Here is a 288358-nt window from a genome sequence, read left to right on the forward strand (position 1 = left end):
ACGTCTATTTGATGTCTGCGTTTACATCTGCAAGATGTCTTATTTAGATTGTTTTCTCATCTGCAATACGTCTGTGAGACGTCTCCTAAAAGATGTCATATAGACATATTGAAGATGTCTGCAAGACGTTTTTGATTTAGAATGTATGTAAAGCAGCTCTTTTCCTTTATAAGATGTTTTACACACCAGATGTATTCCAGATCTCCAGATCTTTACCAGACATCTTACAGACCTACCTGTGCTATCTGGGTAAAACCCAGTCAATGTTGCTGTTAGTTAGTTGTTAACTAACCACATAGTGTCTTTTTTTTAACATATTTTAATAAAAATCTTGCTATTATTTTGTAAAAAAAAGTGTAAAATGTTTCGCCACATCTGCTTTTACACTATTTTGACCAGCAGGGGTCGCCAGCGTGTGTGGGTTTCGAACGGCTTCGAAAAACTGAATCAATTTTCGAAGCAATTGGTTCAATTGATTCGAAGCTTCGAAAAGCTTCGTTTCTCCCATCACTACAGGATGTGACTTATATAGTGCTGCGTCCGAAAACTCAAGGCAGTGACTCGTTGCCTTGCTGCCTCATGAGGAAATGACTTCGGAGGCATGAAGGTAGCTCAGAGAAAGACTTTCGGACACACTTCTAAGGCAGCGTGTTTGAAATTTAAACAGAGAGCGCCTTTGTGATAACTAATCACATATTTGAAAACTACAATACTAATGTCTCGCTAGAAATGCAATTAAAAGGTGTAAAAAGTGAAAATATACCTTTATTTACACTAAATTTGTGGTCCAGTCGCGTCCTTGGCCGCCATTTTATTTTTTCGAACTCGACTGGACTCGACCAATCACATTCTTAATGTACGTCCACGCATAGGTATCTCAGGAGACAGGAAGTAAACCAAACATTGAATTCGGACATGCCTTGATGCCTTGCTGCCTTGGAAAGCTGCCTCAGAAGGCAGCAATTTAGAGTTTTCGGACGCAGCCTACAAGAACAAACAGGAAGTGAGAAGTGAAACATGGCAGGATGTATATCAAAATAAAAGCCAGAACAGAACAGGATGTCAAAATAAAAGTCCAAAATACAAAAATACACAGAATACAAGAAAACACAGAACAAAACCTTACAGAAATATATCTGTAACACTGTTACAGATCAAGTTACTGATGCAATCAGGTGTTAGTGCACCTGTCCCTCATACACACGCATACGTTTTCATGTCTGTTATTAGGTTTGTTCGAGCGTTTTGTCATTACAACAGACTTGCACATGTTAATTGACCATAGTTGTTTTTTTTTTTTTGTAAATGTAACCACTTCTTTTTTTAAAATATACGTAGATTCACATGATCAGACTTTAAGGCGTCCATTGCATGTTCATAATTAGAGGAAAGACAGCGCGCTGGGTCGTCTCAAGGCTACAATAGGCAATCGACTACCCCCAGCATTTGGGAAAACAATTATTTATAGAGTATGTGACGTCGATCTTCTTCTTAGAATCTCCACCCACAAAGGCCGTTCCCCTCGTCAATCTGACTCCATCACCACACCCAATTTCAGCCTGCCGGCGAAGATAGACACACACAGACAAAGAAAAAACTGTTCTCCGCTCATCCCTGAGAGCCATGCAGTCCGTCACTTTCTCCCCAGTACTCCTCCACTTCACATATGATTGACTACACATAGCATATTATAATGCTTTCTTAAAAAGAAATCATTAATAAAACATTCATTTATTCATAAAAAACATAAGCTGTAAGATGAAAGTGATTATTATGTAAAACACATTTCAATATCATGACATCATTTCATTATTCGTAAAATTGGTTATATGAATAAGGCACACATTAACTTCTTTAGATAGATAAACACATATTAAATCTTTTACTGCAATATTACTTCTAAGCAAAACACTTTAATCATTAATAAAAAAACCATCTGTTAGGGAAGAAAACACACACACACACAAAGAACAAGCCCAGGAGATTCTGTTCTTCAAGGTTAAGCTGCCATCCCCCATTAGGTTATTCTGTATGCAACCTTCATTTCATTGGTTAATACACATTTATCAAAGACAACATCATATCTTTATTACATCAATTATTCAATGATTAATACTGATTAAGTAAGAAATATATTGCATATTTTATCCTGTGAATATTAAAGCATTAGTTAATACATGGTTGTCTGTTTGCTTTTTCCTCTGCTTCACTCTCATTGGTAGTTGCTCCCAAAAGTCCTTCATCAAGTTGAACTTTCCTCAACGTTGTGGCATAGCTGGACATGCCCACTTCCTGTTGTCGATGGTCACAGTTGCTCATGTTGCTGAATGGGGCAAAGCTTCCATTGGAATGAACGAGATTGTGTTGCTAGTCGCTGGCGGTGTACAAGCAGCATACGTGTGTGTCTTTAAAAATATATCAAATGCAAATTACCTGATCTAACATTCCCAGCTACAGAGGGCATCCTTTATTCAGTCCCTAATGCAGAGGGTTGGAGTGTTGATCCACCTAACATGAGGGATAAAAGAGCGTTTGTTAGCATAATGAGAAAGAAAACAGAAACACATTATTAGTGGCATTTAAAGACATAATATAACACTTGTTAATACTACATTTTCTGTTCAATCCATAGAGCACTCGTTTTGAGTCCTGAGACCCTGGGGTGACCACCGTGAACAAATACAGAGTAAGTTACCTAAAAAAAACAATAATAATATTTATTTATAAAAAGTTCTTATAAAAAAGCATCATCATTTACTCAGATGAAGTGTTACCTTACCAACATGTTCAAGGAAGGTGCAGGTCTGATGATCCATCCAACATAAAAAAAACAGTAAATTTATACTTAGTTACATCTGTTGTAAAACAGACAAATGCAGTTATAAGAATTTTACCTAAACTACACACCTATTTTATTCTTAAGTTTAAATAAATCAAAATAATGCATTTAATAGTAAAAGCATTTTAAAAGCTACACTCCTAATTCATTTATCTTTGCTATTGCAGCTGCAAAAAGGCAGTCTTGACGGTTATAGGATGAATGCAAATAAAGACTGACCACCTGACTTCAGCGGTCCAGTCTCTTGTGGGAAGCAGGTGTTTGTTACCCCAAATACGGATGAAGAGTGACGAAGAGGATGATGACTTTTTTCTCAAACATCATCTGAAGATCTTGACAGGCTGGAGACAAAATTAACAGACTGAGGGTTTATACAAAGAATCTTACTCAGGCAATATTAAAGATAAGATATTTTTACAAAATGTTCTTTTCATTGTTTAGGATGATTTTATGTAGAAAACAATACATCACAAAAAAGACTTTAGCTGGGTTTTCACAGGCAGTGCCTTACACACACACTAACCACAATTATAAACGCAACACTAACACAGATTTAGACAGATTTGTGAATAATATTTGAGAGAAATAGGCCTTTTGGGGACATAGAAAATATTTAAGTTCAGCTCATGAAATGAAAAATGGGGGCAAAAAATGTTTTAACAAGTGCAATACAAATATCAACCATAATACTGATCGTTTAAAAAAAAGTAAGCCACTATATCTTTCTAGAATCTTACACAAGACTCAGTTACATGAACGATCAAAGGTGGGCGAAATATCAATATTAAAGCATGAATAACTGTTATCAACCCAATTTCAAGGTATTATTTAAATGATCCCACACCAAACAGTTTATTATTTAAATGCATTATTACTACATACCTTAAGCATGTGTTCCACGCCTTTCTTCTTCTTGGCTTTGCGAGGTCAAGCGGATGTTGTTATGTAGAATCACGACCTTGACGTAAAGACGCACATCCGTAATTTATTTAACAATGATAACACTTTCGGGTAATTTTATCTTCTAGATCCTAATTAAAGAAAGAGCAGCCTATCACGATTATTTCCTGGTAATTTTTTGAAATGTTTTATTTTAGAATGGAGATTAATAAAGCAGACGCGGAAAGGTTTTGATTATTTTAAATATGTTATGTTTATGTTGTTGTTTTCGCATACTGTCATGTAAAAAATATATTTAAAGAGAAATGAATGAAAGTTTTCATTGTTTAATTTGAATAAATGTATTTTATAAAATCAACAACTGCCTGTTTTAAGATCAATTGAAAATGCTGTTTTAATTACTTAATATCGATGACACAGCTTGCATGTGTAGATGTGTGTAGAAATAATTTGCTGTAGTTTAGGGCAATTCCATTTGTTAATGAGGGATCTTGTAATCTTACAAACATCTGGGAAAGAGCGGCTTACCGTCTTTCTAAGCTCTTCTAAAGATCTGGGAAAGAGCGGCTCCGCATCTTTTAAAGCTCTTCTTAAGATCTGGGAAAGAGCGGCTCCGCATCTTTTAAAGCTCTTCTAAAGATCTGGGAAAGAGCGGCTTGCCGTTCTAACATCTTGTAAAGATCTGGGAAACGGCGGCTCGCCATCGTTCTAAATAACATACATCTTATAAAGATCTGCTGGGTGTCTTGCAAACAGCTGGGTCGGACGTCTCGGCGACGCCTTCCAGATGAGCAAACGCCCTAAATAATACGTCTTCCAGACGAAAAACAAGACATCGCGCGCAGACATCTCCGCGACGTACGTGTGCTATCTGGGATGTGTGTATATATAGAAATATTTTCTATTAATTTCACAAGTATACCTTTAAAAACCATAGTAATCATAGTAAAGGTACTGTTTTGGCCATTGTAAAAATGAACACGGGGTAGTGTTTGGTTGGCCAGCGAGAGTTTTACTTTTGTGCAGCAACAAAATAAAAACTGCCTATCGTTGTCTGGACTCTTATTTGTGTTTTTGTAATCATTATAGTAGAAACACAACAAGGGACAAGCGTGTAAAAACTTATCAATGTTTGTTTACAGCCGCCGCCATTACCTCGCGTGTTGATCATGAAAGCAGTATGTGAGCACACGCGAGTGATCCTGCGTTTAATAAACTTGCAGTGCGGAGATATGCGCTTAGACGTAACTAAATAAGTATTGTACTGTTTGCAATCGCGTATTTTATAAGAATACCAAAAACCGCGTCGAGTTTCCTGACTCGTGTGTTTGTTTATGTGTGTTCCCCTCGCGTGAAATTGTGAGTATTTGGAGTCGCATAGGCCTACTGCTTGCTCCATCTCCAGCAAAGATGAAAACATCCCAAGAAAAAGGACTCATTCACACAGCATTCCTCATTTTACCACCTCAACACATTTTACACAGACAACACAGCATCTGGAGGACGTATATGATCCTCACCAGTGTTATTTATTGTGTGTTTTTTGTCCTGTGTGTGTCTAATGATAATAAAAATATATAATTGAACTTTGAAGGATAAAGCAAAACAATTTACTATAAAGTTATCTTAAGCAATGGCAGCTTCATAAGACTTAACAGTGTTATCAAAGGGGCTCACAAACAAATAATAATGCGTATGGGTTGACCTGTGAAAACTTAATATTAAACTCGGTTGTAATATGTAATATACCTGTACATGTTTTTTTTTCTTTTTAAAACCACATTTACACAACTTAAAAAGTCCTAATGTTTAACCCTGCAATGATTTTGAATGCTAGACTTTGTAAATAGGTTTGTTTTCCTGGCCATGAACTTACAAAACCTGCAAACCTGCCTTGAAGAACATAACCTTTTTTACTGGACTAAATAAATCAACAATCACGTAAGTAAAATGCATTAAATGATTTTTCTGTGATTAGTTATGTGTGTAGATCATGTAGATTTTAAGATAAAGCTGAATGTTTTGATTATATTAGATTTTGAGCTTGTTATGTCAACCCAGACAGCAATTTAGCTCTTACCGACGTTGGGGCGCATGTACTTGCCCGACATAAAGTGCCTCGGTGAGATGTCTTATGGAGATTGGTAGCTAATAGGCAAGATATCGGGAAGATGGTGGCATTAGAATGATCGCCGACCGTGAGCCAACGTAAACCCGCCCTAATTGTTATGACCTATATGCGGCGCGATCCGCTTCGCTCTCCCATTGAACACAGCTTATTTTCGGCTGCATCGCTGTAAACGTCACAGCATGTTTATAAAGCAGCTGTTCCAGTGTTAAAGGGAGCGAGGCGTCAGGATCCCACCGTTATATAATTGATTTGTTTAGGCCAGGGGTCTCCATGGTGCCAGCACATTCTGTTAGTCTCAATTGTAATATTTATTTATTACATACATATGTTTTATATTAACTTGGCTTGGTTTACGTATGTTAACATATTAAACAATACTAAAACATATCAAAAAGTAAAATAAAATAAAATCAGTAAGTAAAACAAAAAAGTTTTGAGTAGAATAAATAAAAAAGTAGCCCTCCAGATTGTTTTATCCATATTGTTGTAGCCCTTGCTCACAATGTTGGAGACCCCTGCAGGCTAATCAGGGCTTTCATATTGTGTATCAACAACAATCAACACTCAATAACAGTTTATGTTGTGTTAATCATAAAATTTCTTCCCTAACAATTTGACAAGAGCTAGTTGAGAAGTAGGCAACTAGCCCACTTGCATGCAAGACTCCGTCCGTGGCTGCGCAGTCTGCAGCCGCTTCCTTTTGAGTTGCCAGGTTTTATGACAAAAAAAGTTTAAATTGAAAGTAAGTGATTGTTATGTGTAGGGTGTATTTCATACACAATATGACAACCTGGTAAATGTCAGTCTAACAGAAAAAAATGGATCAGTGAGTTTTCCAGGAGAAATAACAAAACAGAAGGGCATCTGGAAATTTTTTTTTACTTTGTTTTTGCAAAGGCAGTTTCATTTATTTTAACACTCCACAAATTACACTTTGGGGTGGTTTCCCGGACAGGGATTATCTTAAACCGGGACTAGGCCTTAGTTTAATTCTGAAATATAACTAGTTTTAATAACATGTCTTAATAAAAACATTACTTGTGTGTATTTTGAAGCATCACAAAAGACACTGATGTATTTTATGATATGTCAGTGCAAGTTGTTTTCAGTTTGGACAGCTCTTACATTTATTTTATTTTAGTCTAGAACTAGTCTAATCCCTGTCCTTGAAACCGTCCCATAGCAAACTGCAACAAAAATAAGAAATTCCCTCCAGAATAAGTCATACTCCAGAATCAGTCCAATCAATTATTTCACTTAAGATGCTTGCTTGTCCCGCCTTTGCCGCCCCCATTCCTGTCTCTGCTCAGACAGCCGCAGCCAGTTTCTCACAGTCATCTTTATATCAGCCTCAGTGGAACTTTGTAGGCAGGATTTCTTAACACAGCACCTAAAAAAATGTAATAATAAAGCAACAGAAAAAAATAAGACAGCACAAAAGTCTATATCTCTTCATGGTTTCTAAAAAGACAATTCAGAAAAGTCAGAGCATTTTGCAAAAAATAAAATCATGTTGTTTCAACACATTGTAGGAATTACTCAGGAGTACCTGATGAATAGGCTGTGATTTAAGGAGGGCACATCCCTTCATCACTGGGTGTGTCTTGCTGCCAATCATCTTGTGGCACTAGGAAATACAGAAAAAGGCCCGTTACACAAAGAACAGCATCACCCAGGTCCAACTAACAGAGCTAAACAAGTGACCCCACAGCAGCGGTTCTAAAACTTTTTCTGTCATTTTTGTCATTCCCCATTTTATGTACAACTGTGCTGTGTGTGCGCTGTGTATTTTGTGTGTGTGTGCCTGTCTCAGTGTGTTCTTGATCTGCATAAACAGCTTATGTTCAGGAGAGCCCAGCCCTTCATATTCATCTTCCTGCTGCCAATTAACGGTTGTCACTATGAAATGATAAAATTAGATTGTGAAACTGCTAAACAGTATGTAGGCTTTTTGCTCTCAAACTTTTCAAGTGCGCTTACAGCCACAAGTTTAAAGACCCAATAGACCCTTTTACTGTTTGTACACAATGGTGACGTGGCAACGTATGTACGAGCAGTTTGGCAACGGAAGTATGGCAAGAATCAGCAGTGAAGTAACACAGACAGAGAAAGTTATTTTAAAAAGTTGACTTATCAACTTTTTCAACACATCTACCAGATCCGTGTACTATAGTGGAGTGGATAGAAGACGTTAGCAGATGGCCAAATATAAAGTGGCCAGATACATATGAAGAGTTTTGTTCCAAAACCCAATAAATCCATTTTGACAAATTTTGTTAAAAACGTGTTTTCTATACCAAGAAAGTGACAAGATGAAAAGCACTATTTTCTGTTACAAACTTTCACATAGCATCTTTAGGTTATAAAAACATAAAAAAATTCAAATCCATAACTTGATTTTCAAAGATTTATTATAAAAACAGATTATTTTTTCCACAAAATGCAATAAATTCATGACAAGTTTTTATTCAAAATGCTATAAATCTATTGAATCAATAGCCTTTATAAATGTGCATTCATCTTTGCCATGTTATTCATTTAGTTGACTAGTGGTATACACTAATTAAAAATATAAACATTAATGGCATTAATCAAAACACTTACTTTGTGATATTAAGAACACTGTCATTGATGCGGTTATACTTGACGTCGTCTCTTAACGTGTTTCACAGCGATCAGCTGTGTAAAATGTTTTGGTCCTGCTCGATTTTCGTTGACTTTGAGTAAAATTATGGAAAGTTTTTCATAAGATCCGCTGGAGTCAATGTGTTAGCATGACAGAGACTTGATGCTGTCGGCCCGGGCAAACAAGCACCCGTCTTCCGAGTGTCTCTTGCGTAAATTATTAGATGTTGATGGCTTACGTTTCTTTCCCGTCACAGAAAACCATCACAGGTTTATCAATGCTATTAAAATATTATTTTGTTTTTGTTTGTTTGTTGATCACGAAGTACAAAGTAGATGAGGAAAACTAGTATTCCGTGTACTCAGCGCGCCGCCATTGTTTGTTTACATTGCAATGGTGCGCTGCAAACTGTGGAGCGGATTTATGGCATTCTGTAGAAAAGGAGGAGTGGCGTTTATTGCATTTTGGGAAAAAAGGGAGAAAAGTTTACAGAATAACACGGCGTATATTGGATTTTGCGTAAAATTAAGAATTTACTTTTTAATATTGACCTGATATAATACTGATTCTGGCAGCAACTCATTTTTTTCAAAAATGGCGTTTATTTGGAACCAAACTCTTCATATATACGTATATTAGTATATTATATTAGTACAACCAAACGCAACAACCAGACATTTTGATGCTGGGAAACCGTTTTAATAAACTTTCTGAGTTGCTAACACGTTAGAACAACTGGCGAACAACAACACCGTTGCCGAAATGCGCGCACAAACTATTTGATCACGTGGGCTGTAAAAGGGTCTATGCATCACATATTTAACGGAAACTTACATTCAGTACGAAGAAGGTCCTCATTCACTGATGTAATCACTTAATTGGAAAAAACACAAATGGCCCAGATCCAGCTTGATTTTAAAATCTGGCCCTAATTCATTTGCTATTGAATTATTCTGAAATGTATTCTTTTACTACCTCAGTATGATGTTCTGAGTAAAAAGTGCAGATTCATACATTACATGTAAAATATCTTACTATCGTTAGTCCTCTGACGGAGCCCTGGAAGAGGGTGACGTGGAGGCTGCTGCAAAGCACACAGGCCTTCGTTATTATTCGGTGTCACTAGAAAATACAGAAAAACTAAATTATTGGAGTGAACAGTAAGTCAAGTTTATCACAATTAGATAAACTAATGTCAGTGGGCTGAGTAATTGGCACACATTTCTACACACACGTGTCAGTGTTTTCATTGTCTGCGTTTTAAATGGCTTGCAGTCAGGAAAGCCTTCAGTTCTCGGCGCCTCTTTCTGAATATTAACCGCAGTCTCTTGGAAAGACAGAAAACCTTGGTTTACTGATCACACTACTAATATAAACTCAAAAATCATATCTCTGGAACATCAAACTATGGTATGTGCTGTTTACCTGTGGAGTACATTGTGTCTGCTTGAATTTAGGGACCTGATGCATTTTACTTTATAGGGTACACTTACCTTCACTCTACAATGATGTGGGATGGGCTGGAGGAGTTAAACAATGGGTGGGAGGGTTAGCCAGCTTTCTTCTTACTGACACTTCAAGAAGATTAAAAAAGGTTACAACAGAAAGATGATCAAAAAGGCACATCAACCATAAGATTTGCACCTTAGATATCTACATCTGATATTCGCTGTATGAGAAGTGCAGCATTATACACATAAAATGTCTTACTAGGCTTGCTCCTTTGATGGAAACTTGGGTGGGCTAGAGAAGGCTGCTTCCTTTTTGTCACTGTCATGGCCGATTAAAATTCGAAAAATGTTTAAACACAAATATTACAAATTCTTATCAGGCATAATTACAAGTATGAGCATGTAATTAAAGGGAGAGTTCACCCAAAAATGAAAATAATGTAATTAATGACTCACGAGTTTGGAACGACATGACGGTAAGACCTCCGTTCATCTTCGAAACACAGTTTAAGATATTTTAGATTTAGTCTGAGAGCTTTCTGACCCTCCATTGAAAATCTATGCACAGTATACTGTCCAGGAACAGAGAGGCAACAAAAAAACACCATCAAAGCAGCCATTTGACATCAGCGGGCCAGCCAAAATGTGCCGAAGCATCGAAAATACACCTTGGTCCAAAAATAACAAAATTACGACATCATTCAGCATTGTCTTCTCTTCCGGTTCTGTTCTGAACGCGCACGAGACTAAAGTCACATGACTGCAGTGACGCAGCTGACGTACAACGTGGCTGATGTGTTATTAGGTGCGTCCCCGCTTTTTTTTGTGCGCCCGAGCTTCGTTTACAGTCTGAGGGAGACGAATGCTGTAAATGTGAAAAAAATTCACAAACATATCTGAGGATAACACGCCATCTGCGTCACAAGACTTTAGTCAGACACATGCGCTACACAACAGACATGGAAGAGAATGCTGAATAAATTTGTCATTTTTGGACCAAGATGTATTTTGGATGCTTCAACACATTCTAACTGACCCATTGATGTCAAATGGCAACTTTGATGATGTTTTTATATCTTTCTGGACATGGACAGTATACCGTGCATAGATTTTCAATGTAGGGTCAGAAAGCTCTCGGACTAAACATAAAACATCTTAAACTGTGTTCCGAAGATAAACGGAGGTCTTACAAGTTTGGAGCGACATGAGGGTGAGTCATTGATGGCATTGTTTTTCATTTTTGGGTGAACTATCCCTTTAATTTTCTAATGGACATATGGAAACTTAAAGGAACACGCCGACTTTTGGGGATTTTAGCTCATTCACAGTGACCCCCAGACTTAGATAAGTGCATACATACCCCTTTCGTCTCTGTGCGTGCCGTGGCTCGGTCTGGCGCACCCACCGCTGGCCTATCTGAGCATAAAGACTTGAAGTAAATGGCTCCAGCTAGCATGCTGCTCCCAATAAGTGACAAAATAACAGCAACATTTTCCTATTTATGTGTTGTGATTTGTTTAGTCACACCGTGTACAAACAACAAGGTCATTACACAGCCATCTTTTAACAGTATACATACTGGGAACTATACTCTCAGAAGGCGAAGCACTTGCCACTCGGGGGGAGTAACTGCACAACTCTGACCGAACTCTCTGCTCCTCACCGGGGGTTTCTCAGGTGCTGCTAGCAAATCACTGCACCCAAGTAGCCGGGCTTCGCCCTCTGAGAATATAGTTTCCTGTATGTATATGATTAATAGATGGCTGTGTCTCACATGACCTTGTTATTTGTACATGTTGTGACTATACAAATCACAACATATAAATAGGAAAAAGTTGGCATTATTTTGTCACTTATTGGGAGCAGCATGCTAGCTGGAGCCATTTACTTCAAGTCATTGTGCAAAGCTAAGCTAGCGGTGGGTGCGTCAGACAGAGTTACGGCACGCACAGAGATGAAAGGGGTATGTATGCACTTATCTAACTATGGGGATACAGTGAATAAGATAAAAAATAAGCCTTTAAGGTCAAAATAGTTATTCAACTTGCCAACTGTTATGTTGTTTCCAGCCATAGGTAGGAGGGAAGGGGGAGGAGGGTTTTTTGGAAGGTTTGTTGTGCGTTTTCTTCTTTTTCGCCTGTGATGTTTGTGGTGCATTTTGGGTGTCTGATGAAGGGCACGATGCAGGGGATGATGGTGGTGATGGTGGTGATGGTGATCTAAGTCAGGATGGTCTGTAAATGAAAAGTTTTTACAAAGATTAGTTTTCATATTAATCACATCGAACATAGAAAGTACAATGAGTAACATCAGAACACCATAGCCCCCCACTCTCACTTGTCTCATGTAGTATTCAACAAGACTATTGTTTCCATCCTTTAGATGGGTTGGGTGATGTCCTCTTGAAAAAACTTTGGAGTATTTTGTATGAGTCTTTATAGACCCTTTTACTATTTGTACACAATGATGATGTGGCAACGTAGGTGCACGCAGTTTGGAAACGGAAGTATGGTAAGAATCAACAGACAGAGAAAGTTATTACATACATATATATTAGATACATATATACGTATATTAGTATATTATATTAGTGCAACCAAACGCAACAACCAGACATTTTGATGCTGGGAAACCGTTTTAATAAACTTTCTGAGTTGCTAACAGGTTAGAGAACCACTGGGGAACAACAACACTTCTGTGGCCGAAATGCGCGCGCAAGCTATTTGATCACGTGGGCTGTAAAGGTTCTGGAGGCCACCAAGCCATGCCTTCATCGTATTTACCTGAGTGAAAAAAACAGAAAAGACATTTTATTTTGCTTAAATTACAAAGGTTAATTAAAGGCTCTATTTTATGAATAGGTTTGTGTCCAAAAACACTTACTTCCTATCACTTTATTACTTAATAACCACTTTGTCTGACTGTCTACAGTGGCTGTGCACTTGTACTAAACTAGCTCTTTGATTGACAGGTCTACTTTTAACGTTACCATAAAAAACGCACAACAAGAGCTGCCTTTAATTTTAAGCATGTCACTTAGACAAAATCATTAAAAATGCATGTAAGGGGTCCATATTGTAAAATGACAGATGTCATTTTTGTGTAGACAAAAGACAGTCCGTCAATTTATTACCGTTTACCTAACTGTTTACCGAACGATCCCCTCACGTCAAAAATACTGTCTAAAATAACTCACTGAAAAATATTTAATACGCGAACATATTAATAAATTATAATAACTAACCAGGGATGCGTTTCCCAAAACCATGTTGCTTATTTTCCATTGCCAACCAACTAGTTGCTAACACAACAGGTTAGCAACTATGGTTTTGGGAAACGCACCCCAAGTCAACAGTTATAACAACAAACCAAGTCTAAAAACATGTAACGTTGCCTCCGACGCCAATTTCTGTCATCCGTTTATCGAAAACATTTCCACAATCATATTTAATCAACATACCTTCGCGTTTACACTGCCGGCTTGATGTGGACCAAGAACTGCGTAGATCTAGTGAAGAAAAAAAGAGGCGCGGTCGGCATAAAGGTTGCTCGCGGTTCCTCTGCCGATCTCCGGAGAGTAGTGGGCTGCAGACTCATCGCGCCGATAGTTTACCCACCTACTTTTATTCTGTGTGCAGGGGAAAAACCCCAACCGACACTTTGCCGCTGGTGCCCTCCAATTGCCAACGTCGGTAAGACTGAACGTGCTGTCTGGGGAATTTGCTGTTCTTCTAAACTGTTAAAGGGGGGGTTTAATGGTATTTCAAGCATTCTGACTTATTAACACAGTTATTGAGTTGTTTCCTCATGCTAAACGTAGGCAAAGTGTCAAAAATGCAGTTGGGCGTGTTTCAGAGTATTTCTGTGCCGAATGCACTTCGCCAGGGTTCGTACAAGTTTCGGCTAATTTTTTTCGATTACGGTTCTAACTGACGTTTCAGGGGTTTTCGATACGTATCACTTCTTTATATGGGCTTCCGCCGGAAAACTTCCCCCGGAAAACCCCGCCCAGCCGTCAGTCAGTGGGAGACGCTAGAGCTTGCTAACAGCTTATCACGCCACTCAGCTTTGTTTAATTTCAAAAGTCAACAATGGCACAACAAGAAGTGTGTTTTTGGATGTAAGGAGAAGACATCCAGCCTTATGGAAACAATGGATATAGTTTATTATCCGGATTAGCAGCGGAGTATTGCGTGTATGTTTGATGCAGTGGATTTTCAGAACCGGGTCATGACGAGTTACATGTGGTAAGTAAGACTTCTGTCTTATGTTGGAAATAGGCGCGTGTATATTATATAAATGACACGAACATGTAGTGAATCATAAGTTAAAACAGTGTTGTATAGTGTTGCATGACTCGTACTCGCTCCTCCCGTGTTATAACTCCTCCTTCTTCATTTTTTCGTACGTTATCGGAAAGATTCGGTAAAGCTAATCTTTCTTTTATAAATCTGATTAAACTAAAGACTCTTCAGAGATATAAAGGATGTCATACTACTCCATAGGTACTCCAGATTAATATCAGAAATGCAGAAACAGCGTGTGTTACGTGAGCTTTAAAAATTTACTTTTTTAATCATTTTTTGTAGCGACAAAATATAATATTGATGTTAAATGTCTTTGATACTATTTTGAGTTTTAATCTAAGTTTTAAAATTATTAAGTACATTATTAAGTAGATTTATGCGTTAACACGTAGTGCGTGTTAACACGTGAATTTAGCACGTTTTTGCTTTAACGGCGTTCCATATCACTGTGAGTTGTTTCGTTTTTTTATACAAGCTTTGAACGTCACATCACTAGTAAAACCTGTTGACTCACACGCGCCCTAAAGGGCGTGTAGGGTGTGGCAGGCTCGTGTTTTGAATCCTGATTTTAAGTACAGGCTGAACTGCTGAGGAGCGATTGGATCACTCAAACGGGTGGGCAATTTTAGTTTTGCGCAATATTCCTTTCTAGAAACGAGTTTTGTTTCTGAGTTTTTCGAGGATTTATTAAAGTTTGTTTTCTTTTCATGGAGACCGGTTTTATGTTTTTTCATAGCAAGATGACTTCATACTTGTGGATTGTACTTCTGGCAAGTCTTGTGGCAACAAAAGCGCAAGGTAGGGTGAATTAATCGCTCCGTTTTGTAACTGTCATGAGACGCTAAGATCACAAATATAACACCATTGAGCGGTTAAAACAGATGTCGAGTTAGACTGCTCACGGTTAAAAGCTGTCGCTATTTTTAATCATTCTCTTGCAGTAATGTCAGAAGATTTAATATCGTTATCTAGGGCAAAGTTATCTTCCCAAAATATTACTGTAGGCTAACACTGTCGATATTATTGAGTTTGCTTGACTCATTTTCCACATACAGTTTGCATGAATCATCAGCTCATTGGGTGGATACGTTAAGAATGGTAGGCACCAGCTATATTTCAAACATGATGCAAATTAATCAGGCGAGTACGCACAAAACGAGTAATTTTACTTTGTTTCCTGTTCAGTTAACCTAAAATGTTTTTTGACCTATAAAAATAGTTTAAGATGTCATTTACTGGAAAATAGACTAAGAAAACCTTATTTCACAATCATTTACATATGTTAGCTGCAATGTCTCCCCTTTAAATGTGTTACAGCACAGTTCACAATAACTTTTAACTATTTAAGTTTTTGAACAAACCATATAAACAGCACTGTGCCTTAGCAGTTGTGCCAGTTGTTGTGTAATGTGTTTTAATTTAACACGCATTTAAAATTTGAATGTAGGCTTTTGAGTAAAAATGCAATGTCTATGCCAAACACAGCAATAAGTAAGTACCTCAATGTTTTAAAGGGGACATATCATGAAAATCTGACTTTTCCATGTTTAAGTGCTATAATTGGGTCCTCATTGCTTTTATCAACCTAGGACAGGGGTCTTCAACTACTTTTCTTCGGGGGCCAGATTTTAAAATTGTAAATATGACGCGGGCCAAACGTTTACCCCTATTTTTACTTTTGATATATTTTTTACTTTTACCATATATGTGTGTGTGTTGTTGTCGTTTTTGTTACTTTTGTTGTAGTATATTAAAAAAAAAAAACATATTAAAAACATGCATTTTCAAAAAAAAAAAAAAAAATAGAAATTTAAAAGCCTTTTAATTACTGAAAACTCATATTTTCTTTAATAATATTTAAAAACAATTGCAGTTTAACATGTAAGAGCCAAATGTTAATAGTAAAAGTGTAAGAGATCAACACTCCTAAACATATTTTGTTTATAACTGTTTACTTTCATTAATTGTTACATGTCAACTACTCACAACATATAGCCAGTCTTCTCCTAATGGCTAAAATTGCACTACATGTTTTCTTTTTTAATATTTTATAGATATATAGGTTAAACAGCCTTTCCATTGTCCATAACATACATACAGTTGTGTTCAAAATTATTCAACCCCAACTGAAATTGATTGTTTTGGCCGGTTTGACATTGATTTTGATCATTTTGGTCATCCTGCTTACAATTACATCAAAGAGGCATGTGTAGGTCAGACAAATATAACATAACATTTATAATGAAATAACCACAAATGTCTTTTCTGTGCTCACATCATTATCAGTTTTATTCAACCCCCAAGTGACATTCAATCTTAGTACTTAGTACAACATCCTTTTACAGTTAAAACAGCTTTTAAACGTGAAGCATAGCTTGACACAAGTGTCTTGCAGCGATCTACGGGTATCTTCGCCCATTCATCATGGGCAAAAGCCTCCAGTTCAGTCACATTCTTAGGCTTGCGCACTGCAACTGCTTTCTTTAAGTCCCACCAGGGGTTCTCAATCGGATTTAAGTCTGGTGACTGCGATGGCCACTTCAAAATGTTCCAGCCTTTTTTCTGCAACCATGCTCTAGTGGATTTGGAGGTATGCTTGGGATCCTTGTCCTGTTGAAAGGTCCAACGTCTCCCAAGCCTCAGGTTTGTGACGGACTGCAACACATTGTCATCCAATATCTCCTGGTACTGAAGAGAATTCATGGTACCTTGCACACGCTGAAGTTTCCCTGTACCTGCAGAACCAAAACAGCCCCAAAGCATGATTGACCCCCCACCATGCTTCACAGTAGGCAAGGTGTTCTTTTCTTCATAGGCCTTGTTTTTCCTCCTCCAAACATAGCGTTGATCCATGGGCCCAAACAGTTCTAATTTTCCACAGAACACTATCCCAAAACTTCTGTGGTTTGTCCACATGACTTTTGGCATACTGCAGTCGACTCTTCTTATTCTTTGGAGACAGCAAGGGGGTGCGCCTGGGAGTTCTGGCATGGAGGCCTTCAGTACGCAGGGTGCGCCGTATTGTGACATCTGACAAATCTTTTCTCAGTTCCTCAGCAGTCACACAGGGACTTTTTTCCACTCTACGCTTCAGATAGCGCACAGCAGTCGCAGTTAGCATCTTTTTTCTGCCACGACCAGGAAGCCTTGAATTTGCGAATGATGCTTCCTATGGTGTCTCTTGGTATGTTTAACATCTTTGCAATCTTCTTATAGCCATTGCCCTTCCTGTGAAGATTAATCACCTCTTCTCTTGTCTTCCTGGACCATTCTTTTGACTTCACCATGTTTGTAACCACACCAGTAAATGTTTAGAAGGAGTTGAGTATCACAGTCATTTTAAAGCTGCCTAATTGGTGCTTATTAGGCTTTATTGCTGTTCCCTGACATCCATAGGTGTTTTCAATACCTGATTGAAAACACTTCAATGAACCTCTGTTCTTCAGAGTGGTAGTTCTTTAAAGGGTTGAATAATTGTGTCAATGAAGAATTCACAGAAGAAACATTTACTACTATATTACAAAACCAATTGATGTCATTTTAGTTGCATATGGTTCTTTAAGAAGTCATTGTAGGATTTCATTCTGAATACAATTACAAATGTACACTAAATTCCCTAAAACCCTTAACAGCATTGGGGGGTTGAGAAACGGCCAAAGGTGACCGGCGGGCCGGATAAAGATGATTGGCGGGCCACACTTGGCCCGCGGGCCGCCAGTTGACTAGCCCTGACCTAGAAAATGTGAAAAAGAACAACCTAGTAACTTAGTTTTGGTAAGCCATTCTCTGCAAGCCTGTAAAAATAGGTCATTTTTGGCTCCCCTTGTGATGTCAAAAGGGGATAATACCGCCCCTTATTCTGCACTATCCAGCCATGGCACTGCCATTTAGTGCAGAGATCAACTCATTTGCATTTAAAAGGACACACTCAGGGTGTTTTCACACCTAGTTCGTTTGAGCCCTCCAAACGCTCTCAGAGCAGTTCAGGGTGTATATGTGAACAATCCAAGTGATCTCAGACCCCCCTAAAAGGACCCAAAAGCGAACCGAACTCAGACCACGTCTGGAGGTGGTCTGAGTACGGTTGACTTTTGGGTTCTTTTGTGGTTCAATTTCTTTTTGATATGTGAAATCAATGAGGTCCTGGTCCGTTTCGTGTGTGGTTTTGACATTGTATCAAAATAAACTGCTGCACAGAAAGCTGGGGTCTGAGTTCTTATGAAGTTGTGATGTGAACAAGAAAGGGTCTGAGATCACTTCAGTTCTGAAGAGGACTAAAAAAAGAACTTGGTCCTCTTTTGAGTCCACTATATTGATGAACACCAAAAGGACTGAGGTCACATTCGGCTAGTTCCTTTTCTGGTTCACTTTAAGTGAACTAGGTTTGGTTCTTTTAAATGAACTATATGTGAAAACACCCTTAAAAACGCCACATTTTACTCACACCTACAAAGTGGCAATTTTAACATGCAATAACAAATTATATATATTGTATTTTGAACTAGAACTCCACATTCACGTTCTGGGGACACCAAGGATTTATTTGACATCTTAAAAACTCTTGAAATGTCCCCTTTATGCAGAGCCGGCCCAGCCACTAAATGACACTTGCAATTGCAAAGAGCCCCGTGGCCAGCAGAGGGCCCCCTTAGAGTCACTGCCAGCTAGTGGTTGGAAAAAAATGATACATTAAAAGTAACATAAAATAAATAAAAAGAAATGGATCTACAGCGCTCTTTATCAGGCATCATGATAAGCACAGTTGTTATTTATTTAGTTCTTTATTATGGCAAGTTCCCCGCTAATCTTGACCCACTCATCACCTGATCATTGTCTGTCAGACTAGGCTTGTTTGAGATGCAGCTTGCCTTGCCTGGAATTTAGACGAGAGCAGATGGTTGCAGTAAGGGGAAGAGTGAATAAACTGTAGGCAAGCCGGACGCTTCATGAATCTTGCTGTGTTGTGGACTGCAAATGTTAGCAATGGAAGATATCGCGTTCCCGTATTTTATCGCGGATTAAATGGATGCAACTGAAATACCAACAAATGCATTTACATTAAGATTTTTATAAGGAGAATCAAGAAAGTTGAACTTTTCATTACTGGAAAAGGCTACTTGTAATGTTGGGATGTAATCTAAGTCTAGTGGTAATATAAATTCGTTTTTGTGTAATATATAAACAGGAATTAATAAAAAATATGAATGTCATAAGTCAAGAACAAGTTGAAAAACGCATCTTGCGCTGATCACCGGTGATCGGTTATGCACAGATTTAACTAATCTCAAACAAGCCTATTAACTTTTGTTATGCTATTTACGTAAGGGATAATATATAGTGAGGTGGTTGTTATAGCGAATGTTAGCTACTTTTAATCTTGTTTGTGGTGTTTTAGATATTATTGTTAATGTTGTTTATTTGAAAAATGTAAACATTAAGTGTTCTATTTATTATTTTATATAATATGTTATTTAAATGTTATTCTATTTACTCTATTTTATTTAAATTATATATAGGCTGTTGTTTGCGCCTCTTAAACTCTAGTGTCAATTAAAATGTTTCTTTGATGGTCAGTGAAAATAACTTTATCAGTCTTTTTATTCAGCAAGTCCATCAGTGTGTTCATTGCACTGCACTGCCATTCAGTTCAGTGGTATCATATTTTTCCTGTTAGACATTAAACATGGAACTCAAATCAAGAACTCAAGGGGGCAGTTTCCCTGATAGGAATTAAACTAGTCCTAGACTAAAATAAAAGTAGGCTGTCCAAATTGAAAAAAGCTTGCACTGACATATCTTAAAATACATCAGTGCCCTTTGTTTTGCCTCAAAATGCACACAAATAATGTTTTTAGTAAGGCATGTTTGTTAAAATTAGTTATGTTTTCTAATTAAACTAAGGCCTAGTCCTGGATTAAGCTAATCCCTGTCCGGGAAACCGCCCCATAGAGTTTCGGAGGAGTAATAGTGTGGGCAAAACAGAATTTGTTCGAGTTAAAAGTTGTTTTTGTGATCTTCAGGGTTTAAACGGAGATGTTATAAGTTGTGGTGAGCTGTGCTTTTCACTGATGTATTTAAAAATATGTCAGTGAAAGTTGTTGTCAGTTTGGACTAGAGCCCGACCGATTTATCGTTTTGCCGATTTTATCGGCCGATATGAGCATGTCGCAGATATATCTGTATCGGCGTATAAGCCGCAGATATGAAGCCGATATGAACGTTCCTTACAGAACACATTAAATGCTTTTGAAAGATGTAAGTACTTGTTTGTCCAGCAGAGTGCGCCCTATTGGTTGCTAATGGCGACTCAGGTCACTCACTGTAGTGACATCAGCCAATCCCCTACCCCCTTCACTTCAGTCAGTCTCTCAGTTCAGGTGGCGGGCGCGGCAGTCACGCGGTTTCTTCAATACATTTTACACCTGGTATTAAGACGCGCTTTGGTCGATTGGATTATAAGCGGACGAGAGAGACACATTCCTGTTTACATTTGGTGGTTTTAATCAGTCTTTTTTGTTCACTTGCGAGTTGTTTCAAACGCAAGCGGAAGAAATGACGCGAGGCGGAGAAAGGACGCGCTTAAACTGATGCGCAGTCTGTGGGAGTACAGCTGCTTATGCTGTTACATGCTCATTTCAAAGCAATTGATTAAATAAGCTCGCGCAACTTTACACCCTTTCTTAAATAAAAGAGGCGGAGAGCAGACGCTTTAGTTTTATAAAAGTTTAAAGTCCCGGCAGAACACTGTGGGTTCGTGTTATAAAAAAGTTGTGCAGTACATTAAACATTAGCCTACATCAGTATGTTGTCAGTAATTCAAGCATTGTCGTCTTAACGGTAAGTTTTTAATTAATTTGTGAAGTCTATAACTTACTCTAAAGCTAAGCCCAATATAACAATGACTTTATAAGTTTCCATTTTTTAAAATAAGCCCAATATAACATTATTCTCGTTAAAACTGACAATGGTTAAAGTTATATGTATTTTGTTTTGTTTGTGTTTTAAAGTTATTTATAATAAGTCAAATTTACTGTTTTGTGCACTTATATCAGAATCAATTTGGATAATAAAGTTTATTGTTAACTTGTAAAACACACCTGCCTATATTACATATCTTTGTCACGTCATTTTAAGTGTTTGATCACCACATTTGTGGTGTGATCATAGAGTGATCATTGCAAAAAGTATTTATATATAGTATATTCTTTTAATGTATATAGTGTATTCTATGTACAGTACTGTAGTAGTATAATATACTGTAGTATATGTGTACTGTACTATAATATGCACATAATGAATATCGGCCGATATATCGTTATCTGTCTTTTTTTACTCTCTAATATCTGTATCGGCATCGGCCCCAAAAAATGCATATCGGTCGGGCTCTAGTTTGGACAGCTCTTAAAAATGTTTTAGTCTAGGACTAGTCTAATCCCTGTCCGGGAAACCGCCCCTATATGTTTCTTGTAGAATTGTGGGCTAAAGAGTTGAATGATTAGAAAAGCTACACAAGATAAAAGAATCACTCTTTGGTTTCAGTTCTTAATTAACTACTGTAGTCACCATGGCGTATTGGTAGACCATAATAAAAACAAAATACTGCATCACCCTAGCAACCTAGCAACCAAAAGGAAATAGCCCACACTAGGGTGTTTCATGTGGCAGACACAGCTGCATACTCACAATCACATGTTTTGTAATGAAGAATATATGTATATTTAAGAACAGTTTTTTTTATTTCAATGGTTAACATTTTGAAAACTCTCTGACCTGCACTGTGTATATTAAACTCAATACCTGTGATATACTTCACATCAGATATGTTCTTAGATGTCGAGCATCTTAGTTTAGTGTATTTTTTTTAACTGAATGTGATGGGTTACTTCAACCCATTCTCATGTAGTGCATATAAATAGCATGCAGTGTGAAAAATTGTGCAATACATGCATATGATACACCAGTCCTTCCAGTTTACTTAATACTGCCATCTTTTATGGTTTTATGTATTGTTTTCTGAATTTTTAGGGGTTTTCAGGGTTCATTTGAAAATGTACTGGAGGAAAGGCTCTCAATAAGGCTTTCTGTACAGCAATTTACTGATCACACTTTGATTCATCATGATGCTTATATTATTAATACTTTGAAGTGATTCTGAGAAAACAGTTTCTGGTATTTAATAGTGATGTTGAGCTTGTAAATTGCAGTTCACTCACACACGCCCATAAAGGGCAGGTAGGGTGTGGCAGGCTCTTGTTTTAAATCATGATTTTAAGTACAAGCTAAACTGCCGAGTTGCAGTTGGATCACACTTGGATTATTCAAAGGGGTGGGCAACTTTAGTTTTTGCGCAATATTCCTTACTAGAAATACATTTTGTTTCGAGTTTTCAGAGGCTGTAAACACACGAATGATCACGTGTTACTACAGATTCTTATGTTTTGTTACTTTGTTTTCTTTTTATAGAGACTGGTTTTATGTTTTTTTCATAGCAAGATGACTTCATACTTGTGGATTGTACTTCTGGCAAGTCTTGTGGCAACAAAAGCGCAAGGTTTACCCGCTCCGTTTTTTAACTGTCCATATAATGAGACACTAAGATCTAGGGGTGGAACAATACATGTATTCGTTTCGAACCGAATCGGTACGGGGGTCACGGTTCGGTGCATGAATTTAAACGGAGAATACACGGTATGAAAATAAAAAAACTTGCGTGCAAAATAATTAATGTAATGCGGAACTACTGTTAGATACGCGGGTTCTTTATGGACAGCTAATCTGTTGCCCCGCTTTAGCTCTGAAGCTCTGATTGGCGCCGATGCATCCGAGCCCCGCCTATGTATGCGCTCTATCAGAGCCCGTCTACATTCTCTGGCATTCTGCATTTTTTTGTCACGTCGACGCCGGTCCAGTCAGTTAGTGAGCAGCGATAGCGAGGATGGCAAGTGGTGTTCCACAAGAATAAGACGCTCCACCAGCCTCTTTAAGATCGCAAGTTTGGCAAAACTTAAGTTTTCCAGTCAGTTAAAATAGTACAGGCGAGAGAGTGGTGGAAAAGACGAGGACTTTGCGTCGGCGTTGCTCAGCAGTTGTTGGGTATGTGAGTGGAAATACATCTAATCAGGGCTCTCAAGTCTCACGCATTCACCATGAGACACATGCATTTCAGTAAGCTCACACGCCACACTTTGTATTTTGCATGCTAAGAAGTAGGAGATACATTGTCCTGCTATATACAACAGGCATACGCAGGGCAGTTCTGTAGAGTTCAGCTGCTTTCCGTTTTTTAAGTGTGCTCAACTTTACGCAGCGCCATCAGCGACAGAGTACCGCGAGAAATTTTGCGGAGGAGGCTAATTTGATTCAAATCGCTCTCGCGTTACTCTGATGTCATCCACTTGTCATTTTTTTGCAGCGCCTCGTGAAGTTGGTCACACCTATTAATTCATCCAACAAGCCTATGTTTGTGTTCTTTAGTACATTAATATGAAATAAAAATGTAATTTTAAAATGTATTTAGGTAACACTTGTAATACATTTGAACCCATATTTGTATGAAAGATGAGTACAAGATTACTTAAAGTGGTATACATTTTTGAAATACGAGATAGTATGTTAAATGCATTTCAGTTCATATTCATGACATCTCAAAATAACACTGATAAGGACACCTATGTTTTTAAGATTAGCTTAAGTACTAAAAAAAATGCCTTCTTCATTTTTGTTTTGCTTTTCCCTCCATTGTACCGAAAGTGAATCGAACCGTGGCGCCTGAACCGAGGTACGAACCGAACCGGGACTTATGTGTACTGTTCCACCCCTACTAAGATCACAAATATAACAGCATAGAGCAGGGCAAACAGATGTCGAGTTAGACTGGTCACGGTTAAAAGCTGTTGCTATTTTTAATCATTCTCTTGCAGTAATGTCAGAAGATTTAATATGGTTGTCTAGGGCAAAGTTATCTTCCCACAATATATAACTGCCGGGGTGGTTTAAATATTACAGTGGGCTACCAAACACTGTTGATATAATTGAGTTTGCTTGACTCATTTTCCACATACAGTTTGCATGACTCATCAGCTCATTGGGTGGATACTTTAAGAATGGTAGGCCCCAGCTATATTCCAAACATTTTAAATCCCCTAATACTCTTTGTTGTGTTATGTATCAACCTGAAAAAAAGAGTTGAGTTTACAGTTCGACTAAGCAAAAAACTGATTACACTTTATTTACAGTTCAGTGTTTCCCACAGATTGGAAATTTGCTTGTGGTGGTAGCCGGTGAAAATAGCAATCATTACCCACCAACCAAAAATGTTCTACTACATGTGACAAAGAACAACTAGTAATTTATGACACAACCGAATACTTTGATTTATTGAACATTTATATTAATTTCACGTTATAGTTCATTAATCATCCAACCACCCCACCGTTCTTTGCCATGAACAAAGCTTTTGTCAAAGCACCACAAAAACACTACTGTTTTTGCACTGATATATGAAGTAATTAGATGACCCCTTTTATCAAACTCTATTGAATACAATAATTTTTAGAGTATATTAATGACAGATGGTGCAGTGCAGGTCTATAGATTATAAATGTGACACATGTTATAATGGTCATATTTCTGTTAGCTTCTGCTCTATTTCTCTATTGCTGATTAAAAAAGCTTAGTCCACTCATTATTTCATTCAGATTCAAAAGTCTATTGCTGTCCCGGTGACAGGTGACTTTACATTACAGCTTTGAGTTTTTTATATCGTGAGTCACCTGAACTTTGCTTGTTTACTGCAATAGGCTTGACATTAGCATTGCTTTTTTGCTACCATCTCTGTGCAAACTTTTTAGATTTAAGAAAATATATGGTTTATTAAAGGGGACAGAGAATGAAAAACCATTTTTACATTGTCTTTGTTGAATAATGGTAGTCTACCCGCATTCACAAACATACAAAAAGTGCTAAACATCTCAGTCTCATAGAAACTCCTCTTTTAGAAATGTCAGCCATAAAACAGCCCAATCTGAAAAACTGATGCTTATGACATCACAGGCATTTAACTGCCTATCCACTTTAAAATTATTGGCTACATTTTTTGAGTGGCAGCAAAGTCAGCCAATCAGTAATGAGATTGCAATCAAGTCAGGAATCTTGGTGTGATTCTGGAGTCGGACCTTAGTTTCAGTAGTCATGTCAAAGCAATAACTAAATCAGCATATTATCATCTCAAAAATATCGCAAGAATTAGATGCTTTGTTTCCAGACAAGACTTAGAGAAACTTGTGCATGCTTTTATCACCAGCAGGGTGGATTATTGTAATGGCCTCCTCACTGGCCTTCCCAAAAAGACTATTAGACAGCTCCAGCTCATTCAAAACGCTGCTGCCAGGATTCTGAGCAGAACCAGAAAATATGAACATATCACACCAGTCCTCAGGTCTCTACACTGGCTACCAGTTACATTTAGGATTGATTTTAAAGTATTATTAATGGTATATAAATCACTCAATGGACTAGGACCTCAATACATTGTTGATATGCTCATTGAATATAAACCCAACAGGTCACTCAGATCATTAGGATCACGTCAGCTAGAAATACCAAGGGTTCACTCAAAGCAAGGAGAGTCAGCTTTTAGCTTTTATGCCAGTCGCAGCTGGAACCAGCTTCCAGAAGAGATCAGATGTGCTCCAACAGTAGTCACATTCAAATCCAGACTCAAAACACATCTGTTTAGCTATGCATTTACTGAATGAGCACTATGCTGCGTCCAAACTGATTGCACTATATTTTATCTGCACTATTTTAATTCTTTTCATTTCTCTTGTTTTTATTCTTATTTTTATTTGTAAAAGTTTTATACTTGTATTCCTGTTTTATTCTTTTTCATACATTTAAACAGTTTTTATTAAAATCACATTTATTTTCTTTTAATTGATATTTAAAATTCATGTATATTTGATTTTTTGTTTTCTCATTTCTATGTAAAGCACTTTGAATGACCTTTGTGTATGAAATGTGCTATACAAATAAACTTGCCTTGCCTTGCCTTGCCTTGCCTAGAACCGATCCAGACCAGACTGACCATTTAAAATATAATCTCGGAACCGTACGGGTCCCATATCCTCCGTGAAGACCTCAAGCTTTTACGCCTGTGGCTGGCGCATGTTTTCAATTGTTTCCAATGGAAGCTCTGCGTTTTTAAAAAAAGCCAGCAGCTAGCGGTTTTCTTCAGTGCTGAAAACCAGCAGTGGGCGATTGGAGGATAACCCCCGCATGGTAAAACTCAGTATCCTTCCATGTTTCTAAACTAGAGCAATGTGACACAGTATGGAAGGTATTTTTAGCAGTGTTTCCGCTATAAACATTCTACCGTGGCGGCCGCCACGCCTGCGGTTGTGGATAGAAGGGATACAGCAAACGAAATCTTGCGGGATGAGCACTATTTTTTTCTAGTAATCCTTCACCTAAACCCAACTCTAAACACAACATTTCACAGGATTTATGATGTATTTGTATCTCATTTAGTTAGAGCCGCTGTTTTCATCGTAATCGTACCTCCAAATCTAATCCAAAACCTTTCGGCATTTGCTGTATCCCTTCTAGACAAAACCCACGGCGGCAGCTAGCTCACAAAATAAACTATCGAAATCTCCGCCCTGTCAGACTGGCTGTCTTAAATAAATAAATTGGTAACACTTTATTTTACGACCCGCAAAGTACCGCATAATTAAACCGAATTTACAGCGTACCTATTTGTAACAACAGGGTACCTCTACAGTACGTACTTGTAGGTATAAGGGAATAATATTTTAAGTTTGGGGTAATAAGGGGGTAAGAATATGAAGAATTATAAATTATTTATACTCTAAAGTACTATTCGGACGGGATTAGTTTTACATAGGGATGTGGTGTAAAGCAATTTTTATCAAAGCTTCTCAGTGATTTTAGTCCTGTCAGAATGCTCCATGTCAGTAATCATTACGGACAATGCCAGTAAAGATTAAGGCGACTTTTACCTTCTGTAAAAAGGTCCGGAGAAATTACCTCAGGTAATACTAATCCAGTGCGAATAGACCAGCTGTATTTATACACGTAAATCGCGTCATTTCCTTTTAATTTGCGGGTTTCTTTTAAATATAAAAGCGCTTAAAGAAGCATTTACTTGTGTTCTAGGCGGAAAAACAAGTCAATGGCAAGTCAGTTCATGAATAACACGACACAAACATTAAAAAAAAGTTGCTAAACATAAAGCTCTACTGGGGCACGGGCTACCCAGTCTCCTAAAGATGCGTATAAATAGCACGAAGTGTAAAACTCGTGCAATATATACGCCAAATTCCACTTTGGCGTGTATATGATACGCCAGTCCTTCCCATTCACTTAAACGGTGCATCTTTTTTGTCATTTTATTTATTGGTTTCTCAATTTTTTTCTGTTTTTTAAACCATTTTCGCTTGGGTTTAGGGCAGGGCTAGTCAAGTGCGGCCCGCCAATCATCATTATCCGGCCCGCTGGTCACCTTTGGCCGTTTCTCAATCGGAAGGCTGCAGCCTCCGGAGGTCGCATATGCAGACTGCATACGTCATCAAGATTAAGTTAACTGAGCATTACATTCACAAATCATAAGCATATTACAACAATTTACGATTAACTAAGAATAAGAGTCAACTTTATAATTGTTAAAATTCTGAAATAAGTATGCAGTATGCAGCCTGGAAATGCGACCTCCGGAGGCTGCAGCCTTATTGAGAAACGACCATAGTTTGATTTAAATTCAGCGTGGTTACTTTTACCTTACCACTGTATAAGACAACACAGAAAGGGGATGTGTGTGGTGCCAACCATCTGCGGGTGTGTAATTATCTGATCCAATTCGAGCTTTGGATGCATTAAAGAAAATAAACTTATGCGACTACACCGCATGTGACGCGGCGACCGGAAGTGATGTATTTCAGTGTGTTCCAATCAAAACTGTGTGCAAAGTTAAAATTATTAATTATTGTTTGTTTTACTTTATAAGTAACACTTGAATACTTTAATTACTGGTAAGTAAATTATTAACTATACATATTTTTGTAGATGTAAGGTTCTCTCCCATGACAGATTTACGATTAAACTATATTTTCATTACGCCACTAGGGGGCAAACTCCCGACAGTTATATCTGTATGTAATGGACAATGGAAAGGCTGTTTAATAACTTTTTAACATAAATCAGTCCCGAACTTTATCTCTGTTAATAACTATTTAAACATCAAGCAAGTCCTGCATTTTATTTTCAAATTCCTGCATGTTTTTAAACCGAAACCAAGATGTCTGACATGATAAATCTTAGTATTAATCATTTCACTCTCAGAAAACGTATTAGATGTTTAATTAATAGAGTATTTGAAAACATCCCACTCATTTAGACAGAATGGGTCATATATGTAATGTGCTGAAAGAAACAATAAACGCTTAAAGCGCTCTCAAATTCAGCGCACATAGGCACAAGCTGTATGAGGCTTTGAAAATGAGAAGTTTGTTTTCCATGGCTATTATTAATGAGAATCAAGTTATTTGTCTTTTTGATAAAAAAAATGTAATATTATTTTTAATAAATATTTACAGTTCTTTAAGTTATAATTATAATAAAAGCAAAAATTCATTTAAAATTGTAAAACAAATTTAATGCTAACTTTACCTACAAATTCATAAAATATTTTTACAGTGAATAAATAAAACGACATGAAGGAAGTTAATTCCAAAATGTAATTATTGCACATGGTTAAGCTGCTAGTTTTAGCAGCTACCAGTGACAATTAAAAACCACCCACCCCCAGGTCTGCCAATTCTTTGCCAACCCCCAATGCTATTTAAACAAAGGAACTGCAAGAGAATCAAAAGAAAACCGTTTTTTTAAGTATTCACCAGCGTGTGGCGTTTTATTTCCCACCCTTGCAGTTCCTTTGTTTAAATGCAAATCTAGGCCTACTACATGCGCTGTAAGTTATTTTAAATGAATGTTTATAACTTATAAAATTAAGTGGATATCGGGTAACGTAATTTGACATATGTTGATATAACCTGGGCTCTCAAGTCCCACGCATTCGCCATGAGACACGCGCATTTCTGTGAGTTCACGGTCACACGCCAAACCGTTTAAGCTATTTCTCACGCTGAGAAGTAAAATAGAACTTTTCCTAATAAAGGATGTGCTGGTATACACAGAGCATTCCTGCCGAGTTTAGCAGTACGGTTCTTAGGTGTGGTCAACTTTACGCAGTGCCGCAAGAGCCGACAAGCAGATGACATCAGAGTACCGCGAGAAATAAGCCAGAGGAGGTTGGTTTCAATCGCTCTCGCGGTACTCTGATGTCATCCACTCATGTTTGAGTCTGTATCAGATAAAAATACAGATTTTGAGGAACAAGTTATTGTTTGGAGATTGTCAATGGACGTTTCTTAGTGGTAAGTTTGTTTTTTCAGTATGGACCAAAACGCCAAATGCATAAAATAAAAATGAAGTAATATTGTAATGTCTTGGCATGATATGTTTTCTAAAATGTTTAAAAATGAACAAATCAGTTGTGCGAAACTACACAGATATATTTTTTTTTAATATACCGCTGGTTCAGTTTACCCCATCTGGTTCACTTTGCCCCACAGCCACCATTTTGGGAAAACTGCCTAGTTTAGTAATTCAGGCTAATCTTTAGCTAAATCATTCACATGGTTTTATACATTAGCCTATCACCAATATTTATGGTATAAATAATTAGACCTGAATAAATCTACTTTGACATAACGACCTGGTATGTATACATTTTACTTTGATAGGATTTTTTGTAAAAAAAAATCACTTTAATCATAACTCTTTAATTTTTCCTTCTCTTTAACATAGCCAAACAGAAATTATGGTTGCTACCTGTATTTGTGGTCACACGGCTACAAATCTGGTTGCCTAGATAAAGGGGGTGGGTTAACTTACCCACTGGCTTATTTTGACCCACTCTCCCCTACTTGGTTTGAGAAACGGCCATTGTTTACAGAAGCCGGAGCGCGAGCTACAAACTACAGAGCGAGTGCGCGGGTGCACAATGGTGAAAGAGCAACACACAATGTAAATAACTAAACCAGTGTTCGCAGTACAGACACTTTATATTTTAGCGTACTGCGTACCTTCACTTTCTTTTGCGTGCCACCACTTCTCATGTTGCTGGTACTCTGCTGTAAAGAGTCAAAGGCCGTTTCTATGTGGCGCTGCGCAGACAGTTCGGCACCGAAGACATCAAAGTACCGCGAGAGCAAGTCGAAATGTTACAAATGGTCCGACTTTACCTTTGCTCTCGCAGTACTCTGATGTCATAAGCCGACCAGTCAGCGCCGCACCATTTAAAGTCGAACACACAAAGCGTCAAGGTCTGGGCCCGGTTTCCCAAAAGCATCGTAAGGCTAAGTAGATCGTAAAAACGATTGTACGAATCATCTTAGAATTACGGACCGTTTCGCAAAAGCTTCATAACTTAGCACTTGAAAATCATCGTAGATCTACGAGTGATCCGGAGTAGTCGTTAATAGAGTTACAAGGTCACCTGCAGGACAACTAACAAATTGCACTCCAGCAATGACGATAATGTAATGTTTTAAATGTATATTTTAGGGCTGTCAATAGATTAAAAAAATTTATCTAGATTAATCGCATAATTTCATGAGTTAACTCGCGATTAATCGCAAATTAATCGCACATTTTTATCCGTTCTAAATGTACCCTAATTTAACACTTTTCAGGTTTTTAATACTCTGATCATATATACATATATAGATGCTTTATGCAAATGTAAGTTAACAACAGCCTGTTTACATTTTTAACAGAACCATCAAGCCATTGTTTTGAATATGCATTTTCCTTTAAGAAGAATTTTCTTTCTCCATTTTTATTTGACGCTGCATCATTTGTGACATGTGCTGTCAAATTTAGTCGAAATTAGCAAATTTTCAAAAAAACAGTTGTTCATATTTTGACATTCTCTATTAAAACATAGAACAATGCATGATTTGGTGGAATATAACAAAATATGACAGAACTACACCTGTTTGAAGTTGAAAGAGTCAGCAAAGTTAAATTACCAGAAAAATGACCACATCCATACATTAAATTACCACATCAATACCTCAAAATCACTGATAAAACTATAAGATTTAGCACACACAAAGCAAAAACATAATCAATATATGTTAAACTTTTTTTCTTTTGTTTGATTGACATTGTGACAGACTGCTTAAAATCTAAGTGATCTAATATAATGTTACAAATCAGATATTTTTACCCAACAGTTAACCAAACATTTACTTAAGACATAACAGATTATAGATCCTACCTGCGTGAATTCTTATCAAAGCAGATATTTGTAAAACTTCAATTTTGTGTAGATGTCTATATATCCGGGTCGCGCACTCGCGCGTCTGTGTGCACGCGCTTCAGATGTCAGCCAGCGTGAGGAGATCGCTTTTGAGTCTTGTCGCTCTTAATAACTCTTTAACAATAATCAGGTACCGAACTTTATCTCTCTTAATGACTCTTTTAACATTAAGCAAGTCCTGCAGTCTATTTTCTAAGTCATGCATAAAAGCGAAACCAAAATGAATTGAGACGCATCTTTGCATTAGATTAAGCATTAGGAGGACGGGAACTTTACACCTCAGACGTATAAATATAGATAATTTCAGATGTCCAACGAGCATTTAGAGCATTGGATTTGCTAGACGATTTGGTTAATGTTCTTATTTTTATGAAAACCTTTGAATCATTTAGACAGGGTCCCATTTGTCGCTCCACGGGTTTAAACGCCGTTTTTTTCTAAAGAATAATGTTAAAACTTTATTGGTGTAGGTTGAGAATAATTTATATTGCATTTTAGCGCAATATAATCATATTGTTATTCTTAATATAAGAGAATACTAATATTTTTTACAACACTTTTAACTTTAAAACATACATATAAAGATGCTTAGTACAATAGCTTTGCTTCTGACAACAAGTTTCTGTAATAAATCAGTAAATCAATCACAAAATGTGTTGACAGTGCCGAATAAAATGCTTGTCAATTCAAACAAAGCTGAAAGGTGTATAAAACCGCTTGAATTAACAATATCTGAACTGTGCTCTTTTGCATACAGCTACTTTTCTCATGTCTTTTTTTAAACCACCTTTATCTCTTTAAAATATTGCTACTTTTAGAAATAATTTGTTTGCATTTTTCTGTATACTGCACACTTTATTTGCATCAACTATACCCATAATAACATTTTCTACGTTTTTCTTTCAATAAAGATAAACATATTTATTATTGTCTTAACTTAAAACTTTGTTTTTTTAATTTATAAATTAGATTATATATAAATAAGTTTTGAAAAGTGTTAAATGCGAATGTCTGAGATAAGATATCTGGAAGGAGACGCGGCGTGTTTGTCTATATAGCCACATGTTATTAAATTTATTATTTTACTCACACATTTCACAAAGTACAAATTGTAGGTGTAAATATTCATAAACTCAACACTTCGGGGGTGTTTTTTTACGTAAAAGGCGCAGTTTCTCTGTTCGCTAATTTATTAGCTGTAGTATAGGCTACATATAAAGTAAATTTTAAATAAAAATGTATGTTCTATTTTAGTCATTTATATTTGACCAACTAAAAAATACATAAGTGACATTAAGAGATTTTATAAAGTTACTTTAATCCATTATTTTAGTGATATTTACAAAGCCCCTGGATATTTTTACAGATATGAATTACGGCTGAAAGGATTAAAAAAAAATCACAACACTGCCTAAATGCGCAAAAAAGGTATTATTAAAGGTATAATAAATATAAATATGTAAAACTAAATAAAGATATCATATGCCAACTGTACAGTATGCATAGGCCTATGTTTTCTTGTTTGTTCTGCGTGGGTTTAAACACTGTTTTTCTAAAGAATAATTTTTAAACTTTATTGGTGGTGGTTGAGAAGAATTCCTCTTTCCATATGTAAAGCATTTTAGCGCAATATACATGTGTCATATTATTGTTCTTAATATATAAGAATACTAATATATATTTACAACATTTTGTAACTTTAAAACATGTATTTTTTATACCACATTAATCTCTTTAAAATATTGATACTTTTAGAAAAACTGACATAATTATAAATATTATGAACAAACAATGAAACTGTGTCAAAATTCGACAACACAAATAATTAAGATAGTCATTGTAAATAGAGTTAAGTGTATTAGGCTAAATTCTCTGTTGCACTTAGTATAAATGCATTGCACACACAGTCATCTTATTAGTTGTATGCGCTGTTATGCTGGCAAGAAGGGGTTGACGTCACTTTGCTGTTTTAATAGCAATGTTAAATATTCGGCAATGCCCTTATTAACTTCTGGAAAAAACCGCAGTGACAACGCATATACAAATTGAGTTTTTTATGCGCCACCTGGTGGATTTTCTGTGAAGCGAAACACATTAAGGGAAAAGGGAAAGTAGCCCCCCCGAAAACACTTGCAGAATTCTGCGGGACTCCGCGAGACGATTTGGCGAATCCCGCGGGAGAAAACGCGCATTTTTAAAGGCCACATCTGTATGGTAAAAGTAAAAAATATATCAAAAGTAAAAATAGGGGTAAAAGTTTGGCCCGCGTCATATATACAATTTTAAAATCTGGCCCCCGAAGAAAAGTAGTTGAAGACCCCTGGTTTAGGGTTAGATTTTAGATTTGCTTAATGAGGTTATTTAATATACAGGTTTCTCCATGTTTTTGTCCATATTTAAGCCATGGTGGTTGGAGTTGGCATTTGGGTTAGGATGTCATTTTTAAATAACAAAAAGTTGTTCTAACTCTAAACAAAAGCGAAAATGGTAAAAAAAAGCAAAAAAAAAAAAAGAAAGAAACCAATAAATAAAATGACAAAAGATTGCAATTTAAGTGAATGATAAGGACTGGCGTATCATATGCACGCCAAAGTGGAATTCGGCGTATGCACTGCACAAGTTTTACACTTCGTGCTATTTATACGATCTTCAGGAGACTGGGCTGGCACGGGCCCCCCATTTTTTTTTTACTTTCTTGAAAGCCTGCGGTGTGCAAGGTACAATTTCCTTAGCTTAACCCACTATTCCAACATTGCAACAAGTCCTGGGAAAGACAAACATGTATTTAAAAAAATTTAAGTATCATCTTCATATATACTTAATTTCATTAACATGTTTAAAGGCATAAAATGTTTGGAAATAATGACAGCAGCCAGAGAAAATATTTTTATGCACATTTGCATTTTACATAACAATGATTAATAACTTATGTTTTTATTTTTAAGAATATTTTCATTTTATGACGACTACTAAAAAAATCTTAGTTACTGCTAACGTTTTAAGTAATGTCCTAGAGCTAGTGAACTAAATATTAATTTCATATCTAAAAATACAGAACAGTTTTTGTATGTGAACAATGCAATTTTATAGACTATTGACAGAGGGGTTTTCCTGAGATTTTTTTCTCAAATGTTTGAGACCTGACAGGGTAAGATGTTATGTGTCTTACCTCCCTTAAACTCATCATCTCTTATTTTTGCTTCCCTTTCCCTGCTTTGCACAAAACATTTCTGATATCCATCACATGCATCAATAGTGATCGGGTGAAAATTTGATTTTCCTTGTTATTTAGAAACTTACTTTAGTCTCGTCATGTTTTCATAAACCAACTCAACTGCATGGTGTCATTGTCTTGTACTTTGTATACGGCTGCGCACGGCAAAACAGACGCACATGGACATGAATTGGTGCGTGCACGCATCAGTGCGACTGCTGCGTCGCTTTTTCAAATGTGAATTGGGTAACGACATTGCATATAGATCCGTTTTGCCGTGATTATCTTTGTAAAGGAATACACTAACTGCTAAAATGTAAACTTGAGATTTACACAGGGGCACAAAAGATTTACACTGGGGCACGCACCCTGCCTACCACCTTAACTAACACATTTTCTACAGGAAACCCTGGGTATCTTATGCTTGCAAAATTGGAATTTGGCGTATGTAAACTATGATAATCACACTGCATGTTATTTGTATGCGTTCCATGAGAATGGACATAGACAGCGACCAGTCACTTACTTTTGCAGCGGGCACACAGGCAAGGAGCATACCTTCAGCCTATTTGACGGGGCTCAGCCCCGGCCCAATTTAAACTCTGCATATGTGTAAGTGGTCCTTATTTGTAACGCTGATTTGTTCTTAAGGCTATGACCGTAAAGGTTTTTGTCTTACCGTGGTGAAGAAGCAACAAAATCACGCGGTTATGCAGTTAACAACACAACAACCCACCCCAGGAAAGCAGTCTTATATTATTAAAACAACAAATTATATTAGCATTAACAACATGAAATTAAAACTGCAAGCAGTGATGGAAGGGCCCTCGCACGCATGTGCACCGCCACTCTATGGCCTTAGTAAAGCAATAAACTAGGGGGATTGAAATTTCAGTGGGTAAATATAGGTGGATATTCAAAGGAACTTTGAAGTGCCACACCTCCTTTGTGCAGCAGGTGGCACTATGATAATTGATTGTTGTAACATTGATGTGTTGATGCCAGGACTCTTGTCAAACGTATGATGTCTGTGACAAATCGGACATTGCATACCTGAGTTACGACAGCTTTCTCATGGCGAAACATCAAATTTTGATAGGCCACCAAGGATGCGCCCCTTTAACGAAATGTCAAGATCTTCACAATTTATCATTGTGAAGTCCCTAAGTTCAGACTGACCAAATATGATGATGATCTGAAATCATTTCAATGAGCAGTAAATCACAGTGTAAAACATGCCATTTCCTGCTTCCAGCAGGTGGCGCTATAACTTTTACTAAATATTGCCATGTTGATGTGTTCAGGACAGGACACTTATCAAACTTGTGAAGCGTGGGTCAGATTGGACATTTTAAACCTGAGTTAGAACAACTTCCTGTTTCTTTGAGAAACACAGAAATTTGGCAAGCCGCCACAGACACACCCTCCATTGAAATGTCAAGATCTCCGCAATTTAGCATTGCAAAGCCCTTTAGATGACACTAACCAAATATAATGATTATCTTTTAAATTTATAGGAGGAGTTCGTTAAAATACGAAGGCCAGAAATGGCAAAATTTGCACTCAAATTACAGAGAAAATTCAAAATGGCTGACTTCCTGTGGGGTTTAGAGCTTTGCTCCAAGAGACTTTTTTGTAGGTCTTGGGGTGATACATGATCCTACCGCATTTCGTATCTGTACGATTAACACAGCGGGGGGGGGGGGGGCTGCTCTATTGAATTTTTGTAGGTGGCGCTATAGAGCCATTTTAACACCCCAAGTTCTGAAGCCTATATCACATGAAAATATTCGCCACCTTTGACACGTGTGCAACATTTCTTAACTTTTTGAGCTCGTTTAGGCTGTCAAAAAAGTGATTCATTTAGCAATCCTTTGCGAGGCCGTAACGGACACGCCCTTTAACGAAAAGTCAGGCCAGGACCCTAATCAAACGTGTGAAGTCGGGGGCAGATCGGACAATGTATGCCTAAATTACAACAGCTTCCCTTGCACGTATGAGCACCGCCACCCGATGGCCTTAGGAAAAACTGTGAACAGTGGGGATATGAATTTTAGTGTGCAAATATATGTGGATATTTACTTAGACTGACCAAATATAATGTTGATATTGTTAAATCTCTTAGAGCAGTGAATCAGTGTTTCCTGCTGCATCTAGGTGGTGCTATGACTGTATCTGTATTTGGCTATGTTGATGGTTTGAGGCCGGGCCCCTTATTAATCATGTGAAGTATTGGGCAGGTCGGACATTGTATGCCTGAATTACAACAACTTCCAGTTTCATGGTGAAACATCAAATTTTGCCAGGTGCCACGGATACACCTTTCAACGAAAAGTCAAGATCTTTACAGTTTATCACCGCAAAGTCCTGAAGATCTGTCTGACCAAATAAGATGATGATCTTATAAAATTTCTATGAGCAGTAAATCACAGTGTAAAACCTGACATTTCCTGCTGCCAGCAGGTGGTGCTATGACTGTATGTGAATAATTCCTTGTTGATGTGTTCAGGTCAGGGCACTTATCAATCATGTGAAGTGTGGGTCAGATTAGACATTGTAAGTCTGAGTTAGAACAACTTCCTGTTTTATGGCGAAAAGCAGAAATTTGGCAGGCCGCCACAGACACACGCTCCAATGAAAAGTCAAGATCTCCTTAATTTAGCATTGCAAAGGCCTTTAGATGACACAGACCAAATATGGTTTTAATCTAATTAAATCTGTAAGAGGAGTTTGTTAAAGTATGAAGCCTGGAAATGGCAAAATTTGCACTCAAACTACAGAGCAAATTCAAAATGGCTGACTTCCTGTGGGGTTTAGAGGTTGACTTCAAGAGACTTTTTTGTAGGTCTTGGGGTGATACATTATCCTATCACATTTCATATGTGTACGTTTACTGTAGCGGGGGGCTGCTCTCTTAAGTTTTTGTAGGTGGCGCTATAGAGCCATTTTTACACCCTCAGTTCTAAAGCCTATTTCAAATAAAAAATGTCACCACATTTTACACGTATGCAACGCTTCATGACTTTTTGAGCTTGTTTAGGCTGTCAAAATTGCTATTCATTTGTCAATACTTTGCGAGGCCACCACGGACATGCCCTTTAACGAAAAGTCAAGGTCGTTGCTATTTTTCATCACACAATGTCTTGAGATTAGACTGATGAAATATGATGTTGATATGGTTAAATCTCTAAGAGCAGTAAGTCACAGTTAGGGCTGCAGCTATTGATTCTTTTTGTAATCGATTTATCTAGCACTGAATCGATCAATTAATCGAGTAATCATATAAAAATTTTGTGTGTGTTTTTAAACATCCAAAATAAAAAATGCATAACGAAAATGACATGGCTGTAAAATGTTCAAGCATTTGGCTTTCATTTCTAAAAAAAACAGAGGTATTTGGCTCCAAACATAAGCCTATTTATTTAAATTTTTACCCATTTAGTGTTTAGAAGTGCCAGTGCCAACAATTAAGCACTTTAATTTATTACTATGCACACAGGTTTTATGCTGTAATCTAGCCCTGACATCAAAGTAAATATCTGGTTTATGTACATTTCTACACCTGCAGCATTTACCATTAGGCTACTAACATATATATCATTTCTGGGGTGAGCCTATTTGCTATATGGTAACAACCTGTGTGTGTGCGCGCACGTGCACCTGTGTTTGTGTGTGCACGCGTGCTGTGCGTGAGAAAGAGTGACACCCCACTCAGGCATTCAGTTGCTTCATTGCATTTTGGTACGGCAGAAATACATACTTTTATTTTCAATAGAATGCTGCATTTGGTTTGCATCACTTGCATTGCGGTGCATTTTAGGTGAAGCATCCGTTCAAAAAACCACAACATCACGTCCCGCTGTATACAGTGAATGCATGCTGAAATTATTGTTGCGTATTGTTACTACATAAAAGTTTAAGCATATGTGATGCATTGCGCGATCGGTCTGACTCGTGTGAGAGAGAACAACTTTCTCATGCTAAACTCCAATAAAACAGAGATTATTATTATTGAACAAAATATGTCAGATTACAAGTTGCCCATAGATGATTGCACTGTGGTGCCGTTTTTTGGTACACACACCTGTAAAGTGCATGCGTGTGTGTGAAGGGGTTCTTTTTTAGGCTATACTCTCTTGCAATTGAACGTGAATACGTTTACTACTTAACTCTTTCCCAGCCATTGACGAGATATCTCGTCAATTAAGAGAAAACGCTTCCCCGCCAATGACGAGATTTTCCGTCTTTCCGCAATACCGCTATTATCCACCAGGTGGCGCCCTTCCGCAACTTTTTAAACCCGGAAGTATTGCCCTATGGCAAGCTGCTGCATGTCTGTGTCTGTTTTAAAGATCGCTCTGAATGGGATCTATATGAAAAGTCCGTCACAAACATGGAATTATCTCTGCTTTTTGCTCAAAATGTGGTGTTTTTGCAGAAACCTACCCATATTTAAAAGCTGATTACAAAAGAACTGCTAAAGGTAGGATGAAACGGTTTTTTTGTTTGAAAGCAGAGGGTCTGTTCTTTCATTTGGTATATTGTATGTTTATATATCTGAAGAAGAACATTTTCTGGAAGGCATTAAACTTTGGTGAAAATCATGAAAAACGCTGGCGCTGGCTGGCAACTTTTTAAAAAATGCTGGCGGTGAAAGAGTTAAAAACATCAAAGCTAAACATCATATCTAGTCAAACCGCATAACGACATCGATACAAATACAGTATGGGATTAAAATCAGCGGAAGCTATGTTACCTTGTTTCATTGACGCTTGGTGAAACAGCAGTGGATGTTTTCGGTTCAGATGCTGAATGTAATGATAATGTAATGATCCCAAACTTTAGACATTCTCTGTCGCTGAAATTTGTCAGGCCGCCCTGGACACACCCTCCAACGAAAAGTCAAAAGCTCCAATATTTAACATTGCAAAGGCCTTTAGATGATACTGACCAAATATGATGATGATCTGATTAAATCTCTAGGAGGAGTTTGTTAAAGTACGAAGCCTGGAAATGCCAAAATTTGCACAGAAATCCCAGCGAAAATTAAAAATGGCCGACTTCCTGTGGGTTTTAGAGCCTGGTTCCAAGGGACTTTTTTGTAGATCTTAAGGTGATAGATGACCCTAACAAATTTCATATCTGTACGTTTTTCGTAGCGGGAGGGTTGCTCTTTTGAAATTTTGCAGGTGGCACTATTGAGCCATTTCTACACACCCACTTCTGACGCCTATACCACATGTAAATGTTTGTCACTTCTGACGTGTGTGCAAAGTTTCATGAGTTTTCGAGCATGTTTAGGCCCTCAAAAATGTGATTTATTTCGTAGAAGAAAAAGCAGAAGAAACTGAGCAAAAACAATAGGGCTTTGCACCCACGGTGCAGGCTATTCTGGCCTGCTCCTCGGTGATCGGGCCCTAATAATAAACGAAGCAAAAACAATAGGGATTTGCACCCACGGTGCAGGCCGTTCTGGCCTGCTCCTCGGTGCTCGGGCCCTAATAATATGTATTTCTATATGCTAACCTTTAGGTTTTTTATATCTTTTGAATATAATAGGAATTATAGAACTTTTATGTCATCGTTTATAACCCATTTTGGCACGCACGTGACCGGCAGATTAATTGCGTTATTTTTGTACTTGCGGATTTATCTTAATTGTTTAGCGATCGCAGAGTAAAATAACGTTTTTCCTGCCGATGTTGCTTTTTAAGTAATTTCGTTCCTTTAAACTTAATGGCAAGTGTATTCACGTTTGGATCCATAATCTGCCCCTCGCTAATATTCACCTGTTCAGCTCTGTTGTGCTTCCAATGATTGTAAATGATACCTTCTATATTTCCAACGCTACATTGATCATAGAACACCACACATTTGTTGTTCTTAACTTCAAGTCCAGACCATTGCAGGAAGCGATCGGTGTATGACAGCATGTTGGTAATGATGTTCTCCTCTCTTGATACTATGAGGATGTCATGGCCAAAAGCCTGAACTGGGTTTGGAGATGTAATGTCAGGCCGGGCAAGAAGACATTTTCAGACCATTTCAGCCAGTGGTTTAAGGCCTGTATGACGTTCACGGCGTGGACACACTATCTTAATCCCAACTTCAAGTTTAACCAGTTTCGTTAGTTGATGTCCGCAAATCACTTGTAGAAATGAATTATCATATACAGTCTTGATTATATGTATACACTGTTCCGGCAGTTTTATTTCATTTAGAGAATGACGCATTATGCTATGAGGTAAACAACCAAAGGCATCTTGAAAATCGAGGAATACCGCATAAAAGCAGGAGGATTCATGTTTAAAATCATCAATGACACACACACACACACACACACACACACACACACACACACACAAACGCATATATCATTGAGGTGATGCTTTATTCAAATGCGGTTGATATTCAAATAAAGTTTTTATCCACCACATTTATTAACGTACGTCCGATCATTCGTACGATGAGATTGGCATCTTACAAATGTTTCTTGAAACTCATGTGAACCTGTTTCGTAAGATGATATTTGCGCATGGATCTCTTGTTTCTATGTTATATTAATAACTGAGGCCCATTGTGTTTGCAGTATGGATTACTATTACGGACATATACAGTACATATGTTTGTAGCTTGCAATTTGTATATTTAAAAGAACACCTGTCTCCTTACAGATTTGGACCTCTTTGATGCTCTTGATGATGATAAGCGTAAGATAACCATTTATGGTACTCTGTATGTTGATATGCTAGTTAAATGCTTACAACATGTCTATTTTGTATTGCCTTTAATATTGTTGCCATCAAATGTAAATTACATTCATTATTTGTTTTGATGTATAATAATATGATTTTATGTGCCCTAAGTACAATTATTTATCTAATCCTTTATTAGCATCTACAAAACCACCAGTGAAACCTGTCCCACCAAAAAACTCAAATACAGGTAACATTTTTAAACTCTATGCACAAAAACATTTTCACAGAATGCAGAGAGTAACATTTTATGCATGGACTATAATTTAATTTGTTTTACCTGCTTTTCTTTTTTACATTTAAGTTGATTTTAGATTTAACTTAATCTTGTAAATCTTGCTAACAGATGATAGTAATGTAAAGTTAGATTAAATGTTCATATCTTATAAATGCCAGTTCATATCTTATACATCATTTAGATTGTAAACAGGATGCAGAATTGTGATTGGATTATAGTGGACTTGGACCTTACATACATGAAGTATACAAGTAAAAACCTGTGCACTGTTTTAACAAATTCTAAGCTTTAATTAAACATGTCTACTCATATCCATTTTAGTTAAATTCAACTTTTTTAATGAATGCAATTTAATCTTGTAAATCTTGTTGACAGATGATAGTCATGTAAGTAAGATGACATGTTCATATCTTATACTAGAGGTTGACTGATATGTGTTTTTCAGGGCCGATGTCGAAACCAACTATTACAGATCAAGTAGACCGATAACCAATATTTTGAACCGATATGTCTGGTGTAAAAATGAAAATTAATGTCAAAATTAAGACACAGGCTCTGACAAAAACTTTCAGTGCTTTGAAACATTTTTAATTCTGACTCTGAGGAATGTTAATTATAACAATCATATTAATAATAACAAAAAAGTGCAAGAACCACCCATAAACTATATATAAAAACTAATCAAATTTTTTTGATTGAATAAATAAATTATTTTCTGATGGATTAATTATCCTTTGGTTAACAATTAACTAAACAATTGTAATATATAAGTGCAAATAATTGCATTGACTTCATAGCTTCATTGTGTATGTTGTAAAAAAAAGCCTGCAAATGTTTTCATGAAACTAGAACATTAATACCATATTAAGGCACTCTTAGTTGGTTCAATAGCCTATTCCTTAAATATATGTTGCCAAGACATGCATTTAAGCATACCTTTGTGTGTATCTGAACATTTATGTGTAAAAAATAAGTCAGCTTGAGAGGTGGCTGTGTGCGCGTGCATGAGAGCTCATTGACAGAAGACCAAAGTACTCAAGTTCTTTAAAATGGCTTGTGACGTATTCCTGTGGGTGGAGGTTAGTCAAAAAACTGTTCTAGTGACGTCATTAAAGCAGGAAACAGAGGGCTGTAGTTCAAACCGGCCGTTCGCTGTAGGCTTTGAAAGGCGAATTCTGTTACAGAAAATAAATTGTCTGGCAGTGAACTTTGAGCTTTATTATTTTACAGGTATTATTTATGCTACTATAGCAACATTACTCACTAACTATGGTTTAAAAGATGGGATCAGAAAAATTGTGACCATTAAATATTATATGAATGTATTATAACAGGTTATTTTAAATAAAAATAAAAATATCTCAACACATCACACATTGTATTACATTTGTATTTTATCAAATATATAAATAACTACTGACTTCCTCACAATAAAAAAGACTTAAAACAGATATTTATTGAAAATGAATAAACATTTAATTCACTTTAGGTTAACAGATTTTACCAAAGCAGTTAGCCGCCTCTACATAAGTTACAACAATCAGTAACATAATCTCTCATAATAGACGGGAATGACTAAAATGTCAGGGACAAGGCAGATGAACCCAAGCGCGGACAATTTCGGTGGTGAACAGAAAAACACTTTAATACACGAAACAAGAAAACAAATGGGAAAACAACAGGAAACATGAAATACAGACAGAAAACACTAAACTGGACTAGACTTGATATTTGTACACTTGACTAAATTTACACAGGAACAACACAAAATGTGCACAGGACTAAGAACACAAGGGCATTAAATAATAAAAACTAAACAAGATAACAAGGGGAAAACAGATGAGGGGATTGAACTAATAATTAAAGGTGCATTGTGTAATTTTGAGAAGGATCTCTTGACAGAAATGAAAAATAATATACAAAACTATAGACTTAGGGGTGTATAAATGACCTTTCATAATGAACTGTTATGTGTTTATTACCTTAGAATGAGACGTTTTATCTACATACACCCTTACATGGAAGTCGCATTTTGTGCCGCCATATTTCTACAGAAGCCCTTAACAGACAAAGTGTTTTTACTAAGTTGTCTCCGACGATGGCATGTTTGTCTGGTGGCGGCTACCGTAGCTTCTCTATGTGTTTCAAAAGCGAGGGGTGAGCAGTGGACTGAGCCATTGGTTGCAATTCGCAACCTCACCACTAGATGTCACTAAAATTTACACACTGCACCTTTAAACAATGAATGGGGATAACAAGGGGCGGAGACAGGAGGCGAGACACCGAAGGCACATGACCCGATACACAAGGTCAATGAGCCTTCACATAGAACATGGGACTGTCAGAACTCTGCCCTCATGACTAGACATAAAATTTAAACAAGACTTTTGGAAGGATCCTGACATAAAATATATTTTTGTTCTAAATGAAGAAAGAAAACAGAAATTGATAGAATAATGTTAGACTGAGGTAAAACCTATTGACAAATAAATAAACATTTAATTTGCTTTAGATTAACAGATCAGTTTAATGCCAGCTCTCAGTTTTTAAAACAATTAAAAGCTATCATATTCTCTTCATGGAAATCATTAAAATATATATATATTTTCACATATTAAAGTTACTAATGAAGAAAGAAAAAATAAATTGCTAGATTAATGTTTGACTCTGAAGTGAAAACGAAATGACAAATAAATAAGAATTTCATTCTTTAGGTTATCTTACCACAGCAGTTTAATGTATATACTATAGTATATATACTATAAATATATTATATATTTAAGCAATATCGCTCGAGTAGGAGTGTGATATAGCTCTATATCATCACGGCTGTGATTAGGCCAGAGGCACGAGGCCGCAGGCCGAGTGCCGGAGGCAATCACAGCCGTGATGATATAGAGCTATATCACACGACTCCGAGAGCGACACTGCTTTTATACAACAGTTCGACGGCACACGTTTGAAAAACGAAAACTAGAAAACAACAACGGAGTTATTTTAAAAGCCTCTTTGTTTGAGAACTACTTCTTCCGCCACGGATTTGAGGGCGGCCAGAATGACAGGTAAAACTTTCGGCTGCTTTGAAGCTCATAACAACTCAATGGACGGAAAAGCCGTTTCTTTATATTACCGTTTCTTGGTCACAAAGTGTAGTTTTAAGATTAGTTCAGTCGAGAATGTATCTGTATTATATTTAAATCTGCAGTCGATTAGTAAAGATAGCGCCTGTTTGAACGTTTGCTTAGTGAGATTCGGTACAAATGAGAACCAAAGCATGAGCGGACATCAGTGTTCACTCGCCCCGCTGACCACCGCCCTCTCTGGGCTACATTTCTGAAAGGGATTCCCCGGCTCTCATGTTGGCCTTGTTTGTTTATGATGATCGTCAAAATGAGATCAAATCAGCAGTATTTGGTGTCATGATCAAACTTGTACTTGTTTTTTTATTCATATTTAGTGTCTTGTGTGTTGTTATTGTTTTGGCGCGAGGTAAAAGTTAATAAAACTATACTTGTGAAACGTTACTATTGCTTTCTCATGTATTCTTAACGCGATACGAGCACTCGATTATTATTATTAAACTTTGTTCTTGTCAGTACTATACAAAACGGTTTTTATAAATGTCAGAGAGATGTTTTTGCATGCTGCTTATAAATATACCAGTGGCGATATCTCATAACATGTTTTAATAGTCACGTCACGATAAAGTAAATGATCAATGTCCACATTTAAAAGCTGCGGGGCTTACCTGCAGTTCCACGGTGTTTTCGCGTTCTGATAAAAGATATAGCTCCAGAAAAAAACGAGTGTTTATATTCCTCTTTCCAAGTGTTAAGCGTCCACACGATGTGACAAGACATTTCTCCCATTAACTTTAACGTAACATCCAAGAGCGCTGATCTTTGACGGAATAATACTTCTGATTGGGGATTCACAGACTGATTTATGAGCTAGTAAACTAATGAGACACACACACGGAGAGTGATTCACACAGCGCGTCTGTGTTTTTCCATTCAGAGATGAGCCTGCTTAGGACCTCCATTCACTAGGTGGCGGAATAATACGAAAGGTGAAGCGGTTACAGTGCCGTTATCAGTACAATATCGTATAGCTCTTAGCCAATCAGATTCGAGAACCAGAAAGAACTGTTGTATAAATATTTATAGTATATATAATATAAATAAAATAAGGTTAGCCTCTTAGGTAAAAACAAAATGACCGTTATTTTTGAAATTTACGTAAATTTCATGCTTTTTGCTGAGCACAAGAGAAAGCGTGTACTCGTGAAAAGCGCGGGGTAAGACATGCACACAGATGTGCACATGTTCCCAGAACATTACTTTTTGGTTCCCAAAAAAATAACCAAAACATAACCAAAAACATAAAAACCTGTGCATTGTTTTAACTAAGCTTCTGTTTTTTGTAAAGCTATGTATGTATATACAGTATATGTGTGTGTGCGTGTGTGCATGTATGTATGTATGTATGTATGTATGTATGTATGTATGTACAGTTGAAACCCAAAGTATGTGAACCCTTTGGGCTTACTTGGATTTCTTCATAAATTGGTCATAAAATGTGTTCTAATCTTCATGTCAAGTCACAACAATAGAGAAACACAGTCTGCTTAAACTAATACCGCACAAACATTATACATTTTCATGTTTTTATTGAACACAACATGTAAACATTCATAGTGTAGGGTGGAAGAAGTATGTGAAACCCTAGGCTAATGACTTCTCCAAGAGCTAATTGGAGCCAGGAGTCAGCCAACCTGAAGTCCAATCAATGTGATGAGATTGGATGTGTTGATTAAAGCTGCCCTGTCCAATAAAAAACACACACCCGTTTTGAGTTTGCTGTTCTGAAGAAGCATTGTCTGATGTGAACCATGCCTCGCACAAAAGAGCTCTCAGAAGACCTACGATCAAGAATTGTTGACTTGCATAAAACTGGAAAGGGCTACAAAAGTATATCTAAAAGCCTTGATGTCCATGTGTCCACGGTAAGACAGATTGTCTACAAATGGAGAAAGTTCAGCACTGTTGCTACACTTCCTAGGCTTGGTCGTCCTGTAAAGATGACTGCAAGAGCACAGCGCAGAATGCTCCATGAGGTGAAGAACAATCCTAGAGTGTCAGCTAAAGACTTACAGAAATCTCTGGCACCTGCTGACATTTTTGTTGACAAATCTACAATAAGGAAAACATTAAGCAAGAATGGATTTCATGGGAGGACACCACGGAGGAAGCCACTGCTGTCCAAAAAAAAAAAAAACATTTGCAGCACGTTTGAAGTTTGCAAAAGAGCACCTGGATGTTCCACAGCACTACTGGCAAAACATTCTGTGGACAGATGAAACCAAAATTGAGTTGTTTAGAAAGAACACACAACGCTATGTGTGGAGAAGCACACCAACATCAAAACCTCATCCCTACTGTGAAATATGGTGGAGGGGCCATCATGGTTTGGGGCTGCTTTGCTGCCTCAGGCCCTGGACGGATTACTGTCATCGATGGAAAAATGAATTCCAAAGTTTATCAACAACTTTGCAGGAAAACTTAAGACCATCTGCCCGCCAACTGAAGCTTAACAGAGGATGGACGATGCAACAGGAAAACGACCTAAAGCATAGAAGTAAATCAACAACAGAATGGCTTAAATACCCCTTCTGGAGTGGCCCAGTCAGAGTCCTGACCTCAACCCGATTGAGATGCTGTGGCATGACCTCAAGAGAGCGATTCACACCAGACATCCCAAGAATATTGCTGAACTGAAACACTTTTGTAAAGAGGAATGGTCCAAAATTTCTCCTGACCGTTGTGCAGGTCTGATCTGCAACTATAGGAAACGTTTGGTTGAGGTTATTGCTGCCAAAGGAGGGTCAACCAGTTATTTAACCCAAAGGTTCACATACTTTTTCCACCCTGCACTATGAACGTTTACATGTTGTGTTCAATAAAAACATGAAAACGTATAATGCTTGTGCGGTATTGGTTTAAGCAGACTGTGTTTCTCTATTGTTGTTAGGGGTGTGACGGTCATTATATAACCGTGAGACCGACGGTTATAGTTGAACACCGTCATTAGAACTCTATAACCGCCAACACCGTGTTATTAAAATATATATAAAAATATTGTCATAAAGAATTTTTAAATACTAATTAAAAACAATTGTTAACAGTCTGTGTTACATCCCCTATTTCTCACGCAGTAAAAAATACGGAGCGGAGCAGACACTGACAACGCGCTGACATACAGGACAGACCAGGTTACTTTTCAGTTACTTTTTAGATTAAAGATATTAACCAAAGTCTCACCTTTTAAATAATCTCTTCCTTCTAGTTAATTTATAGCATCAAATAAACATGAATGACCATGAGAAGGAATAACCGCGGAAATGCGTCAGTAAACACCGCTTTTCAAGTTCAAATCCTCCCATGCTAATCTACGAAGTCTCCTGAAAGCACATTCACTGCTACTTGTCTTGCTGTTCATTTTAAATAAACATAGAGCAAGTAGCTAATCAGTGTCTAGTCTATTTAAACGCTGGTTTCACATCACAATCGTGAGCACTGAGCAGCGCGTATGCAGAGAGTGTTTGCCGCGCAAGGCCATTGTGCTTTACACCGGCTGCGTTTGCAGCGCATACTGTGCAGTTTAACAACAGTATAACAATCTCAAGTTCACATTACTTTATTTTACCTGCATTTATGAGCAAAACCTCTTCAAGACGCTTTTTAATCCACATTGTTTTCGTGCTGTTCTGGTCCGTGTAATGACAGATATAGACACAATTACAGACATAAAAAGCCCAATGCACAAATCTGTTTCCCTGAAGATTATTAAGATGATAGAGAGATGATTAATTTATACTGGGCAGAGAGTGACAGCGTCTTCTGGCAACAGTGTGTTTTTTAAATATTTCATTGCTTTCTGTTAAATTGCTTAAAGTTATTACTGTTTAAAACACACTTGGCATCACATTCATGATTTTATGGTAAAATTACACTTTTGCGTCAATCCACGAGCATTTAAACCAGCAAAATGCACAACCCCCCCCCCCCCCCCACCAAGACGGTTATGTTACGAACCGTCACATTTGACTCACGTCATAACCGTCATCACCAATTCTGAAACCGGCACACCCCTAATTGTTGTGACTTAGATGAAGATCAGAACACATTGTATGACCAAACAAGTCCCAAAGGGTTCACATACTTTTTCTTTCAACTGTACATACATACATTTATGCACACGCACACATGCACACACACATATACTGTATACTGTACATGTATGTATGTATGTATGTATGTAATGGTATTACAGTTGTGTTGTGATTGATTTGGTTGGTTGGGTATGTATATACAGGGGTTAAATTGTGATTTGTTATGTGGGAGCTCTGTGGGGAGGGGTACTTCAAGGGGTAACATGTTTAATACTGATGACAGCAAAGCCACTGGTGTGTTTCAATGATATTCTAGACTACTGATCGGATTTGATAAGTTTCAGCTTTAAATCTGTGTCAGAGGTTGACCCAAAATATTTTAAAAAGAGCGTCTGAACTTTAAATGATGCAAGTCTATGAGTTTAAAACCCTATATCCATTTGTTGCACATGTCATTATGCACAATTGATCAAACTATGATGGAAGTTAAAAGAATCAACCTCCTTGAATAATTCTAGGCATAAGATAGGCTACCCAAAAAGACTTAATTAACAAGAAAAGGTACAACACACAGTACTGTATCAGCAACAGGTCTTAGAAATTAGCCATAGAGATTCTCTTGACGCTTGAGCGCGGGTCGCGGGAGAGCGATTGGGACATTATGGAATTATATTTACGCAGGCACAACGCCTTAAAACTAGCTGGCCTCTGTTACAACAGCGAATAACATCATGTAGTAGTCTTAATGCATCACTCGTTTGTATCGCGTTAATGATCGCAAGGTAGTCAAAAGATTAATGGATAAGTGTATTGTTACCTTATTAGCAGGGTATCTTAATTACTTTAAAAGCTTGTCATTTTATTTTTAAGACACAAATTTAAGATATTTTTAAGAAAAAAATTGAGAACTTCTTAAGAGATGTTTGAGAATTCCGCTTAGGAACATTCTTACGCACTTCTTATAATTTATCTTAAGAACTTTCTTATTTTTTGTCTTAAGAATGTTTTCCTGAATCCGGCCCCAGATTCTATTGGGGTAGGGGAATGTTTGTTAAGGTAATTTAAAATGTCAACATTGGCTCTCAGAGGTCATGCACCCTGCCTTTAATTGTAACGCTTAGGGGTTTCACGATTCTCCAAATCCTCGATTCGATGACATTTTCGATTCTAACGTCACGAATCGATTCGATTCTCGATTTTTTACTTTTTTTAAGACAAAAAAATGATAGGCCACTACTTATTATTATTATAGTTACACATTAACATGCACATTGCGTGCTTTACCTCGCATCAGGTTTGTGGGCTTCACTTTACGGCAGAGGGCTTGTAGAGAGAGGATGTTTCTTGTACGCACATGGACTTAATGCGCACGTCTTGGACTCCTAGCATCTGAAATTAAACCGGCGCATCATAAGCAGCTGCGTTTTCACGTCTATCCGAAGTCTAAACATAAACTAAAGTAGTAATCCTTACGTATTTGTTTAGTTTTATGCGAGCTGAGGCAAACTATCCCTTTTGTTTAAAATATAACCTGCTGCATCTTTGCGCCTCCCTCACTCACGTGCAGAGAGCTGCACTCTGTCCGAAGTCAGATCACTAGGTAGTAATCCTGTTTATGATTTGCATTTCAATGAGTTGTAGCAATACATCCCTTGTGTTTAAAATATAAATCGCGTTTCGCTGGATCAATGTTTTTAAAGGCACCTCTGAGAGGTTTATTCTCTCCCGCTTGGCAAGCCGACCGGAGGTGACATGAGGGCATGGCAGCATCGACGATCCCATTTTTTTAATTCGAAGTTCGAGGTTGTGACTTAATTTCGATCGATTCCAATTTAAAATCGAAATCGTGACACCCTTAGTAACGCAGCTACTTTACATATTTATACAGGGTCGAGCAATCTGTGCTTTTGGTCTTTTTCTCTTACTGTTAGAAGATGAACTCCTGTGAATTTGTGAAAAATGTTGTTGTGTTTTGGATAAGATTTTGAACAAAGAGTGTTTTGGAGGCATAAAAGTAAATTTCTTCATCTTATGTTTAAGTCACCAAATCTAATCTTATCTTATTTTAATCACTGTCTTGTAACCTAAAACATAACACCATTTTGTCATGGAACTCCTAGTAACTTAGCTGGGATTGAAAACATTTCTACACAGCAGAGTTAGTTTTAACACAGTGTTACAACTAAGCCTCCATACAATGATAATAAAATGAAAACAATTGTAAATACTATTTTTCATCAAAATGATAACTTTTAAAACAATATCAGGGAAAATAACTGACAATTATCTTTTTTTGTCTTAATTGTGCAGCACCTTTCAAAAAAATCTATTTATATGCATTGATGCACATTACAAGGATGGTTAGATGAAGGATCATGGATGGATGAATGTGTGGATATCTATTATAGGCAGATGTATAAACAATACCCACCTTTAGTATATAGACAATACTTTATTTAATTATTTGTGTTTAAACCAAATTTTCTAGTAGGTTTTACAACAAACTCTCTGTTGGTTACAATTAACCCCACCTATGGTGTAAGTTATAACGTTTGCACTACTGTCAGTTTTGGTGTAATTGTACGATAACGGCAGGTCCCACACACAAACTTTAAGTGTTCATTTGTAGAAGAGATGGGTGTGTTGATTGTTTAAGAAAAATATTATTCTAACTTAATTATTTGTTTAATGATAGAGCCAAAGTCAGAAAGCATTAGGTTGTATGGCAAGCCGTTTTAACTTTTATTCGTTGAGTTCTTGATATCAACAATTCAATTTTCACTAGTTAAAATTTTCATTATTGACATCAGAAATTACATTTCTACTAGTATCAATGGCCATTATTGATATTAACAATTACATTTCCACTAGTAACAATGTTAATTCTTGATATCAGCAATTTAATTCTTGAGATCAACAATTCAATTCTTGATATCAACAATTCAATTCTTGATATCTGTAATTGTATTTTCACTAGTGAAATATCACCATAGGCTGGCATTCAAATTCAATTCTTGATATTAAGAATTACATTTCCACTAGGAACAATGTATGGCAAGCCGTTTTAACTTTTATTCATTCGTAGGATATGAATTTGTGATATCAACAATTCAATTTTCACTAGTTAAAATTGTAATTCTTGATATCAGATATTACATTTCTACTAGTAACAATGGCAATTCTTGATATCAACAATTACATTCCCACTAGTAACAATGTTAATTCTTGATATCAGCAATTTAATTCTTGATATCAACAATTACATTCCCACTAGTAACAATGTTAATTCTTGATATCAGCAATTTAATTCTTGATATCAACAATTCAATTCTTGATATCAACAATTCAATTCTTGATATCAACAATTCAATTGTTACTAGTTAAAATGTTAAGTCTTGATATCAATAATTCGATTGTCACTAGTGACAATTTTAATTTCTGATATCATGAATGGGATTGTTACTAGTAAGAAAGCCATTTTAGATATCTGAAATGATATTGATATCAGAAATACAATTTCAGATAACAAAAATTAACATTGTTACTAGTGACAATCGAATTATTGATATCAAGAATTAACATTTTAACTAGTAACAATTGAATTCTTGATATCAAGAACTCGATTGTTGATATCAATAATTTAATTCTTGATATCAAGAATTGAATTGTTGATATCAACAATTAACATTGTTACTAGTGGAAATGTAATTCTTAATATCAAGAATTGAATTTGAATGGCAGCCTATGGTGATATTTCACTAGTGAAAATACAATTACATATATCAAGAATTTAATTGTTGATATGAAGAATTGAATTGTTGATATGAAGAATTAAATTGTTGATATGAAGAATTAACATTGTTACTAGTGGAAATGTAATTGTTGATAACAAGAATTGCCATTGTTACTAGTAGAAATGTAATTTCTGATGTCAAGAATCAAAATTTTAACTAGTGAAAATTGAATTGTTGATATCAAGAACAGAACGAATAAAAGTTAAAACGGCTTGCCATAATAATGTTAATTCTTGACATCAATAATTAAATTATTGATATCAAGATTTAAATTATTGATATCAAGATTTAAATTATTGATATCAACCATCGAGTTCTTGATATCAACAATTCAATTGTTACTAGTTAAAATGTTAATTCTTGATATCAATAATTCGATTGTCACTAGTAACAATGTTAATTTCTGTTATCTGAAATTGTATTTCTGATATCAATATAATTTCAGATATCTAAAATGGCTTTCTTACTAGTAACAATCCCATTCATGATATCAGAAATTAAAATTGTCACTAGTGACAATTGAATTCTTGATATCAAGAATTAACATTTTAACTAGTAACAATTGAATTCTTGATATCAAGAACTCGATTGTTGATATCAAGAATTGAATTGTTGATATCAAGAATTGAATTCTTGCTATCAACAATTAACATTGTTACTAGTGGAAATGTAATTCTTGATATCAAGAATTGAATTGTTGATATCAAGAATTAACATTGTTACTAGTGAAAATGTAATTCTTGATATCAACAATTGAATTTGAATGGCAACCTATGGTGACATTTCACTAGTGAAAATACAATTACAGATATCAATAACTTAATTGTTGAAATCAGGAATTGAATTGATGATATCAAGAATTGAATTGCTGATATCAAGAATTGAATTGCTGATATCAGGAATTAAATTGCTGATATCAGGAATTGAATTGCTGATGTCGGGAGTTGGCGTTGTTGCTGGTGGGAATGTGGTTGTTGATATCAAGAATTGCCATTGATACTAGTAGAAATGTAATATTAAAATTTTAACTAGTGATAATTAAATTGTTGATATCAAGAACACAACGAATGAAAGTTAAAATGGCTTGCCATAAGGTTGTGCCCTACTCTCCCCTACATGTAAAGTAGTCAGTGTTAGGGTTGCCGCGGTGACAGAATTTTCCCACCGGTTAATCAACGCGTCACAAACCCGGTGTTACCGGTTTCACCAGGTGGGAGGGGCTTATAAATGTGCATGCAGACGTGCACATTTTACTTTCACTTTTGAATTACGCAACTGTTTAAATGCAGTGCTTGCGTACTTTGCGTTAAATCGCGTATGCATTTGCGTGCAATGCGAGTGCAACAGCTGGTAATTAAGTTAGGGTTAGGGTGTTAGGGTTAGGGTTAGAAAGTTTGAAAGACGGTGTTGCGGTGGGCAAGTGATCTAACCGGTGAGAGGCTGAAGCAGCGGTAATCACCGTTTCACCGACTATCGCGACAAGCCTAGTCAGTGTAATTCCCTCTTTAGGATCCTTTAGATTTTGATATGTGTATGATTTTAATACTGGTAACCTATTTCATTCATTTTTGTATTGTTTGCAGATCCAAAGAACCCATCTGGAGGTGAAGTATTGATTGTAGCTTAATTCTATTTTCAAATCAGATTTTACATTAGTTTTATATCAACAGACTATGTCTATGACTAAGTTAATGTCATTACCATCCAAATTCATGTATATGTATGCCAGGTGATAACCCATGACACTGTGAGATTTTAATCACGAGTGGCACAAATGAATTTGATATGTGAATTTTATTTTGGTAACCATTTGCATTCATTTTTGTATTCTTTGCAGATCCAAAAAAAACATCTGAAGGTAAAGTACAGTATTACACTTTGTTTGATTTGAAAATATATTTTTATATCAGAACACTATAATGTCAATAGTTAATGACCCATGACACTGTGATTTGCATTAACAGATGGCTTTGATTTATCTGATGCATTGGGTCCAGGTAAAAACAGGTTTATGTGTTTTCACCTTGGGCCTGTTTGGGTTGTGTGTAATTTTCACTTCTGTCTTGATTGCAGTTTGTATTGTGTTTGTTGCAATGCCATTTGATCTAACACTGAAGTCTGAATCTTGGTGAATTCTCTCACAATCCTCTTTCCCCGCCAGCGTTTTTTAAAAAAAGTTGCCAGCCAGCGTCAGCATTTTTCATGATTTTCACAAAAGTTTGAAAAAAAAATGCCTTCTAGAAACTTTTCTTCTTTAAATATATAAACAAACAATATATCAAATGAAAGAACAAAGAAAACCCTCTGCTTTCAAAAAAAAACTTTCATCCTACTTTTATTAGTTCTCTTTTTATCACCTCTCAAATATGGGTAGGTTTCTTCAAAAACACAAAATTTTGAGCAAAAAGCTGAGATAATTCAATTTTTGTGAAGGACTTTTGATAGAGATCAGATGCAGAGCGATCTTTAAAACATACACAGAGATCTTTTTCTTTCATGTGAGGCGCTACTTCCGGGTTGTGGATAATAGCGGTATTGCGGAAAGCCGGAAATTCTCGTCATTGGCAGGAAAGCGTTTTCTCTTAATTGACAAGTTATCTCGTCAATGGCGGGGAAAGAGTTAAGGAAGATTTTTTGATGATACCAATTTTAACAAACACCTTTTGGTCAATAATGATAATGTGTCAATTGTTCATTCACTTAAATAAATCACTGTTTAATTTATCAAAGTTCAGTAAAAAAAATAATTGTAAATTTAGTGTAAGAGCATGGTTTATTAACATCGTTTCCACCATTGTACCAATAAAAAGTGGGTTGAGAATCTGTAAGGTTAGACTTTAAGGTTTACTAGCTAGTTTATTGTTAGATTATGCAACAGACTTGGGACCAGATTTATTAACAACTTTAGATACCGCAAATCATCTTTTTGTAGTAAAAACTAACTGTGCAGTGAAAAATTTAAAAGGTGGACAGTTATTTTTGCGACCGTATTGTATATGCATTTGTAGAAGTTTCACTTACATGCACAAAACTTATAGGAGGAAAGTACAGTATTTAAATAATAATGCAATGCGATTTACACACAAAAAATTTACTCAAGCTCTTCTTAGACATGACACATTAAAATTGTGTTCAATTAATTTAAAATATCTAATTGAGCAATAAGTCTAATTAGTCTAACAAAAATGTATATGTACTATAATTTATTGATTTCTTTTCAATTGCATTAACACAATTAGTTTAGGTTTGGGTTCAGACCATACATAAATGCTAAACCCGTAGACTTTTAAACAATGTATATAATGTAATATTAGCAGCATTAAAAAACTGACGTCATCCCGCCCGCGAATTGGTGTGCGTTGAGGGGGTGAATTTGTATGTGTGTGTGTGTGTGTGTGTGTGTGTGTGTGTGTGTTTTAGCAGTCATTTGCCATTGGGAACGAGGTGGCTAACCGCTATGCTAATTAGTTTGCAGCATGATTTCTCCTGCAAAGACAGTGACCACCTACCATACTTTTCAAAAGTTATAAGAAATATTTAACTGCTTTATTTTACAATTCTACATGAACTAACTTACTAAGTAATAGTTTTTTTGCCAAACTAACCAAGACCGGGCCTTACCGACCGGGCCTTTCTGACCAGCCTACCCCTGAGTCTCCACCACTTTCCCAAGATACGACGGACCTCCTGCTAGCTTCTAGCAATTAGCATGGTGTCCACAAGCACTATACATCCCCCGTCGGGTCTACATTTCTGTAATTTGCTTGATTTGACTTGGCATTATAATGCATAAACCATTAACTCTTTCCCCGTCAGCGTTTTAAAAAAAAAAGTTGCCAGCCAGCGCCAGCGTTTTTTATGATTTTCACAAAAGTTTAATGCCTTCCACAAAATGTTCTTCTTCTAATATATAAACATACAATATTCCAAATAAAAGAACAAACCCTCTGCTTTCAAACAAAAAAAAAACGTTTCATCCTACCTTCAGTAGTTCTTTTGTAATCAGCTTTTGAATATGAGTAGGTTTCTGCAAAAACACCACATTTTGAGCAAAAAGCAGAGATAATTCCATTTTTGTGACGGACTTTTCATAGAGATCCCATTCAGAGCGATCTTTAAAACAGACACGGACATGCAGCCGCTTGCCATAGGGCAATACTTCCGGTTTTAAAAAGTTGTGGAAGGGCGCCACCTAGTGGATAATAGCGGTATTGCGGAAAGACGGAAATACTCGTCATTGGCGGGGAAGCGTTTTCTCTTGATTGACGAGATATCTCGTCAATGGCGGGGAAAGAGTTAATAATAATAATAATATATAATAATATACAGCATATGGTCTGTATTGCTCACGCGATACCATTGCGCATGCGCACATGACGTTAGTAGTGGGGCATGGCCAAAGGAGCAGCAGCTCATAAATATGTAATGACCACCTCAAAACGGCACAATCTGAAAGGCACTGAAACAGAGGCTACTAGAGATAAGTACGAATGTTATCCAAGCTATTTCGAGCAAACAACTTCTGAAACATGTTTTATGGAACTCATACACCTATTTAACTTCGAAAGGCAGGCATAATATGGCCACTTTAAGTTGTGGATGTAACGTACTTCTCTCAATGAGCACTAACTGTGTTAATGCCTGTCTGGAGATCAGTCTCTTCTCACATGCCCATTCAATGTACCATATGTTGTTATTATTATTATTAGCATGCTAACATGTGCTTATGCTAATTAGTATGATATAGAAACTTTTTATATAGAATAACTGAATTTAGTTATTCAGACTACACTAAATTGAATTATTCATACTACACTAAATTAAAGTATTCAGACTACTCTAAATTGATTTATTCAAACTACACTAAATTGAGTTAATGTTGAGTTGGACAAACTCAATATATTTTTTATTGTGTAAAACAGTTTTTTTATAAGTAAGGGCCAGTGTTGGGGGTAACGAGTTACAAAGTAGTTACAACGGATTACAGTAACTATATTATTTTTTTGGGTAACGAAGTAAAGTAACGCATTACACTAATAATATTGGTAACTACTTTACTAGACTATAGGAACAAGCTTTCCTGCTTTACCCAAGCAGTGTTTGTCTGGGTGTAAAGTTATATCTGCCTAAGTGGTGCGTGCATGCGTGTGCCTGTACGTGTGCCGTTGCCATAGAGATTGATTTTGACGTAGCTGCTGGTGCAAAGGGGAGCGGGAAAGGAAGCCGGAGGGTTTCGGCCACTGGGGCGATATTCACATTAGCGGGTCGGGTTGGGGCGGGTAAAGAAATTGTAACTTTAATGCGGGGCGGGTTGGGGCGGGTCATTAAAAACAAAATAAAAAAACTGATATGTTGCGTCTAATTCCCTGTAGCATATATATTAAATATTTGGGAACATATATTTTTACATTTAATTACGTTCTTTGATAAGGTTAAATTACGTAGGCCTATGTCGCAACGTAACTTGCGCAACGTAACTTGATATCCCCAAACCTTTGACGTCACGGAAGCGCCAAGTAGCTCCCGCTGGCTGCCAGCCACAACAACAAAACAAACGGAGAATTAAAAGATGAAAGACGATCTGCAGGAGAAATTAAGGTAGGGAATTTGTGAATAGATAATACAAATGCTGCTTTTTTGTGTGGTGATCTACTTTTAAAATGATAAAGCCGACAAGTTCTACATTCTAAAAACACTTTAAATGCGTGGACTATACTGCATATATTTCTACATTGGATTTAGGGATGTCACCATTACTCTATTTGCTTGAGGAATAAAAAAAAATCCTGGAGCACATGTCGAGTACTGTTTAAAATAGCGGAGATTTAGTGAAACAAACTTGAAAGAAAATTACAATAGTATCAGAAGCATATATCAGCACAACGCTGCCTCTCTCTCTCTCTCTCTCTCTCTCTCTCTCTCTCTCTCTCTCTCTCTCTCTCTCCCTCGTTCGCTCGCTCGCTCTCGCGTGCTTCAGCTCGTGCATGAAAGCAAGAATGCGATGCAATTGCATGCTTGTAAATTTCGGAAGTTTACACGACTGATCTGCAGCGGGCAGGCATAAGATTTATAAAAACACATATGAGAAGAAAGGCACAGCAACTCAAAAAGACTTAAGTGTTTCACAATTACTCATAATGCCAATTTTCCCGTGGAGGCATGAAGCAGCATGAGAATACACAGTTAGCTTATGTGCGATCTACCGGCATTGCCTTTGCGATCGATGTATTGGACACCCATCATTAATCCTATCTCTATATTAATATGACCATGCTGGTTTCTATGGCTCATTGGTGTATGTTGTTGCCAGTTTACAGGGCGACGTAATCTAATGGCTGTTTCCAAGCACTCTTAGGCTGAAATAAAGCCTCTTTTTATTTACATTACAAATGCCTAATATGTCTATTTTAATGGTCGCGGGCGCGGGGTGGTGCGGGTTGTAAAAATAGATACAGTGTTGCGGTGCGGGTTGGGGCGGGCCAAATATTTCATAAAAGCGGGACCCCGCGGGTTGGAAAAAACGCCGACCCGCGCATCACTAATTCACATTACTTTCAGCTTATTGCTTGAAAGGACAAAAATATTTGTGTGAAATGCACACTATGCCCACACGACAAGTGTCTTTCAACTGCTGACAACGCGATGAGCAACCTGTCTGAGCATTTGTAAGCCCAGCATGGCAATACAACACTTGTGGCGAAAGGTCCTGCTTACCGGTCATTTAAAGCAGAGGTCCTCAACCACCGGGTCGCGACCTAGTACTGGGTCGTGGACAAGTTGCCACCGGGTCGCAAGAACGTCCCGAAAAAAAATTGTATAATAGCCACGTAATAGCTTAATCGGGTATTTTGTACTTTAAGAGCCGACTTTAAATACCATCGATCATTTCCACTTTTGTACAAAGCCGCGCTCTCTCTCTTTTTCTCCGCCTCTCTCTCTCTACCAGTGCATCAGCGATCACATTGCTGTCATTGCTGACTTGAAACATTACAGTTGTAAAAACTCATAAACCTGAACTGAAAACGAAAACCCTCAGATTGTGGGGGAAAGAACTATCGAATTGTGTATTACATGATTTATGATTTTTTTCTTTTTGAAAAAAAAATTATTATAAATGTGTGAATGTGTGAACTAGAAAGCTCTTTTTCCTGCTAATTTTTTTTTTGGTGTGGAACTAATATTGTTTTTTGTTTGTGAACCTCATTTATTTGTGAACCCAGAACATTATAGAAGGTGGTTGGGACAAAAACTAATGATTGTGTGGATTTTGTGTGTGTTTGTACTTCTGTGATTTAATCTGATTAATTGGGTTAATATAAGCGGTGCAAATTGTAATAACCTGCAATTGTGGTAATTGATTGCTTAATTGAACCAAGTGATGACTGTTGGGGAAAGTCAATAGACTTATTCAAACCACATTGGGTTGTTATTCTGTTTACTTTTGTTATTGAGAAATGTTCAAATTCTTTTTCATCTTTATTTTATACATTGACATTTATTTTGTGCATTTTACACACCGCACAACATTTGCAAACAAATATGGCTGCCACACCCTCATATTCTCCATCGACATTTGTGGAAATGGAACCACCCCCTGATATTGCTACTCCTCTCTGGCATTCTGCATTTCGTCCACACATTGTGTATGGCACTGCCCGGGATTGTACATTATGAGACGTTAAACCGAGGTCCTGACTCTCTGTGGTCATTAAAAATCCCAGGATGTCCTTCGAAAAAGAGTAGGGGTGTGCCCCGGCATCCTGGCCAAACTTGCCCATTGGCCTACTAATCATCCCCTCATATACTAATTGGCTATATCAGTCTGTCTCCTCTCCACTAATAAGCTGGTGTGTGGTGAGCGTTCTGGCGCAATATGGCTGCCGTCGCATCATCCAGGTGGATGCTGCACATTGGTGGTGGTTGAGGAGATTCCCCATTCATATGTAAAGCGCTTTGAGTACTGAGAAAAGCGCTATATAAATGTAAGGTATTATTACCCCCTGCTCCCATTCATACTCCTCAGCACCCAAGTTTTATACAAGCTAGCAGTGTTAACACCCTAGTTGATAGTAATCCAGTTCAAACTCTCACATGGGAACCAGCACTGCCTGTGGACAACATGCAGATATGTACATCACCAGAGCCTTCCCCTTTATCTTCAGTATGTCAACAGGACTTGCCAAGAACCTTACCTACTCCTAGGAAGGAACTGCAACAACTTACCCACCAAGTGCAAGGGAATTGGGATATATTGGTGAACCACATACAAACAAATGAGAACACGGTGGATGCACTTACACAGGAACTCAAAACAACATCTGCACACCATGGTACCCTGATTTCTCAACTCAAGGATCAAGTAGAGAATAACCAGCAAAAAGTACTTGGCTGCATATCTGAAACTAAGCAGTTTGTTAAAGGAGAGGTAGATCAACTAGCTAAAACTGTTTCATTGATGTCTACAGAACTTCAAAAAGATCAAATTACCTTTGTGTCTGAGGTACAGTTTATGATGGAACAACTTCAGAATGAACTTCAACAGGATATTAAGTCCTACCTTGTCACCTTTCAGCAAAATCATGACCAAATGTCTTCAACCCTTACTCAAACCACTCAAACTACTGAAACACTGTGTACAGTTGTCAGAGAATTACAAACCGAAATTATGAAGAATTTCGAAAATCAAGAAAAACAACTGTCTGATTTCATGCAGAAAGAACAGTTCTTGTCACCTGTATCAACTCCTGAATTACCTGCCATCCCCAACAATGATCTCTCTTCCCAACCCTCTGCTGTTACAAAGAGCGATCACCTTAAGCTTACTTTCCCTACTTTTGGTAAACCGTCAGATGATCCTGACCCACTGTTATATCTCGCCCGCTGCCAAGATTTCTTGGTAGTTCATCCACTTACAGATGCTGATATCATGGCCACATTTCGCTCTGTTCTGTATGGCACTGCCCGGGATTGTTGGGAAGTGGCACGAACATCTGTAAAAACGTGGAGTCAGTTTGAATCTGCTTTCCTTTCTGCCTTCCTTTCAGAAGATTATGAGGATGAACTCGCAGAAAGAGTACGAACCAGAACTCAAGGTGAAAAGGAAAGTATCAGAGACTTTGCATTCACTTACAGAGCACTCTGCAGGAGATGGAACTCAACTTTAACTGACAGTGAACTAGTGAAAATGATCCTAAAAAATGTAAAGCCATTCCTCGCTAGTCAACTTCGCAGTCGAGTCAACACAGTTGACGAACTGGTAAAATTAGGCCAACAACTTGAGAAAGATTTTCAACATCAGCAACACTATGAAAAACAGACAGGTTTGAAGCAAGTTTCCCCACCTCAAAGAACCATACCCAACCGCCCGACCGAACGAGTGAACCAACCTTCAGCACAATGTTGGAGATGTAAAGGCCATCACTCACCTGGGGCCTGTCCTCGTTTTATGACTGCTCAGTCATTTCAAAGTTCCCAGTCCCATTCTTCTAACAACTCTCCACGAACCACGTTTCCAAGTTCTAAAGCCAGTGGACCCCCTACAAATCATTCGGTTACTGCTTTCACTAAAAAGACCTCAGCAAACAAGAAAACTCAACTATCTGTATCTGTTCCACAACAGTTAGTTGTACCTTTAAGCATTGGCTCCTGGAACGGAAAAGCCATTGTGGATACGGGGGCAAGCTACACACTGCTACACGAAAATCTCTGTAAAGAGATTCGTGCACAAAAGCTTCTTCCTTGGACTCGAGGTCCTCTTTACTTAGCCAATGGAAAGGCAGAGATGCCTCTAGGATGGATAAATGTTTCATTCTCTCTTCATAAGAAAATTTTCTCCATATCTACTGTTGTTCTTCCTGCCAAAGCCTTAACTTATGCTGTTGTACTAGGGTTGGATTTTATTTTTTCTAGTGGCCTGCAGATCAATGTGGCAGATCATAAATATTCCTTTAAATCTCACCCTACTGAAAATTATCCTTTCCAGCCTGGAAATGCCAGTCTGCCTGGCACTAATGACTCCCAACACCAAAAAGGGAAGACAGAAGGAACACATTCCAGTTTTACCCTACTAAGTTCTGTTCCTACTCCTCAATGTGCTATACCTCAACCATCCACCTGCCTTGATGATAAGACATTGATAGACATTGCTGTAGATACGGCCTACTTACCTCCTGAAGACAAGCAACGGCTACGGAAAATTCTGGAATTAAACCCTCAAGTGTGTACACTTCGTCCAGGACGTACTGAAGTCTTCAAACATAAGATTTATACCACGCACCAAGTGCCTATAAAGCAACGACCATATCGCACCACCCCTGCAAAACAAGCGGTCATAAAAGAGCAGCTGGAGGAGATGTTGACCTCTGGAATCGTGGAACCATCACATTCTGGATGGGCCTCACCAGTTGTATTAGTACCCAAAAAGGACGGAAGCCTTCGATTTTGTGTGGATTACAGGAAGGTTAATGCTGTTACTGAAAATGATAACTACCCTCTACCAAATATTACAGAACTCCTGGAATCTCTCTCTGGAGCTTCCATCTTTTCCACCATTGACCTTAATTGTGGTTATTGGCAAGTAAGCATGGAGCCAGAAAGTAAAGCTAAAACTGTTTTTATTACCCCTACTGGACTATTCCAATTTAACACAATGCCCTTTGGATTAAAAAATGGACCCGCCACCTTTCAAAGGATGATGGAGACCATATTGGGAGAATTGCGTGGAAGTATATGTTTCGTCTATATCGATGACATCATCATTTACTCCCCCTCTGTAGACCAGCATTTCATTGACCTTCAGGTTGTCCTCCACAAACTACAAATAGCAGGACTAACAGTCAATCTCAAGAAAAGTAGATTCTGCTTGCCAGAAATAACTTTTTTGGGGGATGTCGTCAGGAGTCGTAAAGGAGTCGCTGCAGACCCAAACAAAGTGAAAGCCATACATTCCTACCCAGTGCCCACCAACATCAAAGAGGTCCAACGCTTTTTGGGTTTAGCCGGTTGGTACCATCGGTTTGTACCTGATTTCTCAAAGATTGCTGAATCTCTGAATGCACTGAAGAAGAAGGGATGCAACTTTCACTGGACTCCTCAATGTCAAACCGCCTTTGAACATCTCAAATCATGCCTTACCTCTCCTCCTGTCCTTGGTCATCCTGACTTACAGTTTCCATTTACAGTCTACACAGATGCCAGTGATACTGGATTGGGTGCGGTGCTGACCCAAAGAAAGGACCAGGGACTGGAACAAGTGATTGCATATGTCAGCCGAACCTTAAACCGTGCAGAAGCCAATTATTTGACCACAGAGAAAGAGTGTTTAGCTGTAATTTGGGCTTTGGAAAAATGGCAGCACTATCTAGAGTATAAATTGTTCACTGTGGTTACAGATCACTCAGCACTTCAATGGGTGATGTCCTCCACTAAAACCACTAGCCGTCTAATCAGATGGGCTCTAAGGCTTCAGAGATTTGATTTCATCCTTGAATACCGGAAAGGAAAATTGAACATGGCACCTGATGCCCTGTCCCGAATCCATACTGGTTATGGTCTCTACACCAGTAGTCAAGAGAAGTTGGAGAAGTTGGAACTTACTATTTCCCCAGCTGTCATCTGAAAGGAACAGCACAATGACCCTGCAATCATCACCATACTGCAATCTTTAGCAGAAATTGACAAAGATCCTGCTCTAAAGGACCGATATGAAGTAATTGAGGATACCCTTTATCACAAAACTTACCACCAAAACCATCAAGCCCATTACAGACTATACATACCTGAGAATCTTAAACTGCCTATCTTACACCACTATCATGCAAGTCCTTGGAGTGGTCATGTAGGCATATACAAGACTTACAAACGAATACACGATGTGGCATTCTGGCCTGGAATGTGGATAAACGTTAAACGTCACGTGAAGAGGTGCGTTAAATGTCAAACCCTAAAAGGCGAGAATCAAAAACCTGTGGGCAAACTGCAACAAACCGTCACTACTCGACCAAATGAAATGGTTGGTGTAGACCTTATGGGACCACTACCACGGAGCACTCAACAAAATGAGTATCTTCTAGTCTTCGTAGACTACTTTTCGTGTTGGGTGGAATTCTTTCCTCTGCGTAAAGCAAATGCTCAAACTGTTGCATCCCTTCTTCGGAAAGAAATCTTGACACGATGGGGAGTGCCGGACTTTATAGGGAAACTTCACCCATTTGCATTAAGCTTTGTACCGTTAGAACCCCAGTCATGTTTTTGAATGGTCGTGTACCATTCCCTCAGTTTCCCCTGAGAGGGGAGAAATACTGATTTCAGTGAGGCACTTCCTTCTTTCAATGATGTAAAAATCGTCATTTTGCGTCATTGAAAGAAGGAAATCCTGTATCTCTATTGAGTGTGAAAGACTACAGACACTCATTCCTCATTTTTCCAAGGTGGGGGCTATGGGTGGGACCCACTCACGCTTCAGACCAATTACAGATAAGTGGGTGGGACTTACGAAAATATACGAACACAGACGGAACAAAAACGATCAGCCGCCATCTTTATGCTAAGCTAAGCTAAACAGAAGTTGTGGAGCGAGCCAGAATTCATGTTACAATAACAGTGGAAGTTAATCAATATAACATGGAAGAGGGTGATTTTACAAGCGTGATGCTCTAATCCGCTGTACATTGCACCTTTATGAGCCACAATACAGCAAAGAGCTCAGGCAGATGTAGGAACAGAAGCCCGAGGAGAAGCCGGAGCCTGGGCGTCGGCTGGGTAGAGGAGCCCGGTGAAGACGCAGCAACCATCGGCCTCTGCTGCGTAGAGAAGCTTGGACAGACTACTGCCTGTATTCTCGGTGTGTGCTTGCTTTATTACATTTCTGCATCAGATAAGGATATGGACGTTTGTTTGATGAAGGTTTCTAGGCAAGAGAGAAACTTTGCACGCGTTTGGACATGTTTATTTCACGGACGTGTTTCGGTTTACGAGCAGACGCGCTGCGGAGTATATGAGCTTGGACGGACTCGCGCTGTTTGCTTTCGGTTTAACATTTCTGGATCAGATAAAGATATGAACGTTTGTTTTGTTAATGTTTCTGGTCGCGTGCTTATTTCAAAGACGTGTTTCGGTTTACGAGCACAAGCTCCAAGAGCTGAGGCAGCGCGTCTGTGGAGATATTGTTCAGGGGACACGTTTGTGTGGAGGATGCAGTGATAAACGGACGTCTAACTAAAGTGAGTGTTTATATTTTCTTTGTTATACTAACGTGGCATTTATGTACACAATAGCATATCTGAGCGGTGTTTTATATGTCTATATTGTGAGAGCAGTGAGGCCAATAATAACACAAATGTAATTACAGTAAACAAGAGACAAAAAGAAAATTGGTAAAACTAAATAAACATTTAAAATGCATACCCTTTTTTTAAGTACTTGAAAAGACATTTGTACTGCGTATCTGAAACCGCACGTTACTGTTTGAATAAGACTTTGCTACACACCAGACCAGAGTGTTATTGTGTGTAACACAATGTAACATCACGTTTAAAAGTAAATCATGATTGGTGTCAGTCAGACACAGTGGTGGTGGCTATTTTCTTTGTTTTACTAACGTGGCATTTATGTACATAATAGCATGTCTGAGCCGTGTTCCGATTAATGGGAGTGGCTTGCAGAGCTGTGCATTGTGGTGCATAGTGGCAGTTGTAGTTTTTCATACAAATGTGCTCTAAAGTCACATTTTGTCTTTTCTCTGTCAAATAGGCACAAAATTCTACATTTATGTTACATTTTGACTACAAATATGACTCACTTTCCATAAAGATTAATGTTCCTATCGGTGAAATGGCCCTTTATCTTGTCTGATAGGGGTGCACAGTTTATTTCTTCAGTGTTCCAAGAAGTATGTCAAAAATGGGGTGTGGAACCGAAGCTTACTACATCCTACCATCCACAAACGAATATGACTGAGCGAGTCAATCGCAAATGTATGATTTCTGCATTTGTGGATGATAATCACCGGAAATGGGATCAATACCTACCGGAACTTCGTTTCGCCATAAATTCCGCTGTTCAAGAAACTGTCGGAATGACTCCGGCCGAACTTCAGTTAGGAAGGAAACTTCAAAGCCCCATGGATAAGGTGCTACATGGCACTAACTTGACTCCAGACTGTTCCTCATATGATACTGTTCATCATCTGGCTGAGCTTCGAACCAGAGCCATGGTTCGGGCGCCACTTGATTGCAGTGCAATGAGAATTAGAATGATCATGGCGGATGGTCGGTCGGGTGTGGTTGCTGCTCTGCTACTCTACACGCTAATCTTAAAGTTATTCCATCCAGTAAATGTCTCATTTAAACAGTCTCTTAATAACATCGATTTAAAAAATAATATTAACAACAACAACGAACATGGGATTTTTCATAAACAAACAAACATGATTAATTGCTTCTCTGGATACGGAGAGTATGCGTTCACTATCACCTTCTTAACTAGACGTCGGTTTTACCGAAGAAAATCGGAAGGATCAGTGTACAAACAACAACACAACAATGCTATGATAATAGCAATCTGTTTACTTTTGTCCGGGGACATTCACCAGTGCCCAGGTCCAACCATCGTAACAGATGAGGGAAGCATTGTTGACGATTTAATACGCAACTCTACCACTACTCAGGTATGTAGTTTATTCAGAGACTACTCAGGTTTTGAAACTAGCCTGCAACCTTACACTGTGTGCCATGTGCCCTACCCGAGCTCCATAGGGGATCCAATGATGGCCCGGCTGAGTTTTGATCGCGAACTGGCTCGGCTGACGGGCGTCGCACCTGTTGAGTGTCTGGATCGGAGCACATGGAGGGGAGCGTTGTCGTTGCCATTGCCATCGAAGTGTATGAGTGTCCCGGAGGGATCCGACAAATTGTCGGTTTCGACTGATGACTGGCCATCGTTGGATCGACGGATGGTGGAGCTGGTGGAGATTTACCCTGTGGCGAAAACGGCACTTTCTCGGGTCGTGGTAGGATGCAGTGACTGCCTGCACGCAACTACAAGTTCAAGCGGTATGGAGTTGAACGATAAACTTGATCATGTGCCGATGACGACACTTTCTCGGGTCGCGGTCAGAAGCAGTGACTGTTTGCACGCAACTGCAAGTTCAAGCGGTATGGAGTTGAACGATAAACTTCAGGTACATCATAATAATATTAACAAGAAGCAGCATGCAGTGGTTAACAGAGCAGTACAAAAGAATCGGAAATTTAAAGTCTTTAAAACCGTAAATAACTCTAGAACTATTTGGGATAAGAATGCAAAACCGAAGGGTATATTAGGTGGACACCTAAATATACAAAGTTTAAAATCAAAAAGTGATCAGATTAATCATATATTATTAGAATCTAATTTAGACTTCCTCTGTTTATCAGAAACCTGGCTGCATGACAGTTCTCCATCAGCTGCTCTAAATATCCCAGGTTATGATTTTTTTAGGAAGGATCGAGTTGATAAGAAAGGAGGTGGCGTAATGATTTATGTGAGAGACACTATCCGTTGTAATGAGATTATATGGCAAAATCCTATTAATTTAGAATGTATAGGTATAAATATGATTTTATCACCTCAGATGTCTTTTACACTTATAGTTATTTATAGAGCACCTGTTTTAAATAGTAGTTTTCATGATGAACTTAAGAATGTATTATGTCAATGTGATTTTAAGAAGGAAGTTGTTGTTATGGGTGATTTTAATTTAAATTGGGAAGACACATCTATAAGGAAGAAGTTTAAGCAAGTTGTTGATGGTTTTAATTTAGTCCAACTGATCGAAGGCCCAACACGAATAACAAATAGTACTAGTACTCAGATTGACCTAATATTTAGTAACAGACCGGAGAGAATTATAAAGTCATATAATATGATAACAGGGTTGTCAGACCATAATATGGTGCTTATTTCTAGAAAACTAACGAGCAAAAGATTTACAACACGTGCCAATAATAAGGAATCCGTCGGTATTCCAAAAAATAAGCAAAATGAGTTTAAATCAGCAATTGAAAATATGAATTGGGAAGATTTTGTATCATCTAATATAGACTCAGAAATATCTAGTCAGATCTTTACAGAAAAGCTACAATCTACAATTAGTGATTTTTCTATTAAGAAGAAATACAAGTATAAGAAACAGTCCCTCCCCTGGGTTAACGACAACAGTAAAAAACTAATGAAGGAACGGGATAATGCGTTAAAATTAGCGATAAGATCAAAGATGGCTCATGACAGACAGAAATTTGTAATGTTAAGAAATAAGGTAGTTTGCACATTAAGGAAAGCAAAGGCAGATTTTTTTATTACAATAATTGAAAAATCTCATGGTAATTCAAAAACAATATGGAGTCAGATTAAAAAACTGACTGGTAAAAATAATACTAAAACTAAAAGTCCATCTGAATTAAAGATCAATGATATAGTGCTACGGAACCCAGTTGATGTGGCACAGGCTTTTAATCAATATTTTGTTGAGTCAGTGGATAAAATAGCTCAAAGTTTTACTATACAACAACCGTATTCACAAACAATTAATTCAAGTGATACAGCTTTTGTATTAAGACCAGTAACTACGTTAGAGGTTAAAAGAGTGGTAATGTCTCTGAGGTCATCAAGGGCTAAGGATATTTATGGTATGGACACACTCTTATTGAAACAAATTAGTTCTTCAATAGTTAACCCTTTAACTCATATTATTAATTGTTCATTAGATCAAGGGATATTCCCTAGTTCTTGAAAACCAGCGGTCGTGACTCCCATATTTAAGGGAGGCGACACTTGTTTACCCTGTAATTATAGGCCTATCAGTGTCCTACCTATAATATCAAAGGTTTTTGAAAAACAAATAACCAAACAAATTATTGATTACCTTAATAATAGTTCCTTCCAATTACATCCAATGCAATTTGGTTTTAGGGCAAATTACTCAACAGAAAGTGCCATATGTTACTTTACAGAAAAGGTAAAATCATTAATTGATAAAGGTGGTGTGGTAGGGGCTGTATTTCTTGATTTACAGAAAGCATTTGACACTATAAACCATAATAATTTATTGCATAAATTAAATGATTTTAATTTCTCAACACATTCTGTAAATTTGATCAAATCTTATCTTTCTTCTCATTCTCAAATAGTAAAAATTGATAATTGTAATTCTAATTTAGTAGGTCTATCAACTGGAGTACCGCAAGGGTCAATATTGGGCCCAATTCTCTTTAGCTTGTACATTAATGATTTACCCAAAGAGTGTGAACAATGTAATATCTTAATGTATGCTGACGATACAGTCATCTTTACACACGGAAAAAATTCAGAAGAGGTAATAAAAAAGTTGACAGATGTTATGGTAAAAGTTACATCCTGGCTTAATCAGAGTTTTTTGAGGTTAAATGTGTCAAAAACAGTTGGTATGTTTTTTTCTAAAGGACATAACCCTAATATAAACCAGGACATTTTTATTTCAGGAGAAAGATTACAGGTTGTATCAGAATATAAATATCTAGGGGTACATTTGGATTCCTGTCTTAGTTTTAAAATTCACATAAAAAAAGTTTGCAAACAGATTAAGTTTAACCTGGTCAATTTTAGGTTTATTAGAAATTGCTTGTCAAATGAGGCAGCAAAGATATATTTCCACTCAATGATTCTTTCTCAGGTCACATATTGTTTGACAATTTGGTCGAATACACATCTGACAGTCTTAAAACCTTTAGAATCCCTATACAAACAAGCACTTAAAATTTTAGATAAAAAACAATTTAGCTTTCATCATTGTAACATTTTAAATAAGTATAATTTGTTTAATTGGGAAAATCTAATCATTTTTTAAAAATTGTTGTTTAGTTTATAAGATTATGCATGGTATGGCTCCTCCTTCTTTGGCTGATTTTATAATATTTAAATCTGCTGAAAACAGAATTACAAGAGGTGCAATTAGAGCAGATTGTATAATTCCACGTAGGAGAACAAAATTTGGTCAAACTGTTTTTTCATTCAGAGCTTCACATCAGTGGAATGCTGTACCTCACTCAATTAGAGAGTGCTCATCATTTATCTCTTTTAAGTTTAATCTTAAGAAATGGCTTCTTCATAACCAACAATGTGAACATTAATGTTGCTACGTTTATTATTATTTTTATTAGGATTACTTATAATATTAAATTTAGTTTAGACTTGTTGTATTTAATTGTGTTTAATAGAGGTGTTCAGGAATTTTAACTGTTGATTGCTGTAATGTATTGATGTATTGTTGTAATGTTTAACCATTTTTGTTTTAGCTTGGAGCCTAATAACATCTGGCAAAGGGACTACCAATGAAAACTAGCCCTAGGGCTAATTTGGGTACATTTACATATACAAATGTTAATTAATGTACACTGTCCCTTTTCTAAATAAATAACTAAAAAAAAAAAAAACTAAAAAAAAAAAATAGAGTTTGAGCATACAGTACTTCTAAAACACAATCGATCAAAGAATTGCGGAGGTATGACTTTATGAGGCATTTGAAAATGTACGTCGCAATGATGTACATATGCGGAGACATTCAACTGTGTGACAGCGCAAATGACTGAAAAGTAATTATTTTATTCTTCTTTAAAAAAAACTTCAGAATTATCCATCGATCATAGCACCATGATCAAAATAAACTATTAGGCTAATAATATTTTAATGGCTACACTTTTAACGTAGGTTTGAAAGGAACCTAAACTTGTCAATCATCATTAATCATGGTAAACGTGAGTCTCTGTGCCTCTGCGCCCAGCCACAATTCTTCTGGCATCTCTCCTCCTTCACTGCATTTTTCTTCTCTTCTGTTACTTGGAATTGGGTCTCGAGCCCGACCAAGATTCAAGCTGCCTTCGAGAACAGCAAGCCAAGTTAGTTTAGGTTCCATTAATTATTAAGACGACTAAATGGGCAGGCAAACTAGTAAAAACAATGAAAGTAAATAACAATCCGCCAAAATATGGTTTTACAAGTCTATAGAAAATATACTATAGCATAAATAAACCAATTATTAATTTTCCTAATGCATGTTGTTATCTTTACTTCCGTTAAAAACATACATTTCGAAAAGGAGGATTTTCAGCACGTTTGAACAGCAACTCAGTCACAGACAGGTGTGCTGGGAAGAAAGCAGAGAGCCTCATCTGCTCGCGAGTCTGTTGCGGTTGTCAAAAGTGGGGACATTATACACCATTACGAAACTAAACATAGACACTTTGAAGAAACTTACCCTCAGGTCGGAGGTAAGGGTGCAAAAAAATAAACGAACTAAAAGACCACTATGAACGACCCACACGGGTCCTCTCCCACTCACTCACTGCAACAACGAGTTATGACGAGTCATCTATAAGTGTTCACTGAAAATACAGTGGATTTTAGGAAAGCATAACAGGCCTTCCTAAAGATGCCTTCCCTTAGATGGGAAATATTAAAGGACTGCGTGATGCTGCATTTTTGGCTCAACGTACAGTTGCGAGTCAGCATTCTCAACACTTAACATTATCAAAAGTAAATACATGTCAAGAATGATCAATGAACATTGTTTTTTTTAACTAGGACTTTATGCTTTCGTCTTGTTTTTTTAACTAGGACTTATGCTTTCGTCTTTAAGTTCAATTTAGTTTAGCCTATTTGATTTATTTTTCATTTGAGCTTATTTACATTTCTAGGAACAGTACAAATTAAGAGAGAAATGTTTTCCTGAAAAACTTTTTCATTTTTCCAACACTGGCAGTTTAGTTTTGCCTGTTTGTGTTTCTGACTGATATTGATGATGATCTTTTACCAGTGCAACTTGAAGCACAGAAGAGAGTGTTCAACATTACATTTAGTTAAGTACAGACAATAAATGAGAATGAAGGTAACGTGATATGATTTGATTAAGCCAGAGAGGTTTGTATTCATTGATTATGATTGTTAATCTCAGTTTAGCAGAAAAGAGCACTTTCGTTTTCCTTTTAAGTTGTTATGTGAAAATGAATGTGTGTTTTGAAGATTTAGAGATGACTGCATTTTGCACTGTCCCCTTCATATTTTTGTCAGACATTGTTACTGGATAAATTTAGATATTTTGTACCAAGCAACTAAAAGGACATACAGTAACAGAACAGCATTAACATGAAATCCATTTTGTGAAGGATTATTTATACTTATACATATGAAGAAACATTATTCAATATACTTGAAAACACTATATTTTGTTTAGTAAAACAAATATTTACACTAATTTCTTTAGTCTGGCGAAAGCTGTCAATTTATGTTTTTACGTGCAGTACATGTCCGGACCTCGGCTGGTGAGGAGGGTTCATTTACTGGACCTCCACCAATTTTAGTTGAAGACCCCTGAGTTAATCCAATGATTTTTTTTCTTTGAGTGTACTAAGGTTGCTCTTATCATTTTACTGTTATTTGTGCCATTATTTAATGCCTTAAAATGGTAGACGAAAAAGGTACAGCTGCTCTCGGTGGATTGCCTGTGTTCTTTAACGTGCACCTTGTCAGTAAATCACCTGCAGAATTTTCAGTTCCTATTGGTACTTTTTTGGAATTGTGCTGTTATGCTAATTTGCCCTGTTTATTAAATCTAGCCCTTAGTGCCTTTACGGCGTTAAGGATTCGTTCACCCAAAAATGAAAGTTACCCAATAAAAATTGATGCATCTCTAATCATACTTGCAATTTGCATTGCATTTTAGAGACACATTGAATTCACTGCATTGCAAACATTTTGTACTCTGGACAAAATATACTCTCTTAGCAAAATATACTTTGTCCAAGTTTCCAGTACTTTTATTTGAACTGTTACCTGTTGCTTTTGCTTACTACTTTTTGGTGTTGATTGACTTGATTTTCAATGCTCAAGGTTTTTCTGTTGGTGTTTTGCTTATTGTTGTGTTGCCTATCTGGGATGGTTTAAAATAAGTGACCGATTATGCCATGTTTTTTTTAACTGTAAATAATGTTAATAATGTATCTGTAATTTTGATTGATCTTTTGCAGACACTGAACCTAAAAAACCTGTGGTGAAACCACCCCAGGACAGTGGAACTGGTGCGTGTACTTTCAAACTTTGAGATTATATTTCACTTTCATATTTCATTTATATTGTACATTGCATATCTCAGAAACCTCCAAAAGCTTCTTATTTGCTTTGCTTTGCTGCTGTTAATCTCAGTCTTGCATTTATGTTTTATTAAGGTGGTAAAAATTTGGATGACAAAGACCTGTTTGATGTGAATAATGGTGACTACAAGCCAGATGGAGGCCGAAGTGGAGGTTTGAACCATATATTGTATATATGCATGATATATGATTTTACAGACAGGGTCCCGAAGACCTTGGAACTAGGGATGTAACGGTATTATAAATTTTGCGGTATTCCGGTATCACATGATTCGATAAAACTTCAGGGATTTCGGGCAACAAGTGTAGTTTTTTTTTCGGCCAAGTGTCGCGAGCGGAGGGAGACACGGGAACTACAATTCCCATAATCCCATGCGTGCCACTCTGATGCGTCTCTACAACCCTGATAGCACACATACATCTCGGAGACGTCTATTTGATGTCTGCGTTTACATCTGCAAGATGTATTATTTTGATTGTTTGCTCATTTGCAATACGTCTCTGAGACGTTTCCTAAAAGATGTCATATAGACATATTGAAGACATCTGCAAGACGTTTTTGATTTAGAATGTATGTAAAGCAGCTCTTTCTAAAATCGTTATAAGCTGTTTTTACACACCAGATGTATTCCAGATCTCCAGATCTTCATCAGACATCTTACAAACGTAAGATGTGCTATCTGGGAAGTAGAGGGACAATGGCAGATAATGGCAGATGCTGCCAGTGGCGAAGGAAAGAAACGCAAAATTTTAAATCGGATGTGTGGAAACGATTTCGGGTTCGCTGTGACAGTGAAATGAGAAATGAGAAAGGACAAAAGGTGACGGACATACAAAAAACGAGTGTGAGTGAATCAGTGAATGAGGAGAATGTGTATTCCGTTTCTCAGTTGGAAGGCTGCAGTCTTCTTAGGCTGCATACATCATTAAGCCTTGTTTATTTAAGTTAACGGAGTATTACATTCGCAAGTCATAAGCATATTACAACAATATACGATTAAATAAGAATAATAGTCAACTTGAAAAATGTTATATTCTGAAATAAGAAGCCTACACATGCGACGTACGGAGGCTGCAGCCTTCCAATTGAGAAACGTCCTGTATCATTACGTAAGCTGACATAACTTGCAGTGGAAGGTTGAGGTCCAACTGCAATAAGTAGGCTGCTATTTTTATTTTTACTGGGTTGTTTTTGTTTTCAGGAATTGACCCATCTTAAAACCCATGATCGTTTCTTGATTCTTCATTCACAACTGTTGCTTTCATAGGAGTACCAAGCATTACCATTAATAATAATAAAAACCTAGGTCATATGGGGGAGTGACTCAATTCTTTAAACCTGACTGATTGTAAGTGAGTTGTTTAAAGTTGACAAACTAAACTGAAACTTTAATTTTTATTTTATTACATGGTCTAATTATTTTTTTCCTTTTTATGAAAATTGTAAACACTACACTACACTTTGTACATCATTGTAATGTTCAGTCTTGTTTAATAAACACTTATGGCAGTTTTTACAAGTCTTCATTTGCTTTTTCCTTCCTGTAAATGGTTCAATAAACACTGCACTGTGGGCATCATACCGAAATAGCACCGTACCGTGAATTTTTGATACCGTTACATCCCTACTTGGAACTATTAAAAAAAATTATGTGAAAGTATTTGAGGTGTTTTTTATTGTCCAAATGTTGGTATGCAGACTGCTGTTTGTTTTCAACAATAAAAAACGTCTCGGGTTACGTATGTAACCCTTGTTCCCTGAGAAGGGAACGAGACGCTGCGTCGCCATAGAGACGCTTTGGGAACGCCTTCAGGTGTGAGTGCGTCTGAATGTGTATATCAAATCCAACCAATGGTGGGGCGTGACGTCACCGGCGGGGTGACACAGGAGCCGGAAAGCATAAAAGGCGACGTACAACCACGCCCCCACTATCTGAAATATTGCCGAAGACGGCTTACAGGTACGCAGGAAGTATGGCAAAGGAGACGCAGCGTCTCGTTCCCTTCTCAGGGAACAAGGGTTACATACATAACCCGAGACGTTCCCTTTCGAGGGAACTCGCGCTGCGTCGCCATAGAGACGCTTTGGGAACGCTATACCCAATCCGCCAGACTACGAGTGCCTGTCTGTGTGTAAAAAGCACAACTAAGACCTAAGCACCAAAGATCCAGGAGAAGGAGTGAGATCCAACTCATAAAACTGTACAAAAGTGAGCGGTGAGGACCAGCCTGCCGCATCACAGACATCCTGGACATAGGCACCTGCCCACAGGGCTTTAGATGCTGCCATACCCCTAGTTGAATGCGCTCTGGCGGTTAAAGGAGAGGGCCGTCCAGAGGCTTCATAAGCAAAAGAGATAGCCTCGACTATCCATTTACTCAAAGTTTGCTTTGTGGCCGGGAAACCTTTCCGGGCCGAACCAAAGCACAAAAATAACTGCTCTGCTTTCCTGAACTCCGCTATTCTGAGCACATACATGTCCAGTGCTCATACTGGACAGAGTAAATTAAGCTTTCTTTGGCTCGCGTTCCAAAATGGTGGAGGGCAGAACGCCTGCAAGGCTATGGAGCGTGGTATATTGCTCAAAACCTTCGGAACGTAGCCCGATCTAGGGTATAGAAAAACCTTTACCATGCCTGGAGCGAACTCGAGACAGGTTGGTGAAACTGAGAGAGCCTCTAAATCTCCTACCCTCTTAAGGGAGGTAAAAGCTAGGAGAAATATAGTTTCCAGAGTAAGAAACTTTCTGAAATTATACCAATGGCTCAAATGGTGCCCCTGATAAGTCCTCCAGGACCATAGACAGATCCCAAGCAGGGATCCTAAAATGACTCGCAGGCCTCAGCCTCCGAGTGCCACACAGGAAACGCATGAATAGATGGTCTCTACTTAATGAGGGACCGACCACTAAGACAGATATAACTTCCACATAAGCCTTAATGGTCAAAGGAGGCAGCCCTGCTGCAAACTGCTCTTATAAAAACTCCAGAACTGTACCAAGGGGCAGTTAACTGGGTCATATAAGTGCTCTTGGCACCACGTAATTAAAGTCTTTCTTCAAATGCGTATAATTTCCTGGTGGAGGGAGCTCTGGAAATAAAATAGTCTGCACAACCTCAGTTGAGAGTCCCATTTCTATGAGTCTGTCCTCCTCAGAGGCCAGACCCAAAAACTCTAGGCAGGGGTAAAACACAGTGCCCCTTGCCTGAGACAACCGATCCCTCCAGATCGGCCCCTGAAATGGGGAGCCGTCTAGGAGGTAGACCAGGTTTGAAAACCATACTCGGGTCAGCCAACACGTGGCTACGAGCAACAGCTGTGCCTGTGCTGCCGGATTCTCTCCAGAACTCCCGGGAGCTGAGCAATTGGGGAAAAACACACAGGAGGCCCTCAGACCCTTCCTGTGTCATGGCAACCAGTCCGAGTGGGACTGGGTGAAAGAGAGAAAACCAAAGAGTACAATGTGAATTCTCCTGAATTGCAAACAGGTCAGCTTTCGCTTGGCCGAACCTGAGCCAAATTTGCTCCCCCACATGTGGGTGGAGTCTTCATTCCCCAAGCTCAACGCCTGCCTCAGCAGAACGTCTGCTCCATGTGGACTTACATAGATTTTGACCTTTTGGTCTTCCATAGCCACTTCCCGGCCTTAGAGGGATGCATCCGTCGTAAGCCTGATGTGACGACCCTGAGCCCCCAATATTGGCCTTTATGGGAAAGGAACCATGGTTTCTTCCATAATACTAAGGCACAAAGCATCTGCGTGTGACCTTGATCATGAGAAACGGGTTGCCCCTCAGGGAACCCCATGGTTAAAGGATGGATTCTTTACGAGCAGGAGACAACCGTGCCTGCAGTCGTTGAAATCCATACCACGCCCAGAAAAGAGGTCCTCTTTGCTGGAGAAGCATACTTTTCCTGGCGTTTAGTTGATGGGACATTTTGGCCCTTTTGGCTTTCCATAACTGATCACAGCTAGAAAGGGATGCATCTGTCACTAATGTTATGCGGCGACAGACCGCACCTAACTTGGGGCCTGTAAACAAATACCCAACATTTTTTCCATATTCTTAGGGCACGAAGACATATGCGCGTAACCCTGAACATGTAAAAAAACCAACACTGGCCTTTTAAGAAAGGAACCATAGTTCCTGCCATAATACTAAGGCACAAAGCATTCGCGTGTGACCTTGATTATGCAAAACGGGTTGCCCCTCAGGGAACCCCATTGTTAAAGGATGGATTCTATACTAGCAGGAGACAACAGTGCCTGCTATCGTAGAAATCCATACTACACCCAGAAAAGAGGTCCTCTGTACTGGAGAAGCACACTTTTCCTGGCGTTTTAGCTGATTGGACATTTTTGCCCTATTGGCCTTCCATAGCTGATCCGCAGCTTAAGAGAGATGCATCTGTCATAAATGTCATGCAGCGACAGACCACACCTCACCTCTGGCTTTGAGACAGAAACCCGAAATCTTTACATATTCTAGAGTACGAAGACATGTGCGCGTAACCCTGAACATGCAAAAAGGGTTGCCCCTCGAGGAAAAACCCTGATTTTAAAACCATCACTTGGTGTGCGATTGACCTAGCTTCAACTCATTGACTTATGTGAAAAATGGAAATGACACGACCAGGCGACATCTGTGCCTGGATCATCGTAGAGTTCCAAATTATCCCCAAAATGTGATCACCTATGTTAGGACTAACATACTTTTCTTGGTGTTCAGTCTCAACGCTAGGTATCTAGATGTGCAAACACAACATCTCGATGCTGTGCTGCCATCTGTGCTGACTGTGCTAATATAAGCCAATCGTCAATATAAATAGTATGCAAATGCCCTAAAGATGCAATGGCGCCAGGGCAGCATTTACAAATTTTGTAAATATGTGAAGGGATAGATCTAGGCCGAAGGGAAGGCTGATATTGGTATGCCATGCCCCCAAAGGCAAACCTGAGATTCTGTAAGCAGGAAAAATCCATTAACAAAAACCAGTCCTCGGATCTGATTTGAGATTTATGTGACTGTCAACATCATGAACCATAATTTTGTGACAGTTTCGTGTAGCCTTTAAATAAAAGGAATTCCAATTCCTGCTCTAAAATTAGGGATAGCCTAATTTTCTGTGCATAACACCCATTGAGATATGTTTGGAATGTTTTTCCCTGCTATTATAATTTTTACCAAGGGAACCTGATTTACTGTGCTCTGTACTACAAGAGGCAGAGTGTTCACAGTTAATACAGGAGGGTACTGAGAAGTGTGGGGACCCGTAAATGGCGGATAAAACCCACACTCCCCAGGAGGGCATACCCTGATAGGGCTTTATACATATATTTGACAATGTTGGAGGCTTTAGGGATGAAGCCACTCATGGCAACATAAAAACATCCTCTAAATATAGCCTATTATGTTTAAAAGCTAGCTGAAGTGCTTGTGTAAACATGGTCAGATGGTCGTTTCCATGACTTGCATAATAATGGAGATCAGGAAAGAAAGAAAGCCTCTGGTGTTGAGATTGCACTCATTTTGTAAGAAAACTCTCATCTAATTTGCTGGATGATATAGTTTCTTTTATATATATATGCTGGTTCATACATATTAAAACTACCAGTTACGAGAAACAACCTCGATAAACTTCTCATTTAATAAGACCGGTCGAGGCGGGCCTCGAACCGCAAGACACGCGAACATCGTCTGACACAGTCAAACAGTAAAGCACGGGCTACCGATCGGGGCGGGAGAAACCGACATGCGGGCTCCCGAATCCCTCCCGATAGCAATGATAAGTGCACACCGCCTTAGCGGACGCGGATCTGAACCGGTCGGTGAAGAAAAGGGCTGTGTTTACAACATATATCTCCTCAGAGGTAAAACATTGCATAGAGCTCCCGTTCGGGTTGGAAGTGACCGCAATGCGTGCTTCCAAACCCTTCCGAGGCAGAGCTTTCACGGTCAAAGTACACTACACCACCTCAGTGGATGCAGGACTTAAGCCGCGAGAAACGCGATCATTGTCTTGACTCATCAAAACAACGACACACAGCCCGAGTGGTGTGTGGCTGAGTTTTAGCATGTTGGAAGGGCTCTGGCAGCTTAACGTGCGGACGCTCTTCCGGCCATTCGGATTAAACTTCGACACATGCAGCTCGTATACTGGGCTTGATTAAATCATTACATTGCGGAAGGAGGATAGCTTTGCGTCCTCACTACCCTGTAAACTCGAATATATCAACTCCCTCGGGGGAAGATTACACGAGATCACGTCCCTCTCAATGAGGGGAAGTAACTGCAGTGCAGGCTTCCACACCCAGCGGAGGAACAACGGAGCATTTTGAAAAGTAAGTTATCATAATGAACACACGTCACACCGCGCCCTCAAGAGCGGCGTGAGCGTGGTCAGCTCCTAAACTTTCTGATTTCTTATTTTTCTACATTATCAGGCACACAGTTAAACTATTCAGTCACACAGTTTTTAAGCTATTCAGACACTCTTTGACACACACACACAGATAGCCGTCTGAGGCAATAGAGATAGTGGGGGCGTGGTTGTACGTCGCCTTTTATGCTTTCCGGCTCCTGTGTCACCCCGCCGGTGACGTCACGCCCCACCATTGGTTGGATTTGATATACACATTCAGACGCACTCACACCTGAAGGCGTTCCCAAAGCGTCTCTATGGCGACGCAGCGCGAGTTCCCTCGAAAGGGAACCATAAGCACATGAAATACATGGTAGAGCCCGATCAATATGGTTTTTTGGTTGCCAATGTATGTAGCTAGGATTATGACAAAACGTTTTGAATTTGAAATGCATAAACTTGAATTATAGACAAGTGTAATTTAATACAATCTGTTCCATTGTACAAAAATCTAAACACGTCACATGTCAACTGGACCTGTTACTGACTAAATTGGTTAAAGATGGTTTATCATATCTTTCCTCAATGATCACTAATATTATTCATTCATCCATTCTTTTTGGTACTGTCCCTACCGTACTTAAAACTGCTGTTATAACACCTATTCTTAAAGGAACAGTATGTAGGATTGTGGCCAAAACTGGTATTGCAATCACAAAACTTGTGGCTAAAACTGGTACTGCAATCACACAACTGGTGGCCAATACACAAAATGACAACATAAACATCAGTTGAGGGCTGCAACTCCACTTTTTAAATGACAATATCCTGGCCATAACACTGTTGTCAGTTATATAAGTATTTGAAATGAAAATGATTTCTTAATGTCTAGTGACATATCAGGGCCATTTTATGATTAATTGATATACATTTCTTACATACTGTTCCTTTAAGAAACCTGGGACAGACACAAAGAATCTTGATAACTTTCAACCTATTTCCAATTTACTATTTATGTTAAAAATTCTGGAAAAAATTGTTGCTCTTCAGCTCCAGGAACATTTGTTTTGTAATAACGTGTATGAGCAGTTTCAATCAGGGTTTCGTGCCCTTCACAGTGTTGAAAATGCACTTGTCAAGATTTCGAATGATCTACTACTAGCGGCTGATGCTGGTCTTTTAAGAATACTTATACTTCTTAACCTTAGCGCAGAATTTGACACCATTTCGCATCATATACTCTTAAACAGACTGGAATCTATTGGAATCACTGGTACAGCTTTAAACTGGTTTCATTCCTATCTCACAGATCGCATTCAATTTGTACAACTTAAACAGTTTAAATCAGGGGAGGGCAATTCTGGTCCTGGAAGGCCACAGTCTTTCAGAATTTAGCTCCAACCCTACTCAAGCACACCTGAACTTCATTTGCAAGTGGTACTGAAAACTTTGATTAGATTTTTCAGGTGTGCTTGATTAGGGTTGGAGCTAAACTCTGCAGGACCTCCAGGACCAGAATTGCCCACCCTTGGTTTAAATCAAAGCCTACTAATGTAGTCATTGGTGTTCCCCAGGGCTCGGTTTTAGGACCCCTTCTGTTTATTATTTATCTTCTACCAATCGGCAGCATTTTTAGTAAATATGATATTTAATTTTATTGCTATGCAGACTACACCCAACTTTACTTATCTTCTAAACCTTCTTCAAAGTTTCCTTTTTCTGCTCATGGTGAGTGTTTATGTGAATTATGTGAAATTGGTTTACAAGTAATTTCCTAAAACTGAACAGCAGTAAAACAGAAAAATCAAGTCAAATATTTCTTCTATTATAGTGGATAACGATTTTGTCTCTTTATTGAATCAGGTCAAAAGTCTGGGTGTCACTTAGGGGTCTTCTCAGGTCCAAAGAAATTAAAAAAAATTTTTAAAAGAAAAACCCGACCCGAGACAAACCTGAGAAAATTAGACCTACCCGAACTAGAGCCATTTTTTAACCCGACTGGACCTGAATGTAAACGGCACTGACGTTTGTGCATTCTGCAGACCCACACGCAGCAGTCAGACAGAAAGAAACCCCGGTGACCTCGCAACCAATTTGGCGAGCTGCTCCATTTGTTTTATTTTGTTATCTGAAGATGACACCAAGGTAACCGCTAAAATGTACATTTAAATTTGACTGACATGTCTGTCTCAACAAAATTTACCTACCGCCAGCCACACAATGTCGCAAGCGCTCTTGGCAAACAGATGAAAGGTTTGAAAAGGACATTGATGCACACACAAGAGATTTCTTCTCAGGTCTATTCAGCAAAAACACATTGATTTTAAATTACCCGAGACCCGATGCCGCTATCATTGTACCAACCCGTGTCTGAGGCGCATGTGAAACTTTTAGACCCGAACGCGATCAGGTCTTGGGTCGGACCTCGGGTTTCGGATCTAAGTGGACCCGTGAAGACCTCTAGTGTCATTCTTGACACAGCGCTCTCTTTTGAATCTCACATAAATAAAGTTACCCGTTCTGCTTTCCTTTATATTCATAATATTAATTGTCTACGTCCTGTCCTTTCACCCAAGAGTTCTGCTATGTTAGTGTATGCTCTTGTAACATCGCAAATTGACTACTGTAATGTTTTGTTTTATGGTCTCCCCTCTGAATCTTTGCATAAATTACAGTTAGTACAAAATGCTCCAGCTCAAGTCATTAATAAAACTCCCACTTGATTGATTGATTGATTGATTGATTGATTGATTGATACTTTATTTATCCCAAAGGAAATTTAGGGCATCCTGTAGCTCAAATTCCACAAATCACACATACAATACAAATAAATAAAAATATATATAAAAAAACATCTATCTATATATGTACACAAATATATGAAAGGCTAGTCCAGATAGTATAGGAGGGCATAAAATCACCTGCACAACAGTCATAATAATACCACAAAAATGGAATATAGAGACACAGGCTCCTGCTTAAGAGTCCGTCTCTCCCATCCCACCCTGTGTAGCTTTAAAGAGCTGGATGGCTCTAGGGACAAAATCCCCCCTAGCCTATCTGCAGAGCATGTAAATGACAGCAATCTGCCACTGAACATGCTTCTCTGTTCACTAAACATGCTGTGCAGTGGGTGGCGATCATTATCGATGATCGCGAGCATCCTGCGACTAGTCCGTTTTTATGCAATGACAGTGAGTGACTCCAGCTCAATGCCAACAACAGCGCATGCCTTCTTTACCAGTCTGTTAAGTCGCTTAGCATCTCTCTTCTTAATACTGCCACCCCAGCACACCACAGCATAAAACAAAACCCTTGGAAATGACAGACTGGTAAGACATTCTGTGTAATTTGCTACAGATATTGAATGACCGTAACCTCCTCAGGAAGTAGAGCCAACTTTGCCCTTTCCGATATAAGGCATCTGAGTTGGTGATCAGTCAAATTTATTGTCCAAGTGTACCGCCAGGTACCTATATGTGCTAACCACCTCCAGATTGACTCCCTCAATGGAGACAAGATAGCATGCATGGTTTTGATGTCCTAAAATACACCACCAACTCCATAGTCTTTGTTGCATTCAGCTGTAGGTGGTTTAACCTGCACCACTGGACAAAATCATTAACCAGGTCCTGTACTTGTTCTCCTGACCATCCCTAATACATCCCATAATTACAGTATCGTCCGAAAACTTCTGCATATGACATGACTTAGAGATGTAGCTGAAGTCAGAAGTGTACAGGGTGAACAGAAATGGTGAAAGCACAGTCCCCTGAGGTGCTCCAGTACTGCTAATCACAGTCTCTGAGAAACAGTCCTTTAACATTACGAACTGTGGTCTCTCCATCAAGTAGTCTGTTATCCAGGATGCCAAGTGAGTAGGGGTGGCACGGTTCACAAAACCCTTGGTTCGGTTCGTATCACGGTTTTATGGTCATGGTCCTCGGTTCTGTACGGTTCTTGTTGTTATTTTTTCTTTTAATTTTTTAACACTCCAGAAATGTATTATCTTGTTAATGTATTAATTATCCATAATATAGGATGCAGTATTAAAAAAGTTATATCATGTAATCATGCACAAACTGAATTTGACTTTAAGCACATTATTGGGGCCATCTCTGAGGAAAGCTAGGTAAGATTTTGATACAGCATGAGGGAAGACATTGATGATTTCAACATGCTTTTCATTTATTTGGCAAAAAAGACAATGTGTATTGCCATCTACATGAACTTATGTGCCTTTTTAGCACACAAAGCTAACTTGCATTTATCAAACTGCCAACTTCAGTGTAGCTCTAAGATTTATCACTGAGAGGCTGCTTAAATACTGCAGAGTATATGTGGACGAGAGAGAAACATAACGTTTACACCTGTAATATTTAAATCTGTCTCTTTTGTCCACTTTTGACCACTTCTGTCTTGATTACTTTGAGGGGCAATTTATGAAATAAGATTGCGCAACTTTCACACGCCAGCAAAATGAAACTACACGGAAATCAGCCTTTATTATGCTATTCTTAGCCTTTCGTTTTATCAATGAAAGGCTAAAAATAGCGCTGTTCACAGTATGTTCCCGGCAGAAGTGAAACACGCTATCTGATGTCACATACAGGGCACGAGGCTACATACATTGCGCATGCCATGAACCATTGAACGGTGTGACGCACACACGCTCCGAAGCGAGACAAGCGAACCGAACGGTTCAGATTTTTTTCATGAACCGTGCCACCCCTACAAGTGAGCATCCACCCCCATCTGCACCAGCTTATCCCTCAATCTGACAGGCTGAATGGTGTTGAAGGCACTAGAGAAATCAAAGAACAAAATTCTCACCGCACTTTTCCCCTTGTCCAGATGAGAGTACGCTCTGTTCAGTAGATATAGTGATTGGCTGACTTGGGGTTGAAGGATGTGAAATAACAGTCGCTCCCTTGTCTTCATTATATGTGAAGTCAGAGCGACAGGCCTCATTTAGTCATTTAGCTCACTGGGAAACGGTTTCTTAGGAACTGGAATAAGACATGATGTCTTCCACAGTGCTGGTACCTTCCCCAGCCGGAGGAACATGTGATGGTGGGTTGTCTGCGGACAATAGGAATGTACAGCGGTCGAAGGAAGACCAGGTTATGATCTGATATCCCAGGGGTGGCAGTGGAGAGGCAGTGTATACATCTTTAACATTAGCATACATAAGATCATTTGTTTTGTTCTTCCGGGTAGGGCAATTAACAAACTGATAAAGAGCAGACAGTGTTGAATCAAGTGTAACATGATTAAAATCCCCTGTAATCGCAATAAAAGCTTCAGGGTGCCGAGCTAATAGCCTTGCAACAACAGAGTGGATAGCATCACATGCATTTTCAGCCAGGGCTTGTGGGGGGATGTAAACACAAACAACAGTACCGTATGATAACTCCCTCATCATATAATACGGGCGGAGACTCACCGCTAACAGTTCAATGTCTGGACAGCAGATTATTTCCTTCACTGTCACATGACCTGTGTTGCACCATTTAGTGTTGACAAAAAGTGCAAGTCCCCCACCTTTGTTCTTGCCACTCCGTATAGGGTCTCTGTCCGCTCTCACAATCGAAAAGCCAGTTAGCTCAACGTTGGTGTCCGGAATATTGCTTGTTAGCCACGTCTCCGTGAGGCAGATTAGGCTACACTCTCTGTGTAACTTCCCAGGTAGCAAACAGACGTTGGCCCAACGTTGGCCCAACGTTTGTTGTTGTGTTGGGCCAACGTTGGGTGCTGACGTTGGCCCAACGTAATTTTGTCCGTTGGGCCAACGTTGGGCCAACCATGTTATTGGACGGCCAGCAGACCTTCTGCCAACCTAAAAAAAACCTTACCAACCTTCTGCCAACTTAAAAACCACTAAAACAACGTTGGGCCAACGTTAGGCCAACCATGTCATTGGACAGCCAGCTCCCAGCTAACAAAAAAGGTCCCCAGGACGTCCCCTAAACGTTCTCTGCGAACGTCCCACAGACGTCATTGTGTAGGGTACCCGTTACGTCGAGCGGACGTCCGCGACGACGCCTCCGGACTTTCACAGGGATGTTCGCAGGACGTTCAGCAGACTTTTGGGACTTTTAGGGGACGTTCGCCTAAAGTCCTCAGCACGTCATTTTATTTCCCTGCTAACCAATGAAAACAGACACGAGAAACATTGTATACCACAAAGTACTTTTATTTTAATCCAACAGTTGTAATTATGCTGTGCTCCATGTTTGTGTGTGCGTGCACGGTGCCCGATCTCCCATGCGCGTCAGTCAAACTCGCTTCAGCTGCGTGTGTGTGCGTGTCTCTTGGTGTGTGTCTCTGCGATGTCAATTCTTTCCGCTGTCTTCTAACCTAAAACAACGAAATGAACACATTCAGAAGTTAACTAATTATTTTTGAATATGTTTAAAATGTCTTGCAAAAAATCCCCAGCAAAATGTTTAAAGATAAGGGAGACAGAATTCTATGCTTAAAATAGAAAGCATGCACAACTCTCTTTTACCTAATATTTTATGTTTATGGTATTATTGTTGGTGTGACAGTTCACTCAAAGTAAAGGTGGGTCAATTTGGACATATGCTACCCATTTTAGGTCTAAATGCAAATCAATCTCGATATGAACTTGAAAACCAGCTAAAACCAGCCCAAGCTGGTTGACTGGTTTTAAGCTGGTCTCTCAGCCTGGTATTAGCTGTTCAGGATTGTGTAGCAGGATGTGGGTTTTTTGGCCACTTTATAGCTGCAGGCTAGAAAACCAGCTGACCCACCAGCTTAAACCAGCTTGGCTAAACTGGTTGGCTGGTCTTAGCTGCTTCAAGATGGTCCTCCCACCCTGACCAGCTAAGACCAGCTACAAAGTGAACATACACACCTTAGAGAGAGCATAGGTCACACAGAGTACAAAAATATTTTACAATTACGTAAAATAATGTAAGTTGTCTTATATATTGATCTTTGATATTATTGTAGGTTTTGTTGTGGGTTCAGGGCATCTTGAAGTACACTATGAATAAGTGTCAGATAGATCTATGGTTCTATTCCAAAGAATCAAACATGTATCTTGTTTTTAAAAATAGACCATTAACTATTAACTTATTTACAACATATTTACTTTCAAATATATATACAAAAACATTTGGGATTCACACAGACTCACTATTATTCATTATTAGTTGCAAGTATGAAACTGAGCTGCTGAAATTCTCCCTGTGTAGCTGTAGCATCCTCCAAGCTGCCTTCCCTCTGAAGACAGATAACAAATCTACAAACAAAAACAATCCATAATTAAACAAGAATAAAAAGTCAGCAGTGACTAGTAATGTTGTTATGACACAAATCATCTTTGGAAAGTTAGCTTGGCTTGCTCATTGACTGATGTTTTTCCGACCACTGCTGTGATGTTGTCCTGAATTTAGTCTACTTTCAGAATGATTTTCCAATCCAAGATTTCTTTCTAGGATTTGTTTGGAAACAGTAAAACATTACTAACTACACAAGTACAATAAATGAACAGTAAGTCTGCCTATTAATATTTTAAGATAAAAATAACAAAAAAGTGTACCTGATTCTTCTGAATGGCAGAAATTGACTGGTGTGCTGCAGTTGTGATTGTGAAGGACATGGAACTGTAAACACAACCCAGATTAGAAAAAAATAAAAAAATTGATGATGTAAGTATTGTAGTAACTGTTGTAAAATGTTGAATGCTCTATCATTTTTAAGTCACTTTAGGTGTATGCTAAATTAATAAATAGAAATAATGTAATCATCATTATACTACAAATACTGACTGAGACTAACTTATATGTTTTTAATTCCACAGAAGTATGACTATTTAAATGACTGTTAACATATACCGTATTTTCCGGACTATAAGTCGCACTTTTTTTATAGTTTGGCTGGTCCTGCGACTTATAGTCAGGTGCGACTTATATGTAAAAATTAATTCATACTGATTAACATGAACCAAAAGAAAACATTACACATAGAAACATAGAAAATGTCTACAGCCACGAGAGGGTGCTATATGTTGCTCCATAGCCTACCCCTGAAAAAACTGTTAACTGAAACATTAACCTAAAGACAATGGAGAAAGACTTAACAAACAAAATGTCCCCAAAAAGAATAAAAATTTTCTAAATAAATGCGACTTATAGTCCAGTGCGACTTATATATGTTTTTTTCATCTTCATGACACATTTTTTGACTCATGCGACTTATACTCCGGAGCCACTTATAGTCCGGAAAACACGGTAAATGTACTCACAATAAGGTGCCTCAGACAATATCATAGCATCTTTTTGCTTTGATGTACTGGTTGCTCCTCATCTAACTCAGAAAAAAAAACGGGAGAAAAATCAGAATGAAATAATAATATGATAGTAAATCATATTGTGACCTTTTAGTTTTACCTGGCTCCTCAGCTGAAGAAAAAATACTAAAAACATTAACATGGACCATGTACACTTTAGTTTAACGTTTAGCATTTAACAATCAAATATTCAACAGTTGGATTTTTTTAAAGTTTTTACTTACACTTGTGCAATTACTGTCAATAATGATTAATTCACATAAAATATGTATAGAAACATGCATTTTTCTTAATCATTCCAACTTTTTGTTTTGTGTACTGACAATGTTGTCTCTGTTGAGTCCTTTTGGCCTGGAATTCTCTCTCTGCAAACAAAAAACAAAAGTATTTTTAAGTTGTCTTTTAACACTTACAATGACTTTCAGTGTGAAGAACCTCACTTTTTTTACAGCGTCAATATTTACAGTCTCAAAATAGAACAACTTTGGTCAATATATATCATATAAACATTGTATGTTTTGCTTGCTATTATTTTTTGAACTTGATTGTTAAAAAAAAGTTTGGTATTACTTTGCATACTTTACCTGTTTGAGAAAATACTCTGAATGCATATTTTGTCCACAGCTGTCTAGAGTGGCACATTGTTCATTTTGGTCTCAATACCCTTCAGACAGAAACAAGTGTCTTATTATTATTATTTTTTTATATATGTAGCTGACCTTGTTTTCGTTTAGCATTTGTATTTTATAAAACATGAACAAAATCTTACCCCATTGTTCAACTCAAACCACAAGGATGGTGCTACCTCAGACTTATTTTGCTCCGTGAAATGGAGCAACATAGCACAGAAAACCTGTAAGTAAAGTCCATATAAATCGGTAAGTTCAGCTTGCAGTACACAAAGGAAATGTACCATTGTACCAAAATTAATAGAGGACCATTGGCTACATTATCTAACCTTAGGCTGAAAATTGTTTTCCAATGTTTTTTCATGTTGCACTGGAAACATTTGGTTGTTCTCAAACCAGTATCAATCTTACAAGGCAAGGCAAGTTTATTTGTATAGCACATGTCATACACAGAGGTCATTACAGTATAACATAAGCGGATCTGGTGCTGAACTTACCTTTTTGTAGTACACTACACATTTATCAGTCAGATGTTTAAAGGCTGAGAAAACTAAATAAAGATAAGTTAATATATATACACATCAAATTATGTAAAATAATATAAAAAGGAAGCTGCTTAAATGTTAAAATGTTACCCAGATGTACCCCCAATCCTCGCAGATAATTAAGAGCTTTTTTATTATTACAAGAGATTTGATTCAATTTAAGATTTTTATTCAATTAAACTGTATGCTACCATATAAGGGTTTAACCATATACCATATAAAAGCATATAAAGGTTTAAAAATAAAGTTAAAAAATATATTTTTATAGGCTAAATAAATTCAGGCTGATTCATTATGCTGCATAGTTATGAAAAATTAATGAACCACATCTACAAACTTATTTTGGTGATTTAGCCAATTTTTACAATGACTTACAGGGCTATTTTTACTGCCTGTGCCACCGTATTCAATCATACACGTCATTTTACTACAGTACAGTAGGTGGCGGTATATTGTTCGTGTCCGTATGGTCATACGCGGCAAGCAAGTACACACACGACTGAAGTGTCGCTGGAAGACTGCAGGAACAGAAACCCCTGGAAAGGTAGGAGTTTTAATTTAAACTTTAAAATGTGTTTAATCATCACGACAGAAAATGTTTGCTTTGCCATTATTGAAGAATCAATTCAGACAGAATTTCGTGCACGCTCGCCCTCGGTACACATGTAGGCCGTTTCTCAAACGGAAGGCTGCATCCTCCGGAGGTCGCATAGGCAGGCTGTATACGTCACCAAGCCTGGTTTATTAAGTTAACTGAGCATTACATTCGCAAGTCATAAGCATATTACAACAATTTACGATTAACTAAGAATAATAGTCAACTTTATACTTGTTAATATTCTGAAATAAGACACGCGACCGCCAGAGGCTGCAGCCTTCCGCTTGAGTAACGGCCGTATGAGCTCGCGCACTTACCCGCTGCGGATGAATATTAATATAAAACCTTATACATTTACTCTAACATTGAACTAAAGCGAAGCTTACATACGATACCAAAATGTACTAACTTAAATATGGCTAACAAATTTCCTATACAAAGGAAATACAAACCTTATCAAACTGCACACTTGAACCAATATAAATACTGTATATGGTAAAGAAATCTTACCCTGTAACGAAAACTTGACGAAATTACGACCTTATCCAACAATTAACTACAAAATAAATGGGATTTAGTATAAAAAATTCGAAATTTAAAGGAGTTTTTCCCTCTTTTACCACCGTCTCCGTTGTGTCAGTTGAAGTATGACGTGTGACTCCTCGTGCCAGATAATTCAAATGTTGTCACTCGCAATAGATCTATCTGACGTCATTCATAGTGTACTTCAAGATGCCCTGAACCCACAACAAAACCTACAATAATATCAAAGATCAATATATAAGACAACTTACATTATTTTACGTAATAGTAAAATATTTTTGTACTCTGTGTGACCTATGCTCTCTCTAAGGTGTGTATGTTCACTTTGTAGCTGGTCAGGGTGGGAGGACCATCTGGAACCAGCCCAGACCAGCCAACCAGCTTAGCCAAGCTGGTCTAAGCTGGTGGGTCAGCTGGTTTTCTAGCCTAACCAGCTATAAAGTGGCCAAAAAAAAAACCACATCCTGCTAAACAATCCTGAACAGCTAATACCAGGCTGAGAGACCAGCTTAAAACCAGTCAACCAGCTTGGGCTGGTTTTAGCTGGTTTTCAGAATTCATATCGAGATTGATTTGTATTTAGACCTAAAATGGGTAGCATATGTCCAAATTGACCCACCTTTACTTTGAGTGAACTGTCACACCAACAATAATACCATAAACATAAAATATTAGGTAAAAGAGAGTTGTGCATGCTTTCTATTTTAAGCATAGAATTCTGTCTCCCTTATCTTTAAATATTTTGCTAGGGATTTTTTGCAAGACATTTTAAACATATTCAAAAATAATTAGTTAACTTCTGAATGTGTTCATTTCGTTGTTTTAGGTTAGAAGACAACGGAAAGAATCGACATCGCAGTAAACCCAGCAGACAGCCAGAGACACACCAAGAGACACGCACACACACGCAGCTGAAGTGAGTTTGGCTGGCGCGCACGGGAGATCGGGCACGCGCAAGGGACCTCCTGCCCGTGCACGGACGGTCGTGCGCGCGCGCACAAACATGGAGCACAGCATAATTACAACAGTTGGATTAAAATAAAAGTACTTTGTGGTGTACAATGTTTCTCGTGTCTGTTTTCATGTTTTCATTGATTAGCGGGGAGGTGGGGTGACGTGCTGGGGGCTTTGGGCGAGCGTCCCCTAGACGTCCCGAGGGTCCGCTGACCGTCCTGCGAACGTCCCTGTGAAAGTCCGGAAGACGTCCTCGCGGACGTCCGCTCGACGTAACGGGTACCCTACACAATGACGTCCGGGGGACGTTCGCAGAGGACGTTTAGGGGACGTCCTGGTGACCTTTTTTTGTTAGCTGGGCTGGCTGTCCAATGACATGGTTGGCCCAACGGACAAAATTACGTTGGGCCAAAGTCAGCACCCAACGTTGGCCCAACACAACAACAAACAAACAAACAAACGTCCCTTTAAATTAAGTTATTAAAAAGAGTTTAATTTTAAATTGCACAGGCACAAAATGTTTTAATTTGTAAAGGATGACGTAAAATATCATCACTGTAAAAACATGTAGGGTTTCTCAAAAATGCACTTTTGTGTCTGTGCTGTTATTTTGATTGTTGATGCATGTAAACATCAGACCTTAAAGAGATAGTTCACCAAAAAATTTTAATTCTGTCATCATTTACTCACTCTCATGTTGTTACAAACCTGCATAAAAGTCTTTGTTCTGATGAACACAGGGGAAGATGTTTTGGGGGATGATTGTAGCAAAGCCCATCAGAGGCACCATTGACTAGTATTATTTTGTCCTACTATGTAAGTTAATGGGGCCTCTGATCGGTTGAGTTATAGATTTTCTTCGAAGCATCTTCCTTTGTGAATAAAAAAAAATGTGTGCAGGTTTGTAACGACATGGGAGTGAATGATGACAGAGTTTTAATTTTTGGGTGAACTATCCCTTTAAAAGTTGCGTTCTAGCAGTTTTAAATGCAAGAACGTGTTAGAAATGAGAAATACTGAAAGTGCTCTGTAATGCAAATTGCAAAATTGGTGATCTGTTTTTTTTTTTTTTTGGACAAAAGACAAAATACCAATGCTTCAGTTTCTCTTTATTGATGACATGGTACTATTAGCATTTAGAGGAAACTGCAACTGTATGTGTAATATGTAAAATGAAAATGTAATGCTAAAATGAATAAACGTCTTCGGTTGAAAAAAAAACAACAAACGTTGGGCCAACGTTGGGCCAACGTCTGTTTGCTACCTGATACTGGCACAGGATAAAGAGATAGGCTGTCATCTTTTCTTTTACAACAATGGAATTAATCTTTTTTTTTTTTTTTGGCTGATTCTGATGCAATGTTGTATAACTTGACAATTCATCAGGGTATAAGAAGTCTCTTTTCCACGTGTTTACTGGATAGAATGGTAAAACATGAAATGCTTCATGCATATATTTGAGGGAAGTGGTGGGCAATTGCAGCTGACCATACCAACGTTGGCCCAACGTTGTATTTCAGTCAGATAGGTTGGGCCAACGTAACCAACCAATATTGACGTTGGCCCAACGTCTGTTTGCTACCTGGGTTAACACTTCTCACCAAAGCAGCCATCTCATCCATCTTATTAGCCAGTGAATTCACATTTCCCATCACAGACGAAGGAACAGGCGGCTTAAACCTCCATCGCTTCTCCATGCGCCTAGTCCTGACTTTAACTCCTGCTCTACATCCTCTGTGTTGTCGTTTTATTTCCTCCGGGATCGCGTGAAAAATACCGGCATGTTCCCTTGCCCTCAATTCAAGCAGTTCTTTCCCTGAGTAAATTAGATTTTTTCCACTGTGTTGGAGGCAGTTAATAGCCATATCCATGGAATAAAAATGTCCGCACAATTCGTTAAAATGTTATAAAATAAAGACTAAAAGACAGAACAAACAAAACAAACAGAGCTACTGAGATCAGCTGCCACTCTCGTTGGCGCATCCGCATGTAATCTTTTGAACACATTTCTCCTGTTTTACAGACGTTACACTGGCTTCCTGTTAAATTTCGTGTACATTTTAAAATTTTACTTTTAAATTACAAAGCACTTAACAATATGGCTCCTTCATATCTCCAAGATCTTATTCATATATACACTCCTTCTCGCTCTATAAGATCTTCTGAACTTACACTTGTTCTGCCACGCACTCAGACAGCTTCTATGGGATCACAAGCTTTTAACTATGCTGCAACCACATCTATGGAATTCTCTTCCTGTAGATGTTCGCAACAGTTCTAGTCTTTCAGTTTTTAAATCTCATCTTAAAACGTATCTGTTTAGGCAGGCTTTTATGTGATTTAATGTTTGTTTCTGTACTGGTTTTACTGTTCTTCTGTCTTTCTGATGGATTTTGTAAGGTGTCCTTGAGTGCTATGAAAGGCGCCTTTAAATAAAATGTATTATTATTATTATTATTATTATTATTATTATTATTATTGGGTACTATGTTACAAGGTTCGCTGTAAATTCTGTGTACAGTACATAGCGGGTCAATAATCTAAAGCGTTATAAAAATACGCTTAGCTGTTCCATCTTCTGGATTTAGATCTAGCTATATTTTATTTAGGGCTTGATTTTAAGCTTTGCTTTATTTCCCTAGTGTTGAAATCAGGCAAACATAAATGTAAGCAAACCTGATATCTGTCATTAAGGGCCAGATTTACTAAATAGGGCAAGTTGGTGCATGAGCGCAATTCCAGAAATGCGCCGATGGAAGTGGTAATATCTGCTGGTTATTTACTAAAAAAGCATGAATTAAATTACACAGGCGCAACAGCTGATTCTCATAATGACCAACACAACCTACTAAATGCAGCGCAAATTAGTTCAGGGTCGCAAATAAGCAGAGCTAATGAGTTAACACATGATGGGCTTGAGTTCAGCATCACGGATCAGCTAACGAAGCCATTACACACAACTGGTATTGTGTGACTTCTAATAGAGACTCCTCTTTTATTTACTTTTTAAATAACATGGCTTGGCAAACAATATTTATGATTAAAATGTTTCCCTGGCATTTTAAATAAACTGCTACGTGTTAAAAAATTCTCTGCATTGTATCGCGCGTTCTTTGCTCTCTGTAAAATAATGTGCAATATACGAATGTATTTGAGCACAAATAATAAAAAAGAAACTGCAAGTAAGTCATTGAAATAAACAAAAAAGACATTTTGAAGTAGAAAGACAAAATAGTATTTGTTTGTAAAACATACTTAGATAGTGCTAACTTTATTTACAAATCCAAGAAATATTTTTTTACAGTTTAGCTTTTAACATTTAAACCGCTACAAAATTATTTTTTGGGACATACCAGTAGAGACCCACAGAGACAATTATAGTTTCCATTACAACCAATAAAATTCCCATTAAATCAATTAAACCCAATAGAATTTCTGTGATGGTTTCTATTGTTTTTAGCAGGAATAATTATTGTGGATATTTCATAATTTTAAGGTTGTTGTAAAATTGTGACTAAATGAGAAAACTGTAAACCCTAAACTATAAACATCATTTAAATAAACGAATAAACGAATATTTGTTTTTTATGAGCTCATTCGAGTATAATATTATTGAAAAATGTATGCCTAGTTGCAATACTGTTTTGGTGATTATTAAAAGGTAAGTTCTGATCTTTGATTCTGATGTTTAAAACTGTTGTAGCTAAAACACCCAAATTAACCACACTTTTTACCACATTATTACTCCCCCACTTTGTGTGTTCTCCTTCGCCTGTTTGCTTCACGTTGACTTCTTTATGACACATGTCCTTATTGTATTTGCCCAGGGATAATTCACCCAGATAAATAAGTGCATCGCTCTGCGCTGCATGCTGCTTCTATAACTTAATTACCAAGTCTAATATTACCTTAATAACAAGTAAGTTTGCCAAATAAGCTCTATGTATTGAACAATACTGGTTAACAGCAAAAGAGTTGAGCATGACCACCATGAGCTACTGAAAATGCTGTGCACAAAAATATATTTTTTAGTAAAAATGTGGTAATACAAATTATTGTGATAGACAGCCACTCTGTTAAAAAACTTTGTTATACTTTGACAAAACCATGGTAAACTTTAATGAGGAAATTTTGCCTCATTAATTTACTGGTGCATCAACTATATTTTTGACTCTGTTATGTCTCACGGGAGGGGTGTCATCTCTACAGAAACACTGAACCGCATGTAATTTTTGTCCGCTATATTGAGCTTTTCTGCTATTTCTTTTATATAATTTCTTTGTTGAATACTGGACAATTTTTGGGGCACAATAGCATCTGTATGTGCCAGGAAGTTAATAATCTGCCAGCTGTTGATCACAGTATTTTTTACACCCCCGTTAACATGACAAATCTGCACAAAACGTATAAAAATACTTTATTCTAAAGAGCGAGAGCAGAATTTACATAAAGTAGTGGCTGTCTGTTTTAACCGCTTTGAACTCGACAAATCATCTGAACGTGATAATCATGCATATTTACAGATCCTTTTGAACAAATGCCTTTTAAAACTTAATTTATTTTCCTGAAATGATAGCAGAAGGGTATCAAAGTCAAAGAATATTAGCTAGGCATGTCCCGATCCAATCAGACTCGATCGATCAGGACTCAATTCAATTCAATTTTATTTATATAGCGCTTTTCACAATTGCTAATTGTTGCAAAGCAGCTTTACATAAATAGATGTAGAGGAGAACACAGAAAATCAATAGATAATATAAGAAATAGAATATAGCGGCTAAGGTTAAACCGTACAAGCGAGCGTATTAATAATGTAACGTATACAGTAAAGTGCTAAGTTAAGCCAAGTTGGCTGACTCTCCCTGGGACGAAAAACCCCCCTAGGAGAAAACCCGGTGGGAAAAACTCCTAGAAGGACAAAAACCCTTGGGAGGAAGTAATATATATTTATTTATATAGATACGGTAGGGACAGGAAGCGGGTAAGCGGATTAAACTGGTTCAGCCGGTGGTCGTTGTTCGCGCATCGGCTGGGCATCACGTTGAACGACAGCCAGTAGATCAGTGGTGCGATGACATTCACAGCAACAGGAACTGGGTCTGTTTGTCCCATTGTCCTCGGGGTCGAAGGACGAGACAGGGAGACAAAAACAGAGTTCTATTAGCGTAGGGGCAGTTTGCATGTAATGCAAGTGTCATACATTATAGGGGCGGTTTCCCGGACAGGGATTAGACTAGTCCTAGACTAAAACATTTTTAAGAGCTGTCCAAACTGAAAACAACTTGCACTGACATATCTTAACATAAATCAGTGCCCTTTATTTTGCCTCAAAATGCACAGAGGTAATGTTTTTAGTAAGGCATATTTGTTAAAACTAGTTATATTTCCTAATTAAACTTAGGCCTAGTCCTGGATTAAGCTAATCCATGTCAGGGAAACCGCCCCATAGTGGTTTAAGTCAGCTCGATTCCAGACAGGCTAACTATTGCGGGAATAGTATATTACCCATATGAGGTATGTGAGTGCTTTGTTCTAGACAAAATAACTACTGCGGGAAAAGTACATTTACTGGACATTTTATGTGAATGCTTTGTTAAAGAAGAATGTCTTAAATTTAGATTTAAATTGATCGACTGTGTCTGATACTCTAACATTATTTGGTAAATCATTCCAGAGCTTAGGGGCCAAGTAGGAAAAGGATCTACCACCTTTAGACACTTTAGATATTCTAGGGATAATTAAGTGACCAGAATTTTGTGATCGCAGTTTACGTGGTGGATTGTATTCTGATAGTAGTTCTTTAATATACGAGGGTGCTAGGCCATTTAACCCTCTGGGGTCCGACCATTTTGGGACACTGTCAGAGGTTCTGACATGCTCTTACATTTGGTATTTTTTCAGTTGCTTTAAAACATAATAATGGCAAGTGTCTCATACCACTGTGTTCAGCAAAAACTGAGCTAAAATATTATATGAGCTACATGTATGTACATGTTTGTATTTTTCAGAGAAAATGCGTGGTTTTTAAAAAAGCAAAAATTTTAAGTCACTGATATAAGTTCACAAAACCCATACTAAACATGTTTTAACAAGACTTTCCTAAACAAAATCTAGTAGCCTAGAGTTTTTTCTTTAAAATGATGTGAAAATCATCCTGCCTACTTATTCTCATAAAACAATGTATTGATTTAGAAATTGTAAGACACTTTTTGTTTAGAGTGGCCGTATGCGAGAAGGATTGATTGACAGCTAGCAAACAAAGGCTCGCATAATGAGCTGCATAATGAGCTGCATAATAATGAGGCAAGAAGGAACTACAGTAAAGAATGTGAGGACAAATGTACACGTTTGTTTGAGGTTTATTAAGAAGTTAACAATATAATCAAAATAGAAATGAAGGTCAGTAGGACATTTTCAGTCTATTTGGGAACGAACCCTATTAAAAAACTTAACTTGTATAAGAAACTGATAAACAACAAAGCTGTAAACTTCATGTGGCTCATGTTACCATATAACTTTATGTCCAAAGAGTGTGAATATGTTTTTCCACTTCATAGTTTTGTACTGATGAGAGGGATGCAGACCTCTAAGAGAGTTATAAACAGCTGTTAGCATAAGTTGTCCACAGAAATACCCTTACATACATAACTGAAGGGTAAATGATAGCACTACATTCAGATAAACTATCATAAACTAAATTAGTATCTCAGATAAACATCTGCAATAATTAGTTATTTAAAAAGCTGTTTTCAGATGACTGTTTTCAGATGCCCATCACCTTATCGTCTAGCTTCTGTTTTAAACGCGTTTCTGTAAGCGAGTATGAACTTTAAAAACACATCGCAAATGGATGTGCGCGAGCTCGCGTCTCCGTGTAAACAACGCGGAGCTCATAATAAACAGTGTTGCGTGTACAGCGCAATGTATGGAATTACCTTGCATGTAAACAATATGGAACCATTTTACAGCAAATCCCCCAGTGCAGCATTTACTCAAAGTTGCCATGACAGATACGAAAGTGAATAACTGTGTCTTAACACTGTACAACATGTAAGTTAACAGATATCCGCCATTATGGGAGGTCACGCGTACTCGTTTGTAAATAAGCATGTAAACATGGAATCATATTACAGCACACACTTAAAAGATACAGCAGTTCAGGCTTACTGAAAGTTTCCATGAAGGATATAAGTGAATAACTGTGTCTTAACACTGTACAGCATGTAACAGATATCCGCCATTACGGGAGGTCACGCGGATTTGTTTGTAAATAAGCATGTAAACATGGAATCATATTACAGCACATACTTAAAAGATACAGCAGTTCAGGCTTACTGAAAGTTTCCATGAAGGATATAAGTGAATAACTGTGTTTAACACTGTTACAGCATGAAACAGTGAAATCCGCCATTACGTGAGATCGAGTCCGTTTGTAAACAACGAAAGTTTTTCAATCCGAAGCGTGTAGTCTGCTAAGGTTGCTTAACGTTACTGTATGTAGGCTGAACTGCACTAGCCATGAGCATATTAAGTTACATGATAGCAAATATAAATGGTATAAATTAACTGTTAACGTTACTTACTTCTAATCCAGCAGTGCGTTCTCCATTGTTATTCTTAGGTAACGTTAAAGATAAATGCTTCTCTTCCTCAATGTCCAGACATAAATGAAGATATTCCTCAAGTGTGTGAATAAAGTTCATAATCCAAACATGCTGTAAAAAGTCTTTAAATCTGATCAAACTTTACGCTTTGCTTGTTAGTCTATTCTAGAGGTCATAAAAGCATGGATAAGCTTTTCTGCATCTGATGCAGACAGCATATGGCATATTTTTGAGAGATTTCTAAGATGCAAGAATGCTGTGTGGCAGACGTTGGAGATATGACTATCGAAAGATAGATTGCTGTCGAACATTACGCCAAAATTCTTAACCCTGGAAGATGGCACCACCGTGCAGCCATCTATGGGCAACTTGTAATCTAACATATTATGTTTGGAGCGATTTGTTTCAATAATAAGTATATCAGTCTTATTGGAGTTTAGCATAAGAAAGTTATGTGCCATCCAGTCCCTTATATCACTAATGCACTCTGTTAGCTTAGCAAACTGGTGGGTTTTGCTAGGATGTGACGAGATGTAAAGCTGGATATCATCCGGGTCGCAGTTAAAACTTATGTTATGTTTCCTGATAATGTCTCCTTGAGGTAACATATATAACGAGAATACGATAGGGCCTAGAACTGATCCCTGAGGTACGCCGTATTTAACGGGGGAGTGATATGACTCTTCCTCATTTACATAAACAAAGTGATATTGATTGGTTAGATACGATCTAAACCAGGCTAACTCCTAACCACTGATGCCAACATAGTTTTCTAGTCTATTGAGTAAGATTCTGAGATCTATTGTGTCAAAGGCTGCACTAAGGTCTGTTTCTATTGTAGTAGGTTTAAATGACTCAAGATGTTCGTATGGTAATCTAGTGGTAAATGTACTATTGGGTAGAGTGGTGGCTGCCTGCGTAGTTTCTATGTTTTCCCTAATAAACATAATTTTGTTAGTAAAGAAGTTCATGAAGTCCTTACTAATGTGTTGGAGTTTACTATTGGTTTCTGTTTGTTCTTTGTTTCTAGTCAGTTTCGCAACTGTGCTAAAGAGGAAACGAGGGTTGTTATGATTTTCTTTAATAAGCGTACTGAGATGGGTAGATCTGGCAGTTTTTATAGCCTGTCTGTAGTGTTAAACACTCTCTTTCCATGCTGAACGCAATACCTCTAACTTTGTGCTTCGGTAGTTTCTTTTCATTTTTCTAGCTACTTTTTTAAGGTCTGCAGTATGATGGTCATACCATGGAGCAGGCATTTTTTCTTTGATTCTCTTTTTTCGAATGGGAGCAACGGCATCCAACGTGCTAGAGCAAGCGTTGTTCAGGTTTTCTATTATAATATCCAGATCTTTACAGTTATCTGCTACATGATTCATTTGAGACAGGTCTGGAAGAGGCAATGGTCTGAAACGGCATCGCTCTGGGGTGATATTTCGATGTCAATAATATTGAGTCCGATTGACAGAATTAAGTCTAATGTGTGCTTACGAGTATGCGTTGGCCCTGACACGTTTTGTTTAATACCGAGAAAATTTAGAACATCCATAAACGCATGTCCTAATGCATCTTTTGGGTTATCCACATGGATATTAAACTCACCAACGATAAGAGCTTTATCTACAGCAGGAGTGCCCAACCAGTCGATCGCGGTCCCCTGGTAGACCGCGGACTGATCCCAAGTCGACCGCGAGGGGTGGAGAAAAAAATTAAAATAATAATAATAAATAAAAGTTTTTTTTATGTGTGTTATATTTTGAATTAAATGTACACTACAGCCTATATCATGAGTCCTTGCCAACACGTCCACAAAAAAAGTATTTAAAAAAAGAGAAAAAGAAAAAAGTAGGTGACGTTTAACCTACGGTGGCGCGTGTCATGCATGACAGCGAACAGCGGTTTCGCGCGTGTCATGCATGACAGCGAACAGCGGTTACACGCTCATAAACGTTAACATGGCCGAGGGAAAACGAGCAAAGACCTACCATTTTCACCCTGAATGGGAGGAAGATTATTTTTTTGTTTATTCTCATTTAAAGCCTGTTTGTTTGATCTGCAATGCAACGGTGGCATTGGCAAAGAAAGGAAATCTGGAGCGGCATTTTAAATCAGTACACGGGAGCTACGAGAGGGATTTCCCTGCAAAAACACCTCTACGTGCCACAAAAGTGCGGGAGTTAAAAGCACAGCTTGCAGCGCGGCAGTCAATCTTCACCAAACCGAAGACCCAGAGTAAGGCCGCAACTATCGCTTCCTATCGCGTCAGTCACGTCCTTGCTAAATACAAGAAGCCTTTCAGTGACGGCGATATGGTGAAGGAAGCCTTTCTCGAGGCAGCCGATAGCCTTTTTGACGGCTTTAAAAATAAAACAGAGATCGTGAAGGCCATTAAAGATGTGCAACTCTCCCGCAATACTACAACAAAGCGATTTGAGAGAATGGCTGTGGATGTGGATGAGCAACTGAAGAAGGATATTAACGCGTGTGAGTGCTTTTCCCTCCAATTTGACGAGTCGACTGATATGGTGGATGTGGCACAATTGTGTGTTTTCATAAGGATGGTTTTTGTAGACATGAGCGCAAAGGAAGAGCTACTCACAATTTTGCCATTAAAAGGACACACCAGAGGTGAGGATATTTTTAATGCTTTTATGGGATTTGTTAGCGAGACTAAACTGCCGCTCTTTAAGCTGATCTCCATCACAACTGATGGGGCACCTGCAATGATGGGCCGCACCAGTGGGTTCATTGCACTGTGCAAAGAAAGTGAATCTTTCCCAGATATCCTGAATTATCATTGTATAATTCACCAGCAAGCGTTGTGTGGAAAGATTTTAAATATGAAAGAAGTGATGGATATTGCGATGAAGATTGTGTGTTCAATTCGGGCCAGGAGTCTGCAGAGAAGGCTTTTCCGTGCTCACTTGGAGGAGAATGATGCTGAGCACACAGACCTTCTGCTTCACACGGACGTTAGGTGGTTAAGCAGAGGTAAATTTTTAGCCAGATTCACAGAGTTATTGCCTGAAATCAAAGACTTTCTGAAGCTTTCAAAACATGTGGATTACCATACAAAGCTAGAGGACCACGAGTGGCTTTTAGATTTATCTTTCCTCACTGATCTCACTGGCGAGCTCAATGATTTGAATTTAGAGCTGCAGGGAAAGGATAAAGATGTAGTCAACATGATGAGTTCAGTGAATACATTTAAAAGCAAGCTACAGCTGATGTCAAGCAGGCTGCAGCCTGGTAACCTGCGCAACTTTCCCCACATGCAAGCAGAACTACAACGTCAAGGTAAAGGTGTGACACAGCTTAACAGTGCACGTTATGAGGAGCATGTTCAGAGCATCTTGGCAGAGTTTGAGAGGCGTTTTACTGACTTTGCATCCATCGAGCCTGTAGCCAGCTATATGTGTTATCCATTTGGTGCAAATATTGATGTTGGTGACATTGCTGCCAAAATTAAATCACTTTTCGACTTGAAAAGCTCCGATCTTGAGGATGAGATTCTGACATTGCAAAATGACATTGAAATCAAAGCCAGATCAACATCCGCTCAACCTGGAGAGCATGTAGTGTTCTGGAATCTACTGGCGGAGGAGAAGTATCCCAATCTTAGAAGATGTGCCTTGAACCTGACAGCTCTTTTTGGATCGACTTATTTGTGCGAGTCTGCTTTCTCACACATGAAAATCATCAAGTCTAAGTACAGATCAACAATGACTGATGACCACCTTGCAGCCTGCTTACGCCTTGCAACCAGCTCCTACACTCCTGACTACGATAAGCTATCCTCCTCCTCCCAGTGCCAGGTCTCCCACTAAGGTAGAAAGTGATTTCCTTTTTTTTTAACTCAAAGCTACCTGTTTTGTATCTAGTTATTTTTCTGTGTGGTTCATAATAAAGTCAGTTATGACTATTGCTCAACATACAGATTGGCGTGTTTGTTTGTGTGTGTGTGTGTGTGTGTGTGTGTGTGTGTGTGTGTGTGTGCATGTGTGTGAGAAGAGAGAGAGAGAGAGGTGTGTGTGTGTGTGTGTGTGTGTGTGTGTGTGTTTGAGAGAGGTTGTGTTGTGATGTCTAGGAGTTGTGTGACAACAAAAAAAAGTGTTGTGAGGTTAGTTACTGCAGGCTGGAAACATTGTGTTATGGGTTTGCAATGTTGACACTGGACTGGTAGATCTCGGGAGGTTGGCTACTTGAAAAGTAGATCTTGGTTCACAAAAGGTTGGGCACCCCTGATCTACAGTGACTGTAAGCTCAGATAGGAAGTCTGCTATTTCTTTAAAGGGGACAGAGAATGAAGAAACATTTTTACCTTGTCTTTGTTGAATAATGGTAGTCACTCACGAAAATACAAAAAGTGCTAGACATGCTTAACATCTCAGTCTCATATAAATTCCTCTTTTAGAAAGTCAGCCAGAAAACAGCCCAATCTGAAAAACTGATGCTTATGACATCACAGGCATCTCACTTCCCCTACACTTTAAAATAATTGGCTACATTTTTTAGTGGCAGCAAAGTCAGCCAATCAGTAATGAGATTGCAAGTTAAGCCAGTAGGGGGAGCCAAATAGGTGCAAAACCACTTGTTTAAAATCCCCCACCCTAATACTGTAGAGCTATCTGAGAGAGGTTTTTAGGAAGCTTCTAAGGCATTACAGACCCAAACAATTTTTTTTTGTCTACGTGTCACATCACAGAACAAGGATAAATACCCCGTTCAATCATTCTATGTCACCTTTAAGAAAATCTGTGTGGTGTCCCGGAGGCCTATAGCTAAAATGAACGAAAGCTGTTTGTTTTTACGATCAGTTATTTCCATATTTAACAGTTTTATTTCAAACTAATAAAATTTTAGTTCGGATTTATGGTTTACTTTAAATATTTTGTTGTATATTGTAGCTACACCACCCCCTCTCCCTTTTAGACGAGGAACATGTTTATAATAATAGTCTTGTGAGGTGGATTCGTTTAAACTGATGTAATCGTCTGCTTTAAGCCAGGTCTCTGTTAAACAGAGTGCATCTAAGTTTTGGTCAGTAATTAATTCATTGATAATTGGTTCTTTATTGGTAAGCGATCTAATGTTAACAATACATCTGTTAATGTATTGTGTTCTAATTTTATGTTAACAAGATTTGTACGAGACGAGGTTAACGGTGCTCTGTATTTATTTGTTCGAGGAACAGACACAGTCGAGATGTGTTGGTACTCTGGTAAAAAAGGCCCTATGTGCTGGGATATATGTAATCTTGACATGTCAAGGCAGCTAACGGACTGATGGGTAAGCCGATCTGTTTGTTTCCTGACCTGGGCCCTAGATAGTCAGACAATATCAAAAGTAAGACTATTGGTCAGATTTCTAGAGAGTATAGCACTTCCTTCCGGAGACGGATGGAGGCCATCTCTCTTTAGCAGGTCAGGTCTTCCCCGGAAATGCTTCCAATTGTCTATAAACCCTACGTTATGCTGAGGGCACCACTTTGACATCCAGCCATGAAGAGACACTAATCTACTGCAAGTTTCATCCCCCCGGTAGGCGGGGAGGGGACCAGAGCAAATTACATTGTCTGACATTGTTTTTGCAATTTCACACACTTCTTTAATAGTATCTTTGGTGATCTCCGACTGGCGGAGTCTGGTGTCATTCGTGCCGGCGTGAATAATAATCTTTGAAAACTTACGTTTAGCATTAGCCAGCACTTTAAGTTTGGATCTAATGTCAGACGCTCTGGCTCCCGGTATACAATCGACTATGGTGGCTGGTGCCTCAATGTCAACGTTCCTGAGTATAGAATATCCAATAACCAGGGCACTTTTAACAAACCGGTGTATTGCTGAGTGGAAAAAATCTGTTTGATATTAAAACAGGAGCGTGATTTGGATGCCGAATGTGACTATGCCGCCTGACAGTCACCCAGTTAGTCAGCCGCCTTGATGCCGAAGTCGGAACCGAGCCATGTGTATTACGCTTAACACTAAGCGCACCTAAAACAGTGTTTGTAACATTAACATTAGCGGTCTTACTGTCCTCAACTAGCGTTCGGATGCGCATTTCTAGTTCTGCAACCTTCTCCGTCAGCCTTACTACTTCAATGCACTTAGCACATGTAAACCCCTCTATGCTGACAGAAGAACCTAAACTGTACATGTGGCAAGTAGTGCAGGTTACAATGACAAGCGGAGTCTTACCGTTTTCATGCTGGGCGATGGCGTCTCCGTTCGTCCGAACGCGGTCCGTGAAGCTGCATCGAGACGGGTGCTCACTCGTAGCACGCCTCAGCCGCCTATGAGCGTCTTTGGTCAGGGTGATGTTAGGCACGCAGACTCTGCGAAGGCCGGGCAGCACCTCCTTCACAGCTTCCCGATCTGGTGTGGACAGGTCAGAAAAGCATACATCGGATTAATCCGCCATTAGATCGCCAACAAAGGCAGGTTTAAGTAAACAGACGGTAAGAAATGCTACCTTTAGCCGGCACCTGCTAGCGGGCTATATGCTAACACTGGGTGTTACTAGTGATAAAATCGTTTCGCTTAGTAATACAATTCAGTAATCGTCAAGGTAAAGTATTCCTAAGATAAACTAATAAGTTATATTATATAGATAGGAATAAGATAGTGAAAAAATAGGATTTAGCTGATAAGCTCAACGGACCTCCGGGCTTGCAACTCCTCGTCTCTCTCTCTCTCTCAGCGTCTCTCTTTCAGCGTCTCTCTCTCAGCGTCCCTCTCTCAGCGTGACTCGGATACATATGCAGGGTTTAAATTGGGCCAGGACCGCACACATACTGAAGGTCTCGCTCTGCTCCGCGACTGTGTACGCGCTGCGCTGGTGCGTGTGAAGTGACGGGAATCATTCATGCACGACAAAACCGGGTTTATACCGCTCATTTAGGCCTAGTACACGGACACGGGTATTTTTATAACCGTGAGTTTTTTCACGCGGTTCGGCCGTTCGTCCACACGAAACCGCAGTATCAGGGCACTGAAACCAAGCATATTTGAAAACCCCGGCCAGGGTGAGCTTTTTAAGAAACCCCGGTTACAGTGGTGTCGTGTAGAGAGTAAAACTGGGGGTTTTGCCTTGCAACGTCAGAGTGTGCTCCGTTATCCACTGTGTTTGATGTCAAGATTGTGCGCCACTGACTGCTTTGGCCCTGTCCCAAATGGCACACTTTGGACTTGTGGTCCTCCTCAGAGTCCACACTTTGATGACATCATGTAGTCCAGACTTTAGGGGCCCTTGATACGATGTCGTATTTTGGGACAGACTCGAGCGTCACACCGGAAATAGGTAGAGAAGTTGCCTGTCAGTGTGAGCTCCTCCCTTCCGTCGTCTGATTGGTCTGAGTGCTCTCTCGCAAGGACTTCTGGGTTGGTAAAGTGCGCGAAGCCTGCTGCAGTGCGGGCTTCGCTGAAGACTGCATCAAGGGTGCAAAGCAGTCGCTGATGAGCAAACTTTGAAGTGTAAAAATGACACATGGGACACCCTACGGACTTGTAGACTAAGCGAGCACGCGCAATTTAAGGCCACGACACCGAAAGTCCACATGAAGTGCGCCATTTGGGACAGGGCCATAGTTGCTGATTCTGTGCAATGGTGGATGTATCTTGCTAATAATAACTGTGCTAACAGGGCTTCTAACATATACACAGATAGATGCTCAGTTATCTCTCACTATATTGCGGAACACGATTTGGGTTATATCCCCACCTGCTGGTGTGGCATGCTCTTGACAGCGCTTGATAACGTGCTTTTGCTTTATCGTGTGGATGAATATTTAATTTAAACCGAGCATGTGTGGACGGGATTTTTTTTTTAGGGAAAACTCCGGTTATAAATATACCCGTGTCTGTGTGGACTAGGCCTTAAAAGACGCGTCAATCGTTTTTGTCACTATGTGCTCAGTTAATCTACATCAGTACGCAGCTCTGTGTCTCACTCAGAACCTCAAGAACCCGCATTCGCGCAGGAGGATCACATTACACATTGTAGAGATGAGAGATAGAGAGAGAGGTAAGAATGGTGCACACGTCGAGAAAACTTAATAGAAGTCTAGAAACAAAGTATTAAAGTATGTATAGCCATGTCAGTCATCTTATTACAATATGTTAACTAGACAACTGGATACAACTTATTGTATAGTTTAATAAAATAATGTATTTTGATTATACAAATCAATTACGACCTAACTAGAGTGATTGTTTAACTAACTGATTTATAAGACATAGCCTATTGCTGAATCAGTATGTTGTTTTTCTTGTTTATTGAGTCTTTTTGGGTAGTCTATCTTATGCCTAGAATTAGTCAAGGAGGTTGAGTCTTATAACTTCCTTCAAAGTTTGATTAATTGTGCATAATGACATGTGCAACAAATGCATATAGGTTGTCAGATTCGTAGATTTGCATAATTTAAAGTTCAGGTTTTAAAGTTTGGGTCAACCTGTGGCACAGCTTTAAAGCTGAAACTAGAGCCCGAGCGATAAAGGATTTTGAAGGCCGATACAAATGTTTGTTGGTTTTAAAAACCGATAATCCGATATATCTGCCGATAATTTGTTTTTTCAGAAACATTAACAGATTTCCCTAACAGATTGTTGCTACAGCCACAACTTTTACTTCTATTATTATTATTATTAACAAAAAATGATGATGACATTATTACTATCATCATCATTTATATTAAACAAGATAAAGGTCACTCCTAAATGTTTGTGTGCGTGTGTAATAATTTTATTTTTTATTATCTCTCTGTCTCTGCATCTCACGCATTCACCTCTCTCTCTCCCTCAAAAAAACTCGTCTTATATTCCGGTATACTACAATGTCAGCTTGCTTATCCCTTTACCTGCACTTTTTAAATTCTTTCTATCAAGCTACATCAAACCATTTTCAATCATCAGTTGCTGCCTGCCTTCTAAAACCTACTATTAAGCTATCTAAATCCATTATGTGACTCGTTAATGCTGCGGCTGAATGACAGTCTGCAACGCACACTTGGCGTCAGTGAATTTCACACATGCGTAAAAGAAAAGCGATGCACAAGCTACGTTTGATACCTTTTCTCTATGTCTAAATGTTCACTCCCCGCAAGTCTAACTTTCATTTTACAATGCAGGGACTGTAACCAGAGATATGCTAGTTATAAATAAAGTAATCATTACTTTATTTAGGCAGAATAAGTTCGTTGTGGTTTCCAAGCTCGTTAACGTTAGCGGTCTTCCACTGATAGTGACATTAGCTAGTCTATGACGAGACATAATTTAGCAAAGAATAACGTCACACTGCAAATTGTAAAACATACCTTTAAAAATAACAGGCTAAGGAGAGATGATACATCTCATTGCTTTAACTCTCACGCTATTAAAGAAATACTTCAGTCGCATTGTCAAGAGGTAAAAGGACAGTCAGTCAACTACACTGTAACAACGTATCATTACTAGGTAATTCCGCTTCACTCTCGGCTTATTTAACAGCAGCAAAACTGGATAGTCACAAATTTTGTCATGCTTATTTGAGTTAAGAGAACTGATTGGGATGTTCTTTTAATTGTTATTCAAGCAATGTATGTCTCGTGACCAACTCACCATCAACTAAACCGCTGTCATCTCTGCCCTGGTCTGGCTGAAATCAGCAGGTTGCAGGATGTGTGACACGTTATACACGAGTGTTGCCTACAGGGTAGTTGCAAAGTGCCCTCTGGTGGACAAACTATACAATGGCAACACTCATGACATGGTTGAAGGCTGTTTCGTCCGTGCGTTTTTATTTTTTTTTTTAATATTTATCGGCTATTATGAATGCCGATACCGGTAGTTTGGAAAATGCCTAATATCGGCCTGCCGATATATCGGTCGGGCTCTAGCTGAAACGTATAAATCCTATCAGAGGTCCAAAATGTCATTGAAACACACCAGTGGCTTTGCTGTCATCAGGACCCTTGAACCCTCCCTCCTAACAGAGCATCCCCAATTTAACTCCTGAACATATATACTATATTCTCATTATTTTTTAACACATCAATAGTTATCCGCTGGCACAGAGTTAGACTCTTTTGACTTTACACAGAAACAGCAATGCGTGCGGCATGACATAAGGAACGTCCTGGATCTGTTTTTCGCTCTTTTTTTATTGTTTTTTATGTATTATAGAAGTATTGGATCGGGACTCGGTATCGGCAGATACTCAAAATCAAATGACTCGGACTCGAGGGCAAATAAACCTGATCGGGACATCCCTAATGTTAGCATTTGTCTGCATGTAGCTGTCCGTTGGACTTTTCTGAGATCTACTACTCTTTCCTGTGGAACCGGAAAGCTTGACCTATGACCCACTTTGTGAACGATCTGAATTTCTGCGCTTTGAATTTAAAAAACTGGGTGTTTTGAATTTCCTCTTTATCTTGAAAACCTGAAACTTTATTTTTTAAAACTGTATATTTACAGTATAAAAATTCAGGACTAAAAATGTGTTCTTTGAAAATGCATATCTTTACAAATACAGCATCAAATTATTCAGTATTATTAAATTAAAACTTGTCTATAATTCAAGTTTATGCATTTCAAATTCAAAACGTTTTGTCATAATCCTAGCTCCATACCGATGCCTATAGAAATATTAGGGAGTTAAAAAAGGCCTATATCAATACATTGGTCAGTTCTACAGTATATTATACTACAGTACTGTATTCTATATACAGTGTCCATACAAATGGTGTCCAAACTTTTGACTGGTACAGTATATATAATACAGTACCTACATAAACAGAATATACTGTATACATAAACACATTTTTCGCAATTGTAACTAAAATGTGGTGATCAAATACTTAAGACATGACAAAGACGTAATGGAGACAGGGTGTTTTAACAATTTAACTATAAACTTTATTATCCTAAATGAATCTGACATCAGTTCACTAAACAATAAACTTCACTTAGTATAAATAACTTTAAAACACATATATAACAAAATATATGAAGAGTTTGGTTCCAAAATGCGATAAACGCCATTTCAAAAAAATGTTACCACCAAAATCAGTATTGATCTGGTCACTTTTCTCCCTTTTTTCCCAAAACGTGTTAAACGCCAGTCCTCCTTCTCTGCAGAATGCAATAAATTCGCTCAAAAAAAATCACAGCATTTACACACTTAGTAAACAACAATGGCAGTGCGAAATACACACAGAATCCTAGTTTCATCTACTTTGTACTTTGTGATCAACAAATAAACAAAAACAAAATAATACTTTTAATGGCATTGATAAACCTGTGGTGGTTTTCTGTGGTGGGGAAGAAAGGTAAGCCACTCGGGTGAAGGAAAAATGGCGGCTGTTTTTTGTTCTAACAAGAAAGCATCAAGTCATGCTAACACATTGACCCCAGGGGATCTTATGAAAAGTCAATGAAAATTGAGCAGGACCAAAACATTTTACAGCTGATTGCTGTCAAAAAAGTTCAGGGACGATGTACCCAGGATGACAGTAGCAATGACAGTGTTCTTAATATAACAAAGTAAATGTTTTGATTAAAAAAGTTATAATTAAATGGCATTAATCATGTAAACCACAAGTCAACTAAATGAATATAACATGGCAAAGATGAATGCACATTTACATATTGATTCAGTAGATTTTGAAAAAAAATAACTTATTGCATTTTGCGGAAAAATAATCAGTTTTTATAATAAATCTTTGAAAATCAAATTATGGATTTAAATTTTTAATCTTATTATAACCTAAAGACGCTATGTGAAATTATGTAACAGAAAATAGTGGTTTTCATCTTGTCACTTTCTTGGTATAGCAAACACATTTTTACAGAAATTAGTTGAAATGGATTTATTCCGTTTTGGAACCAAACTCTTCATATGGCAGTTTTAAGGAATGAGGTTAACGTTTTATTGGACTTATATTGAAAAAGGAAATTTATGGAGTCATTGTTTGTTAAAGAGGCAATGAAGCTGACGATTTGTTTTATAAGGTCTACTTATAATTGCGTGGTTTTTACATTCAAAAATGCCAAAAGCAATAAGGAATAGGCTATTTTGTAACATGGTTCTGATGCTGTCTGGAGAAATGGTTCATTTGAACGAGCGGGCCGCATTGAGGACCTGGACGCAAATGCCCACTGCTATGATTCATTCCCCGTCATTACATGTGGGGAAATGTTTTAAAAACATTAATGTGTAAAAATAGCAGCCAAAAACATATATGTTTGATCCACAAAATATTTTGGGTGCTAAAGATGATGCACATAAACAACAGTGTGTATAGTAAAGTAGAAACAAAACTTTAAACTCAACGTGACTAAATTACCATATACAACACAGTAAGCGCGCATCAGAATCTAAAAAAGAAAAAAAAGAATCTAAACTGCGGATAGTAAGTCCTTCCTTATCACTAACTTTGCATATTTTTAGCGTTATATTACAGTTGTATTGTTAAGTGTTGTACCTTTATTAATCGTTTAATGTTTTAAGTAAATTAAAACAGTCAAACACGTGTTGATGTTACATACAGGACACATTTAACTGACTTTGCCTTTATCGTAGTCAAGAGTAAAACATCCCACTAGTAGTTCCCTAGATTTTAAAGAGAATAATATTCAACTGTGGCCACCACAAGATGAAACCTACTGATTGAATAAGGAGGATTCACTGACAAACTACCAAGACTTTGACTTTGACTGTTGCCTTCATAAGCTTGATTAAATGACATTTGCCCCTCATTATTCATTTTTCTTTATTTAAAAAGGTGTAATTTTGTTAGTTGTTGTTGTTGTAAATGTTACAATTGGGACAGAGATTGTGCCATTTTCAAAGAGTTTAATAAATGTTCATTTTATATATTTTGGTTGCATTTGTTAGTAAAATTGTAACTTCTTAACTAGGCACAGGATACCAATATATTTATTAAGTAATTTAATTGAATTGCATGGAAAAGTTTTTGATGTATCGGCAAAAACCGCATCGCTGGCAGAGAAAATCGATATTGCGTCACATCATAATGAACTGTCTGATAGTTACACCCCTAGTAAGAATGTTGTCCCACTTAAGTTTTGATTCCTGCTTACAATAATGATAATATAACCGCTGTTACCAAAAAAGCCACACATAAATCCTGCAAAGCTGTCAATCCTGATGGACAACTTTAAGCGAAATCATAGAAATTAAAAGATGCACTCTGATGAATTAAAGGAAAGTTTACTCACACGTGACTTCTATTAACAAAGTCTGGCTCTTTTTAATATGCCTTGTGAATGCAAACCAAACCAACATAAAATTGCAACATTGTAGCAATTTAACCCCCGGTTTTGGAACAAAGCAATCGATCTACAGGTCTGAAAACACTCTTAGACTATGTAGTAGACTGTACAAGTAAAATGCCATAAATGTGTCTTTGAATGTGACTTCTTTTTTGTTTGTTTTTAAGGGCGTGGATCAGACCCTGGTTATGAAGGTATTTAATCTTTTTTCAATATACAGTACATCACCAGTCAAATGTTTAGCATCACTTGTTGTTTAAGGGTATACAGTTCATTTAGTAAGGAATAATTGACGACGGGCCATTGAATTATAAGCATTATAAGAAAATAATGCACACCAAGGTGGCAATGCAGCACGACGCGAAGTGAATTTCAAATAATTCAAAGGACCGGAGTCAATTATTCTACTTATACCACGGTTACCACAAACATGCTCTGGTGCCTATTTTTAAGACATCTGAAAGATAGGTGTGCGGTTTACAGAAAAATGATCAACACCCATAGAACATTTCTCAGCCAATCAGAATGCAGCATTCAACAGACCCGTGGTATAATATACTATATAAAAATGTGTATTGTGTATGTAATTAGCTATTTAACCAATTCTTTATTCAGTTAAATTTAGATATTTTTTTCTTTTACTGGATGATAATTTTTGTGTATTTCTTCGTAGGTGGTGCCTCTGACCAACCTCAAGGTATATATTTTATTTAGTTATTATTTAGTAAGTTCAGATTTGTACTGTAAAGTAGTTTCTTTCTTTTTCTTTATTGTTTAGAAAAATACCAAAGACAAAATGAGCGTTATGTAGTTTAATCGAGGACCTAAGTGTAAGGTGGCACAACATACATAATTCTGATGAGTGTTTTTGGCCTTACAAAGCAGCCCAGGTGAAGTCTGACTTTGACTTTTTCTGTCTTAAGTTGTTTGTCTTTCCTCTAAGCTTGGTTATTTGCCTATTAGGGATGTGCATCTCCATAACTGAGTCCGATACGATATGCATCCCTATGCATAGCTTACGATGGGATACATTAAAGATAAATATGAAGCAGCTACCGATGATGACACACCTCTTTTTATGCAGATGCACCGAGCTAATCGGGGAATCTTCCCATCCCTATTGCCTATGCTTGTAAAAGTGGAGTGGAGTTTGCAGTCGAGTTGGCTTATCCTGGCTCTTAAATAAAGTTGTAGCTACAGTTTTTCCCAAAGAATTAGGAATTACATTTTATGTCTGAACACACAAGCTTAAGCATTTTAACCTATAGACTGAATCAGCTTTTGACAACTGAGTTGATGTGATGACTACACTATCCCACAATTCTTAGATAACAGCAGGGCGATGCAACAGACCAAAACAATTATTGTCAGAAGTAAATGCTAAAGTTTTTCAGTAGGGGGATGGGTTCCTTTTATGTCGAAATGGAGTGTTTTTATTACATTTCTGAAGGCCAATAGATTTGACTGCTCATGCTGTCAGTGGCTGTGCCCTAAATCTCTGCTTCAATTGCCTGTTGTTGCAGATCTGAACCCGAATTGGCTCCATCTTATCAAGATTCTAGCCGATAAAATGCCACAAGGCCTCAGTGTCTGGATTTCCAACTTGAAAGAAATATTAGTGCCCCTTCTAGAACGGGTTATGGAACCACAGAGTGTAGCTGATGAAAAGACTGAGCTTTAAATTCCTTGATAAGAAATCACCTTTGCTTCTGTTTGGGCTTAAAAATGGTTTACAACAGTTGTTTACATGGTTTGCTCATTTATACTTTGTTATTGATGGTGCTCAGGTTTTTCCTAGGATGCAAATTTGGTAGTGATTAACTGATTGATCTGATTTTATTGTGAATGGTTTGATGTTTTAGTGTCGGAACAGATAACGGTAGGTCTATAAGAATAAAGGTGGAGGCCACTTATAGTTGTTTACTGAAGTGTGTTATGTTGGGCTTATTTCTAGCTGTGAAGAACCTTGTACTTCATTTATTCAATTTTAAGTGAACAGAAGGGGCATTATCTTATTCCTTCTCTCTCTTCCTCAGGACATTTATGGCTTCCTGCCTTTTAAAATTTTTCATGTTATTTTTACACATACTGTAGAGTTTCCTTAAAGGCACTTTAACCTCATTCAGACAGCACTTTGGTCCCAGACAGTACCCTTATAATTGGCAGACAGGCTTCTGTGTGAACACAAACACATCTCCTAAATGTTCTGCAAGGTCATATGAGACACAGCCATCTTTTGGCAGTGTGCATGCTGGGAACTGTGTTCTCGGAGGGCGAAGCACTGCTACCTGGGTAAAGTGATCTCCGCCCGGGTGGCGGTGCTGCGCTTTCTGAGAGTGTGGTTCCCTGTGTGTGTGCTGTTGGGGGATTGCTGTGTCTCATATGACCTTGTTATTTGTACATGCTGTGACTATACCAATTACAACAACTAAATAGGAAAATGTTGGCATTATTTTGTAACTTATTTGGAGCAGTATGCTAGCTGGAGCCATTTACTTCCAGTCTTTGTCCTAAGCTAAGCTAGCGGGGGCTGCGTCAGACAGAGTTACAGCACGCACAGAGATGAGAAAGGTATGTATGGACTTATCTAACTCTGGGGGATACGGTGTATAAGCTAAATTCCCAAACTGTGGGCGTGTTCCTTTAAAACGAGGGGTTTAATGCAGATTAACATTCATGACGAGAAATGTCGGCAAACTAGACTGAAGCTGAGATCATTCACCAGCATGACAGATCAGCCTCCTTATGATCTTGTCATATATTTTAATGCACATGCGTGGTTTCTCGAGAGAGAAATCACAGTTAATAAGCATACTTCAGACATTGCAGAGAAAAACAACTACCAAGTGCAGGACTTTAAACATGTCACGTGTCTTTACAGGATCTTTACGGTATCTTTGTGAACGCACACACAGATTCCGGAAAATCATTGGCAGTGTTAATGAATCAAAAATCAAACGATCCTGGACAAATCCCGGATGGATTTTCCGTGTAATTTTTTTCGTAATGTCTGTGTTAAAAGGGCTTCTGATTTGTGCCAGCAGACTGACATTAGGTTTGCATGGCATATTATCAAATTACAACAAGGGTTTTATATGTAGTTTTTTATAGTATGGTGCATTACCACTAGGCCTTAACATTAAAGTTTATGTTCATACTGCATTTCCTTTTTATGGGTGCAATGGTTCACTCTTTTTTTTTTACAAAAAAATCGATTCGATTCTCAATACATTTTTTAAGCACAAAAATGTATGCCATTTTTAGACTAGACTTTTTTTAAATATAATATCTGACCTTGAACCTGGAGATGCCCTGGCTGCCATATTAGTCGTGCTGCCAGTGGAAAAATATGGTACACGCACATACCTGATAAAACTTCCTGTAAGATGAACATTCCTGTCAGTACTTTTCAGTTTAAAAACGCGCTTTAATTAGGGGAGACCGGGGCTGGTTGTCTCACGGGTTGGTTGTCACACTGCTTATTCCAGACATACTACATGGCACTGTGGTACAATTTTGATATCAATTTGTTAGCCTTTAATAGCTTACTCATTTGCACTTGAAATTTTGCTGAGCAGACACAAAACATTGAGGTTAGGAGACAATTTTTTATTTTTAGGGGTCAAAGTAAATTTTCATGTTGGTGTTGTTTTTGTGTTGAGATCTTGTATGATATTAGTCATTCAAAAACAAAACACTCATTAAAAAGCTAAAAGTAGTAGCTTTATTTTGAGTCATCTTTTAGCGATCAAGTTATAGCCGTGTGGCAGCTAGCTTAGCATGTTTGTCAAGAAGTCAGTTGGGGATGGTTGTCACATAGCTTGCGGGGTTGGTTGTCACATAAGAATATTGGACATGTAGACCTTTTAAGACTGTTTGTTTGTTTGTTTGTTTGTTTTTGTTTGCTGTTAAAATAAAATAAAGCATTAAATAAAGAGGTTTTAACACTAAAAATTATTTCATTTTATTTCTCAACACAGTAGACAATGGGCTTTATGCCCAGCTGCACTACTTCCTGAACTTCGGCCGGCTTCTTGTTTCCTGTCTGCCATTGTTGGACGGGCTGATTAATTCAGGTGTGCCTGACCTCAGTAGTCACAATAACAATAATCGGGCGCACCTGGATTGGTCAGTTTGTCCGGTGGTGGCGGGCGGGGGGCGGGGAGCTGGCTGGGGTTCATAGTGCAGCTGGGCATAAAGCCTATTCAAGTAACTGATCACCCACTTTAATCCCATCGTTTAAACATAAGGGGCATTAATAACAACTAGCATAGGTGTAGATTAATATTAAAACTTATTTGCAGTTTCTATCTTAAAAAACTAAAAAGTTACACATTATCTTTTGAGATCCCAATTTATCATAGAAATCCTATTGAACCTCTATAGGGACAACCAACCCCATACCCTGTGACAACCAACCCCGTGATGGGGTTGATTGTCACATTGTGTCAGAGTGTCTTTGATGGTTAATTACTTCCTGTTACAATACATTCTAAAACTAAAAAGTATACACATTTAAAGCCAAGACTCCAAAGTTTCATTTCATGTAGGAATTACTGCTGAAATTTTTTTTGAAGATGAGCAATTCATGCATGAGTAAAAATTGTGACAACCAACCCCGGTCTCCCCTACCGTAAGACGAGATTGTGAGACTATACCCCAATAAGTTATGTTTAAATGCTGTTTTCGTAACTGTAATGTAAACATACAGCAAGTCAAACGAGGAGCAGCAGCAGAGTTGGGAGAACGAAAAGAAAAAAAAGATTTTAAAATCACGAAAAAGATGTGGAATTAACCAGGATATGTTAAATAGGGAAGCCAGGGGCAAAATCTGAACTATTAATGGTTTGGATCCATATGAAAAAAGAGTGAATAAAGAGCCTTTTTAAGATAACAACGTGGTTGTTGTGAAAGCACGATTTCACGCCAATATGTAAGCAAAGTCACATACGACCTAGCTTTACAACTCGCTTAGTTAATGCAGCAGTTTTGTAGTATGCATTTTTGCTTTCAGCAGAGGGATAGCAACAGAAAGATGAATGTTGAAATTTTCCCGTATTTTGGCGAGTAACCTGGAAAATTTCCCTTATTTTCAATGTTCAATATTAACTTAAGCTATATAAATTAATATTTAGATGTTATACTTCACTGTCTTATAATGTCACTGTCTAATGTCATTTATATGTCATGTATACACATTAATGTGGGGTTAAGGTTAATGTTTGGTTTCTTGCATAAAATAAAATATAATAAAGTGTTGTCCTTATCTGTCATTTTTAATGTAAAGTGTTACTTTATTATTAATACAGCAACGGTTTACCATGGTTGAAATAATAACGCCAAATTAATCAAATTAAGACACGTCTATAAACGTCAGAGCGCAGTAGTCCAAGTAGCAGTAAAGAAGGCAATCAACATGGCCACCACGCCAACTAATGACGTCACGACGCCCAAGCCATATTTGTATGTGGCACACAATGCGTCCAATCAAATGGAAAGAAAGACTAGGATTATACCATTATGTGAAAGAAGAAACGGGGATAGACGCTCCAAAAAGCCAGTGTAGTGATACAGGCCAGGTAAGCGTTAGAGAGAGGAGGGGTAGCCGGATTTAAATGTATGCGCGTTAGGAGAAAGCTGAGGCATTTACCAAAAAGAAGAAGAAAGTTAAGTCATGAACAGTGTTGGGCAAGTTACTGAAAATTAGTAATTAGTTACAGTTACTAGTTACTTCTTTTAAAAGTCATTGAGTTACTCTACCAGTTACTGTATATCAAAAGTAATTAGTTACTAGGGAAAGTAACTTTTAAGTTACTTTTATGTCTGCTTTTTAAATGTAAATATGAACAGTACTGAACAGTCAAACAATAAAATGATATGGATGGGTTATTTTACACGTAAGACTCTAATATATCACATACTGTAGGAGCCTATTTTGCATTGAATATTTTTGCGTTGAATATTTTTGTTAGAAATTATCTTAATACGTAAGCTTAGTTTATTTATGTATATCATTTAGATAATTTAGACAAATATTCTGTATGTTTACATTGAAAATATATAGTGTGTTAAAATTGTGTATTGTCTCTTTAAGAATTTGGAGACAATTGTGTCAACATGTCATATTTTCTAAAATAAATTATAATTTTTCTGATTCCATATTTATTTTAATAAGCCAGAAACGTCTCTGATGTCTCCTGCTGACAGTATGTGTTCTACCGAATATTAGACTGTCTCATTTCAGTTCTCTTCGCGAAGTTCTGAGGCTTCCACCTTGAAAGACCAAGTGCTCACTTTTTTAGGTTGCATGCTTAGCAGGGTGCGGCCATGGAATTGGGACACTGCTTGTGAAGCTTGCAGCGGTAGTGCGCTTTTTGGTCATATATTGTTTTTATATGTTTTCTGTTGGATTTAAAATGATACATAGGATTAAAGGAAGATATTTAATCAGAAAACGGAGTACGTGAATTGTTTTGTTCACAGAGCGAGTGGATTGTTTTGTCGGATACCGAACGAGTGAAACTGAAACTGAAAATAAATGCGCACTCACACATACTATGGAGTTTTAACACATTTTAACAGTTGTACAGCGCAGTGTGAATATTTTTCTGGAAACAACAATCGCGGATCATTCTCTTCCATGAAGGCCAGTGTAAACATCTAAGATATATATTAAAATTTCTCAGATTTATTGCTTTTGTGGACTACAAATGCAAGTTAATGTCATACTGGGATTGCTTGGCAAAGATAATTTACAAACATGAGACCGGATGGATTATGCAGGGCTTAAAAACGAAAAAAATTACCAATTGTTTCACTGCGAGCAGAATCAATATTTTAACGTTTCCGTTTTTGCGTTCCTCATTGAACATTTACGTTCCGAAAACGGTTTACTTAGAAAAAATACCGGTTAATAACGTTATTTTAATTCAGGCTATACTTTAACAAATGCATGCATACAAACAAATTTTCACACAAAAATAATAACATAACACATGATATAACTAAACTTCAACATTTCATTAATTGTTAAAACCACAAAAGAAATACCTGCATTAATTTTAAGTATAAACAGCTGAAAAAAAGACCCGTTTTATGCCGGTCTTTTACAGGTTGAAACCGCAGCATACTCTGCTGGATGTTTACGTTAAATGTGCCTCTGTAAGTTACTTCAGTGAATCCCGGCTACTGTACTTCTCCCCCACATCCTTTAATATTGCAGACAGACTTGTTAAGAAAAATAATAACGAAAAGGAATTTCTTGGTGGCGACCCATCTAAAAAGTAATTGACAGTGGTATAAGTCCCCTGGCTTTTTTGAGTTACAGTTTGCATCTGCATATTTCCAAGCAAGTTTTAACTTAAACATACCTCTGAACATTTGATGGGTAGCTTTGTGGTTATTTAAGACAAATGCTATCGGGCCGGAGACTCGATGACTGCGGCGCGGGCATTTCACTCACGCTATGTGTCAAAGTCACTCACGCTTGATGCGTCAAAGTCACATGTTGTACTGTTCAATCAGAGGTGGGTAGAGTACCCAAAATTTGTACTCAAGTAAAAGTACAAGTACTTATACAAAAATGTACTCAAGTAAAAGTAAAAGTATCAATCTAATTATTTACTTGAGTAAGAGTAAAAAAGTATTAGATGAAAAAACTACTCAAGTAGTTAGTTACTTGTTACTTCTGATCTGATAGAGAAGTAGCGCAAAAGCACTGAATTTCAGACTTCTTGGAGGGTTTTCACAAACCTCTCCTTAAGAGTCTCATTGTTCTGCTTATATACAAGTAAGCAGCATATCTCAGTCCTGCAATGGGTACATTAACATCACATAATGTGTCGTTTGAGAAAAAATCTCAAACACACACACACACACACAGATGTTTTTCTGACGGTTAACTCTGTATTTATTTTCATGTTCACAACACAAACTTGTCAGCGTCTGCCTTTAAACATGCAAACAGTAAACAAATAAGAACGTGTGTGTCTGTTTGTTATCATGTTTTTATATGAATAGGTTATTTTCATTGCCATTAAAGTGCAATTACTGAACATAAACAGGAGCTTAATAAAAATGATCATTTTAGAATTTCATATGGAACTTACAGTATCTGTTTTTGCAAATAATCTCTACATTTATTATAATTTATAATACATGTTTCTTTCAAATCAATCTTTATTCTTTTATTTTTATTCATTCATTCTTTAGGAAGGATTTAAATAAAATACAATCCCGTTTTTATTTGAATGTATTTTCTACACATTAGTGAGGTGTCCGGATTTGTGTATTAATGCAGTCATTACATTATGCTGTTAAGTTTGTTTAGTTGTGGGGAAATGATATGGAATTGGCAGATGTGAACGTGCTGTTTGTATGGTTTAACTTACATTAGGATTTGTAATCGCTTGCACAAGAGTGCATATGGCAAAAAAACTCCGACAGTGTGTGAAATGACCATTAATACTGTTCAAATAGACAATACTGTGACACTTACTTCAGGCTGGATCTTGAATTCCTGTTCGCTGATATGTCAGCTCGTTAATTGAACAAAGCACGCATCACATTATGAAACTATTCTTTTTGACCTCTTGTAGTGAAAACATAGACCGAACTTGAAGCCACGCAAGATCTGCCTCCGATAACTCGCACAACGCACACGCGCCCTCATCTGCATCTCCTATCCCCTACGCGGCCGCGCGGTCGCGCGCGCTAAAAGGGTGACCTCGCGGTCGCGCGCTAAAGGGTGACGCAGCCTTTTTCGCGCAACTTTCGAACACGCCCTATTAACTTTAAAAAAATATATATATTCATTAATTATTACCATTTGACAGTAGCGCAGTAACGCCGCCGAATGTAGGGAAGTAAAAGTACAGTTTTTTCACTAGAAATGTACTTGAGTAAGAGTAAAAGTACCCATCCTTAAATTTACTCTAAAAGTACTAGTTACCCGAAAAATGTACTCAAGTTAATGTAACGAAGTAAATGTAATTCGTTACTACCCACCTCTGTGTTCAATTCATGATTGGTCACTGATAAAGTACAATATTAAAGAAAATGATAAAATAACGTTATTAACCGGTTAATGGTAATTTTAAATAAACGTTTCTGTTCAGAACAATTAAAATTGATTTCGTTTTCGTTTTTGTTCCTGTTAAAATTTCGTTCGTTTCCGGTTTTCGTTTTCGTTTCTTGAACCGGTTCAGAGCCCTGGGATTATGACTTGCGCACAATTTTTAAACAAAGGTATGTTATCCCGTTTAGATTTTTCATGTTCATTCTATATGCACTGTCAGCCATGATGAAGTTTAATGATTCATTGCGCCGCCCACCACGGTCATGCAGCGTTAAATCAGAAATGTCTTGTCTGTACAAGACAAAACAAAGTAGTTCCTCAGAAGCAAGTGTGGCTGCAACAGAGCGCAGTTCCCAACCAACACAGACGCAGCAAAGACACAATGAAAATATGATTTAAGACTGTGGTGTTTATTTTATAAATTAACATTAATCTAATTCATACTTTAAAATTTATATCGTGCAACTGTTGAAGTGATGATCAAATATGCTTGAAAGCATGCTTAACTCTTTCCCCGTCAGCGTTTTTTTTTTAAGTTGCCACCCAGTTTTAGTTTAATGCCTTACAGAAAAATTTTCTTCTTTAAATAAACATAAAATGTCAAATGAAAGAACAGACGATTCGCTTTCAAACAACAAAAAACCCTCTTTCATCCTACCTTCATTTGTTCTCTTATCACCTCTTAAATTTTCAGCTAAAAGCAGAGATAATTCCATTTTGATGAATAACTTTTGTAAGAGATCAGATTCAAAGCTATCTAAACTTACACACTGTGTTTTTAGTGTTGAGTGAATGCGTCAGTGTTTAAGTTGGGTAAGATCACCACCCAGTGGATAGCGGAAATATGAATTTGAGGTAGAAACTCATCAGGAAGCGTTTTCTCTTTATTGATTAGTAGTCCAGGCAAAATAGCGTTTTACGACAGAGTAATTGTAAAAGAATTTTTTTCAGCATAGATCATATCTAGGAGGTGTCCAGAACAACATACTAAAAGTCCTAAGAAATCCTAGTTGAGGAAATATGTTAATTTCTCATAAATCCGAAATGTGTGCAATAAGGCCAGACTACAATACACCCCAATGGGGCTATATTTTCCTTTACTCCTATCAAAATGAAACTTTACACAATGGAAGTACCCATGAAAAGAAATTTTGCTTTGTTGCTTTGAAAATTAAATTTAATATGCAAATGAGCTATACACTAATCGAATATGCCCAAAATACACCCAAAAGTAACTTTTTAGTATTACAAGTTTCTTTTGAAATGAATTTGAATATCCACATGAGCTTTACACTTATTTAATAGGTCCTAATTTGCATAGACAGAAACGTCATTCATATGTATGATAAATATATATCGGCCCAATGTTCATCCAATCATCCTGCTGCTTTTAGACAGGCCTCTAACCTGAAAACTGCCTGGCTTGGTAGTACCTGCCAGCTGTATAACCCCCGCCGGTATAATCTTCAGGGTTACACACAAGCCTCCCCACCACGACAAGGTAGCAACAGAAGGGGAGGCCTTTTTTGGTGATTTTGTTTTTTGGTGATTTTGTTTTTACATCTTTTTTTAAATCCAGCCTGACCCCTTCTCTGTGGCTCTTGGTTCTGGCACCTCCTATGTCAGTTCCTGGTTTGTTCTTTGCTTGGTTCTTCCCCTCTGGGTCATATTCATCTGATAAATCAGGCAACTGTAAGTTTGTACAGCTATTACCACAACATTCTCCACAAATGTTAGTGCAAGGGAGTCCATGTTTTTTGCATGTGCATCTCTTTGTGCTGCAGTCTTTCTTGCAACTACAGTGGACGTAACTATCAACTACAAAAGTGCAGCAGTAAGTAAACATGATTTTAAATGGTATGGATTAATCTTTCTGCGTATGTAATGATTGAGCTGAAGTTTAGAGCTGCTGTGTGCATCATGCCATCCAGAACTGAAGCCCGGAAAATGCCGCTATAAATTATAATGTGGTTATAATTTAACGCTATAGCCTATAATGTAAGTGAGCATCTTATTTATGTATTTAATTTTTTTTCAATTCAATTTTATTTATATAGCGCTTTATGGCCAAGTGCACTGCCTTGTAATGAATGTACTGTATCTTGCCATGCAATTTTTTTACCCTTATCAATGCTGCAAGGAAACCTCAGGTACATTTATGCTTTTATACTAGTGACCTTAAGAAAAAAGGTATCAGTCTTTCTTGTGTTTTGTTAAAGCATTTACTGTGTTGATCTATTTTGTAACTTAACATGCATTTAAATTGTACAGATTTTGCTAGCGCTGCAATTCAGATTGCTTTAGTGAGGCAATTTTATCGGATGAATGTGACCCAGAGGGGAGGAACCGAGTAAAGAGCAAGCCAGGAAATGATATGGGGGTCCCCGAACCAAAAGCCACAGCGAGGGGGTTGAGGATCCAGGCTGGATAAAAAACAAAAAAAAAATTAAAAACAAAAACACACACAAAAAAACACAACCCTCCCCTTCTGTTCAGGCTTGTGTTCCTCCGTGACCCTGAGGATAATACCGGCGGGGGTAATACAGCTGGCAGGGACTACCAGGACAGGAAGTTTTCGGGTTGGAGGCCAGTCTGGAAGCAGCGGGATGATTGGATGAACATTGGGCCGATGTGTTTGTCATGCATATGGGTGATGTTTCTGTCTATGCAAATTGGGACATATTAGATAGGTGTGAAGCTCATTTGGACATTCAAATTCATTTCAAAAGAAACTTGTAACACCAAAAAGTTGCTTTTGGGTGTGTTTTGGGCATGTTCGATTGGTGTGTGGCTCATTTGCATATTGGATTTGATTTTCAAAGCAACTTGTAATACGGGGAGAAGAACTTTTCATGGGTGCTTTCATTGTGTGGAGTTTCATTTTGGTGGGAGTGGGGGAGGGGGTGGCCCCATTGGGGTGTGTTGTGGTCTGGCCTTGTTGGCACACATTTCGGATTGATGAGAAATTGGCATGTTTCCTCGGCTGGGATTTCTTGGGACTTTTGGTGTGTTGTTCTGGACACCTCCTGGATGTGATTTATGCTGAAAAAAAATTCTTTTACAATTACTTCTATTTTTTGGTCAAAAATTAGTTAGTTTGCCTGGACTTTAGATGACTCAACAATATTTATTGACATTTATCTGGATATCGACATAATTGTGCAATTGTAGACAAATTAAAAATATGATTAAAGACTATGGTGTTTATTTTCATAATTTAGTACACAGCAGCAGTGGTGCAGTGATACTTATGTAATGCGGTCTGAACCGTGGGTTTACCGGGGTATTTTATCACGGCTTAGAATGCGTTTCAACCAATCAGAATGAAGAACCAGAACTGCCCGTTTTATAATTAAAGTTTTATTATAATGTTATATAATAGTAACTGTGTATTTTTTCCAAACAAAAAACATTAAAAAAATAAGGCTTTTAGAAAAACAATTAATACAACAATTGCATACCAACACAAACCATTCACAATTGCAAATTTGGGCTAAAAAAGTCTCCCAATGATACTAAATGAAGAGCCAGAGCCATAAGAGCCGGCTCTTCTAAGGGAGCCAGAGCCGTAAGAGGCGAATCTTTGAAAAGAGCCGGACTGCCCATCACTACAGTCCTGTTAGAGGCCGTTTTGCTGTGCGCGTGCTTTTTTGTTTTTCCATGAGCAGCTCGCATGGTGTCTCCTGCATCGAGTAGGGGGAGGCTGCAGACCTGGAGCTGGTGGATATGCGCCCCAGGCGGTTTTGCACCCCTGTTGTTCCTCGTGAGTCCAGTAAGGGGAGAAGGAAAATGTCGAATGTTTTACAAGGGAGGATGGTTCTAAACACCGTTTTAAAGATAAATGGGCAGGGTATGGGGATTGTGGATAGCATCTATTGTAATAAGCCTGCCAACCAGGGGCGTCTAGACCCCTTTTACTGTTGCACATGCCCCAGGGTAAATCTGTTGTACCCAGGGTAAATCTGTTTTACTTTATTTGCCAATATATTCATTTACATTGCTAATCGTGGCAAAAAAAAACTGAGCTATATGAAAAGTAATTTATGCTTGTAAACACGTTGCAGTCCCACATTAACGTAAAAGACACACTGGTTCGAGCACAAAGAAATTGATGTCCGTGAGCGGAGCTTCTGTGTTTACTTTTTGTACACTCAGTCGCCTCTCACTCAGAAGAGCATGTGTGATGGCGCGCGAGAAAACGTGACAAAGAAAAGTAGGTTTCTAAATAATATCAATCTTATTCTTACTCGATTGTTACTGGCTCCTGTCCATGTACATCAGATTTTTTTGTGCAGAGCAGGGAAATAAAAGCAGAAAGTATAGATGATGAGGGAGGTAAAACGAACTATATGCTCAGCCAGTCAAAACCAAGTATAGAGGTTTGCATTATTGCTGAGAATATCAACACATGTTTGTGTACTGTCTTGTATTGTCAGATATGAAATTACTGTTTAGTTCACTAGATCTACTCTAGGACTCTACATAAACAGTTGGCATTACTGCTGAAATAAAACAGTATACCAGCAAGACCAGCATATGTTTTGTTTTGGTGCTGGTTTGCTGGTGACCATCAGCATAGACCAGCTTAATTATCATGCTGGTTTGGTGCTGGTTTAGCTGGTGGTCATCAGCATGCCAGCACCAGCAAGACCCGCATATGTTGTGTTTTGGTGCTGTGTGCTGGTGACCACCGGCTGAACCTGCACCGGGCCAGGATGGAAATTATGCTGGTATAGGGTGTTTTTTCAGCAGGTTTAAACACTATGCAGATAATATACACAAACAAACATGCACATATTCTTTTTATTGTAGTAGCAGCCAAGTAATGTTATTGTAAATTTTTTTAAAAGACTCATTATCATCAGTACTGTAGAATGTAAATCTGCTAACATGCCATTTTTGCCTTAAAGCATATTAATACTGTTTATGTTAGGTATGTTAAAGACAAAGTAAGTAGTGGGAGGCATTTGCCCCATTAGAGCTTCATGTCAACGGGCCTGCTGGAAAAAAAGCAAGGATATACAGTAGCATGCTAGTTGTTGATTCTTTGTTATTTATAATGTCCCATGTATTTAAGACATATGCCATAGGCCAATACAATTTTCAATTGTTTAAGTTTTGTTTAAGAGGCATATTTTTTGGGATTGCCTCTTCATTAAAAGAGTTATTAATAGCCTACTTGTATGTGTTGTGGCAAAAAGTCTTAGCTTGAATCTTCATAAGAAAAAATACTCGGGAGACAAAGGTTCCAGGTGCCAAACAAAAATTACTTAATTCGCTCAAGCCAACAAAGTGAGAAAATCAATACCCCTCAAAGAGGTGCTCAAAGATCATCTGCCCTCCCAACATCTGACTCCATTTTTATACAGTAAGATCAAACACTTCTTATCTGAGATGACGTTCATTCTTCTCATTGGTCTCGGTCTACCACAATTAATTTTATTTGTTTGATGTAGCAGAAGTGCAGCTGAATTCTTCCTCATATCTAAAATGATATATTCTGCTTATTGGTTCTCATGGCCTTGGCCTAGCTTGCACAGATACCTTATTGTTAATGTAGCGAAGTACAGCTGGACTAATCTAGAATGACGTCCTCTTGTTTATCGGTTATGTTGACCTTTTCTCATGGCGTAGTGTAGAAACAACAGGCCTTAGGCCTAATATAATATTAATATAGTATATGATCAGTAATATACCCAACAAAAAACACTATATATGTTGAAAAACTAGATATAGTGGTGAGTGGGAACTATGTGCTTAGTAATAAGTTGTGAAGTGAGCATGTGAACTCAGTCACTACTGATCAGCAAATGTGCCTGACCTTGCGCCGCTGCAGTAAGTTGCTACTCAAATTTTTTCCCCAAAGTTGGCAGGTCTGGGGCCCTGTCATCGCGTTCATAAAAAAACATTCACTGTCTCTGCTTAAAGCTATAAACAAAATGTTAACTAAAACACATATTATCTTATAGCTGTAAATTTTTGCCACATGTACATTACTGTGACACTCAGAATACTTGACATATGTTTTCTGAAAAGCCTTTAATCTGTTACATTAGTACTTCGAAAACAAGGTCTACTGCTAAATATATTATTTTTAAGAGATGTAGATTATCAGGGAAATTTAAAATTATAAATAAAATAAAACCAAAATAGCTGTCAGATAAACTATAATAACAAATAACTCAACTTATTTTCCAATTTGTTTAAAAACTAAGGCATGATCAGACTCACAAGATAAACACACACAAATGCATAAATCATTCTCAAAATATGCGAAGATTAGACCTAATGTGCCTTGTTTTAAAATGCTAACAGGATTCACTCAACATCTTGCATGAATAAATGTGTTTATTTTTTTATAACGGGTATGAAAGATTTTGATTATTAATGTGTACAAGCATTTCTAACAAAACACACTGGGCTAAAACGGAATCTAGGGATGTGGACTGCAGTGTTTGTTATAAATCCATTGCATGGTTATTCAAGACTACATAGAAATTTTGTGTTCTTAATCTTTTTACTTTACCTTAATGGCGCTTGTATTTCCTGCTCCGGGGGATAGCTTTAATATCCGAATGAAGGTGCATGTTGATAGGCGCGTCAACAGCATGCGGAGCTGAATAGATGGACTGACAACTGTAATTAAAGTATTGTGAGATCAGACTGCTTGTTATAATTTCGAATGGCTCCCGCGGCACAAAGATGTCACTCGCCAGCTGGTCTGTGCAGCGCTGCATGAAGTTAAGAACAAATGGGGGTCCCCTAGTGGTGCGGGGCCCTACACAGCTTGCGTAGCCTGCGTATGGGGCGGATCGGCTCTGTTTAAATGCAAGGAGTAAACAGGGTCTTACCAGAAGAAGCCATGCCACGCAAACTAAAGACAGACAAGAAGATAAAAATAAAAATGTTATTCATTTTAAAAGTGAGTGAGACAGAGCGGGTAAAGAGTAGACTAGGGGTAGCATAACCCTTGCAAAAATGAAGCATGGTTTTACTACAGTTAAATAAAAAAAACATGGATACTGTAGTAAAACCACGGTAACCACAAAATAACCATGGTTAGTGTTGTAAAACCATGGTTTTGGTAAGGAATGGTTGACGACGGGCCATTGAGTTGTAGGGGGATAGTGCACACCCAGGGTGCACTGCGGCGCGAAGCGGAGTTGCACCTTGGGTGTGCATTATTTTCAAATAATTCAAAGGACCAGAGTCAAATATTCCTTTTATACCACGGTTACCACAAACATTGCTCTGGTGCCTAATTTTAAGACATTTGAGAAGTTAGGTGTGCGGTTATAAGAAATTAATGCATACCCACAGAACATTTCTCAGCCAATCAGAATACAGCATTCAACAGACCCGTGGTATAACTGATAGTAATCAATACACCAAAAAAACATGGTTTTAACTACACTTTTACCACAATAAAATCAGTGGTTAATTTTTGTGAAGGGAACCTACACATGGTTAGCTAAGTTTGAGTCAGACAGAACATCTGACTCAATCAAGTACTTGCCTCTCAAAATAAATTATTGACCCATCTTTTGAATTGATATCGCATCAGTCGTTTATAAATAATAAATCGTCGCTGTCCGATGAAAACCACGTATGTCCATTTTGCGATTTTTCGACGGATTGAATGTCCAGGTTCATTTCCGTATACAGTATGCGTCACATACCTAAATGGCCAATGAAAAGTTGTGAAATCATGTCAGCTGATTTTCACGTATATCCATTTGGTGTCAAAGCTGTCAATCACGCCGCGTATCTCCCGCCTGTGAAGCGTCTCGCCGGTCTCGTAAAGTTTCATCGAAGCTCAGCACTGGATATAGCCGAATAAACATAGCATGTGAGACAATATCTTTCCTTCATCGAGGTAAACGTTCCCCCTGACGCCAGACGTACGTCTAGGAGTGACTAAATTACGGTAGGACTGTGCAAACAAAGTATCTGTCTAGCAGTGTTATTTACGCTGGGGACATCCCACCGCATTTTGAAGGCGTTTGGTTAAAATGTTCTGAAAAATCAAGCGATGCTTAAGACTGGTTTTGTGGTCCAGGGTCACATATGTTGCGTTGTATGCTTATGGTGTGTTTTCTTGTACATATGTAATGAAATTCATTGTAATCATTTATTAAACGCGCTGCTGTTTTCTACGGTATGGTGCTTTGACATTGTTCGGTTGAGCTGGTGTTGCAGGGACTGTTACATGTGTGCAGTCGACATTGTTGAGGGTTTTATGCTATGTATTTTCTCGTTGTTGACTAGCCTACGCTATGCCCATTTTTGATGCGCCGTTATTCAATATTTTTCCCGTCCTGCAATAATGTTTTTTATCTGATCTTTTTTCCCCACCACTTTTCATCATAAACTGACGCCCCTGGTGTCTAGCATTACCATGTCAGTGTATTGATTCATTGTCCCTTCATAGCTTGCAAGAGACATTTAATACACTTATAATTAATATTAAATAAAGTAAGTGTATTTAACTAAGACGTAGGCTATTTAATAAACTGAGCGTATTCATCTGTCAATATGAAACGCGACTTGGGCATTCTAATTAATGATCGGAAGAACGCGTATCGACCACAGTTACAGTAAAATATGCACGCATGTCCATTTAAACTCAATTTTGGTCAAATGTGGATTATATCATTACAGTGGCAAGAATATGGTTACATGTAAAGATGCCGTACCAAGTATGACAACGCTACATTTAACTGCTTTTGATATACAGTGTTTTTTTCACTTCCTGAAAAGCAACCGTTTTGGACATACGTGAGTTTCATCGGGCAGCGACGAAATGTTGCATCATTATAATACAATCAACAACAATAACTTTAGCAGTTTATTTAACATACCTCAATTCGTATCGCTTCAAGAAGGTCTGCGCTATCATACATATAGATATGGTCTGCTGTTCTGATATATCTCATATACTAATATACAGCCTCCCCCTGCTGGACGCAGGAGGAGCAACGGGGGCCTGGACCTGCTTGGGGCGTATATATCTACTGGCTACAGGTCTCCATCCCCCCCCATATAGCCTCCATCTGCCATGTAATCTTTTGACTGGCTGTAGCTAGCGAAGTTAGAGGAGGTTGACTCGCAGCACTCAACACCTGTTTTTTCCGTGACAGCATACACGATTCCATTTTTTAATTCGAAGTTCGAGGTTGTGACTTAATTTTGATCTATTTCGATTTAAAATAATTAATGTAAACAGGGTCTAAGGCTTATAAATCTGCATTACTCTGAGACTTTAGTTTAGGTCATATCCAAACGAAGCCAGTGCTTCCCCTAATTAATCTTTTTAAACAAACTTACACATTTTTTTGGTGTATTTTCCATAATCTGTGTTAGAAAAGGACTACATATATAGATTGAATGTACACACGAAGAAGCAAGGGTGTCCGTTTCAGATTTATCCAATCTGGGACCCTGTAAAAAATTGCAGATTCAGGCTGCCAAAACACCAGATCCGTCTGCCGATATGATACAGCTAAATGCGTCCTCTGTGTAAACGGCCCCCTAGATGCTTCTTTTTACAATCTACTTAGAAACTGCTTGCACATACAAACAAAATGAGCATATACAGACAACACCCAGCTAGCTACATGTTTTGATTAAGTTTCTCTTTTTGACCTGTCACATTCTTAATTCATTATTGACTCAGTGGGTGACTTTGATGTGGTATCTTATTCAAGGCCACATCAATAAAAAATTCTGTCATAATTTACTCATGTTTGTAGCCAGGCCATTCGTGAGCCCCATTCACTTTAGTAGGAAAACAGAATACTATGGAAGTGAATGAGGCTCACGAACAGTTTGATTAAAAACATTCCTCAAAATATTTTCCTTCGTGTTCATCAGAACAAAGAAATACAGGTTTGTAACAACATGAGAGTGAGTAAATGATGACAGAATTTTTATTTTTAGGTAAACTATCCCTTTAACATACAAGAAGAATATATCATTTTATAGCAGTACTCATTGCAGTTTCTGTTTATTGTGTGGGCGTGTCTCTTTCAATGGCAGCATATTGGATTCAGTTTCTAAAGAACATTCATACAGTACTGATAAATAATATCACAGCTGCTTTGTAAGTCAGGGTAAATGTTTGAAAGATGTGTAAATTTAATATTGCTCTTGCAAACATTAAATGGCAATATGCAGTATGTACAAGTATTTGCAAGGCTTTATGGTAAGTTTTGTTACTGTAATTTGACAGCAAGCAACTGAAAGTAGCAATTTTGAGAATACATTTTTTTATTTTGAAGTTTGTATTTTTCCATTTTACTCAGTTTGTTTACGCAGTCTTAAAACATTTGAATCTTGAGCCTGTACTATCTTTTGTGTTCTGTCTCTTTAACTTCATTTCATGCAGAGGGAGGCGGAGCCCTTGCTGCCATCATCAGCTCTGTGGGCGTTGCTCTTCTTGGTGCTGCCTCAAGTTACTTTGCATATCAGAAGAAGAAACTATGTTTTAAAGTACAAGGCGGTAAGTTTGACACCTTCTGGTAAAAGACCTGCATTCTTTGTATAAGCACTAACTTGCTTTAGATTTTACACTGCTCAGCATTTTTCTTCTAAGTAAATATGCAATGTAGTTTAAACACTATGTTTTACAAACTATACATACAGCACACTTTTGGCAGCAACAGTTCATGGTTTACTGGTTAGCTCAACCCGCACAGCAGCTCATGTAGAGGAAATGGGGGTTGGGTGCATGACGTAGCAGGCAGCTCAACAGCTAACCCTGTATTGCAAAAGCCCTCGAGGGCTCAACAGGTGGCTCTGTGGCGCAATGGATAGCGCATTGGACTTCTAAGCTATACTTGAAGAAGTAATTCAAAGGTTGTGGGTTCGAGTCCCACCAGAGTCGAGGTTTTTTAACTACATTAAATATGTAAAAAAAATTATTTAGCACTACATTGTCCAAAGGTTAAAGTGATGTAGGGGCAACATTAGTAATTTTATATATTTAAAAGTATTTTGAAGAGTGTACAAATTTATTTCATTAAATAAAATTCATTGTGGTTTTCCTTACAGGACAAGACCCAGAGAGTGGCAAAAACCCACATGGTGGTGCTTCTGATAATCCCAGTAAGCATTTAAATTCAGCATTATTAACACAAAATTAAACTTATTGGTAACACTCTACAATAGGCTTGTATGTGTTAACATTAGACACTGCGTTAGCTGACATGAACTACAGGGCTCAACGTAAAGGACTGCCCGATGGCCCGGGGCAAGCGTGACGTTCGGGCCAGTAAAAAGTATTGTCACTTGCCCGATCCAACCAGTGCTTCACCCTCAGTTTACTAAAAAATATTTTCATCAATGTATATTATTTAACATCTTGAAAGCAGACATTTACTTGGATAAAACACGACAAAAGAAACAATGCAACATTTTGCACAGTTTGCTGTCAGTTAACAGGTAAAGCATAAAATTTGGGAGCCTTTTTTTGTGGGAACATGTCTGTTTTATATGTATATAATTACATTTGACTTTTTAATTTTTTTTTTAATACTGTATGTGACATTTTTTATTGGGGCCAATAAAAAATGTCACAACTGACCCAACCGGGCCAGTATAAAAAAATTATTTGCGTTGAGCCCTGAACTAAGATTTAAAAATGCTATTAAGAGTATTGTTTATTGTCAGGCATGTTAATTTCAGCATGTACTGTGTTTTTTCAGCATTTACATTTTATATTTATTAAGTTGTAACTGTTAACAGTAGTTAATGCACAATAAACCAACATAAATAACTGAACTGGTATCAAGTAACATTAACAAAGATAATAAAAAGAAATTATTTTTGTTAATTGTGTGATTTTATGTTAACAATACAGTCTTATTTTAAAGTGTTACTGATTTATTTTTTTGTATAGATTTTGATTGAATAATAGACAAATATTCAAAGCTTATAGTTTATTTAGGGTTTAAGGTAAATTTTGTAATGCTATTTTTTCAACGTGTAGTTGTTATCCATTCTTTTAGTATGTGACCTTGTTTGTTATTTTGTTTCCCCACTCTTTCCAACCTGCTCAGTTCATCCTAATTTGGAGTCAGATATGCCAAATGAAAAAAAAATATGCATAATGAACAGCTATGAAGAGTCTTACTCTATGGGAAAACAACAGTATGTCAAAAGCTGTTTAACTTTAGTGTGTTCACAATCCTTGTGTTTATGTGTGGGTGTTTTTTTTTTTTGGTAATAACTGTATCTTACTTTGATGTATTTTTGTTTTCATGAGTTGCTGTTATTTTAAAAAAAATAAAGTTGAATTAGCTTAAAGTCGCAATGAAATTGAAATGAAAAACTATATATATTTTTTTAATATTGTGGTATTATTAACAAATGACTTATCTGTGAGCTTCATTATTTTTTAAAAATTCGATTGTGCTCATAATCTTTAATCAAAAATGCAAATCTCCTCCCCTCCTCAAAACGATCTCATTTCACTTCCGGTCAAAAGTATGGCAGGTGGGCGGGGTCCGGGAGAAGATCGCAGAGATTAGCAATTAGCAACACGACCCAACTTCAAACGATCCAATCAGATCTCGATGGACAAATTCAAATCCAGCCCTGCCTTATTTCATCTCAAAAGCCGTTTCATTCGGATATACGTCACCACGGGGGGAAATAAGGCAATCGCTACTTCCGTTTCATGGCAATTTTAAATTATTTCAACTTTGTTTTTATAATTTATAGCAACACTTTACTACTCAAGAAAGTTTAAGTTAATTGCAACAATGAAATTTTACAGTGGAACCATGGAAGCAACACCAGCTCTTTTTTTGTCTTTGTTCATTAGGCATGTTATATAAAAATGCTTTTACTAGGAATTAGATTATAGCACATGTTTGTAAAAAACATGTCCCGGGTAGACAAAAGTACATGGTAGGTTTGAAAAACACTGGCTAGAATGTGATTTTGTTTTAAAAATGTTGCCTAAAGCACAATGCCATGATTTTAAAATGAAAACCATTTTGTTATTGTAAATACTGGTAGAGTAAGAACTGATCATTTTTCAAGCGGTTAATATACTGTTAAATTGCATTCAGTGCATTTAGCATAGATTGTTACTGGTTTAAATTTCAGTGTACGATTCACTAAAGTGAACCCCTAAATACAAACTCACAACCTTTTTTTTGTTTAGTTTTGTTTTTTTGTTTAAATTGTTTAAATATTTTAATTTTCCACGAAATAAAGCAATTGTCCATCCCTGAATTTACAAAAAAGGGTTGATTTATTTTGATTGATATTAGTTGTTATTTTGTTTAATTAAGTTTAACTTGTTTTCTTTAACCTTATTATTAGATTACGCCTCTACCAATGAGGAAATTATCTCACTATTACTTATGTGTATGTTTTGGGTCCAGTTGCACAGTAATGGGGTTAAATTACCACTTTTGCCTGACTTTTACATCAAAGATCTTTTTCACTTGTCAGTTGTAGATCAAATGTGTACTGCTGTTTTTAGAAACTTGTCATAAGAGTGTTTAATCATTGACTATTTATTTTTAGAACTCACTTCTTCTAAGTATTTCTACTGTATTGCTGTTGTTTTTATTCATCTTAATAAGGGATTTCCAGTGTTATTCAGAAGGATATAAATTTGGACGCAGAATGGCAGGTAGGTTGATCCTTTCTTGTATTAGTGCTACGCAGTAGCTTAACAGATTGCATTCTTTTTAGGTCAATCCAAGGAAAAAATCAAGAAGGCATATTTTATAGCTTTCTGGTCGTGTGTACTTGATGTGAATGAACATAATCATTGTATTTTCATTGCTAGTTTAATCACTGACCTTTTAGTGAAGTGTTACAATGTCACATAACCATCTGTTTCTTTTGTCTGCCAAACAAAAACAGGTAAAAAAAGATGTCACCTTGAGATTATCTAGTGTGTACTGGGAACCATCTTACATTGATGGGTGAATGTTGTGGTCATCCAAGCCCACAAGTCTCATGCAAAAAACATTGCAACAAAGAGTCTTTTTCTTCCCTAAAATCCATTTTGACAATGTTTAAATAATATATATACAGTATACACACACACCAGTCAAAATTTTATTTCTATTACTGTTTTTAATATTTAAAAGCGATAGAAAAGTAATCAAAACTGTAAAATTACAAATATAGAGCTATTACATGCACACAAAAAAACCTTAGTAATATGTATTTTTGTACCTACATTATTATTTATATGCCTAGTGGTAGGCAAAAGTCTGTGCAGACATGGAACATCGAGAAAGCTGATTGTGATGATTAAAGGTTCTTTACACTGTAACAAATTTCTGTAGTTTTCAAAGCATTTTTACCGTAAATGAACAAATCCTTACTGTAGAACATTTATAATATAAGTTGCTGTAGATCTGCAAAGGATCATGGGCAAATTTTGATGGTGTATAAATTCTAAAGTAAATATATTTATCATGTGCATCATAATTCAGTAATTATTAGTGGTTACTAATTAAGAAAAATGTTTTTTTTTCTCAACTGTATTAACAGACATAACACATATTTACTTGCACATATTTTTCCAATTTTACTTTAGTAAGGTATAGTTATAGAAAGGCATAGGCTGAATCCGAAATCGCATACTTACTTAAGGAGCGCTAAGACAGTACATACGTTTGTGTTAGTATGGACAGTATCCGCCATGTTGACGTTATCATGTGACCTATAACGTAGTAGACTTGTTCGAGTTCATGCGGAACCGCAGGAACCGACAGAAGGACGACATCACAATACCGCGAGAGTGACTCGAAATCTTTCTCCTTATGATTTCGGGAATTGCTCTCGCGGTACATCCACCTGTTGGTTCTTGCGGTGTTGCATGAACTCGAACAAACCTAATATAAGGCATGAAAATGTATGGGTTTGTATGAGGGACAGATGGACTAACACCGGATTGCATCAGTAACTTGACAACTCTACTACGGTCTTTTGTTAGTGTCACAGATATTATATTACACATTATTTTTTAGTGGACAAAACTAAGTAAAACAAGCAGACTGTAATTTCTTTAAATTACAGTCTGCTTGTTTTACTTATTTTTATCCAAAGTCTGTGCAGACATGGAACATTGAGAAAGCTGGTTGTGATGATTAAAGGTTTTTATGCACTGTAACAAATTTCTGTACAGTAGTTTTCAAAGCATTTTTACTGTAAAACAGATCCAAAATCGAAACTGAGCTGTATTGCAGTGTGTCATGTAGCTGTCCATCAATGTAAACAATGTGCAAAGTAGTCAGTGCACGATTAATAAAGTTATTGGCTTCTAAGGTAGGGAGTCGACTCTGAATCGCTGAAACGAGTCATCATATGGATTGAATCTCCTGCCTGACTTTATCCACGTCACATGAACACTTTGAAATAATAATCTCTGCCTACAGCCTTGCCCGTGGGAGAAAAGAAAACTAAAAGAAAACAAAAGAGAGGCTGGGAGAGCTCTGAGCTGCAAAAAATTATGTGTTAATTTTTTACACATTGTGTGTGTCATGCCATTTAAGGCGTTATTTCATGTTAAAATAAATAAAAGGGACAACACAAGTTGTGTTAAAAACAGTGACGGGAGTAACGCGTTACAAAGTAATTCTGTTACTGTAATTCCACTACTTTTAGCGGTAATGAACCTGTAACAAAGTATTTTTTTTTAAATCAAGTAACGCAGGTACAATTAGTGAAATTTAATGTGATGTCCCTGTACTAACACACCTTCTGTGTTATTATTTATTGTGCCACTCACCACAGTCCTGCGATGTTAAATCAGAAATGTCTTGTCTGCAAGTGTTCATTTGTCACAAAATAGAGTAACTCGAGTAACAAACTCATTTAAAGGTATAGCGGAAGATTTCCGTTTTCCGGGTGGATCACCTCTATTATTGGTCATCCCAGATGTCAATCATTCTAATTATATGTTGACGTATAACCGTCGTACGTGCTCGCTTCTAAGTTCGCTTTCTGCACATGCGCACTTTCACGTGTATGTGTGTTGTGCTACGGTTTCAACCATTCATTGAAGGTCGCGTTCTCACTGTGTTTTTTTCAAAATGTCTGAGGGTCGCAAGAGAAAAAGTGTCTACAAATTGTATGACAAGAAGAGAAAGGACTACTGTATAAAGAAAGAAACAAGACCAGAGTTTTTATAAGAGACTATTTTACACGCTGGCATGAGCTAAAAGGACAGGTTGCGCTTCCCACGCGAAGTTTCTACTGGAAAGGTACATTTTGTCATGCTTTTTGGAGAAATCCATTTAAAATCACTGCTAGTAAAAGTTGATGTAAGCTATGATTAGCAATGCTAGCCCTGGGTCACGAACTGCACAGACACGGTAAACATGCCGACAGCAACTTGTAAATAGAGCGAAGAGAATATGGAAGGCCAACAGGGCATTAATTCGTTTAGACGTAATTGCGTGTACACATGTTAAGGTAAGCAAATCTGTTGTCAAAATAAGAGTCCCACAGATAATCGCTTTTTCATTTCACCTAGACTTTCTTGCTATTTTTCTTAAAAACATGGGAATAATCCGTTTAATATTATTACATTAATAATTATTAAATAAATTAAATTATTGTGTTCTTTTAATTAAAAATTATCTAAACTCTGACAACAGGTTAACCAATTTCCTCTACTATACGTTTTCAAAACACAATAAAGATTTTAAAAATAACAGAGGGGTATTGCACAAAAGCAAGATCAGTGTTGGGGAAAGTTACTTATAAAAGTAATGCATTACAATATTAAGTTACTCCCTAAAAAAGTAACTAATTGCGTTACTTAGTTACTTTCCATGAAAAGTAATGCTTATGTTACTTTTAAGTTACTTTTGCATTTTACTTTTTCTTACTTGGCTGAGGCTTGATCTCTTTCAGGCCTTGCAGGTGTTTTTTATGATCGCAAAAATGTCGAGCTCTGGCCTGCCATCTTCGTTTCTGGTCCCGCTGAGGTGCACAGATTGCGTAATTTTACGTTAATATGTTCAGTTTAATTCAGAACATTATTTTATTTTTAAATTGAATTAATTAAACTGAAGAGTAACTCGCATTACTTTTTTTTAAAAAGTAACTCAAATATTAATGTGTACATTTATAAAGTAATGTGTTACTTTACTCGTTACTTCAGAAAAGTTATATTATTACGTAATGCGCATTACTTGTAATGCGTTACCCCCAACACTGAGCAAGATAAGAAATAAGAAAAATAATAAACTATAAAAATATATTAAAAAGGGTAAATACTTCAATAGGGAATTGTCCCAGCACTTACAAAGAGGAGTTATACAGCCTAATGGCCACAGGTATAAAGGATCTTGTAAAACACTAAGCAGTGATCAGTCTCTGACTAAATGTACTTCTATGTAGTGCAGGGATGGGCAACTTTGATAATGCCGAGGGCCAGCATTTTTCTCCTTTATATCAAGGGGGCCAGAACCACGTGCACAATTTACATTTATTAAGAAACCAAAATATACAATTAACCTCTCTTTAAAGATTTTAACTATAAAACTTAGCTACTACTCTTCTGGTGTCATGGCGGCAGCATAGCACACCTCGGCGTCCACCCTCCTCAAAAAGTTAATGTATTGTTTGTACGTCAGTTTTCTCACTCTTTATGAATGGACTTTACTTGTACAAAGCATACTTAGGAGTAAATGCGAAAACAAGACAAACCATTGCTGCCCAGAGAAGTGCGATGGATGAACCTCAGGGAGAGCTCGGTGAGCAAAATGCGGCTCTGGCGAAAGTAATAGAGGTGACGATGGCGAAATATTTTAATGAGGCTGACGAGAAATCAGAAGCTTGTTTCAATAGACTTGAGAAACGAATTGACAACATGCACGCAACTCTATCGCGGCATACGAAAGAGATAAGGAGTATTCGTACTGAATCAGTAAACCTTCGGGAGCGCACTGCCAATGTGGAAAAATTGACTGCTTTATGTCTGAAGAATCTACACACCTGCGAAGCTAAACTAATTGAGATGGAGGATAGGGCACGCCGGGATAACTTGCTCGTTTTCAACCTCAAAGAAGGGGCTGAGGGGACGAATGCCCGCACTTACATGATGAAGAAGATTGTGGAATGGTTTCCTGCCCTCGAACCCTCTTTGCATGAGCTGATGAGGTGCCACCGCCTTGGGAAACCACCTGGTTCCGCAAAGGCACGTCCTCGTCCGCTTATAATTAAGTGCCTTCGCTTTACGGATCGTGACCGCTTGCTTGGCGAGGCGAGAAAAAACCTTCCCGAGGTGGATGGCAACCTATTGAAGTTCACTGCAGACTATAGCGAGGCTACGACAAGGCGTCGGAAGCAGTGCTATGAGGCTCGTTCCTATGGATTCCAGGCGTTCTTGCTTTACCCGGCTACAATTAAGCTCTCGCGGGGGAAAGACATTTATACTTTCCAGGTGGTGAGTGAGGCTGAAAACTTTGTTGCCTCCCTGAAGAGCTAAAAACGTTGGTTTGACGAAAGCTTTGAAGGGTAAGACTGACGTGAGAAATTTATTTTTATAAAAACATTTCTAACTGCAGGTTCCTGAGGCATATTTCTCCCGGCTTGTTTATTTCACTTTATTTTTTCTAACCGGGATCATTCATTATTGTACTTTGATATGAACTTGCTGCTAATCTATTATTATACTTATTTTATAAATCGCATTGAATTCATTTATGCTTTCAGGCTATGCTTAGTGGGCAGCAGGTTATATTTTGTTTAAGTGCTATGGCTAAAATGGCTTGATGTTAACTAATGGTTTGCTTAATTGAGAATGGTACTCTGACACGCAGCTAAGAGGTAAATTTTGTTTTAATGGAGGGTGGGGTGGCTGTGACTGTTTTTCCATGGAGACTGGTATACTTTTTTGGAGGGAGGGTAGTCTTCTTTGTTTAGAAGACCTTAGATCAGGGGTGTCAAACATACGGCCCGCGGGCCGCATACGGCCCACAAAGGTGTCCAATCCGGCCCGCATGATGATTTATTAAATATGAAATACATATTTTAAAAACCCTTTCAGGCGGGTGTCTAGTTCGTTTTTAATATGAGAGACTTGCGGAAAGCAGCAAAACACGGAACATAGACTAAACAGGGTGCACAAAAATCTTGCTGTTTTATTGTTACTGCTCCGCTAAAGATCCACTTATTCCGGTGATCCACTTCGTGTTTTCCCGACCGCTCCGCAGCATCTCTGTGTCCACTCTCTGCCTGGAGAGCGAAGACGACAGTTTCCGAAGTTCGTTGCATTAACAGGTAGATTAATTACATTAAATCAGTTGTTAAACAACAGAATTGGTAATTTGGAAGTTTGTTTATGTATTTCTTCCGGTAATGATTTGCTGTCTGTGTTTTAAAAGTGCTAACAAGTGCTAGCAAGCAAACAACAACAACAAAATAGCCACATTCTTATTAACGTTACAATACATGTCTAATCGATTTAATGTTCCCGATCAGATCTAAGTTAATATAAACACTAAATTTGCTGTTGTTGGCACACTTTGTAGACAAAAAATACAAAAAACACCAATGCCTTCACAAAATAACGACAGAGAACGGAAAGAGAGGCTGCTAAAGGCAGTTCAACATTGCAAACATGGATTCAAAGCTCCATCAAGCCAGCAGGTAAATCATATTGAATATTTAGCAGATTGTCACACTTTAATTCTTGTTATTATATTTCCCATTATAATCACATGCTAGTAATATAACACATCATAATATTTTATTAAAACCATAATAATAGTAGTACCAACCCCCTTAGTGCCCTTTTTGGTTTGGGCCACTGCCCCATCTAGCATTTTCATTTTCTAAATGACTGTTTTCATTACAAATATATTCCAAAGAAAAGTGAATGATTTATAAATAATTTTGGCATTAAGGAATAATGCAAAAGAAGTTAAATTAAGGCTTTTCAACCTAAGGCCAGTGGATTTTGAACAGATGTAAATTTGTGTGTATAATATGTACAGTATAAGTGTGACCTTATGAAATGTAGTTTTCACAGAGCTGTGTGTTTCTCTAGTTTTCTTGCTGAACAAACGAATTAATTGGTTTGTTTAGTTAATATTAACACAATTATCAGCACACTAAAGTTTAAAAAAAATATCCGGCCCTCACATCATGGCGTTATTTACCATCCGGCCCTCAGCCTAAAATGAGTTTGACACCCCTGCCTTAGATGGTCAGGGCTGAGCCTTTTTTGTTGTTTAGGTTTGATGCTGTGGTTGTTGTTTTTCTCATTTTTTGTATTATTATTATTATTTATGTTTTTTCTTGGGTTTCTGTGTGGGGGTATGTGTTTGCATGTGTGGTGGATAAGAGGGGAGGGATTGCTGACCCGGGCATCAACCTTATAAGCTTTTGTTGTTTAACCTGGTTTCTGTTTGGTTTTCTTTTATTTATATGTCAAATTATATTTTGAATAAATGAGTAGTTTCAATGTTATGTCATGGAATGCACGAGGCCTCAATTCTTCCCAGAAGCGCATAATCACTTTGAAGCTTCTTCACAGAAAGAATATCCACTTTGCTTTTATTCAAGAGTCACATTTTCTTGAAGCTGGTGTACACAGGTTTAAGAATAAGTACTATCATGTGATTGCTTCCTCTTGTTACACCAAGAAGAGCAAAGGTGTATTGATAGCTGCAAAGTGTAGTTTAAATTATACCAATCTGGGCACAGGGGGATCTGACGATGGCCGAATTACTTTTTGTAAAATAGCTTATAACGGTATCAAAATTGCATTGGTGAGCGTTTATGCTCCAAATTGTTTTGATCAATGTTTTTATAACACATTGGCTTCTATATTAACAAATCTCCCAGAGTACCATCTTTTAATAGGGGATGAGTTTAATGCTGTATGGCTTCATGACATTGACAGAACAGGTGCAATAGAAAGCAGAGATCAGCGATTGGCATCTATTGCATTGAAAAAATTGTCTTCTGATTATGGAGTGACGGATACACGGCGAATGATGAACCCCTCCTCTAGAAAATTTTCCTTTTTTTCATCTCGTCATAAGTCTTTTTCAAGAATAGACTACATTTTTGCATCTAAAACCCTTTTTAGTGACATTCGCAGTACTGAAATGACCCCAATATCTTTATCCGATCATAGGGCTGTCTTATGTAGCTTGTCATTAAGAATTGGTCAATCTAGGGCTGTTCGTTGGCGTTTTAATACATCTCTTCTCCAGAATGACATATTTAAAGTGAGATGGAGATGGAGTTAGAATGAAAATAAATGGTCCATCAGTTGATGACCCACGTGTGTTATGGGAGGCGGTCAAAGGGTGTATCAGGAACAAAACTATATCTTTTGCATCTTATCTTCATAAATCTAAAAAACATTGTGTTAATTGCTTGGAGTCTGAAATTGCTGCTCTTGAAGATGAAATGCTAAGCAATTCTTCACCAGAAAATATTTGTAAGCGACAGAAGTTAATTGATGAATTCAATAGCTTATTAAGAAGTGAAGCCGAGTTTACTATTCATCGTAATAGGCGAAATCATTATTATAGTAGTGCTCGCCCCAGCCGTTTGCTAGCTTATAAAATAAGGAAGAATGATGATCTAGCAAGGATAGCAGCAATTAGGACTAAAGAGGGGGACATAACGTCTGACCCGGCACGTATTAATAGTACCTTTCAAGCATTTTATCAGAATCTCTATACATCAGAGGTATAGACAACCCTCACGCATGATGACAAAGCGTGTGCTGAATTCCTTCAACCGTTACATCTACCAAATTGTCTTCTGTAGCTGTATGTTTTTTTAGAAGCACCCATATTCAGTTGGATGAAGTGCGATTAGCTATTGAAGCAATGAGAAGAGGTAGATCTCCGGGCCTGGATGGAATGCCACCAGAAATGTACGAGGCCTTTTGGCCCCAGCTTGGCCCTCTATTGCTGAATATGCTTAATTTCTCTATTAATAGAGGCTCCTTCTCTACTAGTACAAACATTGCAATTATATCTTCATTACTTAAGAAGGATAAGCCATCTTATGAATGTTCCTCTTATAGGCCTTTGAGCCTCCTGAACTGTGAAGTCAAGCTCTATCCTAAGATATTAGCTACACGTTTAGAGCGCCATATGCCCCTTTTGGTCCATCATGACCAAACTGGGTTTATTAAATCTAGACTAGCATCGGACAATGTCCGTCGCTTGCTTCACATTATAGATTCAGCCTCTGTCTCAGAAGATCAAAATGCTATTCTTTCATTGGATGCTGAGAAGGCTTTTGATCGACTGGAATGGGGTTATTTGTGGTCTGTACTCCAATTTATGGGTTTTGGTGATGGTTTTATCTCTATGATAAAGCTACTATATACTAATCCTTCTGCAGTGGTCATAACGGGAAGCAACTGTTCAACTAGGTTTCCAGTTACAAGATCGTCTCGTCAGGGTTGCCCCTTATCTCCACTTTTATTTTCTCTCTCTTTGGAACCTATTGCCCAGGCAATACGGCAGTCAAAGGTTTTAGAACCAATTATTATTTATGATACACCACATTGCATCTCTTTGTATGCAGATGACATTCTAATTTTTACAAATAATCCTACTAAATCCCTCCCACACTTACTTAATATTTTTGAGCATTTTAGCAGAATCTCAGGGTACAAAATGAATTGGACAAAATCGGCTTTAATGTTGTTTAATGTTTGACCGAATGATCAAATACCTCTTCTTAATATTCCAGTTGTTAGTACTTTTACATATTTGGAAGTGTCCATCTTTCCTTCACTTAATTTAATAATTGCTGGAAACTATAATAATGTTCTAAAAAATGTGGAAGGGGACCTAAATAGATAGGGTATGCTTCCTACTTCTTTTCATTCCAGACTTTCGGTAATTAAAATGAATATACAACCTCGTATTAATTTTGTAAGCAGTATGATCCCCCTTGCTCCACCGGATGATTACTGGAAGAAGCTACAAGGAATCATTAGCTCTTATTTATGGAACAAAAAAAACTCAGAATCAAAGCATCTACATTACAAAGACATAGATCATCAGGAGGTGTCAATTTGCCCAATTTTGAGTGCTATTCTTGGTGTTTTGTTTTGCGTTCGTTTGCCATATGGTCTAATCCAGAGACTTTGGTGTCATGGGGTCCTATTGAAGAACGTCTAGTACAACCATATTGTTTGTCTAATTTTGTCTATTCTAATATACCCCATAATATAATCAAACGGGATTTTGGGCCAATAATTTCTTATTTACTCATGATATGGTACAAAGTTAATCGATTTGCTAAAATTTCAAAAAATTTCTTTGCTCAATCCCCTATTTTTAACAACCATTCTCTTCTAATTGAAAATAAACCAATTGTGTTCCCTAAGTGGAGCAATAGAGGGGTTTGTGTCTTTAGGGATATTATAGGGGAACAGGGTCTTCGTGCATTCCATGACCTGGAGAGATCTTATAATTTAACGGGCACTTTTTATTTTTATTTACAGTTGCGTGCTGCGATGCGTGCTCAAGGTGTTCCGTGGGGTATTGAGTTGGAGAACCATTCCCTTCATGTAATTGTTGATACCAAGGGTAAAATGAATGGTATTGTCTCAGTCTTATATACGTTTATAACAAAAGCTTCATATAAGCCATTACCTCTTTTTAGACTCTGGAAGACAGATATTAACATCTCCCAGGACCCAGACTGGTGTACAGTCTGGTCAAATATATTATTATCCTCTCGGAATCCTGACCATCAAATGATACATTATAGATTAGTCCATAGGTCTTATCTAACTCTGAGAAGATTGCAGCAAATGAATTTTAGAGATAATCCATTCTGTGATTTTTGTACAGACAATACCGTTGCTACTTTTTACCATATGGTGTGGCAGTGTCCAGAGGTCAATAGATTTTGGTATAGCATTTCATCCATTCTATCTAATATTGTAAAGGAACCTATCCCTTTTTCGCCTTGTTTGTTTTTGCTTAATGACACATCATCTCTTAAACTAACAATAAACAATCTGCGTCTTCTTCTGGCTGGTTTGACAGCCGCCAAAAGAATGATAGTCTCTTGCTAGAAACCACCACATACATTATTAGTGAAGAAATGGTTTTCTTCTTACCGGGATATTGTCCAGCTAGAGCTTTCAACAGCACGTTTACATCATGCTAAAGCTACTAATATTGATTGTTGGTCAGAGTTATTAGAGAAGTTGAATGAAATGATGTAGGTAAGAATTTTTTGTGTTTTTTTTTTCTCTCTCTTTGAAGTGGATATGCATATTATGTGTCATGTATAAATGAAATGGTAATTATGTTGTACATAAACTCTAATTAGCTTTGTGATTACTATTTAGAATATTGAGTGGATTTGTATGAATTTCATAGTTGTGAAGGAGGAACACAGGATGTACTTGATATTTCCAAAATGGAAGATGGTTGAGTGGCAAGGGGATACGGGTGAGAGATGCGTGTGTGTGTGTGTGTGTGTGTGTGTGTGTGTGTGTGTGTGTGTGTGTGTGTGTGTGTGTGTGTGTGTTGTTGTTGTTCTTTGCTTTGTGTTTTTTTCTTTGTGTTTTTTTTTTTTTTTTAGGGCTCTATACCTTGAGCTAATCTTGTTTAGGGGTTGGAGGGTAGGCTTGGGTAGGATGGGTATGGGGGGAGAATATAAGAAGGTGAAGGAAATAGCCATTGCATTAAGCAATATTTCATTGTCTCTATTATATATATATATATATATATATTTTTTTTTCTTCTTTTTCAATGATAATGATGTATAATTATTGTAGTGTTTCCCCCTTTTTTTCTGTTTCTTTTTCCTTCTTGTAAAGGTGGTGTTGTCACCTCCTACATCTCCATAATCATAGTTATAACATAAATAAAGAATTGATCACAAAAAAAACTTAGCAATTATGCTAATTCTAAATCATAACTTTATTTTGAGTGGACAAGCAGTTGTATAAAACTTCGTAACTGCATTGCTTTAACATCTGTAACAAGCAAGAGGAGTATAGTATAGAGGAGTTTCTCATCCCGCCCTTAGAGAACAAGATTATTTGAAATAAATAAAACATAAATTCAAAAGAAAATATATATATAAAAAATGTTAATAACAATGTATTTTACCTTTCAAATCTGAGAGCAATTCTGGCCCGAGTACGACCCCGTCACCCAAACCGTGGCATTGGTTTTAACCCGACTGGACCCGAATGTAAACTGACGTGTGTGCAGTCTGCAGCCCCGATGCTCCATTTGTTTATATGACGATAACACCAAGGTAACCGCTAAAATTTACATTTTAAAAATATCTGACATGTCTGTCTGAACGAAAATTAACCTATCGCCAGCCACACAATGTCGCAAGCGCTCTTGCAAACAGAGGAGAGGTTTGAAAAGGACTTTGACACACACATGCGAGAGTTCAGGGCTTCTCGGGTCCATTCGGCAAAAACACATTCATTTTAAATAACCCGAGATCTGATTATTGTACCCGACCCGTGTCCGAGGCATGCCTGAAACTTTTAGACCTAACTTTCTAGACCTAGAGCTAATCTAGGGTTTGTTGATCTCAGTTTAATTTTAATTCAAGTTGTGTTGCACCCAGAGCCGGATTAAATAAATGGACTACACTAGGCAGGCTGCATTTTTTGCCCCCCCCCCCCCATCGAGGTTATTTATGAATTGAAATCTGAAACTTACCAAAGTTACTAATAAAAGTGAATTCACATTTTACATAGCCTAGTCTTTGCTTACAAATTGGTTGTTTGTATACCAAATTAAGTCATGTGTTGTATATTAACCAGTCTATCAGACAATTTTTTGCTAAATTTATTATTTATACGTCATTACACGGCTCTATTAAATGCTATTAAATTATCCTCACCTTATCCATTGGGAGTGTCATTGTTAAGGCAGTAGTACAAGTAAATAACCAATAGGTGTCAGTAATCCGCGGGAGAGCTTCGCTGCATATTTCTCTTCAAGATTGAGAATCGCAACGAAATCCTCATCGAGCAACACGTCCACTCCACTGAGGTAAATGTCCTCAAAACACTGGTTATTTATGTTTCAGTTATATGAATTATATAATAACAGTTTTTATATTATGTATAACAGTTTTATCTCGAAGTAATGGTAGTGCTAAACTCTAATGTATCGTTTCTGAGGCTGTTAGATTTTTCTTTACGCTATTCACGTTTGTGAAGTGAATTTAAAGCACATATTGCTTGCATTTGACTTAGCTAGCCACTATTCATTGGTTTTGTTATCATGTTTGGTATCTAACGTGATTTTTGTGGGGCTTAAAGAAAAAAAATCTTGACCCCGCTAGTTCTGCCATTGCAGTCATGAATTATTATGCAAGGAACTGTTTTTTTTTTTTTTTTCTCGTTATTATACGTAAACATGCCTTATATAACGTAGGGAAATGATGGTTTGTCCTTTATTTATTTATTTTTTGCAGCAAACATGTCTGTGTCCTTAAAGGAACTCTGTCAGGTACAGATTAGAACTATGAACTTGAAAATCAACCATTCTGATGACTGGCGTCCTCATCCGAGTCACCACCTCAGACAACAACAGTCACAAACTCACTAACACAAATACACTCAGTAACGTGCTTTATAAAGTCTGTGTTAACCTATGATATCAGTTATTGATGTATTTTAAATATTTACGTATTAGGCTTATCATACATGCATTGAAGTTTTAAAATGTATCTAATATAATACTGTAATTAAATTGAATGTTTTGGATACCACCATTAAATTATTTTGTGCATGTAAAACACAAGCAGCAATGTTTTTATTGAATTCAATTTTGAATTAAATTGAATGTTTTGCATAACACCATTAAATTATTTTGTGAATGTTAAACACAAGTAAATGTTTTATTTATTGGAGATAAAATGGCTGTTTAATTAATATAATACTTCTGTTTGTTAGGCACTGTAATGCTTCTGTGCAGAAGGAAGCCCGTGAGCCACGAAGGTAAGTTTGCGAGCAGATTCATTTCCACTTATTAGACAGCAGTCCGCTCATCGTGTTTTGTATTGCATCACTTAAAGATCGTAAACCTTTAAAATCGAGTTTAGTAAGATGTATACTACAGTCAGCTTTGGTTAACTATTGAAGCATCGTCTTTAAGGCTCAATGTGACCGCAGTATTTGTTGAACACTGCTGGCAGCGGCGACGTCTGTGTCCGTACCATTTTATCAATGAAAGCATAAGTTCGTATCTCTCTGCTCCCGAGCCATAAAGCTCGTCTTTAATTGAAATAATGTTTAATAACTTAAAAAATACGGCGTTTTTTTAATTTCCTGAAAAATAATGGTTTTGGAGATACGGGGATCCCGCCCGACAGCGGCGAAATTGTAGATGGGACATTTGTAAAAAAAACAAATTCCCCCTCTGTCTGGGCCCCATCCCGCCAATCGGGCCCTAGGCACGTGCCTAGTTTGCCTTTGGGTTAATCCGGCTCTGGTTGCACCACTTAAATTTAAACACAGATTAACAAATCTTAGATTTGAACTTTAAACTGTATTAAACCCTTCATCTGCGATTTATTTTGTCCGCCATGTTGAATTTTTCGGTGTAATTAAACAGCAACAATGTTGACATTGTCATTCAAAAAGGAAATAAACAGTTTATGCAAGCAAATGTAATGTGATTTTTGTATTATAAATCACCTACATACACCGGTAGGCTAATCTAAAGGTCTGATTCAAATAAAAACATTTGACAATCTTTTAAAACAATTGTACTGATTAACATATCAGGAAATATTGTGACAGGAAATATCGCAAAGCTCAGATATTGTGATAGGGGAGACCGGGGCTGGTTGTCTCGCGGGTTGGTTGTCACACTGCTTATTACAGACACACTACATGGCGCTGTGGTACAATTTTGATATCAATTTGTTAGCCTTTAATAGCTTACTCATTTGCACTTGTAATTTTGCAGAGCAGACACAAAACATTGAGGTTAGGAGACAATTTTTTATTTTTATGGGTCAGAGTAAATTTTCATGTTGGTGCTGTTTTTGTGTTGAGATCTTGTAGGATATTAGTCATTTAAAAACAAAACACTCATTAAAAAGCTAAAAGTAGTAGCTTTATTTTGAGTCATCTTTTAGCGATCAAGTTAAAGCCGTGTGGCAGCTAGCTTAGCATGTTTGTCAAGAAGTCAGTTGGGGATGGTTGTCGCATAGCTTGCGGGGTTGGTTGTCACATGTGAGTATTGGACATGTAGACCTTTTAAGACTGTTTGTCTGTTTGTTTGTTTTTGTTTGCTGTTAAAATAAAATAAATAAAGCATTAAATAAAGAGGTTTTAACACAAAACATTATTTCATTTTATTTCTCAACACAGTGGACAATAGGCTTTATGCCCAGCTGCACTACTTCCTGAACTTCAGCCAGCTTCTTGTTTCCTGTCTGCCATTATTGGAGAAACTGATTAATCCAGGTGTGCCTGACCTCAGTAGTCACAACAACAATAATCAGACACAACTGGATTAATCAGTTTGTCCAATAATGGCAGACAGGAAACAAGGAGCTGGCTGAAGTTCATAGTGCAGCTGGGCATGAAGCCTATTCAAGTAACTGATCACCCACTTTAATCCCATTGTTTAAACATAAGGGGCATTAATAACAACTATCATAGGGGTGGATTCATATTAAAACTTATTTGGAGTTTCTAGCTTAAAAAACTAAAAAGTTACACATTATCTTTTCAGATCCCAATTTATCACTGAAATCCTATTGAACCTCTATAGGGACAACCAACCCCATACCCTGTGACAACCAACCCCGTGATGGGGTTGGTTGTCACATTGTGTCAGAGTGTCTTTGATGGTTAATTACTTCCTGTTACAATACATTCTAAAATTAAAAAGTATACACATTTAAAGCCAAGACTCCAAAGTTTCATTTCATGTAGGAATTACTGCTGAATGATTTTTTGAAGATGAGCAATTCATGCATGAGTAAAAATTGTGACAACCAACCCCGGTCTCCCCTATAATGAACAAGATGTGTCGACGCATTTGTCATTAAGCGCCACCGTGTGTCCGTTCATTCACTGTCTTTCATCTGACTGGAGCGCGCGTGACAGAGGAGAAGCACATATGAGCATCGGTAACTTTTTGAGCCGCCAAACTCACTTTGTTGAGACGTTATAATAAACGCATCTTTGAATAGCGCCACCACGTCCGCGGTATGTGTTTCTAATCATTTAGCCAGACATTTAATTGTAAAAAAAACATATTTAAACCTCCTCATATGCAAGTTTAAAGTTAATCCCTCACTTAGATTTAAAACAGAGTTTAAAGTAATGGAGCAACAGGATTAAAGATAATCTAGATTTACTGTAAGATTTAAACCTGGATCAAAATGACAGTTTAAATTTAAACCTGTTTATTTTTAAACAGGTTTAAACTTTGGTGCAACGGAATTATTAAATAAGCTTTGATTTAAACCAGATTTTGGCCTAATCCTTGTTGGTGCAACCCACCCTTAGTGTGTTAAAATAATCCACAAAACAGATATCTGTCAAATTTGTTGCATAGACAGATAATGAAAAAAAAAACATTGTAAATCAAATAATGTATTTAACACAAGTTACATAATAATATATGAGCACATTTTAGACAATACTTTAACTCTCCTATTCATTAAACTTGTAAGTCTTTCTGTCTTTATTTCACTTGAAGATGCATCCCAGAGTTGATGTTTGAATATGAATTATAGTGCTGTCCACCTCACAGATCATTCATATAATGATGCTTCATAGACTCCTGAGACTAAGGTCAGAAGATAGTATTCAAACTGTACCTTAATTTTTTTAAATTAATAAAAAACTATTTAGATTAAAAATTAAAATAGTCAGTGCTGCTTTTTTGCAGCATGCAATAGTTTATTAATTAATAATTAATTTCAGAAGACATGATTCCTTTTTCCCATCTTTTAGGTACTCTACAGAACATATCTTCCAGATGTCATTTTGGCCCCCTCAAGGGACTTACCATCTTACTTCCCAATATTCCAGTCCAAACCAGCCTTGTTTGAACATGGTGAATTCACCAACAATCCAGAATATACTATTTAGTGTATTATGGCATGTCGATGAATAAAACTGTTTGAAAACTTCATGACGCTCACAGTAAATGTAGTATTTTTGAAAGCTTTAGTTTGGGGGTGGGGTTGAAATCCACTTTTATGCACTGAAGGATCCCATATTGAGGGCTTCTTGGTATTACAGAGATACCAGCATGTTTGCGTCTTAGCAGGTGGCATTTTTATTGTTGCCTTTTCCTAATATTTTCCTTTATTAATTATTCATGGTCAAATCCTGTACATAAATCTTATAATAATTCAATGATTTCTGTTTAGTTCCACCAAATTTAAATTGTTATAGGACATAAATACATGTTTTAAGATAATGCACACTTTTTTGCATCAAATACTGTATATGCATATGGTAGTAGTTAAGTGTTTGGAGTTTCATGGTGAATTTTATCAATTTTTGCATCAGTGATTCTGCGATCGATCCGGTGGTCTGTTTAAGAATGCCGTGAACGTGCACTTATCCTACACCTGGCTTGACATAGCTGCACGTTCTCATCCTGGCTTAGCAATGGTGCAACAGACTAAGCCAGGATGGGCTGATTAAACTAGGTCAAGCTGGGCCTTTTCTGTTAACCTGGCTTTCTTAATTCTACTTTTGTGCAACACCCCCCTGATCCTTCATCGTCCCTACCCAGATAGCACGTGTATGTCAGTAAGATGTCTGCTAAATATCTGAAATACATCTGGTATGTAAAACATCTGATAAAGGTCTTAGAAAGAGCTGTTATATATATTCTAAATCAAAAACATCTGGCAGACATCTACAGTATGTGTCACTTCTTTTACGAAACGCCTCAGAGACGTATATGAACAAACACTTAAACAAGTACATCTTACAGATGTAAACACAGCATAAAAAATAGACGTATCTGAGATGTATGTGTGCTATCTGGGTATTCCCATCCTATATTTTTTCTTCTCTCTTTATAGTATTGGAATAAACTGTTTCAGGTTAGGTTAAAGGGGAACAACAGAAAGTGACATTACTGATAGTCAGAACAATACACTGCACAGGGAGTTAAAACCATCAAAAAACTCAAAAGTCTTTTGTCACCAAGTCACTGGTCAAGCTCTGGGCAGAATGTTCACAGGACAAGTGGGCAATAAAGGATTGCAACCATAAAATAAATCCAAGCATATCAACCAGAAACTACATCCTAACCATAAGCACATTTAGCAGTCGAGGACCAAGCAAACACATGCACAGAGGACATCAGCTGATGTTTTCATCAACTAACACTGGACCCAGGCCAAATAAAATAAAATAAATGAAAGTCAATGAAAAAGAGAAACAGAAGAACAACAATAATGATCAAAAAGAAAGAATTACATGCCTAAAAATAAAAAGTATTTTTGAAATTCTTGAAATAGAATTGGCATTCTATTTTCATATTATATATGAATATTTCAGCTCATTAAATGTTATTTGTTTATGTAAAGGACATTTTATTTTTTAAATTGCAGCCTATTTATTAAATTTGTTTATTTATTTTTATTAGGCTCCTCTCTATTTTTCTGGTAAAAACAATAGCCGATTTTAAGAATTTGTGGATTTAACATCCTTGGGTAAATAAGATAAAATGTGACTTGATACCTTATTTCTGATTATGCTCAGAATTATGGGGGAGGGATACATTTAAAAATACCCGACAACCAAGATGAGCCCAATGTCATAATGATAAGATTGCCTCTCAATTTTCCAAATTGCTCCACTAATAAAATATTGAAAGGAAAAGCTACCACACCCTTGGGGTCTATTTGAGTAGTCTATAGGCTTAAGCGAGAGGCACCGTCTCCCACTGGAAGTTTATCAAGACGTGTCGCAGTTTTACAACTAACTGAACAGCAAACCAAGGTATGATTTTGATTAGTCTCCCTTGCCACCTCGGTAATATTTTAGTGGGACATGTTATGGAGACGATGTTAATAACTGTTCATTGTGACGCGTGTTTGTGTGTAGACCCCTATGGTATTAAAGTTTTTAAATAAATATGCTGTTACTGACTGCACGTTATTTTGCTGTCTGTTTTAAGAAATGTAGACATCCATGGTATTAATTAAATCGACACATTTCTTAAATATGCAGTTGCTGTGTTTCTTGTTTCCAGAAATTTAGACATCAATGGTATCAAAACAATTTATTTGTAATTTTTTCAGCAATTTTAGAATGTTTAATCTTAAAGTAGCATATACACAAAATTGTAGTATTCACAGTACAGAACAGTTCTGCATACATTGTAACACAAACTAGTTACAATATCTAAAGATATTTAAGCAATATCGCTCAAGTAGGAGTGTGATATAGCTCTACGGCCTCGTGCCTCTGGCCTAATCACAGCCGTGATGATATAGAGCTATATCACACGATTCCGAGAGCGATATTGCTTTTATACAACAGTTCGACGGCACACGTTTGAAAAACGAAAACTAGAAAACAACAACGGAGTTATTTTAAAAGCCTCTTTGTTTGAGAACTACTTCTTCCGCCACGGATTTGAGGGCGGCCAGAATGACAGGTAAAACTTTCGGCTGCTTTGAAGCTCATAACAACTCAATGGACGGAAAAGCCGTTACTTTATATTACCGTTTCTTGGTCACAAAGTGTAGTTTTAAGATTAGTTCAGTCGAGAATGTATATGTATTATATTTAAATCTGCAGTCGATTAGTAAAGATAGCGCCTGTTTGAACGTTTGCTTAGTGAGATTCGGTACGAATGAGAACCAAAGCATGAGCGGACGTCAGTGTTCACTCGCCCCGCTGACCACAGCCCTCTCTGGGCTACATGTCTGACAGGGATTCCCTGGCTCTCATGTTGGCCTTGTTTGTTTATGATCACCAAATGAGATCAAATCAGCAGTATTTGGCGTCATCATCAAACTATTACTTGTTTTTTTATTCATATTTAGTGTCTTTTGTGTTGTTATTGTTTTGGCGCGAGGTAAAAGTTAATAAAACTATACTTGTATAACGTTACTATTGCTTTCTCATTTATTCTTAACGTGATACGAGCACTCGATTATTATTATTAAACTTTGTTCTTGTCAGTACTATATAAAACGTTTTTTTTATAAGTGTCAGAGAGATGTTTTTGCATGCTGCTTATAAATAACGGTATACCAGTGGCGATATCTCATAACATGTTTTAATAGTCACGTCACGATAAAGTAAATGATCAATGTCCACATTTAAAAGCTGCAGTGCTTACCTGCAGTTCCACGGTGTTTTCGCGTTCTGATAAGAAATATAGCTCCAGAAAAAAAACGAGTGTTTATATTCCTCTTTCCAAGTGTTAATCGTCCACACGATGTGACAAGACATTTCTCCCATTAACTTTAACGTAACATCCAAGAGCGCTGATCTTTGACGGAATAATAACTTCCGATTGGGGATTCACAGACTGATTTATGAGCTAGTAAACTAATGAGACACACGGAGAGTGATTCAAAACAGCTCGTCTGTGTTTTTCCATTCAGAGATGAGCCTGCTTAGGACCTCCATTCACTAGGTGGCGGAATGATACGAAATGTGAAGCGGTTACAGTGCTGATATCAGCACAATATCGCATAGCTCTTAGCCAATCAGATTCGAGAACCAGAAAGAACTGTTGTATAATTATGGATAGTGCACTGCTAAGAAACCAAGGTCTTCTTGTAGCACATCTATTCCAAGGCTGTCTCTTGCTCCACCTAATGGGTCAATATGCCCTTGAAGCTGTTGCTGATGTTCTTCAGATACAGTAAACTGATTGTCTGGGACAACTACTTCCGGAGGCAACTGAAGCTTGGGTAAAGGGTTTGGGGTGTCAGTAGTGACTCCTTGTGGTGTGTCATGAAAAATTCCACGTATTCCTGTTCGACCTCGACGTTGCATTGCAAGGCAGCCTCTTACAAAAATCTGGTATGGGGACATGTACCTGGCAGTCCTCAGTCTGTGGTAATTCCACTGATTTACAAACAACTGTAAATCCCTATTGAGTCTGGGTAGGTACACATAATGCAAGGCCCACGTGTTTCTCATTGGTATGCTCAATCATCCCGTCGTCTTCCAGAAGTGTAAATATTGAGTGGTAAACATTAACAGTACCTCTCCAAACATCTCCCCATAATCTTTCTATTCTTTGATTGTGGGTGCTCCTGCCTCTCATTGCACTTCCTCTGCCATGCCCTTGGGATACTTCCATGAACAGACAAACGGCATTGCTTTCCCCACCATGGTCACATCATACTCTGGAAGGTATTCCATACTCCACTGTTGCATTCACAAAATGTTCCATGACTGTGACACTTCTGTTGTTATTAGAAGCTTTAAGAAATACCACAAGCCTGCTGAACCCATCAATTCCACCATGAATCACAATTCTCCACCTGTAAAGACATCAGAAAACATACATGAGTAATATTATACAAGGTCAATTATCAGAATGTAAACAGACATCATTTTACTCATTAAATCTACTAAATAAAAAATTTTAAACAACTTTTACAACATACCTGATAAGCTTATGATTCCCATCAATGTGCCAGAGAGAATTCGGCCCAGCAACTCGATAGACCCTCCTCTGAAGCCGATGAGACATAGCTCTGTAGGCAGCACCCTCAGGATCAATTCTTAGCATGCTTGCCCTCATATGTCTTTGTACAAGTATTCCCTCTGCATACAGCCTTGCTCTGACTGCTTCTGGTCCAATTTCATAATTAACACCAGTTAACTGTCTTATCTGCTCATCAAGCTGTAAGTCAGAGATCCTGGAGTAGCGTCCTCTTAAGGAAATGGAAAACTCCCTGTAAAGAAAAACATCAACTTGTAATAAGCAGATGATTTTAGCCAAAGTGATGTACAAACAACATAAATGATTCATAATAAGAAAACAATAACAATCTGCTGCAATAGACTCTTTCTAAATTACCCAGATACATTACAGACAGGCTAAAGTGTGTGTGTGTGTGTGTGTGTGTGTGTGTGTGTGTGTGTGTGTGTGTGTGTGTGTGTGTGTGTGTGTGTGTGTGTGTGTGTGTGTGTGTGTGTAACATTTATGCTGTTTACATTTCATATTGCTTGCAGTCATTAATGAAAGTTCGTAAGATCTGTAAATATGTTTAACAAAACAAGAAAAACTAGACTACTATTTACTTAGTATATAGGTTTTTAAGCAAAAGTAAAATGTTTTTGGTTGCAATATAACATTATGTTTTAATAACTTTTTCTAACCTTAGCCGATTCTTAATTGTTGAGCACGAGACACCCATAATGTCTCCGATCTGACGAGCAGTAAAGTTGAGGGACAGTAGAAAGTTGAGCTGCTCAATAGTTATGTCCCGTCTTGGTTGCCCAACATGACCAGTCCTCAGAAAAGGAGACTGGTAACTTTGTGCACCTAGAAAAGGGAAAATGCCTTTAGTTTTTGTACACGTAATATCAAACAAATACATAATAGTGCATTTCTGTATAAACCTTTATACACTTGTATTTATGTAATTGGACATTTTGATATTCATACATAAACTTTAATGTTGTTAAAGACATTTTATGTTATCTCTTAACTCTTAACTCCAATGGAATTTCTTGTTTTATTGAATCAATTAATTACACACTTTATGATCCACTGTCTAAGCTATATTTATTGTAGGTTTTCATATTTAATAAAATGAATATGAATAGCTTAGCCCTAACGAAAATGTTCCCCAAACAATATGCTATCATATGGTCTCTTAAATTTACACACTCAAGCATCTACACAGCATATACATTGAGAACATTTTTGAATCAACACAACAGAAAAGTACTGCACTGGGTTACAGCTGACAGAGTTAAAAAAAAAAACACTCAGTCTTTTGGGAAAGACTAGTAGGGAAAATGTATATGATGATATAAACTTACCGGCTGGTGGCTGGTTTTAAACATTGTCCTGAATTTCTTGCAGTAACTCTTCAGCAATAGCAATCATTGTATCTGCGGCATCCACTTCAATGAGCCTCCTCCATGCCCACTGCAAACTCCTAACCATTGTCTCCAATCTTTTAAAAATAAAGTAATCTAGATCAAACATCCACAAATAAGACTGATGTTTTACCACCATCCAATAAAAATTTGATAGACCATTGTTAGATTACTGCCTCAAAATAAAACCACTATGTGAGTCTGCTAAAGGAATAAATATCATTAGTTAACTTACCTTGTAATTAAAGAGTGAACTGTATCCTCATCAACATTATCTGACATGCACAGACGTGCAGATTCTTAAAAAACGCGTTTGCAATTGTTAAGAAAATTTCGCAAAGCCATGGCTCCTCCGACTGGTATGGGACTGGTATTTTGAAATGCTCCCGCTCTCCTTTGTCATAAAGCCACGTGTATCCGCGGTAGCGCCGACGTGTACGGAACTAGGATTACGTCCTAGTATTACTCATGATGGTAGGTCACGTGCAAATGCATTATTCATGCTGATGTCACCAATGATATGTTTAATCAATATTATGCAAATCTCCATGTTCTGCTGCTTACCATTGGCTAAAACGTAGACGTCTGTACACGAAATTACGTCTTTAGACGCAATAACGTGTACACGCGTTATATCGTCTGTACACGTAACGTCTAAACGAATTAATGCCCTGTTGGCCTTCCATAAAGAGAAGAACTACCTGCATGCTCTCTCTCTGTCTCGTGCACGTGTTTAACAGGCGTTCCCTCTCGGGAGGAGGGAGTGTTTTGCGTGTGCATTTTTAAAAAAATATGGAGGGGCGGTTCTTCTAAATAATTCGGGAAAATCTTCCGCTATACCTTTAAATTTCAGTAATTGTAACTTCGTTACTTTTTACATTTTTTATTAAAAAAAACTTTGTTACAGGTTCATTACCGCTAAAAGTAGTGGAATTACAGTAACGGAATTACTTTGTAACCCGTTACTCCCGTCACTGTTTTTAACACAACTTGTGTTGTCCCTTTTATTTATTTTAACATGAAAAAACGCCCTAAATGGAATGACACACACAATGTGTAAAAAATTAACACATCATTTTTTGCAGTGTACTACATTTTCAGTAGGTAGGCGGTTTCGGATGCTACTTAAGTACACGTACCTCTGAATCTCGTGAGAAATGGTCAAAACTCCCGGTAATTCTTGCATAACCTTTTACGTATACTGAGGTTTCGGTCATACTATTTGTTCACCTACTGCTTTTTGGCTACTTTATAGTTTGGCAGTATGCGGTTTTCGGATTTAGCCAGAGTTTCTCATTTTTTATATATTAGCAGTTTTCACTCAGGAAGTTATGCCTCAGTCTTTAACTTTTAGCGGACGACCATTAGAACGAGAGCGAGATAAGGACATCCACATTAATGGGTCAGTGTTTACATATTACAAAAACACGCACATAAAACTTATGACTTAGCTATGATTAACTATGCTATTATTGGCTAGCAGAGATTGGAAAAGTGCACACATCTTTACTCAAGTAGAAAAATAGATACTCATGTTTAAAAATACTGTACTCTAGTAAAAGTACTGACTACACTTTTACTTAAAGGTAAGAAATATGGGCTCTTTCACGTACTCAAGTAAAAAGTATCCATTAATACCTGTTTTACTGTCACGCTGGTAACTGGACTTGTTAATTTTAATACATTATTACAAAAAGATTTCAGCTTATGAAGCAGCTTACTAATCTCGGTGGCATGTTTACCCACCACACAATTGCTAGCCTAATGGGCACAAGCGGTTAACTTATTTACTGACTTCGGCCCAGATACATAGAAAAAAATCAAACAACCAGTAAAAAGAAGACTGTTTCTTAAAGGCGGAGTGCATGATCTCTAAAAGTCATATGTTGACATTTGAAATCAACTAAACAAACAATCCCCTACCCCAATATAATCTAGACCTTCTTTTGATAGACTTACACATACGCAACCCAGGCAACGATGACGGTTAGTAGACATGCACCTTACAGCTGATTGGCTACAAGTGTATTTTGGTACTTGGCCCGACTCCCTTTTCCAAAGTTTTTTTTAAAAAAATCGCTCGCTCAAATCTTCTCTATGCTCTCGCCAGGGGCGATTCTAGGATTTTCATTTTAGGGGGACTCAGCCCCCCAATGAGAGTATAATAGAATAAATAAATAAAAAATATATACATTTTAACACAGTGTAAGGGAATGTCTATATACAAAGAGTGGCAGAGCTAGAAATAAATGGGGTTGCCAGGGGTGACCAAAAGCTATTTTATGGAGTCCATAGTCCATGAAAGAAAAAGATGTGCAAAACGCATCAAAAAAGCATTAGGAAAATATTCCTATAGGCTAGTGCACTGACAACATGAATTACTGGCATGTAAACATAATGTAAGGCTGAATTTTAAACTTTTCTATTTCTCACATATGATTTACTGTCTGTTAATGAAACAAAAGATCTCGTTAACTGCAGTAACTTTTGTAAAATCTAACTCCTTGATACACCTTAAACAACACTTTTGGCAAACAGTAATTGAGCCTATTTAGTATTTATCTTTGTTACAAAGTTATATTTAAACTGATTTTCTCTTCTTCTCTTATTTGGTTATCTTTAATGACAGAGACTTCAACAAGTAGGCCAATAAGACCGAATGCAATAAAAAGTTTAAGATAATCAATTGTTAACTATGATATGACTAAGACATCTATTTTGAGACATGTTAACTAATGTGTATTTGTCCGTAAACGCAAAAGACGCAAACATGAACTAATTTAGCTGTGTGCGCATGCGCTATTGTTGGGTTAGAATCACTGTGCCACGCACATGATGCGTTTTCAAGTTCAAGGCAGCAGTCTAGTCTTATCAACACGGAAAAGATCACTTCAAGAAAAAAACATGGCGTTGAGTTCTGTTGTAAAACAGTACAAAGAGAAAAACAAAGCCCAATCTATAAGCATACAGGTGCTGGTCATACACTGAAAAAAAATGATTCATTGAATTTAATCAATTTTTTTAAGGTAAGTGGTTGCAATCAATTTATTTAAGCTACATTTAAACAAAAGTTTTATATTTTGTTTTACTTTACTAATCTTTTTTGTTTAAATGTAGTTTAAATAAATTGATTGCAACCACTTACCTTAAAAATTGATTAAATTCAATGAATCATTTTTTTCAGTGTATAATTAGAATATCATCAAAAAGTTGACTTATTTCACTAATTCCATTCAAAAAGTGAAACTTGTATATTATATTCATTCATTACACACAGACTGATATATTTCAAATGTTTATTTCTTTAAGTTTAGCTGATTATAACTGACGACTAAGGAAAAATCCCCAAATCAGTATCTCAGACAAATTTGAATATTACTTAAGACCAATACAAAGAAAAGAGTTTTAGATATCTTGGCCAACTGAAAAGTATGAACATGAAAAGTATAAACATGTACAGCACTCAATAATTAGTTGGGGCTCCTTTTGCCTGAAATTACTGCAGCAATGCGCCATGGAGTCGATCAGTCTGTGGTACTGCTCAGGTGTTATGAGAGCCCACTTTGCTCTGATAGTGGCATTCAGCTCTTCTGTATTGTTGGGTCTGGCATATCGCATCTACCTCTTCACTGTGTGCAGGTGTCAATGTCACAGGAGTGACGATCTTTTAGGCGGAACCAAAAGTTGGGAAAGTTTGGTTCCGCCCGGATGTTTCCGCCCGGACCGGTAAGAGAAAACACCGGACATCCGGTAGCGTCGCGAACGCTGTAATCAGCCAAACTACGCACAGCTGGGAGTTATTAAGAGGAGCGCCGGGTGATTGGACGAGAGCAACACCCAGGAGGGTACTTAAGAACAGTTTAAACCACAGTCTTGGCTGATGTTATCCCTGTTGGTGGTGTGTATCGTAGCGCTGAGTTGGGCTCGCCGGATACGCTATTTGGATTGCTGTACTTGCTCTCTCTCTCGGTTGGATCGTAGATCTACATTGATGAAGATATCGAAGACCTTATAGGTTGAATATTAGACGGATACTGATGCTGGATGAGAGAAACGAAGGAAGAGGAAACTTACCATTGTGAGTATACACCTGTGGAAAAGTGGTGTTGGCGGCTGGAAAACGCCCTGTCTATGCATCTGGAGTTATTACAGTGTGAAGTCAACCTAGGACGAAGAAAGTACAGTAATTGTGAGTAACAAAATCCCTTGATGGAGGTGTTTTACATGTACTTGACCTGTATATCGTTTTGAGTGTTTTCAAGAGAGAGTGAGTGGCCCTACCCCTGAACCAGCGTGGTGGGTGAGCCGAAGGGTCCTTGTGTTGAAGCAGCTACAGTGACGAAAAACAAACACTAGGCCGTGCTACCATCTCCATATTCTCGCCCAGAGCGAAGTGAAGGAAGACGGGTGTCTATTGTGTGCACTGAGCGTGGTAGCGTAGAGTCTTTGGATGTAGAAAATTTCACTTGAAGTGGTGCTGTGTAATGCTGTGTATTGCAGTGAGATTGCTGTGTCTTGTCAGACGTAACCCCGCCTCCAGTCACTCGTCCCGGGACGACGAAGAGGAAAGCGGCCCTAGATAAAACCTGTATATGATTATGCTGTAGTGTGTTTCAGTCCTAAAAGTCACTGAGTGGCATCTCGAAGTACTTCTCGCAGCCAACGCTTGGCGGACTTGTGTGTTGGAGTGGCGGTGAAGAACTGTGCGATTGGCGGTGTGTGTATCACATATAATATTGTTACCTTACTTGTGTCTTTTCCATCATCACAGAGTTGGAGGCGAAAGAGATCCGCCGCCCCGAGGTCTCAACGAAAGGGCACCCCGGTCCAGTTTTCGATTTGACTAACGGGTCTCGAGGAAAGGGCAGCGCTCGACCCGGTGTGCCGGCGTGACGTTCTCGCCCCTCTGTAAACCAACGAGCTCGCCGAGAGGGTTTGGGTCCCCGGCGTCCCATTGAAACCACTGTCCAGTCGACGTGTTGTGCAGCCAGCCAGCGTAAGCCCGCCACCCTGTACAATACCATATAACCTGTTATGTCTGCTGATTAACAGGGAAGAGGAGTGTGTCGTGAGAGCTGTGCAGAGAGCCATACCTACCCAGAAGCTGTAACCAGCGCAGAGGTGAGAGAAACCCATGAAATCGATTCACTGTGTCCCTGTGTTCCAGCAGTCATCTGTGGAGAGAAAGAGAGCCAGCGTGAACGCTGAGATACTGAGCTGTGAAGAGAGCCATACCTACCCAGAAGCTGTAACCAGCGCAGAGGTGAGAGAAACCCTTGAAACCGATTCACTGTGTCCCTGTGTCCCAGCAGTCGTCTGTGGAGAGAAAGAGAGCCAGCGTGAACGCTGAGATACTGAGCTGTGAAGAGAGCCATACCTACCCAGAAGCTGTAACCAGCGCAGAGGTGAGAGAAAACCTTGAAAACGATTTACTGTGTCCCTGTGTCCCAGCAGTCGTCTGTGGAGAGAAAGAGAGCCAGCGTGAACGCTGAGATACTGAGCTGTGAAGAGAGCCATACCTACCCAGAAGCTGTAACCAGCGCAGAGGTGAGAGAAAACCTTGAAAACGATTTACTGTGTCCCTGTGTCCCAGCAGTCGTCTGTGGAGAGAAAGAGAGCTAGCGTGAACGCCGAGATACTGAGCTGTGAAGAGAGCCATACCTACCCAGAAGCTGTAACCAGCGCAGAGTCGTCTGTGGAGAGAAAGAGAGCTAGTGTGAACGCTAAGATAGCGAGCTGTGAAGAGAGTCATACCTATCCAGAGAAGCTGTAGTCAGCGACGAGGTGAGGGAACCATTGAAAGTCGATTCACTGTGCCTTTTGTGTCCCAGCTGTCACCTGCGAAGGAATAGAGAGAACAAGTGTGAGTGCTAAAAGAACGAGCTAGGAAGGAGAACCATACGTACCAAGAGGCTGCAGTCGGTGAAGAGGTGAGCGAGCCCGTTGAGACCGATCCACCGTGTCCTCGTGCCCCAGCTGTAGTCTGTGGAGAGAGAGAGAGAAAACAGGGAAGGAGAGTGAGTCAACGAGCAAGGAGCTGTGGGAGATAGGCGGCGAACCGCCGTGCGCTGTATACAGGTACACGGACAAGAAAAGTCCATACCAACACTGATTGTGATTTATTCTGCCTCCAGGAAGGAAGAGGAGCGCGCCACGGGCAGAGAGAACCAGAGGCGGGAGCCAGTTCCCCGACGCAACCCCCCCCTACCCTCTGTCATTCATTCGGCCGTGGCCCCCTGGAGGGCAGAGCCTGATTTTAGTTTTAATTCCCTATTCCCCAAGTCCCCGTACATTTTAACTATTTAAATAAATAAAGAATATTTTTTATACTTACCTGTCCTCGTTGTTGTCTGGTCATTGGGTTGGTTTTGGGGACCTCCTCAAGGTGGAAGTTGAGAAGGGGCGTGGCTTAACCACTAGCAGCCAGCCCCTGGCTTGTGACAGATTTTGGCGTAGTCGGCAGGGTTCCACCTCGAGTTGAGTAACCAGACTAGCCCAATGACCGACAACGCGGGGCCCGCAGCCCAACCCCGTGCGGTGCCTGTCTTTATGGGCAGCCCTTGGGTCCAAAAGTATGGAGGGACAGAGTCGGGAGTACGACTAACGGAATGGAAGGCCCAGTTGGAGTATCTAGCCGACCTGCAAGGCCTTAGTGTAGCCCAGCGGCTCCAGTTCGTGTTGAACTACCTAGAGGGAGAAGCGCGGCGAGAAGTACAGGCCGCCCCTGAAGCTGTCCGAACCAACGCCCAAACTATATTCCAGTTTCTCACCGAGCAATATGGTGATCACACCCCCGTAGCCATCCTCCGTTCCCAATTTTTTAATAGTAAACAAGGCCCCCGACAACCCATTAGAGCTTTTGCCCTGAGACTGCGAGAGCAGTTCACCCGGCTACAGACCCGCCGCGATCATGGGTTAGGAGATGGAGAGACTTTGCTGCGCGACCAATTCCTTCTGGGGATGAAAGAGGGCCCCGTGAGACAGAGTCTGAGGGTCCAGTTTCGGAGAGACCCCGACCTCACATTTGAAGATCTAAGGAAGGAGGCGCTAGCGTTGGAGGGCGATGAGGTTGAGGTGAGTGAGACCCCAGTATGTGCGGCTGTAAACGAAAGCGTGCCACCACAACCTGAGCGCACGGATTGGAAGCAGGCTCTGAAAGCAGAACTTTTGAAGGACGTCCGGGAGCAGATGTCAGAACTATCTAAGACTCTTCTGGGAGAGCTGCGCCAAGGTAGGGCGCGGGAGGAACCAAGGCCGGCACCCCGAGAGCGAGTATACTCGGAGAGGAGCCGAGAGCCACCTGGTCGTGTGGCCGGGACCCCTCGAGAAGACCCGGGAAGAAGGGACAGCTCAAGGCAACAGATGATCGGGCATAGCCCGGTGGCAGAAGTAAAAGTGTGTGGCAAGTGGATTCAGTGCCTGGTGGATACGGGCTCACAGGTAACGATGTTTGCAGAAAGCCTCTCCAAGGAGATATTCCGACAGGAAGGAACAAAGGAACGGAGGCCCCCTGGCTGACGTTGAAAGGCGCTAACGGCTTGGAAATCCCCTACATTGGCTATCGCCTGACGGATCTGGAAGTGCATGGGGTAGTTGTCCCCCAAAAAGGTGTGATCATTGTTGAAGATAGGTGTTTGGGCGCCCACCGAGCCCTATTGGGCATGAATGTCCTCTCTGAATGCTGGGAGGAGATATTCCAGGCTAGGCCTGGTCCGAGGATCTCACCTACTGAGAGGCCCAAGTGGGAGCGCGTAGTGGCCGACTGCCGCCGGGTCCAAATGAACCAGGTTCGTAGAGATCGGGAGGAAGTGGGAAGAGTAATGTGTCGTTTTGCTTTGTCTATTCCCCCTAGGAGTGAGGCTATCGTATGGGCAAGAGTGCCCCTTTGGGAAGCGAGCCCAGAGGAGTGGGTGTTGGTAGAGCCACACACAGATTGTCCACAAGTGGAGGTAGCACGGGGACTAGCGGCGGTCCACCGGGGGAGGATCCCTGTGAGGGTACGAAATGAGCACCCCTATGCAGTACAATTGTACCGACATCAACGACTGGCCCGGCTGACGATGGTCACGCCCCACCAGGTGAGAGAAGAGAGGGACGTCAGTTTCTGTCAGGTGTGCCCCACTGTGATCGAGGTGGCCCTGACTCAAATGGATGCCCCGACGAGTAACCAGGGGAGAGGTGTGCCAAAACACCTAGCGGGTGAGTCACTGCAAGGGGATGACCTGGGACAGGTACAGACACAGAAACTGCAGGCACTCCTTCGGAAGTGGCAACATGTGTTTGCGAGGCACGATGAGGACTATGGGTGCACCAGGGTGGTGGAACACCACATCCCCACTGGGGATGCAGGGCCAAGTAGGGAGAGGTACCGACCGATCCCACCTACCTTGTATGCGGAAGTACGTACACTTCTGCAGGGCATGTTGGGCCGGGGCATCGTCAGAGAGAGTAGTAGCCCCTGGGCGGCCCCCATCGTGCTCGTACAAAAGAAGACGGGAGCCTGGAGGTTCTGTGTGGACTATCGCAAGCTGAACCTGGTATCAAAGAAAGATGCTTTCCCTTTACCACGAATTGAAGACTCCCTCGCTAGCCTCACGCAGTCAGCCTGGTATTCCACCCTAGATCTGGCCAGTGGATATTGGCAGGTGCAAGTAGCCGAGGTAGACCGGGAGAAGACTGCCTTCACGACCCCGTTCGGACTATTTGAATGGGACCGGATGCCTTTCGGGCTCTGCAACGCTCTGGCCACCTTCCAGCGCTTGATGCAACGCTGCCTTGGAGGTCAGTTGATGGAGTCAGTTTTGGTATATTTGGATGATGTGATTGTGTATTCCCCAGATTTCGATTCCCACCTCCGGCACCTAGAGGAAGTCTTTCGAGCCATGGAGAGATACGGGCTGAAGCTGCAGCCGGACAAATGCCACCTGCTGCGGCGAGAAGTGAAGTTCCTGGGCCATGTGGTCAGCGCAGCGGGGGTGGCCGTGGACCCCGAGAAAGTCTCTGCAGTAAAGGATTGGAACGTGCCTAAGACTGTGAGGCAAGTACGATCCTTTCTGGGGTTCGTGGGATATTATAGGCGATTTATTAAGGATTTCTGAAAGATTGCCAAGCCCCTTAACCAGTTGCTGGTTGGCACGGGACGAAGCCGGGGCCGTGGATCGCCCTCTATTAACTGGGATGCTGATTGTGAGATGGCTTTTCAGAGGCTGAAGCAGGAATTGTTACAGGCCCCCATCTTGGCGTACGCTGACTTTTCCAAACCTTTTGTCTTATATACAGACGCGAGCAACCTGGGACTGGGGCCGGTATTGGCCCAACGGCAAGAAGGAACAGAGCGGGTGATCGCTTATGCGAGCCGAAGCCTCCATCCGGCAAAGAGGAACGACGCCAATTACAGCTCCTTTAAACTGGAACTGCTGGCCCTGAAGTGGGCCCTGAGCGAAAAGTTCAAGGACTACCTTTGGGGAGCTAAGGTAACAGTCATCACAGATAACAACCCTCTAGTGCATTTACAGACGGCGAAGCTGGGGGCCGTGGAACAGTGAAGGGTGGCTCAGCTGGCCAATTTCGATTACAAATTGCAGTATCGGCCCGGGCGAGAGCATACGAACGCGGACGTCCTCTCAAGACTGCCGCAGATGAAGAGCCCCAGACGCCAGGGGTATCGAAGGGAGGATAGCCACGAGGAGGGCTACATGATAGGGGCCGTGGAGGTGCCAGGAGGCCAGCAGGAGGCCGCACCAGGGAACTGGGGGTGGGACCCCCGCCGATGGATAGAGAGGCAGGCCCAGGACCGGGACGTGTGCCAGGTGAAGATGTGGGTGGAGCAGGGCCAACGGCCAACGCCGGCGGAAAGACTAGCCCAGACGGAGACTGGGAGAAGGTTACTGGGACAGTGGGAGAAGCTGGAGCTACAGGAAGGGGTGCTTTGCAGGAAAACCCGCAACCCGAAATTGGGTGAGGAAGTGTGCCAGATCGTGGTGCCCGCCGATCAGGTGAACGCATTGGTCTCAGCCTATCATGACCAGTTGGGACACCAGGGACAGGAGAAGACCGTATCCCTGCTACGTAGATTCTTCTACTGGCCGGGGCTGGAGGCGGCTGTGCACAACTTAATTCAAGCCTGCCCCCGGTGCATGTTGTTTAAATCTAGACGAGAGGCCCGAGCGCCGATGGTACCCATCCACGCGAAAGCCCCCCTCCACATTATGGCAATGGACTTCCTGACGCTGGGCCGCCCTCAGGACCGTTATCAGAAAATTCTGGTGATCACTGACCTGTTTACCAAGTACGCCTGGGCGGTCCCGACGCTTGATCAGACAGCAAACACCACCACCACAGCTCTATGGCGAAATGTCTTGCAGACATTTGGATGTCCCGAGTTTCTGCACTCCGACCAAGGGGCAAATTTTGAATCCAAGGTAATCTGTGAGTTATGCCAGTTGTATGGATGTACTAAAACCCACACGACGTCGTATTATCCCCAGGGGAACGGAAGCTGTGAGAGGTTTAATCAGACCCTATTGGGGCTACTGGGGACCTTAGCACAACGGGGTATGCCCCTACTTACCTGATGTTCGGCAGGCACGTACGGATGCCCACTGACCTGGTCTTGGGAGTAGCAGCAGACCGGGAAGAAGTGAGTGTGACGGAGTGGGTGGGGCGCCACCACCAGCGCTTACACTTTGCGTATGAACAGGTGTCAAGGAAAATACAGACGGCAGGAGAAAGGAACAAACGGTTGTATGATCGGACTGCCCGAGATGCCCCCCTGTTACCAGGTGAGAGGGTCCTGGCGAGGGATAACCGGCGGCAAGGAAAGGGAAAGCTAAGCGACCGCTGGGAGGCTATCCCGTATGTGGTCTGCAAGCAGCAGAGGCCGGGACAACCGGTGTACACCATCCGGCCCGAGGGAAAACCTGGCCCCGAACGTGTGGTACATCGTAACATGCTTCGCCCCTGTCCGAACTACCCTGAGGCCGTGATGGAGGGGCCCACAGAGCCGGTGCCGGAGGCCCCCTGGATGGAAGGATGGGCTGTGGTACCAGGTCGACCTGTGGTGGCGCTACCCCCGGCCGCCCAGAGGCAGCCAGAAATAGCACCCGAGCCAGCTGAACCCCCGGTGGCCCAGATACAGCCTGAGCTGGCACCTGAGCCGGCTGAACCCCCGGCCGCCCAGATGCAACCAGAGGTAGTACCCGAGCCAGCTGAACCCGATTCACCCGTGAGACGCTCCCAACGGGAGAACCGAGGACGCCCCCCTGCCCGGTACGGTGAGTGGACAACGCCGAGGCATTCCAGCCAAACTACGCACAGCTGGGAGTTATTAAGAGGAGCGCCGGGTGATTGGACGAGAGCAACACCCAGGAGGGTACTTAAGAACAGTTTAAACCACAGTCTTGGCTGATGTTATCCCTGTTGGTGGTGTGTATCGTAGCGCTGAGTTGGGCTCGCCGGATACGCTATTTGGATTGCTGTACTTGCTCTCTCTCTCGGTTGGATCGTAGATCTACATTGATGAAGATATCGAAGACCTTATAGGTTGAATATTAGACGGATACTGATGCTGGATGAGAGAAACGAAGGAAGAGGAAACTTACCATTGTGAGTATACACCTGTGGAAAAGTGGTGTTGGCGGCTGGAAAACGCCCTGTCTATGCATCTGGAGTTATTACAGTGTGAAGTCAACCTAGGACGAAGAAAGTACAGTAATTGTGAGTAACAAAATCCCTTGATGGAGGTGTTTTACATGTACTTGACCTGTATATCGTTTTGAGTGTTTTCAAGAGAGAGTGAGTGGCCCTACCCCTGAACCAGCGTGGTGGGTGAGCCGAAGGGTCCTTGTGTTGAAGCAGCTACAGTGACGAAAAACAAACACTAGGCCGTGCTACCATCTCCATATTCTCGCCCAGAGCGAAGTGAAGGAAGACGGGTGTCTATTGTGTGCACTGAGCGTGGTAGCGTAGAGTCTTTGGATGTAGAAAATTTCACTTGAAGTGGTGCTGTGTAATGCTGTGTATTGCAGTGAGATTGCTGTGTCTTGTCAGACGTAACCCCGCCTCCAGTCACTCGTCCCGGGACGACGAAGAGGAAAGCGGCCCTAGATAAAACCTGTATATGATTATGCTGTAGTGTGTTTCAGTCTTAAAAGTCACTGAGTGGCATCTCGAAGTACTTCTCGCAGCCAACGCTTGGCGGACTTGTGTGTTGGAGTGGCGGGGAAGAACTGTGCGATTGGCGGTGTGTGTGAGTATCACATATAATATTGTTACCTTACCTGTGTCTTTTCCTCATCAAGTCCTCAAGTCTTGGAAAATGAAATCTGCATCTCCATAAAGTTGGTCAGCAGCAGGAAGCATGAAGTGCTCTAAAACCTCCTGGTATACGGCTCTGTTGACCTTGGACCTCAGAAAACACAGTGGACCAACTCCAGCAGATGACATGGCACCCCAAACCATCACTGACTGTGGAAACTTTACACTGGACCTTAAGCACTGTGGATTGTGTGCTTCTCCTTTCTTCCTTCAGACTCTGGGACCCTGATTTCCAAAGGAAATGCAAAATTTACTTTCATCTGAGAACATAACTTTGGACCACTCAGCAGCAGTCCAGTCCTTTTTGTCTTAGCCCAAGCAAGATGCTTCCAACACTGTCTGTTGTTCAAGAGTGACTTTACACAAGGAATGAAACCCATGTCTTGCATACGTTTGTGTGTAGTGGTTCTTGAAGCACTGACTCCAGCTGCAGTACACTCTTTGCGAACCCCCCCCCCCACCATTTTTGAATGGGTTTTGTTTCACAATCCTCTCCAGGGTGCAATTATCCCTATTGCTCTTACACTTTTTTTCTACCACATCTTTTCCTTCCCTACGCCTCTCTATTAATGTGCTTGGACACAGAACTCTGTGAACAGCCAGGCTCTTTTGCAGTCCTTTTGGGTCTTGTGCAAGGTGTCAATGGTCGTCTTTTGGACATCTGTTAAGTCAGCTGTCTTCCCCATGATTGTGTAGCTTACAGAAGTAGACTGAGACACCGGCTGTGTGCAAAAACTTAGGCAGCTGACTTGATGTCTCGCTGCCTCATGAGGCAATGGCTTCAGAGGGATGAAGGCAGCTCAGATAAATGCTTTCGGACTTTTCAAATGCTTTTCGGACACTTCAAAGGCAGCGTGTTTGAAATATAAACAGAAAGCGCCTTTGTGATAACTAATCACATGTTTGAAAACTACAATACTAATTTCTTGCTAAAGTAAAAAGTGAAAATATACATTTATTTACACTAAATTTGTGCTCCAGTCGCTTTCTTGGCCACCATTTTATTTTTCGAACTTGACCAGGCTCGACTAATCACATTCCCCATGCACACACATACATGAGATTTTATCAAACATTATTGCTACTGATGGTGCCTTATCAGCTTCTGTGCTATGTCACAAATCTTGCTACAGCTACAGCTACAGCTCATATACTTCTCATTCTAGACATGTGAACAAATGCAAGTCAGACTCATTGCAGAGTCAGCCCGGAAAGCGAGTCATTCGTTCTCAACTCTCTGCCTTTGAGTATTCAAAACAGTATTTGTTCTGTGGTCTTATTTGTGAAGAAAAATACCCTAAAAATCCTAACAGGTGGAATCCAGTTAACAAATGTCAGACTTTAGATAGGTCAGGCCTTCCATCCTTCAAAGATGTGATTTTGTCTAAATGTGATGAACGGCAGGATGATTGGGCAGAAATTGTATAGCTACGGGTGAATGCCATCATGGACCTACCTGCAGCTGATGCTCAGTATCACTCCAAGTGTTACAATGCTTTTAGGAAGGTATCTATTTACTCAAGTGCAACTGCTAGTAAACCAACCGACAGCTGCCTAGCTTTAGTCATAGACCACATGAGTGCAAACAAGTTAGTGACTTGGACTGCCTCCGAATTACTTGATGTTTTTGTAGCTAATTCTGGGAATTTGTGCTGGAAGGCCAGAAGGCTGGTATCACAACTAACCTACAGATGGAAAAATGGAATGGCACAGTTCTCAGCATAAATGCAACAGCAGAGAATCTGGGTGACCAATGTGGTTCCATTCTGGCCATGCATGCTCTTTCCGGATGTGATACCACCTCATATCCTGTCGGGAAGTGAAAGGTGTCAGCACTTGAGAGTTGTACCTGGTAAGCTTCTCCACTGTATTGGAGAGGCAGAAGCCACAGATTTACAGATCACAAAAGCAACATGGGATTTCTTTCTGGCTCTTTACAATCAGAGGAACTCTGTAACCTTGGATGGAGCCCGGTATGAAATTTACAGAAAGCGCAAAAGGCCCCCAAAACTGAAAGCACTACATCATACAATTCAATTCAATTCAATTTTATTTATATAGCGCTTTTCACAATTTGGTAATTGTATCAAAGCAGCTTTACATTAATAGAAGCAGTGAAAAGCACAGAAAATCGACAGATAGCACAACATAGTACATGATAGCACAAGCAGCTAAATTTGCTGCGGCTATAAATCAACATTATAAGCGAACATATTCTGCCGGTGGTCATTAAGCCCAAGAAGGCTGCCTCCTCGAGTTGAAAAACCGCCTAGGAGAAAAAAAACCCAGACTTTTTAGCCGGGGAAGTAAAAAAAGTCCTAGGAGGGAAAAACCCTTGGGATATATATATATATATATATATATATATATATTAAAACGGATAAGGAGATTAAGCGGTGATTAAGCGGGTTCTGCCGGTGGTCATTGGTCAGGCATCAGCTGGGCATCACGTTGAAGAACAGCCAGAAGATCAGAGGTGTGCTTTCACATATACAGAGCGTAATATGCGCCTTCATGGAAGAAATGCCCACCTACAGGTGCTGCTATGGAAATCAGTTGACCAGCCTGATCTACCGGCTGTGGATATCACCTTGTCTGGATGGGACAAGAAGATGGGTCTAAAGGAAGGAGAGGAACTGATTATGCCCACCCAGGATTCAAGTCCAGTTCCTCTTCCTGCTTTGTTAGATATTGTCAGCTGTGGTTGCAAAGCCGGGTTGAAATCTTGTACATCAGCAAAGTGCAGCTGTGCAGCTGCAGGTCTGGCCTGTACTAGTTATTGTTCCTGCAATGGCAATGATGGTATATGCTGCAACATACTTACACAACACCAAGAACACAAAGAAAGGTATGAAGGGTCTGTAGAATATGATAATGACAGAACAGAAGAGGATAATGAAGATGATGAGGCTGCCTTTTAATTAAAGTGAGGCATAGCAGTTTGTCTGAAGGTGGTAGTCCGTGTGTGCTTTGTGTGGTGCGGGCTGACCCAGGTTGCCCAGACTCAGTTTTAACTCTTGCGTTGGGCAGAGTTTAACTGGGTTCTCGTTGGATCTTGCGACTTGGGGACAAACCTGGAAAGCCCTTCTGCCATTCTGGCATGGCCCTAGTTACTTGCAGGTCCTGTTTTGTATGGCATGTATATATTGTATATTTAAATGTTTGCCATGGTGCGGAGGTGAAGCCCTCTTGGTTAGCCTTGTGTCTAGCGGGCTGACCCGGGTTGCCCAGACTCAGTTTTAACTCTTGCATCTGGCGAAGTTTTAGTTTGGTCCCCGTTGGACCTTGCGACTTGCGCACCAACCTGGGCAACCGTTCTGCCATTCGGCTGTTGCCCTAGTGACTTGCGAGACCTGTCTGGTATGGCATGTATATAGTGTATATTTGTAAATAGTTTGTTGATCAGACATGGTGATGGGCTTAGGTGATGTCATCTCATTGGGTGTCTTAAAGAGCTACCCCATTAGTATCTATCATACGGTTTCAGGATCCGAGTTATGTCAAATACCTGCATTGTTTTTTTATCCAGAAATGCATAACATTCAGCCTAACGAAGATTCATTGTTTATCCAAAAAGCAATTTTGAATCTTCAAAAGTGTCAGGAGAGGATTCAGCCTCTCTACACCCTGTAAACAATGCATCAACATTTACAAGAGCACTCATGATTCTGAAATGTTACATTTATTTACTATAAAATAACCTAACATTATGACTGAAAGTAATCAAAATTTGACTAAATAAATCAAAATTTGTAATAAAATTAGCTTTTGAAATCTGAAAATGGCAGAAATGAAATCAGCATTCTCTAAAACCACTCACATATTGTAGAAATTGACGATTAAGCTAATATTGCAAATTATGCAAATTGCTCAACATATGCAAATTAGCATCCGGTAGTTTCTGTATGCTGGGGACCCATACTTCACATTTCTGCAATCAAACTTTGGTGTACTCAACATTTCCGGGTTCACCTTGTTGGCTACTAGTAGGTTTTGAGTTTAACAAAAAGTTGTGCTTTAAAAGTGCATATTTGTTATTTTTATTGTCAAAAATGACAATCGTTTTGCTAGAAAAGACCCTTATGTCTCGTTTGGGATTGTTTATAGTCCTTTGAAACTCCGTTGAAAAAAACTGTTAAGTGTTGAGTTAAGTATTAATTGTTGGTGTCTATTAAAGTTTTCCTCAAAAAACATAATTTCTTCTCGACTGAACAAAGAAAGACATCAACATTTTGGATGACATTGTGGTGAGTAAATTATCTGGATTTTTCTTTTAAGAAAATGGAATATTCCTTTAAGGTGAAGAAAATTTAGGGACATCCAAGCCTTTACAATGTAAAAACTAGACAAGCCAGCAGAGTATCTAAACCCATGTTATTTCCTCCCAAGGGCAAATAGACTTGGGTATCGTGGGCATAACTATGAAAGGAGATTCCATGTTTCCTAAAAATCTACCCCAGGGGAAGCATATACAAGGAGAATAAAATCGGAGCAAGGACTTGCTCCGACGTAAGACGTGCTCTCTCCATTGAGAAACGTTAACTTCCTTGTAGGCAGGTTCTCTGTTAAAGTTCAACACTATTGGATCTGCCAAGAGTCACTCAGGATCTGCCATAGCCAACCGCTAACGTAATTAATCTAACGTAACCTAATTGCTAACTTGGCAAACACTGTTCTTGCTCAGGCTTTAACTTCTGTATATTCGGCAGATTTGCAACAATGGACCGAATAGCTTTTCTCACGTCTTTCTTCGCTGCCATTACTGAACAACAACTCAAACTGACGCACAACATCAACATCATCGTTCTCAGCCACTCCCTCTGTTCGCTCATTGGTCCTACAAAAAATGTATTTCTCGAAAAGCTAGAAAAGACCAAAATCCCAGACGTAGTACTGAAGGTAAAATGTAATTGAGCTGAAGTGCGTAGGAGGGCGCAGACAGGCTAGGTTGAAACACCTCAAAAATCTTGTTTTCATTCAAAAAGCTTTGTAGTTGATGAAACACTATTTTCTCTAAAATCTTAGATATAAAAGGAAGATTTGAGACTGGTCTAACATTTCTCAGGACTGTCGGATCTAAATTTGGCTTTTTGAGAAGTGGATTTACTTCCATAATACCAAATAATGTTCGAGTGTCAGACACAGTCGATCAATTTAAAGCTAAACTTAAGACATTCTTCTTTAACAAAGCATTCACATAAAATGTCCAGTAAATGTACTTATCCCGCAAAAGTAAGTTTTACTAGAACAAAGCACTCACATACCTCATATTGGGTAATATACTTACAGTTGAAAGAAAAAGTATGTGAACCCTTTGGGCTAACTTGGTTTTCTTCATAAATTGTGTTCTGATCTTCATCTAAGTCACAACAATAGAGAAACACAGTCTGCTTAAACTAATACTGCACAAACATTATACGTTTTCATGTTTTTATTGAACACAACATGTAAACATTCATAGTGCAGGGTGGAAAAAGTATGTGAACCTTTGGGTTTAATAACTGGTTGACCCTCCTTTGGTAGCAATAACCTCAAACAAACGTTTCCTATAGTTGCAGATCAGGGGCCGATTGCACAAAACTAGGATAAGGGATTAAGCCGGGATATCTTGGTGATCCTGGCTCAATTGATCCGTGATCCGGTTGCACTAAAGCTGGATAGGGAGCAGGAGGATATGTTATGGTATAAATTACCATGGAGATCTATTCTGTGGAGCTAGCCTGCTCCAGACCAGGCTAAATTCCAGGATCTATTTAATCTCATCCCTTATGTCAGTCAGCAGTCACCACAAACGGAAAGAAATAGTTCTTTCACTGCCCAATATACATTGTTATCACATATAACTAGACCCACTGTCATTTTTTTAATGTTTGTAATCATTATAATAAATGATGATTTTAAGATGATGTTGCTATCATTAGATAATTTACAGTTCCCCAAAGACTATAAGGCTATATATAAAATTATAGAATATTAGGGCCACAGAGGAAAAAACAGACAGAGAATGAAGTTGTAATATTGTAACTTGTTGTTTTAGAGGAGGACAGTTGTTACAATAACAGTTGTGGGCCATTTCGTGGAATTGTACTTCAATATGGTTTCAGAAACAAGGACATACTTAATCTTTTGGCACATCAGCATCAACTTGTTATAAGTATCAGGACTGTAAAAACAATATGCATCTTTCCAAAGAAAGAACCAGCCTCAAATGTATGACTTGCTCCTTTCCTCTGTGTGGCCCTTATACTCTGTCGTATAAAATACACATTCCATATAAATATAAACGCACAAAGTGTAACATTATGTTTCTTTATTGAGTAAGGACAAAGTAAAGCAGGTAAACCATCAGCTCCTTTTGAAACTGAAGTCACACAGTGACTCTACAAGATGGAAAGCACAGAATCAAAGCATATTATACAACCAAAGGATAAATACACATTCAAAGGTCTGTATATAACACACCCTGCATGTCTGCACATTGAAATAAATGCAGGACAAATCCATACACATTAACTGAACAGACAACTGAAAACAAGACGATTAATGGATGCAGTAGCCTCCTTGCAAACTTGTATTACAAACAGTATACACACAGTATACAGCACAAACATCAAAAGAGGCCAAATCAATAAAAAAAACTAAATTAAAGGCACACATACTAACTAAAATAATTCAACACATATTGGTCCCTCAGCAGCCGACCACTGTTGTCATCAAGGAAGATTTCCGGATTGTCCCAGTCCATGGCTGGCGGCACTCTGGGGGCCCTCTCCTTTAGAGTTCTCAACGTGTCGGGCCGGCCCGACAAACCCGACGGGACCCGCGAATTCGGGCCGGGTTCGGGTCAAAAATATAAGCAACTGAGTCGGGTCGGGTCGGACCTCGGGCTTAATCTTTTACGCTCCGTGAAAAAAAATATTAATCATCACTGCTGTTCACCGTAAAGAAAGTCTGGTCTGGCTGCTGCAACATGCATCACAGAGAGGGGCGGGGGATAGCAATAAGCTCCGGGGTGGATCAGCAACGGATCCAGACCGGAGCTGCCGGCTTCGGAGCGGATCCGTTGCGGATCCGCTTCAGAGCGGATCCGTTGGGGATCCGCCCCAGAGCTTATTGCTATCACTGCGTGCACGCCTGTTGCCTGGAGAAGAAGAGATGGAGAAAAGTAAACTTGCCGCAGGTGAATTCACCGTTGCTTGCTACTACAGGAGGAGAAGCCGCTGGCTGGGTACATGTTTGAGTTCTTTTTATTTATTATTGTGTGATTTTTAGGCATAATTATAAAGCCTATATTTAAAGTTTATTGTTTCAGTTGTTTGTATTGTTAAAAGGCGTGAACATTAAAGCTTGGTTTGAATTTCCGTCTGCTGGTCATGATAATAGCCTACGTGTATGAGAAAAAACTGGCAGGGGGGGGGTCGGCGGCGTCGGCCCGCGGGTCGGGTTCGGACAGATAATTCACGTTGATGTGTCGGGTTACATCGGGTCCGGGCTTTAAAAGCCACGGGCCGGGTCGGGTCGGGTTGTAATTTTCAGGCCCGTTGAGAACTCTACTCTCCTTCCTCAGGCAGGCCACATTGTGGAGGACAACACAAGCCACAGTAATGTCACATGCCCTCACAGGGCTGACTCTTAATTTGTGAAGGCAGTGAGACAGTGCCTTCAGGAGGCCAAAGGTCATTTCAACTTTGGCCCTGGTCCTGGCATGGGCATAGTTGTAGGCCTGCAAGAAAAAAAATCATAATGTAGTGCGAGTACATAATGAGCGTAGTAATAATGTAAGGCTTTTATAATAATTTATTGAAGCCTTATCCAGTGTGATGGAGTTACACAATTTCACTCATATTTGCAGTCCATTTCAATAAAAAAATTAACTGTTTCATAATCACAGCACAATTGCGTTTTTGGAGATGTGAATTAAATATTTTAATTGTAATTGTGATGTTTCAGCGGAGCGGTGAGTGTGTAATTGTGCACTACTTACGCATTCAGGCGGTCTGCAATACCTTGCCACGCTTTTTCTCTTTGCTTTATTACTGTGGCGGTGTTTCCTTTCTTCTTAATTATGTCTTTTACCTCCTCGTATGGATTTGTGCCTCTGACAGGGAAAAGAACGCCGCTAGTTGCCATGATGAATCGGTGAATCTGTGATCGGTGGCGGGGTCTATTTAAGTGAGCCGTAAGCGCGCACCTATCCAGGATTGGTTTCACCTGGCTTAATGAATCCATGTCTGCTCATCCTGGCTTGGTCTTTGTGCAACCAATTAAGCCTGGATGCACTTGTTTTGGCTTCATTGAGCTCAGCTCAGTCATTTATCCTGAATGTCTTAATTCTACTTTTGTGCAACAGGCCCCAGACCTGCACAATGGTCAGGAGAAATTTTGGACCATTCCTCTTTACAAAAGTGTTTTTAAGTTTAGCAATATTCTTGGGATGTCTGGTGTGAATCGCAGCATCTCAATTCGGTTGAGGTCAGGACTCTGACTTGGCCACTCCAGAAGACGTATTTTCTTCTGTTGAAGCCATTCTGTTGTTGATTTACTGCTATGCTTTGGGTTGTTGTCCTGTTGCATCGTCCATCCTCTGTTAAGATTCAGTTGGCGGACAGATGGTCTTAAGTTTTCCTGCAAAATGTCTTGATAAACTTTGGAATTCATTTTTTCATCGATGACAGTATCCGTCCAGGGCCTGAGGCAGCAAAGCAGCCCCAAACCATGATGGCAACCCCAAACCATGATGGCAGCCCCAAACCATGATGGCCCCCCACCATATTTCACAGTTGGGATGAGGTTTTGATGTTGGTGTGCTGTGCCTTTTGTTCTCCACACATTGCGTTGTGTGTTCTTTCCAAACAACTCAATTTTGGTTTCATCTGTCCACAGAATGTTTTGCCAGTAGTGCTGCGGAACATCCAGGTGCTCTTTTGCCAACTTCAAACGTCCTGCAATGTTTTTTTTTGGACAGCAGTGGCTTCCTCCGTGGTGTCCTCCCATGAAGTCCATTCTTGTTTAATGTTTTCCTTATTGTAGATTTGTCAACAAAAATGTTAGAATGTGCCAGAGATTTCTGTAAGTCTTTAGCTGACACTCTAGGATTGTTCTTCACCTCATTGAGCATTCTGCACTGTGCTCTTGCAGTCATCTTTACTGGACGATCACGCCTAGGGAGTGTAGCGACAGTGCTGAACTTTCTCCATTTGTAGACAATCTGTCTTTCCGTGGACACATGGACATCAAGGCTTTTAGAGATACTTTTGTAGCCCTTTCCAGCTTTATGTAAGTCAACAATTCTTGATCGTAGGTCTTCTGAGAGCTCTTTTGTGTGAGGCATGGTTCACATCAGACAATGCTTCTTCAGAAAAGCAAACTCAAAACTGGTGTGTGTTTTTTTTATTGGACAGGGCAGCTTTAATCAACACATCCAATCTCATCACATTTATTGGACCCTAGGTTGGCTGACTCCTGGCTCTAATTAGCTTTTGGAGAAGTCATTAGCCTAGGGTTTCACATACTTAATCCACCCTGCACTATGAATGTTTACATGTTGTGAATTAAAACATGAAAACGTATAATGTTTGTGCGGTATTAGTTTAAGCAGACTGTGTTTCTCTATTGTTGTGACTTAGATGTAGATCAGAAGACATTTTATGACCAATTTATGAAGAAATCAAAGTAATCCCAAAGGGTTCACATACTTTTTCTTTCAACTGTATGCCGCAATAATTAGCCTGTCTGGAACCGAGCTGACCTAAACTACTATACTGTATGACACTTGCATTACATGTGAACAGCCCCTACGCTAATAGGATTCTGTTTCTCTCTCCCTGTCTCGTCCTCGACCCTGAGGACAATAAGACAAACAGACCCAGTTCCTGCAACCGTGAAGGTCATCACATCCTTCTACGAGATGCCCAGCCGATGCCTGACCAGCAACCACCGGCAGAACCAGTTTAATTTGCTTACCTGTTCACATACCCCGATAGTATATATATATATATATATGTATCTCTCTCAAGGGTTTTTTCCCTCCTAGGAGTTTTCCCCCTGGACTAGCCAGGAGGGTTTTTCTACTAGGGGAGTAGTTATAGAGGGCGGCTATTGTCAAAATTTGATTGATTTATGACCCTCTTTGACAGGGGGCGGGACTATCAATCAAAAGCTGCACAAGCTGTCCAGTTTCTGGACTGTCGTATTTTATGCCTTAGACAGCGGCTGTCCGGACCGTTCGTGTTTTATGACGTGTCAAACAACTTGTTTTTTCTCTGTGCGTGTGTGTTTTTTGTCACACGAATGTTGTCATGTTTATTGCTGTCAAAAAAAGTTTATAGTTTTAGATTGACTGTCGTATTTTATGCCTTAGACAGCGGCTGTTCAGACTGTGCGTGTTTTATGACGTGTCAATCAACTTGTTGTTTTTCCTCTGTGCGTGTGTGTTTTTAGTCACGCGAATGTTGTCATGTTTATTGCTGTCAAAAAAAGTTTATAGTTTTAGACTGTCCATTTTCTGCCAGGTTTTATGACCGGGGTCTCTCTCTCCTCTCCCGGCCGCGCTTCTCGCCCCCCACTGCGTGTCTCACAGAGGGGTCCGGTGTTCAACGGTCCTGTCTGTTTCTTTAGACGAAAGTCTGTATATTTTAAACTACATAAAATTTTATCCGTTTCATGAGATCCGTGAGTCTTTTCACGACCCCCGCTCACTATGTTCAGGCGTATTAAAGCTTGATCACCGGCGGTGACAGAGAACGAGCCGAGTGCGCGTTCATATCTGTCGTTTTAAAATAAATGTAATTCTGTCCGCTGTTGCAAAATAAAGCGTTGTTTTGGATTTGGGGGTTTCTTGAGCCAAGTCTCTGATTGAAACATGCGAATGCGCGCACCGACGGTGACAGAGAACTTACGCTGACGCGCACTTGTATCTGACCTTAATAAACTTTTAAATGTTTTCGTCCCATCTTCGGGGTTTTTGATTGTTGGCTTCTTGGAGCCATGTGTGAGTGTGTGTGTATTGTACACCGAGTCTTGTGTTGTCTGCTCTGACAAAAATAAAGTATAATTTTAGATTTTAGGTTAAGTGGCAGCGTGTATTTTATGACAAATACAGCTTGATATAAACGTTTGTTTTGTCAAGAGCTTCTTTAAAGTCACGCAAGAATCAAATATTTTATGTATCTGGTTAAACCTAAATCTGCTTTTATCTTTTCAACTATACGCTATTTTTCTGATCAGTCAACTTTCAGAAGCTGATCTGTGAGGGTCTGTGTGCGTGTGAGATAATTCACAGCAGGGGCGGATTGTAAACTAATGAGTTAGAGACTTTTAAAACCGTATTGGTAAAATGTAATACGGTCCACTCTGCCGAAAAGTAAAGGTTTATTTTAGATTTAGGGAATTCTTGAACCAAGTCTCTGATTAAAACTTTTGAGTGTAACATCACAAATATTTAATATATTCCGTATACGTGTATAGTTTAAGCAATCCCCTATGCCATAACCTTCGGTACCGTCAATACTACTTTCTTTAGACTAAAGGGGTATTTATTTTAACCTAAATAAAAGTTTATACGCATCACGAAGTCCGTGAAACTGTTCATGCACCGCAATCTATTGTTCACGCGGATTAAAGATCGATCACCGGCGGTGACAGGGAACGCGTCGGGTGCACGTTCATATATTTTCCGTTAAGGAACTTTTAAACGATTAAAGACATTTTCATCTCATCTTCAGGGTTTGTTTTTAGGGGTCAAGCCCAGAATGGGCGAAGACCCCTATTGTATCCGTTAGTTTTCTTTTTCTTAGGGGTCAAGCCCAGAATGGGCGAAGACCCCTATTGTATCTGTTAGTTTTCTTTTTAGGGGTCAAGCCCCAAAGGGGCGAAGACCCCTATTGTATTTGTTAGTTTTTTTATTATTATTATTATTATAATAATTATTCTGCTGCTTCTTCTTCTTCTTCTTCTTCCGCCATTGCGGTCTATGGCAGCCCATAGAACCGTACGTAGGAAAGTTATGAAATTTGGCACACTGATAAAGGACAGTCCAAATATTATCCACAGCAAATTTGGAGTCTCTATCTCTACCCCGCGAAACTGAAGTGTTTGGCATAAAATAGGCTCTGGTGGTCCACATAAAATCTAAATTGTATTTTACCAACACAGAGTTTTACGAACAATACGGTCCGCTGAACACCCCGCTGTTCAGACACACTGGGGGCTGCTGGGTGGGTGATGACGAAGGGGAGAGAGAGAGGTTCAGAGACCGCTGGTAAAAACTGTCCGTCCAGAAACTGAACGTCCAAGACATCAAACTTTTTTCACACCAATAAATATGACGAGCACTCGCAAGACAAAAAACACGCACTGGAATATCATGTAACACGGTAGGTACGCATTGTCGAAATAAACGGTTTCTTGAACATTTATCGTAAATACACATGTACACACTTGGATGTTAGGTGACGTTAATGAATTCAAACCATAAGAGGGGCTTAAATGTCTTAAAAGGTTTAAAAGGTTGTTAACGACAGATATAAGAGCACATCAGGGTAAGTTCTCTGTCACTGTCGGTGCGCGCATATGTTTTAATCAGAGACTTGGTTTAAGAAATCCCTAAATCTATAATAAACCTTTACTTTTTGTCAGAGTGGTCCGTATTACATTTTACCAACACGTTTTAAAAGTCTCTAACTCACTAGTTTACAACCCACCTCTGCTGTGAATTGCCTCGCAGACATTCAGACACACACACGGTCAGAGCAGCTTCTGTGAGCTGACTGATCAGAAAAATAGTTAAATAGATAATAGCAGATTTAAGTTTAACCAGATACATGTAAAATATTTGATTTTTGCATGACTTTAAAGAAACTTTTGACAAAACAAACGTTTATATTAAACAGTAGGCTATAAAATACGCGCTGCCACTTCACCTAAAGTCTAAAATAATACTTTATTTTTTTCAGAGCAGACAATATAAGATTCGTTGTATAATATACACATATTCACACATGGTTTGAAGAAGCCAATAATTAAAAACCCTGAAGATGGGATGAAAACATTTAAGTCTGCTAAATGCTCTTATGATCGTAAGCTAGCTAGACCCATGTTGAAGTTATTTTACTGGTCTAATTATCAACACTGGATGAATGAACAGTGTAAAAAAATATAAAAAAATAGTAAAAAAATACACACTACAAGCAAGCGCAACCACATACAACATAGACCGCAAACAAATTTACAAATAAGAGATTTACTTACTTGTCCATCAACAAGATCGCCAGATCAGCATCCCTTTTACATCCAGTGCTGTCTATAAGCTCACGCCAACGAGTAAAAACCTGACCGAGTGGGACTCTTGTCCGGTTCCTAACTCGGTCAGATTCTCTTTTTCGTTTCTACTCTCTTCCGAACGGGTTTTCTTAGCTGTTTCCCTCATCGAGCATTACGTCTCAAATGCGCGCGTGCAGTTGTTGTTATAGGCTTGTTTGACTTCATGCAGCGCTGCAGGAACCGACAGCCGGATGACGTCAAAGTGCCGTCTCGGATCATTCTCGCGGTACTTTTACGTCATCCGACTGCCGGTTCTTGCAGCGCTGCACGAAGTCGAACAAGCCTAACGTGTGTGACGTCGTTGCCGTAAAGCAGGTCGTGATTCTCGCGAGATTTGTCAGGGGCGGTTCTCTCAAGCTTGCATTGGTGGTTTTGCTAGCGGCGTCCTCCCCGAGCTTCAACAGGCGGATGATTCGCCATACTATGACTTCGTTTACCATCGAAATGACTTTGAAGCTGTTATATTAGGGTAAAATAACTGCATAGTGTGTCTTTAAATATTTGCGATGTTACACTCAAAAGTTTTAATCAGAGACTTGGCTCAAGAATTCCCTAAATCTAAAATAAACCTTTACTTTTCGGCAGAGTGGACCGTATTACATTTTACCAATATGGTTTTAAAAGTCTCTAACTCATTAGTTTACAATCTGCCCTTGCTGTGAATTATCTCACACGCACACAGACCCTCACAGATCAGCTTCTGAAAGTTGACTGATCAGAAAAATAGCGTATAGTTGAAAAGATAATAGCAGATTTAGGTTTAACCAGATACATAAAATATTTGATTCTTGCGTGACTTTAAAGAAGCTCTAGACAAAAAAACATTTATATCAAGCTGTATTTGTCATAAAATACATGCTGCCACTTAACCTAAAATCTAAAATAATACTTTATTTTTGTCAGAGCAGACAATATAAGATTCGTTGTATAATATACACATATTCATACATGGTTTTAAGAAGCCAATAATTAAAAACCCTGAAGATGGGATGAAAACATTTAAAAGTTTATTAAGGTCAGTTATAAGTGCGCGTCAGCGTAAGTTCTCTGTCACCATCGGTGCGTGCATTCACGTTTTAATCAGAGACTTGGTTCAAGAAACCCCTAAATCTAAAACAACGCTTTATTTTGCAGCGGCGGACAGAATTACATTTATTACGTTTATTTTAAAACGACAGATATGAACGCGCACTCGGCTCGTTCTTTATCACCACCGGTGATCGAGCTTTAATACGCCTGAACATAGTCAGCGGGGGTCGTGAAAAGACTCACGGATCTCATGAAACGGATAAAATTTTATTTATTTTAAAATATACTGCAGATTTTCGTCTAAAGCAGCACACAGGTCCACTGAACACCGGACCCCGCTGTGAGACATGCAGTGGGGGGCGAGAAGCGCGGCCGGGAGAGGAGAGAGAGACCCCGGTCATAAAACCTGGCAGAACCTGGAAAGTCTAAAACTATAAACTTTTTTTGACAGCAATAAACATGACAACATTCGCGTGACAAAAAACACACACTCAGAGGAAAAACAACGCATTGATTGACACGTCATAAAACACGCACAGTCCGGACACTCGCTGTCTAAGGCATATAATACGACAGTCCAGAAACTGGACAGCTTTTGATTGATAGTCCCGCCCCCTGTCAAAGAGGGTCATAAATCAATCAAATTGATAGCCGCCCTCTATAACTACTTAGGGGTTTTTTATCCCCTGGAGAGTCCGCCACCTTTGGTTTAACTTACTACCTTACTGTATACGTTACATTCTTACTATGCTCGTTTTTCTATGCTTTTCATACATCTTTTAACGTAAAGCTGCTTTAAAACAATTAACTATTGTGAAAAGCGCTATATAAATAAAATTGAATTGAATTGAAATGTTCAATTGCATGCTTCCTGTCATCTGGTACCGTTGCTGTTACAAGGCAGCTATTCATGATCGTTTGGACAGTAGGCCCAATCAACTCAAAAATTTGTTAAAAAAAACCATGGGGGAAGAACGTTGTAGGGGGATCCTAAAGGTTTGACCTTGCCTACAATATCTTGTAAAGCAGTCAAAGTTGTAGGCTCAAACTGACTCAGGAAACCAGTGCAAACTGGCTGGACAGTAGACTCACAAGATACAGGGGAGATATTTTGCCCAAATGTTACTAACTTATCCACAAACATTTTTTTAAATGTGTCACACATAGCCAGAGACTCTGTGGGGAAAAGACCAACAGAAGGGTTAACAGCAGCATTTATGAGAGATAAAAGAGCTATTGGATTGTGATTGTTTTTTTCGATCAGATCTGAAAAATACGTTGATTGTCCCTTAGTATTTCATATGAGACTCTTGCAACTTGTCTTTTTCCACCTTCTTTCGGCCCTTCTGCAGACCTGACAAAGAGCACGGGTATCATCATTGAGCCAAGGCTCAGACTTTGGTTTGTGTTGTTTGGCTTTAATGGGAGCCAAAGAATTTAAAATATTATTGGAGATGGTTTGAAATGATTATGAAAATCTGCACCACTCCAATTATCACAAAATAAGTCAGATGATTGAGACAACTCCTTATACACAGTTGTGAATTCAGTACAAGTAGTCATTGTGATTTTACGAAACACACGAACAGCCTTAGTGGGTCTTGTGATATTAAAACAGGTGGGCAATCAGAAATAGCATGGTCTTCTGTTAAAAAGTCTCACACTGTCAGGCCATGTGAAAGCACCAGATCAAGTGTGACCCTGACTATGAGTAGGAACATTCACAAGCTGTACTTGCGGGTATCAACCCCACTTCTTCATTCCTTGCACTGGTTGCCTGTATACCACGTAATTTATTTTTAAGTGTCTTTACTGTTTTTTTGATCTTTACATATGTTAGCACCTAAATACCTCTCCGACATGTTGATTGAACATCATCCAGGGAAAGCCCTTAGGCATGCCAATCAGAGGCTCTCATTGGTCCCTAAAACTAAAGTCTAGAGGTCATCGGGCATTCTCCGTAGCGGCTCCGAGACTTTGAACTTACCTTATCCAAATGAGAACTGCTATTACATTACCCAATTTTAAACCAAAGCTAAAATCATTTTTATTTGATAGGGTGTTATAACCCATGAGTTATGTCTGTCTTGCATGATTTGTTGATGTACTCATTGCTTGTGTCTGAATTTTATTCTATGGTTATTTAATTTTGTACAGCACATTTGTCACAACCTCTGTCTGGTCGATAGCTATGTATTGTTTTGTGTTGTGTATGCAGTCACCCCTCGTGTGTTCACTTTGTTCCCTCCCCCTTGTTATTCTCATTACTCTGTACTACATGCTAATGTCTCTCTCGCGTTATTTAAACCCCTTCCTTTGTTCTTCTCGTCACATGCGCGTTTTGTTTGTTCTTCCGGGTGACCCGAGTCACGCTGTTGCTCAGCGCTTGTTTGTTGGATTACTCACCTCTGTCGTCTTCTTACTCCAGGATTAGCAATCGTGCTGTGTAGTGATGGCGAAGTGAAGCTTTCTTGAAGCAGTGAAGCTTTCAACCCAATTGTATCGGAAAAAGGTTCATTACTCGAAGCATTTCAAATCAGAGCTCGATGAGGACCTCTGCTGGTGAAAGTGCTGTATCACTGAATGTTTCACAACTGAACGTATTAATTATAGAAGCAAGAATTAATGGTTTGACAAATTAAGGATAGAATAATAAATAAATGTAACAATATATAAAATACATGACCAAAGCATGTTCCATTTCATACGAATGGTAACTCCAAACAAAAATAACAAATTAAGGATAAAGCTTGGTCTTAAAAGTATAAAGTGTGAACCATTAAAAAAAAATCATGGTATTAAGTGGTGCAGAAAATACTTTTTACTACTATCCAATATATATATATATATTTTATATTATAAACTCACTATACAGTAATCGATTTCGTGTAACGCAATACTTCAATAAAACCCATGAGGGCGCGCCACGTATCGCACAATTTAAAACCTTTGAATCAGATAACGAAGCAGTCACGTGGGTGTGAGTGAAACAAAAGGTGTGTTTGACTTCATGCGACGCTGCGCAGACCGATCGGCGGCTGACTTGAAGCAGTGCATTCCGGTTAGTAACTTTGTCCGACTTAAGCTGGCGCTGCAGGCACGTGACTGTGTCATATGGTTTTTAAGTACCGCAAGAGCGATTCGAGATCAGCCGCTGAGTTAGCCAGCGCAGTTCGCGAAGAGGAGCTACACGGGCTGTAATGACGACACAGCTGTTGCACGATGGGTCGGATTCACCACATGACAACAATCACGTGTATTTCGGGTTTATTTTCACGCCCTCAGTTCCACAAATGCTCACAAATCGGTATTTTTATAACAGTTAAAGCTATTTTCATGTAGTCGCGATGTTATATTGTGTCATCTTCATCAAAATAAAATGGATAAAAAACGTAGACCCCACTACATTGGTATTTAAATAATATATGCTTATGTTGAACTTTATTCTTGTAAAAACAGATGCTGTAAGCCTCTTCAGTTCCACTCATGCTCATACACGGACATTCAAAACAGAATAATTCACTTTTTAAGTAGTTTACATCTTACAAATTATATTTAATGCGATTAAGCAAGCAAACGCCACGTGATCAGCCATGCCTGACGTAAATGCAGAAAACTACGGGAACCACAGGGCGTCCGACTTCACGTCTCCGTTTTCAGCTCCTCCCCGCCTGCACGCGGCTAATCTCGCCGATCGGTTACATCCAGCCACAGCCGATGTCGAACACACCTAAAGCTTCGGACGTCATTGGTCACGTGATTTTGCTAGAACGAATCAAGCTCCGATACAAAGCTTAAATGAAAATCGTTTAATTTTTTTGACACACGCCTCGGAGCTTCGGTGTCACTGGTAACATCACTAGTGCGGTGTGGTTTCTGGATTCGGTTGCTGCTCTGGATTTACTGTTGTTTCTTCTGGTGCCTGATTACCCTCGTCTTTAGGGCGTATTCCTGTGAGGGGCTGCCGCGGTGTTCCTCGATTTCAGGACGTATACCGTCAAGCATCTGATTATTCTACTGCCTGCTGTGATTGCATTGTGTTCATCTGCTCATCTCTATTTTGTCTTCAATAAATCACTTGCATTAGATTTCGCCGCCTTGTATTTTCTGACACACATTGGTCAATGACTGTGGTTTTTAAATTGTGCTATATAAATAAATTGATTGATGTGTTTTTCGTGTGGATCACGAATCAACTATGATTTTGTTCCAGAACAAACACAGAGGAAATAGAACACAAAAGGAATATGTGGTCAACATTTTTCTATTTCATTTGGTGGCACAAAAATTGCTTATAGCAGCTTAACTCTTTCCCCACCATTGACAAGTTAACTTGTCTATTTAGAGAAAATGCTTCCCTGCCAATGACAAGTTTCTCCGGCAATCCGCAATACTGCTATTATCCACCAGTTCCATACCAAACTTATGAAACCCTGATGTAACGCCATGTATGTGTCCAGTAAGAACTGTGTATAGTTTGAGGATCACTCTGAATCTGATCTCAAAAGTGCATCACAAAAATGGATTTATCTCAGATTTTTGCTCAAAATTTGGTATTTTGTCAGAAACCTACCCGTGTTTAAGAAGTAATAAAAAAAGAACAAATGAAGGTAGGATGAAACTTTATTTTTTTTAAAGCAGAGGGTCTGTTCTTTCATTTGATATATTGTTTGTTTATATATTTAAAGAAGAACATTTTCAAACTTTTCTGAAAATCATAAAAAATGCTGGCGCTGGCTGGCAACTTTAACTTTTCAAATAATTGTTTTTTATTGGAAAAATAGAAGCCAACCTTTTCCATTCCTTAAAGAAAAACACATGTCAGGTTTAAAATACTTATGAACCTTAACAAAAACAAGACGCACTCAGACCACGAATGAGGTTATAATATTCTGCAGGGAGAACCCAGATTGAGTTGTCTTATCAAGAAACATTCAACTGTCTCTCGAATTGAGCCTCTCTGCGGACTGTTTTTATTTAGGTTTTAATCATTGGTTCACTCGGTTCATTCCGAAGGTCGAACCTCACAGACTTTCATAATTGCAACAACATCATACATTTTACTATGTCTAGAGAAATAGTATTGACTACATTTTCCCAAAAACAAGATAGTAACTTGATGATGCAGTTTGATGATCCAGTTGCCAAAGGTCATATGATAATAAAAGAACATTGTACGCACTATTTTACATTGGCAGTTTTTCTAAGTAGCTAGTCAGACTTAATATGATTCTAAGCAAGTGATTGTACATTCATAAATGGTAACATAAAACATTCAAAAATGCAATACGAAATACATTTTCTCCAACACACATTTATTTTAGATTTCTTTACTGACAATAAACTGCTGATCCTGGACTTTATCATGCAGAGATGACAAAACCAGAACATACTTGAATTCTATAGTGCACTGCAGGGAATGGCTTCATTAGCATGTAGTACAAGTACATTACAAAAAGTTAAGTCATGTTTAACTATAAGGGTTCCTCTGAAAATACTATGAACAGAAACAGCTTTTCTGGTTATGTATAGCCAATTAAGATTTTTCTTTGAGTAGCAAGATGAGGTGTTAGCAGTTCAGCTTGAGTTTTTTGGCCTCTGGTTCGGTCTCGGGCAAAGATACACTAATCCCAGGGATCTGAAAGTGACAAAACACATAAAACAGAACTTTACATCCATATGAAATCTTGAAAAAAAAAGGTAAATGGACTGCATTTATATAGCGTTTTTAACAGACCTATGGCCATCTAAAGCGCTTTACAATTAGCCTCACATTCACCCATTCACTCACACATTCATACACCGAAGGTGGTGTCAGCCATGCAAGGCGCCAGCCAGCTCGTCGGGAGCAGCTGGGGTTAGGTGTCTTGCTCAAGGACACCTCGACACTTGGTCCAGTGGAGCCGGGGATTGAACCACCAACCTTCCGGTTTGTTGATAACCTACATGAACCACTAGGCCACTGCCGCCCCATAAAAAATCTTGTCAAAAATCTTGCCAGAGGTTAAAGCATGTCCTCTACCAATAAAAGCTATAGAGATTTAACTCTGTATGATGTGACTCTGTACACTAAGAACTTCAAATATTTTAAAACCCTGGGGGTTCAAAAACGCGGCGCCGCGTTTTCTCCTCATTGAAGCAGAATCAACTTAAAATACTCCATTAATAACCATACACTCATGTGTTATACATCATTTGAAACTGTAAAGGGTAAAAGAGACAAAAATCAACTGAAACTCTGTGAATACTCATCACACAAACATGACACATATAGGTGTACTTTTAAAGGTCACGTTCTTTCTGATTCCATTTTATAAACCCTAGTTAGTGTGTAATGTTGCTATAATAGCATAAATAATACCTGTAAATGATAAAGCTCAAAGTTCACTGCCAGAAGATTTATTTTCTTTAACAGAATCGCCTTTCAAAGACTTAAAGACTTGACTTGGTGTTTGGATGATAAACATTATACACACACGTGAGGAAGATCTTCAGTTATGTCTGGACAATGAGGAAGAATAAAGCAGCGTTCATCTTTAACGTTACCTCTAAAGTACAATGAAAGACCGACTGGAGGATAATAATATTCGTGACATAAGTGCTTCATCTTCATTTATATATTTATTAGTGTACAACGAAAATATTACAGCGGCAGTAGTAGGTGTAATAATAATCATCATCTTTTCTCCGTCTCACCTTCCAATTCACATAGCAAAAATTATTATTACCCAGTTATTAAAGCAACACTATGTAGTTTTTTTACCTTTAAATAATGTCTCTAAAATTATTTCAGTGATAGAACGACTTTTAACTGAACAAATTGTACTGTTGCTGCAACCTGAGCAGCCTCCTAGCTGCTACAAGCACACTCTGAAAGTGGCGATGGAGGGTAGGAAACACAGCCCCGCTCCTCCCCCTGCCTGCAAAAGAGTGTCTGATACCAGGCACTGTTGCACTTTTCAACCACATGGGGGAGCTGTAAGTCATTTCTACATGGAAACTACATAGTGTTGCTTTAAACAGTTTATACGCGCTTACTATGTGTTCACACCAGCCACGGAAGAGGCGGCAAAAACGCGCTATTCGCGCGTAGTTTCATGTTTGAACATTTTTAGTTTACTTCATTCGCGTATGAAATTCTAGTCATTCAAGACATTCACAAATTCGCGTCATGGGAGGGGCTTCTTCTCGCTTCCTGTTATCACGTCACTACTAAAGCAAGCTCCTGATTGGTTAACACGGCACAAATATCCTCCAAAATTCAGTAAATTTTAATATGCAATATTAAAGAATACACAGTATGATTCTATGCTTTAGAAAGTAGTGAATTTTTCCCAATACAAACATCCTAATAAAGCACAGATGCTTTGAAAATGTAACTAATGTAACTAAGTATTGTCCCCCTCTGCTATCAAGTCCAACTCAATCCAATTTAAGCTGATAACAGTCAGTTTTACTAGCATTTGCGCCGCAGCCGCTATTAAAGCCAGCCATTTTGTTGAAGGTTTGCCACTCGATTGGGGCGAGTTCAGGTGTGGTCACGTGGAAAAGTGACATCAATGCATACCCTCTATAAAAGGAAGCAGCAGAAGCACATTGATAGCATATGCTAAAGCTAAACCACTGCTGGATTGTGGAGTTTCTTTCTATGTGGATTTACCCTTCCAGACACATTTTGTGGATTACACTTCTATTCGGAGAACACTTGGACTTTTAGATTGCTTTAGGTTTGGTTTTTACATTACTTTCTTTTAACAGTCTTGAGTTTTAGTGTGTTGTTTTAAGTACCTTGTTTGTAAATACACTTATTTAAGTTGATTACACTTGTTTGTCTCATCATTTTAACTCTTTTAGTCTCACACAGTTAAATCTGACCCCTTTTATCTATTTGTGACTCATCCGATAAGGCTGATTGTTACAGTACTTCGGTGAGCAATATATGCTAAGAGCTGTTTAACTTTCTTACAGGTCTGTATTCCTCTAGTCAAAAAACCATGAAGTGGAAAGACATATTTACACTTTTTGGACTTAAACTCCATGTGGCTCATGTTACCATATAACTTTATGTAACAGCTCATAGCAAAGCTCTGTTGTGTATCACTCAAAGTTTCAGTTTCTTAACATTGCTTGTATAAAGACTTTGGAAATGCCAGTCATGTGATGTTAACTTGTATCTTGAGGAACTGTTTTCCAAAGTGACACAAAGTTGTCTGCTAAAATGTATGTGTACAAAATGTACATTTTATATTTGTTATTTAGATTTGATTGTATACTATTTTTTGTTAAACTACAAGCAAAACATTTTCTCTTTAAGTCTCCTCAAATTCATTCTAGCACAACTCATTGAGGCATTAGGGGGTTGGGTCTTTATCTCCATGTGTGAATCACATCAATATTAATGACCATTGACACTTTATTTGCATTTAACCTTTACACAACAAAAAGTGTCTTACAAAAGTTAAATCAATATATTGTTTCATGTCAGTGAGTGGGTACAATGGTTTTTACATCTTTTTGTAGCAAATTCCCAACTCTAGAAGATCCAGTACTTTTTTGTTGGTGAAATTTTTTTTAGTATGTGTTCCTTGGCCTTATTTATTTTATTTTTTTATCTTCACTAACCACGCATAAACATCATTTACTTATTTTAGCACAGGTTGTGCTGAATGCAATGTTATGTGATGTTAGCCATTAATATGTTTAAAGCAACTGAAATAAGACCAAATGTAAGAGCATGTCAAAACCTCTGCCAGTGTTCCAAAATGGTTGGACGCCAGAGGGTTAAATATCAAATGTTTCAAAATAAGTTTTAACACCAGTAAAAAATAGCTGCTCAAATACAAACAAATGTACCAAACTTATTGTTTATTTGATTATACAGTTTGGCACACATTTTATTTTACATGCCATTTACAATCAAATGCCAAGATTATTTAAAAAACCTACCACTGGTTCAATGAGTGCCATTCTGATCCTCTGGTGCTGGATGTTGGAAGCGTCAAGGCTGATAGTCACTTTGACTTTATCAAACATGTGAAACGTATGTCCCTCCACTGTTAGAGTGGAACTCTGAGAGAAGAAGAGCAGGAATTAACCAATAAATGTTGATACAGAAACATCAGATAAATATGATATGTAAGGCTACATTAGGCTGGCTATCAATTTCACAAATTGATCAGACGTAAATCACATGTACCTCTGAGTTGAAGCTTAGATGAGGATTAGGTTTGACCTTGTTCTCAAAGAACACAGTGCCCTCGAATCCAAATTTAGTAATGAGGATGATGATAGCATTTCTTCTTACAAATAGAATGAATCCGTCTTCATTAATGATTCCCTTATTCTTGAAAAACAGCTAAAGGGTCAAGAAGGCAGACACCATGTTAAGGAACATTACTGTAGTTATAGAAGTTTTAGTTTTAAAGTTAGTTTTGGTCATCTACCTGAGTGTGGAATGCCACAGAGGCTCTCTGTGCATATTGGGCCATTGTGTGCCTGTAGTTAAGGTTGTTGCATAGGGCTGACTGCCTGTGTTTGTTCATCAAATCAGGGTATGTGCTGTCTGCATTAATAGCCACTGCTAACAGACGATGAACCATGATATCAGCATACCTAAAAAATAGATTCAAAACAAATACAATTTAGAAAAATGCGGTTAACTGATAGTTTTCATGTGACATCACTCACTTAGGGGAACACCCCACTTATCTGCAATTGTCTGCAGGTTAAGAAGTAACTGATTTCTTTTATTTAGCCTAAATACTGAATAGTTGTACAACTAAATACACTAACCAATGAGGAGACATACTAAGCTATACTTCTACAGAATGCCGTCAGAGGAAAAAAGAGGATTTTGTCAATTTTGTGCCATAAGTGTATGTGCCTATGTCCCCAAGTGAGGGAAAACAATGGTAGCCATCCAGGGCTCTACTGTAACCTTTAAAGGTCACATATGGTCAAAACTGAAATTTTGTGGCTTTTTTATGATAACTGAGGTCTAGGGGCTATGCAAGTACCATATAAGTTTCAAAACAGTCATTTAAGAGTCAAATTCATACAGCCTGGTTGAAGTAGCTGTGAGTTAAAACGGTTCGTTTGTACTTCCGTAAAGTTGCTACGGCACCGAGAGACAGTCGCCGCCTTCAGTCTCCACCACGAGCACTGTCCACCGTCCACCGTCCCACCCCTTTTTTGCCAAACAAACTCCAAGGAAACTAAATCATTGCAAAGACTTCTGAAAAAATTAATATACGAGAAAAATGGCTAATATTCATTTATTCTCAACAAATAGTTCGACTTTAGCTGTCTGATCTAAACATTTCACAAGTGACTGCTTCAGTGTGGCAGTTCAATGTTGGTTTCTCCAGGAATCTCTACTCATCAAAGATGTTGCAGTCTTTACTTTATTGGATCCGACCTCAAATCCACAACCCGTAATTAAACACATTTTAAGCAGGGCTGCACGATAAGTTGCACGCGATTGTCAAGCACATCTCGTTGATTAGTACTAAAGCAGCATCACCTGCTTAGAACCGGCTGCCGCTTCTGAAAGCAGCTGATGATGATTTACTACTAATCAGTGAACCGGTGCGTGTCACAATCGCATGCGATTTATCAGCAGTCCTAACTTTTAAGTTACATTATGGAGCCAGAGAAAACTGAAATTATATATTGTAAACAGTTATGCAACGCTAACGTGTTGCTAACTAGATGCTTACGTCTTGTTTTGAAACGTTAAAGTCTTTGGTAGCCACCGGTTTTGTTAAAATATCTGTTGGAAATCAGCTGTTGTTTGTATTCTAAAGTTACAGACAGCAGCCTTGTTTGTGTCTGTTTGTTTATCGAGTTAAACATGGTAAGGTTAAAATCTCTTAGTCTCTGTGTCTGTTGGTTTACTAACCTAACATTTAGTGTCCAGAAACGAACACTTAGTGTAATTCCATGGGTAACTTTATTTCAACTGCGTATTTTACGTATAAAACAACAGGCCTATCAGAAGATAGGCTCATGAATATTACTTATTACAGGCCAAAATGACCTGTTTTTAGCAGAGCTCCTGAAAGTGGAGCTGTAAAAAATATTTAGAGATTGTTTTTGGTACTTAAACTGCAAATATATATATAAAAATACACCAATCTAAGACCCAGTGTGGAGGAGGGAAGAAGCAGACGCAGCGCATAGTGGAGACACTAAGTGAGACGCAGGAGGACTCCAGTCAGGAAGCACCCCACAGTACAGGAGACCTCTTAGCACCTGCTCCATCCCAAAGCCACAGGAGGGACTCTCCTAACACTACCTCAGGCACCCAACCTATGACAGAGAAAGTGAGATGGCCCCAAGCAAACAACAACGCTGCATGGAACCAACTAGACGGGGACCTGGACCGAATTCTAGAGGCCACATTAGCAGGAACAGCAGAGAAGAAAATCGACAGCATGACAACAATCATCCTCACCATAGCCAGGGAGCGCTTTGGCACAGAAGAGAGAAAAGGCAGCAGCGAAGCTCAGGTAATCCAGCCAAACAGGAGAGCAAGAGAGATCTTGCAATTGAGGAAGGAGATCAAGACCCTCAACAAGCAGTTCAGAACAGCAAGTGCTGAAGAAAGGAAGGGTATAAAAGATCTAACCAGTGGACTTCGAGGGCAACTTTGCAGACTAAGAAGGGCAGAAAGGTCTCTGAAACTGAGAAAAGAGAAGGAGGCCAAGCGGGCTCAGTTCATTAAGGATCCATACAGGTTTACTAAAACCCTGCTGGGGGAAGCCAGATCTGGAAGATTGACCAGCCCTAAGGAAGTTGTAGAGGAGTTCCTTAAGGAGAGCCACAATGACGACCTCAGGTACCAAGCCTGCAGTGCACACCCCAAGATCAGCAGAACTGCTGAAACTCCTGAGGAAGAGCTTGATACCAGTGAACCAACATGGAGAGAAGTCCAAGACATTGTACAGAAAGCCCGTTCAGCATCTGCCCCGGGACCAAGTGGTATACCTTATAAGGTATACAAGAGATGTCCGATGCTCCTCCGCAGGTTATGGAAACTGTTGCGAAGGATATGGACAAAAGGTATCATTCCAGCATCCTGGAAAAGAGCAGAGGGGTGCTTTGTACCTAAGGAAATGGACTCCTCCAACATCACCCAATTCCGAACCATCTCTCTCCTAAGTGTCGAGTGCAAGGTATTCTTTTCTGTCCTGGCAAAAAGGATGACTACTTACATGGTGAAGAACAAATATGTCGACACTTCAGTCCAGAAGGGCGGTATTCCAGGTTTCTCCGGGTGCTTGGAACATACAGGTATCCTCAACCAGCTGATCCGGGAGGCCAAGGAGAGCAAAGGAAACCTAACGGTTGTCTGGCTCGACTTGGCTAACGCATACGGTTCAATCCCACATGGCCTCATTAACGCAGCTATGGAACATTACCATATCCCCCACCACACTAGGGGTATGATTACCAGCTACTTCGGAGGATTCAAACTAAGATTCAAAACTGCCCACTTCACAACCCAGTGGCAGGACCTTGAAAAGGGAATTGTGACAGGCTGCACCATCTCCCCCATCCTGTTTGTCATGGGAATGAACCTGCTCATAACAGCTGCAGGAAAGGAATCCAGAGGGCCACTAATGGAGTCTGGCATCCGCCAAACTCCAATAAGAGGCTTTATGGATGACCTTACTATAACAACTTCAACCCATGTACAAGCAAGATGGATTCTGAAGGTTCTTGACGACGTGGCAACATGGGCCAGGATGAAGTTTAAGCCAAGGAAATCAAGAAGCATGGTGATCAGAAGTGGGAAAGTGACCAGCAAGTTCCAGTTGCGAGTACAGGGGGAGACGATACCATCAATTGAGGAAAACCCAATTAAGTGCCTAGGGAAATGGTATGACGCATCCCTGACCGACAGATGCAACGTTTCCAGGACGGAGATACAGGCAGATGCATGGCTGAGGAAGATCGAGGGGTCAGGACTACCAGGAAAGTTCAAGGCATGGCTTTTTCAGCACGGTCTGTTACCACGACTCATGTGGCTACTGACAATTTATGAAGTACCCATGACAGCAGTGGAAGGAGTCGAGAGGCGAGTGAACAAACACCTTCGCAAGTGGCTCGGAGTCCCACCGAGCTTCACGTCAGTAGGACTATACACCAGGTCTGGACAGGTACAACTACCCCTATCATCAGTGGTTGAAGAGTTCAAGGTGGCAAAGTGTCGGGTTGTGATGATGTACCAAGACTCCACTAATGAAAAAGTCAGAAGAGCAGGCGTCACTACGAGATCGGGACGGAAATGGGCAGCTGACACATCAGTGGCGCAAGCTGAGAGTGCATTGAAGCTGAAGGACATCATCGGGAACCCATGCATAGGGAGGCAAGGTCTCGGATCCACCCACTTCCAGCAGTGGGGAAAAGCAGACCCAAGGCAGAGGAGGGACATGATCCAAGCCGAGGTCCGATACCTGGAGGAAGAAAAACGCAGGTCTAGGGCCGTCGAGCTTGGAGCGCAAGGTGCCTGGACAAAGTGGGACCTGCCAAAGCGAAAGGTCACGTGGCCTGAGATCTGGAGACTGGAGCCCTTTCGCATTTCTTTTCTGCTCCGTTCAGTGTACGACACTCTTCCATCACCAACAAACCTCCACAGATGGGGAATGAGGGAGGACCCATTGTGTAGGTTATGTAGAGGGAGGGGAACAATGGCGCACATACTGGCAGGATGCAAGACAGATCTTAGCCAAGGAAGATACAGGTGGCGCCATGATAAGGTTCTTGTTGCACTGGCTGAGATCTTGGAGCGGGAGAGGCAGAACAAGCGCCAGCCCAGTACAAGGCCGGCGAGATCCATTCAGTTCATCAGGGAAGGGGAGAAACCATCAGCACCCAAGAAGACTAAAAAGAGCCTCTTGCAAGCAGCACAATCCTGGGAGATGAGGGTGGACCTGGGAAGGAGACTAGTCTTCCCCCAGGTTGTGCAAACACCGCTGAGGCCGGACATGGTCTTATGGTCTGAAGAGGCAAGGAAGTTAATCATGATTGAACTGACGGTCCCATGGGAAGACGGGTGCGACGAGGCCTATGAGCGGAAAGCCACCAAGTATCAGGACCTTGTTGAGCAGTGCAGGGCCAAAGGGTGGCAGACCTGGCTATTCCCGGTTGAGGTCGGGTGTAGGGGTTTCCCGGCTCATTCTGTGTGGAAGACGCTCACAGCTCTGGTCATAGCAGGAAGGGAGAGGAAGGCAGCTGTCCGTAGGTTGGGTGAGGCAGCAGAAAGAGCATCGTGCTGGCTTTGGAGTAGGAGGGAGGAGCTGAGCTGGGGGCCAGGAGGAGATGGGCAGTGACCGGCCACCACTGCAGACCCGCCAACTGGAGGGTGTTGTGGTTCAGGGTCGAAACACCCTGTGAAAGTTGGACTCCACCTGACGACATCTTCTCCTGGCTGAAAGCTACAGTCACTTACTGCAGTCAGTGGCAGAGTTAGATCGCATCAGGATAGATGTATTCAATAGTTCTTAAAGACATCATAACCTAAAATAAAACTGTGATATGTGACCTTTGAATTTCAGAGTTGTGCTCCAATTTTCAGAGCACTTGTGCTCCAATAAAAAACAATTAGGAGTACGGTCAAAAATTTAGGAGCACAGACAACTTTAGTTATATTTTTAGACACAATGTAATATTCCACAATATAACAGGAACAAATGGGAACAAATGAAAGCAGCCAATTGCACTGTGAAACATCAGTGTTGGTGTGTGTCAGCACATTTGGGAGATTTTAGTTTTTAAAAGGGGACTTTTTTAAGATGTAAAACAAATCTTTGGTTTCCACATAGTACATATGTGAAGTTTTAGCTCAAAATACATATAATTTATAATAGCATGTTCAAATTTCCACTTTAGTATGAGCAAAAATGTGCCATTTTAGGATATGTGCTTTTAGATGCAAATGAGCTCATGCAGAGGTGGGGGACTCGAGTCACATGACTTGTCTCAAGTCACAAATCACTAGAGACATGCTTGGTTAAAGTATGAAAATGACTTGACTTGACAGCAGATGGCTTAAGACTTGACTTGAGGTGTAAGAATCAACAATAACTTTAATATTTTTCAAACACTTTATAAATTATATAAAATATAAATAATATATAAATATAAAATTTATTGTGATGTTAATATGCAAAAATGTGCACCAGCGCCACTTATGAAGTCTGAGCAGAACTTAAGTTGTAACTGCACAAGAGCACCAAATATAGACCATAGTCAAGCTCCGAAAACAGTCACTTTTTGCTTTACAGACATTGAATTGGATTGTGTAAATAAAAAGATTTACCATATGCACAATTTTTCTAATGCAATAATATCTTAAATGACCACCACAACCTCAAATTTCATCCAACATTACAAGAACCACAAGGAAAGGTAAAGAAATCATTTAGTTTATTTTTAATTTCACAATATTATCCGGGATGTGCAAACCACTTCTTGCAATCTTGGCTACAAATTAAGTATAACTGTAAATATGTTGTTCATAATGCAATAAGTTTCAAAAGGCAGTGAGTTACCAATGCATTTTATAACAGCTAAAGGGCGTTCAGAGTTTCATAAAGGATTTCATCAAATAAAACACGGCAAATAAGTTGTATATTAGTAAAAATATTACTCTTCCGCCAAACAAAGTAGTTCCTCAGAATCAAGTGTGGCTTCAAGACTTCTTTAAATAAACATAATTTATTGAAGAGAGAGACGCAAGAGAGAGACACAAGAGAGTGGCAACACTGTTATCGGAGCTCCGTCGAGTTCCTCATCTAAATCTTATTTTTTTACTATCTTGTTCCTATCTATATAATATAACTTACTAGTTCATCTTAGGAATACTTTACCGTGACGATTGTTCAACAGTTTCAATAAGTGAAACGATTTATCACTGGTAAACACCCAGTATTAGCATATAGCCCGCTAGCATCAGCAAACGGGGAAACGCTGCTCCGTGCATTGGAGCTCCGTCGAGTTCATCATCTAAATCCTATTTTCTTACTATCTCGTTCCTATCTATATAATATAATGTACTAGTTTATCTTAGGAATACTTTACCGTGACGATTATTGAACAGTATTAATAAGTAAAACGATCTATCACTAGTAAACACCTAGTGTAAGCCATATAGCCCGCTAGCATCAACAAACGTGCCGGTTGAAGTTAGCACTTGCTCACTGTCTGTTTACTGTAAATCTGCCTTCCTTTTCGATCTAATGGCGGACTCATCCGATGTATGTTTTTCAGACCTTTCCTCACCAGAGCGGGAAGCTGTGGAGGAGTTGTGGCCCGGCATTCGTACCAGGCGGTACAGCGTGCCTCACATCACCCTGGCTCCAGACACCCAGAGACGACCGAGGCACGCAACGAGCGAGCACCCATCTCGATGCAGCTTCACGGACCGCGTTCGGGTGAACAGAGACGCCATCGCCCAGCATGAAAACGGTAAGACTCCGCTTGTCATTGTAACCTGCACTACTTGCCACATGTACAGTTTAGCTTCTTCCGTCAGCATAGAGGGGTTTACATGTGCTAAGTGTATTGAAGTAGTAAGGCTGATGGAGAAGGTTGCAGAACTAGAAGCGCGCATCCGAACGCTAGTTGAGCACAGTAAGACCGCTAATGTTAATGTTACAAACACTGTTTCGGGTGCGCCTAGTGTTAAGCGTAATACACATGGCTCGGTTCCGACTTCAGAGTCAAGGCGGCTGACTAACTGGGTGACTGTCAGGTGGCATAGTCACATTCGGTATCCAAATAACGTTCCTGTTTTAATATCAAACAGATTTTCTCCACTCAGCAATACACCGGCTGAGACATCTGTTAAAGGTGCCCTGGTTATTGGAGATTCTATACTCAGGAACGTTGGCATTGAGGCACCAGCCACCATAGTCGATTGTATACCGGGAGCCAGAGCGTCTGACATTAGATCCAAACTTAAAGTGCTGGCTTATGCTAACCGTAAGTTTTCTAAGATTGTTATTCACGCCGGCACGAATGACACCAGACTCCGCCAGTCGGAGATCACCAAAGATACTATTAAAGAGGTGTGTGAAATTGCAAAAACAATGTCAGACAATGTAATTTGCTCTGGTCCCCTCCCCGCCCACCGGGGGATGAAACTTACAGTAGATTAGTGTCTCTTCATGGCTGGATGTCAAAGTGGTGCCCTCAGCATAACGTAGGGTTTATAGACAATTGGAAGCACCTCGGGGAAAGACCCGACCCGCCAAAGAGAGATGGCCCCCATCCGTCCCCGGAAGGAAGTGCTATACTCTCTAGAAATCTGACCAATAGTCTTACTTTTGATATTGTCTGACTATCCAGGGCCCAGGTCAGGAAACAGACAGATCGGCTTACCCATCAGTCTGTTAGCTGCCTTGACATGTCAAGATCACATATATCCCAGCACATAGAGCCTTTTTTAACAGAGTACCAACACATCTCGACTGTGTCTGTTCCTCGAACAAATAAATACAGAGCACCGTTAACCTCGTCTCGTACAAATCTTATTAACATAAAATTAGAACACAATACATTAACAGATGAAACTCAAATGTTAAAATTCGGCCCTCCCAACATTAGATCGCCCACCAACAAAGAACCAACCATCAATTAAATAACTACTGACCAAAACCTAGATGCACTCTGTTCAACAGAAACCCGGCCCAAAACAGACGACCACACCAGTCCAAACGAATCCACCCCACAAGACCACCACCATAAACATGCCCCTCGTCCAAAAGGGAGAGGGGGTGGCCCAGCCACAACACACAACAAAATATTCAAAGCAAACCACAAATCCAACCCAAAACCCAACTCGCTCGAAATAACACTGTTAAACATGGAAACAACTGATCGCAACAACAAACAGCTTTCGTTCATTTTAGCTACCATATATAGGCCTCCGGGCCACCACACAGATTTTCTTAAAGAAATAGCAGACTTCCTATCTGAGCTTACAGTCACTGTAGATAAAGCTCTTATTGTTGGTGATTTTAATATCCATGTGGATAATCCAAAAGATGCATTAGGACGTGCGTTTATGGATGTTCTAAATTCTCTCGGCATTAAACAAAACGTGTCAGGGCCCACGCATACTCGTAATCACACACTAGACTTAATTCTGTCACTCGGACTCAATATTAATGACACCGAAATATCACCCCAGAGCGATGCCGTTTCAGACCATTGCCTTCTGTCATACACAATACTTCTAGATAGGGCCGCTCAGTCTACAACATGCTACAGATTAGCCAGAACAATAATTTCCACCACTAAAGATAGCTTTATTAGCACTCTTCCAGACCTGTCTCAAATGAAACATGTAGCAGATAACCGTGAAGATCTAGATATTATAATAGTAAACCTGAACAATGTCTGCTCTAGCACGTTGGATGCCGTTGCTCTCATTCGAAAAAAGAGAATCAAAGAAAAACCACCAGCTCCATGGTATGACCATCATACTGCAGCCCTTAAAAAAGTAGCTAGAAAAATGGAAAGAAACTACCGAAGCACAAAGTTAGAGGTATGGCGTTCAGCATGGAAAGAGAGTGTTCAACACTGCAGACAGGCTATTAAAACTGCCAGATCTACCCATCTCAGTACGCTTATTAAAGAAAATCATAACAACCCTCGTTTCCTATTTAGCACAGTTGCGAAACTGACTAGAAACAAAGAACAAACAGAAACCAATAGTAAACTCCAACACAATAGTGATGACTTCATGAACTTCTTTACTAACAAAATTATGTTTATTAGGGAAAACATAGAAACTACGCAAGCAGCCACCACTCTACCCAGTAGTACATTTTCCACTAGATTACCAAACGAACATCTTGAGTCATTTAATCCTACTACAATAGAAGAGCTCTCTAAACTAGTAACGTCATCCAAATCATCGTCCTGTATACTAGATCCCGTTCCCACAAAATTACTAAAAGAGGTATTTCATGTAGTGTCAGACACGGTACTTAATATCTTTAACTCATCTCTAGAATTAGGATACGTTCCAACAGCTTTCAAACTAGCAGTTATTAGACCGCTCATTAAAAAAACAAACCTTGACCAGGGAGATCTTAATAACTTTAGACCAATCTCAAATCTACATTTTCTTTCTAAAATATTAGAAAAAGTAGTGGCAAGCCAGCTACGCACATTCGTAGAAAATAATAATACATATGAAAAGTTCCAATCAGGATTCAGGCCCCACCATAGCACAGAGACAGCGCTGCTTATAGTTACAAATTACCTCCTATTAACATCCGATCGTGGTGAAATCTCAATCCTTATATAACTAGACCTTAGTGCAGCCTTTGACACAATCTTACTCAATAGACTAGAAAACTATGTTGGCATCAGTGGTCAGGCGTTAGCCTGGTTCAGATCGTATCTAACCAATCAATATCACTTTGTTTATGTAAATGAGGAAGAGTCATATCACTCCCTCGTTAAATACGGCGTACCTCAGGGATCAGTTCTAGGCCCTATCCTATTCTCGTTATATATGTTACCTCTAGGAGACATTATCAGGAAACATATAAGTTTTCACTGCTATGCGGATGATACCCAGCTTTACATCTTGTCGCATCCTAGCGAAACCCACCAGTTTTCTAAGCTAACAGACTGCATTAGTGATATTAGGGACTGGATGGCACATAACATTCTTATGCTAAACACCAATAAGACAGAGATACTTATTATTGAACCGAATCGCTACAAACATAATATGTCAGATTACAAATTGCCCATAGATGGCTTCCACGGTTAAGAATTTAGGCGTAATATTCGACAGCAATCTATCTTTCAATAGTCATATCGCCAACGTCTGCCGCACAGCATTCTTCCATCTTAGAAATATCTAAAAAATACGCCATATGTTGTCTGCATCAGACGCAGAAAAGCTTATCCATGCTTTTATGACCTCTAGAATAGACTATTGTAACTCGTTACTCGGGGGATGCCATGCAAATCAGGTAAACAAGCTACAGCTGGTTCAAAATGCCGCCGCAAGAGTGTTTACTCGATCTAAAAAGTATGACCACATCAGTCCAATTCTGGCATCTTTACACTGGCTACCAGTTAAATATCGCATACAATTTAAAATATTACTAATCACCTACAAAGCCTTAAATGGCCTAGCGCCCTCGTATATTAAAGAACTACTATCAGAATACAATCCATCACGTAAACTGCGATCACAAAATTCTGGTCACTTAATTATCCCTAGAATATCAAAAGTGTCTAAAGGTGGTAGATCCTTTTCCTACTTAGCCCCTACACTGAAAAAAACAACTTGTAAAATTTACTTAAAAAAAATCCTCGTAACAATTTGCACGAACTTTTTTTAATTAAAATGTACTGCTTTTTTATAAGTAAAACTTACCTACTAAAATCAAATAAAATTTACCCAAAATTGTATGATAAAACATGTTAAATAATTAATTAAATGTTAATGAATTATTTTAATTAGAAGTTAGATTTATTTTAATCGTCTAGGTATAGTCTATTAGGTTTTTTTGAAAATTGAAGCATTGCTGTCCTAATAATATTAAATAAATCGTATTTTCTGTTCGTTATTCTCTTTAACATATGTCTATGGACCTAGTTATTTTTAGTGTTATAAACGGCATTATAACACAAAATTCATGACTGACAACAAGTCAGACATTGAATAAACTTGATTCTGAACAGAAACGCACACAAACTGTGTTTCTGACATGCTTTATCAGCACTGTGGAGGGAATTACAATACAACGTTCTGAACAGGCTTCATGTAAAGAAACACTGATCACATAAACAGTGACTTCACAAAATTATTATTTACAACAAAACAACATCAATATATAAGAGCTTAAACTAGGGCTGGGTGGTATGACGGTATATTCCGTTACCGTGGAATAAAATGTCAGACGTAACAGATTTTTCTATTCTGTCTATTCCGCGGAATGCAAATAAGTGGGCGTGGCTAACGCTGCCCTCACGCTTGTTAGACTTAGTGTGACGGAGAAACAAGTAAAATAATTCACTCATAAAAAATAAACGAGTTATTTCTGTAATTTTTTGCAGCGAGACTCTCGCTCGCTCTCTTTCTCTTCCTCTCTCTCTCTCTTTTTCTCTCTCTTTCTCTCTCTCTCACTCTTGCTCTCTCTCCCTCTCTCTGTCTGTGCTCGTGCAGCAGCCGGCAGGTCTCTCGAGTGCAGAGGTCTCTAGGCACACGCAAGGAGCTGCGACGCCTAATAAAAGGTTCTTCTCAAACATAATGCTAATAGTTGTAATGTTTTAACTTTAAGCAAGCTAAGACAAAACTCGCGTTTATATCAGTGACACGTGCGCTGCTGGAGCGATGTAGTTTGACGCGCCATTTGCTTATACAAACATATTTGATCGGAGAGACGAGAAAGAGACGCAAATGTTAAGGTCTAATAGTAAGTAAAGGGCGTCAAGACCTTAAAACAGACTTCATGATCATCACATCATAGCACCTGTCATATTTATAATATCTAAAGCTTCGTCTCTCATATAAGCTAGGTATTCATCCTGTCTGTAGGTTTTTGCATACATTTATACCTGTTCATTTTACATATTGCCTATTTTTAATGTAATGTATGCATCTGCTAAAGTTTTTGATTAAAATTTACTTAATTATTTTAGGACTATGTGCAGTGACTATAAAACAGTTAAATAATACAAGAAAATATCTAATAAGACTTACTATTCCCACACAGTTCATTTTTTATATGAATTAATTGTGTATTTATCATCATTTTACTTAGAAAAATCTAGTTCTCAATAAATGTTAATATTATTATGTAGAAATTATGAGAGTTAATCTAATAAATATTACTACACTAAAAAGTTCGTTTTTTCAGTGTAAGCTCTGGAATGATCCACCAAACAATGCCCGAGTATCAGACACAGCCGATCAATTTAAATCTAAACTTAAGACATTCTTCTTTAACAAAACATTCACATAAAATGTCCAGTAAATGTACTTTTCCCGCAGTAGTTAGTTTGTTTAGAACAAAGCACTCACATACCTCATATGGGTAATATACTATTGCCGCAATAGTTAGCCTGTCTGGAACCGAGCTGACTTGAACCACTATAATGTTTGACACTTGCATTACATGCGAACGGCCCCTACGCTAATAGAATTCTGTTTTTCTCTACCAGTCTCGTCCTCGACCACGAGGACAATGAGACAAACAGACCCAGTTCCTGTTGCTGTGAAGATCATCGCACCACTGATCCACTGGCTGTCCTTCAACGTGATGACCAGCCGATGCCCGACCAACGACCACCGGCTAAACCAGTTTAATCCGCTTACCCGCCTCCTATCCCTACCGTATCTATATATATATATAAATATATATTAATTCCTCCCAAGGGTTTTTGTCCTTCTAGGAGTTTTTCCCATTGGGTTTTTTCCTAGGGGTTTTTTTCGTCCCAGGGAGAGTCAGCCAACTTTGGCTTAACTTAGCACTTTACTGTATACGTTACATTATTAATATGCTCGCTTGTACGGTTTAACCGCTATCTCTACTTCTTATATTATCTATTGATTTTCTGTGTTCTCCTCTACATCTTCTCATGTAAAGCTGCTTTGCAACAATTAACACTTGTGAAAAGCGCCATATAAATAAAATTGAATTGAATTGAATAAGATATATCAAATGAAAGCACAGACCCGCCAATTTCAAACAACAAAAAAATTAATCATACCTTCATTTGTCCTCTTATCACCTCTCAAATTTTGAGCTCAAAGCTGAGGTCATTCCATTTTTGTGAAGGACTTTTGTTAGAGATAAGTTTCAGAGTGATGATCAAAACCTTTACACTGAGTTTTTAGTGAATGCGTCAGTTTTTGAATTGTGTAAGATCGCCACCTAGTGAATAATAGCGAAAATATGGATTTGAGGTAAAAATAAACTGCAATTGTATTTTTTTTAAAATTTGATTAAAGACTGAGGTGTTTTTTCATAAATAAATATGTAGTGGTGGAGTGATACTTAAGATATGTAATGCGGTCTGAACCATGGGGATATCGGGGTATTTTATCACAGCTTAGAACGCGTTTCAACCAGTCAAAATAAAGGACCAGAACTGTCCATTTTATAAAATCATTTAGGGTTGTCAGTAAATTAAAATAATTATCACTAATTTATGTTTGGTGCATTTACTCATCATGTTTGAAAGGAGATATCCTTGGACCTAATTACATTTCCAATCTGCTTTGTAGGGTTACGGGGACAATTTTATGTACAAAACACAATTATATATTTAAGAATTATATGTGTGACTATTAGGGATGTAACGATAGTTCGCAGTACGATAGTTCACGATACAAAAATGACACAATGTGTATCGTAGCATGATGGGGATATTTATACAATATGGCGTTGTTTTAATATTATTCGTTTACCGGTAAACACGTGACCTACTCTGCGCCAGCGTCAAAAAGGGGTATTGGACAATGTTTACAAATTTTTTATATGCTTTGTCATTGCTGTGGTTTCCAGGAGATGAGTGCATGCAGAATATTTAACATTGCTTTTATTAAAACAGCAAAGTGACGTTTTTGCCAGCACATAACTTTTTTGTACAACTATTAAGATGATTGTACGTGCAATGTGCAGTTATACTAAGTGCAACAGAGAATTTAATGTGAGCATAATACACATGACTCTGCCGGTAAAAACCCGGCAGTATTTTTTATTTTATACACAAAATCATCCTAACATAAAGAAAGGCTTAAATAATCCGACTTACCCGGATTCTTAATTCGTGCAGATATTTCTTGTGATTGTTCTTGTGCGGATATTTCTTATGAGGTAATGTTGCAGCACAACGCGTTGCATTTATATTTTGGACGCATCTGATTGCCATTACATTTTTTAAAATATTTTAATTTTACTGTCTTAATGCATTAATCATAAAGATTTTCCCATGTTAGTCTCAGAATGTCTGGGGTTGGCTTGAGGTCTTGCAGACAGTTTGTAAATCTTTTAAATATTCATATTCACAAAATCCATATAAAGGGTGATCAACAGTTATGACTTATAAAATAAAATGAAAATACCCAGATAAGAGGTATCTAATTGACAGTTTGACAGATGTTGTTTTAAAAATTTATTACATCATTATAGGGAAGTGGGATTAAATATTTGGTTTTTCAAAAAGTAGCAATATTTTAAAGAGATAAAAAAAGAGAAATTTCATAAGTCTGGTCAGAAAATTAGAAGTATGAGAAAAGAGCACAGTTCAGATATTCAGGGTTCTTACACAATTTTCATTTTAAAATTCCATACTTTTCCAGACTTAACTTTCCGACCATATTTAACTTGTTCTGATAAATTGTTTTAAAATTCAACTGCTAACAAGTATGTTACATTCTAAACATTTAGTATTGTAGTATGACGATACGAAAGTAGCTAGACAGGAAGTGAGGTGGGAGAGAGAGGGGGGCTGGATAAGGAAAAGTCCATGAGCCAGGACTCGAACTCGGGTCTCCCGAAGCAGAACAGAACTACATGGCGACACACTTACCCACAATGCTAACGGCGCCAACAAGTATGTTACACTCCGAGTTAAAACCTCTATGTAGGCTATCATGTTAAATTTGTAAATTTGAACATTGTAGCTACTGTTACTCGTACAAGTGACCTTAACGAACAAAATGCTTAATCAGGTCACAATTTTTTAAAGGGTTATTCATTTACCCAAAAATAAAATTTCTATCATCATTTATTTACCCTCATGTCATTCTAAACTAATAAGACTTTTGTTAACCTTGGAAACACACATGAAGATATTCAAAGGATTAGTTAACCTCAGAATGAAGATGTCCTAATCATTTACTCACCCCACTGCCATAAAAAAAACTTAAATGTGTTTTTCACTGAAGAAAGAAATACATGGATATCTTGGATGGCATTGAGGTGAGTAATTAATAAGGACATTTTCATTTTGGGGTGAACTAGTCCTTTAATAAAAGACTTTTAAATCTATCAGATTTAAAAAAATATATATTAATTTATGTTAATATAATAAAGTCTTATGGTTTTGAAAGTCATGGGGGTGAATAAATAACAAATTTTCATTATGGGTGTACTATTCCTTTAAGAACTGAACCACTAACTTAGTTTTTATCCTCAAAATGTCTTTGCTAACCAGGCTTTATATTTAGGATTGGCAAGCCAGCCCTCAGAAAACTTGCATTTTCCCATTTTGTTTGCCTTGAAGTCCACATTCAAATGTAAAAATCAAGGACAATGTTCCAGGTGTTTTTCAGTCAAGGTAGGGGCGCTTCATACACATTTCTGTTTTTTTTTTAAATTGACAATTTAAATTTTTATTCGCCAACATGTCACATGTTTTTTGATTGATTTACTGATTTATTACAGAAACTTGACAGAAGTAAAGATATTGTACTAACCATAAGTGCAAGGAAACAGCAGAGTTTTCAACAGGAAGACGGAGTTGTGTACAGTATTGTTCAAAATAATAGCAGTACAATGTGACTAACCAGAATAATCAAGGTTTTTAGTATATTTTTTTATTGCTACGTGGCAAACAAGTTACCAGTAGGTTCAGTAGATTCTCAGAAAACAAATGAGACCCAGCATTCATGATATGCACGCTCTTAAGGCTGTGCAATTGGGCAATTAGTTGAATTAGTTGAAAGGGGTGTGTTCAAAAAAATAGCAGTGTGGCATTCAATCACTAAGGTCATCAATTTTGTGAAGAAACAGGTGTGAATCAGGTGGCCCCTATTTAAGGATGAAGCCAACACTTGTTGAACATGCATTTGAAAGCTGAGGAAAATGGGTCGTTCAAGACATTGTTCAGAAGAACAGCGTACTTTGATTAAAAAGTTGATTGGAGAGGGGAAAACCTATAAAGAGGTGCAAAAAATGATAGGCTGTTCAGCTAAAATGATCTCCAATGCCTTAAAATGGAGAGCAAAACCAGAGAGACGTGGAAGAAAACGGAAGACAACCATCAAAATGGATAGAAGAATAACCAGAATGGCAAAGGCTCAGCCAATGATCACCTCCAGGATGATCAAAGACAGTCTGGAGTTACCTGTAAGTACTGTGACAGTTAGAAGACGTTTGTGTGAAGCTAATCTATTTTCAAGAATCCCCCGCAAAGTCCCTCTGTTAAAAAAAGGCATGTGCAGAAGAGGTTACAATTTGCCAAAGAACACATCAACTGGCCTAAAGAGAAATGGAGGAACATTTTGTGGACTGATGAGAGTAAAATTGTTCTTTTTGGGTCCAAGGGCCACAGGCAGTTTGTGAGACGACCCCCAAACTCTGAATTCAAGCCACAGTACACAGTGAAGATAGTGAAGCATGGAGGTGCAAGCATCATGATATGGGCATGTTTCTCCTACTATGGTGTTGGGCCTATTTATCGCATACCAGGATCATGGATCAGTTTGCATATGTTAAAATACTTGAAGAGGTCATGTTGCCCTATGCTGAAGAGGACATGCCCTTGAAATGGTTGTTTCAACAAGACAATGACCCAAAACACACTAGTAAACGGGCAAAGTCTTGGTTCCAAACCAACAAAATTAATGTTATGGAGTGGCCAGCCCAATCTCCAGACCTCAATCCAATTGAGAACTTGTGGGGTGATATCAAAAATGGTGTTTCTGAAGCAAAACCAAGAAATGTGAACGAATTGTGGAATGTTGTTAAAGAATCATGGAGTGGAATAAAAGCTTAGAGGTGCCACAAGTTGGTTGACTCCATGCCACACAGATGTCAAGCAGTTTTAAAAAACTGTGGTCATACAACTAAATATTAGTTTAGTGATTCACAGGATTGCTAAATCCCAGAACAAAAATGTTTGTACAAAATAGTTTTGAGTTTGTACAGTCAAAGGTAGACACTGCAATTTTTTTGAACACACCCCTTTCAACTAATTACCCAATTGCACAGCCTTAAGAGTGTGCATATCATGAATGCTGGGTCTTGTTTGTTTTCTGAGAATCTACTGAACCTACTGGTAACTTGTTTGCCACGCAGCAACAAAAAATACACCAAAAACCCCGATTACTCCGGTTAGTCACACTGCACTGGTATTATTTTGAACAATACTGTATAAGTAACACAAAGTGTGAAAATCATGCAGTACATACGCCAAATTCCAATTTGGCCTGCATATTATATGTGAGTCCTTCTCATCGACTTAAGCGGAGCATCTTTTTTTGTCGTTTTATTTATTGGTTTCTCTTTTTTTGCAATTTTTTACCATTGTCGCTTAGGTTTAGGTTTAGAACAACTTTTTGTTATATAAAAATTACATCCTAACCCAAACAAATTTCAGATTTAGAATCTGACAGACTTAACTCACGTTCTACATATAGGGGTGGTTTCACGGACAGGGATTAGCTTAAACCAAGACTAGGCCTAATTTAAATTAGGAAATATAACTCGTTTTAACAAACATACCTTACTAAAAACATTACTTGTGTGCATTTTGAGGCTAAACAAAAGGCACTGATGTATTTTAAGATATGTCTCTGCAAGATGTTTTCAGTTTGGACAGCTCTTACATTTATTTTAGTCTAGGACTAGTCTAATCCCTGTCCAGGAAACCGCCCCGAAGAGTTCAGTTGCAAAAGCCGCTAAATGTCACCTCCGTTAACAATTAGACCACGGGTACCGTCGATCCTGGAGTGCTGATGTCCTGCAGAGTTTGCTCCAGCTCTAATTAAGCACACCTGAACAACTAATAAAGGTCTAAAGTGTCACCTGAAAACTACAGGTCTCAGAAGTTTATCAGGGTTGGAGCTAAAATCTGCAGGACATGGGCACTCCAGGACCAACATTGCCTACCCCTGAATTAGACAATGATTGTAACCAAATGCTCTAAACATATAGTATATATGTTTATCTAATACTTACACGTTATATCCAAGCAAATCCGCCCTCAGCCCATTCAGAAATATCGGCCTTAGGCAGAATCCATTAAGGGTACGCTTGCCGCGATAGTCGGTGAAACGGTGATTACCGGTGCTTCAGCCTCTCACCGGTTAGATCACTTGCCCACCGCGACACAGTCTTTCATTGTCGTTTTGATATTTTCGTGTAATTAAATCATTTATTTTTGTTAGAGAGAGCAAACACACTAAGAACTGAATGTGTCTGCTGCCTGAATTCAGCGGAGCTGAACGTGCGTCACAACACAGAGCAGCCGGTGTCAGGTTTCATTTATTTCTCGTTTTTGTTATAATATACATATATGATGTTTAATATAAGCGAGATCATTTTGTTGTTGTGTTTTTTATAGGGATGCACCGAATCCAGATTTTTTAGGTTCGGCCGAATCCCGAATCCACCGTTTAAGATTCGGCCGAATCCGAAACCGAATACCGAATCCTACTTGCATCCTTATTCCATTAACACAGTAAAGCACATTAATGAAGTAAACAACATCCACAGCAGTGTATTTTTCATTTTATTTAATTTTAACTGTACATTATGCCAAGATGACAAGTTGGAAAAACTATTTTGACAATTACCATAAGCCTATGCATAATGAAAGCGATGCGTTGCGACACGCTCGTTTTTCCAATAAGCAAGCAGCTCCGCGCTGAAAACCATATTCAACTTTGAGTGAGAAGTTCCGCTCGTCAATGTCAGTTTTCACACGGCCGTCCAATTACAGTGGAGGAGGGGCGGGACATTACCACAGCAACCAACCGGCTCACAGCTGAAGCATCACACCTACCAAGCGCTCGGCTGAAAAACAGCTGGCATTTGGCGTCCTTAAGGCGTTTTCAGCCGTGTTTAAAGGTTTTGGTGTGTCCAGCTCCTAAGGCTCACCGAAAGAAAAAGCTCATCTCCACGTCAGCACCCGATGTGTGTAATCAACGGCCGTGTGACGTCGACCAGCGTAGCGCAAGCCTAGGGTTCGGTTCGGTGGAAAAAAAAATCTAGGATTCGGCCGAACCCGAACCCCGTCAAAAAGCCCAGTATTCGGCCGAATCCGAATCCTGGATTCGGTGCATCCCTAGTTTTTTATCAAGAAAAATAATAAACCCATCATTCAAGCAGCGCTTTGTGGAGAAGTAGCCGGTTGCTCTGCCTGGGACTGGCGGGTTCTGTGAGAATTACCTGCGCACATTGACTCAAGCACTTAATTAAACCAGCTGTTGCACTCGCATTGCACGCAAATTCATACGCGATTTAACGCAGGGTACGCAAGCACTGCATTTAAACAGTTGCGTAATTCAAAAGTGAAAGTAAAATGTGTACGTCTGCATGCGCTTTTATAAGCCACTCCCACTCGGTGATACCGGGATCACCGGATTTGTGACGCGCCGATTAACCAGTGGGAAAATTCTGTCACCACGGCAACCCTAATTAAGGGTCTGATAAAAATGTTAATTAACAAGAAATCACGACACTCTTCATTTTGTTTATATAAGTTCATAGAAGTTTGACATCAGTTGGAACAACTGGCAAAAATAAATAAATACAGTACAAATAAATAAACCTCAAGACAAATTAAGCTCTATTTTATTATTTAATATTAAAATAAAACGCCTAATTTTGTTACTCTGACTTGATGCTTATCAAGACTTGACTTGATTGGGGAAACAACGGACCTGACTTGACTTGCTTGGGGTGACCAATGACTTGCCTTTGTTGATTTGTCTCCACTGCGACTTGAGACTTGACTCAAGACTTGATGGTTAAGACTTGAGACTTTCTTAGACTTGAACATGTGTGACTTCTCCCCACCTCTGAGCTTATGAAATGCAAACACTGATCGCAACAACGGTGGTTTGTTAAAATTGAAGCTTAATTGTGCTGTCAATTATTCTCTCTCTGTGTGTGTGCACTAAATGGCAGTGTAGTGGTTGAAGAGTGCAGATTAAGGGGTGGCTTTATTATAAGAAGATCAATAACCTATTTTTTTCACGTGCCTGCAGAGAATGGTTTATCAAAAGTAAGTTACTCGGTTGTTCTTTTTCACATTTTCTAGGTTGGTAGAAGCACAGGGAACCCAATTATAGCACTTAAACCTGGAAAAAAGTCAGATTTCCATTATATGTCTCCTTTAATGTGTGACTCAACGTTTTATGAGATTTGAGCAGGTCAGTCACACTGGTGTGCCTAAATACTTTCTCATGGTCGCACAGTTATTTTTTAGTTGCAAATGCGATCAAAAAAGTTCACACTGTAGAGTCTTGCCATCAACATATCGGTGATTCTCATGAAAGCATTAAAACACCACGGCACTAATGATTTTAGATATAAAATGTGTAATATAGTAGTTTTAAAAAGCATCAGAATTAACACATTACTGTGTTCTACCTTGCACAATGTCTGATTTCAACAGTATAATTTGTCAATTTTATCTCATTTTCTGCTGAAATTCTGATTACGTTTTAAATTAATAATTAATAAATTAGAAATATTATCTTGTCAGAATGTTTACACAACATTTTGATTCTCATTACCGAAACAGGTAGTTTTCTACATTTCGAAAATGGTTTGATTTACAATTTTATGAAAATGTTCTTTATTAAAGTCTAATTATATGCGCTGAATAAAAATTGAGCAAAGCCTACATGGCTCTATTTTTAGCCAAACATACTGGGGTACCTCATCCTCCGCAACACCATTTTCATATACCGCAACCATTTAATAGCAGTTGCGGTAAAGATAACTACTGTTTCGGAAATGAGAATTTAAAGGGACACTTCACACATTTGCATTAATCTTTGTATAGTTAGATCCCCAGTCATGTTTTTGAATAGTCGTGCATTATTTCCTCAGTTGCCACTGAGACAGGAGAAATACAGATTTCAGTGTTGCACTTCCTTCTTTCAATGATGTAAAAATCATCATTTTGAATCATTGAAAGAAGGAAGTGCTATATCTTTGTTGAGGGGGTGAGACTACAAACACCCCTTTTCTTGGTCAAATAGGCACCATATTCGAAATGTATGTTACATTTCAACTACAAATATGACGCACTTTCAATAAAGATTAATGTTTCAATGGGTGAATTGCTCCTTTAAGCATATTGTTTATTACTTTTAAATATCTCTTATGAATTTAATATAATTTAAAATGTAATAACTGTTGATATTTTGCTTTATGATGCTTCATTGTAGACTGTCAGCAAGTGAGAAAAAAAATCTTTAGCAAAGGCCAGGTTGACAAAGTTCAGGGAGAAACTTTACAGCCTCCCAGAATGGCTCGAGGAGTACAGAAGGAAGGAGAAAGAGAGGTTAGGTTTGGAGATGTTACTAGCAGGTGTAAAAAACACACTACAGTGTTAGGAAATGTACAGGACACACACAAAACACAACCCAACAAGTCTATACTATTTGATGATGTGTACATTCAATTTTTTCTCCCATTTTGTGAGACATGCTAATTTAATGTTATGCTTTCTTTCCACATTCAGGTATGAAAAACAACCTAGCAATGGCACACCATGCATCTAGGCGCTGCAACAGCAGTTGGATCACAAGATAATCAACCTACTCCCTGTTACTGAGTGTCCCATGCGTGCCAGCATCTCAGCTACCGTGACCACACGACACGCGCTGTCTGCAGCATCAGATCGCTGCCAGGGGGACATCCAACGAGACTCATTCTTTTCTGCCGCTCAGCGTTCTCTCCCTCAAAGCACTCTCATTAAGAATGCGGCTTCGTTCCATACAGCAGTCCCCCAGGACCTGGTTTCTTGCATCATATATTAGAGGATTTGTGCCAGGACTCTTCGTGGCCCTTAGCGTGAAATCCGTAGCTATCCTCAGATCCCTGAAGGTATTTAGATCCATGCTGCCCTCATCCAGAATTTTAAGCACCTGCACCTAAAAGATCTGTAGGACCGGCATAGTGTGCAATGCAGACAGAGCCTCTCCCGGCATGGGTATGCTTTTTCGGACAGGTGTGCTGTCATGAGGCTTCACTACCCTCAAAGCTGTGCCACACCATCCAAGGAAGTGGACAAGGGGCAGAGGTGAGCAGCCACAGCGTCCTTGATGGGGGAATGCACAGGTAGCCTACCAAAGAAAAAAAAAATCACAGACCTGCCGCCACAAGCGGATGCCCTGGGGGGAGGGGTAGCCCACGTTTTGGTGACTTTCCTCCGAGTGGTAGCGGGGCGGCCTGGGTGAAGATTACAAAATTCAAGCTTGCTTCTCTGGGGTTCTTCCGGGGTGCTCCACTCAATCTCCAAGTCCTGCACGGCTTTGAAAAGAATGCGCACCAGTTCCTTGTGGAAGGAGGGCTGTGTGTCTGATGCACCACGTGGAGCCTGGTCCCAGTCTCCGTCCAAGGCTGTCAGAGACATCTCATCTTCCTCCGCTGAAATCCCAAAGGAAACAGACTCGGCGGCTCCCGGTTCAGGACACGGCTCTCGGCAACAAACTGAACTGAGGGGAGGATGACAACCAGTGGCTCTTTGGTGGCAGTGGGACACTGCAGTGAGGGAAATCCTCACAATAAGGGACACCCTGACCCAGCAATTGCCACTTTTAAATGGAGAAGCCCCAAGCAGAGCACACAGAGCTCGTGTGAATTGGGTGGGTCGATAAAACCTCTGCACCACAAGCACATTTGCGACATCCCGGAACATAGAGAGGGACATCCGTCTTCTTTAAACGTTAAATCACAGGAGTCGAGGCACAGGGAAAATGGTTCTTTTAGTTCGGACGGCGTCTATTATAGTAGAGGAGGCCATGCCTCCTTCGCCCTCTTGAACGTCTTTGGCCAGTGCGAGTTCCAACTGGCATTGTGCAATAAGGCTTCAGTGTAATCATGATTGGAGGATCCAATCCCATAGCTTCAGCTACTGACGCAATGTCAAGAGACTGTTCTCGATAGGGAACCGCTTTCATAAGACCTGATGGAATGACATCCTAACATACACCCAGAACACCCCCAGTAACTGTATAGTAACAGGCTTGAAATACTCCGTGCCACCCTCTCATTTTATGTGGCCCACGAGAGCTTACAAATAATTTTATTGCTATTACAAGTTTTATTTTTTGCACAATTCTATGCATGAGCGTGCATTGGGAATGTGATTGGTTGAGCCTGGTCGAGTTCGAAAAATGAAATGGTGGCCAAGGAAGAGGCTGTAACTTTATTAAGTATAAATAAAGTTATATTTTAATTTTACACACAGGCAGCCATGCTTATGTGAGCTCTCTACAATCTAATACAAATCATTGCAATCACATATTGGACCATTACTTTAAGGTCAAAATTTGGTCAATATATGCATTTAGTCTCCATATTTTGAATATTGGACTTGTGTGACGAGTGAATTTGACTGTTTCATCGTGTCAACTGTTTGAGAGGCTTTTGGGCCTGGTGGGCCTGCCACCTCTATCTTAGTACATCTCGGTAAGATTGTGGAATCATGCCTCCCAAAGGAAGTAAACAACCATCAGAGGATGATACAGTTGTAACCATGGGTGTGTTGACCCACATGATGGATCAGCAGGGAGAATTTTATAAGGAAATGTTAAAACAACAACAGGACAATTTCAAGAGCTTCGTTCAAATCATTATGGATGGAAATGCGAAATGGTTGGATGATGTGATTAGAGATGTGCAAGAATTAAAAACTAGTCTGCAGTTCACACAAGGCATCATGGATGAGATGAAAGCTAAGAAGAATGACATTGACATAAAAATTAGATCATTTGAGAGCAGCATTTCAAAATCAAAGCAGGAATTGGAGGATCTGTTGGAGAAGTTAGATCAAATGGAAAATCAGTCAAGGAGATCTAATCTACTAATTGATGGGATCGCAGAGGAAAAAGGTGAAACAATCAGTGGGTTGGAAAAGAAGATTCCATCTACAATCGAGATGGAAAGGGTCCACCGGATTGGCCAATTCCATGAGGGAAGAAAGCCAAGAAAAGTTGTTGTGAAGCTTCTTAGATTTAAAGATCGACAGCGTATCCTTTCCTCCACTAAGAAATTAAAGGGTACAAACATTTATATCAATGAAGACTTTTCTGATTTGGTGCAGCAGAGGAGACGTGAACTGCTGCCAAAACTGAAAGAGGCAAGAGAGAAAGGTGAAAGAGCCAGTTTAAGGTATGATAAGCTTATAATTTGGCCAGCAAATGGAATGAAGCAAGCATCTGAATAACTGCTCATGACCGTTAATTTTTATCTTGATGTTTGTGTTTTGTTTTTGCTTTGATGTTTTAATTTTATTAATATGACAAATTTACTTTCAAACTTGCCTAAGAAAGGTTTAGTTTTAGCTCATTTGAACATTTGTAGTCTCAGAAATAAGGTACATGAAATTATAAACATCTGTTTCAATGGGATTTATGTATTTGCTTTATCAGAAACACACTTAGACTCCAGTTTTGATATTTCAAAGCTAGGTATTGAGGGGTATAGACTATTTTGAAAGGATAGAAATCAAAATGGTGGGGGTGTTGCATTCTATATTAGAGAAAATATTGTAGTCACTCCAAGGGAAGATTTGATGAGCAGCGACATTGAAATGATATGGCTACAGTTAAATATTCAGTTTAACAAACCCATTTTAGTGGGCTGCGGTTACCGACCTCCCAGTTCGAATGTAGAGTATTTGGAAAAAATATGTGATAACATTGAGAAGGCATCTGCTCAAACCAAAGACATCTTTCTGTTGGGGGATTTCAACATTGATTGGTTCTCAAAGAAGTGTTATTTACGTAAAAAGATGATGACTATAACTAATGCTTCTAACCTTAAGCAGATTGTAACACAACCCACAAGAATTTCTCTGAATGGTAAATTCAAATCAACATGCATTGACCACATTTTTACAAATGTGTATGAGTTGTGTTCACATGTCATCTCAGTAGGAGTAGGATGCAGTGATCATAATTTAATCATCACAACAAAGAAAACTAAATTGCCTAAATCTGGTGCAAGGATCTATCGAAGGTCTTACAAAACGTTTGATTCTAATGCGTTTGTGGAAGATGTTGAAAGGTCCACTTGGTCGGCGGTTTGTGACGAGGAGGATGTTAATGCTTCTTTACGTATTTTCATGGATAGGTTTGTGAAAATAGTTGACAAACATGCACCAATTAGAAAAAGGTCGATAAAAGGCAATAATGCTCCTTGGTTAGAAGCTGAGCTAAAATCTATTATGAGGGAAAGGGATAATGCCAAAGCTGAAATTCTAAAATCTAAAAGTGATATGGATGAAAGGTATTATTGTATGTTGAGAAATAAAGTGACAAAGCTAAATAGATTAAAAAAGAAAATATATTTTAGTCAAAAGATTAGTAACTCATCAAATAATAGCAAGCAATTGTGGAAAGTGATAAATGAAATAATGTGTAAAAAGCCGAAGTGTTCTAATAAGTATTTGGAAACAGCAGCAGAAATAATCACTAAACCTTTGGATATAGCAAATCATTTGAATGACTTTTTTATAAAGAAAACTGCAATTTTAAGATCTAGTATGTTATCATACCCTGAGGATTCACCTTGTAGTAATGTGAAGCACATTATGAGGAATACATCTTGTTCATTGACATTTGGTACAGTTGGAGAGGAAACTGTTGAAAGGATGTTGCTCTCTCTCCCAGAGGAAAAAACTGCAGGTACAGATCACTTGGATGGCAAAATTTTTAAAACTGTTGCTAACATCTTATGCAAGCCTATTAGTCATATTTTTAATAGATCAGTGATAAGTGGGGTGTTTCCGGAAATTTGGAAGCAGTCCAAAATTATACCTTTAGTGAAAGATGATTATGTCCCACTGAATCAAACTGTAGACCAATTAGCATGCTACCTATATTGAGCAAAATATTTGAAAAGTTACTTTTTAATCAAATGATGCAGTACTTTGTATCAAATGATTTGCTCTCCAATTCACAACATGCTTATAAGCCAGGACACTCCACTAACACTGCATTGGTAGAAATGATAGACCACCAGTGGTTAACTTTTATGGATGACAAAAAGCTTGTGGGTGCTGTGCTGCTGGATTTCACAGCAGCCTTTGATGTTATTGACCATGACATTTTACTGTCTAAGCTTAAGTGCTATGGGTTTTCACATCTATCTGTATCATTGATAAGCAGTTATCTCTCTGGTAGAAGTCAGCAGGTATTTTTCAATGGGAGCTTTTCTGATTGTAAACAGTTGTCATGTGTTATTCCTCAGGGCAGCTGTTTGGGTCCATTGTTGTTTTCTGTGTTTGTTAATGATCTGTCACATGCTGTGTCAAGAGCAGATGTTGTACTCTATGCAGATGATGCTACAATGTTTTATGCATCGCCCACAATAACGGACATAAATTGCACCTTGCAGAGTGAACTTAATGCCATTACAAATTGGGTGAAACTTAATAAATTAGCTCTCAATATATCTAAAACTAAATGTATAGTCTTTGGTACTAAACATATGCTTGGCATGCCTTGTAATTTAAATTTATTTATTGATACATCTGTGGTAGAGCAAGTGAGTCAGACTAAACTCTTGGGTGTGAAGCTCGATAGTCAGCTCTCTAGGGTTGATCAAATTGACCATATTGTGTCTAAAATGGCCAAAGGCATTGCTGTTTCCCGGAGATGTTCAGTATATTGTCCACCATTAGTTATGAAAACAGTTGTCCAGGTTTTAGTTCTGTCACATCTGGAGTACTGCCCAGTAATTTGGTCCAGTGCTGGACAGGAACATCTGAAAAAATTACAAATCGTTCAGAACAGAGCTGCAAGGGTAGCCCTTGGTTGCTCTTTTCGCACTAGTGTGGATAAAATGCATACTTGTTTGGGCTGGCTAAAGGTGAAGGACAAAATTAATATAAGTCTTCTATGTAATATGCGTAATGCTCTATTTAAAAATAATCCAAAATCTTTTGTAGACAAATTGGTTTTTAGTGGGTATTGTCACGGACATGTAACGCGTTAGGTGAGCTCAGGTGTGTTAGTGGTTCCATCTGCAAGGTCCAATTGTATGTTAAGAACAGCATTAGTTAGATCGGCATCTGCTTGGAATAAATTGGACTTAAGAATAAGGCATATATCCAACATATGTCATTTTAAGAAGAATTTAAAACGGCATATATCCAACATATGTCATTTTAAGAAGAATTTAAAACAGGGGACAATTAATAGTCTTATACCAGTTAATTTGTGACTGTTATAGGTAATGAGATTTTTAAATGCTGTATGTGTGATGTGTATATGTGGATAAAAGTATACATGTGGTTATGTTATATGTATGTTAAACCTATGTATGTTTTACTTGGTGTATTTTAATTGTATATATGTTTTAGCACTTTGTGGGCCCCAGGAAGACTAGCAACCACATTGTGGAAGCTAATGGGGACCCAAATAAATAAACAAATAAACAAAAACCTTCTTATTGCCTTTTTAGTGAGAAACTGTATTGTAGTTTTTAAATATGTGATTAGTTATTGCAAAGGTGCTCTGTTTACATTTTAACCTGAATTCAATTTAGCTGCCTTTGAAGTCTGTCCTTGTAGTACAGCTGGTATATAATAAACTTTACGTTTATTAATGAAGAGACACTATAAAACCATTAAACCTCAGGTGTTGTTGTTAACCCAAATTTGACCCTCAGGTTGAACTGGTTACAGACATGAAACTCGTGTTCCTAATCTCTTCATCACAAAGGCTTTTGCACTGTTAGCCTTTAGGCGCACATCACTGGGTATCTGCTGAAATATATATATATGATATTATGTATGTATGTTGTTCTGAGATTGCAATTTTATATTCATGTTTGGTTTCATTTTAAAGGTCATGGTGCGATGAGTTAAAAGGTCTCATTTCTATAAGTCTAAGATAAGATGGATCAAGGTTATAGAACATAGGATATAAGATGCATTTCTTGTAGAGGTGGGGTTTTGCCAGATACTTCTGGCTAGTTTGACCAGGTGCTCTTTAGTATCACTTGGCACAGGTCAAACTGGATCTTGACCAGATGTTCTTTAGTATCCTTTGGTACAGGTCAAACTAGTTTTTGGTAGTTTTTTCAAGCTGTGTATAAAAGGTGGCCTGGCAAAATGTTCTGGGAGCCATTCTGTACTCAGAAGCTCCCACACTTTACGTGAATTCAAACCTTATGGAGCCATTCTGTACCCAGAAGCTCCCACATTCTGTGTGTATTCAAACATCATGGAAGAAAGAAACCTTTAACAAGAATCTTCCTACACCATTTTGGGTGTATTATATTCATGATAGAAGTACTCTGTAGCCAGAGTGTCTATTCCCAGGTATGACTTTGTAACTTTTGCAACTGTTGATCATTTTAATTGTAATTGAATCATATTCTGTATTATATAATATTCTTTAAGCTGGAACCTGCCTGGTATAATAAATTGTTATAATTGATTCATTTTAATTCTTCAGAAATTGTATTGATTTATTTTAATTCTTTCAGAAATTATTATGACTAGTAGATTAGAAGGAGTCTGGTATTACCGCAAGATTATTCTGTCAGGATATGATCACACTGGTGTTTTGATGGTCGAATGGAGCATGGGGCACATTCATTAAAACTCAGATTTATGTCTATCATCTGCCTTAGCAAAGTTGCATGAGCGCTAGACTAAAGTAACTATTTTTATGAGCAAGCATGGAGCGGCCAGACATAAAAATATTAGTTTACCCGGCAACCTCTGACTAAAACCAGACTGATAATTTTGTGTCCGTGAGATATACGCAACGGCCGGCGTATACTCTGTGCGATACCGGGTCCCTAATGAACGAATAACTAAGACTATGGGAATTTATAAATAATCAAATATCTAAATTATGATCAACAGATAATTGGAATAATACACTAAATTCTTACTTTATTAAATTGGAGTCAGATTATAATTTAAATACAGAGGTCAAGAGAATTTTAATTAATCCTGATATGGAATTATTCCTATAGAAGCGCCAAGACACGAAAGAACACGAGACCCCTTTATTATGCAGCCAAAGTCATCGTCTCATAAGGCAGTGAGGCAACAAGTCAGCTGTCTAAGCTTTCGGAAACAGCCTTTCTCTCCCTCTCTCTCTCGCATTAATTGAAACAGATACAGAATGGTGAAAGGTCAAAAGACCAAATCATATCCAGCAAGGACATATTTTTAATATATTCATGTCATGGGTGTCGGGGTGGACAGGACCCCCATCTGAGGGTTGTCCCCCCTAAAATATAATTAAAATGTGTATTGAAAATAATTTAATGATTTATAATACTTAAAATAGTTGTGTAAGAAGTAAAACAATACAAATTACCAACGGAGCAACAACAAAACATTTTTTAAACATTTTGATTCCCCCCTCTCTTGCCTCACAGTGGTTTGGTCCACTGCCAGCGCAGCGCCCCTTTTACCTCACCACCGACACTACAGTGGTAGAGAGGTGTACGGAGCCGACGTGTTAATCAGCTAAATACCTACAAAACAACGTTTCACATCACTTATCAGTTTATCCTCATGTTTTAAAACTGGACTATTTGGGCATATAAACATGAACATATTTCGTTTTATGACAACAGAAGCAGATACAAGAAAACATTTTTATGCATTCATGCAGAGGTGAGGCAGAGGTGAAAGTAACAAATTACATTTTCTCACCTTACTGTAATTGAGTTCTTTTGTGTACTTTTACTTTGAGTACTTTTTAAAATCTGTACTTTTACTTAAGTATGTTTTGTTTAAAGTATTGTAGGCTACTTCGCTACATTTTAAATCATATCCGTTACTGAGTAAAAAATAATAAAAAAGTAAGGTGATAAAGACGCACCACGGATGATTGATTAATAATAATACCTTACATTTATATAGCGCTTTTCTCAGTACTCAGCGCTTTACATATGAATGGGGGAATCTCCTCAACCACCACCAATGTGCAGCATCCACCTGGATGATGCGACGGCAGCCATATTGCACCAGAACGCCCACCACACACCAGCTTATTAGTGGAGAGGAGACAGAGTGATATAGCCAATTAGTATGAGGGATGATTAGTAGGCCAATGGGCAAGTTTGGCCAGGATGCCGAGGCACACCCCTACTCTTTATCGAAGGACATCCTGGGATTTTTAATGACCACAGAGAGTCAGGATCTCGGTTTAACGTCTCATCCAAAGGACGGTGCTTTTTTAGACAGTATAGTGTCCCCATCACTATACTGGGGTGTTAGGACCCACACAGACCACAGGGTGAGCACCCCATGCTGGTCTCACTAACATCTCTACCAGCAGCAACCTCCAAGTACTGACCTGCTTAGCTTCAGTGGGTAAGCTGTCTTGGGCTACAGGGTGATATGGCTGCTAGTTCATTTGTTTGATGGGCGAGGGAACGCGCAAAAAGAACCATGGAGAGGGACGAGACAGGCGCGGGCTAATGCAATGCAGACCCTCAATTCAATTCTTATGAAAGAAACCCCTGGCCATTGACGCGAAGCGATTGTTTCATCCAGGTAGGATTCATGCTCTTGAGTACGGAATTGCAGACCGGGTTTTAACCGCTAATTTGCACAACGCATTTTTAATACATGCTAATTATCTCCCAAGGTCTAGCAGCTGCGCATTAAGTCAAACACAACTTAGGAATGTCCTCGAGAATGCGCAGGTCATTAGACATTGCAGAGAGAGAGCGAGAGAGAGAGAGATTGAAAGACATCAGGTACACAGGTCTGGGAAGCTAGAATACAATAAATGTGTAAAGAATGTAGAGTGTATAGCCATGGCACTCATCTCATTATATGAAGAGTTTTGTTGCAAAACGAGATAACCTTCTCATTGAGGAGCATAAATGGGCACTTAAATATGACACAAAGGGATATTAATATAAGCCTTCTTGTTCTCATGTTTTTTCTTTAAGATTTTTTTCAAAGACTACTAGGGGTGTGACGAGATCTCGTGCAACGAGATTTCTTGTGGAGGTGCTGGCCGTTTCTCACAAAAAAAAAGACTGCATCCTTCAGAGGTCGCATTTTTAAACTGCATTTACTTCATCACTGTCTTATTAGAGACTATTAACAATTATAATTTACTAATTATTTAGTTAATCGCAAATTGTTGTAATATGCTCACGAATTGCGAATGTAATGCTCAGTTAATGATCTGAAATAAACCTTGATGACTTATGCAGCCTGCATATGCGACCTCCAAAGGATGCAGCTTTCTATTTGACCCTTTTACAGTGCGTGCATTATATTTGTCTTTTACTGCATTTGCTTTTTATTTAGGTTTCCAATAATGTTCGTTTGGGAGCTCGTGTGAAGTCTGAGACGCGTTGTGTTTGTCTGTTGATCAGTGTCAGATGTGTCTCTCCCTCACACAGAGTTTACATGATTTAATGTCTGCATGTTCTTGCTCAAAAAAGGACAGTGGCTGTATCATTTCTAGTGTAAAGAAATGGACATATATTAAATATTAGTATGGATTTAAACATTGTTTGACTAAAAATAAGCGTTTCTCTCCGTCTAAAGTAAAAGTAAAGACAGCGTCCGCGAGACGAGTCCTCTATCGCGCCCCTGTTAGGGCCAATCCTTGATTAGTTAAAACATAAAAAAATAATGTGATTTCAGTTTGTTATTCATTTATTTTATCATTGAGGGTTTCTTAAAAAGTGTAAAAATATCGTCTCGTCTCGTCCTCGTGAACCCAATCTCGTGTTTCGTCTCGTCTCATGGATTAAGTGTCTCGTCACACCCCTAAAGACTACACAATAAAACAGTTTTGAACTTTAACGCATGATGCTGTAAATATTATCAGTTTTTTCTACTTTAAAATTTGTTTTTAACAAAATCTCATTAGTATACGTATTCTCATTACCGAAATAATTAACCTCATTTCTGAAACCTATGTATCATTCCCGCAACAGATGCTTATTAAATGTTAATTTAAAGTCGCAATGAAATTGAAATGAAAAACTATATATATTTTTTTTTAATATTGTGATATTATTAACAAATGACTTATCTGTGAGCTTCATTATTTAAAAAAAAAATTGTGTGTGCTCAATCTTTAATCAAAAATGCAAATCTGCAGATCTCTCTTCACTTCCGGTCATAAGTATGGCAGGTGGGCAGAGATTAGCAATTAGGAACACGACCCAACTTCAAAACGATCCAATCAGTTCTCGATGGACAAATTCAAATCCAGCCCTGCCTTATTTCATCTCAAAAGCCGTTTCATTCGGATAAACGTCACCACGGGGAAAATAAGGCAATCGCTACTTCCGTTTCATGGCGACTTTAATTAATAGAAGCATAATACTTTGATTTTGATTTTAAATGTGGAGAATCTCCAAATTATGTTCTTTCAGGTTTGTCATGTCATTTTGAAAACATGTCAGGTTTCTTCGAAATATTAAAATTGTGGAAGGTGTGGTGGTATATGAGCTAAATAAAACAAAATAAAAAACGTTCAATTAAAAATAAATATTATTTCATAATTTTTAATTTACTGTGCATGACTATTAATAATAAATTTTAAAAAATGTGAAGATATATTAGCTTTTCTAACAGTGTTGATGTTTTCTGACTGTTGCTGTAATGAGATTTTTTAGGACTTACTTTTGAAATTATGTTACAAAAAGAAAATGATAAAATGTTAAATGATAAATTGTTAGATTTTCTTGAATTTGGCTGCTCAGTCTTTCGTGGCTCGCCAACGTGTTAGAATGCATCTAATACGTAAAATATTAAGCAGGACCAAGTGCATGTGGGGAAAAGAAATTTAATGAAGGTTCTTATGTAGCATAGTTCTTCAGGAGCGATGTTGTCGTGTCAACCTTCTACATTCTTAACCCAAAGATCTGCCTGTGTGAGCAGACCTTTATACATCTTACACAAACAATACAATGGCACCCCATGGAGACTTTGATCTCTGAGGTGACAAACACACCCACGGAGAACCTACGAGAATGTGACCTAATAATGACCTGAGGGGTAACTGTATGGGCCATTTGGATAGTTGATAACATCAGGTCACAGTTGTAATGTAATCAGACTAATAATAAAGTTGATAACATTAGGGCACAGTTGCAACGTAACACATCAGACATTGATTACGCATAAAGAAATATACACAAAATCCTTCAAAGTAAAAGTTTTTAAATTAATGTTCCCATATACTCCAGACTTTGTTTCTAATGTCTGGTGGGAAAGAAAAGTAAATTTAAGCAATGTTTACATTTTAATGCTTGACCTTTTTAAAACCAAGTTTTTGTTAGAATCACCCATGTACTCGTATTTTATAAATTAATACATTTATTACAATTCAAGGCAATATGATATACTGTAATATTACTATAAAAATATACAGTATAAAGTGTGTATAAAGTATAAATAGATGCAAAGATCACTAAAGTGGAGGTCTGGTGGAAATCTTGCGGTTTTAGTGACCATAAAATATGGAATCTGGTGCTTTGTATAGAATGCAAGTGCCCAAAACGTGTAGTTATTGTTCATATTCGTGGCTTAAAACAGATGGTAAATTGACCGTCCTCCCTACGGACAGCACAATGCGAACTGACATTTTCTTGCCCTCTATGACTGAAAACTATGAAAATGCTGCTTCACGTGAGAACCTTGAAGGACTTGACAGTGCCGACCACTGGTGTAAATGAAATATAGAACTCATTAACTGATTTTTATACCACAAATAAAGTTATTGATGTGAAACTAAACGGAAAAAATGAAACATGAGCTGTTTTTCGTTTCTCGTTATTGGATTTCAGATAGGATATCAAACAACCAAAAGATACAAATCAGGGCATCTTCCATCCATTCCATATCTGTTTTCAAATCAAAAAAGGAAAAAACTAATCAAAGTTTCATTTATTTGTTTCCATTTATAAAATGAAAAAAGAAAACTAGGAATTGATACAATTTTCTAGTTACTTTCTCAGTCTTACTGAGAAAATTCTTAAGGGCTGTTCACATTAACTATAACGTTAATTATATTCACATTGTAACAGACGTTAATTATAAATAATAATATTATAAATTATAACAAATATATTAGCATCCACATCACGGGACGATATCTACAACTTTATGCAAATCACTAACCTTCATATTGCATATTGCATATTTCCTGTAATAAAAACTTTTGCAATTGTTTATGTTGATTTATGTAAATATGTTGTCTAAATTGACTGAGTAATTCTCATGAAGTGGGCGGAGTTAACTTACACAGGTGTGGAATCATTAATAAAAAGGCCGCTGCTCTCTTGTGTGGGTGTGCAGGCTAAACGCCAGTTCGTGTCTGAGTCGTAACTCTTTTATCCTTCGTTATGTGTGACCTGTTACAAAGCTCTAACTGAAATGGGAGCGCCAACAGGTTATGGGCCCAGTAAAGACTTTGGGAACCGATGGAATTGATTATGTTTCGACGGAGAGGAAAATAATTATGAATTATAGGAATCAAAGTTCCTTGCACATTTGCGTCTTCTGGGATTGAAATCCACCATATTGGGTGAAGCATCAGCTGTGGATGATGAAGGTGCGGAGGAGGAAGACGATGATAGTAAAAACGAAGAAGCATACACAGTTCTGATCCAACTATTAGATGACAAAAGCCTGTCGCTTGTGATAAGAGAGGCCGCGGATGATGGCAAGAAGGCGTTACAGATTTTGAGATATCACTACGGTGCTAAGGGGAAGCCACGTGTGATAAGTTTGTATATGGAGTTGACATCCCTTCAGAAAGATGTAAATGAAGCCTAAACAGATTACATTATTCGTGCAAGGACTGCCATCACAGCATTGCGAAATGCGGGAGAGACTTTAAGTGACGATTTATTGACTGCCATAATTTTAAAAGGTTTGCCCGATACTTTCAAACCAAAAAAAGTACAAATGAAAGGGATACTCAGACAGTGGAGGATGTGAATGAATATGTGGAATACAGAAAGGATTTCACATTCTGGAGCTGGCTGATGGAGAACAGGCCAGTGATATCGCGTTAAAGAAAGGTACCGCTAAATTGCGTTTGAGAAATAGCATTGGCCGCATTGTGGACATGATGTTGACGGAGGCACTTTACGTGCCATCATTTTCTCTTTTTCTCATTTTCATCTTTTCTGTCAAAGCGGCAATTTCACACGGAGCGACAGTAATCATCAAAGAGGGACAGAACCGACTCATTCACAAAAATGGTACAACTTTTGATATTCATATGTATGACAGACTGTTTTTATCTGAGTAGTGTTGCTAACGAGATTGATAAGTGTAGTGCATGCTTTGATATTCAAACATGGCATGAAATACTGGGTCATCGTAATTATGATGACGTGTTAAAGTTGGAGAATGTTACTGATGGGATGAAAATTAGAGGTAAAATTGACAGATCTAAATTTGAAATGTGAAGTGTGTGTAAAAGGCAAAATTGCTCAGACTAGAAATAGAGATCTAGATGAAAAAGCAAATAATGTATTTACACTTGTTTATGCAGATCTGGCTGGTCCTATAGAACCAGCAGGAAAAGATGGGTTCAGATTTGCCTTAGCATTCACAGATGACTATTCAGAAGCTGTGTTTACTTATTTTTTTAAGAACAAAAGTGACACTGCCATAGCCACAGAGAAATTCATTGCTGATGTTGCACCCTATGGTAAAATTAAATGTATAAGATTAGATAATGGAACAGAGTTTACATCCTCTGTATTTCAGGCTTTGCTCAACAAAAATGCCATTAGAAATGACACCTCAGCTCCTTATAGAACTTTTGCGTGTTTGCAAACAGAGATGACTTTTTTTGTGGGCGGAGCCCAACTGGTGGCAGAAAGTGACAGCTCCGCAATAGGGATGTGAAGTATTTTAGCGCTAAATTGTGATTTTTATGGATACGTTTTCACCAAGTTACGTTTATTTTTTAAATAAATTGAAAATGGCTTGGCTACCGATATGTGTGCATGTATGTAATGTATATGTTCTTTATTGGTAAATCAATTATTTTTACAGTATGAATCGCTGAAGTACTTATAAGAGCAATACTATCATGTATTCTGTATAATATCATTTATTAAATATTTCATAATTTCCTGTTTTCAATTTCTTATATTTTTAGCCTACATGTTTGTTCTAAAACTATTATGTTTACATACAAATTAATTTGTATAGGCCTGTTTATTTAAGCAATAAGGTACGATAGGCTGTGCTGTATCGTGAATAAGTAACGGCTGAAGGGCGTTGTTAAGCCAAAAGTATACTAGGGACGTCCGCGTATGCGCGCCGTCCGCATGACGTCATTTTCGTCATCAGGAGGGTCCGCGGACGGTCCGCGCGGCCGGCCGCGTGCAGCCCAAAATTTGAGACCGCGCGGACAGTACGCGTACAGTCCGCGTACGACAGCGCATGCGCGTGAAAATATTTAGACAGGACACTCCAATATAAACAATTATACAAAGGAAATAGACAGCATTTGCACACACACTATCGTTTTTATTCTTTAACTTTTACTTCTTTCAAGAACAGAAAGCTGTGGAGCATGTTTGTTTGATTCCTGACTTTGTTGTCTTGTTGTTTGTTCTAAACTGTGTTTGCAATGGTGGATTAGTTACTTTTCTTCACCTATCCTAATGTTTTAATGTACTGTAAATGTCTCCAAATCAGTGCTGCCCTGACAGCCTGTTAGACTAATAATTTGAATAAGAAATCATTTGTATTGCGTATAGTGTCGAACGCGGCCGTCCGCGTGTAGCCGCGGGGACTATACTCGGAAACCTGCGGGGACGCGTGCGCGCGCGAGCCGGACGCGTGCGCGCGCGAGCCGGACGCGGACGCGGAAAAAAAGTATACCCGGTCCTTTAGGCACGACGCGAAGCGGAGTGCCTGCAACCCCTTCAGCCGTTACTTATTCACGATACAGCACTTGCCTCGAGTACCCTACTGCTTTTATAAAACTGTTACCACACAATATTAAAGTCAAAAAAATATTAGTGCAACTTTCATGAAGTTAAATCAATAATAGCATTCCTTCCGCTAGAAAAAATAGTCCCTGAATGCAAACAACAACATGGAAGCTCAAATAAAAACAACAAACTGCTCTCTGAGACTTTGTCTCATTATATGTTTATGTGTTGCTAAGGGTGTTGCTAAGAGCGCAGTGATATTAAATAGAACTGTTGGGTGAAGCGGTCATAGCAGTGTTTTATTGTGAATAAAGCACACCTATTGACCAATCAGAATCAAGGATTGGAACTAACCGTTTTATAAATATTATTAACACTTTATATCGTGTGTGTGTGTGTGTGTGTGCTATGTTTATATATTTATTAGTAAACACCATAATTTAGAACAAACAGGAAGAAGACATAGATAGAAGATAGAAGGCTAAGATAGAAGGTAAAAAGAAGTAATAGAAAACGAAAAATATATGAAAACTTTAATAAATGGTAATATTATTGATATTATGAACTCATTCAAATCTTTAATCTTTCTAAATAAATTATAAACGTAACGTGATAAAAACGCTATAAGAAACACACCGAGTGATCAGACTTCGACAGGACACCGGATATCTTCTCTAATTATTTTCTATTCAAATTATTAAAAGATTTCCAAATAATTTCATCACTCCAGTCTGTCCGGTTGAGAGCTTATTGCAACCATAACCACCTACGTTTATCTTCAAATGGTGTTTTACACGACGGTATACTATAAAAATGAAGGTCATCTATTTTGGCATTCCCATTCTGACACTCAACAGCACAACAAGACATTTCCTACTGAGATATATTGTTCATTTCACTCGTGTCTCATTCATTTCCACTGATTTTCTGCCACCACATTGCATGCGTGACGTAACTGTGATGTCGCAAAAGGTCTAGTATTTACCCCATCAAAATGGGACAGCTGAAAGTGCTTGGAGGACTTTGTTTGAAATGGCAAGATGTATGCTAATTGAGAGTAAATGATCAAAGGAGTTGTGGACATATGCGGTATAAACCGCTGCTATAATCAGAAACAGATGTTATAATAGACATCTGGGACAAACTCCATACTATCTGATAACTGGGAAAAAGCCTGATCTATCCAAAATGAGAGTGTTTGGGTTAGAGTGTTATGCATACAAGTATGAAAGAAAAAGTTGGATGCAAGATGTGAAAAGGGTATATTTATTGGTTATGACAAAAATAGCCCTGCTTATCTTGTCTTCTATCCAAACACAGGGAGAGTACTTAAGAGTAGACTGGTGAAGTTTGTCACAAAAAGTACAAATGAAAGGGATACTCAGACAGTGGAGGATGTGGATGAATATGTGGAATACAGAAAGGAGGTGAAAACCGTAGTACCAAAACTGAACAGGACTAAAGTAATTCCACAAGAAATGAAAGTTGAGGATGAAGTCAGCCCAAAGGGTGAAAATGAGAGCAGTCAAGGTACTAGAAATCCAAAAAGGGAAAGAAGACCCCCTCAGTACTTTGCAGATTATGAGTATGAGATCAAAGATGATGCAGATCAGCCATTGACTATTGCTATCGTGTTGCATGTGATGTTCCCCAGACACTGAAGGAAGCCTTAAGCTCTTCAAAATCAGAGCAGTGGGTTGAAGCTATGGATGATGAGATGAACTCTCTGAAAGAGAATAATACTTTCACATTAACAACTCTACCAGAAGGTAAACAGGAAGTGGGGGGAAGATGGGTTTATGCTGTAAAGGAAAATCTTGATGGGAGAATATATAAGGCCAGGTATGTAGCAAAGGGTTATAGTCAAGTGGCAGGTATTGATTATAATGAGACATTTTCACCTACTGCCGATATAACTTCAGCACGTGTTCTAAAATTTTTATGAAGCAACCTGAAGGATTTGAAGTTGAGTCAAAAACAGGAGAAGAATTTGTATGTAAGCTTAATAAATCACTGTATGGTCGGAAACAATCAGGACAAAATTGGAACAAGTAGTTGCATGATTTCTTAATTGAAAATAATTTTGTTCAAAACTCAGCAGATTATTGTGTTTACAGTAAACAAACTGACAAAGAAAGAGTCATACTGATAATTTGGGTTGATTATCTTATCATTGCAGCAAGTAATGATCAAAAATTGGGAATTAAATTCAAGGTTAAAGGCAAAACGGCCTCGGACTAAAAGTCATCAGGTAAAACGGCATCAGGTCTCGCACAACAAGGCATCGGACAAAACGGCCTCAGACTAAAAGTCATCAGGTGAAACGGCATCAGGTCTCGCACATCAGACATCAGGCAAAACGGCCTCAGACTAAAAGTCATCAGGTGAAACGGCATAAGGTCTTGCACAACAAGGCATCGGACAAAACGGCCTCGGACTAAAAGTCATCAGATGATTTTACACGTGGCCCCGCCCCTTCAAATGACATCACTATCGCAAACTTACCAGAGATCAATAAAACTTATGAGGGCACTTTGGTTTCTTTAATTGTGTATTTAATTGTAGCCTCTACATAAATTGTTGTTGTTCATTTTCTCACTCGCCTCTGTATAACAATGGTTTATTTAAACACGAGTTTACACATGATCACGCTTTTTCGCGTGATGTCACTATAAAGCTATAGATATCTTTTTTACTGTCTTTATTAATCCCTACAGTTTCTTAACTGTATAACATGTTTCATGACGATTCATCATCATCATACGTAAATGATGCTGTTTTTAACTGTTTTAACTCTCTCTCTCTCTCTCTCTCTCTCTCTCTCAACGTTTTAAGCTGGCTAGAACATTATTACAACTATATATTGCCGTTTGCATAATTGTTTTCGTTTAACTAATGTAGCTATGGTTTATAAGCAATATGTTCTACATTATAGTGGACTGTAATTATGATAATGCTAAGTAGGTATGAAAAATTAGCTTTCAATAAATATTTGTTAAGTGCCTGAATAAATCCCAGTGACAGGGCTACACGTCCATATGGGAAGCGGCTTCCAGGTTCATAAACCATTCCAAAGTCTCTTTGTTTCTGCGGTTAGAAAACTGGAAATTCTGTCTATACTTTCGTTATTTTAATAATTTCTTTGTTTTTATTAAATTTATAGATTACTTGTTATTTGATTAACTTATTGTGGCTTGTGTTTAATTCCCCTGCGCATTTAGGCATTTTGCACACATGTTCTGCAACTACTTGATTCTTACTGAGCCTGTCTCATGACATGGTAAAACTTTTTTTTTAAATCGTGGCCACGAATTAGCAATTCCTTCCCACGAATGATTAAATTGTGGCCACGTTTTAGTAATTTGTTCCCTCCTTTAAGCTAAATCGTGCCCACGTTTTAGTAATTCGTTCCCTCGTTTAAGCTAAATTGTGGTCACGTTTTATTAACTCGTTCCCTCGATTAAGTTAAAACGTGGCCACGTTTTATTAATTAGTGCCCAGAATTTCATTTAAACCATTGGGACATTAACACAATGCTAACACATCTATCAAAAGATCAAATTCACTTTAGATATTATTAATGACGCATACTAAATGCAGTTTTATAAATTCCTGCAAAGAATTTCATTAAAATCATCGGAATAGTGACGCTTATCGCAGCTCAATGGAATAATACATTGCTATAAAGGATAAAATTCATACACCTTATGGGTCGTTTATATATATATATACAGTTTTATTAACTCCTTCCCAGAATGTCATAAACAACATTGGGAATTAACTCATTGATACAGTGCTATAAGGATCAAATTCCTACATCTTGGGTCTTAAACCGTTTTATTCTTTCCTGCCCGGAATAATAATAAAAAACCATCGGGACATTGACGCTTAATATGACGCTTAACGCATAAATACAGTGCTATTTAAAGATCAAGTTTGCTATATACCTTCATATACAGTTTTATTAATTCCTGTGCAGAATAAAAAAAACCTTAACCAACCTTAGGGACATTAACATGACGCTTAATGCATGCTAATGCATTAAATACAGTAAAAGATCAAAATCACTATACCTTATTAATAAGTCATATACATATTCCGTTTTATTTATTCCTGCCCAGAATTAAAAACATATTGGGACATTAACGTGACACAGTAATTAATTAAACTACATAATTCAGTGGCTAAAATATCACTAAAATAAAATAACTTAATAAAATCTCTTTATGTCACTTGGGTAATTTTTTAGTTGGAAAAAACAAAATAAATGACCAAAAAATAAACAGAAAGTTTGTGTAAAATGTATAGATATTATTTAGGTGTATACATCAATAAATACCCTTAATATATGTTGTAAATTTGAATCAATATATTTAAAAATATCACACTTATTTTTTTAGTTTTTAAAACTATAATAAGTGCTCATTTATATCCATGTATGTATGCATATATATGTGTGTGTGTTTGTGTGTGTGTGTGTGTGTGTGTGTGTGTGTGTGTGTGTGTGTGTGTGTGTGTGTATGTATGTATGTATGTATATATTAGGGCTGCACGATTACAGGAAAAATTATGATCACGATAGTTTTGCTCAAACTTTTGATCACGATTAAAAATACGATCATTCTTTTAGTGAAGAACTTCTATTTACTTCAGTATTTTTATTACACTTTACAGCCATGTATATAATATTATATACATTTTATAGGCCTATATTATAAAATATTTTATTGTTTTGTAATATCCACAGCTCCCATTCTCTTTTTAAAACATTTCAAATAATTCAGCAAAATTCTGCATAGATTTCGCAAAAGAAATCCCCAGAAATGACAAAAATAACTCCTTACACAGATTCCTTACAGCTGTACTACTATTGCAGCAATTAAAGCAGTTAAGTTTTTACTGTCAAAATTATAAAATATCGTTTATTTATTTTAGAGCCTTTTTTGTTTGTTAAATTAAGGTTTTTGATAATGACCGGCTAACAGCTAACGTCATGTTGATGACTTGTTTGATCAAATGAGCCTCTCAAATGAACACTTCACTTGCCTACAATAACATCTATATAAAATATATATTTTCAGCATATAACAATGTTAGTTTAAATGTTTATTATCAACACACTATTTTTTAAAAAGCGGAGGGAGGCTGCTCTGTTGCTCGCAGTCGCGGCGGGGTGCAGAAAAATAATGAATCAAAACAAAACGAAATAAACATGAAAGAAAATAAACAAGAAATTAAATAAACATGCAGGTTGCCTTACCTTACACATTCGCTATGTATCAATTAAAATTCAAGGCTTTACCATAGAACATGGCTATTCGTGTATCCAACAGTTAAGCTAAGAAAAATAGTCTCTTTAATCCATTTTTTTTCAATGCGCAGAAGGTCCTGCTGCTGGCGGAGACGCTAAACACCGTTGCAACAGGTGCATTGTGAATGTGCGTAGTGGACTCGTGCGATAGGTTAAATGTTTTTTTTTTACAATTTATCAATGTCTCAACGTTTCTTTTAATTAAATTAAATTATAAAAAGGCGGAGAAGCCTAAAAAATCCAGAGGCCTGGCCGCATATCAACTGTGATGTTAAAATTGGTCCGAAACCCGACCCGAGGGGCCGTTTGGTTCGCTTGTCTTGGTTCGGAGCGCGTGTGTGCCGTACGGTTCAACGGTTCATGGCATGCGCAATGTATGTGACCCACTGATCTATATAAATGACTGGATTGCGCATGACGTCACAACTGTGAAGCCACCGCGCCGCCATCTTGGTATACCCAAACGTTCCATTAAATCAATGGACGCGATCAGATTTTAATGATAAAACATCACTTTACTAGTCTTCGTTTTTATATCTGAAGTTACCCTGTACATTATGACAACACAAACGTCCTAAGCATGTACATAGTTATTTACTGAAAGTTGTACATTTTAGTTTTTAATCAGTTAATATACATTCATCTTCATTACAGTATCAGATCAGCAGACAGACCGCAGCATATTTAGTATTAATGACAAACGTGCTCATTCTGAAATCTAAATAAATGATCATACTTTGACCCGTATGTGCATGCAATAATTTGCTGGTTTTATGTTATCTAAACTTACAAGTTAGCTAAACTTATTAAGAGAAATAACGCTGACCGTGTAGCTAAATGTCAAAAAAAACTTTATTTATACCCGTGTCATTAACAGAACGCAGCAGACACACTCACCTTAACGGTTTTTTATAAATCCATTTTCCTGCCCGATTAAAGCATAAACATTGCAAATAACACCAGAATTAACCATTAATTTACGTACACACATCCTAAACATAATCTTGCGTGACTGATACACTGTAAAGCGGGTGAATTTAAAACATGATTTTGAATGGAAGTCAATGACGCCGTCTGCCGGTTGGGTATACCAAGATGGCGGCTCGAACTCTGCGCTGGCTTCACCTCACGCTGTTACGTTAAGCGTTCTATGCGCAATCCAGTCATTTATATAGATCAGTGATGTGACCCCAGATAGCGTGTTTCCCTTTCGCGAATAGCGCGAAAGAAGAGGTGACTGGTGTGGAGAGTGAGTGCTGCCGGTCATGTTACGTGTAGAAATGGCAAGAGGGAGAGAAAAGGAAGTCTGCCCGGAGTTGGAGGATGCCCCAGTGTCGTATAAGTTTGGTGTGTGGAAACATTTTTTTATTTCATGTTACCTATGATGACAGCGGAAATAAAACAATAGATAGAACTGCAGGCTATGGGTTGAATGTGTTCGAGCAGCCACAGGAGACAGCATTCTCTCCGACCATTTAATCTGAGGTACTGAATAGGGATGGGCACGGATATTCGAATATTCGAATATTCGATCTGCAATAATAATTCGAATTTAAAAAATGCTATTCGATTGTTTGTTTGTTTTTAATGTGCCACCAAATGGTTACGACTTATTTAATGCTTTTTCACTTCATCTATACTGTCTTTTACAGACTTAAATGTAAGATATACATGAACATTAATTCGTATGTATTTCTTATTGTTTGGCAATGCAGGTTGCAGACGAATTTAAGTTTTTCCTTTAATCTCCGGTTTTGTGCGCCGCGCCGTATTTGGCCACTGGCTGGTTTAGTGAGGGCTCACGTGTTATTAAACGTGCTTCTCCGCCGCCCGCATCAACACATCATGAGAGATTTGTAAGCTTTCTGTTATAAAGTCTACTTTATTTTGTTAATAACGAGACAGACACGGAGAACGAAATGAAACGGAGAACATTTATTATATGCGGTGCTCTTTCGAAAATGAACCGGATAACTGCAAAGCTCCGTCTTTGTAAAATGTTGTAAAATTAAGCTAACGTTAGCAAGGTTGCACAGTCAACAATAATGTATCGAGCCAGCTTACGTTATTTGTAAAATAATGTTAAACACAGATATTCAATCTTGTTCAATCCGTCTGTTGTTTTTATCGGATAAACATCATCACGAGGAAGAGTTTTCTCCGCAGCACCGGCATTATTGTATCTAGTCAGAACGGGCTTTCACCGAAGCAGGTAGGATAAATACGGTTTTCTTTATTCACAAATACATGTCAAACTAAACTGAGAAGATATTTAAATGGCGACTGAGCAGTTGGTTATGTAGATGTGTTTTTTCGTTTGCTCCGGTCTCTTATTTGGAGTCTGCTTAAGGGTTTAAATGATGATAGCCTACTTTGTCAAGTCCTCAAACTTTAAACTTCGCAAGTCCTCAAACTTCGCTTAGATTTCGGGTTAGTGTATAATATTTGGTATAATATAATGTATGTAAGATCAAACAGTAATGAATTCATACTAACGACCGACTTGAAACTAATGGTTTGACTGACTCAGACTTCGCTCCGCATGGGGTTTTAACGCCTTTTTTTCTGTAGGATATTTTTTAAAAAGAATGTAAAAAAAATACATATTTTTTACAATGTTTTCAACTTAAAAATACATACATACACATTATAACTTTAGCTTGTTGTGGATATTTCCTAATTATAAGCCTTCTGTGAAATTATGACAAAATGAAAAATACAAAAGACGCATGTCTTAATTAACATAATTAAAATAAACGAATATTCGAATATTCATTCTTTATGAGCTTAAATATTCGAATAGTAAATTACTGGAAAATGCCCATCCCTAGTACTGAACACAATGTTTTATGTCTTTTCGTATTCAGCGCTATTTTTAGCCTTTCATTGATAAAACGAAAGTGGCTGATTTCCGCGTAGTTTCATTTTGCTACCGTGTGAAAGTTGCTTATTTCATAAACTGCCCCTTAAAGTAATCAGGACAGAAGTAGTCAACAGTGGACAAAAGAAATATAACAGGTATAAACGTTATGTTTCTCTCTCGTCCATATATACTCTCTGCAGTAAAAAAGCAGCCTCTCAGTAATAAATCTTAGAGCTACACTGAAGTTGGCATTTTGATAAATGCAAGTTATCTTTGTGTTCTAAAAAGGCACATAAGTTCATGTAGATGGCAATACACATTCTCTTTTTTGCCAAATAAATGAAAAGCATGTTGAAATCATCAATGTCTTCCCTCTTGCTGTATCAAAATCTCACCTGGCTTTCCTCAAGGATGGTCCCAATAATGTGCTTAAAGTCAAATTCAGTTTGTGCATGATTACATGATATAACTTTTTTAATACTGTATCCTAAATTATGGATAATTAATACATAAATAAGATAATACATTTCTGGAGTGTTAAAAATTAAAAGAAAAAATAACAACAAGAACCGTACTGAACCGAGAACCGTGATACGAACCGAACCGATGGTTTTGTGAACCGTGCCACCCCTAGTATGTATGTATGTATGTATGTATGTATGTATGTATGTATGTATGTATGTATGTATATATGTATGTATATTTATATATTTATACAACAGTTCTTTCTGGTTCTCGAATCTGATTGGCTAAGAGGCGTGCAATATTCTACTGATAACGGCACAGTAACCGCTTCACCTTTCGTATCATTTCGCCACCTAGTGAATGGAGCTCATCTCTGAATGGAACTGCACGCACACAAGGACACACACAAACGCGCTGTTTTGAATCACTCTCCGTGTGTCTCATTAGTTCACTAGCTCGTAAATCAGTGTGTGAATCCCAAGTTATTATTCCGTCAAAGATCAGCGCTCTTGGATGTTACATTAAACTTAATGGAAGTTATGTTTTGTCACATCGTGTGGACGATTAACACTTGGAAAGAGGAATGTAAACTATTTTTTTCTGGAGCAATATCTCTTCCCAGAATGCGAAAACACCATGGAACTGCAGGTAAGCACCGCAGCTTTTAAATGTGGACATTGATCATTTACTTTATCGTGACGTGACTATTAAAACATGTTATGAGATATCGCCACTGATATATTCATAAGCAGCATGCAAAAATATCTCTCTGACACTCTGACAAAAAAAAAACGTTTTATATAGTACTGACAAGAACAAAGTTTAATAATAATCGAGTGCTCGTATCGCGTTAAGAGTAAATGGGAAAGCAATAGTAACGTTATACAAGTATAGTTTTATTAACTTTTACCTCGCGCCAAAACAATAACAACACAAAAGACACTAAATATGAATAAAAAAACAAGTAATAGTTTGATCATGATATCAAATACTGCTGATTTGATCTCATTTTGACGATCAAAAACAAACAAGGCCAACATGAGAGCCAGGGAATCCCTGTCAGAGATGTAGCCCAGAGAGGGCGGTGGTCAGCGGGGCGAGTGAACACTGACGTCCGCTCATGCTTTGGTTCTCATTCGTACCGAATCTCACTAAGCAAACGTTCAAACAGGCGCTATCTTTACTAATCGACTGCAGATTTAAATATAATACATATACATTCTCGACTGAACTAATCTTAAAACTACACTTTGTGACCAAGAAACGGTAATATAAAGAAACGGCTTTTCCGTCCATTGAGTTGTTATGAGATTCAAAGCAGCCGAAAGTGTTACCTGTCATTCTGGCCGCCCTCAAATCCGTGGCGGAAGAAGTAGTTCTCAAACAAAGAGGCTTTTAAAATAACTCCGTTGTTGTTTTCTAGTTTTCGTTTTTCAAACGTGTGCCATCGAACTGTTGTATAAAAGCATTATCGCTCTCGGAGTCGTGTGATATAGCTCGTGCCTCTGGCCTAATCACAGCCGTGATGACACTCCTACTCGAGCAGTTCCAAAACGCAATAAATCCATTTTGACAAATTTCGGTAAAAACGTGTTTTCTATACCAAGAAAGTGACAAGATGAAAACCACTATTTTCTGTTACAAACTTTCACATAGCATCTTTAGGTTATAAAGACATAAAAAAATTCAAATCCATAACTTGATTTACAAAGATTTATTATAAAAACTAATTCTTTTTTCCACAAAATGCAATAAATCCATGACAGTTTTTTTTTCAAAATGCTAGAAAGCTATTGAATCAATAGCCTATATAAATGTGCATTCATCTTTGCCATGTTATATTCATTTAGTTGACTAGTTGTACACACTAATTAAAAATATAAACAGTAATGTTATTAATCAAAACACTTACTTTGTCATATTAAGAACCCTGTCATTGCGGTTACTTGACGTCTTCGCTTAACGTCTTTCACAGCGATCATCTGTAAAATGTTTTTGGTCCTGCTCGATTTTCGTTGACTTTGAGTAAAATTATGGAAAGTTTTTCATAAGATCCTCTGGGGTCAATGTGTTAGCATGAGAAGCTTGATGCTGTCGGGAGAACAAGCACCCGTTTCCCGAGTGCCTCTCAGGGAAATTATTAGATGTTGATGGCTTACGTTTCTTTCCCATCACAGAAAACCATCACAGGTTTAGCGATGCAATTAAAGTATTATTTTGTTTTTTGATCACGAAGTACAAAGTAGATGAGGAAAACCAGGACTCCGTGTACTCAGCGCGTCCGCCATTGTTTGTTTACATTGCGTGAACGGTGGGCTGTAATATCAGAAATGGATTTATTGCGTTCTGTAAAAAAGGGGGAGTGGCGTTTGTCGCATTTTGGGAAAAAAGGGAGAAAAGATGACAGAATAACACGGCGGATATTGGATTTTGCGTAAAATTAAGAATTTACTTTTAACTACTGACCTGATATAATGCTGATTTTGGCAGTAACTCATTTTTTTTAAAAATGGCGTTTATTGCGTTTTGGAACCAAACTCTTCATTTTTAAACTTATTATTGTTTGTTAATATTATGTAAGGGGAGACTGATTATGAGTGTAGTACATTACTGAAAACACATTTAACCAGCAAAAGCATTGTTATTGATGATGATGATTGTGTCCATGGCTGGATCTTGGGGGGGGGGTGAGGTGGATTATCTTTTATAGTGATCATGAAGCCACTGGCAGATTGCTGTCATCATCTATGTGGCACTGACTTTTCATGCTGTGTTCTCTCCAAAACCTACAAACACTCATTGCAGAGCATTTTTGTATGCCCATTAAAGGGTGCAAAAAATTATAATTCATGATCATTAAAAATCTTAATGATTACATCTGCGTGCCCTGCTAAAGGTGCAATTTCTGTCTTTGCTCTGGTAACGTTTGCAAAAGCTGGTGAGAAAAGGTAGCCCCTTAGTTGAAAATTGGAAAATAAAGCATTTTAATATTTTCTTTATTTCATTTTTTACAATTTAGTTTTAAGAAGTAAGACTGAGAAACTTAATATAGAAAAATGTATCGGTCCGTGTACTTTTGCGTCCATTCATTTTTCTTTTTTAACCAATAAATATAAAAACAAAAAATTTGATTTTCTCTTTTTTTTGTTTTTAAACTGGTGAAAAGATAATCAAAATACAAAGTTATTCTAATTATTTAATAGTATTTTACAATTGAAAAGCAAATAATTCTAATTTATTTACTTACACAGTTTTGCTCTTTCACATTAAGGCTTCTTCTGGCTGTGAATTCGCAGAGCGCAGCTTTATGCACGTGAACATCACAGCATTTCTTACTCATTTAGACTATATTAAAACGCGCAGATTATAACTGGCAAGACTGAACATCTACAATGTTTGAAACTATAAATGTTGATTTGTGATAATGGGCTCTATCTTACACCCGGCGCAATGCAGCGCAACAAAAACCTGGTCTAAAGTCTAAAGTCAATAGCGCAATATGTTTTTTTGTTATTTAAAGAGCGCATTAGTAATATGCGCCGAAACGGGAGGACAACGCGGGTTTGCTTAACACATAGGATACATGAATGCGCAGCAGCACCAAAACTCTTTTAAATATGAAAGTATTAAGGATTGAATGTGAAAGATTATTATTGAGTCTCTTGGACATAAATGAGGACTAATTATGAGACGTTAGAAGGCACAAAGAGCTGCTTCACCTGCAGCCTGGTAAATAAATGCTTTGCTTTAAACAAATGCATCTGTTTCTAAATGTTTTAAATGCTACCTCACGGATTTATTGTATATGATGACTCTGTACCTGTGGATATGGTGAGATGAGAAACATTTTTAAGTAATGCTTAAAAAAACTGACGCTGTCCAAGAGCTGAACCTTGCGGAGACTTTGCGGTTTGTAAATTCTTTATCTCCTGTTTGTAACAACGTCTCAAATAAAGTCGTTGTACAGAACAAAACGTTTCTTACATAGTTGTAAGTTATTTTTTGATGATATATTGGATAGCCATTTAAAGCAATCAAAAGCCTGCTTTTTTACTTCCATGGGGCAGGTGGCCTTTCTATGTGGAGTTTCTGCATGTTCTCCCTGTGTCAGCGTGGGTTTACTCCAGGTACTCCGGTTTCCTCCCACAGGCCAAAAACATGCAATTTAGGCAAATTGGAGATACCAAATTGTCCCTCCCCCAACTTGTGTATAAATCAACTTGTCTGAATAAACATGGAACCTGTATGGATTAGGTTCTCGCCATGAATATAGCCGTAGATGCTGGAATGGCGTTAAGAAATAAAGGAAGAAGAAGATTTTACTTCCATGACTAAATGAAAAACGGCTATTTTCAATACACAAGCAGTCGGTGTTCATGCCAATTTGATTGTTTTAGATAGAGCCTGATTTGTGAAAATTATATCATATATATAAATAACAAACTACTTTTTTTACTGTTTCAGACGGATGTCGGTCTTTTTTTATACTGCATAATCTCTCTATTTTCGCAGTCCTTCCCGTTCACTTTGAACACTTCTCGTTGTGAATGAACGTTGATTTGCGTTTAAATACCTGTGTCTGAACCATAACTTGGTGCGATGACAGATGCGCACAGGCTGAATCTAAAACTAGTCAATTGTTTCTGACTGCAACACTGCATGTTCATTTAAATAGCCGTTAATTATAAAATGTGTATGTCTTCCGCATTCACCGGCTTCCCAGCAAGCAATTTTGGCTAAAACAAGGCAAAATTTAGGTTGTCAGTGAAAGTCTAATAGTCTAATAGCCCAAGAATAGACGCGTATGCGTATGTTTACAACATGTAAAAGAAATTAAAGCAAACACCTTGAGCACCTGTTGCTTACATGATGGAATACAGTACTTCTCCAAGTTATTTTGGCAAGCGGCATGTAACCAAATTCAAGGTTATTTAGGGTAGAAGTGTGTTCCTATTGCACATAGCCGGAAAATAGAGTCTCGGTTTTTGCTTGCTGTGTTAACATAATTTGACAAAACTTGAAGAAATGTACAAAATGCGTAGAATGATGATGTTTACATGCAAAGCACTGTGATCACTGCCAAAGAAGTCTGAATGTTAAATAGCTAATAATCAAGTTTTTTAATTTTAGTTTTAAATGTATAATAAAGGTGCAAAAATCATAAACAAAAATCTGAAAATACATCAATATTTGTTTTTTTGGGGTAGGATGTTCTAAATACAGTTTTAATTAAAATTTTGAAATTTAATATTGCATTTTAAAAATACAACAACCGTTTATATTTTATTTTTCATATCATGGTTTATAAAGGAAAAATGAATGGACGCAAAAGTACACGGACCTGTATCAATAAATTTTTTTAAAAGTAGCATTAGTTTATTTCATTTTATTAATGGAAACAATAAATAAAAATACAATGTGTTTATTTCGTTTTCCATTTTTGATTTTAAAATGGATATGGAATTAGACGGAAGATACCCTGATTTACACGGATTTGACCGTCATGTTATCCTTGTTATCTGTTTTTTTTCATTATGGTTTTGGAAACAAATATTGTGATGGATTGTTTTGTCATTTTTGGTTTCGTTTAGAATAACAAATAAACAAATGATAAACAGATTAATTTCCTTCACTGTTTTGTTTCACAATATGAATACACCCACTCTCTTTACAGATTATCTATATATTTTAGGACTGTTACAAAGTGATTTCTGTCAGGTAACAGGGACATCTACTGAATGGCATGAATGAAGCACCGTTAATTTGTGGCATTTAAATTTTTAATACACTAATACACTTTACAACGTATAAAAGATATAAACAGACTAGTGTGCCTCACCTCCTGATGGGTGATGTGAAGTGTGTGTATATGGGTGAGGCCAGGCCATAATGGTGGAAATCACTGTCCATGCCAGAGCAGAAATACACAGCTTGCATCATGCAGCGGGTGGCCAGAATCCTTAGTAGGGTGTTGAAGTATGGGAAACTCTCAATTGTTGCATTGTTCAGGGAATCAGCAAGAGCTTTGGCTGAATCTGTATGGATGACAATGTCCTAGAACAGGAAAAATTGGCCAGAGGAATTAGCCCACTATTTTCTGTTTATATATATATTTTTTTAATTATCTATTATAAATATGTAATATGTCTTATAATCTATTCTAGGCTCGTCTAGTTATACATTATAACTATTACAGATTTAATTATTTATGAGTAGTAGAATAAAGCAATAAGCCCTAAGAAACAGTGTTTTACAGTGATTTTAGAACGGCTAAGGTGCACTGTTAATGATGCAAAGTTTGAACAAGTTATATCCTTGGTCGGAAGATAAGAACTAACTATTTTATAATCTGTAGTAGTTTGTCATAGAAACTTTTGAAAATGTAAAAATTACCACCCATAAAGTTAAAAGGCCCCTGACAATAAATTCTAAATAAAACCCAATTTCTGAAGCTAACTGGGTTTAAAGCTGGTGTTTTGCACTTGTTAGATTACTGTTTTGCCAGTCAAAAGGGTTTTAAAATTATAGGGTGGGTTGCACCAACAAGGATTAAATTAAGCAGAGTTTAGAGCTAATCTAGGGTTTGTTGATCTCAGTTTAATTTTAATTCGAGTTTTGTTGCACCACTTAAATTTAAACACAGATTAACAAATCTTAGATTAAAACTTTAAACTGTATTAAACCCTTCTTCTGCGATTTATTTTGTCCGCCATGTTGAATTTTCCAGTGTAATTAAACAGCAATAATGTTGATGTTGTCGTTCAAAAAGGAAATAAACAGTTTATGCAAGCAAAGGTAATGTAATTTTTGTATTATAAATCACCTACATACACCGGTAGGCTAATCTAAAGGTCTGATTCAAATAAAAACATGACAAACTTTTAAAACAATTGTATTGATTAACAGATCAGGAAATATTGTGATAAAGAACAAGATGTGTTGACGCATTTGTCATGAAGCGCCACCGTGTGTCCGTTCATTCACTGTCCTTCGTCTGACTGGATCGCGCGTGACAGAGGAGAAGCGCATCGGTAGTTGTCACCGGTGCTGTTGATAATCTTTTTGAGTCACAAAACTCACTTTGTTGAGACGTTATAATAAACGCATCTTACGGAAAGAACGAATAACTACCAAGCACCCACCTTTGATTTAGCAGCCTTGATGAGGATGTCAAACTTGGATGGTGGTGGTGAAGGATGTTTCCTCAGTAGAGCACACTCTGAGAACTCATCATATATCTTCTGTGCTACAGATATATTTGCTAGTAACATAAACTCCTCCACCATTGAATTAGTCTCCCTGTTGAAACACAAATCACAAATTCACAGGTAAACCTTCAACCAAAAACAAATAGAAAAAAGCTCTACGAGATTGATTAGAAATGACTGATTACCGCAAAAGCAGTGTTTTTCAACCTGAAAAGATATGTGCTCTGATATGGTGATCTCTGTAATCATGGGGATTTCTCAAATCTGGTTACTATCAAAACATTGGTTTCCCGAGAGAAGGGAATGAGACATTGTATCAGTTGCTGACGCTATGCAAACCACAGATTCTGCTCTAAATACTGGCTTATGTAATTTCAGCTTGCAAACCGCATGCAAATACTCATAGGCTCCCTTGATCTGAGCAACGAACATGGCAACGTATGCCGTTTCTCAGAGAAATGGGTTATTGACAGTAACATAATTGACAGAAACAGATTCTCCAGATGACACTGAAGCAAAGATCAGCTCCATAAAAGCAGAGCTCCAGCTACACCAAACTTGGTGGGGTAAAACACAATACACAACTTCTAACCAAAGTGTAGCCGCTTAGAGAGCTCAGAGCTGGCACAAAGACCAATGGCAAACTACACTCAGGAGTAGAAATTACATACCCAAGCAGGGGGGCGCAGGTACGCTAATCTGACTCACTGAGAACAGGACAGAACAGCAGTGATAGCATGGCATCGCTGGGAAAGTATAACAGTGATAAAGGCAAATACATACAAATAAAGTAAAACTATGATAACATGCACAGGGTTGACAACCTTAGCCATAACTACTATGTTGTACAAGGGAAGCATATGCGAACACTCCCCTAAACAGATAGGTGAATCCCAGAACCACATGAAGGTGAATCCCAGAACCACATGAAGCCAGTGGCGGTGCCAAAGGTTTTTCATAGGGGTTGCCAGGCAGGGGCCAGCAGTTACTCTGGGGTGGCACATAAAATGTCATTATGCATACAAACATGTCAATCACCCAACCTTAAAATAGTTTTTTTTTTAAGTATTATAGGAGCGTAAATCACAATGATGCATATCATGCAATTGCTACAATACTTTAAATTAAAATTAACTAAAATTCACATAAAATTTGTAGTTATAATTCAACCTCATGCTTTTCAAAACTATTTGATCAAATAAAACGTTTGAGTATAAAAACCAGAAAATCATGTAAATTATGGCTGCTTCTTGCTACTCTTCTTAAAAAAGGATGCTATATCTGCTAAGCCTGGCTTCGCCCTCCTACGTGCGTCCGCTTAATTTTCATTTTGCTTCAGTACTACGTCTGGGACTGCTCTTTAGAGTTTCGTTTTCTCCTGCAATATTCTGCAGGACCAATCAGCGAACAGATGGGGGTGGCTAAGGACGATGACGTTGAGGTCATGCGTCAGTTTGAGTTGTGGTTCAGTAATGGCAGCGGAGAAAGACGTGAGAAAATCTATTCGGTCCGTTTCGATGCATGATATACGTCTCAACCAAACGTTAGCGATTGGTTATGGCAGATTCAGAGTGACTCTGGGCAGATCCATTAGTTTTAAACTTCAACAGGACCCTCCTTAACGGAAGTAACGCTTTGCAATGGAGCGTGACCAGACTCTCTGTACAAATGAAATGAATGTATGAGAGTCTGGTTGGACCAGGCTAATATCTGCTGGGGTTCTATTAATTTTTCCCCACATTTCAATGATTGTCTGACATTAAAACACTGAAGCAAAAACTTTTTTTTTTTTTTTTAAATGTATTAGGTTAAATATATCTAGATTTTCTGTTATATATTATATCAATCCTAATCCTAGCATTTACACTGTAATGTTTGTGTGGGATTATATGTGGGATTTCTTAATGTACAGTGACGTACACTGTCAGATTAAAATCGGTTGTCACATGGCACACACATAGGCTCATTATAAAACAGCTTCTTAAACAATGATTTTAAGCCCATTATGTGTTTCGGCTTTTTTGGCACATAGCAAGGAAAATGCGGTTGAAGTGTCTGTTATTATTCTCACTAAAACACCTTTTCATACAGTGTTTTTAGGCACGAAATGGTTCTATTTTGTGTCACAAACATTTACATTTAGTAATTTAGCAGACGCTTTTGTCCAAAGTGACTTACAAATGAGGTAAACAATAGAAGCAATTATACGCCCCCGCTCCTTTGATTGCCACACCCTCTGCCCCGCCCACTAGCCCAACCCTACCATCTTAACTAACACATTTTCTGCGGGAAACCCTGCTAATTAAACATTTTCTAAAATGTAACATTTGTTGTTTTATTTATACATTACAAAGATGTAAATTGAAATGAAATGCAAGGGATTAAAGTGATTTTTTTATGTATATGCATACTTGAAGGTTTATAGCATGCATCACGAAACTCAATAATGAAGAGGTTGCGGCAGTGGCGCACAGACAAAAGTATATTTAAATTTGATTGGCCAAATGATTTCTCTTTTTTTTTTACAACATTAACCTTTGAAAATAAAACTGCATAAACAGAGTAATGTTTGCTTATTTACAATCCCAAATCAGAAAAAGTTGGGAACTGTATAAATTGTGAGTAAAAAAGGAATGGAATAATTTACAATGTCATAAACTTATATTTTATTCACAATAGAATATAGATAACAAATCAAATGTAGAAAGTGAGACATTTTGAAATGTCATGACAAATATTGGCTCAGTTTGGATTTCATGAGAGCTACACATTGCAAAAAAAGTTGGGACAGGTAGCAATAAGAGGCCAGAAAAGTTAAATGTACTGTCTGAAGACCTATAATCATGGTGTATACCTCATAGTTTTCACGCTGAACAGATCGTGCATCGGAGCTCCGTCGAGTTCTTCATCTAAAAGCCTTTTTTTAACTATCTTATTCCTATTTATATATTAAGCTTTACCTAGGAATACTTTACCGTGAGGATTATTGAGCAGTAACACCACGTGAAACTATTTATCACTAATAAACACCCACAGTGTTAGCATATAGCCCGCTAGCTTCAACAAACGCTGCCGACTGAAGCTAGCATCTTCCGATCTAATGGCGGATTCATCTGATATATGCTTTTCTGACCTGTCCTCGCCTGAGCGGGAAGCTACGAAGGAGTTGATCGGTTTGAGCAGATCCAACGCGAGCTACAGCGCCCACTTCACCATGTCTCCGGACGTCCACAAGCGACCGAGGAATGCGACAAACGAGTACTCCACGCGATGCAGCTTTACGGACCGTAAGCGAGTGAACGGAGACGCCATTGCCCAACATGAAAGCGATCGGGAAGCTGTGGAGGAGCCGCTGCCCGGCCTTCGCAGATTCAGCATGCCCAACATCACCCTGGACCCAGACGTTCGCAGGCGACTGAGGCGTACCACAACCAAACCCCCAACGCGATGCAGCTCCGCGGAGCGCGTTCGGGTAAACAAAGACGCCATCGCCCAGCATGAAAGCGGTAAGACTCCGCTTGTTATTGTAACATGTACTACTTGCTACATGTATAGTTTAGCTTCTGCCGTTAGCATAGATGGGTTTACATGCACTAAGTGTATTGAAGTATTAAGATTAACTGAGAAGGTTGCTGAACTAGAATCGCGCATCCGAACGCTAGTTGAGGATAGCAAAACCGCTAATGTTACTGTTGTAAATACTGTATCGAGCGAAAAGACTAATGGCTCGGTTCCGACATCAGATGCTAATGTAAACATTACAAACAATGTATCGAGCGCACATAGTGTTCCGACATCAGATGCTAATGTAAACATTATAAATACTGTATCGAGCGCGCATAGTGTTTATCATAATACACATGGCTCGGTTCCGACATCAGAGTCAAGTCGGCGGTCTAACTGGGTGACTGTCAGGCGGCATAGTCATATACGGCGTCCATCTAAGACCCATAACGTTACGGTACTTTCTAACAGATTCGATCCCCTAAGGAATACACTAGCTGAAACACCTGTTAAAAGTGCCCTGGTCATTGGAGATTCTATACTCAGGAACACTAACATTGAGGCACCAAACACCCTAGTCGACTGTATACCGGGAGCCAGAACGTCTGACATTAGATCCAAACTTAAAGTGCTGGCTAATGCTAAACGGAAGTTTTCTAAGATTGTTATTCACGCCGGAACAAATGACACCAGACTCCGACAGTCGGAAATCACCAAAGATAATATTAAGGAGATGTGTGAAATTGCAAAAACAATGTCAGACAATGTAATATGCTCTGGTCCCCTCCCCGCCTACCGGGGAGATGAAACACATAGTAGATTAGTGTCTCTCAATGGCTGGATGTCAAAGTGGTGCCCTCAGCATAATGTAGGGTTTATAGACAATTGGAAGCATTTCTGGGGTAGACCATTTCTCCTAACCCGAGATGGCCTTCATCCGACATCAGAAGGAAGTGCTATACTCACCAGAAATCTGATTAATATTCTTAATTCTGATATAGTATGACTATCCAGGGCCCAGGTCAGGAAACAGACGGATCAGCTTAACTGTCCGTCTGTTAGCTGGCATGATATGTCTAGATCACATATATCCCAGAACTTCGAGTCGATCTTACCAGAATATCAACACATTTCAACTGTATCTGTTCCCCGAACAAGCAAATACAGAGCACCGCTTGCCACATCACGTACAAATTTGACCAACATAAAATTAGAAAACAATACATTACAAGATGAACCTCGAATGTTAAAATTCGGCCTTCTTAACATTAGATCGCTTACCAATAAAGAACCTATTGTTAATGAAATAATTAATGACCAAAACTTAGATGCACTCTGTTTAACAGAAACCTGGCTTAAAGCAGACGACTACATTAGTTTAAACGAATCCACCCCACAAGACTATTATTATAAACACGAACCTAGGTTAAAGGGGAGAGGGGGTGGTGTAGCTACAATATACAACAAAATTTTTAAAGTAAACCAAAAATCTGAACTAAAATTTAAATCATTTGAACTAATGTTGTTAAATATGGAAATAACTGATCGTAACCACAAACAGTTCTCTTTTGCCTTAGCTACAATCTATAGTCCTCCGGGCCACCATGCAGATTTCCTTAAAGAAATAGCAGATTTTCTGTCTGAGCTTGTAGTCACTGTAGATAAAGCTCTTATCGTTGGTGATTTTAATATTCATGTGGATAACCATAAAGATGCATTAGGACGTGCGTTTATGGATGTTCTAAATTCTCTCAATATTAGACAAAACGTGACAGGGCCAACGCATACTCGTAAGCACACATTAGACTTAATTCTGTCACTCGGGCTTAATATTAATGACATCAAAATATCACATCAGAGTGATGCAGTTTCTGACCATTACCTTGTGTCATACACTGTACTTCTAGATAGGATCACTCAATCCACAACATGCTACAGATTAGCCAGAACAATAATTTCCACCACTAAAGATAGCTTTATTAGCACTCTTCCAGACCTGTCCCAAATTAAACATGCAGATAACTGTGATGATCTAGATATTGTAATAGAAAACCTAAACAATGTCTGTTCTAACACATTGGATGCCGTTGCTCCCATTCGAAAAAAGAGAATCAAAGAAAAGCCGCCAGCTCCATGGTATGATCATCACACCGCAGCTCTTAAAAAGGCAACTAGGAAAATGGAAAGAAATTATAGAAGCACAAAATTAGAAGTATGGCGTGCAGCATGGAAAGATAGTGTTAAACACTACAGACAGGCTATTAAAACCGCCAGATCTACCTATCTAAGCAAGCTTATAAATGAGAATCATAATAACCCTCGTTTCCTCTTTGGCACCGTTGCAAAACTGACTAGAAACAAAGAACAAACAGAAACCAATAGTAAACTCCAACACAATAGTAACGACTTCATGAACTTCTTTTCTAACAAAATTACGGCTATAAGGGAAAACATCGTAGCTACACAGGCAGCCACCACTCTACCCGTTAGTTCACTTAACACTAGACTACCACACGAACATCTTGATTCATTTAAACCTACTACAATAGAAGAGCTCTCTAAACTAGTAACGTCATCCAAATCATCGTCCTGTATATTAGACCCCGTTCCCACAAAACTACTTAAAGAGGTATTTCCTGTAGTGTCAACCCCGGTTCTAAATATCTTTAACTCATCGCTAGAAATAGGATACGTTCCAACATCTTTCAAACTAGCAGTTATTAAACCGCTGATTAAAAAACCACAGCTTGATCAGGGAGAGCTTAATAACTTTAGACCAATCTCAAATCTCCCTTTTCTTTCGAAAATATTAGAAAAGGTAGTGGCAAGCCAGTTACGCACATTTTTGACAAATAATAGTACATATGAAAAGTTCCAATCAGGATTCAGGCCCCACCATAGCACAGAGACAGCGTTGCTTAGAGTTACAAATGACCTCCTATTAACATCCGATCGTGGTGAAATCTCAATTCTTATATTATTAGACCTTAGTGCAGCCTTTGACACAATAGATCATACAATCTTACTCAATAGACTAGAAAACTATGTTGGTATCAGTGGTCAGGCGCTAGCATGGTTTAGGTCGTATCTAACCAATCGCTATCACTTTGTTTATGTAAACGAGGAAGAGTCATATCACTCCCTGGTTAAATACGGTGTACCGCAGGGATCGGTTTTAGGTCCTATCCTGTTCTCGTTATACATGTTACCTCTAGGAGACATTATCAGGAAACATAACATAAGTTTTCACTGCTATGCGGATGATACCCAGCTTTACATCTCCTCACATCCCAGCGAAACACACACGTTTTCTAAGCTAACAGACTGCCTTAGCGATGTTAGTGACTGGATGGCACATAACTTTCTTAAGCTGAACTCCAATAAGACAGAGATACTTATTATTGAACCGAATCGCTACAAACATAATATGTCAGATTACACGTTGCACATAGATGGCTGCACTGTGGTGCCATCTTCCACGGTAAGGAACTTAGGTGTGATGTTCGACAGCAACTTATCCTTCGATAATCATATCGCCAACGTCTGCCGTACAGCTTTCTTCCACCTTAGAAATATCTCGAAAATACGCCATATACTGTCTACATCTGACGCAGAGAAGCTTATCCATGCTTTTATGACCTCTAGAATAGACTATTGTAACTCGCTACTCGGGGGATGCCATGCAAATCAAGTAAACAAGCTTCAGCTAGTTCAAAACGCTTCCGCAAGGGTACTTACTCGATCTAAAAAGTACGACCACATAAGCCCAATTCTGGCATCTTTACACTGGCTACCAGTTAAATATCGCATACAATTTAAAATATCACTACTCACCTACAAAGCTTTAAATGGCCTAGCACCCTCATACCTTAGAGAATTACTATCAGAATACAATCCATCACGCACACTACGGTCACAAAATTCTGGTCTCTTGATTATCCCTAGACTATCAAAAGTGTCTAAAAGTGGAAGGTCATTTTCCTACTTAGCCCCTAAGCTCTGGAATGATTTACCAACCGATGTCCGAGAATCAGACACAGTCGATAATTTTAAATCTAGACTTAAAACTTTTCTCTTCAACAAAGCATTCGCATAATTTGTCTAGTAAAAGTACTTAACTCGAAATAGTTATTTGTACCGAACAAAGCACTCGCGGTCATAAAACAGACCAACCAAATAAATAAATAAAAACCTTATCTTAACGTATAGTCGGATTGCGATTTTGGAACTTTCGTGTTCTTGTGAATAGTATGCCATACAAACCCGTTTGCCACTGATCGTGCATTAACGGCGTCAGTGGGGCATCCAGCCTTAGTCAAACGGGTTGGCACGTATGGTTGAGTTGGGCTTTTGGCGCTTTCTTTATATTGCGAATACTATGCCATACAGACCCGTTTGCCACTGAACCTGCATTAACGACGACAGTGGGGCTTCCAGCCATAGTCAAACGGGTTGGCACGTATGGTCGGGTTGCGATTTTGGCGCTTTTTTGTGTCTTATGAATAGTATGCCATACAGACCCGTTTGCCACTGAACCTGCATTAACGACGACAGTGGGGCCTCCAGCCTTAGTCAAACGGGTTGGCACGTATGGTCAGGTTGCGATGTTGGCGTTTTCTCATGATCTTGTAAATAGCATGCAATATAGACCCGTTTGCCACTGAACCTGCATTAACGACGACAGTGGGGTTACAGGCCTTAGTCAAACGGGTCGACAGGTTTCATTTTCTCTTTCTCTTAAAAATCAGAAGGTGACCCTTAGTTACCATATATACCGTCGCAGTGGGCCCCCAATTTGCAAAATCCTCAACTGTGGATAATATAATTATGCCGCAATAGTTAGTCTGTCTGAAACTAAGCTGATTAAACCACATCACTGTGTGACACTTGCATTACATGTGAACGGCCCCTACGCTAATATGATTTTGTTTTTCTCTCCCTGTCCTGTCCTCGACCCTGAGGACAATGGGACAAACAGACCCAGTTCCGGTAGATGTGAAAGTCGACTCACCTCTGATCTACTGGTCGTCCATCACTGTGATGCCCAGCTGATGCCTGACCAACGACCACCGGCAGAACCCGCTTAAACCCCGCTTAATCCCCGCTTAATCTCCTTATCCGTTTATATGTGCTTATATACATATATATCTCCCAAGGGTTTTTCCCTCCTAGGACTTTTTATTTTTTTTTCCTCGGCTCAACAACCCGGGGTTTTTGTTTTTTTTTTTTCTCCTAGGGGTTTTTTTTACCCCGGGGAGGTAGCCTGCTTGGGCTTAATTTAGCATCTTCTCCTAGACGTTACATTAGTAATACGCTCGTTCATAATGTCGAGTCATAGCCTCAGCAAATTTGACAGCTTATGCTATTGTGTATTATGTTGTGCTATCTGTCATTTTTCTGTGCTTTTACTGCTTCTATTAATGTAAAGCTGCTTTGAAACACTTGAGTAGTGTGAAAAGCGCTATATAAATAAAATTGAATTGAATTGAAAATTGAATTGAATATAAGGAACAGCTGGAAGAGGACCAATGTTTAGAAATAGGAATGTTGTCCCATTCTTGTCTAATACAGACTTCTAGTTGCTCAACTGTCTTAGGTCTTCTTTGTCGCATCTTCCTCTTTATGACGCACCAAATGTTTTCTATGGGTGAAAGATCTGGACTGCAGGCTGGCCATTTCAGTACTCAGATCCTTCTTCTACGCAGTCTTGACTTTGTAATTGATGCAGTATGTGGTCTGGCATTGTCATGTTGCAAAATGCAAGGTCTTCCCTGAAAGAGATGATGTCTGAATGGAATCAAATGTGTCTAGAACTTGGATAAACCTTTCGGCATTGATGGTGCCTTTCCAGATGTGTAAGCTGCCCCTGCCACACGCACTCATGCAACCCCAAACCATCAGAGATGCAGGCTTCTGAACTGAGCGCTAATAACAACTTGGGATGTCCTTGTCCTCTTTGGTCCGGATGAAATGGCATCCCAGTTTTTCAAAAATAACTTCAAATTTTGATTCTTTGGACCACAGAACAGTTTTTCACTTTGCCAAAGTCCATTTTAAATGATCCTTGCCCAGGGAAAACACCTTTGCTTCTGGATCATGTTTAGATATGCCTTCTTTTTTACCTATAGAGTTTTAGTTGGCAACAGCGAATGATACGGTGGATTGTGTTCACTGACAATGTGTTCTGGAAGTATTCCTGAGCCCATGTTATGATTTCCATTACAAGTGCATTCCTTTATGTGATGCAGTGCCGTCTAAGAGCCTGAAGATCACAGGCATCCAGTATGGTTTTCCGGTCTTGACCCTTACGCACAGAGATTGTTCTAGATTCTCTGAATCTTTGGATGATTAAAATTTTATGGCCTCTTATTGCTACCTGTCCCAACTTTTTTGGAATGTGTAGCTCTCATGAAATGCAAAATGAGCCAATATTTGGCATGACATTTCAAAATATCTTACTTTCAACATTTGATATGTTATCTATATTCTATTGTGAATAAAATATAAGTTTATGAGATTTGTAAATTATTCCATTACTTTTTTACTCACAATTACTACAGTGTCCCAACTTTTTCTGTTTTGGGGTTGTATTTCTTAAACATTAAAAAATTATAAATTAGGGGAATCAGGGCAACTTTAATTTTAACTCTTTCGCCGCCATTGACGAGATATCTCGTCAATCAAGAGATAACGCTTCCCCGCCAATTACGAGTATTTCCGTCTTTCCCCAATACCGCTGTTATCCACCAGGTGGCCCTTCTGCAACTTTTTAAACCCGAAAGTATTGCCCTATGGCAAGCAGCTGCATGTCCGTGTCTGTTTTAAAGATCACTCTAAGTGGGATCTCTATGAAAAGTCTGTCACAAAAATGGAATTATCTCTGCTTTTTGCTCAAAATGTGGTGTTTTTCAGAAACCTACCCATATTCAAAAGCTGATTACAAAAGAACTACTGAAGGTAGGATGAAACGTTTTTTTTTTTTTTTTGAAGCAGAGGGTCTGTTTTTTCATTTGATATATTGGATGTTTATATATTTAAAGAAGAACATTTTCTGGAAGGCATTAAACTTTTGTGAAAATCATGAAAAACACTGACAACTTTTTTTTTAAACGCTGGTGGTGAAAGGATTAATATAACACAGCAACAATTACTTTCGGCACGGCCCTCAGTCAGGTTGGATTTTCGGCCCTTGGTAGGAAAATGTTTGGGCACCACTGTTCTAGTCTATTTGAGGAGAAAACATATTAGAAAGTTTAAAATTAATCAATTTAAACAAAAGAGATAATGGGGACTTTATCATATACCACAATGAAATAAGACATACATGTATTTTTACTTTAACATAAACTAATGCTGAGTTAAGGCATATACTAATCATAAACGAATGAAGAGTCATCATTAACTACAACATGACATGATTTTCATTGTTAGTTAATGCATTAATTTACAATAAATTCTAGGGATGCACCGAATCCAGGATTCGGATTCGGCCGAATACTGGGCTTTTTGACGGGGTTCGGATTCGGCCGAATCCTAGATTTTTTTTCCACCGAACCGAACCATAGGCTTGCGCTACGCTGGTCGACGTCACGCGGCCGTTGATTACACACATCGGGTGTTGACGTGGAGATGAGCTTTTTCTTTCGGTGAGCCTTAACGGCTGGACACACCAAAACTTTTAAACACGGCTGAAAACGCCTTGAGGACGCCAAATGCCAGCTGTTTTTCAGGCGAGCGCTTGGTAGCTGTGAAGCTTCAGCTGTGAGCCGGTTGGTTGCTGTGGTAAAGTCCCGCCCATCCTCCACTGTAATTGGACGGCCGTGTGAAAACTGACATTGAGGAGCGGAGCTTCTCACTCAAAGTTAAATATAGTTTTCAGCGCAGAGCTGCTTGCTTATTGAAAAAACGAGTGTGTTGCAACGCATCGCTTTCATTATGCATAGGCTTATGGTAATTGTCAAAATAGTTTTTCCAACTTGTCATCCTGGCATAATGTACAGTTAAAATTAAATAAAATGAAAAATACACTGCTGTGGACGTTGTTTACTTCATTAATGTGTTTTACTGTGTTAATGGAATAAGGATGCGAGTAGGATTCGGTATTCGGTTTCGGCCGAACCTAAAAAAATCTGGATTCGGTGCATCCCTAATAAATTCATTTGAGTTCATGTTGTAGTTAATGATGACTCTTCATTAGTTTATGTTCAGTAAGTTAAATGTTTTAACTCAGCATTAGTTTATATTTAAAAGTGCAGTGTGTAATTTTTAGAAGGATCTTTTGACAGAAATGCAAAATAATATACAAAACTATATTATCAGGGGTGTATAAAGACCTTTCATAATAAACCGTTATGTGTTTATTACCTTAGAACGAGACCTTTTTATCTACATACACCAAGGGTCCCCTTACATGGAAGTCGCCATTTTGTGCTGCCATTTTTCTACAGAAGCCCTTAAAGGACATTTTTTACTAAGTTGTCTCTGATGATGACATGTTTGTCCGGTGGCGTCTACCGTAGCTTCTCTATGTGTTTCAAAAACGAGGGGTGAGCCGTGGACTAAGCCATTGTTTGCAATTCGCAACCTCGCCACTAGATGCCACTAAAATGTACACACTGCACCTTTAAGAAAGAATTCATTTAAGTTCATCATGATTCATGGACCCTTATTATGAAGTGTTACCAAGATAAAAGATATAGTAGTTCAATGTTTCCAATGATGAGCATTTAATCCACTAAACCAGAGAAAATTCCTGAGGCATGTTTAAAAAGTTTTGTATTTCATCAAGAAAGTGCTGATTTAGTAACTATACACATAAGCCTATTGTTAAATAAAAACTGGATAAAACACAATCTCTACAAGTGTGTTTACTAAATACATTTATTATTAATATAATTAAATTCGTAAAGATTTTATATTTAAGAAAATCTGAGCATCATTTAAAATAACGGTCCACATGTTTGTTAACAAAACATGTTTTGTCAAAGTTATAAACTTCAAGTATAAAGAACAAAGTATAGTGTGAAAACACAGATTAAGTATGTATGTGCGAGCAGTGGATCCAAAATGATGAACACAAACATTTCAAACTTAAGTTGGAATGACGTAGTGCTTCCAATGCATCTTGGAAACCGTAGTCAGTTTACATCAGTAACAATGCCAACGGAAAAGGACTCCATTTACCAGAATGCACCACACATCCACCCCACCCCTCTGGAGGATCAACCAATCGGCGTGAAATTCAAATCACAACTGGACTTGGTCTTTGTTTGCTTGCTCAACAGTATGGTAAGTTTGATTTAATTCATTTGTCTACATCACAATGTTGTTCATATTCTGTTCTTTACTGTGATTCAATTTTTGTCTTTATGCTAGAACTGTTTGAAATTAAAGCACACACAGTAAAACATAAGAGTATACGCGGTGCACAGCAGTAAACATGATGAGGGTAAATATACGCAAAGTAACATGCAAACCGGGCTGTTAAAAGAATCAATTTTGTATTTAAAATTTTAAAAACAAAACTTTAAAGAAGCCAATATGTTTAGACGTTCTTTGCATAAGAAGCAAACACCAAACAAAACACCTTATGTGTTGGAAATGTTAGCAACTAGCAAGTGGCTCTCTGCTATTTTAAATGATACAGGCGATCTTCTGTTGCTTAAAGCTCATTGCTTTAATTCTGGTAGATGTTGCTTATTTTGCAAGACTGTTTTAATAGCTTCATATTGATTTGTAACAAAGCCAGCTTCACTTTGAGATAACCTAGTGCTAATAACCTAATGCTATTGTAAAAAAGCTTGGAGTCATAATATATTTTAACTAGAGCCCGACAGATTTATCGTTTTGCCGATTTTATCGGCCGATATGAGCCTGTCGCAGATATATCTGTATCGGCATATAAACTGCAGATATGCAGCCAATATGAACTTTTCTTACAGAACACATTAAATGCTTTTGAAAGATGTAAGTACTTTTGTTTGTCCACTTGCAAGTTCCTAAAACCAAGTGGGAGAAATGACGCGAGGTGGAGAAAGGACACGTTTAAACTGACGTGCAGTCTGTGGGAGTACAGCTGCTTGTGTTGTTACTGAACATGCTCATTTCAAAGCAATTGATTTAATAAGCTTGCACAACTTTACACCCTAAATAAAAGAGAGCAGGCGCTTTATGTTTATAAAAGTTTAAAGTCAGAATACTGTGGATTCGCGTCCTAAAAACGTTGTGCAGTACATTACACAATAGCCTACATCAATATGTTTTTAGACAAGCACTGTCTTCTTAAAGGTAAGTTGCCAACTAATTTGTGAAGTACATAACTTACTGTAAAGTTAATAAACAATTACCCTATAAGTTTCCTTTTCAATACAAGTCAAATATAATGTTATTCTCGTCAAAACTTCCAATGATTTAAGTTATATATATATTTTGTTCTGTTTTAAAATTATTTATAATAAGTTAGGTGTACTGTTTTGTGTATCGGAATCATTTTGGATAATAAAGTTTATTGTTAACTTATTAAACACACCTGCTTATATAACATATCTTTGTCATGTCATTTTAAGTGTTTGATCACCACATTTTTGAGTGATCATTGCAAAATATTTATTTATTTATATATAGAATATTCTGTTAATGTATATAGTGTATTTTATGTAAAGTACTGTAGTATAATATACTGTAGTATATGGTGTGTACTGTACTATACAGATAAAGAATATCGGCCGATATATCTTATCGACCTTTTTTACCCCCTAATATCTGTACCCCCCCCCCCCCAAAAAAAAATGCATATCGGTTGGGCTCTAATTTTAACTTTAAATGTTTGCCTTTCTTTATCTTTTTAAATATGAAGTCTATCCATGTTTGTGTTTACAGAGGTCATATAGGTTACCATGTGGTCAACTTGGTTGACGCTGAAGAGGTTTCTGGGTAAAAGATGCAAGTTTAATCATTCAATGTTAAAATTAAACAGGGTTAAATAGTAAACAGATGTGTTGTGATGTATGCGATTTGATGTTTAATTCTGTGTTTGACAGAGAAATATAATGAAGTAACAGTGGAAACTACAAGACAGAAGACTGATCCATACACCGAAGAAATTGATGTGACTGCAATCTGGCCAAAATGATGTAAGATTAATAATTAAATTATTAAATCAAACAGGTTAAAGGTAGGGTATCTTATTTTGAAAAATGCTGACGGTAGCCGACTAGCAATAAATCACGATCCCACCCTCCATTCAAATCGCCATCCAAAGTCACGCCTCTTTCAAAACACATGAACATCTTATGTCTCATTCACCAGTGACAAAACTTTGCAGTACAAAGTGAATAACATTACCAAAATAACCAACATAAACAACTGGTTTACATCAGAATAAGTTAAAGGCGCTCTAAGTGAATCTGTGTGACGTTACTTTTTGTTGATGTTTGAACTGTTTTCAAACAAATGGAGCATAGCTAACTCCTCCCTCTCCCTTACGTGGATTCATGAACGCGCCTAACGCCCTCCCCCAAATCCTTCTTGTCGTTTATTGGCTGGAACACTTTGTTATTGTTTCTGGTGGTAGGTTTGGCCACTTTGTTTTTATTGCAGTTTGTGAAACCTAGGCTGACTACAGAGATCGCGTTTTTTACAGTTTGATCAGCGGACAGGCAGCAAGCAGATAGTGAGGAGATGTTTGCTGTATGTAACAAAAAATGTTTTATGGTCTAAAACAGGGGTCTCAAACTCAAACTGGCTTGGGGCCATTTTTAAGACAGACAGTTCATCGGGGGGCCGCAGAGCTATTTTAACGTTCAAAAAAGTACAATGTTTCTGTAAATGTCATGTTTAATTTCTATTATTTAATGTATAATAATACTTGAAAATATATAAGCAATGGTTTTATCTTTTTAATATACATTATTTTATAAAAGTAGCCTAAGTAAATCTTTTCTTAATCTTATCTTAACTAAGACCTATTAAAACCTTGCACTAAACTAACAAATTTAATTCCTGTATACATTTATAAACTATTATAAACATTACCACCAGTAAGTGTTTCTGTTTTGATTTATTTTGGATTGTTTTCAGTCATAGTATTGACTTCATTATGTTCTTTATTATTTCAGTTTTCATACATTTTCTATTATATGGTGGAAAATATTAATAATTGAAAGTGATCCCATAACTTTTGAATTAGTCCATGTTATATAAGATATATTGGACAGAAAAAAATAAGTAATAGTACTGCTCTATGTGTAATTGAATAGTAAGCTACATAATAATATATTATACTTCATTATATATAGCAGTGTACATACTTTTATCTTCTTTACATTTTTCCTCATCTTTTCTCTTTTCTCAACCGGGGCACTTTGATGGCTCTTTTCTTATCTGTAGCTTAAAATGTGTTGCATTACATCTACTGCTCTGCCTCCATATGCGGTGTTTCCATTAGATTCTGTGACGTGAGGTGAACTAAGCCCACCGCAGCTCGACCTTCTCTGAGTAACAGCTGATATCCACCCGGAAGTAACAAATCTTCTCTTGACAAACACTACAAAGTCCCGACCAGATTAACTGATCGCATGGTGACAATGGTATGATTGACGCGAGGTTCAGTGATCCTCGACATCACGGAGCGTGCGGTTCATGGCTGCGTAGCAACCGGTGACGCGACCCACGCCCCGGAGCGCAACTTCCGCTCTCGAGCACGTTGGAAAGTAATGCTTTGACTCGTTTTAACGCGTTGTTAGACGCGACATGTGAACGAACACTTGAACGTTTAAATAAAAAATCAAACGAATATAAAAAAAGTGAATACAAATCTTTCTGCGGGCCAGATTATTTTATATTTTTGAAAGTTGAAGCGGGCCGCAGAGAGGGGGAGGGCGGGCCGCAAATGGCCCGCGGGCAGGGAGTTTGAGACCACTGGTCTAAAATGTGTGAATTCGCTTAGATCACCTTTAAAGCACACTTTCGCTTGTGTAGATATAGTAACTATATCGTTACGTTAATCCGTAAACAAACACAAATTTCATAAGCAACACAATATTTAATCAAAGTAGAATATCTGAATCCACCTTACCAAAATAAACAGTGCAGCGAACCTTTCAGACCCTTTGCCTCCTGCAGCTGTTTGCATCTCGTGGTAAAGCAGTAAAGTTACCTATGCTAATCTGGATTTTGCTCTTTGCTGAACCAGGCAGTTTTTGCTGTTGTTGTTTTAAAACATGTCTTTCGTTTTGTGGCTCATGTGCAGGTTGTAAATTCACCAGAAAAGTTTGCCATTCTCCCTCTGTTTGCAGACGGGAGGTGAGGGCATGTGAACGCGTCGATGAGGTATGGTGTCTGCACGAACAAGCTGCGCTGTCAAAGGGGACTGATGTATAAGATATGTCAGTGCTAGTGTTGCTTTCGTCAACAAAAAGTATGACTAAATATAGTCGTCAACGAACCTTTATCACATGACAAAAACGAAAATGCTGGTAATGTGACAATGACTATAATTAAATGTATAATGCAATATTGTTGACGAATAAAAACGAAAAGTGGTTTCCAAAATAAAAACTAAGCTTAAATGTCTCTTCATTTTCGTTGACCAAAACGAGACGAGACGAAATGTTATAACGTTATTTCGTCTTTTTAGCCATCCCTGCATCTCCGTGTCCACACCACCTGACTGCAGATGATCACGTGTTTTGGTGCTGGGCAGATCAATTAAGTACAGCAAGAGCGATTAGAAAGCATGCAGAACAGCATGCAGAGCAGTCTGCTCTCGCAATGCTTTGATATCATACGCCTCCGTTTGCACACACAATTGATGGACCGGCGACGCTATGACCAGGAAGACGCCGCATTCTGTCTCCAAAGAGAAAAGAAAGGCCAAAATAAAGCCTGTGCATCACTTTCAGGTCAGTTCACAAGCCTTTTAAAATGTATAGCTTTGATTGCTGACACCACCAAATCATCTGCGAGATTTAAATAGTATAACAATGTATCAATGTAAATCATGTAACAGTTGTTTAAATCGTGTTGCACAGGTAAAATACTGTTAAAAGTTCCGTAAAGTGTGTTTCAAGGAGCAATGAAGTCTCCCATGATGAAATTAGGACCTTCAGATGAAACATTTTGCAACTTAGATACAATGCGTTCAACAGACTGCATCACATTAGCCTCATTCTCTTTAGGATGAATATACACAACCGGAACGAAAATTTGAGGGAATTCTCGAGATAAATAAAATGGTCGTTGTGACATAGAAAGCAGTTCTCTTACAATTACTGAATTGCACCACCTTTTATTAAAGGTGCTCTAAGCGAATTCACACATTTTAGAGCATAAAACATTTTTTGTTACATACAGCAAACATCTCCTCACTATCTGCTTGCTGCCTGACCGCTGATCAAACTGTAAAAAACGCAATCTCTGTAATCAGCCCAGGCTCCACAAACTGCAATAAAAACACAGTGGCCAAACCTACCATCACGAAACATAACAAAGTGTTCCAGCCAATAAATGACAAGAAGGATTTGGAGGGGGGGATTGGGCGCATTCATGAAAACACGTAAGGGAGGGGGAGGAGGAGGAGTTAGCTACCCTCTGTTTGTTTGAAAACAGTTCAAACATCAACAAAAAGTGACGTTGCACAGATTCGCTTAAAGCGCCTTTAATATATAAGCAAGCAGCGTCTCCTTGACTTTTACCTGTAATCAATGAATTGTGATCAGTTCACAGAGGAGTCCCAAAGCCATTGATGGTTACAGCAGAGTCACTATCCTGAGTTTTCAGACAAGTCTCTGTAAAGGCCAAAATATGCATGGTAAACACGAACCATGGCTTGGAGTTCATCAATTTTGTTCCTTAAAGACTCAACATTTGCCATTACGATAGTCGGTAAAGGAGTCCTGTCAAGGCGCTGCTTCCTCAGTATTTGCCGCACGCCACCCTTCTTTCCTCTCTTCCGCAGTTTCCGTGTTTTAAATCCATTATTGTTCATGGTAACGTCTTCCATAAAGCCACCATCATTCAAAAAATGTTGTGATCTTATAAAATCCACTGGGTATCGAAAAAAATAAGGCAGCTGAAGCAGAAATTCATGTCTATACTGAAGCCTCACGGTAGATCTCACAGGTGTTATGTGAAGACATGTGATAAGCAGTAAAATCCACGTTAGGGTTATTACCGGCAACTCCATCTTCACTTACCGCAAAACGATAGCTAATCAATTTGCGTGTATAACTGTAACTTTAACAGCTAAACACACAACTAAAACACCAAACGCATTCACACGTGCTTCCAAACTCTGCTGCGAGTCGCCACATGCGCAGCACCACCCTTTTTCTTCAAATGGACATTTAGAAATAGTTTTTCAACAAAAAATCTGCCTGATACATTGTAAACAGATGGTCATGTGCTGACTCGACTTGTATGTCCTCCATGTTATAACGGAGAGTCTGCTTTATTAACAGGCATTTGGTTTACTCCGCGGGAGCTTACATTTTTTTGTTCTGTACGTTTTTACCCACACATTTCACATTTGTATTTTAAGTTCTTATGGATGGCATTTAAGCTTGTTCTGAAATGATGACAAACTCTAAATGACAAAAAAATATTTATTTTAAATAATAATTTGTTTTCATACTATATTTTTATAGATATATGTTAATGTATATACTAATATGATTGTACTAATAGTTTACTTAAAATGCTTTATTAATTTAATATATTATTTCTTTACATTTAGACTGGCTCATTTTTTTTTCATTAACCCTCTGCGGTCTAATGGGTTTTTGGGCCCTGGAGAAGTTTTGACCTCACTGACATTTGTGCTTTTTTCAGTTGCTTAAAAACATAATAATGGCAAAAGTCTAATAACACTGTGTTCAGCACAAACTGGGCTACAATATTATATGATCAACATGTATGTACATTAGGGGTGTCCTCGACTAAGGATTTACATATTCGAATCAGAATTATCGAATCTTTCTATAGTCGACCGATAGTCGAATCATCTATGTTTGTGCGCATGGGTGGGAGGGGCACCGGGTAGTCAACAAATGGTTAACTTTTATTTTTTTTCACAAGCAGCACACAGAAATAAATGTCTGATAAAGTGACCAAACTGTCTTTGAAGTGATGAACGATGACAAAACTGACGATGCATTTGCATCCTTTTTAAGTTAAAATGAAAGGCAATATAGGCACTACTTTGTTAAATGATTCCTCATAATATTTTAAAGCCACGATTATAATACAGAACATAAAACAAAGATATAACACATCTTTTTGTTATATCAAACATGATATACTGTGATAACTAAACTTAAAAAAATGTGATCCTCTGGGAAGCCCCGGCTAGTTCAGCGATCTTATATATTTTCTGAATACAGAGATGATCAAAGTAAGCAAGTAGGTATTAATAAAGCGTACACTTTTCTGTAAATTTACAGGCAATTTCTAACAGTATTGCACTGTATTTTCATAAAACAGAATTATACTGTATATTTTATGATATGGCTGTAAATACGCAGTATTATGCTATATTTTAGGCCGCTTGATTTGAAATACAGTATTAAACTGTTGACGCGTTGCATTGTGGGATGATTTCGCGCTTTTTCAAAGTTTGTTGTGACCTGTGATGATGCGAACAGAGATTACTAAAAACGTATCTTGTCCGCGGATTTAATCGAGTAAATTCCAGGAAATCGCTTTATTAACATAGTCAGTGTGTGATTGTGTGTAAGTTTTGTGAGCATCGGTATTTTAAACAACTGTGACCCAAACAGTGCTGCACATTCGTCCGATTTAAGGAATCCAATCTGACCATATATTTCAGGACGAATACGGAGTGTTATTAAGGTAAGTCAATCTTTATTTTGACGTTGTTTCCACTAAATTAATGGTTTATCTTGGGAATATTAAGTAACCGTTCGGATAATCTGATGAACATCCAGCTGAATATCATCTTTGTGATTTTGCTCGTGTATAAGTTTCATTATTTTGTCGCCACAAATGTAATGTTTCATACGGAAAACGTTTAATTTAACATCTCAATCATTCGACCTGTTGTAAGTATTTATTTTGTCGCTTAAAATTAATATGATGAATGCAGTGTGCTAACGTGAGTGTTGCTTAAATTACATTTTATTACCACCTGTTAATAAAATAACTTATCTGTTCTGTGATTGTGCACGTGTTTTAACTTTTATCATTTTGTCAGCACATACAAACGTAATCTTTCACATTATACAGCTAACTACCATCTAAATCAATCATTTGACCTGTTGTAAGTATTTATTTTGTCGCTTAAAATTAATATGATGAATGCAGTGTGCTAACGTGAGTGTTGCTTAAATTACGTTTTATTACCACGTGTTAATAAAATAACTTATCTGTTCTGTGATTGTGCACGTGTAAGTTAACTTTTATCTTTTTGTCAGCACATACAAATGTAATCTTTCACAATATACAGCTAAATTTACCATCTCACTCATTTGACCTGCTGTTAGTATTTATTTTTGTTGCTTAAAATGTACTAATATGATGAATATAGCGTTGCTTAAGTTACATTTTAACACATGTTAACAAAATATATGTTCTGTAATTGTGCACGTGTATAACTTTTATATTATTTTGTAAGCACATCATCATCATCATTTGATATTGCACAATGTATAGCTAAATTTAGCATCATATAATTGCTGTTCTTTCAAATAAAATAATGTGATGATGAATATACCGTGCTAAAGTAAGTGTTACACAAGTCAACGTTTTGGTTAACCGTGCACGTGTTAACAGAATATCATCTATAATTGTGCTCGTGAAATAGTTTAATTATTTTGTCGCAACATACAAATGTAATCTTTCACAATGTAAAGCTTAATTTACCATCTCAATCATTTGACCTGCTGTTAGTATTTATTTTTGTCGCTTAAATCGTTTAAATTTGAACAATATGATGAATATAGCGTGCTAACTTGAGTGTTGCTCACGTTTTATTAACACGTGTTAACAAAATATCTGTTCTGTAATTGTGCACGTGTATATCTTGTATCATTTTGTCAGCACACACAAATTTGATATTGCAATATATACAACTAAATTGCTGGTAGTATTAATTTTGTCGTTTAAAATAGAATAATTTTATGAATATAGTTTGCTAACGTTAGTGTTGCACAAGTTATATTAGGGTTTACAGTATATGAGTTCTGTGATTGTGCTTCTGACTTAATGTTTTCATTTTGTCAGCACATACAAATTTGAATTTTCAGAATATACAGCAAATTCGAAAATTTTTATGATTTGAACTGTTTTGTTGTTTGTTTCAGGTTGAACAATCTGATGAATATCACATGGTAAGTGCTGCAGTTTACATTATAGTTATAGTTCACAACAAGTATTAACAAAAATGCTGTGGTGTCAGTTTTGTCATCGTCAGTTTGCTTCAGTGTTGTCATTTTGCCATCACATGAAAATTCATAGTCATGTTCCCAATGCCAAGTTCAAATGTGGCATTCCTGATTGCTCCAGATCCTTTAAAAAGTTCACAGCTTTCAAGACTCATATTTACAGAGACCACAGAAAGAGAACCACAAAGTCTGTTGCCAAGCAATTTAGAACTGATGCCTTTACTTTAGTCTGTGACATAGATTTATGTCAAGAGAAATGTAGTGATTTAAGAAATTTCATTTTACACTTGAAGTCTCATATCAAAGAAGGCACCACAGTGCCTTGTCCATTTACATGTAATAAAAGGTTTTCTGTTGCATCAACACTGACTTCACATTTGTCCAGAAATCATCGCAACTCTTCATCAGAAAGGTTGCGTCACAATATAATGAAGCCAAATGTTTCAATGCAGAGGTCTCATGATGATGATGAATGTGATGTGGCCGAACTTTTTTGTTGATTGTGGTGATGGTGGAGAGCAGTTGGATATTCCATTGTATTCAGATAATGCAGATGAATCTATGTTTTTGAAGAACATGGCACTGTTTTACCTCAAGTTACAGGTGAAACATATTCTCCCATCATCTGTAATTCAGTCAGTAATTGATTGCCTGCATGACATACATGATATTAGCCAGTCTCATTTGTTTTACAGACTAGGTGAAAAATTGACTGTGCTTGGAATGTCTGAAAATGATATAAAGAGTGTTGTTGATGTTTTGAAAACTGATGATCTTTTCCGGAGGTCTAATACCCATGCACTGAAAACAGATAAGAGGAGAAAATCTTTCTATAAAAAGAATTTTAGGTTTGTGGATCCTGTCCCCATCTGCCTTGGGAAAAATGATTCTGGCAAGGAAAGCTTTGCCCAGTATATTCCCATTAAGGAAAGCTTAGAAGCGCTGTTCTGCTGTAAAACAGTAGTAGAACAACATGAGAAAGCACAAATGCATGAAGTCAGAAAACAAGACATCCTCTGTGATGTATGGGATGGAAGAAATATTGACGAAAACATGCTTTTTAAAAATGATAAAGATTCGTTAGCTTTAATTTTGTATCAAGATGCCTTTGAGGTTGTCAATCCGCTTGAGTCGGGTAAAAAAAACACAAAATTCTTGCAGTTTACATGACACTTGCAAACCTGATGCCTCACTGTAGGTCAGGTATTGATCATATGCAACTCGTTCTGCTGTGTAGGGAAAATGATTTTAAGTTTTTTGGCCAGGATTTGGTCTTTGCCACTGATAAAAGACCTTAAAGACCTTGAGGAAAATGGTGTTGTATTGGCTGATGGAAAGATACACAAAGGTACAGTGTGTGCCATAGCTGGAGATAATCTTGGATCACATTGCATTGGTGGCTTTATTGAAAATTTTAGTAAAAGCAACAACTTTTGCAGATATTGTGAGATCGCCAAACATTTAACTCTGCAACTCTAACAAAAGCCTTAACAAGAACTGTTAAGTCATATGAGCAGAATCTTAAAGATTTGAATGCTGGTGGAGCTGAAAGTGCAGTTGGTGTCAAAAGTAATTCTGTCTTTAATGAGCTGAAATATTTTCACGTTTGCCAGCCAGGCTTACCTCCCTGTCTTGGACATGACCTTTTTGAAGGTGTTGTGTCATTTGACCTTGCACTGTACATTGACCATTTTGTGAAACAGGAGAAACTGTTCACATACACTGAACTAAATCGTCACATTAACCAGTTCAAGTATCTTGGGAATGATGCTCGTGATAAGCCAGCTTACATAACTCCCAGTAGTGGCAAATTAAGTGGACATGCTGTTCAGAATTGGTGCTTTCTTAGGCTTTTGCCTCTTTTGATAGGGAATAAGATCAACAGCCCAACTGACAATGATGTTTGGCAGTTGATTCTTCAACTCAGACAAATAGTAGAGCTCATATGTGCTCCTTCAAATACTGCTGGTCAAATTGCATATCGTCGCTGCCCGATGAAACTCACGTATGTCCAAAACGGTTACTTTTCAGGAAGTGAAAAAAAACACCGTATATCAAAAGCAGTTGAATGTAGCGTTGTCATACTTGGTACGGCATATTTACATGTAACCATATTCTTGCCAGTGTAATGATATAATCCACATTTGACCAAAATTGAGTTTAAATGGACATGCGTGCATATTTTACAGTAACTGTGATCGATACGCGTTCTTCCGATCATTAATTAGAATGGCCAAGTCGCGTTTCGTATTGACAGATGAATACACTCGGTTTATTAAATAGCCTACGTCTTAGTTAAATACGCTTACTTTATTTAATATTAATTATAAGTGTATCAAATGTCTCTTGCAAGCTATGAAGGGACAATGAATCAATACACTGACAAAGTCCCTGCAACACCAGCTCAACCGAACAATGCCAAAGCACCACAACGTAGAAAACAGCAGCGCGTTTAATAAATGATTACAATGAATTTCATTACATATGTACAAGAAAACACACCATCAGCATACAACGCAACATATGTGACCCTGGACCACAAAACCAGTCTTAAGCATCGCTTGATTTTTCATAACATTTTAACCAAATGCTTTCACACAAAGTGGTGGGGAAATCCCCAGCGTATAACACCGATGCTAGACAGATACTTTGTTTGCACAGTCCTACCGTAATTAAGTAACTCATAGATGTTAGTCTGGCGTCCGGGGGAAACGTTTACCTCGAAGGAAATTCATTGTCATGTTTATTCGGCTATATCCAGTGCTGAGCTTCGATGAAACTTGCCGAGACCGGCGAGATGCTTCACAGGCGGAAGATATGCGGCGTGATTGACAGCTTTGACACCAAACGGGTACGTGAAAATCAGATGACATGATTTCACAAGTTGTCATTGGCTATTTAGGTATGTGACGCATACTGTATATGGAAATGAACCTGGACATTCAATCTGTCGAAAAATCTCAAAATCGGCAAAATGAACATACGTGAGTTTCATCGGACAGCGACGATATGTATCCGTACTAATAGAGGAGTATATTGAGACTCGAAAGTTGACTTTTCCAAATCATCCACTTAAGCCAAAGCACCACTACATGTGTCACTATCCTGAGCTGACTGATCGTTTTGGTCCACTTATTCGCCTGTGGACGCTACGTTTTGAGAGTAAGCACTCATATTTCAAAGAGTGTGCAAGAAAATTGCATTAAGAACCTGAGTGCTACATTGGCAGAAAGACATCAACTTCTGCAGGCTTACCTAAGTGCAGGAAGTCCTTTCCCAGAAGATGTTGTGGTGGAAAGAGGAACAGAGTTTGATGTGAAAGACTACAATGATGCCATTCAGAGATCTGTTGCCTGCTTAAACTTTCAGCCAAGTGATACACTGACATCCAATGACGCAACTGTAAAGGGAACACTTTACAAAAAGAACATGCATGTTGTTTTGCAGAATAGTGATGAGGGAATTGTATTTGGGAAGATTCACTTGATTCTTGTTCACAATAATTCCAAGGTTTATTTTGTCACAAAGAAATGTCAGTCATTTTGTCTCATTGACCAGGGTGTTCACTGCTTGACATCACAAGATGAAGGCTATTTATGCATTAATCAAGACAGCCTACTTGATTACTATCCTCTGCCTGAATACTCCTTCTGTGGCTTGCAAGTAATAGTTCTCCATCATTTCTTCCCTCTTTTAGAATAATGTCAGGACTTGGAGAAGTACTGAAACATGCCATATTGTCTGTGTTGCCGACCCTGTCTCCAGATGTAATTCATCAGTTTGTTGAGAAGCTTGTGGACCAAGGAGTTGAGAGTGTGGATGATTTGGTGTACGTTTAAGATGACATTTTGGAGTTCTTGCGACCTATTCAATGCAGAAAACTTCTTTGTGCTTGGAAAAATCAAGGTAACGTTGTGTTGACTAAATTAACTATGGATGAGACAATTTAACATGTGCAACACTGCATTGCATTATTTTATATTATCTAAGTTTTAAGGCAATAAATGATTTTTTTCTTTATGTTTAATCCACAGAAAATCAGAACAGCACAGTTGTTTCCCTTCCTGTTGAAGTTCTCCCCACGGTCTCCTCTGAAACCAATTCTGAAATTGTTTCACCTCAATCCAGCTCCTCGAGCACATCAATCTGTGTGTCACAATCATGGCCTGAAAATTTCAAAGTTCCCTGGAACATAATGCCAGCAGGTATTCAGAGTGCTGCAAAGAATGGTCAGAGACCTTCCCCTGCTGACAGACGCCAAATGATTAGAATTCTTGCTGATGAAATAAGAAAGCATGACCTAAACCCCACAAGATCACAGTGTGCCACTGTTACTCGCAAAGTCGTTAGGGAGTATCCAAAATCGTTTGCTGACATGATAGGTGACAGGCAAATTGGGGGTGGAAATGAATCTCTTCTGTCACAGCTAAAAGTACGGATAGAGCATCTATATAGAAATAATACTTTAAGTCAAAGGATCCAAAGTAGTGACAGTGGAACTAGTCGAAAATGTAGTTCTACTGACTCGTATGGTTGTACAAGATGGCAGCCTTCTCTTCCACCTGGTGAAAGTTCTAAAACTCTTGAACTGAAGCGTCTGAAGATGGAGGAGATATATCTTCATGAAGGAGACTCTGGTGCAGAAAGAGGAGATGTTTGCAACTCATGGAGGAGACGTATTGCCTTCAGCGTCACATGATCAATGTAAGCCCACCCCCAACAATTGCAGAATTGAAAAACAAATGGCCTTATCTCTTCATACAGAGGCATATATATGGTCATTTTGAACTGCTCACTGAAAAAAAAGTTTAAAGACTTTTGGAATTGTCAATTCAGGAGTGTGGACAAATAATTACGCAGTTTTTTAAAGGCAAACCAACCAACGATGATGTTCGGAACATCCTTTCCAAAGGTGAAAACGATGTGGCTGCCAATGTCCTACAGCTGCTTCTTGCACACTTCAAGGAGAAGTTAGATGGCATCATTCTTCAGGCAGATGTAAGTATAGTTATTCAGAATTATTTTTAACATTTTATGTTTTGGTTCTGTTAATTGATGAGTGTGCTTTCTGTTTCAGGAATTTGCAACTCCACATGATGTCAAGCAATCTCTGCATCTGCCAGGGAGTCCACGTCTTATAATTCTTGGTATGTAAAAATTAAGGGACTTAATCTCTCTTTCACAGACAAGTGTTGTGTGCATCTTGACACCTTACTAAAATAATGTTAGGAAAAATTGTAATAAAACAATAACACATAATTTAGTGCATTTCCTAATAGTACTAATTTGGCTTCTTGATAATAAAATAGTGTACCCTCTGAATGGGATTTTGCTGCACAAGTGTCAGATTTCCATTCATATTTATTTATAACTCTGTGTAGACAACCAAAGATAAACATAGTTGAACTTTAATTTGTCTTTATTGAAAGTGTTTTTCTTGTCATTTTCAGGTGAATCTCTAAGCAACAAGCGTTGGATGCTAAGTATGGAAGGTGAAATTGTGTGTGAAGGAGCCCAACCCTGTTTCGTCTCTGGACTTGCAGCGTTGTTTTCCTTATTTTACAATTTCAACCTTGAGTACCAGGATGAGGCAGCGTGCACCCTTGAGTTTGTTCAAAGGTTAGATATTATGGTAACACTTTACAATAAGGTTCATTAGTTAACAACATTAATTAACATGAACTAATAATGAACTGCACTTATACAGCATTTATTCATCTTTGTTAATGTTAATTTCAACAATTACTAATACTTTTATTAAAATTTTGTTAATGTTAGTTAATGCACTGTGAACTAACATGGACAAGCAAATAAAGCTTTATTTATATTAACTAACGTTAACAAAGATTAATAAATACTGTAACAAATGTATTGCTCATGGTTTGTTCATGTAACTAATCAACCTTATTGTAAAGTGTTACCGATATTATCATATTTGTCAACCATATTTGTCTATTACTGCAAAATTACATGTCTCAACTCGGAACCATATATTAAGGTGTACACTATTCTTATCGTACTGTGCCAGAGTTCTTTCGAGCCCCAAAGTATAGTTCATTTGGCCAGTGTGATCGTATGTGACCATTCTTGAACGCTTACCAGGGTACGCTTAACTGTACCGCACCCTGGTAAGCGTTGCAGCGGTGGTCTCGTGTACGATTCACTTTGATTTAGAGGCGGGGTGGGCACACTACTCATGTTGGGTGCAAAAAAACGTAAGCTGCCACTGTTAAAATGTTTAAAACATCCTGCACGCTTTGCAGACTGATAGGTTTATGACATAAATACCACAAAAGACATTTAAAAGCCTATTAGTAGCAGTCTGCTTTGCACTCGCTCTTTACCAATCCATCTGCGCAGCTCAAAAAAAGCAAAAATCTAGTTTCTCAAAGATCACTCAAATAATGTTTTTCAAATGTAAATGTTCTTCAAAAAGATCTTCAAACTATGTACAATTATGCACTAAATACTTTGTTGGGGCTCCTTTTCCACAATTTACTGTTTCAGTGCATTGTGGCATGAAGGCTATAAGGCTGTGGCACTGCTGAGGCGTTATTGAAGCCCAAGTTGCTTTGAAATTGGCCTTCAGCTCCTTTTAATTATTTGATAATGCAAATAATTCATTTGACTTGATAATGCACAGTGGACCAACACCAGCAGATGACATGGATGGCAAATCATCACTGGCTGTGGAAACACTTCACACTGGACTTAAGGCATTTGGATTCTCTGCCTCAATGTTTCCTTTAAACTCCGGGACCTTGATTTCCAAATGAAATGCACAATTTGCTTTCATCTGTGAAGAGGATTTTGGAGCACTGATCACCAATCCAGACTTTTTCTCAATTAGCCCAGGTGAAAATATTGTGACAACGTTTGTGGTGAAGAAGTGGCTTGACTCAAGGAAATGGGCTACAACTGTCACATTCCTAAAGACATCTGTGTGTGGTGGCTCTTGATGCGCTGACTCTAGCTTCAGTCCACTACTTGTGAAGCTCTTCCAAGTTCTTGAATCTTCTTAACTTAACAATCTTTCTGAGGCTGACGCAATCTCTGTTGCTTGTTCTATTAAAGCAACTTGGGCTTCAATAACCCCTCAGCAGTGCCATAGGCTTATTACCTCCATGTCATGCTGCATTAACACAGCAATTCATGCAGAAAAAGCTCCAACAGAGTATTGAGTGCATAAATGTACATAGTTTGAAGATTCTGTTTGTAAATCATTTTTTGAGTGATGTTTGAGAAAATACTCTACTTTGAGAAATTTTGTTTTTTACTTTTTTGAGCTGTAAGTCTAAATCATCAGAATTAAAACAAAAGTGTCTACTTGATGGAAAGTAATTCTTGGCCAAAATTTTATTATTCTTCTGCCATGTATCGCTTTAAAGGAATAGTCTACTCATTTTCAATATTAAAATATGTTATTACCTTAACTAAGAATTGTTGATACATCCCTCTATCATCTGTGTGCGTGCACGTAAGCGCTGGAGCGCACTGCGACACTTCGATAGCATTTAGCTTAGCCCCATTCATTCAATGGTACCAGAGATAAAGTTAGAAGTGACCAAACACATCAACGTTTTTCCTATTTAAGACTAGTAGTTATACGAGCAAGTTTGGTGGTACAAAATAAAACGTAGCGCTTTTCTAAGCGGATTTAAAAGAGGAACTATATTTTATGGCGTAATAGCACTTTTGGGAGTACTTCGACTCACCTGAAAAGTCCGCTATCTTAAAAAGTCTTAAATAGGAAAAACGTTGATGTGTTTGGTCACTTCTAACTTTATCTCTGATTGGTACCATTGAATGAATGGGGCTAAGCTAAATGCTATCGAACTGTCGCAGCGCGCTCCAGCGCTTACATGCACGCACACAGATGATAGAGGGATGTATCAATTCTTAGTTAAGGTAATAACATATTTTAATATTGAAAATGAGTAGACTATTCCTTTAACATTATCATGTACATTAGTCATGAATGCACAAGTAAAAAACATGCTCTAATTAAATTGCAAATAAGTAAAATTATTAAAGCCACTGAGGTTTGAATTTCATTCTGGAAAGACAATTATGTCCAATGAATGAAATTATTTGGCCCTATTCATTAGTGAATATTTAGTTGTTATGCATAATTAATGTGAAAACGCATAATATTCACCTCTGTTTTTTTTCTGCCATTTAGACGTTTCATTGACATCAACCCTGAGCGTGGCTTACAAGCCAAAAAGGGAAAAGTGACGTCTAAGAAGACTGGCAAAGTCGTCCAAAAAAAGAGCTGTACCATGATCCCGCAGATAGCCTCTCTATTGCGGAAATTAACAGACTTTGAGTGGGATTTTGTTTAGATCCCCCTTTTTTTGTTTAGTTTTTTTGGTTATTTTAAAAATGTTTTAGAGAAATGTTAAGTGTTAATTAACATATACCTGTTGATTGTCAAATGAATATTCCCAAGTGTATATGAGTTTCTTTCTTCAGCATAAGATATTAGCTATAACATTATTTCATATAACACTGATTGTGTTCAGTTGAAGAAAGAAAGTCATATACACCAAGAATGGCACAAGGCTCTTTTTGTTGGTAAATTGTTTACCTTCAGTTGTTTATATAAAAAGGTCACTTTCCAGTCTTTCTGGTTATTTAAAAATGTTTTAGAAAATTGTTAAGATACCTGTTGATTGTCAAATAAAGATTCCCAGGTGTATATGACTTTCTTTCTTCTGCATAAGATACTAGCTATAACATTATTTCATATAACACTGAATGTGTTCAGTTGAAGAAAGAAAGTCATATACACCAAGAATGGCACAAGGCTCTTTTTGTTGGTAAATTGTTTAACTTTAGTGGTTTATTTTAAATGGTCATGTTCTGTTCTTCGCTTTTAAAATAAAAAATGCTTTATACTTCAAAGTATGTTGTGTAGTATTTATTATTCTATTGTAAGTAATGCTATAAAAAGTTATTTAACTTGTTAGAATATGTTTGTGTCCTCAGTTGTAATGTAATGTATGTTGTACATGTGAGTGGTCACAAGAGGGCACCAAAGTGTTCAGTCTCTGTGTTCATCTGTGTGTGTGAGCTGCTGACCGTGAGAATGATGCGTCAACAGCCTGATAATAAATATACTAAAAGAAAGATTAATCTCCATCCTCATTTGATCCTCCGAATGCATCGCTAGCTGCAACAGTAGCACAACTCAACAGGTTATGGGCCCAGGAGTTGTTCGGAGGAGCTTGTTTTCACTGTTAGAAAGTCGCAACGGACCGCGTGCTAACAATGGCGGATGAACAAAGAAGGACGTACAATATACCTCGACTAATGTTCGATGGAGATGAATCAAGGTATGAGATTTGGGAAACTAAAATGTTGGGACATTTTCATTTATCTGGACTAAAAGACACGGTGTTAAAAGAACCGCAGTCAGAAGCTGAGATAGCAGCGGATGCAAAGAAAAATGCAGACGCATATGCCGAACTCATTTTAATGTTAGATGATAAAAGTCTATCATTAGTTATGAGAGATGCGCCCAACAATGGAAGAAATGCTCTAGAAATACTGAGAGGATATTATGCAGGGAAGGGGAAGCCCCGTATAATAAGTTTATACACGATGTTGACGTCGCTTCAAAAAGCAAACGATGAAAGTGTGATGGACTATATCATCAGGGCAGAGATCGCCATTACGGCACTGCGTAACGCAGGTGAAACGTTAGGAGACGGACTGCTAGTGGCTATGGTCTTAAAAGGACTGCCTGAGAGTTTTAAGCCATTCGCAATACACGTGGCGCATACAGATGACAAAATCACGTTTGCTGAGTTCAAGACTAAACTACGCGATTTTGAGGAAACTGAAAAGATAAAAGCTACTGAGTCAAGCGACAGTGTGATGAAAACTCATGGGAAAGCTGAACGACGACCCGCAAAGACGAACGCACGTGAGTGGAACAAAGATGATGCAGAGATAGTGTGTTTTAAGTGTGGTAACAAAGGCCATAGAGCTAGAGCATGTCGACAGAAAGTGTGCTGTAGTATATGCCGAAGAGACACACACAAAGACGCAACATGTAGACGTAAGGACATTAAAGACAGAAAAGATGGTGTGAGTAGAGCCTCAGAAGATGTCGAGGACTATGCTTTCAAGATGAAAGACAGAGAGACCCGTATCCAGCGGCAGCCAACGTGCAGCATCAAGGGAAATGGTCTAATGGTGGACACGGGGGCTACGTCTCATCACGGACATAACTATGTTCAAGAGTTTCGACAACACTTTCAGGCCTGAAACACACAGCATCGAGCTGGCAGACGGCACTCGATGCAATGGAGTCGCTCAGCGGAAGGGAAATCCTGAGGTTTTCCTAATCGACAGCGGAGGACAGCAACGAAAGTCAGTGTTAAAAGACGCTTTGTTTGTGCCATCATACCCCCAAAGCATCTTTTCAGTGAAGGCAGCGACCGCAAATGGGGCTACAGTTGTTTTTAAAGAAAATAAAGACACCCTGATAACCAGAGACGGTAACAGATTTAACATGTGTACGGCAAGTTATATTATTTGCATACTGGAACTGAATCTAATGATAAGTGTAAGGCCTGCCATGACATACAACCGTGGCACGAGATCTTAGGTCACTGTAACTATGAAGACATTGTTAAGTTGCAGGGTATTGTCGAAGGCATGCAGATCAAAGGTAAAGCTGGCAGACCCGAACAAGAGTGTGAGGTGTGTATTCAGGGAAAGTTTGCCCAAACCAGAAATCGGGACCCTGATGCTAGAGCAAAGGCACCATTACAGATGGTACACACAGACCTTGCAGGACCAGTAGCTACAGAATCTATGGACGGTTACAAATATGTGCAGTCATTCACTGACGACTATTCGAGCGCAGTGTTTGTATATTTCCTAAAGAAGAAAAGTGACACCGTACAGGCTACTGAAAAATTTCTAGCGGATGTATCCCCTTACGAGAAAGTAAGGTGCATAAGATCTGACAACGGAACTGAGTTTACGTGCAATGACTTTCAAACATTGTTGAGGAAAAACAACATCAGGCATGAAACGTCAGCTCCGTATTCCCCGCACCAAAATGGAACCGCGGAGAATAACTGGCGTAGATGGGAAGATGCATGTTAGTTGAAAGTGCATTACCAAAGCAACTATGGCACTATGCAATACAAACAGCTGCAGTGGTACGCAACAGATGTTTCAACAAGCGTACAGGACAGACCCCTTGAGTCGATAACTGACAAGAAGCCAAATGTGTCAAAAATGCAAAAGTTTGGATCTGTATGCTACACTTACAAGCAGGAAAAAGGAAAATTTGATTCCAGGTGTGACCAAGGTCGTTTTGTAGGCTACGACAAAAACAGCCCAGCGTACTTGGTGTATCATCCAGATACAAAGAAAGTACAAAAACACAGACTAGTCAAATTTGTGAGCAAAGCGGCTGCAGAAAAAGAGACACAGACAGGTGAGCAAGATCTAAGTGATGTTTATGTCGGAGTGAAACCCAAGACTGGTGAGACTACACAGAGAAGGAGTACAGAAAATGCTCCAGAGCCAAGTGTACAGAGTAGAAGTACAGATAGTGATAGTCTAAATGAAGCAACCAGGTCTAGTGATCGCAGTCAATTACAAAATGTGACAAATGGTGAACCCGAGAGTAGAAGATATCCGACCAGAGAGAGAAAAACACAGAGTTACTTGGATGACTTCGTAACTGAAAACAGTGATAATGATGAGGTGAATATCACAATAGATTATTGCTGCAGAGCGGTGTGTGGCATTCCACAGACTTTTGAGGGAGCAATGAGGTCAGCTAACTCAAAAGAATGGATAAAAGCCATGGATGAACAAATCCAGTCTCTAAACGAAAACAAAACGTTTACCCCGGCGATACTGCCCATCGGCAAGAAAACAGTGGGGGGTAGATGGGTCTACTCTATAAAGACTGATGTAGATGGAAAAGACAAGTACAAAGCCAGGTTTGTGGCCAAAGGTTACAACCAGAGAATGGAGAGACATTTTCGCCCACTGCGGACTTGACAAGTGTAAGGGTCGTGCTACAAAAAGCTGCACAAGAAAATTTACTCCTACATCAAATGGACGTGAAAACCGCATACTTGCATGCTCCCATAGACTATGAGATCTACATCAATCCACCAGAGGGTTACCAAGAGAAAGAGGGTATAGTTTACAAACTAGAGAAGTCACTTTACGGTTTGAAGAAATCCGGGCGAAACTAGAATAAGATTTTGCACGATTGTCTTTCTGAGAACGGATTCACACAAAATGCAGCTGATCACTGTGTTTATGCCAAAGAGTCAAATGGAGAAAAGGTGATCATAATTACATGGGTTGATGATTTAATCATTGCTGCGAGCAATCATGAGAGACTGAAAGAAGTGAAAGAGATGCTTGCAGAAAAGTTTAAGATGAAAGACTTGGGTAAATTGAAACATTTTCTGGGTATTGACTTTAATCTGTCAGATGGGTGTATAAAAATGACACAGGAAAAATACACTAACAAGATACTACAGCGGTTTAATATGCAAGACTGTAGAATCAGAGAAACGCCATGTGAACAGAAATTAGAGTATACTGAAAATGCTGTAAAGATGAAAGATGTAAAAATTTCTGTTCTACTGATAACATGGTTGCTGATGTAATTACCAAACCTGTAACTAAGTTCAAATTAAGTAGGTTTGCAAATATTCTGTTTGGACATTAATATGTGTTTGACAAAGGGTCTACATGTATTTATATATTCTATTTTGTTATATAACAACCTGAGTTCAAGTGGGGGTGTTAGAATATGTTTGTGTCCTCAGTTGTAATGTAATGTATGTTGTACATGTGAGTGGTCACAAGAGGGCACCAAAGTGTTCAGTCTCTGTGTTCATCTGTGTGTGTGAGCTGCTGACCGTGAGAATGATGCGTCAACAGCCTGATAATAAATATACTAAAAGAAAGATTAATCTCCATCCTCATTTGATCCTCCGAATGCATCGCTAGCTGCAACAGTAGCACAACTCAACATAACTAATTTTGGAAAACACTGTAAAATTATGTCAAATACAGCACGTAATGGTAAATTACAATACATCCTGCAAAAATACAGTTTATTTCTATGAAAAACACAGTTTTAAACTGTAAACTGAAGTGTCAAAAATACAGTACAAAAGCATTAATTACAGTACACTCTGCAAAAATACAGTCTATTTCTATGGAAAAACACAGTTGTAAACTGTAAAATTATGTGTCAAAACAGTGAGATACTGTATTTGTAAATTACAGAAGTGTACTGTAAAGTGTGTTTACAGTATTGACCCTGTAAAAATACAGTAAATGGCTGGCAACCCAGCTGCCAGTATTTTACTGTAAATTTACAGTGAAAAGTTTTACAGTGTATTTGTCTATAAAATCATTAATTTCAGAGTTTATCTTGTTATTAATTAACATTTAAGGAATTGTATATAAAGTTTAGCTTTTATCGTTTACAGTAAAATCACAAATTATATGTCATTTGTCGTTTTTTTCGGTCATGACTGCTTTGACGCGCTAAATCTCAAAAATATATAAGATCGCTGAACTAGCCGGTAGAAACTATAGGTAGAAACACCTGATGATTCTTATATCATTTATTTCATGAATTTCTTTTATATCATTTGAAAGAGAACACTGACCATAATATATTAAATCACAAGAGAGACATTCGTGTCTGGCATACATTCTGTGCAGATATTTTCCGTGTCATCAACGAAATGTACAAAAATGGCTTACCTGTTTTGAAATGTAACTTTTGACAAGATAGCCACTCTGTTTTAAATACATTTTAAAACGTATTACTGTCGAAAAAAAAATCAGTTTTTATGTTTAGTTTGATGACCTCCTAAATATGAGACGCAGAGCACCTAGCACGTTCGGCTAAATTGCATGTGCAGCACCATGGCCAGCGCAACAGCGAAACATTAATACAACGAAAAGCAATCCCAAATTTATGTTTATAATAAATAAATAATAATAAAAAAATAAGGTCAGAAGTAACAAGGTGCAGAACAAATATGTGTAAAATTCCCGAAGTGCACGGAAACAAAAAACAAGTCAAATAGTTAAATCAGATAACCCCGAGTGATTTATAAATTAAATAAAACAAAGAAATTGTTAAAATAACGACAGTATAGCCAGAATTGCAGATTTGTTTTTTTAACTGCAGAAACAAAGAGGCCACTGCTTTGCAATGCATGGAAACCTCTTACAATATGGACTGTGTAGCCCTGTCACGGGGGTTGGTGGATTTATTAACGCATTTTAAAATTTTTAAATAAAGCTACTTCTTCACATATTATTTGCATAGCATTATGATAAAAGGCTGTATATTAATATATTTGGGAGAAAACTGTTATATCTGAAATCAGATAATGTGCACCCATATAGCCAACATTTAATGATCCTCATTTCATAACACATCTGCGACGATTCGACTATGAGATTGGAAGCCGAATCAGGCTTCTCATATCGATGCATCGAATCTTCGACTATTCGGGGTCACCCCCAATGTACATGTTTGTATTTTTGAGAGAAAAATGTTTATGAGCGGTTTTTGAAAAAGCTAAATTTTTAAGTCACTGATATAAGTCCACAAAACTCATTCTAAACATGTTTTCCCAAGACTTTTCAAAACAGGTAGTCTAGAGTTTTTTCTTCAAAATGATGTGAAAATCATTTGGCCTGCTCATTCACATAAAACAATATATTGATTTACAATTTCTAAGACACTTTTGCTTGGGAAAGGCAGGATGCATGGAGGCGAGAAAGCTCCTGTATAATCAGTGATTGACAGTTGAGGAACAAAAGAGTTGAATAATGAGCCACATAATGAGCCTTAGGGAATGTTCAACAGGAATGTAACTTTCTCTGTAGTAAAACTATGATAAGGTTTACTTGGGAATTTTATAACAAAAATTTTCAATAGAATAATAAACACACACACACACACACACACACACACACACACACACTATATATATATAGTATATATATATATATATACACTAGTGTATATATATATATATATAGTGTATATATACACACTATATATATATACACTATATATATATATATATATATATATATATATATATATATATATATATATATAGTGTATATATATATAGTGTATATATATATAGCTATATATATATACTATATTTAAGCAATATCGCTCGAGTAGGAGTGTGATATAGCTCTATATCATCACGGCTGTGATTAGGCCAGAGGCACGAGGCCGCAGGCCGAGTGCCGGAGGCAATCACAGCCGTGATGATATAGAGCTATATCACACGACTCCGAGAGCGATATTGCTTTTATACAACAGTTCGACGGCACACGTTTGAAAAACGAAAACTAGAAAACAACAACGGAGTTATTTTAAAAGCCTCTTTGTTTGAGAACTACTTCTTCCGCCACGGATTTGAGGGCGGCCAGAATGACAGGTAAAACTTTCGGCTGCTTTGAAGCTCATAACAACTCAATGGACGGAAAAGCTGTTACTTTATATTACCGTTTCTTGGTCACAAAGTGTAGTTTTAAGATTAGTTCAGTCGAGAATGTATATGTATTATATTTAAATCTGCAGTCGATTAGTAAAGATAGCGCCTGTTTGAACGTTTGCTTAGTGAGATTCGGTACGAATGAGAACCAAAGCATGAGCGGACATCAGTGTTCACTCGCCCCGCTGACCACCGCCTTCTCTGGGCTACATCTCTGACAGAGATACCCTGGCTCTCATGTTGGCCTTGTTTGTTTATGATCGTCAAAATGAGATCAAATCAGCAGTATTTGGTGTCATGATCAAACTATTACTTGTTTTTTAATTCATATTTAGTGTCTTTTGTGTTGTTATTGTTTTGGCGCGAGGTAAAAGTTAATAAAACTACTTGTATAACGTATCTATTGCTTTCTCATTTATTCTTAACGTGATACGAGCACTCGATTATTATTATTAAACTTTGTTCTTGTCAGTACTATATAAAACGGTTTTTTATAAGTGTCAGAGATATGTTTTTGCATGCTGCTTATAAATATACCAGTGGCGATATCTCATAACATGTTTTAATAGTCAGGTCACGATAAAGTAAATGATCAATGTCCACATTTAAAAGCTGCGGTGCTTACCTGCAGTTCCACAGTGTTTTCGCGTTCTGATAAGAAATATAGCTCCAGAAAAAAAACGAGTGTTTATATTCCTCTTTCCAAGTGTTAATCGTCCACACGATGTGACAAGACATTTCTCCCATTAACTGTAACGTAACATCCAAGAGCGCTGATCTTTGACGGAATAACTTCCGATTGGGGATTCACAGACTGATTTATGGTAAATGGTAAATGGACTGCATTTATATAGCGCTTTCATAGACCAATGGCCATCCAAAGCGCTTTACAATTTTGCCTCACATTCACCCATTCACTCACACATTCATACACCGACGGCGGTGTCAGCCATGCAAGGCGCCATCCAGCTCGTCGGGAGCAGCTGGGGTTAGGTGTCTTGCTCAAGGACACCTCGACACTTGGTCAGGTGGAGCCGGGGATTGAACCACCAACCTTTCGATTTGTAGACAACCTACATGAACCACTCAACCACTAGTAAACTAATGAGACAAACGGAGAGTGATTCAAAACAGGGCGTCTGTGTTTTTCCATTCAGAGATGAGCCTGCTTAGGACCTCCATTCACTAGGTGGCGGAATGATACGAAAGGTGAAGTGGTTACAGTGCCGATATCAGCACAATATCGCATAGGTCTTAGCCAATCAGATTCGAGAACCAGAAAGAACTGTTGTATATATATAAATATATATATATATATATATATATATATATATATATATATATATATATATATATATATATACACACACACACATATACACACATATACACACATACATATATATATACATATATATATATATATATATATATATATATATACACACACACACACACACACACACACACACACACATATATATATATATATATATATATATATATATATATATATATATATATATATATATATATATATATATATATATATATATATATATATATATATATATATATATATATATATATATATATATATATATATATATATATATATATACATACACATACATACACACACACACACAAATATAAATATTTTCTATTAATTTCACAAGTATACCTTTAAAAACCATAGTAATCATGGGGAAGGTACTGTTTGGATAGTAGAAACACAACAAGGGACAAGCGTGATAAACTTATCAATGTTTCTTTACAGCCGCCGCCATTACTCCCTCACGTGTTGATCATGAAAGCAGTACATGTGTGCACACGCGAGTGATCCTGTGTTTAATAAACTTGCTGTGCGGAGATATACGTGAATAAACAAGGTTTTAGATGTGTTTAGATGCGTCTTAATACAAAGTGCGTCAAATGTGAGACATTGTGTGTTTGTGTGCGCGTTTGGCCGTCGATCGCGTCTGACGGAAACACAAAGAAAACATTAGCGTCTGGAGATAACTTTTATTTACAGGCGAGAGTAAACAAGTAGATGTGATGTTTGCAATCGCATCTTTTATAAGAATACCACAAAGCACGTCAAATATGAGGCATCATGCGTTTGTGTGTGAGTTTGGACATCGATCTCGCGTCACACTGACGAAGCACACACACTCGCGTCTGGAGATAACTTTAGTTACAGTCGCCAGTAAACAAGTAGATGTCATGTTTCCAGCACTCGGATTAAAACTCAACACAGCACTGAATGGCTGCAGAGACGGAGTCTCCATTGATTGTGGCGTTGACTAATGAATATGGATGATCTCTGCTCTTCTCTTCAATGGAGCGGGGCGTGGCTCATTATAGATAATGAAGTAATAGGAGAAAAAAGGTACATCTCCCTCTTCTAATACAGTTAACAACGAATTACAATATTTGTTTTCGATTTCACTCACACCATTTAAAAGAAGACATTCCACGCATTATGTAGACATTCATCTTTTGTTTCTATGACAAGTATTCATTAAGTTACAGTTAATTTTTCTGACGCGTTTCAAAAAGGACTTCACTGAGGGAGGGAGAACAAAACGCGCACCATGTTTATTTTCTTAATTTTGCGAAAAGCACAACATTCTGTTTTTATTGTGAGTGGATAGAAAAAAAACTAGACACTTTAACGTTTAAAATGATGTATAAGTCATATCTGTATGTCCAAAATCAGCAGAGTTATCTAAGTCTCTTTGCAGAGTGACTGAAAAAATAAAGAGTTTGCGGCGCCCACGCCGCAGTCGACTCCATAGTGTTAAGACGCTATATTCTGTACTGAACGAGGCTCAGTAAATTTGCACTTAACAGGAATAAAATTTTATTTTTCACAAATGTTTCAAAGATCCAAAATAATACTTAAAGTCCCATTTAACTGGTGTGGGAGGTCTTTAACTTGTGTGGGAGGTTCTTAAAGACTGCTACAGAGTCAGCAGATCTTGTCGCAACCAGCATATCATTCCACAGACGAAGAACAGAACCACAAAAGGTACACGATAGTGATTTTTTCCCTTTTTGGGATGGCAACACAAGCTGTCGCTCGTTGGCAGAGCACAGGGATCTAGAGGGTACATAAGCCTGTATAAGGTCTAATTTTCCTAATCTTGTAGAGGATGAATCAACAAGAGCAGGATGGTGCTGGCAACATGCTCCATAAAACTGAGCTGATCATCAATGACTAGTTGAACAGAAAGATTTTGATGAATCTTAGGGTCAAGGGCCTTAGGATAGGATTATCAGGCTGGAACGGTGTCATCCGCATAGCAGTGGTAGGAAAAGCAATGTTTCCAAATGACAGAAACAAGGGATATTGTGTATATAGAAAACAGCAGTGGTCCAAGCACTGAGCCTTGAGGTACCACGGTATTGAGACTTTGGGGTTCAGAGACGTCACCTCACCAGGATACTCTAAATTACCTACCTGAGAGGTTAGACCTGAACCATAGTAGCGCCGTTCCAGAGACACCCATAGCCCTGAGGGTTGACAGGAGGATGTGGTGGTTGACAGGGTCAAAAGCGGCAGATAAATCCACTAGGATCAGTACAGATGATTTGGAG

General features: G+C 38.4%; 3 protein-coding genes, 4 long non-coding RNA genes, 1 other non-coding gene and 1 pseudogene across 25 annotated transcripts in view; 4 read left to right on the forward strand and 5 right to left on the reverse strand.

Annotated features, from left to right (window-relative positions):
- Positions 1 to 1228: 1228 nt before the first annotated feature.
- Positions 1229 to 3812, reverse strand: LOC129444530 (uncharacterized). Of its 2 annotated transcripts, XR_012367992.1 has the most exons (5): positions 3722 to 3812; positions 3059 to 3180; positions 2780 to 2804; positions 2613 to 2695; positions 1229 to 2508 (listed from the first exon to the last, which is right to left on the reverse strand). It is a non-coding gene; the product is annotated as an uncharacterized lncRNA (long non-coding RNA). The 2 variants fall into 2 exon arrangements; XR_012367991.1 differs by lacking the exon at positions 1229 to 2508 and having other exon boundaries at positions 2598 to 2695; positions 3722 to 3810.
- Positions 3813 to 5806: 1994 nt separating this feature from the next.
- On the reverse strand, positions 5807 to 14699 carry LOC129444526 (uncharacterized). Of its 3 annotated transcripts, XR_012367989.1 has the most exons (10): positions 13408 to 14699; positions 12285 to 12730; positions 11996 to 12181; positions 10207 to 10266; positions 9990 to 10070; positions 9729 to 9823; positions 9532 to 9618; positions 9331 to 9369; positions 7410 to 7497; positions 5807 to 7260 (listed from the first exon to the last, which is right to left on the reverse strand). It is a non-coding gene; the product is annotated as an uncharacterized lncRNA (long non-coding RNA). The 3 variants fall into 3 exon arrangements; XR_012367990.1 differs by lacking the exon at positions 9729 to 9823 and having other exon boundaries at positions 5810 to 7260; XR_012367988.1 differs by lacking the exons at positions 9331 to 9369; positions 9729 to 9823 and having other exon boundaries at positions 5813 to 7260.
- A 29-nt stretch (positions 14700 to 14728) lies between these two features.
- On the forward strand, positions 14729 to 135134 carry cd99 (CD99 molecule). 14 transcript variants are annotated; one of them, XM_073863608.1, is made up of 14 exons: positions 14729 to 14869; positions 14991 to 15052; positions 41547 to 41582; positions 41767 to 41817; positions 54414 to 54434; positions 54668 to 54688; positions 54795 to 54827; positions 73866 to 73916; positions 74064 to 74141; positions 112984 to 113010; positions 113490 to 113513; positions 132280 to 132393; positions 132945 to 132994; positions 133929 to 135134. In XM_073863608.1, the coding sequence occupies exons 2-14, from the start codon at positions 14995 to 14997 to the stop codon at positions 133959 to 133961; spliced, it is 597 nt and encodes a 198-aa protein (XP_073719709.1). In that variant the 5' UTR covers positions 14729 to 14869; positions 14991 to 14994; the 3' UTR covers positions 133962 to 135134. The 14 variants fall into 14 exon arrangements, with proteins under 14 accessions (XP_073719709.1, XP_073719739.1, XP_073719705.1 ...); XM_073863604.1 differs by lacking the exon at positions 14991 to 15052 and adding an exon at positions 22744 to 22805 and having other exon boundaries at positions 14782 to 14869; XM_073863618.1 differs by lacking the exons at positions 14991 to 15052; positions 54795 to 54827 and adding an exon at positions 22744 to 22805 and having other exon boundaries at positions 14782 to 14869.
- Positions 86528 to 87684, reverse strand: LOC141361990 (uncharacterized). The gene is made up of 2 exons (XR_012367976.1): positions 87518 to 87684; positions 86528 to 86712 (listed from the first exon to the last, which is right to left on the reverse strand). It is a non-coding gene; the product is annotated as an uncharacterized lncRNA (long non-coding RNA).
- trnar-ucu (transfer RNA arginine (anticodon UCU)) lies at positions 132686 to 132777 on the forward strand. Its single transcript is given in 2 exon segments — positions 132686 to 132722; positions 132742 to 132777. It is a non-coding gene; the product is annotated as a tRNA-Arg (tRNA).
- An 11469-nt stretch (positions 135135 to 146603) lies between the features above and the next one.
- LOC129444533 (uncharacterized) lies at positions 146604 to 153038 on the forward strand. Its single transcript, XR_008644525.2, has 3 exons — positions 146604 to 148854; positions 151577 to 151671; positions 151834 to 153038. It is a non-coding gene; the product is annotated as an uncharacterized lncRNA (long non-coding RNA).
- A 242-nt stretch (positions 153039 to 153280) lies between these two features.
- On the reverse strand, positions 153281 to 164151 carry LOC129444532 (uncharacterized). Its single transcript, XM_073866349.1, has 5 exons — positions 164138 to 164151; positions 163836 to 163912; positions 157201 to 157366; positions 156483 to 156773; positions 153281 to 156356 (listed from the first exon to the last, which is right to left on the reverse strand). The coding sequence occupies exons 1-5, from the start codon at positions 164149 to 164151 to the stop codon at positions 156212 to 156214; spliced, it is 693 nt and encodes a 230-aa protein (XP_073722450.1). The 3' UTR covers positions 153281 to 156211.
- A 25740-nt stretch (positions 164152 to 189891) lies between these two features.
- dis3 (DIS3 exosome endoribonuclease and 3'-5' exoribonuclease) overlaps positions 189892 to 288358 on the reverse strand; it is a 232895-nt gene continuing 134428 nt past the window's right edge. For both annotated transcript variants that reach the window (XM_073863687.1, XM_055205264.2), the window contains 6 exons: positions 247246 to 247402; positions 245943 to 246157; positions 194037 to 194205; positions 193790 to 193948; positions 193540 to 193662; positions 189892 to 190231 (listed from right to left, as the gene is read on the reverse strand). In XM_073863687.1, the coding sequence (XP_073719788.1) occupies positions 190163 to 190231; positions 193540 to 193662; positions 193790 to 193948; positions 194037 to 194205; positions 245943 to 246157; positions 247246 to 247402 (892 nt within the window). In that variant the 3' untranslated portion in view covers positions 189892 to 190162. The remainder of the gene's footprint in view (positions 190232 to 193539; positions 193663 to 193789; positions 193949 to 194036; positions 194206 to 245942; positions 246158 to 247245; positions 247403 to 288358) is intronic.
- Positions 259972 to 278165, forward strand: LOC141354487 (uncharacterized; annotated as a pseudogene).

Source organism: Misgurnus anguillicaudatus, chromosome 3 (assembly GCF_027580225.2).
Source record: "Misgurnus anguillicaudatus chromosome 3, ASM2758022v2, whole genome shotgun sequence".
In the NCBI taxonomy this organism is placed as follows: domain Eukaryota; kingdom Metazoa; phylum Chordata; class Actinopteri; order Cypriniformes; family Cobitidae; genus Misgurnus; species Misgurnus anguillicaudatus.

Excerpts from the sequence above, each read along its gene's own strand:
- cd99 (XM_073863596.1), top strand. The coding sequence starts at position 14,962 with ATGGAGACCGGTTTTATGTTTTTTCATAGCAAGATGACTTCATACTTG. Across the intron at positions 74,142-112,983 it reads AGATGGAGGCCGAAGTGGAG|GGCGTGGATCAGACCCTGGT; the intron begins GTTTGAACCATA and ends TTTGTTTTTAAG. Across the intron at positions 132,995-133,928 it reads ATGGTGGTGCTTCTGATAAT|CCCACTCTTTCCAACCTGCT; the intron begins CCCAGTAAGCAT and ends TTATTTTGTTTC.
- LOC129444532 (XM_073866349.1), bottom strand. Across the intron at positions 156,774-157,200 it reads ACAATTAAGAATCGGCTAAG|GGAGTTTTCCATTTCCTTAA; the intron begins GTTAGAAAAAGT and ends TTTTCTTTACAG. Across the intron at positions 156,357-156,482 it reads GGGAATCATAAGCTTATCAG|GTGGAGAATTGTGATTCATG; the intron begins GTATGTTGTAAA and ends ATGTCTTTACAG.